Below are 288,358 nucleotides of genomic sequence, written 5' to 3'. Positions count from 1 at the left end.
GCCTCCGCAGGCCCCTCCACCATCAACTTTTGATGTAGTTACCCCCAGACATGCACAGGTAGAGTCTTTTTTTCGGGCGGAGGATTGAGGGGCTTAGGGCGGCGTGATTGGCAGAGCAATTTAAAGCCGCTCATTAAGTCCACATCAGCGTGATTGGGACAGTTTAGCTCTTCTCCATTCTGCGGGATTCAGTGGACGTCCGTGGAGGGAATGCTTGATCGAGACGAAACTACTTTCTCGCCAACCTTTCTCTATCTGATTGTCCCGACACAAATAGAGCTGTCATCCCAGGGAGATTGTTGGATATAGGTAAGGACAACACTCTGTCCTCTGTCGATTTAACATCACAAAGGCAGAATAGTGTATTATATACCGTGTACTTGTAGTGAGGCCCAGTGGGGTTGGAAGATATGATAATGTACTGAGGTCTTGGGTCTGGTCTTAGGTTTTGGGAATTAATGTTGGACATTTTCGCTGTTTTCTAACTATCTAATTTTATGACCAGATAAATAGTTGATTCGAAATATACGATAATTGATTACAACCCTTGTTTAGACACTAGAGATTTGTCATGTATACTGTGTCGTACCATAGAGTTGCTTTATGGCAACAGTGGGGTAATGTTTTACTTTCCAGGTCCATTTTTCATTCCATTTCCATTTACTAAATATATCTTAAAAGTTCCCTTGTTGTAGTTGTATTTGTTCCAGTGGGTTTAGTTTGTCATTTTTCAGAAAACTTCTTTGGTAAATATGATGTACACATGGATCCACGAAATCAAATATTATACTCAAAATTGGATTTAGCAGAATTTGCGTTGAGTTAATTTAACTTAAACTACTTTACTTTTAATTCACCCAGTATGGATTTGATTTTTCAGCAGGATTATGCAAAACTATTGAGCGTTTTTTCAACAAAAATTGTTGGAAGGACTTGACATGAGCCAAGAAAGAACCCATTAAATTCTGGTCCGGATCCAGGAATTTTTTTATCACTTCCTTTAACATTGAGAGATATGCTGTAAAAGTCATTCACGGATCTGTCTTTAAAAAATAAATCTGGTATATTTAGTGGACTGATGTGTATGAGTGTGTGCAGTTTGAGGAGGTTGTTTGGCAGAGCTATGTCATTCTATTAGGTTTTCTTATCTAGAAACTGTCCAATGTCACTTTATACCGTATTATTTATTTTGCAGTAAAAAATAACCCTCAGAGAAAGTAAAGAGCGGCCATCGTTACCTGAATGCCCTCCCAATGACCTTGACCCACGTCTATAGAGGCACATTAAAGCCAGCAGGAGCCGATGTGTCTAATTGAGGAGGGTGGTTTGGAAGGTGAATGAGAGTCATTGCAGCTCATCACCAGGCCAGTGCCATAATTACAACTCATCTCTGTCCCCCCCCTCCCCCCCCAAAGGCAGTGGCAGCGTCCATTCACTCTGGTTATGTCCCGCCTCTTCATGTGCGCCATCACCTGAGCATTCGTTATCTCTGACACGCAGCAATTAGCGGTGTCCAGCGTGATGATATTGATGACGAAGGCAGATGGAGAGGGCTGTGCTTCATCTTCACTCATCCTGTACACATAAATAACTTGTGCACACACACACACACACACGCACAGCAAGACACAAATAACACACAAACTGTGCTGTCGTGCTGTGTGTGGTAACTGCTCTTGATGATGGGTCTTTCTTTCTCGCACAGTCGGCCTTTCCATTTATATCTCCCTCCGAGACCACCTCACCCATCCATCTCTGACCTCCCCCCTCTCCGTCTTCGACTCCGTCACTTTTCTTTTTTTTACCGGCCCACATGCAATAAGTCACCGATACTAGGGTGCGGCGGTGAAATGGAAAAGCACTTTATAACTTTGGCATATCAACTTTCGTACGCGTGTGTGTGGTTTAGGCGAATGTGGGTTGATTGCGGGGAGTTTAAAAGAGAGGGAGATTCACTTGGTTCCTTTTCCGTTAATGCCTCATTACAAAACTCTGCGGTTCTCTGAGTGTACGAATAAACTGCAGCGAGTCTCACATCTGAAAATGGAACTGATGCTCTGGCTCAGACTACAAATTGCTGTGCAGTCTCTCATCGCTGCTGCCCGGCAGGCAGATTTGAACCAGTAACCTGTGGCCCGTTGAACTGTTTCCATCCTCTTTCAAGATGCTCTGACAATTGACACTCGCAGGAAGGAAGTAGACAACCTCCTATGTTCCAGTCCAGTTAGTATAAATCTCCACTAATGGATAAAAAGCTGCTTCCCTTTATTGAAGTATTCAACATACTGTTAAGTATTTTTTCATTATAATTCGAACATTATGTTCCATTGGTTGCAGTTGTCAGCCACATATTTTATGCTCTCTATTAGCTCTGTGCTTATTTATCTCTCCTCCAGTCGGCTCTTTTCTCTCGTAAGGACGGGATTCTCCCCACAGGGATCATTAGAGTTTAATCTAATCTCATCAAATACAGTCATATAGAACCAAGGTATTTAGTCCTAAACCATTGTTGGCTCATCACATGATATTCAAGCAGCATGGAATAAATACAGTTAATAAACTGGCTGGCATCCAAAAAGAACAACATTCTGCCATTTCACTATGTCTTAGATACGTGCAGACAGAGCTGTACATTTCTCAAACTTTGCGACTTGCCTCCGTCTCACATGCCCTTGGTCACACCCCAAAGAAAAACTGATTTTACCACCCAGGCTGTCGCCTTTGTTCCTTGCCATGCTTCAGTGGAAGCAGCGGGAAGACCAGTATGTGGGAGGTAGAGAGGGAGAAAGACGAGGAGCAGCACAGGAGACAGTGAGTTAAAGTGCACAGCTGCGAGGGAGAGCAGGGGATAGAAGATAACTGTGTGATAAAGACGGCTGAGAGGGTGGAGACTGACGGAAAGAAGAGAGAGAAAGTGATGGAGAAGCGAATCGCTGGCAGAGGGGAACAAAGAGAGAGACAGGGGCGAGGTGGTGAGACGGGGGGGGAGTAAAAGCAGGCAGGTGTGGGGGGGAGAAAAGGGGGGAGGCAGAAACCAGAGGAGGGCAGGGTGGGGTCAGAGGCTCGTGACACAGGAGGAGAGAGAAGTGGCTGTGGGGAGTTAGCAGGTGATTTATAGGTAGGTGGCTGGGCGCTCACAGTCAAGAAGCCTTATTCATTTCTCCCCCTAATCTAGCTCGCCCCAGCCAGACGTGCTTAAGGTAATGTGCACAGCTAGCTGTCTGCAAGGCCACCGGCACCCGGCGCAGCCAGGCGGCACCACCGCATACTGGGGAGGGCAATGAGACCCGAATAAAAAAAAAAGACAATAAGATCACATAAGAGTATGTGTTTCATTCCCTTTTTTTTCCAATCTTGCAAGATATTCTGATATATGGAAAAGGTTTCTTTGTGCAGTAGGGAGGTAACAGCTGGACCAGAGAGGTGTTTAAGGAGAATAGCATAAAAGGGAGGGAAGCAGTTTGAAGAAATAGGGGGGGGGTTCGATGGAGGAAGATGAGGCAGAGGGAGTGAAGGTAGCTGGGAGTGAGGGAGAAATTGAAGGCGGATGGATAATCAGTCGGAGTTGGAGGAAGGGTCATGACGGGAGAGGAAGGTCGAGCGGCAGTAAATGCAGTGGGGGGAGAGATTTGCAGGTAGAGATGCATGCAGAGCGCAGAAGGGATGTCAGGGGCCTAACTGTGGGGCCGAGCTCCCATAAGCCCCTGCTTCTTTAAAACATTTTATCCCCTTTCATCCCGCGTGTATCTGTTCACCTGATGGAAGGAGGCTGGCAAAGGAAGTCCCACTGTTTTCAGTTCTCTTCCCTTTCTCTCCGTCTTGTTTGTTTGATTTGCCTCCTGCCAGAAGGGAAAGACAATATTCTGGAGGAGCCCGGCGCCGATAAGTGGACGCCAGTGACTCTTGTTCGGGATGGCAGATCGTTTTGTGCCTCGTGTGAGAGGGGGAAAGAAAGAGAGGGGGAGAGAGAGAGAGAGACGTTGGCCGCCTGTGTGTCCTTTCTTCTGGTATCAACAGCGAGCCATTTGCATTGATCCGCTTCTGAGAGAGTCTGGCATCTGGGTTCGGTTCCACTGTCCAAATATTGCTGAACAAACTCTCCTCGCACACATGGAGGCAAAGACACATGCACAGTGCAGAAAACAGGAACACATGCACGTTTTGTCAGGCTTCTTATGACCCAAACTTTTCTGGAACTAGTTCTTTTTTTTAGATATTCCTGTGAACCCAGCACTTTTTGGTTTTAAACAGGCTGCTGGTGACAATAATGAATCTGCAATTTGGGCCTGTGCAGTCAGAGATGAAGCTCGGTATTTCGATTACTTTGATTTCGGAAGGCCAGAACAATACCTCTGTCTGGATGTTATTTATTGCGCAGCAGGGCTCATTATACAGATTCTCCAGTGAAAAATAACAGTCTTCTCACAACAATGGAGCCGATACTAAATTTGCGCCTCCATTGTCCTCTTAATTATAATTTAACACAATTAACAACTGGAGATTATATTAAGCACATTACCAATGCGTAGTCATAAAAAAGACTAATTTGCATAAAAGACAAATCAAATTGTCGCGCTGAATCATTTTTTTGGCGACGTGAGATTCACATTGTACAAACTGTAATTTACAGTTGTAATAGAGCATGTGTGGATTCGGATTTAGGAGAACATTTTGTAAGTTGCCTTGCAGATCAATGTGTGTGGTCAGTTCAAATGTGTACATATACTCGACTGATGAGTGCAGACTTTAATATCTTCGACAATAATGTGATCTGTGCTGGAGGAAAATCCAAATAATAAAACAGTAACCGATTGTTGCTCTTCCTCAAATTGTGTGTGACTGTGAGGCCTCGAGAATCGGAGACTTCCATTGTGTCTGCTGCAGAAAGAGCTGGCGGTATTTTGAAGAGCTTCCTGCCTCATGCAGTCATGCATTATTAAAAGCACATCTCATCGAGTATCATCCCCGTAGAGTCCACTTATAAAGCTCCACGTCTTTTCAAGTATTACTGAAGAAGCAATTAGGGATTTGTTAAAAAATAAAAGGTTAGAGTTGAGGTCAAAGTTTTAAATTATATTGCAATTTGTACGACACGATTTCGTTGCACTCTTGACCCGAAATGAACAGTATAGGAACGCACATAAAGAATGATATCTAGTAGTGAGAGAGAGTTGAGAAAAGAAGACAATCACCATTGTTCTCATGCTTGATCATTCTACCTGTCGACGGTTTATAAAGATGAAGGACGCATCTCCACTTCCCTGACACACACACACACACACACACACACACACACACACACACACACACACACACACACACACACACACACACACACACACACACACACTGCCATCTTGGAGCCAGATTCTGCATTTCAATAGAAACAATTCTTTAAAAACCTGCAGTGATCAATGTTAGAGTCCTTCTAATTAAATATGCCATTTGCCCATGCCCTGTGGAATGACACATACAATATTATTTGTCTTTCCACAGCAACAAATCATTGTTAACTAATAAATTGCAGTGTTTTTTTTTTGTTTTTAGGCAAATTAATTGTTCAGTTTTATGGAAACATTGTGTTTTGGTTTAAATTGACTACTAATGCTGTTTGAAAACAGCAAAGTCGGGTGTTTTGTTGACCCACCTCCGTAACATCGTTTCCAGACTTCCTTCTTTACTTAGATGGAACCACTGGAGTATCTGCTTTCATCGGTCGCAAGCTGCTGCACGGCCACAACACCCACTGCACCAGAGGACCCGAGGCAGTGTTCATCAAGTCAATCACTTCAGAGTGATTAAAAAAAAAAGTGGGATGTGAACTCAAGCGCCACACTGTGTCGCAGTGCTCGGGGTTGGAGCTAAAGTTATTGTTTTTCTGGGGCAGTGCTTTTCATAGCTTGAAATCCCACATGCAGTTGTCTGGAGAGTCGTATCAATAGATTCAGTGATAATACGTCATAGAAAACTGCAATCAGAACTTATCTAAGAGGACATTAGGTATTCAGGCCATCGTATATGTATAAGTACTGTGTCAGAAGTAACTGAGCCGGCTGTTGGGTTTTAAACACATCTTGGCATTCTTCCCAAGAGGCCCCGTCAGTTGCATTGGCTCATGGGGAGTTCCAGACAAGCTGCAGTCACGTGTGAGTCACTGAGGTCACATGGGATGGATTACATGAGTTAAGGTGTGAGCTGGTGTGAAACCACCTGGGAAGAGATGACAGGTCAGCGGTGGTGTTGTGGCCGGTTTCTTTTCTGTGTTTAGGAAGTTTTTTTTTTACTTTTTGACATTGATCCGCTCGTCCTCCTGTTCTCTCAGCCAGCTTCTCTCTATTGCTTCTCACTGTGTATATTCTGTCTGGGCTCCAGACTGGTCAATGCATTACATTAAACATTTAGCTCCATTGTTGCCCTCTGACCATGAGTCTTTTTTGAGTAAATACTGTACCAACTTCAAAACCAGAGAAAACAGTACAAATCTAGAAGGGCACTCAGTCGAGCGTTTACCTCCACCGAGGCCCAACAGTCCCCTTGAATTCAATCAATCAGTCAATTCTCAGATGGTTATTTTCTACAGCGAGAGCGATAATACAGTTTACTGTGACACGGGACAGGTGTAAATTCAATTGAGAAACAATTTTCGAGATAAAATAATCAACTGGAATGGCGCTCGGTAGAGCACACACCTCCGCCAAGGATAAAAAAGGCCCCCTTCAATTCAATCAAGCTGCACCAAATTGCACACACTCCTAGAAATCGGTTCTTAAACATGCCAGATTTTCTTTTTTTTATTCATCGTGATCCGTGCATTATTCCGGGGGGGAATTTGGTTAAAAAGTAATCCTGTAGAATTAAAGAAAGTGAAAATGAAAAAAATGGATCGGCCCCAAAATAATGGGTTCCTTCTAGGCCCATGCACTATTGTTGTGTGGAGATACGCTGAGTAGGTTTTGTTGAAACTTGCTGACCAACCAACCAACCAACCAACCTATGGTTAAGAGCGAAAACATAACCTTCCTGGTGTAGTTAATAAAAACATCCACTCAAAAACCACACAGTGGTAAAAACTTCAAAGCTACTATCAAGATTCACTTTTTTCCAGTTCAAGACTCTCCAGGCTGAAGGAGGTCACGCTCATTCCAACACAAATTACAATACATAATATATAATACAATCTTTCCATCCTCTAAAACACACTTACTACAATATTTGTGTCGTCGTGCTCGCGGCACATCAGTATTCATTATCGTGTCAGTGTTCCGCCCACCGGATTCCCCAGGGAACCGCCGACTGCCACTCGGTGAATGTACGGCGAAGGCTCATGTGTCAGCTTCTTATGGGAAAGCTATATGTTCACCTTGTGTACACACGTAGTGACAAGCATTTAGTATGACTTACATAATGGAAGGAACACTAGAAACCTTTTATGCAGCCTGTGTTTAATGCATAAATGATACTGTATGTACGTCTAATGTAAACGCAGCATCTGGAGAGTCATCGCCGCTGACATTTGTCCCAAATAGGAAATGAATAAATCCTCTTAAGCATCGGCCATTTTGCCCCCTTTAATTGTCATCCATACTTCTTTAAACACTATCTTTACTCAAATGGAGGTTTGTAATTTCTGGTATAATGGTGCAATTCTTCCCTCCAAAGTGGCCATTGTTCCCGTAAAATTACCAAACAATTACTCTATCATCCAAGTGTCAGACGCTTTCTTCCCCCCTAATAGCCTCTCTCATCAATATCCCCCAGCGTGTTATTATTTTTTTTTTTCGATTGTTTCTAAATTAGCTCCTTTTTAGATCTCATCCATGTTCACCCTCTGATTTACTACGTGAAGAAAATCTTGGTTATGAGAAATGAAAATAAAAGAACGTGAAATGTTGAAGGTAATGAATCCGAGATGTGTTTTTGTTAATAACAAAGTTTAAAGCATTTGATTATTAGCGCGCCTCCCCGCAGCGCGAAGGCTGACAAACAGGAGCAGAACAAAGATGCATTAGGTTCATATCCAGACGAGTCGGCTGAGACGCTCTTTTTTTTTTGTGCCAACGTTCATTTCTCATTTCTCGGCTTCATTATGAAAGAGTAATTCCTCGGCTGGGAAAGAGAGCGGCTTCACGCAGATGGGTCTTTGTTTGATACCGAGACAGGAAGCTCACAGAAGCAAACTTTTTTTTTGCTTGACATTCTTATCGTAGGCAGACGAGCGAAGCAACGAGAACCGGGAATAAGATTAGTCATTAGCCTAATGGGTATCATGGACTTTACTGTCACGTCATCTGCTCAACACACAATAAAACCTTTTAAAGGAAGTTCAAAAGATTAAATATGAATCACAGTTTTACCATAAAAACAGCATATATGCCGAGGAATGTGCAGTTTAACCCCTTTTTTATTTTCTTGTGCTGCAGAAAGAGGTTGTTATTTATAAGTACAAAACCCAACGTTGGATTTGAAAGTTCGAGGTGTGTTTCTTCTTCCACTGACAGGCCACTCTTTTCAGTTTTGAAACAAGTAAATATGCATTTTGACAATCCCACTTTACATAATCGTATCATTTGCATCCTGGCTAGCAGGCGCCGGCGTATTTTTAGCCAAAGCATCTCCTCTTATCCTCGGCTCCACAATTAGACGAGCAGGTAAAACTGCAATTTTACTGTACGAACATCTTTTTTCTGGGTCATAGATTTAAAAAACCGTGATGATGGCCAATTAAGCCGGACGTGATTTAAGGATTACTGTTTCTTCAATATAAATCTGTTGAATGTTCTCATAAAAAAAAGGTTTCACTGGAGACGTGGAGCGGCGCAGACTGTAACAGCTCTCACTGAGGCGGCTTCCCACATTTAGGGGAAGTAGTACAATTTAATTAATTTGATTAATCTCATTAATTTTTACCTTATGGCTCTCTCTCTCTCTCTCTCGCTCTCTCTCTCTGCTGGCTGCAAAACTGGATGTGACATCAGACTTATCGGGTGTGTCATTAAGGAGATCAGTTCGGAGGGAAATGATTACCTCCGCCAAAGGGATTGTGTGTTTGCCCCGTCTGTTGGTTTGTGTGTGGGTTTTTTTGAACGACTCAGCAGATGTTCACGTAACTTGGTGATAGGATGGGATATGGGTTAGGAAAGAGCCCATTCAATTTCAAGGGGGCAGATCCAGGGTTTATTTTTAGTTTCTTCAGGGTGTTTTTTGCATATTTTTGTATCTGATGGTCTTGATAAAGAAAAGGACTGACATCTATAAGTGTATTAACGTTGCTGCAGCAGGAATGCGCCTGCAGCATCCTCTGCATTGGTGTTGGCCAGTAAAACACAACTGCAACATGAACTTTTCACATTGCAAGGTGAAGCTTTTTTCCACATTTTCACCAATTTCCTCAGGAAATAATGGATATTGATTTTTAAAATGATACATATTTAAGGGACTAATATCTGTGACTGTGTAAAATGTGTTGCAGCACGACTATTGGGCCCTGGTGGAGAAATACACTGAGTTTCTGTCTCTTTCGGTAAAACAAACAGTCGCACACACACAGAATTACGACGGCTTATTTTCTACTTTACTGCTTGAATAATTGTCAACATTCTGAAGGTTTACTACTGCAAAGTGCACTGTTGCTCCGTGTCCTATTTTCAGACGCAGCGAGTATTATTATCGTCGCAGCCGTGGCATCCTTCACAACCCAAGGGGCTCCCATTTTGTCACAGGTACACAGCGCACATTCCATTACCTCCCCCGCGCTGGCACAAACACACCATCCACGTTTCCCCCACAGAGCGCGCCGGCGATGCGTCCCCCTGCCTGAGTGTAACCTAGCCAGCCCACTATCGCTTGTCTCATCCGTTACACTCTGCTCCCATTCAATCAGAGCCACGCGCCTCAGAGGAGCTGCAGATAAAATTCTCATTATCTTAGCGCACAGAATTAAAGGGACCGAGAGCGAGGGGGCACACACACATACAAACACCCCCCACGCCCCCCTACACATTCTCTCAAGAACGCAAATCCCATACAAAGAGGTACAGTAGACTTCTATCACACACACTCGCACACACACACTCGTGCACCAAACAGGGACTTCTAACTCATGCTGAGTCTTTTATCCTAATTTGTGCACAGAGGGGGGGCTTCATTGCGGGAACAGTTTGATTCCATCTCAGTGCTCTCTTAAGGAAAGTCTGCTTCAAATAGATGGAAACAAAGATCTCTGCAGTGGTGTACTTTCAAGCTGTTGTGTTGTGTGTGTGTGTGTGTGTGTGTGTGTGTGTGTGTGTGTGTGTGTGTGTGTGTGTGTGTGTGTGTGTGTGTGTATGACCATTATCCAAATTTGTGTTCACAGCAGTTTTCACTGTGACACTGTATTCTGCTGTGAGCAAGTAATTTTGTGCTCCTATCACTGCCCATAAAACAATGTGGTTGTGTTGCGTGTGTCGTGTGTGTGTGTGTGTGTGTGTGTGTGTGTGTGTGTGTGCGTGTGTGTGCGTGTGCGTGTGTGTGCGTGTGTGTGTGTGAATGAAATCCAGCCAACATTTCTTCTTTCTTTTTTTCATTTTGCTTTATATGTGTCAGAGTATCCCTGAGCAGGAAAGTTAGGGATTTGAGATATTGTGTGTGTGTGTGTGTGTGCAGAGATCTCTCTCATCACGTCAGTGTTTATGAGACAGAATATCTGTATCAGTGTCTGTGTCCCACAGAGCGAGCGGGAGCTCCACATGTGTGCGAGTGCATCGCATATAGAGTGTGTGAGTGAACGTCGCCAGGGGAAATTTCTGCAGCACATGGAAACCCCATTGTTTATTCATGCTTTCTAAATTGAAGTGTGCATCCCTGTATTCTCCCGGCTGTGCTCTCTTGTGTATAACAGACAGTGAAGCAGGGAGGGAAAGAAAGGCAGAGGAGGGAGGAGAGAGCGAGTCCTCCAGAATCAGATTTCCTTCCTTAAAGGCCGACTCCAGTAACTGGTATTCACTGCTGAAGAAGGTAATGAGGGTCATTTGTCCATATTAAATTCAGAGAAGTTCTCTGTGCTCTAAATAAGAATCCAATCCCGGCTCTGACGCAGAGCTGCAGCTCCTCAGTTTCTCATGAGCCCTCAATAGCTGCAGGTATTGAATCAACACTTACCTCAATAGCGATCTGAGTTAGACTGTGCTTCATCTCATGACCCCTTACGTGCTATCGATCGTTTCCATTTACAGTCGCACCAATGCTGTGCCGTCCTCTCTTCCAGTGTCATCACAGTTTCTCAACAGCCTGTTCATGTTGTGCCAAGCACCCTGATTTCCCCCCCCACTTGAATGTTCAATCAATTGATGACGGCTGCTCTCATCAGCGGTTTGAGCGCCGCGAGTTTTCAGGAGGCGTTAGGTGATGAAAACGTTCATCGGAACCCCCTAATATGATTAGGGTTATAAACATCATTTGGTGTGACAGAGACGCGAACTTGGCTCGTTCACTGTGGAAGGGGCTAATCAAGGGCTTATGATGAATGCTTTTATTTTAGCCGTAGCTGACGTGTGAACGGAATAAATCAGCATCAGTGTAATCTAAAAGCATTGCTTGCACCTGCCGCTCTCAAATATCTGTACCGCGCTATAAACTGAAGGCACAGCAAGGACAAATGGCTTCCTTTGGCACGGCACCCCTCAGACCCCGCTCACATCCTCCCCGTTCCCTCTATTCATTAAAACAGAAGTAGGTCACCGACAAAATGGCCGCCACTTGGCCACCCTCTCCGTCCCCCTTCCTGTCAGCATATGCTTCTCTGAGGCCTCAGCCAACAAGAGGCGCCGGAGTAATGCACTCAAACAAAGCGCCCTGAAGACAGACAGGCAGGAGATTTATCGCCATTATTTGAGTCTCTTTTCAATATGCAGTCCTCAGCCAATTTTCCATTCGCCGGCCGGCCTTTAATTACCTGTCTTAATAGGATCGCTGTAAGAGTAGCGGGATGTCTTCACAAATGTCTACTTTAGCACGGAGGGATAATTACACCCTGAAACTCACAGAGGCGCCTTTCAAAAAGCAAGAGGAGCAGAGTGCGGCGGAGGGGAGGGGAGGGGAGGGGTGCGGGATGTCCTTCCAGTTTTTATTGTCCAGTTTGCTGAGTGTTGCTTTTAATTAGCGGAGTAATATCGCCATTGTTTTGCTCAGCGGTGTGAATCTCCAAATGCATGCATATCTGAGTTTGTGCTTGTGAGCGTTTCCATGAAAGATCTCGTCCGTCTCTGTCTCAGTTCCCCTCCAGCAATAATCTAAATTCAGACCGCAGCCATAGAAGAAGGGTGGTTCACAGGCTCTCATGTTTCTGCTTGTTTATTTACTCATATAAATTTGTCGATATTCACCTTTCCTGACCCAGGGACATATGCTCGGATATTTCCCTTCATCATATCAACACCCACACAGTGCAAACTACAAAGATACGTCCGGGAAGAAGTGTGTGGATATTTCATGAGACCATATGGAGTTTATTTCTCATTCATGTGCTGTAAACTGTCAATATGAGCTCTTATAATGCGTCTCTGATATAAACTGTCCATGTTCAGGCTGCACACTTTGATGTAATCAGAGTCAAAACCGAAGCTCCGCAAGTCTGACACCCCCCAAAGGGGAAGTTCGTAGCCCTGCAGCTTGGCTCTGGTGGAGCACATGATGACAGAGGCCGCCTGTGGCCCTCGTGCTGACACAGTTTGGTTCTGTCATGGCGGTGGCGAGCCTCAAACGCTCTTGTCGGTGTGATCGGACCCTGACAGGCCTGACCTCTGTGTGACTGCTCTTCCCACTGGCATGTTGACTGACTGACCGAATGCCCACCCACCCACTCTGGAAGCCTCTTTGCTTTACGTTTAAAAGTCAAAGATTTGATTGATGTAGTTCCTCAATTCGCCTTAGTTGAGTATTTGTCTGTGTTCAGTTGCAGATTGAGCTCACTCCTCTCTCTCAAGCTGCCCTCCGGGGTAGAATCAAGTCGTCCTGTCTGCTCGGTGAAGATGTCGGGAACAGTCTGCTGCAGACCAGGACCCAGGAGGAGTCTGAGTGAGACGGAGGCAGCTGCCCAGAGGAGGAGAGGCCTCGCCCGCTCAGGCTCTGAGACGACGTTATCTTGTGCCTTCTGCTCAGAGGTGGGGCATCGACAGCTCACAGTAAATCTGCATTTTGATTGACATCTAGTGTCGACAAGAAGCTGCACGCATTAGCTCGGAGGGTTTTACTACTACTACTACTTGATTCAACTCTGACAAAGCCCTACTTTTTCTTTTACACCAGTATACTCCTACACAAAGTGAGCACATGCTGGATGTATATCTATGCATGCAAATGAGTGTTTCGCCAAATGTGTGTTTCTATTTTCACTATGAAATCAAAAGCAAATAAGGAAACCCACTAAGTAGATATTAAAACGTGGGTACAAAACCTCTAATGACCTGCATAGACATATTTACACACACGGTACGAAGTTAAATAGACACAAGAATGTTGAGTAGTGTCACTTGCGACTAATTTCTGAAGCCTCACCCTTATAAAAGCATCTCATCTGCCCGTGCATATAATCATCCTGCCCTCTCTGCATATGCTCAACATTAACGCCAAGATTTAACGTAACCAGCCGGTCCGCAGACAGGTGCCATGTTCCTCCTGCAGCATGAATATGTATGAGACACTGTTGCAGCACTCAAATCATTTGCATAAAAGATGATGGGCCGCATAATGTAAGCATGATTTGCAATGCACAGGGAGCATATGAAGGTTGCGTGCTTCATCTCCTCTCTGCCCTTATTCTGTCGCTGCCGCTTTCTTCGCTTCCTTTACTTTCTCGCTTAATTGTGACAAAACAGATGGACAGGGGGAGTCTCGAAATGCAGGGTGTTTAGTTACGTTTTGGATGAGTGGCACCTTGCAGAGTCATGACTCTCTCCTGGCTTGTTGTGGAGTGTTCTTGTTTGTTTTGTTTTTTTTATTCGCACACCAAATCTGGAAGGAAGTAGTTTATAAATAAAGAGAAGTAGAGAGGATCACTTTCAGCGTTCACAGGGGCCGCTGGCGGGACAGCTGGTAATTCACAATAAATTGGAGGCTGAAGAAAGCCAGCTGCCCTGCAGGGGATGGGGAAGTCTCTGTGTGTGTGTGTGTGTGTGTGTGTGTGTGTGTGTGTGTGTGTGTGTGTGTGTGTGTGTGTGTGTGTGTGTGAGAGAGAGAGAGAGTGTAAAGGAGTGAATGGGAAAGTGTATGTATGTATTTATGTAAGTGTGTGTCTGTGGAGCTGAGCACAACTCTCCACCGCTCCTCTGGGAGGGCCCCTAATCTGACTGCGCTGTATCAGAAGTGGATGCACACTGAGTTGGAAGTGTGTGTGCGAGTGTCTCAGTTTGCTGGGGTTTGATTTCTACTTTAGATGTATTGATCATGTCAGAGCTCCAGAGGCACGCAGAGGCTTGCTCGGATCACACCTCAGCTTTACAAAATAATTGCCTGAATCTGGAGCCTTTCCTCCGCAACCGTGAGCATTCCGTTGTTGACTGTGTAGACGCACAAATACAAATACAGCTTCACACAAACAACTGGAGAAGAGTGGGTCCTCTTTTTAAGCCATTGTGTTGATATAAAGTTGGGCCTGAAAAGGGAAAGTTAGGATCAATAAAAACAAACTTGACAGGAGAATATGTGCACATATCGGAAATTTAAGAAACAAGGGAAATTGGTGGTAACATCAAGAAGCATATAAAAATAATCACAGAATTGCACTGTCAAGAGTTTTTAGTAATCTTATAATACTGTGAATGTATCACAGCAAAGTATAATTTTATTTTTCATGTAATTTTTATTTGAACATGATTCTACTGCACTGGCGACACCACCTGCATTCATAATATCCGGTGACAATTAGGGAAATTTGTTTTTATGCTGGATTCCGGTGATGAATAGGGTGATTAATAGGTTTTTTAAATTTGAATCTATTATGTGTTTTCCCATCAGCTTTCTAAGTGTCACATGTACGTAGCCTAGATGTTTAACTTGAGGTGTTCACAGCTAAATTTGGTTCCAAGGGACGAGTAACGTTTTATTTCTCATTTCCTCACCGTGCTCGTCTTTATGATCAAATTATACTTCTCCTAATATATTCTTATCAATGACATCACAATCACCAAAGTACCTGATTCAGGGTCGTAAAGAGATCACATGTCCCAGAGCGGCCACAACGATTGCGTAGTATGCCGGCAATTATACAACACTTAGTTCTGAGCACACGTTGCTGTTGGTTGAGAGACATCCTGTTACTGCTTTACAGTGACGCTCAGACACTGATGATTCAAGTGGCATCACTCCCCCTTCGTTTACACGTCACTAATCAAATTCTCAGGCTCGCCACATATTCTCTCTAACACAGAAACAACCAATAAAGCTTCTTAAGCTTTGCCACCTGAGGATAACAGGTATTCACGTGTTTGATTTCCTCTACTTCCCTCCAGTCACGACAGGTATCACTTCATCACATGAGGACCAGGTACATCATTGACAATCTGACAGTTGAATGACTTTTACAGTTTTATTCTAAATAGAATGTAAATATAGTGAATGGAGTTGGACACATTCTGGTAAATGTCAACAGGAAGTCACAGTGCTGCAGGGACACACAAAGAAAAAAGGAGCAAACATATTTGTCTTGAGTAAACGTACAATTTTCAGTGGTGGAAAGTAATTTTCAAGTTCTGTACAAATTTTACAACTTTGAGGTAGTAGTATTTGATTTTATTCTACTTGGTTCTGCACACATCAAATAAAAGTAAACCCCAATTTGTAAAAATACTTATTAATTCTTGGGTCAGATGCTCTGATTTAAACTGGGAGTTTCTGCCCTGTGCAGCCACAGATAATCACATCGGGCTCAGTGGGGGTTTACCACAGGACAAGGAGAGCTGTTGAATGACCCGTGCAGAGACTCTGGCATCAGAACGAAAAGCAAAAGCGCCTCTTGGGGAACATTTGTCAGGTTTATGCCAAATAAAGGTGGCAGCATCATGACAGGCACACAGACGGGGCATGTGTTATGCCGAGGGCTTTAAAAACTCAATGTATTTTTTTGCTGGTCCATCATCAGCACTACTGGGATTTCTCTGACTGATAAAGACAAGTGGGGCAGAGAGGGCTACACACACAGCTCTACCAAGAATGCAATGGTGCAGGACATCTTTTATCTTAACATGAGAAGTTGTGCGGATCATTTCAAAACTGTGGTCGAACAAATTAGACGTCGGCGGGCAGCTGCAGTCTGTAATTAACAGGAAACGCTGAACATATACTTCTAGTGCACCAGGAGGAGCGAGGCTGCCGGAAACCTAATGTTAAAGATCAGAGATCCGCAGATATCGAGCCGACACGTCTCTTTCCTGTAAAAATGTCCGGGTTGATCGTTATCACCGGCTTTGTCACATGTATTAAAAACTAAATATAAAGGATCGGAATACGTCTGCCACTACTGAAAGTTTTCATTTGAAATACTTTGGTGTACGCCACTGGATCTTTGCCGTCACAGTCATGGCGATAGTAGATCTTAAAGAATAGCCTGTCCTCTTCTTCTTGTTATCACTCAAAGACGCTGCATCAATGAATATAAAAAGAGAATATTAGCAGCAACAACAACATATTTTAGCCGCTTTCTTCCTTCTGCTTCCAGGTTCCTCCCATCAAACTGTTTGTCAATGAGAAAATAAGTCTGATCATTGTCTTCATTGTGGCCAGAAGGTTTTCTGTGATTTCTCTCGAGCAGCAGATGAACTCCCTGTGGGAAACAAATTTGGTGCTCCCACTGTATGTAGCCGGCTTCCCACCAGGCTGTCTCTATGATTGGGTGTACAGTATTTTCTGTCTCTTCTCTCTTCACATGCTCCAGCGGTCCCCACTTCGTCTTTTTCATTCCTCCGCGTCTTCTTTTTTCGAGTGTTTCTCGTCATGGGATGTTGCTTTCTCTTCGTCTTGCTTAGAATAAGTACTTTCAATGCTGCGCTTTCTGTATCAACACTATTTTCTACCCTTTGTCAAGCTGCAGTATTCATGTCTTACTTTGTGCGTCTGGTCCATTCTTTATGTCTCTCTTCGTCGCTCCGCTTCTTATTTTTTCATCCCGCAGTAGCGCCACCCGCCATCACTCACCCCGTTCCTCTCACTTATTCAGTAAGCAGCTTGGGTTCTTAAACTCTAGGCTATGGCAATAGCACACTGCCCATCTGTCACGACAGAGAGTTGCCATGAAATGGCCAACTCCTCAGCATCGCCATGTGATCCTCTTATATGCTGTGAGCATGGCACTCACCCATCTCCCTCTGGGAAGATTGGAGAAAAAAAATGTCCCCTCCTCACCCTGTAAGGCAAAGAGAGACTGTCAGATTTGAGACTGAGCAGTGAAGAGATGGGCTTTCTCATCCTCTCAGGCTCATACTAGAGGGCACAGCTTAAGAGGAGCAGGCAGCCCACGGTTATGGAATTATAAAAGAGACACCCAGCACATCAGGTTAAGTCTTTGGTAAAGGATTATGGGTAAACAGGAAGTGGCCCTATGCCCAAGCAACCGGTGCACAGTTTCATTTCCTGGCTGGCAAGCAAACAGAATTAACCCACCTTGAACCTATAAAGAACCGCACCCAGGCGTAGCACACATTCACACACAAAGACACGCTCCAATCCAAGATGTGGCAAATCTCACTGCAGATAAACCGCTGACTTTGTCCCCGTGTGAATAAATCTGACTGATGATTTATGGTTTATGACTTTCCACTTTACTCCGACAAAACATGGTTACTCACTCATGTGTGGCCCAACTGGAGCACATGCAGCGAAGCCGTTTCGTGTGCATGTGCAGCAATCAAATCTGTGGCCCTGATTTTTCTTTCTTTCTGTCAGATACAGAGCAAAGGTGATTCTGATCTGATGAGATTGGTATTCGACGCCTGCGTGTCTCACTTACTGTACATTTGTTCAATTTGAGTGGGCACCTGGGAAAAGAACGGGGGACGGGCGTCGTTAGAAGGGAGAAACAGAAACGTGGGGGAACAGATATTCCTATTAAATCAGAATGATCGGCAATGGGTCAGTCAGTAAATATGGCGAAAGATAATTGGCTATTTGAGGCATGGTGGGTTCACAGAGTGCAGAGTTGGCATGTTTGCAGGGGCCCACTTCCCCACTTTCCACCTCTGCATCCACACTCAGGGGCTTATTCAGTGGCCTAATAGAGCGTAAATTGTTTGCCCAGAGAAAATGGATATAAACACATTCATTTAGCTGTGAATCATGTTCAAATGACAAAATACAGCGTTTGACGGAGCTGGGAACAACGCGGAACACTGGTAATGTGGCTTCAGCGAAATTACCACTTTGCTTTAGTGAACCAGCAGCAGACAAATACCCACATTTTGAATAATCCAATTCAAGCTGATATTTACACAAGGTCAATAGTATCCCGGCTCCACGCCTCGGACGCCATTGACCTTTACGCGAGTGTAAAATGTACATTGAATTCTACCATTAGGTGCGTCGCAGATCCGCCCCGGAGATGCGGTCTTCATCTGTTGGCTGCTCCATAATTTATAACACTTGTCTCGCTGTGAACTGCGGTCCGCACCTGATGTGTAATCTAGGCAGGATCGATGCCTGACAGCTGAAGTTGGGACAGAATACCTGTCCTGTCCAACCTCAGACGTCCGGTGGGAAATACGGAGGAGACATTTTGAAACCGCAAATAAAAATTTGTCGGCACCTTAATCAAAATGTCAGCTCCGTTCCCTCTCCATCTGTCCCTCCGTCCTTCCATCCTCGGTTATGAAACTCGTGGGGCGTTCTGTAAGTGACGCACACACCTGAGAGTTATACACAGAATCGGCTTTCAGAGCCACAAAAGCTGCCTGTAGGTTCGTTTATCTGTTACAGACGAGTGGAAGACATGCACCACTCAAGGGCGGATGTGTGCCGACAGTGTCAGATGATAGTTCTACATCCGACTTACACTAGAAACCTTGAGAAAATGTAACGGCCGGAGGACAAACTTTTCCTGCTTTTATTCATATACTTGAAGAGGAAAGAATATATATAACCAGGGCTTTTGGACTTTCTTGCCTGCGTCATGTTCCCCTGTGACATAAGCTGCTTCTGTTGAAATACAAAAGACTGGCGTGCCTCCGCCCTTTGTTAGCATTGTTCTCAAGCAAAGTTTATCAGGTGGACCAGCAAAATTTGGGGAATTGGAGCACCGCTTCCAAACTCGCAGAGAAAGCAGCACCTTGAAGCTAGAACTCACCCGTCTGTTTGTAGACGCCTTGATATGTTAATCAATATTTGCCTTTGTGGGTTTTTTTCTACCTGTGAAAATCCGTGCTGATGCCCTGTTTGAGTAATTTCCAGGGGAGATTTGTGGTGGAAAGTTCTTGTTTCTTTTTCTATCCGATTCTCTCCGTTGAAAGTTGGAGCTGTGTGTAGAGATTTCCTGCGGGGCGGTTCAGATAGAGACCTGAAATACTTCCAAGTTTGTCAATGCTTGGAAATGTAGTTTGTACTGCCTGTGGAAGAATACAGGACTGACACATGCCGAGGTACTACAGGAAGAAGTACTTCTGATATCATTTACTATTTTTACTACACTTCTGTTGTTTTGGCTCTATTTCTGGTTTCATCAGCACATAATCCATCCACTTACACTGCTGCTGAGGACTAAGCAGTGCCGCTGCCACAAATGGCGTCTTTTCCGACACAATAACAGCTGAAGACTTCTTTCCATTTGTTGCAGGATTTTCCTGAACAAGATTTTCTATCTCGAAAAGCCCCTTTAATGCTTCCTGACACGTCTCTGTCCCTTGTTGGCAAAAGGCTCTCGCTCTCAGCTCCAGGCCACGCCACACTACAGCCGTAAACTCCACGGTTGCCTGATCAGGCCGAGGTCCAAGCACACCACGTTTTAAGATGCCGCCCGCTCAGTGCCAAGTGTCTGTCCTGGTCCCATAACTGCCAAAGTGATTGGGAATGTGAGGAGCGGAGCCAGGGTGGCGTTAAATATCCTCCTGATATTTCCTGGTTAACTGTAGATATCCGTGGTTTTATCTGCTGGCAAAGATTAATATGGTTGAGTAGGTTCTGCTCATTTTATTGGTTTTGTTCTCTGGTATAAAACAAGCTTCGGGCTCAGGGAGATGACCAAAGCGTCTTCATTGCCATTCGGCTGGTTGCTGTAGAGCTCACAAATCCTCCATGTCAGTGGATGGGACATGGATCAAGCCAAAAAAAGTAAAAAGTAAACGTTACATTTTTATCGAAGATGGTTTCTGTCCTTTTAAGGTATTTCTTGTGATAAGTTCTTTGTTATCGAGTTATTAGATTCTATAAAAATGGATGCGTCATGATTGGCTGCTGAAACTGAATCGCGATTGGTCGAGCATGTATATCAACGGGCCGTCGCTACCAAGGCTCCATCCCACGATCTGTGCGGACTCTGGCTCCAGATGTCGGCGGCAATCGAATCTGGAGTATTTTAGCTTTTCCTCCCCGGCCCGTGCTTCTGTTTCTTCCCCTCGCCGTCTTTTCCCTTCCACCTTCTCGTGTTACTGTAGCACAGAGAGGTAACTGACCATGACTTCTTACATGTGGGCCCCCTCGCGCTACAGCACCTCCTCTCTCCCTTGTCTCTTCTGGTTTTCCCGTTCTCTTTCTTCTCCCTTCTATCCAAACTCCCTCATCTCCTCCTCCTCATCACCTCCTCTCTCTCCCCCCCTCCTCCCCCCCTTGTCAGCCATGCTTGGGTGGCTGCCTGTGTCCCCGTGCGGTGGTCCATCAGCCTGCGATGCTGAGCCCTGACTGGGCATCAGCGCCTCCACTCGTCTCCAGTAGAGTTCAGGTATCATCTGCTACACCCCACCACCTCGCTTCAGTATCCCACAGATGTAGATCAAGTCTTAAATGATTGTTAATACGGAAGATTAATTATACCAGTTAAATTTGAGCTTTTATTAAATTATTATCATACCTCTGCCAAAGAACCTATGTTTTTGTCTGTGTTATTCAGCAGGATTACACAAAAACCACCGAACCGATTTCTGTGGATTAGTGGGGTGTTACTCCGAGAAGAATTCTGGTGTGGATCTAGGAATTCGTTTTACTCTCTTTAACGTTGAGAGATTCTTTCAACATATTGCGTAGCCGTGGTGTTGAGTCTACTTAGCATCATTCTGCTTCTGCATAGTCAGTGCTTACACCTTCATAGTAAAACTTTGGTGATGAGGTTTTTCTTGCTAATATGCTGTGCAATGCTAATTTGTCTTATTAATATATGTATGTTTTTTCATTTAACAAATGAAGCTTCAAAACTCAAATGGATGTGAGTTTTTTTCCCCCTCGTGCCTCTGAATATTTCATGGTTGCTTTGCTCTTGAAATTTATAACGTGATGCAACACTTGTACGCTGAAAGGGAAGCGAACCGATTAGGACGCCTAAACTTCGACACTGTTTATAATTTGTTTCATGTGTTTGACGTGATTCCTATTTATTGCTTCAGGGATGACCCAATTTCCCCCATAAATCACTCCATGCCTCACACACACACACACACACACACACACACACACACACACACACACACACACACACACACACACACACACACACACACACACACACACACACACACACACACAACTTGTCATCCAGGTGAAAAATGCACCCCGCATATCCGCTAACAAACCATCCAGATAAGCCTCAATTAGCTTGATTTTTCATAGAAGCTACCAACCGAGTGTGGTGCAGTTCATCCGCACCTGCTCTTGACCCGCAGCTAAAACCTAACAGGGTTGCCAATACTTCTAACCTTGCTGTATTCATGCAGCAGACTGCAGGTGGAGATTCCAAATAAGCAGTGTAGTAGAAAGGTCTCAATCAAAAGCTGCCCTTGGTCAGACCTTGTCTGGAACCCTGCACTCTTTCCCACAGTGCTCATACCATCCTGCTGTGCCCAGCTCCCCTTGACCCACTGAATCCACAGGGGCAGCGCTAGCACACATCTGAAGGACTCTTGAATGTCTTTCACACTATTTGGCTCTGACCTAAATAGATTTGCACTTTGGGTTTGGGAGAAAATGATTGTAATCAAAAACAGCCACAGGCAAATTATGTTTCTTCGTGTGTGTTTCTGTCCACATACGTTTTTGGAATGCATTACTTTGATTTGCACAATTCAAAAATGTATCTATATACCAGCAACCAGCATCACCACAGGCCAAGAACACAGCCCATTCCAGATGGACATGTGTACACTTGACTACTATATACATTAGTAAATAACATCCCAGATTCACTTCATGTTGTTATTCGTGGTTCCCCTGATTGATTCCTGTGTGTTCGGGTAAAACATTTGACATCGACCATAACAGTCGATCATATTTACATGATTCCAGCTTACATCATTTTGATTAAACCACCACATGCCATTACTCTCTTCCCATTAACAGAACAAATCACTTAAACAAAAAAGAAAATTGGAAATGATCCAGAGAGATGCATTCTTTGCTCTTTTCTCTCCCCCTGCCATCCTGAAAAATTATATTTCGTGCATGATAAGCTCCGGCAAATGGTATTATGTTTGTATATCATCTGTTTCTGGCGTGTGCTCAGATCATAATGACGGATAGCTCCTTAGAAATGCCAAGGCACTCTCGGCTCGCCTATTCTCTGGGCTCGGGGATTTTTCTAACAGATTCATCCGCGGGTGTCAGCTTGTTGGCATTGATTGGGCCTAACGGGCTTTACGTGGCGATGGAAGTTTGTTTGGTAAAATTGCAAATCCGCGCTGACAGTTTATGTTCGCTGCTCAAGGAGGAGCGCCGAGTGGATTCCTCTGGGGAAATGAAAACAAGAAGAAATCACGGAGGGTGTAATTTTCCTACCCTCATTTACATCATTTTTGACTTCGCAAAAACATTCGTACGCCTCTGGATTCGTCGTCAATTCTGCCCTGAAATTGACACTTGAGATCCTGGAGGGATCTCGTAATAACATGTTTAACGTCCCAATCTTCCACCTCGGTGTGAAAAAGTGCTTCTTCCTGCAGGATTATCAGTGCACATCCTCTCACCTGACTTAATGTGCAGAGCTCAGCACAATTAAGGCTGCATCCCATTTACCACATTAACCACATAGTGTACCTCCCTGCTTATGAGAGGTCATTAAAACATTCACCTTCACAGGTCAATAAAGATTTTTAAAGCCCTGTAAGAACGCTGAAGGCGAGTCTCTGCAGGCCCACCACTTACCCACCTTGGGTTACACACACACACACACCCAGCCAACACACACAGAGACAATTATACTGGTCTTGCTGGGATCAACCTTAGTCTGGTCCCCATTGGGAGGCTGTCCATTAGGCGTACAGGTTGATCTCATTAATACTGCCGGGGTCAATGAAGCGTACTATTGGTGGCTTTAATGACTTGACTTCTCATCTGCACTGCAGTAAATGATGGCACGTCTGATTTAAAGGCACAGGCTGCGGGAAATTTAGATTGACGCCCCTCGCACTGACACTGTGAGAGATGCCGCGGCGTTCCCCAGCCGTCAAACGTCTCGTCCATAATTCACTCAAACGCCGCGGCGCCATGTATTTTTTATTTTTACTGCAATTTTTAATAATCGCTAACACTGATGAATGGCCTCCCATAAACATATTTAAGACTGTGAGGAAATCATCGGATGTATGACACATGTTTTTTGATGATTTACAGCGCCAGGTTATCCTCAGCAGCAATGGCGGCGTGCATTTCTCAAACGCCAAGTTGTAAACATCCCAGTTTAATAAGTCGCTTCGCCAGTCTTCTGTCTATGTGATATTAAAATTGTCAATGTTGGCAGGACTACATCTTTGTGTGCACTGATAAAGTGTCAAATTAGAACAGGTATGAATGCAGGTACATTGACAGCCTCGTTTTCGTTCATTCTTTTCTTCCTTCTCCTTCTCCGCCCGTGCACACATCCTGCTGATGTGCGTCGCCGGGGCCTGTGTGAGCGTAAATGGGGTTTCGGTCCCGCCAGGTTGTGACACCGGGGAATTCATCATTCCTCTTTGTTTGTTTTGCGTGGCTGGTCAGCGTCTAATAAATCACCCCCCACCTCTGATGTCTAACCTTGGTTGCGATTGCCGCGCTCCCCGTGGGAGCCCTTCATTGATCTGAGGATATCAAAAAGAGATTGTGACAGTGCCCTCCAAAGGTCAAAGGCCACGGGGTTGGATCATCAGCCAAATGCAGATCATGTACGGTGTTGACTCGGTTCTCAGGCTGATTTACATTTCACGTGTTCGCTATAATTTCCACTAGACAATCGCAGTGTGCTGTTTCTTTTCTTAAATTTGACAGCACAATTTGAACTAATAATATGTTATTTATTACTGTTAAACAGGTAACTTGTAACGTTAACCACCCATACACTGAAAATAAAGATGGAAGACATGACAACTCCCCTAAAGTGAAGCAAACCCTGCCTACTCCATGTCAGCGAATGGACCAAATTAAAAAGGTCAAAGTAAATGATAAATAACTTTTTCCCAGACCTGGTTTCTGTCATTTTAGATACTTTGGGTTCATTTCTGGGTAGTTAGAAGAAGCCTATGAGTTTTTAATCAGTTTCAAGTCGGATTTTTTTTTCTAATTCAATTTGTAATAACACATTTTTTAATTACCCAGAAACCACGAGATCTCACATATTTAAAAGATTAAGGCAAAGAAAAAAAAAAAAAATCTTTGAAATGAGACATTTTTTTTTTGTCATGGCTGCCGCTATTCTTCTCAGAGCTCTCTTTCACAGTTTCGATTCCTGTCCAATGGGCCTGACAAGCCCTGAAAAGACACTCCGCTAATCTCTCCTCGAGTGTCAGCTCCCTCCTCTGTTCTCCTTCTGAAAAGATGCTGTTTATCTGACCAAAGCCCTTCGCGGTGCCATTTGCGCTGTGGGGTGCTTATCGACCATGAGATAATTCAAAAAGCCCCTCAGCCAGCTTCTTGTTCATTAAAAGTTTCCTCGGACTCCTCTTCAAAAGTGCATCCATCTGTCGGGTAGGAGAGACGACGGAGGGGAATGTGACAAGGGCTGTGTGTGTGTGTGTGTGTGTGTGTGTGTGTGTGTGTGTGTGTGTGTGTGTGTGTGTGTGTGTGTGTGTGTGTGTGTGATGTGTGGTGTGGGGGCATGCGGACATTATCTCTCTATGTGAGTCCTCGTGTTGTTCCCTTTGATTTAATTTCCTTTGACTCTCCTCCTCTCGTCCTGCTCAGATCCCTGATGGATTGGGTCTGGGCCCTTGATTTAAGATTTTTGTTTCCCTCCTGCTCGAAATTGGCTCATTATTTGATCAGCTTTGTTAACTCTGATCAAATAACCATGGTGGAAGTTACAGGGGTTTGTGTGACCTACATCGGCAGTTCCACCACTAATTTACTGCTATAAACCTGATCAACCCGGGTTTAATACATTCTTTTGGATTAGTGTCCCGATCAGTTTTCAGTTTTTTTGTGTCCAAGTGTGATGTTTTCCCCAATTACAGCCACGTGGGGTGCAACACATCAAGTAGATAGCCCAGCCAACGTGACCAAACTCGACTTGAACCCAAAATAATTTCAAACTTTTAGTTAGAACCTGAATCGAGCCTGTCAGGACTATTTAGCACCGATTCCCCTCGGATCCACTGGTTTCCATTGGTTTTCGTTGAACTGAATTGAACCGACTGTCCCACTTCAACAACAAGTTTAATTTAGTGACTTTTTTTTTTTTTTTACGACACGGACTTGGCTCCAGATTCTAATCCCAAACCGATATTTGTAGACGCCAATAAAACAAACACAGTCTGAATCGTTTCCGAGGTGACAGTAACCTACACTTCAGATTAGCTCCGAGGAATACTCAATGCTGGAGGGGCGGGGGGGGGGAAGCGAGGAGAGGAGTTGAGAGATTTATGTTTTTCATGTGGCCATGTGTTTAATTTATCAATAAAGCTGTCAGGCCTCCACTAACCTGGGCGGGTGTGCCCTGTCATTAATCAACACACCAGCATCAATCTGTGGTCAGTCCAGAGCTGCCGGCCGCCACTCCATTACATTGATCGTATACAAGGTTGTCCCTAAGCCAAAGTTCGATGACTGATGCCCGTCTTGCCGAACGGGATAGTTGAAACATTCGAGGGGCTTCCCACAACTGTATCCGCAGCAGGACGAGGGGCATAGCAGAGTCTGAAGCGAGCGGAGGGACTTCCTCCCTCGGTCGGCTGTGCTCTCTCTGCTGTTAACAAGCAGGTAATTATGGATAGTGGTTCGGGCCATCCGTCAGGGGCAGGCAGCAGGCAGATTGATACCAGCAGTGACCCATCCTGTTTTCATCCCCCTTGCTTTTAAGATTCTCGGGTCGTGATTTGGGAAATGGCAAGCTCCAGCCCACTCATCCATCAATTTCCTGCTTGTCCCCCCCCCACAGAGAGCCAACACATCACTTCCTGGGAAGACTCTGTATCATGACGCTGTGGAGGAAGTAGAGGGAATAGGTCAAATGTGAAAGTTACAATAATACCTAGTATTTGGGCCGAAAAAGGAAAAAGAAATCTGAAATTTCAAGAACAAAGTCGTCATTTTAGGCTTTGAGTCATTTTAGAGTGGGGAAATAAGATATATTAATAATATATTAGGAATTTCACGAGAATAAAGTGGTAATTAAGATGAAAGTTGCAACATTACGAGAATAAAGAATAAAGTTGTAATTTAACACAAAAAAGTCGATGATAAAGTTTTATTTTATTTTGAAACAAACTTTTATTACAAGACTAAAGTCACAATTTAAATATATATAGTTATTTTTTAAAGACTTATTTTCAGAAATTCCACCTCTTAAATGAAACAGAGCCTTAAATTACGACTTTCTTGGAAATCTACAATAATACAAATCCCAGATCTTTTTTCACAGCCCAGAGGCAGAAGCAAATTATTTTTCTGGTTGTGATGATGATGCTTGAGGAGAGGGGGAGGTAAGACTGACTTAATTAGAAGATAATAACCAGTTGCAATTTGCTTTGCTTAATTTCTAGCGGTAACAGTAGCGTAGATAATGACTTCCTCTACCTTCCTTAAGTGGATGTGACTCAAGTTCACAGTCTTCCAGTTAACTGTAATTGAAATAACGTCCAAGCCGCTGCTTTTGACCAGTAATCGGGTTGTCACACGGCTGCAGACGACGACGTGTGAAGCGGCGTCCGTGTTTGTACGACAGGATAAGCTTCTTACTTCTCAAAGCGTCCAGGTGGCGAACAATTTACGTCTCCGTGAGTCGGGAAACAAACACAGCTTTGGTGCGTCTTTCAATTAGCAGAGATCAGATGAAACATCATCTGCTGTCTTATTGCCGCCTGAATTCCACAGTTTTGGAAGCCTGTGTGTCTCCAAGGCAACAGGTTGCAGTGGAGAGACGGAGACACGAGGGAGAGGGATTTTTCAGAAGCCGTCGTGTCTGTGGATTATCAGTCACAATCATTTGCAGGTTTTTGATTAAATTTGTGATTCAAAATTAGTTTCATGCTTAATGAGTACACGGCATCCTTCATCCCGGAGTATTAGCGTACTCGCCAAATAACGCGGATAGAGGGACAACTGGCCGGGGCGCGTTAGCTCGTCGCGAGGATTGCCATTCTCTCACATTTCACGCCTTTGTTGAATGTCCTTTTTGTCCTTGTCAGTGTTGCTCAATTGATGACCAAGACAATTATAAGCCAGTCAATCACCAGCTCGCACTTGAAACCCATCCGAGAAGCTCCTGAGATCTCTCTCATGAATATTGCATGTGCATTTCTGTCACCGCGTTAAAGCTCTTTTGCACAAATATTATCGCGGGGTGAATTGTTTTGACACCAGCCTGTCATTTTTCAGCTTTTCTTTTCTTTCTCTTTTTCCCTGACATCTCTTTCCTTCTGGAATCCTGTCCTCCAGCGAGGAAAGCTCTGGGAGGAGGATGAGCAGAGGAGAGGGAGAGTAAGGAAGATGGACTCCGCTTCTCCACCCCATGAATCACCAGCGAGAGAAAGGAGTTCGAAAGTCTGACGGCATGACGAAAATTTAATTAATCGCAATATCTGGAGCTCCATAAACGAGTATTGGATTTTCAATTTAGGGCAGAAGTCCGTGGTTGATGGACAGGAATGCGCTGCAGCTCATGCCGAGGCCCGGGTTTGCCTTGCGAGCGCTGGCAGGTATCGAACAGTAATCATTTACATATGCCCTTAACTTTGCCAGCAATCAAAACAAGTCAACCACACGACACTGATACTGGAGGGAGAAAAGAAGCCAAAAGAATCCGTGGATGTCACGACGCCCCCCCACATGCCTCGTTACCATTCCACTAATTTCCTCCGTTTTCTCTGTCTGTGTGCGGGACCCGCCTCTGCCAAGTCGATGTGATGCACGAGCTCCATAAACTTCACCAAGCCCAGAACAGAAGTGTTGGCCTGCACCCAGGGGAGTCACGTCCAATTTTTGCACTTCGCAGCCAATCAGCTTCACAGATACGGCTGTTTTCACAACATCTGATCATCTGTCAAGAAACGACTTTGTACTTGCACAAAAGCAACACGCTTTAACAAGAAAAGCACGGAAGATCAAGACAGAAACAACATGCTGTAATCCAAGGAAATATGCCACCAGCTAAATGCCTCATTTTTTTATACTGGCTCCGTCTGATTGGTTTAAATCAAGTGTTTTCTTTTCTCTAATTTGAAGTATTTTGCAGTCAGAAAAATACACAATAAAAACCTTTTTAAAATCATAAAAGATAATCTCAGTAATCAAGCACACATTTTCTCTGTGGACCGAGGATTGATATTGAGTCCACATAGCAGTGCCCAGCTCACCTGTCAGGCGGCTAAGTGGAACTGAAGGCCTCTTGTGTTTTTTATTTGATTATAGTTGAGGTTATTTCCCACTGGCGAGTCTCCTTTCACTTGTCAAATGCTTCATGAAATCTGCATTTAGAGTGGATCTCCGAAGTGTCCTCGCTGATGACAAGAACCCAACAACACGGCAGTGCTCCTAATGGCCACCAAATAATTCACACACCTTGGGGTACGGGAAGTACTTGGTATACAAGTACATTTGCCCGTGATGATGACGCACGGCAGCGGAGTTTAAAGCGGGGAGGGTGTGTCAGAGGACAGTGCACAGAGGCTACGACTTGTGATGACGCTCGCCCCCTGTTCCCCTGACTTTATTTTTGTTCCTCGTGGCGGGCGACTGAAACAAGAGATCTTTCTGGAAGATGTGACGACCGCATGAGTGTGTGGGGTCATTCTGCTCGGGGGGGCATTTGATCATCAATTCTGCGCTGAATGACGGGACAGTAAACGCAGCATTCCCCCCCCCACCCCCAAAAATAACGAATCTGAGCAAATTGCAGTTGAATCGTTGTCATTTTCTCTCCCGGACATCTTTTGTGGGGATGCCACTCACAGCTGGTGACTCACTGTTCAGATGTCAGTAGCTGGACGAAATGCCATCATGAATTTAAGTACAGACTCTTTTTTTTTTTGTTGTATTACTCTTGAGGAAAAAGTCGACCCCCTTGCTGCCGAGTCCTTCCCCTCCAAACTTTTGCCCCACTTTGTTCCTCTCCGACTTCTGGTTATGCAAGAGCGCTGCGGAATTAGTCAACAACTCGGAGGAGCTGATTGGCTTGTCCTGCAGCTTTCATAACCTGACACAGTGGAGTGAGAAATGAAAAAGTGTACACAGCGCGTTGCACTCGAATCAGCTCCACTCGCCCTATTAATGAAAAGCACATGTTCGTAGGGTGGGGGTGGGGGTGGGGGTGGGGGGGTGTTCATGTATATATAGCAGCCATTCGGTAGCACGACGCTAAGTGTGTTATTATGCAAATTCATCATGATCCCGACAATGAAATTACAAGTTCGTATTATTTAAGTTCTCCTAATCAATAAAGGAGACATAATTTCCATTCACGACGCAGCCAGAGCCGCCCGAGCGACGCCGACTCTCCGCCGCGCGTTTTCTTCGCCCGCGTGAACTTCCCACTGTAAAAATGGCTGTCATTCATTTTCATTAACTGCTTTGAATGAGGCTGACATCTGCTGTATTAAAAATGTAATTATCAGAATACATAAATATGTAATTGCCGCCACCTGCATAATTGATGTGCGCTAATGCACAGTGTTGAAGGTATAAACCTTCACTTAGCAGGCGCATGCCACCCGAACAATAGGTGGGCTCCTGAGTGATAATTGAACCCACAGACGATTTGCGGGTCTGGGAAAATGTTAATCACGGAAGATGGATCCTTCATTAGATGGCTCATCCATTAAAAGCACTATTCATATCTGTGGAGTGGAGAGAAGTGGAGGCAGAGAGGGGAAAGAGAGAGGGAGACATTCCCGATGTAAGGAGAAGTGAGGGATAGCCCCGTAACGAGTGCACTCTCCTGCCGGGGGATTGGTAGAGAGAGGTGACCTCAAATTCACACTGAGGAACACCAAATCAGGCACAGGGGGAAGAAATCTAATCATATTTGAGTCATCTTTATGGTGATTAATATGTTGGCTAATGCATGATACATGACATTGCAACCAAAGGACGAGCGGTCCACTCCGAGGAGACGTGTGTCTGTTTCTAAATGCAACCCGAGAACCGGGGGCCACAGAGTCTCTCAGCTTCTCAATTAATCATGACTCGCGTTAAACTAATATCACTCCGTGTGCTTGATGGTTGTGCTGGTAAGCATTTCTGGGGCTTCTTGCCCAAATCTGCATGGAGCCCGAGGTTATGAATGTATGCATGCTGGCAAGATATTATCATTTAGTGAGGAGGAAGGACACGCGAGGGAAAGGACACCCAGGTTTATGCGTATTTACTGAATTCTTTTATAATAAGAAAAAGCATCTTAGAAGTGGCATCCAGGTTTTTCAAGCTTATCCTCAGGGACCATTCCTGGAAAGATGGAGGTACATAACTGCGTTTACACAGTGTCACAATCACTTAGAGGCTTCTTATGTCGTGTGAATATGTATGATGACAGTAGCTGATGCCTATACGTAATGATGCCACTCCATGAAAGTGGTTTTGCGTGGAGATAACACTTGGAAGTTGTTATGAATTTATTCCCCAAAGAGTTTGTTTTATTGCAGAGTAAACGTCTGATTCCTTTGACAATACACTCCGGCAAGAATATGTTGTCGATGATACGATGGCCTGAAGTGAAATAGTAAGATTTAGCTGTGAGATAAAAGCTGTGGTTTTGTCTGTGTGGATACAGGAGGAGGCAGGATTATGTCCAATTTTAGCGCCGGGATGAAACCGTGCTATCGCCCCGCTGCTGATAAATGCCGTAGTTTCAGCTGCTTCGACCTTAGTCTGAGGACAAACCTACTTAGGCTTTGCGATCTCGCTAGGTCTGCCTCCAGAAATACAGCAGCCAATCGGGAGCCTCCGCCGTGACCCTCCCCTCCCCCCCCGTGGGCTCGCAGGCCCAATCAGAGCAGCCAGTCAGGGGGGCCACCGAGCTGAGGCACGTCAGACCGCATTACCCCAAAAATTCCCAGTGTATCCCCAAGGCTCCGCTGCATTGGGAGTGTGCTGTGTCGTCTGAGGCCCGTCTGCGAGGACGCCTAATTTTTCATGTGGTGTTCTCTCCTCTCCCGCTCGCTCTTCATCCCTCATTCTCCCCGCTCTCTCGCCATGACCTCTCAGCACGCCACTCTACTTTTCAGATTTGACATACATCCTCTTTGTGTACGCCTTTGTGTCCCCGCGTATCTGTTCTTCTGTGGCCCTGCTGTCCTTTCCCCCTACTGTACCTTTCTCCTTCTCCATCTGGCGCCGTTGTTGGTGTTTGTGCGCACGATGTGTTACCCCGAGGAATTGAACATCTCTTTGAAATAAACACACCCACACACACACGTACACTGACAGCCCCCCTCCCTCCATTTCCCAATTATGTCTGTGACTTAATTAGGCCCTCGCACTGTGCAGAGACCCTCCCCGATGACTGTGTGTAAGTCTGCGACTGTGTGTATGTTTGGAGCAGGAGTAGCTTCCCTGGTCTAATTCAGCCGTAGCTGTCCTCACTTACCATGGGATTTTGTGTCAGGCTGACTAATTACCAACCGGTATGCATGTGTGTGCATGTGTGTGTGTCTCTACATGTGTGCACGTGCAGTGCAATGTCCGATGCGAGGCACCTACTTTGTAAAAGCGAGTCCTGCTCTCGCTGCAGCTCCTGACATCAGTATCGATCACTGTCCTGTCAACACAGCCCGTCAGCTTGGCCCAAGTCAATGATTTCTTATTTTTTAAGGAATCAATGCATGGAAGAAAGAGTGCATGTGAGAATGTGTGTATGCCTTTGATACATGCAAGTGTGTGTGTGTGTGTGTGTGTGTTTATGTGTGTGTCCGTTTGTTTTGCTCTTCGTATACAGAACTCCCCCCAGGCGGCTGATTGACAGCAAGTCGCCTCTGTGGCAGAAAATCCATGGCCTTCTTCCCTTACCTTTACTCTGACTGCTGTCTCTCCACTGGTGATTTATTGTGATGCTAATTTGATTTCAGCACACTGGCCTCCCGCTCTATTCGGCCATCACCTTCAAGAGGCCGGGAGAAGTCTCCTCATACCGGTGCAGCCTGAGAGTTGTTGAAAAGTGACAGTTATTTTGGTTCCATTCTGAAAAGCATTAGAAAGACTCCCACCTTCAAGTACTGAGGGTGTTTACATTACAGTCATGGCCCAGTTTGAGGGAAGAAAAATATAAATTGACAAATAAATATAAAGTTAAATAGGTTTTTGCCCATTTAATGTATTCAATGGACAGATGAGAATCAGGATACATGGGAAATATACTGTAGATAAAAATTCACTTCCTCCGTTTGTAAAAAATAAAACTATTATATCCCCAATACAGGCTCTGCCCCAGAGTCTCTGCTGTAATGATTAATGCAGCATGTACTTGGTCAGTCATGATATTTCACCTCATTTCATTGCATCAAATAACTTAAAGAAACATGAACATTTGGACAAAACCCAGTTTGATAAGAACTACCTTAAGTGACAGAAACAATTTTCTGCACCATGCACTTTGGCTTTTTAGTTTGGTCCTTGTCCCATCTGCTAACATGGAGGAGGTGGGGTGTATGACCTATACTGCACCAGGGGGGAATCAACGTGATGTGATGTTACATTTGAGGAGCAGTTATTCATCCATATGTGCAGCTGTGGGTCAGGAGGAGGTGGTGCCAGAGGGTCAGCGGTTCGATCCCTGGCTCCTCCAGTCACCATTCCGAAGGCAGGACACCGAGCCGTGTATAAATAATATGTGATACAAAAAGTGCTGCATATAAGCACCGCATGAATGTGTGCATGAATGTATGAATTCTACTGTAAAGTGCTTTGAGTGGTCGATAAGACAGGGAAAGCTCTATAAAAGGTCAACCTCCATCTTTGTAGAGAGTCTATGAGAACAACATGTAGATAGAGAGTGACTTTGCCACATATCCAGTCCACCAAACTCATCATGTCCAATATTTTTGGTGCACGTCCGTCCTGAGCCGTCAAGGACTGACGGGGAATCTGTGACACTTTGACATCGGCAGATAATTGTTTCCTTGCTTGGTGATGCTCTGCCGGACCAGCGCTGTCACTATTGTCACTTCACGTGTTCAATCTCGATTTTAACTAGTGACATACAGGGGGAGTGCGGTCAAGAGAATAACTTTGCCCGTCAGAATAATTGACTGTTCATCTTGTTGACAAGGCTTAGCTTCTCTTGACATTGGAGATTTGGAGATTGCATGGAGACACACCCGTGAACCTTTCTTCTTATATGGATGTGACCAGCATTTTAACCTCATCGCCATTGGTTCGTTTGAAGTGAACCGTCGACTATGATGTTACATCAAGAAACGAAAATGGAAAATCCCACTGGTTGATAGAACTGCATGATCCACGTGCGTCCACATTTGTATTCTGTGCCATCTGAGCCACGCTAGCTAGCGTCGCCGCTTCCAGATAAAGGCATCATTGATGGGGTGACCAATACAAGAAGCATCTAAAGGGTTCCTCCTCTTCCTCTCCATCGCCCAGCATCTCTCTTAATCTTTCTCCCGCTCACTTGGTCAGTCTCCCAGTGGTTTGATGGGTCTAGCTGACAGATGACAATCTCATTTCCATTCAGCCGTGGTTCCCCGCTGTCTGGGGGCAAAGCCATGCAATAGCTATAAGTGTCACATTAAATCCCGGCCGGGGAGACGGGAATGGCAGAGTGACAGAGAAGCTATTCACAACCGCCATTATCTATGTCTCGGTGGGTGACACCCTCAGATAGAAATGTGCAGCTGCAGTGGGCCCGTGCGGAAGCTAAGACATGTTTAGGTAGCCATGATCTTTACAATGTCCCAGAGCAATCTCCTGCTTGACACTGACTATGATCCGCTTCACAAGTTTAAAGTGATGCGAGTCCCACATTTGACAGCAGCCGCCATGGTGACAGCGGGGGTGACAATGGTCGCACCAATACAGATGGTGATGATGATTACAGCCACAGTCATTGCGATGATTGCAATTACATGTTCAGGAATGACGATCATGTGTGTAGTTATTGGTGATGAAAAGGTAAACGTCAAAACGAGATGAACGGAGAGGTGAAAATTAATTCGGACATTTGGAATTGAAGTCCACCACACGAACAGCAGGGTGCGATAACCTTTCCTCAATGGGCACAATGGGCGGCTCCTTGTTTGACGGTGATTAAATCCACCGCCCAAGTGAGAAAACTGAAGAGCTCCCATAATTATTCCAGCCAGCTACACATGGAAACCCAAGTCCTATTGCTCGTCCACTGACTGACTGCCGGTATTGGGTTTCAGAGCTTTAATAGGGTCCATTATAGCCGCGGGGGGATAAATAGCATGACACCCTCATTGCCTGGCACCCACACGCTCGGTGACCAAACGCCGCCATTACCGCCCCAAATTAACCGGCCCTGAAGAACAAGGCCAGCACCTAGAAGAAAGGGCAGCGAATACTTCACGTGGCAGTCGAAGACAATTACCCCAAGAAGAATGCTCTGCTCTGCATTTAGCTGATGAGATTTGGGTGAAGTGCGCGGAGAAGAAGTGAAGGGGAAAGAAGAAGATGAAGAAGAAGAAAAAAAAAACTCCCAGTCCAATTACCGTGACCCTGAAGAGATTTGGGAGCGGTGTGAATAGCGGGTGAGGGGTCGTTTGAATGGAACGGTGGCAGAATAGGGGAAAATGAATTATCGATTCTAATTACACAGGCCTGTGATTCTCTGCTCTCGGTGTGACAGGCCTCTTTTGGTTCTGCCATTGTTGACCCTGTTTATGGAAAAGGCGACGGCGTCAACACCTTGCGCCGATTGGGGCTGTTAGGCTTCGTTAGTGTTTAAGTTGCATGAGGCTTCGTGGTTTTTAAGGTTAACTTGCAGGAGCAGGCCTCAAATTGTCAGTGGCTTTGTTAACAGTGACTAAACAGTGTTGCAGCGATACTTTCCCAATACTTCCTCCCGGTTTAAAATATTCAAGTTATCGCTGCTAGTTTGAGCATCACTCTTCACTTTTGCAGCTGAGCTCAGCTGCGTCTACTCTGCATAGCTTATTAGCATATGTATAAAACATATTTGCATGCGATGCCTTTCAAAAAGTTCCCCCAACAGACTGCTGGGAACTCTACCTGGGTTTGTGTTATATAATCCTCAGGCTGAATCTGAAAACGGGAGATTTGAATGCAATCATCGGCCGGTTTCTCCAGTACAGTAAACTTTTCTTCTTTTTTTCTTTGATTGCAGCAAACACGCGCTAAATGTCAACTTTCCTGAATGTCTTTATTTAAATTGCATTTCCAGATACAGCCGTGTTACAGCTGTAGTCTGTTCTTCCCGGCTTTGTTATTGTCTCGATCATATTGCAGTGTTTCCACTCGTGCCGTGTGTGTGTGCGCACAGCTCTGAGCGTGGACGCACACGTGCTCTGCATCGTGGAGACGGGAGCGAGGGGTGGGCATGAGGCATCGTGGAAACAGGACACACTCCTTCAGAATACTGATGAGCAGTGCGGATTCCTCTCGTGCAAGAGTCAGACACATACTCGCTCACACACATGCGCACATTATACACAACCTCCACCTTTGTGATCTCCGTCATGACTTGCTCTCTCTTGCATTTATCACTAACACACTTTGACATGAAGTCCATTGTGTCAAATGAGTGCCGACTACACTCAGGCTGCCTGGAGTTGTCGTCTCCTACACGGAGATAGCAGAGAAGAAGACAGTTCCCCTGTTCACCGTCGTGTCGAGCTCTCACCGCTTCACCGGTTGAAATATTTTACAAGCCAATAGAAGTTATTTTCACTAGATTTCTCAGTTCCTGGAAATGTTTCCTAACACTAAATGTAGTTTTTCAGAGAAGATGAATAAATAATAGTTGTGATGCATCCAGATTTTCAGAAACTACAATAAATCTCTGGCCTCTTTTTCTAAAACGTTAAAGATGTACCCGTGTGTCTGTGTTTGCTGCTTGACCACAACGGCTTCACATTCCCAAGTGAAGCTGTTTAGAAAACTCTGCAGTAGCCATGCAAAAAAATATTGACTGAGATAAATGAAAGCGCCGCTCAGTATGCAGCAATGAGGAGTTCATTTTCTATTTTCTGCCTTCAGAGTTTTTGATATCTGTGTTGGTGTCCAACAACCCTTTTCCACTCGGACACTTTCTCAGTAACAACAGTTGAAGTGATGGGTTGTGTACAACATTCATTCACACAATAGCTGAGCACTGTACAGTTGATACCAAGACCAAGGATGGGGACTCTTCAACGTATACGTACTCTTTACAATATGACAAATCTGTAAAGGACGTACAGTCTCTGTTTACCCTGGAAGTAAAAGTAAGACAGAAGTTGAGAGGGACAGTTTCGTAGAGTCTGGTCGTGTAACAGCGAAACTTATAAAGTTTTAAAAACGAGGCAACCACATTGTCATTCCATCACCTGCAAACTTGGTCACTTAATTTTTGCGGAAGACATACGTGATATCAAAGTTCCCTTCTGGGGCTGCATGACACTTGCTTCAATTTACAATTTGATTCAGCTAGATGTAGAATTAATATTTGTATAAGTGTGACCTAAATAAATCAATCATTTCCTTAATTGATATTGTTTTAATGTTAAAAATGTATTTCTTTTGACTGTTCTAAAACCTGAGGAATTTTCTCTAAAAGAGATGCGTTGCACGATTTTCTGTTCCCATTCTTTAGTCGATGCCGCCCTCACTGTAGATCTAAAAAACAGGTCACTAGTGTATAATTGTAAACATGTGGTCAGATCTGTTTCTGTGTTTGTGTGATTCTAAGTCGGAAACATCACATACAGTGCAACAAAGACTGGGAGCCATAATGGAAGAAGCTGTGCCATGATGTGATACAAAAGTGTGTGTGTGTGTGACCGTGTGTGTGTTCAGCAGTGCATGATGGGATAGGGTTGATAAGATCTCATTTATATTTCTTGGCAGAGCATCGGTGGAGATTGAGCGGAGCGAGCGGTGTGGGGATGTTGCAGGGGTGTTTGTCAGGTCGCCAAGCACACTCCCAATCCCATATTCACTGTAACCACTGATTCATTACATCACACGCGGCCCTGTGTGATCCGAGAGGGAGGGGGGGAGGCAAGAGGAGCACGGAGGGAGGGAGGGAGGGAGGAGATATGACTGAGGAGAAGCAGCCCCTCTGTGTCTCTGTGACAGCCCCTTTGAAATGGGGGAAAAGATAATAATTAAAGAAGCATTAAAGAAATATCGCGTATCAGCAGTTTGGGCTTGTTATTGTCACAAATGTTTCCTCGTTTTTTCCCTCCCCCTCCGTCTTCCTGTCCTCACGTATCAGTTCCCCCAAGAAGTGGGGCATATGAAAAGAAATCAAACATCCCCAGTGCCATGTTCGCTTGCGTGCACAGATTTACTGGTTTCGTGACCCGCACCCCCCCTGAACCACCAACTGCTTGCTCTCTCTGTCTCCCTCAATCTTTCTATCTATCTCTCTCTCTACCCTGTCCCCTCTCTCTCTCTCTCTCTCTCTCTCTCTCTCTCTCCCCCAAAATGCAATCTTGTATTTGCGAGTGATGGAGAGGAGCTCGGCGTTTTTATGCCAGGCGCAGTAGAATATATTAAACTGCAGGGGGAGGTAAAATAAATAAATAAATATATGAAGGGAGTGATCTATCTGTCCTAGTTTCTCTCCATCGAATAAGCATGATTTGGTCACGCGTGCTGTTTTATTTACTTTTTTTTTTTCTTTCTTCTTTTCTCTGAATGCCGAGTATTGATATTGACTGCCTGAGGCTTGTTTGGTAGGTGGAGATGGAAGAAGGGAGGGTTCTCTCCACGCTGTCGAGGAAAAGGAAGAAGACTTCGGGTTATGTAATGCAGCCCCTGCGTTTTTTTGACAACCCAGTGAGGTGTGTCGATGTGGGATTTGTTTTGGGTGTGACGGCCTCAGAATGCTCTAATAACACCAGGTCAGCCAGTGACAGATCGTGGTCGACTGCGATGGCCGGGTCACCGAGAGAGAAATGTTCCTGTTCCCTTTGTACGAAGGGAAATGCTAGAGAAATATCTCAGTCTGTTCAAAAACCAACAAAACTGGGATTATACATTCACGTTCTATGTGTGACTTGAAACAGCATAAAGGATGAACACAGACTGCTTTTAAATTGTAATAAAGCAACAAATAATGATTCTTATTATTGATAAACGTAATGATTTCATTCTTCATATTTATATTGATTATTTTCCAGCCGACTCAGGGTTTTTTCACTCAGACCTTTGGACTTTTCAGTTCAATAGAGAGACGGTCTCGGTCCGGATCAAACAGAACCACAGTTTGGATCGTTTGCTGTGGGAAGTTCGTGAAAGAAGCGGAAACGGCTCACAGGATTTCTTATAGTCTTCACCTCCGATGATATAATGTATGAACGACTAGGACGTTCATTGTGCTGGTTGTAAAAGCATAATGATGTTACAGTGACAACTAATTTAACAAAATGAATCGGTCTATACATTTTCTCCACTCAAATGGAAGGACGACTTTTTTAATCTGCACTTTATTCAAAAAGATTTAACGACAACAAGAGCCAAATTGACAACACGCCAAAAAGTGAATTATAATTTACAAATACAAAATATTTCACATATATATGGCTTATTCACATTCATCCTTGAAAATCTCAAAGCTTTATAAATGAAAATGAAATTAAAAGATGTTCACAAACAGAAGAGAACACTTTACTGTTCCTGACGTTTACAGGAGCAGTAAAGGTCACGTTGAGATCTGCTCATATTGCTTTAAAGGTAAATCGACAACCACACATGCACAAATACGACCTTCACTCAAGTCATCAGAAGAAAACCTCTCCTGCGTCCTCAGTGCAACATCCATCGTCAGATGTTTGCAAAGGAAAATCTCAACAAAGACTTTTGCATTTTGACGCAGACACAGCACACGTAGGTGAAGACGACAGGACGGACGTACGTCATACAAAGTTCTTCAAAGTGCTCCCTAACTTACAATCTGAAACAAAAACTTACTGAAACAAACATGAACCTGGTCACCGACCGTGGTCTGAACTTCCAGGTGTGAAAACGGAAGAAAGTCATCAGAGACAGATCCGGGATCTCTCCTCCTTTGTCGCCAAGTATTTGCTAACGATTACAACTGTTGAGTGTCTCTCTATGATACAAATATTTGTACAGTTATATAACGTTTCTTGCTGCTTTCAGCAGAGATGACCCTGACATCCAACGTGTAAGAACAAGTGTAAATATGTGTGGCTTTGCTTCCCTCGCCGCAGCACACACAGCACTTCTTTTATCCTCTAAACAAAACCAATGACGTGGCCAAACCTTTTAAGAATGAGCTTTTATCCTTTAGTCCTGCTGTGAAGTCAGAAAAGGAACACCTTGACTGAAGAGTGAAGCCGGAAGCTCGTGCCCACTTAGCGTGCGTGCGTTAGAGTTATTGAATTTACTCGGCACAATGCGATGTTCTCCTCACTCTCTATTTGAATGGCAGGAAGTAAGGAATGAATGAACAGGTCGCTTTTTGCCCACGTCCCTGTCTCTCTGGCAACAAATTCTGAGCTCTAAAGAGTCTTTTGCCGCAGAGAGGACCAGCAGATGCGGCGGCGAAAAGATGAAAAGTCGAGGAGGGCGAGCGGAAGAGGGAGAGATTGAATAAGGGTGTGAAAGCTATAGGCTGCGAGGGGGAGATGAAAAGAAGCCTCTGAAGCAGGAGACGCCATCAACAATCAGGCGCAGGCCGTCTGAAATGTGCTGCACGAGATGGAGAGAGCAGGCGAAAGAGTGAGAGGGAACGGGGGAAAGAGAGAATACAGGAAGCAAAGTCCTAAATAAACAAACGGGGGGGAAAACACAAAGTCGGCTGACAGAGAGGATTGATGTAGACGAGCTAGGGGGAGATGGGTAGCGGTTATTGGAGGAGAGTGCAGCCAATAACCCCCCCCCATGGGTCTGTTGTGTCAAGTCTATGTCCGCAGCCAGCAAGGCAGCAACTGTAATAGGGATTCCCCATTGGCCGGTCGATGGGAGACAGGTGGGAGGCTGTGGATCTATTTTCCGAGGCCTGGTGGGAGGAGAGCACCAGCTCACTCCGGCTGCATTTATCAGATTTTCCAATCTTGCAGTCCCCTGTCTCCTCTTTTTTTCTTTCCCTTCCTCCCTTCCTCCCTGTCATCCTGTTTCAATGTTTGCCTTCCATTCTTGCTTCCTGACATCCCCCCTCCTCTCCTTCAGCCTTCCCTCCTCATCTTCCTCTTCCCCCTCACTCTCCCCTCTTTTTTCCCCCAAACACATAGATGCAGCTTTGTGGAGGTGGGCCCGTGATCAATAGCTCGTGTCTTTTGCAGCCTTTCCATCGCTGCGTAATAGAGGAAAAACGGCAAACAAGGCAGACAATCGCTCAGCGGTTGTTTTGATTCATGTGAAGAGTTGGGGGCGTCCCGGAGCGTCTGCGGGAGGTGTCACAGCTCTGAGCTCCTTCAGAGTCTGACCCCCCCCCACCCCCTCTCCTGGAATCTAAACCTTCGCTTGCAACCGCATCCATGTGAACAGTTGATGATTCCCTCGAGTCCACTGTCAGTCAAGTGTCAATACATGCCCACTCACTTTCCTCGCCTTCACATCTCCTCCTTGTTCGCCGCCGCCGCCGCCGCAGCCGCCTGACACAAAAACACACCTTCCTCGCGTCTGTACACACACACACACACGCACGCAACTTCTACAGTCATTCATCTTTCCTATTTGTCAGCCTCTTTAAAAAAGCTTGACAAACTCCCAGCACCCTCGATAAGAAGGCGCACTGCCACCGGCGTCAACTCTCCCCGTTGCCGTGGCACCCAGACGCAGCCCGGAGATCGGTGATTGACGCGCTGGCGGTATCATGGCTGACATGACAAGACGAATGACGGGTGACACCCGAGTCTCACGCTACTGCTGACGGAGCCTCGTGGATGACAACACACACTTAGACCTCCTCCGCACGCCATGACACACGCACAAATGTACAATTTTTACCGAGGACGTATCATGTGTAGATCATGTGTCATATTATACTCAACCCACACATCGGCAGACCCAGTTTTCCTTTTCATAATCATAGATGCTCATATGTCTCTCTCTCTCTCTCTCTCTCTCTCTCTCTCTCTCTCTCTCTCTCTCTCTCTCACACACACACACACACAAACACCATCCCATCTTCCCAAATCCGTCTTTTTCCACGGCTCATTTCCTCCCTCCGCTCCCTCTAAAAATGACAGTGGCAGATACTTCCACTCACTCGGAAGGAGAAAGAGCAGATATATCTAGTTGAGTCACAAAATTGAGTTCAAATTATATTGCTCTGTCAAGGCAGCCTTGACATCTTCTTACCAGACCTGACATTTGGAGTGTATCTGCAGGATACCAATTTTTTGCTCCCTTCCTCCCATTCAACACTGGGCTGAGTCACTTTGTTATGTAGTTTGAATGCGCTCACGGCCTATTAGGTACTATTTTACCAGCACCGTGTTTTCTTTTGAGTAGAGACTTGTTCGGTTCACGCTTGTCCTCAGGTCATAGGTAGAACATATGTCATGGACGGTGCACTACTGCTTAACAATCTGCTTTTCTTTGCATTCTAGTTTTGTCTGACGTATAATAATCTTTACACATAAAACATTTTATAGCGAGAGTTAATGACATTTCACAGATCCTGGAGGTTTTTATTTCCGCAGCTAAAGCGCTGATCTGATTTCAGCTGGCCAAAAAATATAAGTGTTTGGGAAGATTTGTGAGACAGAGGGAGAAAAATAAAAGGAGTTAAACCATCATACTTTGTGGAAATTCATGTTTAGGAGGACAAATAACAATAGTTTTGTCTTTATTCAAAAATGAAAAATTTAAATACGGGTTACCACATATATCTATGTACTCTCAGTAACAGCTGCTTCAACAAAGTAGAGCACAGACATCCACATTTAATAATCAATTTTTGGACTGATGGAGAAATCCTCACTCTGATCTATAGACCGCAGCATCTCGCTTCTAGCATTAGTTATATCCAGTAAGTAGGTAGGTTGAACAAAGCAGTGACCACTTACTGCTTCTTTTGAAGAATCGAAAAACCAAGATCAGTGTTCAATAAGTTTTTAGACCGTCTGTCTCGTGTATGCAGCCATTCGATTCCCTGTGCAGAGATGGATCCACCCGTTTGAACCTCAGTTGCTCGTGGGTGAAATGACGCATTCGCATTTTGAAAATAAAGTCAAACATTGCATACACATGTCTGAATATGCAGCATCTGAAGGTGGGAGTATACACTAAATACCAGTTTTGTACTTTTGGCTCCTTCAGAAGTCAAACTAAGACTCGCTGTGTCACTGACGAGCCTGAAAAGGAAACTCGCAGTGTGACTCTGAAAATGTTCTGATTCTCTCCACGGCTTAATGATGGTTGGTTTATTGCTTACTGCGGCTATTCTCAGACGTTCATCCTTTATTTGCATAGTCACTGTAAAATATCCCGCTTGGCAACCTGCAGGGCTGCACCATGTCACCCGACGTTTCATCAACTCCCTTCCAGCGCGAGCCCCCCCGCTAAATGCTCCTCTCCTAAACTAAGATTAGCGTCAGTGACACTCTTGATCCGGGCTGACGACACCTAAAGGAAGGAGCCTAGGAGAGAGACAGGCTAATTGACAAACAGCAGATCCCCTCCTCGGGATAGGCTAATGCTAATTCTCCCAGATTGTGTCTGGAATCAGTTTCAGTTTTGGAGAAGGACGAGATTAGAGAACTGATTTCCCCCTGTTATCCCCACTGCTTCTTCTCTGTAGCTGCTATTGAACTCGGTGATTTATATAATATGATGGTGCTGATCTCCACCTCATTTATGTTTTAATAAAAATCATGTGTCAACTGGAATGGATTGAACGAGACGGGGGAAAGAACACAGAGACTAAACGTCTTTTTGTAAATTAAAAACTTATCAAATTTGATTCCAGAACTTCAAAATGTCTAAATGGACACACACACACAGAGCTGCACACACACACACACACACACACACACACACACACACACACACACACACACACACACACACACACACACACACACACACACACACAGAAGCTCAATCTTTTCGAGGACGAAACAGAAAACAAGCTGCTGAACTGGTGAAAACCACCTAATATCAAATCCCCGGGCTTTGACCTGGTATTGAGAGGATGCAGGGATTTACTGTACAGCACCAAGGCTGTAGGTTAAACCGTACAAGCTTCTCTTTTGATTCTGGATCCCCTCCACATGAGAAAAAAACGGGAGAGTTAAATAAGAGAAGGATTTAAACCATTCTTCTCGCTATTACCTTTAGATGGAACACAGACGGATAGAAAGCCCCCTGCACTCTGTCTCCTAACCTTCTCTTCCTGTGGAAACAACCGGCTGTCACACGAGAGCTATTCAAATGTTCCTCCTACGAGTCAGTCTCAGAGGTGCAGAACAAAATACTGCTGGTGGCTTGTGTAACACTCGCATAAAAAGGCAAAAAATCTCATCTCTTGAAAGCGTTCTGTGGCGTAAAGCAACTCTCTGACTTTTCCCGACCTTTTTTACGATTCCCGAGGTCAAAGCGTTGAACACACGGAGTAAAATCTAAACAGCTGTATTTGGCTTTGTACGCTCCTGTATCAACGCTTCCTGCTGGGAGGACCATGTCCGACACAGTTGTGCCTTTGATGCTAACTTCAGCTGGGGAGAAACTGCTGAGTTGTCGAGACCCAGTAAATGCACTGTGTGTGTGGGTGGGTGTGTGTGTGTGTGGGTGACAGCAGAGGAGGCAGTTGGACAGCAAGGACGTGCCATGATGACAGCTAGTGGCCCTCCTGGGGATGTATAGGGGCTTCTGATCAATCTGGCCCCTGCTTGGCCCCTTGGCCTTGCTGTGTCTGTGGCCCTCCTGACTCACAGTTGTTGTGCCCATGAGCTGTATTGGCAAGTGCTCGAGATACAAGACTTAATGGCGGTGCGTATACAAGCAAACAAAATAGGTGTTGATGAATATGCACATATAGATTTCCATGATAATTATCATGTGCAAATAGGAAACCTTCGAGTGACAAACAGATAAAACACAGCATTCCCAGCGGGCTGAACACACACACACACACACACACACACACACACACACACACTTTACATCTATCAGTATGGGCCATCCACAAATGAAATGTATATGAATCATTTACATTGTAGATTATTCATTTATGGAGCTGTTGTAGAAGAGAACTCACGTGGGATTAACTCCCAAACAATGGTTTTGTAGTTGGAATTACTATTCATCCATCCATCCATCCATCAACCCATCCATCCATCCATCCATCAACCCATCCATCCAGTTGCTTTGGATTTGGTTAATGATTAAAAATGGTATACGACTCGATTCGATTTACTGCATTTATGTAAACCCAAAGACTAAAGTATCCCAGATACGAACACTGTCATCTTGTGCTGCTGAAATCATTTGGAGCAGGAGTATGCACAGTAGCGATCAGCGGATGGAAATTAAGTCGAATCTGTCAATTGTGATGTTTATCCCAGTTTTTATAGCATCAAATAACTAATTAGAATCAAACTTACCATACAAATTAACACTTGAACAAATATCAATGCAACTAAACCTGAATTTATGAATTCAAATTCTAACAGTAACTATATTTTCTTAGGTGTATACATAAATGTACTCCACCTCCACTATAAATCTTTCAGGTACAGACCTTTGAGACTTCATCTTCTCGTTTGATGTAAAAGATCCAATTTTCTTGAAGAATATGAACAAAACTAACAGGAAGAGAAAGTGATAGGAGATGATCCAGCGGTTTGTTTTGACCTTGTACTTGTCAGGCTGCGGCGTGTGATTACGCCAAGGTCAACATGTAGAGTTCAGAGGTCGGTCTGGATCAATAACCTGTTTCCTGTCCACTCCGTGTGCGACACATTGATCTCCAGGAAAAAAGTGACCTTGTCAAACGGCCGTGTCCGTCAAGTGGCCTGTCAGAGCCATTCGTCTTGTTTCATGATGCCCTGTGGTAAAGGCCAGTGTCTCTGCATCGATCAGCCCTTTGCCAGGGAGTGTTATTACTGAAGCGATGAATAAACAGAAATCCTGTGGTTTGCTGGCAGGAAAGGTACAACGCTCTCAGTAGGTATATGCATGATGTATTTTGCAACTTAATCACATCTATCACATATCCAAAACTTGGCCGCGGAGCTGTTGGTGCACTAAATCTCTCCGGGCTTACTTTCTCATTACATTTGCTTCCCCCATTTCCACGACTTTCCCAGGTTATGGGGCTAATTCCTCACGTCTCCTCCTATATCGCCAATCTCCTTCCCCGGGTGTTAAATTATGGATGAAACCTACCTGACAAGGCACCGAGTTACATAAGCCTCCCTCCGTCCTCTCACCTGGATCCCAGCGGCTTCATTATTCTTTGTGAGGATCATTTGGCTGTGAGTAAGCCCGGCCCCGCCACACGGGTGTCGACATTAATATTTATTAGAGCGGCTTTTTTTGGAGGAAGGAGATACAGACGGAAAAGAGAATGGAGGGACACTGAAAGAGAGGAATATAGAGAAAGAACATGCATGGCTGTGTGCTGGAGAGAGAGAGAGAGACTCAGTGTGTGTGTGTGTTTGTGTGTGTTGTATGTGCTGGCAATGTGAAAGGTTCGGGCCGCAGCCAAAGGTTGTGAGAGCTGGACGGACCTGACACACAGAGGACAATTCAGCCATCTGTTTCAGGCGACTGTTTTTTATTCCCTTCTTTCCTCCTTCCTTCCTTCCTTCCTTTCTTTCCTCGCTCCTTCATTCTTTATTTTTTTCTGGGAGGAAGCTAATAGTGTGTGTTTTATCCGCGGGCTAACAGCATGGTGGGTTATTTATTCATAATTTGATACAGTGTGCCAAGAGTGTACCCTATTTCTTCTGCAGATGCTGGCATTCTCCCGGCTTTTCCTCTTCAACGGAGCATATGGAACGGGGAAATTTGGTGTCATAGAATTCAAAAGAAAAGATAAAGTTACCATGAATATTTTTTTAAAAGGGAAATAATAGCGAATATAGAAAAGACTTCTTCTCCTTTATGAATGCCTTGTCCTATAAATCTTCTTTATCACTTTCACTCAGCTCATAACCAATGCCTCCATCTTCTTTTTATATTATTATGTAGATGTATTAATATAAATCCCTTTAATTTGAAAATTATATTACATTTATTTGATTTTCTTGATTCCAGTTTTAATAGAAGCTGTTCCCACTCTGGGATCAGGTCCCGTTTTATCTCTGCATCTTTATGAGGTCTCAGATGACGAGTTGTCATTGACAATCACTTTAGCATCTCTCACCCCTGCTACTCAGTGATTCATAATCATCTCCTGTAATCGTGTGCGGAACCGCAACGCCGTCTTGCACCAGCGTGTTTGCGCTGGCTCCAGACCGTGTAATCCTATTTGTTGTTTTTGGCCCCATCGGATCTCCGGCCAACAAATATTCAAAGCAGACTGTCTTTGTCGGCCTGTTGCGCCTCCTTCTGCACCAACTAGACTGTACAGAGCAAGTATGTGACCTCATCCTAACCAGGAGCAGGAGTTTATATAAGTTCTGTATCAGCAGGTGAAGGTGTATTGCAAAAGCATTAAAGGTACAATATCGATATGATGCTTTGTGAAAGCACAGTGAGGACAAATAATTTACCTTTGCTGTTTATCAAGTGTTTGTCATTTTCTGCCAGGGAAGAAGGATTTAAAACCAAAACCTTCAAACAGGAGCAACATTCAGTCTTTAAACATAACAACTAAAAATGTGACATTCATCATCCGCACTCATTCCTCCAATAAATAAATAAGTTCATTAATTATTAATCCTGATAGAGTAAGAGATGAAAGTAAAAAGCAAGTTTTCAATTATTAGTATTTTTTTGTACATTCATTTTAATTCCTCCTCCTTGATTGTTACTGTTACTTTTATTGATGTCTAATTCTGTGTATGTAGTTTTCTAGGTGTGGTTTGTTGGGGTGAAAGTGAAAGTGCTGTGAAACTGAATTTCCCCAACGCGAGACAATAAAACAATAAAACGAACAAACTCCTCAAATTTCGAAAAAATCAATACTTTTATAATAGTACTGATGCAATACTGCTTGTGACACAGAATTAACCACCCGCCTGCTGTTGCTTTCTTTTTACTCCTGCAGATCTTTTTCAGTGTCTTTCAGCTAATTGTTTTGGTTTTATCCGACTTTTAACTGCACATTGTTCTGGTTCATATTCGGCCACAGCCGGGACCAGATTTCCCATAAGCCCATAAAGACCCCCCACTGTGTGCTGCCTACCAGGCCCCAAACAGAAAACCAACCAATTTTGCAATCAGTGAGTGAAAGTTGAAGTTTTTCTTTAATTAAATTCATTACTTGTTTTTGTATTTTTCACTTTAGTTTTCTGAATTTATAACGCCGCTGCACAGATTAAAAAAACACCACAATTCTCCGCTTGGATCACTATAAGCCTCAGAACATGCTATAAATGCAAGTGATGACTCGTTGGGAGCACGGCAGGGCAGCTTTTAAATTAAGTCTCCGGACCAAACTCTGGCTGCAGTATTAAACGTGGATCGTGGCATATACCTGAAATTTATACAACCCATCCCGTCCTGCCACTGTGATATTTATATCAAAACATACAAATTAAGCCGTAAAACTTTGAGATGTATGTTTTTTTTCTTCCCAGCAGCACGAAATAATTCAGTTGAGAACCAATATATAATGTCATCAAAAGGATCTAAACTAATATATAAAACACGCTGCGCTTTTAAAGCCAATTTCTTAAGTGTTTACAAAAAAGGGAATTGGTCATCGCGCATCATTTTGTCATACGCCGAGGGATTCATCCTCACCCGCAGATGCCGAGGCATATGGGCCGACCCCCCAGCAGCAGCCATCTTTTTCTCAGGAGTGATGTGTTTCCTCTCTCCCAGCTGCTTGGCGTAGCACTCTTCCAAAAGCTGTCAACAAATCAAACGCAGGATCGGCTCTTAACGAATGGACCCTTGTCGCGCGGCCTTCAAACAGAGTGCTGCAGAAGTCATTTCCCCCACTTTGCCTGTAATTCCTGCTCCATTTCAGCTCACCTTTTAAATCCCGACTCTCAAAAAAAACGGATGATTACGTATCAAAAGTTTGTGTTTTCTCTCTTTTTTTTTCGAAGCCCCAGAAGATGGTAGAAGTGCTCAGGTTTGTGGATTCTGATGTGTGACTGCGTTTTTCGGGGGTTGGTGATTAGCTTGATAATTATTTTATAGCCACCAGTCAGACGTCTTCTTCCAGCTCACAGACCAGAGAAAACAAGCTTGTTCTGCAGACAAATCATTAACATCCACCTTCCAGCATTTTATTTTTTTTTTTTGGTGACACTTCGAGATGCAATTAGGTCCAATATACAATAATGTTCTGCAACTTGTTCTGCACTAACAAGGCACAAGTGATAAAGACTCAAGGCTTTTTGGCCCTGATTCCATTTTGAGTACTTAAACATTTCATCCAGATTCCAATCCGATGTTCGTATTGACTTAAATGTTGAATATGTGTATGAAACATATTCCAAACACCTTGAATTCCTAACAGTAACGTTTCAATCACCACCAGGTGGCGGGCTGCGGTATTGCTTAGAAATCCCACCTCCTCCATGTTTAGGAATGGGGCCTCGCTAAAAAGTCGAAGTACATGTTAAATACTTATGTTCAAGTGTAAATTCTTTTGATAAGTTTGGTTCTAATTAGCTATTTGATGCTTTTCCAACGTGGTGAAACGTCATGATTGACAGCTGAGACTGACTTGTGATTGGTCGAGCACGTGTATCGACGAGACCTCGGTACCACCGTCCATCCCCGAGTACAACAAGTAAAATATACATTTGTAAAAAGTTGAAATGTAGCGTAATAAGTAAAGAAGATTAATGAAGAAAACTGAATGATCCATTAATATCAGGTACACTGAAATATCTACTTTAGCTAACATTAGCCACCATAACCTACTGATTATACCAGAATGAATAACACTGAAGCAGCAAAACCCTGGGGTGTAGTGATATAAGCCGTTGTGCAATTTATTGTATATAAATTTAACAAATTCTAAGATGAATACTTTCCTTGGTCTTTCTTTACGAGACCTTTTTAGCCTAATGCCATATACAGTTCTCTCAACCCTTAGAGCTCCACATGAAAGTTGGTTAATAATGAATACGCTCAGTGCTTAACTAGGTCTATAACATATACAAGAGCAGCAGCACCTTGGGGTTTAACCTATATGTGTGCAATGTGATAAAGACAGATGAATATGGATTTGACACAAACCTGACAGATTGAGGTTAGACCTTAAGCTGTGGCTAAGCTCAGGACTTGTAGAAAACTTGCACCTCAATTACTTATGTGGCGACTCGGAGTCACAGATAAAAATAGGATTTGCCAAGAAGTGTTTACATTGCCGAGTAGAGGCCGCTGTGCTACATGTAGATGTAATGTATGCTGCGTATTGCATGAAATCCCTGGAGCAAGTGGGGGATAAGTGCAATATGGACTCAAACACCTTGGCCAGGATGAAATGAATATAAATTAAATATGGGTTATTGGTTTAAAGGTTGCTACCTGGTGGCTTGTGTCACTGCATCTTCCAAAGCCGTCCGTGCACATAGGACGAGCTGGTCTGAGGGAAACTTCATCCCTCGCAGCTACTGGCCTGGAGGCCTGTAACACTGAGAGTCTCATTATAATGAGATATAACAGGTTCGTGCCACGGGGGCTAGGGGAGCGCTCGCTTCACTTTAAACCTCCCGGCTCTTCCCTGTAGCCGCTTTGACAACACTTGAAGGTAGCCTGGAGACGGCTGTACCAGGCGTCCACTGTTGTTGCCTTCTGAAGCATTGGCAAAACGCTGGAAAGGAAATAATAAAAGTGTTTGTGATCAGTCAGGTCTCCGGGGAGAGACCCAGTCAATTGAAATAAGATGAAACCACACACGCAGACATAGTGTACGTGTGAGTGAAACACGTGTTTTACAGGACATGTTTTCAGACATGTACTGAAGTCCGGACATTTTCCTGCAGAAGGGGATGTATTCGAGAACGCAATTGTTATAGTCCGAGTAGAAATGTGACTCTGGCCAACAAAACTAGGCTCAGTAGCTTCACCAAAGCAGAAGGGTAGATCTCAGGGAGGAGTCAAGCCCAGGTCACAGAATTATACAGGTGCTTGGGAAGGCTCCTTCAGTCACGGAGAGCCGAGATCACCCCCTTAGTTTACAGAGCTGTTACCCGCATGTCGCCGTCTCGAGGAGAATAAAATTACCCAGAAGTTATTCCTACTCTCCTGCAGCAACCTGTCAATACACATGGATTCAAGTCAACCGCCACTTTGACGACTCCTCCCGTCATCTGCTCTTCCTGTTTTTAAGTTCTACACGGAAGATAAATCCTGTAATTTGTATTTGAATGGACGAAATGTAAATTTATTTGCCTTCCATATATTTGTTTATGGAACAGCTGACCACGTTTAAACAGCTGACCACGAAAGCTTCTTTAAAGCCTTATAGTCCCGGAACCTTATTGTCGTTCATCAGCGTGAGGGATGAGAGTTAAATGTATTCATCTGCCGAGGAGATGCCTGATGTCTATTCATATCCACATTTGCATATTTCCCAATGATCTCTCTCACACACACACACACACACACAAAATGACTGACAGCAGGTTTAAAAAGTTTCATATCCAGGGTGCACGGTGTTTCTTTGACAGGATACACGTTAATTAAAATTTCTGGCTCATCAGTGAACATGTTGAGGCGACATTATAACTTTATCACGCATTTAATTTCAGTTGTCTGTCAAAAAACAATATGCAACAATAAAAGCCATTGATTTATATTGTAAATAACGAGCTGTACGTTTTCTTTATGTTCTCATTTTAGATGGCGGGGGGCTGGAGGCCATTTCTACTCACTGAACCTGTTTCTTACTCCTCTTCGACATTTTTAAGGTAAAGTGAATCCTTGTTACATTCGTCCAGGTCTCCTTATCTCTATTACTTTACTTTTTAAAAAATGTATGCATTCAGGTGACCCTGCAGAACTCCCACAGCTGCGTTCCCCCTATGTGAGGCTCTGGATTCACATCAAACATCCCCGCAGTGCGCGACAAAGGGAGCCGCTAACGCCATACTGAATGCATGATATCAGATTCCAATACATTATTCAAGACTCGCTCCTATACATATTCACCAATCCGGAGTCAATCGAGCTGCCAGCCTGTGTGCGATTGCAGAGATGTTCCTCGCCAACCAAACGCAGGCAGATCAAATTCAATGAGAATCTGTTTGCGGGGAAAGAAAAGAAGTTTGATTCTTCTGTGCATGTTTGGCTTCTCTTGAACTAGCGGCCATGAAATGTTTTTTTCCCCTTTCAAAGCTGTTAAAGCCTCAGTTATGAAGCTCGTTTCATAATTCTGTCCTTGAAAGCGTTTATCTACCGCTCTCCTCGCAGGGACATTCACTGCTGTGTACAATGCCCGGTACAATACGCTCCGTGGATGTATAGTCGTGACATATTCCCGAGGAGGTAAACGTATGGTCAGTTATGATCCTCTTATTCGTGACTGATGAGACTGCAGTGCGCTTTACAAAAGAAAAAAAAGTCCCAACCTTAAAAAAGATTCACCGACTTGGCTTTTGTTCCCGTCTCGCACCCTCTACCTCACACTTCAAGACGCGGTGTATATGTGCTCCACTTCCACGGCATAAATCAATATACTTTGAGCCAAATGTCAGCGTTGGTTAGAGAGAAAGCAGCAGGCGGAAGAGACAAAACCCGGAGAAGGCGCATTGATTCATTATATGAGGTGGTTTGTGACATTATGCGGTGTATCTCTGGTCAAAAGTGTTAGTCTCCGAAAAGGGCACTTCAATTCATTTACCAGGACGACAGGAGAAACTTTCGGTTGTTTGGCTCTGGGTGTTTCAAAAGAGCGCAGATCACCGCTCACCTACTCATCTCGGTGTTACGGTGGCTCTGAGAGCTCAACGGACGACAAATTCAAGAAAACACATCGCAAAAGCATCTTTATCAATTTGAAAGCACATAGAAAATACGCTGCAAATACAAATCACACGATCGCAATGTTAAATTATGCATTTATCTAATAAAAGTCACGAACCGAGACAAGGAAGTGTTGCGAGTTATTGGTTGTGTCAGGAGTGTTTGTTAGTAATGTGTGTATTTGATTGTGTTGTGAGTATTTGTATTTGGGGGATTTGGCTAGGTTGTGAGTATTTGATTGTGTTGTGAGTATTTGGTTGTGTTTTGTGGATTTGGATATGTTGTGGGATTTGGTTGTGTTGTTGGATTTGGTTGTGTTGCGAGTATTAGTTTAAGTTGCAAGTATTTGGCTCTGTGGCGAGTATTTTTCTTTGTTGTGAGTATTTAGCTAGTGTTGCGTATAAGTTTGTGTTGAGTATTTACTGCGTGTTTTCTATTTCCCGCACACGTGTTATCAAATTGATGATGTTTCCTCCAGGTGCACGTGTTGTGTCTCTTTGCGCATGATGTTTTCATAAGTTGCAGTGGGTTGAGCTCCAGGGCCACCGTACTATTTTCCTGCTTTTGACTTACATCAGACTTATTGGGTCTCGGCGGATTGATCTCTCAGTGTTCAGCGGAGTTCATTAGCGCAGTACTTACGGGTGGCACCGTGTTTTGTTTGATCAGTCATTAGCAAATAATCATTACTGTGTTTGAACATATCCTCTTTATCTTTTGAACAGACCTATCAGCGAAGCCGTTCAGTGGCTGAAGAATACTTTTATGCCCCCTGTTTTGTGTGATCAAAACTTATTATCTTCAGCGCTCGTGCGTCTGCCGAGTGCCTCGTCGCTTTACAGCTATTGAGCAGGTTGAGATAGAGGAAGTCAATGGAGAAGTGTTGTGAATCAAAGATTATTTAATTAGGAGTGGAAATAACCGAGGCTCCTCGTGTCTCTTTTCGGCAGAGGATGAAATCTTTTTTTTTCATGTGCCATCAGATTTCCCAAACGGTGCTTTTGAGGCAGACAATTGATTTGATTCACACACACACACCCCCATAACCTCCCTTTTTTCTTCTGTGACGTACACAGCGTATCGCCGAGCGGCTCCGCGCCGTTTCTGCTCCATATGTGTTGAATGCTCCTCTGAATTAATCAGTTTGCGTACGACGACGGCAGACAGAGGGGAAGACATAGACATAATTAATTAGATCTCACTTGTAGTTGACATTGACACAGAGTAGCACTCAGCATTAATGGCGTGATGTTTTACATCTGTAGCAGGATCATGCATGCATTATTGCATGTTGACTACATCTAGCCCACATTAATTGGCTTACGTCGGAAACTGACAGCATCTGGAGCGCCGCGTTGTATTAAACGCACTCACAAATTGCTTCTTTAATGATTCTTCTCTCGGGCTATTTCCGTCTTCTGTTCTGTTCACCGTTTCATTTTTTCTGTTTTCATTCTTCTTCCCCTCCTGCAGCTCCTGTGCTCCCCCCCTCTCCACTCCTCCCTCCCACCCCCACTCTGCACCTTGCTTTCATCATCCTTCTTCCTTTCCATCTCCAGATATTTTTCCAGATATTCTCTTACATCCCCATTTACTCTCCTGTTTTCTTCATCACATCTTTCTCCATTTTTGGAAAAGCACAGGCAGTCTAAGTGAGCACAAGCTGCAGCAACTGTGTGATTGATAAATCCCTGCTTGCCAGTGACAGGGGCCTCCTCAGCTCAAGTCACAGTACAAATTCGGCTGAAATGCCTGCTGGTGTTTATGCACAGCCACAGTTAGTTTGCTGCCCAACAATCTCCAGACTGTTTGAGCTTATGAATGAATAGAAACATGGAAAACCTGGTTTTTAATTTTTGTATAGTCTGTATTTAAAGCTGGGGGAGGGAACATGTTCAATACTAACTGTTCTCGGCTCTTTTTACACCTTGGTGAAATCTGTCCGTTGACCAATCATGGGGCAGTTTAGAGAAAGGCGAGGCCTTCCAAAACGTTTTGACCTAAAAGGCAAATAATGTTGAAAGATACAAAATAAAATAATAGAAGAAATAAATAGATATAAAAGAAAAATCATTTCAAACAGAAGCTGAATGGTGAGAGGTTTTAAATTGAAGAAAAGGTTTGTAAAGTAAATTTTTAATATTAAATTCATGTCTCTATTTCTATCCCTGGCGAGGAGAGTTGTGTTTTTATCTGTGTTTGTTTTTTCTCTACATCAAACTACTCAACCGATTTCCATGACATTTTACGGAAGGGCTGGAGTATGAACCATGGAAGATCCATTAAACTTTATGTGTGGATCCAGATAAATAAGCAGATCGGGGATATTTCTTTAACAAGATAACATGTCAGCCTTGGCGGAGGTGTGTGCTTCCTCATAGCGTCCCTCCAGTTGGACATCTGTTCACACACGGGACACAAAGACACCTCTTAACTGTGCGGTTGACTTGTTGAAAGTTGATAAGAACATAATCACAGTGTAATGTGTTTGATGGGGCATCATTAATAAATCTGCAGCCTCACAAAGGACCCTCTCCGCGGCGAGCGAGCCTGCACCAGAACAATTGTCACGCATCCATGAACTGGCATGTTAACAGAATGACTTCTGCTCTGCCACACAATGATAGGCTTTATGGGAAATTTAATAAGCCCCTATCCGTGTGTTGCCCACATGCCTTATCACTGCCAACAGAAAAATATCCATTTGGCCTCTGACATCTTCAGAATTATGAGCCCCTCGTTATTTACGAGCCCTCGTCTGTACCCCACATCCTACTCCAACCCACATCCTGACACACTGCATCTGTCCCCACCTCCTCCCTTTCTTCCCCTCTTCCTCCTCTCCTCCCTTTCCCTGTAGCAAACACGAGCATCAGCCATTTAGCCAGTTAAGCCGAGGGGCCTCAGAGTAGGGGGGCCCTCTGATCTGGATCTGATTTGGAGAGGAGGTTAATGATATCTGTGCTCGAACAGGGGACCTGGCAGGACCTTCTCCACTGATCTGTGTTGCAGAGGGGGGAAGAGGGCGGGGTTGGGGCGGGTGAAGCCGGTGTTAGCACGGGCAGGGAAGCAGCATTTACATACTTTGGTGCCAAGAGCTGATATTTAATTACCGGGCTGCCGAGATGGTGGGGACCGGTTTCGCGTGTTGTTCCATTCGTGATCATTGTCTTTCTCGTGAGACCGCTGCCTTGCAGGAAGGGGCCAAGGACTTTGGCAAAAGAACACCGCAGCCGGCGCAAGTTGCTGCTGTGCACATGTGTTTGAGCCCAATTTTGGAGTCATTGTGTATAATTACAAAATCACACCAGACCCAAGCTTTCAATTCGGGTCCTTTATTTCCTTCCTTGTATGTGGCTCAACCCCTTTTTCTCCCTCGGCCCAATGGAACAGGGATGGAAATAGTCGCCTGTATTCTGAACCACGAGCTCTGTGAGATTGTCACCTCGTCAAACCAGGTCTCATTGTTTATATGTGACAGCAGCAGGTTTGAGTTGTTGCCTTCGGGGCTGGAGGCTCTTAGGATGAAAATATACACATTCATTCACACACACACACACACACACAGACACACACACACACACACACACACACACACACACACACACTCTTCCCCATGTCTCACTCAGCTCTTTTCTGCAATGACGCACAGAGAAAAGTGCCCAGAATAGAACGGTTCAGTTGCATTTCTCCCACAGCCCCTCCAGCTTTAATGAGCTCAATTGGGCAAAAACAATCATGTTATGTATTGTATGTTACTTAACCAGCTTATTTGGATGAGGATGTTGCGAGTATAACGCTCAGGCTCACACACACAACTATAAACTTGGTGTTAGTAATTGAAAAGAAGAAAGAGGGGGTTAGGGTGAGGTCAAGTGGGGCCTTTAAATTCTCTGTAGTGGGTGAATGGGAGCATTAATGATTATCTCTATATGTTGGCCCTGCGATATGCTGGTGACTTGTACAGGGTGAACTTCTGTCTTGCTCAATATTAAGTCAGATTTTGTTATTTCCCCCAATTGGAGAAAAAGTTAAATTATCTTCTAGCAAAGTTTGCTATTTCGCTACATCTATGAATAACAGAAAAATGAACAAAAGTTTGAATAAGTTCTATTCAGCAGTAAAGGTTGTTGTCAGTCTTCTTACACAAATAGAAAACGTCAGTGAAATGAAAATGTTAATTCAGTTTGATAATGTGTTGAATTTGACTTCGCACAGACATTGACTTTACATAGAAACAACTTCACAATGACCTTTTTACTTCAAATCGTTTATTTTGCCTCAATTTCATGTTTTCCTTCATCATCTACTCTTTTTGGAGTAAAAAGCAGATTTGAGTGTGTTGACGTGGACAAAAAAAACTGCAACTGCACCTGATTTTTTTAGTTTTAATGCTCGACACATCTGAAAGTGACAGCTTTTTGAAACGGAGTCTGGTTTTCGCTGCACCTTCATGAAAGCCTCTACAGAAGGCAGCTTGATCCGAGTACATGAAAGCGCGCACCACAGAAGAAATTAATGAAATGTTGACATGTTTTGTTCGGGATGCATCTGCACTCTCCCGCTCACGTCGCGGCAGCGGAGCTAAAGTGAAAAAGCCCCTTGTGCTTTCCTTTAAAGGGTAATTTAAGGCAATCACGGGGCAGTAAACTGCTGCCACGCTGGGAGTTTGAGCTTTCAAGCATGTGGCATTTCTGGCCGCCGCACCCCCGCTGAGTGATGCTGCGGTGTTTGTTTTGATTTGACACGTAAAAGGCCTGCTGCGACATCACAGATTTGGGGTGTGTCCCGAGGCCTCATGGGAAATACTTCAAAGTTTGAATGCTGAGAGGGCAGCGAATCGGCAGTTATCCGAAAAATAATGTTTTTTTTCCCTTGCACACATCATGAGCCTCTTACGCTTTATTGTTTTTCTACCCATATTTCCTTTGATGTGAATTATTGGACACCCCCCTCCTATATGAAACACTGATTATTGGAAACTTCAGTGTAAAAATTATTGGTATTGATTTCACCCCCTCAAAGCCACATGGGTTTAACGCTACTCTTTATTGATTTCTTTTTCATCCTTTTATTACTCCACCACCTCCGTCTTTTTTTTTTTTTTACGTGCGAGTGCTGAGGAATTATTGCGTGTTTTCACTCCGTGCATGGTGATATCTGTCCGTCTCCATACCTCCCATGTATTCGCCATATGCCGTCTTGTAGCAGTTTCTGTGATTTCCCCCCCCCCGCACAAACGTGAGTCGGCAGATCTGATTGGGCCGGACAGAGCTGGCAGCCAGCCCGTGTATCTTAGTTAAAGGGCAGCGTGTGCATAATGCTGGCGCGGCGGAGTATCAGGGTCTATAATCTCTTCTGGAGCAGTGTCATCATGGCAGGGTCAGAGTCTCCTCTCGCCGGCACGGAGGGAGAAGGAGAGCGGAGAGTGGAGCTGACAGTCTGGACACCGTGGGCCATGCTTGAGTGGAGCTGCGGGGCCAGCGAGGCACAAGGACAAACGACATATTGCAGCACATATTAGCATTCGGAGTTTGGCGTAGCATTTAGTGTTGGAGCTGGAAAACGATGCAAACGTGCCTCATGTGTCCGATCGGTGCGGCTGCATTAGTGTGGGTGGATTTTCTCCGAGACCACGTCGGCTGACCCGAGGGAAACTGACACTTTTTCCAAGCATCAGAACGAATCTGCGAATTTCTGCTCTCTGCAGAGTCTTAGTTGGGTCCATTGTTAAACCATCGCTCTGCTCAGGGTTGCTTTGAATAGGCTCCTGTTACACAGCTTACACTAAAGCTTACTCCAGCAGTTAGCTCAGCGCAAAAAAACACAAACAAGAAAAGTGTTCTTGAAATAGAACTGCAACAACTGCAGATGTTCTTACAATGTCGAGGAGCCAGCCCCCGGTTGCCATATTTGTGTTTTCTCATCTTCAGATGATTACCCCCAATAAGCTGATGGTGCACTCCACCAGGCAGCGAGAACTGTACACACAGGCAGGCTTCAACCGACGCCGCTCACGCTCATGTACCCGCGAAAAAACTCCCCGTTTTGCAAGTCGACAATTTGAACCGTCGCTCAGCCGCTTGTTTTTATTCTCACTCTCACTCGTCTCCCTCCTCATTGAGAGAGAGCTCGCTTCTTAAAATATTCATCCTCCTTTCTTTTTTTCCCCCCCTCCCTCCTTACTTCTCAACTAACTTTTTGTCAGGAGAACAATTTTTAGACTCTTCTTCTCTCCATCTTTGCAGCTTTCTCTCTCTTTCGCTCTCCACTGTGCGGACTGTGTTGCTCGCCCCTCCAGACTTCGGCTCTCTGTTGTTATTATCTGGGTCAGTTTGCGATGTGGAGTTTTCTCTTCAGCTTTTTGCTTTATTTATTTTCTTCCTCTCCCTCAAAACAAAAGCGGGGTACATCTATTCTTGGTGCAACACCAGTAACAGGGGTTGTCCTCCTTTCATTGTGCTAGGTGACATGAATATTGCAAACAAGAGGACTTACTGTGTGGGAAATGAATTAGTGCTATTTTTCCACATGAAAGGGCCCTGTCAGTCTCTGTTACACGTGTGCACCTGATTTTCTTGCGCTCCTTTGCCCCCCACCTCCTGCTTTCCCTTTTTCTTCAACCTCAGCATTACAAAATGAATGATGAATGTTTTATTATATTATTTCCCTGTTTCCATACTTGCCAGGAGGTGTACGCAGGAGGCATTTCCACTGTGCCTTTGTGACATTCCCCCGGGGGGTTCTACAGAGAACTGAGGCATAGCAGAAAGGATTAACGCTTGCATGTTTTGTATTATTCCTCTAAAGCTTGGAAGGTGAATGTGGAAGGTCAGCATTGTATACTGTATAATAACCACGCCTGCCATTGGCAAGGATTACGGTCTGCCCACTGGAATTATAATAGCTGCTGTATACGACATACTGGGAGTGATTTGGAAAGTCTAGAATACAGGGACAGCAGTGTTAAGGTGGTGGTGAGCTGTGATATGTAAGTCAACACTGTCGGTCAAACTACTTTTCATTTATTGAAAATGATTAAAGCTTCATTTAAGTGTTTAAGTGACTTTTGGACATTTCAATCGTGGAAATTAAACAAATTTGTTTTAATACATTTTATCGAATGAGCAGTTTTCAAGCTTAAGCACAAAGAAAAGAGTCAAAGCCATGAAGCCCCCACACACACACACACACTAAACACCGCCCATACATCCATAAGTTGATGTAAAAGTATAATGTTCTTAGAAATAAAATTAAAAAGTGTGGTTAAATCATATTATATATAATAGTGTTAAGTCTAAAAAAAAATACGTGAAAATAAAGTATTAAGTTTAAGTAAAACTAGAAATATAAAGTGAATACAGAGTAAAGGAAATTAAAATAAGTAACATAAAATAAGTAGAAGCTCATATATATACAGAACGATAGTAGACTTATAAAAACAAATATCATTAAATAAAATTGATAAAATGAATTAAACCCCATTAAATATTAGAGTTAGACTTGTTCTATAATCATGCCATGTAATAACTTAATACCTACACGCTGATTTCCAGGATTACCTTAATGAAAGGGTCAAACTTCAAGGTCAAACCATTTTAGATTAATTCCACTTTATTTCCAGTGTTTCACTCGTTATGAAGTTGATCAAACTCAGCTCTCGTCCAACACGGCCGAACCCCGGGGGGTGACGCCGTCCGATTGATTGTGCTTATCTACAACGCTTTCCCTTTCTCTCCCTTTCTCTCCCTCCCGCACCTTCCTCCCCCTCACTGCCCGATTGCTGCACCTCACTCGATAGGTTCTATGGACTGTCAATATTTTAGTCAGAGATTAATTTCACCGCTGAATCTCGGCAACGGAAAAAGCTCCCTGCAATCAGATAACATTTATAAAGCCATGCTCGACCCTGAACGTGGCGCGGATGAAGGGAGAGGGCGGGAGAGGGCGGGAGAGTTAGGAGGAGGGGAGGTGGAGGTGGGGGGGGGGCATTATTGAGTCTCGCAGCTCATCACGTTCACCTCAGACTTTTTCAGGCTAATGGGATCTTCATCCTCCGGTTTGACAGAATGACCCACGCGTCCATGTTAACTCATTACAGCCACATTTCCTAACGGGTCCGGCTCTGAAGTTCTCGTCGAGCAGGTACCTGACTATCCTCCTACCCCTCCCCCCCCCAGCAGCTGCTATTTCCCCTCCGCTTCATACCTACGAGCGTAATGTTGACTTCTCTCGTTTTTTTGCGGGAGCATACGGACAACATCACGGTAATCCTTTGCTAAGACCGTGCGGTCAATCATATTAAATCCTAATACTTTCAAGGTGACCTCCCGGCGTGGATTCACTGGGCATATGGTCCCGTTTTTAAGCCTTGAAACAACAACGCACAGAGATTGGAGGAGGAGGAGGAGGAGGAGGAGGAGGGGTATCTACTCCTTGTGAGTTTGCCCTTTAAATGTCTTTTGTTAATTGGTTTCCCCAAATTAAGTAGCGGATGGATTAACTCAAAGATCACACAATGTAAAATTAAAAATAAAAACATCAGCTTCAATTAGTTTCCTTTGAAATTCAGATTTTCCTCAATTAAGGCTTTGTTTGTCAACCTGGAGCAGAATAAATGGGATTTCAAAGAGTCCTATTATGACAAGAGGGTGCATATCCAAACAATACAACCCCCATTACGGCTCATTTAATCATTCACTATGGCGACAACATGTTATGGGCGCAGTTAACCCGACAAATAGGCTCAAAGAATATTGATTTCCGAGGCACCTATACATCATTTAGTGTCATTATCGGCAATTTTGTTTAAGAGAAATTGTCCATATTTGTGTTGCGTGTGAGACCCAGAGTGGAGTCTGTATCCCGTCGCTGTGCAGATGATTGAGGTCGTTTTCTCTGCCCAGTGCAGCCAAAGCCCAGGTCGGCCCCGATTGGCTGTGACTAAAATAATAAGGTGTTGCAGAACGCACTGTACCATTTGCTGTACATATTGATTTCTGAACTTGATTTATGCTCATTCTGCTTTATGCAATCGTTAGGAGACACTCGAACATGCGCAGCCTTTCAGGTCAGTAAATTAGTTCTCCTGGCAGGTGTCTGCGAGCTGTGAAACAAGCCTGCTGTTGCTGTCCTTTCACAAAACTGCCATGTTAGTGTTGCTGCACAAATCCAGTCCATATTGCCTTAAATCGTGGCTTTAAATCCTTTCTGTGCATACTTGCCTGTAATTGACATGATCAACCGATCAGAAGGAGCCTTTCTGAACATTATGTGCTGCATCTATAAAAAAAAAAAAACAAGCAGTCCACGGATCCAGATAGAGATAAACAGATCATTTGAATAACCATAAATTTTAACTTAAAAAACAAAAATGATCTTGGATTTTACCGTGACGCAAACGTCACTGCGGTCGCACTGCGGCATCTACAACAACGTCAACAGATATGGACGAATCAATCGTCAGTTGAAGTCATCAAAACGCTGTCCCACTTATAAATCAATCGATGGCCTACAAAAGGCCACCGCGGGGAGCTTCCACTCCGTGACAGTTCCCGGCCCAACCTTCAGTGCGCCGGCTAATCAATCAGGTTCCTGCAGATGGAAGCAATGACCATCGAGACGCTGGCATTTGTTGTCCCAACAAGAAATTGAGTTGAGGGGCTGGAAAATGCATTATTTCAAACTATCGACGCACAGCTGACAACAAGGCCAGAGGTGACGATTTCACACCATCCAGCACCGCACAGGTCTGTGCTGCCGCATCGACCTGTTTTCATGTGCTGCAGGTTGTTAAATGTGAATACCTAGCGATGACAGCCGGGATCACTTGGATCCTAGTCTGCATTAAACAGTGTAATTCCCAGCGTGCTGCGGCTGAAGATAATGGAGCAGTGGATAAATAATGAAGTTTCCTTCAGACTGTACGGCAGAGGCACACTCTCTTGTTATATTTACTCTAAAGCATAATCACGCTGACAGATTCTCCAACCTCCTTCTCCTGAACGCCACTCACACTTTTCCCAGCGACTGTAATACGGCGGTTCTATTAGTTTCGTCTACTTTTTGGTGCTTGTCCCCAAAATGAGCTCATCTGGAAACTTGCTCATTGAAAGCCACTTACATTATTAAGTGTTTAATTTCATTAATTGGTTTCAGGCCTTTGCTGTAAGAGGTGTCAGCGGATTGAAGCAGACCGGATTCAGCACACACACGGGTAACAAGGGGTCAAGTGAAGTAGCTAAATCATCACATATGTCATGTAAACACAACAAAATGAATTTGGAATTACCGCACAGGTGCCACTGTAGTTCGGTGGAGAGAGATCCTCGCGGGACCCTTCAATCATGTGCACTCACAGAGAGACTAATATAATAATCTACACCAGCACGGAGTTGACTGATTGGACTTCACGTCTCCCCGTCAGGCTTTAACAACAGCACATAACTCAAACATCTCGTACACGCTGCCCAAATAGTGGATATTTCATACCCGTGATGCATTAGACAACTATTAATGATCACTGACCCACCGGCCTGGTGATTTAGACGCTGCAAGAGTGATGACTCATCGTGCCGCGAGTGTGATTGATTTACTAGTTGCGTTTTGGATCGGTACATTATTAAGCACTTAGTGTAGACACACCTTGTGTTGATATATTTAAATGCTTTTGTAATTACCCGGAGACATTTGTTGCAAATAGTTCACTGGCAGTAAAGTAAGAAGCATCCACATGTGGTAGAAAGCAGTAGAAACCGTAGTACTGTATATACAAATAGAGGTAGACTCCAGGTATTACATGACAGGGCTTTTATGCACCAGGATACAAACCCAGCAATCAATCACTTGTTCTGCTTTGCTTCGTCCAGAAAGTGAAGCCAATTATGTAAAACCTGTATTTTCTCAAATGACCAGCAGAGGGCGACTCCACTGGTCAGTTTCTATAGAAGTCTATGAGAAGGTGACTCTGCTTCTAACTTGACTTATAGCGTCAGTTAACCTTTTTATAAAGGGTTTATGGTCTCGATCTCTAGTTTCAATTCTTCATACAGGTGAAGGTGGGTGTGCAATGTCCTTGAGATCACCACCCTCCAGATACGGTTACTTTTGCCTTCAATTAACCAAGATGGCGCTGGACAGAGAGCCAACCCCGAGGCTTCAAAACAATGTTACCAGACCAATGGGTGATGTCATGGTGGGTTTCCATATGGGTACAACAATGTCTATGGAATGATACTGACATTGATTGGCCGTTTATCACAGATATTTCATTGTAGACGTTTTGTACTCTGCGGTTTTATTTATAGACCCAGATTTTGCCATCAGTCAAGTGACTTGAATGACTCACACTGAGAAGCCAATACTGCCCCGTGGCTGCACCAGCCCATTGCAATAGAAAACAGAAAGCTTTAGAATCACAGAGTTGGCAGGGAACCCGCCGCCGCCGAGACTGTGCCACCGCTGCTCCGCTCTCGCTCTGAAACGCGGAAGATTGATGTGTTCATTTAACATTAGCCTCCGGCACCACAAAGAGGATAAGCACCTGGGCTCTAAAAATACCTTCCTTTTGAGATCATCAGAGGAAGAGAAAATCAGATGAGTGAAATTACACCGCCAATGGAGCCCCATTCATATAACGCTGTCCTGCTTGCCAGCGATCCACCGTGTTCACGGTATCGCCTCGCTTCCTACTGAAATATTGATGTTCATATGGAAATGCTACCCTTTATTAACATAATAACATAAACAAATTGGGGATTTGATTTGGGTCCAGGGAAAGAGGCGCTGGGGCCACTTTTGGCAAGCTTCCCCGTCAACAGCTGTGCGTCTCAGCCCAGTATGATCCTGCTTCAGCTGGAAAAGCCTGTGCAGCTGTATTTCTGTGTATAAGATAATGCATGTGTGTGTGGTTTCTTGTGTGTGTGTGTGTGGGGGAGTGGAGAGTGATTATGTACAGTTTCTATAAGCTTGTTGTCATAGTAACAGTACCAGGCATGGTTTACTCTACTTTTCTTTTTTTTTTTGCTGTTATAGTCTAAGACAAATAGCTCCCGGGAATCAAAAGCCAACAATTAGCTGAGCTGCGTCAGCCTTTTAAGGCTTTTCAAAATTGCATGTTAATGAAAATAGTATCACAGAAGGGTAAAGAGAAATGGTTCTGGCTCAACGCTTCCCTTTTTTTCTGCAAAGGATTTTCAGTTACGCAGATTCCCTCTTTAACATGAGATTATTTACATTAAAAGTGTGCGTGTGTGTGTGTGTGTGTGTGTGTGTGTGTGTGTGTGTGTGTCATTGCATGTGCGGGTGAATGCGATTCCACACAATCGCCACAATTGTCGTCTCGCCACAATGGAACAAGCGTACACGTTGCTTCTGTTTTGCTTAATAACCCTGGATTCCTCCGGAGATGAGGTGGCTTGTAAAGGTCACACACTTAAAATAGATTCTTCCAAGTACGGGCAAATGGCAGGACGAGGGGAAAAAAAGCGGCATAATGAGTCCAGTGTCACTCCTTCAAACAGCATGTTTTTTTTGTCTTTTTATGGAGATATTATTCAGCCGCCACGTCCTTCTCACTCAGCGCCTCTCTCCATGCGAGTGAGATGGAAAGAACGGGGCTGTGGTCAGTCAGTCATGTCTAAGAAGACCTTGGAGGACCACAGAGCTGTGCCGCCCGCTAGTTGACAGCAGGAAGCTGATAGATTGGTTCGCCCAGCAGACAAGTTCCCGGTGAAAAAAAAAGAAAAAAGCAAGACACCATGACCACACCTGGGACGTTAAATCACACTGGAATATCATTAGGTTGATTCCTCTTGGGGACGGGCGCTAATAGGTCCGTTTCCCCCCACTTGTGGGAAAAGTGTATCAAGGTCAAATGAGAGGGAACTGCGAGGCCGTGTGGATTCCTGCCAGGACATGTTGAAATGAAATTACATTGAAGATCGTGTGTAGAGAGAAAGCAGCTGCATGTGTCTGCGTGGCAGAGGCATGAGGAATGTGGAGTCCCGTTGAAACTGGAAATAAATCAGGATAGAGAGGTGAGTGTGGTTCAAGGTGGTTTCACAACTGGACTCTGCGTTCGGGATTTATCAATTTGTTCAATTCTTCTGTCAAATTAAAGACAATTGTTTAGGCACTTCCTCATTGGCTTCACTTTCCTGACCAGGAGCCTTTGTCCATTTTTAGAAACGTCAGATAATATCTTCACATCGGAAAAGCTGAATCCCCAGAATGTTTGATCTTCGTCACTTTAAATGATAAATCCAACTTTTTTAGCTCATCAGCTAGTTTTGTATCCTGATGCTAAAAAGTTCTGTCATGGAATACCTGGAAAACTAATCACTCAAAAAATAGTTTTTAGTTTCAAAGAGAGACGATTTCTTTGTCAGACGTACAAAATGACACCGGGGACTTTGTAGTCGCTGCACCCCCCCCGCAGCGTCCTTTGCTTTTTCCATCATTCGTGCTCACGATCATTCGGCGGCCGGCACACAGACGGCAACAGACGCAACTCCATCTGCCTAACGTGAAGGACAACTCTCAGGGGGTGCATTTCATTCGTGCGCCCCCTGGTGAGAGGAGCCCCAGCCGTTCCCGCTCTTTATCCCGTTTATCCCTCCATATACCCACCGGTCCCTGTGGCATCTCATGGAAGCAGGAAGAGAGAGAGAGATCAGATTTTCTAATTAGGCAGATTTTAGCGTGTTCATTCTAATCCAAGCAAGTGCTGCGCCGCGTGCTCTAACGAACAGCTAAAAGACCTGTGCTGGGGTATTAGTTGCAATCTCTTAGTTACACATCTTAATTAACCCCCACCCCACCCCTGCACCACCCCCGTAAACAGACCCCACTTCCCGATAAGAAAGAGTACGGAGCGGAAAGCACCTGTTTTGTACCAGGAGCATGTTTTCCAATTATTTGGGGAAATTCTTGAGGGACACCAACACATCAAATGTAATAAATATAACAACAGGAAAGAGTTTTCTTTGTCCTCCAGGATAATGATGAAATCACAACAAATAATTTAGCTACAGGGATTTTGCTTTTAATCTGTCTGATTAGTTTTTGAACAAAGCTGAAAACAGACTTTCTCTCTCTCAAAATGCAGAATACCTGCACTGATATATGTTACAATCAAATGCACATAAAGATCACTCAGTATTACAGCAGAGTAGAATGTGAATACGTCTCAGACGAGCATGTTCGAATGTGTCTGAGCTGAAGAAGTTTCAGAACTAAAACTGGACTAATTACTGTATTTTTCGGAGTTGGCAACGCGTGCGCCACATTTGTAAGATAATCACAGGGCTGGAGAGATTAAGGATTCTTTAACCTAACCTAATTATTCCCGACACGGACAAAGAAGATGAGAGCCTTAAAAAAAAACTGGGAAGTAGAACAACAGAGTGACGCCGCGCGATTACAAAAGAGATGTTTTTCATGCATCGAGTGGACGGGTCAGGGCCCCTGTCAGAGCGGCATGCGAGGACTGGTATTCAGCCTGACAATATGAGGTCCTCTTGACATTTGTGATGGATCTGCATTGTTCCCTGAATGTTTAATAACTGCTCAGTGCCTCCACTACTTTGTGCCTCAGTGTGGCACAAAGTAGATGGATGGCGTTCATGCATTTAATTGAAGCCCGTGTAATGAAGTAGCAAAAGGAAACATTCGAACGTTGCTTGAAAATAATGGTATTGTGGCACCACACTACTGAAATATATAATTTTAATTACTGAGGCAGGAGTGTTTCAGGGTTGAATCTATGTGTGTCTTTGTAGCTTGGAACCAGCAAACTCATGTTTATACGCTCTGCTCATTGTGAGACAGACCTTTTGAAGCAACGGTATTAAATGAAAGTGGTCGGTATATTTTCTCTCATAAACTGGGACAACAGCAGATGTTACAAACTAATAGTAAAAGAACAGGGAGGCGGTGCAGGCACAAAGTCTGAAGCCAGCGAGGGTCGTGTCCAATCAGACAAACTCTAATAACACAAAATTCAGTCTCAATCGGTGAAATCTAAAAAATAGACAAGGAACAGACAACAATCAAAGACAAAACAAGGTTCATACACGATGAGATGACACAAGGGAAAACACGAGGGAGCACGTATACACGGAGGCAATCTCTCTCCGAGCCCGTCGGTGATCATCTGACAACGAAGTAGTCTCTGGGGGCAACAGGCAATATTTTGGGGCCTCTGGTGTAGATATTGTGTTTCCGAGCCAAGACTCCATCTTCCCTTTGCTGTATACTGTTAAGTGATTTCTCTTTTTTTATCAGGCAGTCAGACGTGTCTCCAAACAAAAGGCATGGCAAGTTTATTTTTTACGGCACATTTAAACAAAAAAAACATGAATTTAAAAAAGAAGTTAAAAGAGTTGAATACAGAATAAAAAATCAATGATCAGTGATACTGTGTGTATGTGTTTTAGGCCCACACAATCTTTTGGCTAATCTCTTTCCACGGCTTTATGCATATGAATGTAAAAAAGCTGATAGCTGCCAAACATCGGTGGTCAAACTAGAAAGTGAAGCCAGAAGACTTCCACCTTGTCCCTCACCGACAGATTCTGCATCTTCACAAGCAGAATCTGACACAAACATCCGCAGTCTGTGTGTGTGTTGATAAGAAAGAAGTGTCTGCAGTGCTTCCATACAGTAACTGGGCCTGGTGGTCCCTTCATCACATGTGCTGCTGCCGCTGCTCCGATTGGTTGTTGCTCCGTCCAGGTGGGTCGAGAGTTATTTTTTGTCTGCGATCATCGATGACGCCCCTTCGGAAATCAAAAATAAACTCAGAGGTTCCGATCCAATTCTAGCAACGTTCCGTGGAGATGCCAGGTTAGTGTCTTAGAGCAAGACACTGGATCTTGTGCAACTGAAGCCGGCCTCCAGAATCCCAGAGAAGGGAGGAAGTACAAAGAGACTTTCTCTGCCGGATCAATAAAGTATCACTTTATTTTTATGAAAGTTGCCGCAGGCTTTTTTACACTGGCAACTTGTTTTCAGCATCAGCTGTAATGGAAGGTTTGCTTGGTCGCTCACATTCCTCTCGTGTGTAACTGCACCGGCAGTATGCACTGTTAACTCCCAACGTAAATGCTTTAATCAATTCCTCTCTATTGCTGTGGACCCCTTTGCCTAAAGAGTGCATAAACACAGTGGTGTCAGGCAGCATTTACCGAGCGGACTGGAGACTTAGAGGGCACGTCCGTTAAATAGATCACTGCTGGGGGATGGAAACACACTTCTAATTGTAAAATACAAAACAACAGCCTCGGCAGTAGTTTCTGATGTCGGCCCACAGAGAGTAGAGTGGAAATGATTTCCTGACCCCCTCAAGCGAATTCAGGACTTAAAGGCACAGTTAGGAGTAGAGCTCGTCCAGCCATTTAAAAAATACTCTTTGCAAGACAGTGAAATCCATCAGCGTGCATTGTGGGAACTGATTAAAGTCCCGAATACCTTGAAATACAGATCATATGTCGACGTTGAAATCTGCTCCGATTGAACAACGACCGTCGTAATTGCTTTAATTGACCTCATTAGTGGTTTCACGGTGATTATTGCAGCGAATTAGGAAACTACGGTGCCTTTGTTTCGTCGTACCTTTATGATTCCGTCTCGTGGAAAGCTTTGATTGCTCCGAGCGGCTCCGATTACTCTGGGTGACACCTGAAACCAGAACAGATAGGCAGTCGTGACTACTGTATATGAGAGAGGAAGAGTCATTATGTTTTCTGGAGATAAGGGCCAGACTACAATAGGTATTGATTTTTTCCAAATAGTATTTTTCGGTGTGTGTTTGAGCCCGAAACCTGAGGGTGGATGCACAAAGTGTGTGTGTGTGTGCGTGTTTTCTAAACTTCAGTATCGCTCAAGTTTAATACACTGACCTTTTCTTTCAGACTGTGTAGACTTGGGCTGTATTCATACTCACACATATGCAGAAAAACAGTGTGTGTTGATGTGTGTGTGTGTGTAGAAATGAAGACTCCTTGTCCCCTCAACAGGGTGTCGCTCCTACTTAGGCCCCATATGAGTTCAATCCAAAGTGAGCAGTGCTGGCCCATTCTTTAGCCGCAGTTCCTCTGCTAAATGGCTGCCTGAGTGGCAGTAATTGCCTCCCGTCCTGCCAGTTCATGCTTGGAGCAGCTCCGCGGAATCTAGCGCTACAATTTCAACCACAGCTTCCACTGGATTATGTGCTGAGTAAGGTGGGGCGTCCCCGACTGCCACTCCACACCTCGCCCTGGCATGTCTGAGGCTTTTGAGAGGCCGCACCGCGGATATCAGGCCGCTCTACAAAGAGAGAGCAGAGCAAGGAGCGAGATGTTTTCTTATTTAAACAGAAAGGTCATTAGCAGGAGACGTAAAGACGCTCTGACAAATGAAGTCAAGCCCAGTTAATGTTTCATTCTTGGAGAGAGGAGGAGGTAGCTGAGGAAGTAAATGGAAAATTGCCCAAACTGTATATCTCGATGCCCTCCGTTAGCGCGGAGCTTCCTAAACAGAGCAGGCATCTTGGAAATGGGGGAAATAAACAGAAATATATAGCGTATATATATATATATATATATATATATATATACCCAGTGTTTTTCTTTCATATGCCTCCAACTGCCAGCGTATCCCAAACAGCCCCGAGGCAACAACTCATTAGATTTTCAACCAATATTGTATTCTCAATATATGATGGTGTGATGCTTCCCTCTTTCAATTCCAGCACAGACATCTGTTTGTATGGATGAACAGATGGGGGGGGGAGAGAATACTCTGGAGGGTCTCAGGCTATTGAGAAAAACGCTTGCGTGACTTCCCTCACACTTCTGCTCCCTCTGTACATCTTGCCCTGGAGGACACAAGTGCATAACCGGCACATGCGACTACCCCACCTACAGTGTTGCACTGTAACATGCACACACACTCGTGGATGCATGTACATACACACGCATGGTTTATATGCATGGGGACACATACACAGGCCTTGGGCTGAACTGGTTAGCCGGTGGCGCCCCGGTCACATGTGTGGGTCAAAGATGTGTAAAGGTACACGTGCATATGTCAGAAGTGATTCTTAATTCATGCAAAAGAAAAACCTGGAAGTGTGTTTGTGTGTTCGACAGCGGGTAAAGACGAGAAGGTGTGATGAAGAGGAGGAAGGAGCTCAGTGCACCGACATGAAGCATCCGAGATCTCTGCAGCATAGAAGTGGCTGTTAACCACATGTCCTAGAATATGAGGGAGATGGCTTCTCCGTGTGTGTGTGTGTGTGTGTGTGTGTGTGTGTGTGTGTGTGTGTGTGTGTGTGTGTTTGTGTGAGAGAGAGAGAGAGAGTGAGAGAGTGTGGTCTCAGGGGACTCCCCCCCCCCACTCCACCAGCTCATCAAAGTAGCATATTAAAATGAGATGAGTCACACTGATGATGACGCTGTGAGACCTGCTGCGCCAGCAGTGTAGCAAAGGATAACATGTTTGTCTCGTTCCTGTCTCCCTCCATCCTGCTCTCACTTTTTTGTCGAGTGACGAGAGGACGTAGCTGAACCCACGTGGTCGTACACAACCAGGAAGAACAGGATCTTCTGACCATATGTGACACAGACATGGCCTTTGTATGTGGTTCACAAAACTCATGTGGTCAGTGAAACAGCGGAGTTGTGGTTGTGTGTTTTTGTCGTGGTGGGAGAGGTCAGGGGAGATTACAGAAGAATTCATGTAATGCTGTCATGGAATGGGAAACAACGTGTGTGTGCCATGGACTGATAAATAAAGACGGATGATACATCTCTTCTTCCTCCTGTTGCACAAAAAGAAAACCAAACTATCCCTGATTTTGGTGCCTCCATCTTCAGTGTTTACCATCTTCACACACAGCATATTGGACTAATCCGTTTTGAACACAGTGAATGAAATTGATATTCTCTTGACAAACTTCTTGTTTAGAAAGCTAATAAGCACATTTCCCCAAATGTCAGTTTGTCCTTTAACAGTCTCTAATCACACATTAGAATCCCCCCTCGACCCTCCTCGAAAATGAGATGCTACATCTCAAGGGTCCGTCCTTTCAATAAATGCTCCGTGTGAAACACAGAGTTTAATCCACCGTTACATAACAGCAGCTGCACGACAGATGTTGTGACCCACTTGTCAAATCACTTGAGTGTCACTGCGATGATTGGTATGGATTTAGAGTGATTATTCAATATTTAATCAGATTTGCGTATGCGATCGCAGGCAGGTGTGAAAGACGAATGGTCTGCCAACCCTGACCCCGGAGTTGCTTCATAAACCCGAGTGCTGGCGGAATGAGGAGCGGGCCGTGGGTGCATGAGGGTTTATTTTACCCCAGAAGCAGAGCCACCTTTTGAGGAGAACAACACTCTGCAAACACCAAACTGTTTGACAGATGCTTATTCGGATTTTTGATTACTCTGGGAAACCTCCGGTCGTAACCAACCTGCCACACTGTAATTTCCGCTTGTTAAATTTGCATCTCTGCGAGCGTTGTGGTTGGGAGGATGCTAATTTTGCACCAAAATAAATCCTTTTCTGATAGGCAGCAAAAAAACAAGACCCTCCGAAGTGAAATTATACCTTTCTGGCAGTTTAAAAATAAATTCGTCTCGGTATTGTGTGTGAAAGTTTTGTGTAGAAGTAATCTTGAGTTTGACAAGTAAACAAAGATGGAGAGATTGCGAGCTTCTGAAGCGCTTGTTGCATTTATCGTATTTTAGCATTTTCTGACCTCCTGTAGAGAGCCTCCTAAAAATCAGCTTGGACAACTTTATCTTTTCCAGTTTTTCTATATGATTGATTTCTGATGTTTGCCACCAGCGTCATGGGTCTGCGGCGCAGCATCCACTGAAATAAATCGTTAATGACCTTTCGTGCCTAAGAGGCTCCTAACCGCGGCCCGGGAACCCAGGGTGACGGCCACGGAGCACTGGAGTGAGTACAGCTGTTCCACACTGATAGTGCTGAATATATATGCCCTTGACATCACAAAGAGAGGTGGAGGGCAGGAAGTGGTCACATCGCATTAGCATCGAGCCGGCTTGACTGGCTGACAGCGTAGTCAGACTGGAGCCCAGTGGTGGTGGAGGCAGCGCCGTTGGAGGAAGCGAGGGGCAAAGGGCCCTCCATCCTTGGGGCGTTACGCGGGACAGTCGGATGGGGGTCAGTCAGCAAAACCAAGCAGCCACCCATCAATAATCAAATCAGTCACAGTCAATATATTCTGGCACGAGTGTCTGAGCAATTTGATCACAACAGGAGATCCCACCGACGGCAGCAAAGAGGAGAAATTAAGCTGCTTGTCTGACAGCGAGCCGTACACCTGCTTTAAGAAACGCTGGCATGTGGATACAACACACGGAACCTTTTTCTCCAGCTGTCTGCCTTTCCCTCGTTTCAAAGTGAGCGTGTGCACAGCGAGCAGTCCATTGCTCTTTATGGAGAGGAGGATGGCTTTTCACCAGAGCGGCGGCCCCTCTGTCAAATTAGATTAAGGGCTGCTTACTCATTATTGACAGGAGCCGCTTGCAGTAATGACCCATAGTGAGAGAGTCATTTACTTTGATGGTAAGAACACAGGCTACACTGGACATATCCCCCAGCACATCTCTTTAGGGGGGGAAAGGGCCCTTTGAAGGCCATTAGGTTTTTTTTGTGAATTATTCCACATCGTGTTGCTGGTTCTGTGTCCGGCCGACTTTGATCTAAAAAGCATCTGTCTGATATGTTTTTTTTTCTTCTTTTTCTTCATCCCACTCCCCCTCTTCTTCAGCCCACCCTAAAGCAGTTGACATGTGAGGTTAGACTTCATAAAGGCCCCCGGAGAGAGTGTGTCTCGGTATTTCGTTTTGTTTGAGCTGGAAAGATGACAGAAGTCACATTTAATTACGGGGTTCTTGTGTCAACTGACGAGATAAGAGGGGCGTTGTTGTGAATGCCCGACGCATACGGAATGAGCACGAGTCAATTCGCCTCCACGATCTGACCAGTAAGATGTGAGCGTTCGGTGCGAGTGCGTTCGTTTGTTTCCCACATCGTCTGCAGTCGTGTTTGTGCATATGTGTGCATCCATGCGCTATGTGCCATCATGTGTATGTTTGCATTATCTGTTTACACACCTGCTTCAATGTGTGTTGTGCGGTTCTGAGTGTCGACGGCTCCAGGGGCCTCCGGGCGGTGCAGCCACCCTGTGCAAACAGCCCGATCACGTGCCACGAAGGGAATATTGCGGATATATTGTGTGCAGCATATTAATCCGATACCAGACAGCGAGAGAAGACGAATATCTGACAGTGATGAACTATTACAAATTCTTCAAGGAGACATAAGATGCTTTTAAGTTGTTCTGTCCTCGAATGTTTTACAGATTTTGACCTCTGTCCGTTTTGTTGGCTAGTTTGTTTGCTTGTAAGCAAGATTACACAGAAACAACCAAACGGATTTCCACTAAACTCGGTAGAAGGATGGGGTATTGTTCAGGGGAGTACCCATAAAACTTTGGTGTGGATCCGGATCAGAGGTTGGCTCCAGGAATCTTTTTTTCACTTTCTTTAACGATTCGATTTTTGACATTTTCCTTGATTTCTCAGAAAATGATTCATGGATCTTAAGGTTTAAAAAAATATACTGTATACCCGTCCGCTTTTCCTTCAGGAACCAAATCAGACAAGTCTCTTTTCTCGCTCTGTTGTCGAACTCCTATTTATATCTTGAGCTACAGAAGATACTGTGCGGCGTGTGAGATCTCAATCGGTCCTGGCAGTTGGGCAGAAGAAGAAGTTGCTAATCAAGGTCCGGCATCCAGAGCTGACAGTACGCTTTACCACCAGTGACAGAGACTGATCTGTTGTACAGCCCCGGTACCGTATGTCTCCGCAGCTGCAGATTTAAATTTGAGATTTGGGATGCCCTCCCTGTAAGCCTCCGCCCGCCCCAACCTGTCACAACGACTTCAACTCTGAGACTTGAGTCATGTGCCATCTCTCTTCATCTCAGTGAATATGTTACCACTGACCTTTATAGGGCACCCGCAATGGTAACATTTCTCCTGACAGCATGGTAACATTTTGCATGATTTATTTGCTCACCGTTAATGTCCATCTTTTTACCCCCCTCCCCCCTAAGGTGTATTGACAAAATTGAGCATGTGCAAAGCAAAGGATCTTTCTCATAGGATTGTAAAGCTGTTTATGTCCCTGCCAGCAAAGTGTGGTAAAATACATGGCAAGTGACAAATGGCAATTAGAAGATGCTCTCAGGATTATGCAATCATCTCCTCCACTGACTGCTGCGGGGCACGGCCCTGTTTGGTTGCTGTAACCACTGACCCACTTACATACTGTAAACTATCGTGATAGTTTTACGTGCGGATCCCAAATTCCACTGCTTGTTCCCTTTCAAATTTAGAGGCAAATTAGACTTTGAAACTTTGAAAACTGCACACAGTCCATTTCGCGTCCGACCAGCAGTGTCACATTGAACAACCTTCCCGTGTGTAGTCTGAGGCAGGAACAGATTCTGCAGGAACGTTGCCAAAGAGCCGACGACCTTGCCCTGTTTTTCAACATCGGCCTCCACAGCTGTATCCGGCTTTTTACGTGCCCAGTCCGACGCAATCTGGCAGGTGGAGTCAGAGAAGAGAACAATGTTGTCAAACAGAAATCAGATTTGCTCCACTCTCCATTAGCCTTAGCCCCTTCACTTTCCCCCCTGGAGATCACATTAAATGACATCTGCTATCATCAGGATAACCTGTGTCAGCTCCGTGACGAGACTGCAGATGCCGAGGCGCAGATTGTCCAGGGGATGGAGGGGAGAGAATGGAGATAAAGAGAGATACTGTAAGCTTAGCAGTACTCACACTTATATTACAGCTTGTTAGATCTGTCCCGGGCTATAATTAACATATAAATGGATGTTGGTTCGTAAAGCAGGCATGGCACAGCTGAGAGCAGGTTTAAACCACTGGGCAGATAGAAAAGAAGGATGTATTCAGGCTGTGTGTAGCTGCGGCTGGAGCTCATATCACCGCTCTAACGTGCTGTAGGACACGGAAAATGTGATCAGAAATCATGCATGTTTCACGAGAACATCTCGGGGAAATGTGGAAGGTTTCCACTGCCAGGCTTTAGCCCAATAAGGAGTCCGCTGAGGGACAGCAGACTGAGCAGTTGTCAAAAGTAGCGATGCATGACGGGGCTCCTGAGCGTCAGCCACAAGCGAATAGCTCCCCTTATCTTGTGACAGTGCCGTTTGAAGACCCCACACTCCTCTATCTGTCTCTCTTTCCCGCTCTTTCATTTCGCCCGCCATCGACCCTCCCCTTTCCCTTTTCGGCGGTGCAAACGGGCCACTTCTGTTGACTCGGTAATGAGAAGATGGGTCTCTTTGTCACACCACTTCTTCAGCTGCCACTTCGTTTTAAGCAGCTCCCTTTTGTTGCCTATTCCAACATCTGTTTTTATCTTTTTCTGCTCCGGCAAAGGGGCTGTTTATCTCATGTCACCTCTTTTAACAGCAGCAGCTATCTTAGCCAGGCAGGTTTTATCCCTGCGATGCCTTTTAAGCAACTACACCCGACTGTCATTGAAACATGCATGCATTGTGCTTCTGTTGAATCATCCAAGCTGCTAACCTCTTGAAGCCCTCTTTCAAGCGGTCCTTCTTGCAAACACTCCCTAATTGCAGTGATTGTGCAGTATAGTGTGCACGCTTTGTGGCTCTCCACTGGATGTAACACTACCTGCAGGCTTCTGTCCAAGATGCTCCCATTGAGTACTAATCATCTGGCAAAACATGAATTCTGCTTTTCTGGAGGAAATCATTACAGAGCCTCGCAAAAAAAAAAAGGCCACCTCTAAATAGCCAGGGCCCCAGACATCGTTGGACTGAGGCATCTGCACAGGCGCCTGATTAAAAAAGAAGCATGGGCATTAATTGGCCAGCTGATGTTAGGTTGTCAGCAGTAGCTGATGGCTCATTATGCTGCTGGAGCAGAATAGGAGGAGGTTGAGTAGAGATGAGTGCGCCCCCTCACACTTTCCGTTTTGGCCATCCTTAAACCGAGCACACCCTGTAATTTCAGCATCAACACATCACTCAAAGGGTCTGGAGTATTAGATAAATAAAATCTGTCATTCCCATGGCTACGAGCGCTGCTGGAGCTGGGATGTGCGGGATGGGTACGGCCGTGCGTGTGTGTCTGTTTGTTTGCGAGCCCGGGATTCATGGGGACAGTTTGGTTGGCTAATGGGGTTGGCGGGCAGCACAGTGCTCTCTCAGGCAAACAGCTAATTAGCAGGAGCAGATGAGTACGTGTGTGTGTGTGTGTGTGTGTGTGTGTGTGTGTGTGTGTGTGTGTGTGTGTGTGTGTGTGTGTGTGTGTGTGTGTGTGTGTCCACGGTTCCGAAGGCGCACTGAGCAACCAACCAGGAACACACTGTCTCCCCTCTGTCCAATCAGAGCCCCCAAGCTTATATCTCCCTTCCTTGTTTAGTGCCCATTCAGCCAATCGCTGACATCTTAACCTTTAGCGGACTCTCCCGCCTCTCCAGTGAAGCTTCCCTTCGCCATGGCAACGGCATGTGTCAAATGGCTCCTCAGCCTTGGGGGAATTTCACTAAAACTGAATCCATCAAGATCGGGATCATTTAACATTTACGCTCCCCATCGTCGCCGCGGATGAACAATTGGAAAGCGAGGAGGACCGTCCTTGAGATGGAATTGAGATATTTCTGTGCAGCGAGAGAGGATCTGGGAACACAGGAGCCGAATCTCTGTAAAAGCTCATCGCCGTGATGTACGTCGTTCTTTTACATTTGACATCAACAAGACCTTGAAGCTCCAGGCGGAGATATTCTCCCACTTGTACGAGCCTTTTAACCAATGGGGACTGCGCTAAATAAAAAACGCAGAAAACAACTAAAGAATCTCAAGTCCATATCACGTCCATACACTGAACGGCAGGATTTCACTTAGCTGTGACCACCACTCTCCAAATCACTGCTATGGAAACACAGTGTTTAAATGAGACTTCTCATAGGCACTGAGATGGTGGATCATGTCTGAATATCTTTTTCAGACAGTGATTTCACTGACACCAGAGCAATGAAGGTGGAATACATCTCATATTTCTTGGGTAACCATGGCAATGACTGCTGTTTCCATGAAAGAGCAGAACGCTCGGCACGGACGAGCGCAGCGCTGCAGACCCACTGTAAATCCCAGTTTCTTTCTGCAATCAGAATAATTGTTATTGCTGTAATTGCAAACATCTCCGGTGAAAGAGGAGGAAATGAAGGGTCCTTAAAAAATTACTTGTGTGCAGCTGCTCCTTGCAATCGGGTTTTATTGTTCCTCTTTCTCTTTTCAATCACCGCGGCGCTGTGACAGTGGCCGCGCTGACAGCGATGGTATGGGTGAGGATTGCAGCACAAGACCTCGACTGTAACAGCTCATTTATCATTGGTCCGAGGTTAGGCCCCAGCCAGCCAGAAAATATAAGGGAATGAGATTTCCGTTGGCCTTCTGGCGTGCTATCTCGCCGCTTTCACACGGTCGCAGTCAGGCCTGCAGTGTTGGCAACACCATTTTTATCCCCTCGCAGATATGAACACAGCTCATCACTGCACTTTTTTATTGTGGCGCTCACCTGGACATCGAGCCAGCATCCCTCACTTTTAGTGTACTCGGTGAAGGCTAGCTCACATAAAACTGGCAGCGTAATCTAAAACGGGAATCTGGTCATTTTTTATCCATTTTAAAGATAATGCTTGACAGATGGCCTGTAGATGCTGTGATTCACCATGTTATTAGGGGGGGCTCCACTGTTAAATATAAGGTTGATGTGCTATCTTGCCTTGAAATAATGAAATATGTCCAATATCCTATTCATCTTCACCCACACCTCCGTGCAACACATCTGTCCTCTGGCCCAGGGTAAAACCCCATCATTACATTCTCTCTGTGATCTCAGTAAAGAGACATGAGTTGAGAGGGTTAGACCAACCTCCGTCCTCTGAAAAACGGCTTTGATTCTGAACTAAATCCCCCAAAAACTTCCGTTTCACTGCAGAAACAAAGCGAGCTCAGGTCCACTCAAGCATCTTGATGGTGACAGATACTTCTTAAAGTAGAAAAAGATGAGACGGCCTCATTTCAAGCCCGGTAAACAGAGAAGAGCACATGTCAGGCGTTCAGTGACACGGAGCCGCAGCGTCTCACACACACACACACACACACACACACACACACACACACACACACACACACACACACACACACACACACACACACACACACACACACACACACACACACACACACACACACAGCATACATACCATACATAACATCTATATTTAACTGCCTGAGATCCTGATGTATATTTCAGGAGCGGGAGGTTCTTGATGGTAACTCTGGTCGCACAGCGGTCAAAGCAGTTCAACAATGTATCACCCAGCATGTCATCCAATCATGGAGTGGGGTTTTTCTCCCCCCCCTCCCGCTCGCTCGCTACAGGGTGAAAATCAGAGCTGGCTCATCCGCCCTGAAGACAGACAGAGAGATGCACATCTATTATACATGCTATACGTGGCATTGTGGACTGAGCCGGCCACAGCAAATTGGGCACATTTTGCTCCGATGCTGGCCGGTCTCTGAGGGGAGCCAATTACAACGTCTCTCCTTCGGTGCAGGGACAAAATAACCAAAAGTTCCCCCCCGCCAAGCGTCGAGGAAAACGTCCCCTGTCAAGTCCCCCTGTCCGGTCAGCCCCACACAGACACGAAATCACACATCCCCCTGCTTTCATTACCTGCTAATGACTCTGCATCCCTTAGAGGAAAGCAAAGGGAGGGGGGGTAGAAGAAAGTGGCAGAAGAAGTAGGCTATAGATGGGGGCCCATCATCATGGAAGATGGATGCGTCCCAGGAGCAGGTGATTTCCAGACTGGAACACTGAACACAGGAGACATGGAAATGTCTGACACGGCTGGTTAGTCGGTGTCTGTTGGTGGCTGAGCAGCGTCCAGAGAACCTGGCACTGAGAACACGACCGAGCGCTGCACCCGCTCCGACCTTCACCCCCCCGAACACGGAGAGCAGGGGCTGGGCTCTAAGCTCCATCGTGAAGGATCGATCGCCTCCAGTCAAATATATTGTCAAACCAAGAAGGGTTTTAGATGCTTTTTACCTCAGTGGGATCTGCACTCAGTTCACACTCAGAGAACCATTTCGACCTCTTTTCAAAATAATGGTTCACACATTGGTTACAGCAAATGGGACTTTTTACACGCTGGAAGCCCAATCATGCTCGTACATAATGGTGCCGGTTAAGGCCCTTTTATATGTGAGACTTTATTTTTTGTACAGCAGCTCAATATTAATTCTGAGTGTGTCCATGAAAGCTAATACTGTGTTTTATATTCTACGTACGTGTATCTTCAGGCTTAACAGCACACTGACTCTAAAGGAGATATTTTATGCTTTTTCAGTTTCTTAATCCTCCAGTGTGTTTCATAGATTTTTGTGTTCTGTAAAGTTAAAAAAGTTCTGCGAAGTTGAAAAGCACAAAGTCCACAGTACAGGGAGCACAGAAGAACACTGATCCTGGAGCTCCTGGAACGCCCTCGTCAGGACTCCGCCCCCGATACGTCTGCGTCAACGGGACAGTCGCCTAGCGGCTGGTTAAAGCCGTTGGCCGGTTGCAACAGAGTTTTTCAAAAGCGACGTTTTTCAGACAGATGCTGAAAAGAGGAGCTGCAGCAATAAAGTATGAGGAGAGTTATGTGTTTTCTGAACGTTAGAGCATGTGAACCTTTTCAAGTCATAACACATATTAAATTATGATGGATAATATGTTAACTTTCTGGCTCTTAGAGGTCATTGCTAAGGACAGACAGGAGAGTGGGCTGTGGTGGAAGTGTGGAGATACGTGTGGAAGTGAACATCAGGATTGTGAGCATGTATGATGAGTGTTGGAGATGAAGACAGTTTGTTAAGGTTCTGAAGCTTTGATCAGGAGTTGTACCATTTGGGTTTAATTCACTGGAACACATCTGTTTGTTCTGCTCACAACAGTTGACGATGATTTCCTCAAACTAGGGCTGAAACCTACGATTATTTAGGGTATTGATTTTTCTCATGATAATTTTTCCAATTTACCTTTTTGTGTTTAAATATAGGGAAATAATGAAAAGGGTGAATATTTTTCAGAGCCCACAGAGGATATCAAAGAATATTTAGCATTTGGGCTTGAACCAATGACCTTTAATCACCCAAATATTGTGTCAATTGACTAATTGATTAATCCACTGACTCAAACTAATGGCCTCAGTCTTGAATTGACCGATTTTGATGGATCAGGCTCCTGCTGCTCGGAGCAACGGACATTCCTGCTCAGCTTCTGAATGTATCTATTGTGTTCTACAGAGAACTGTGCATAAATGTATAGAACAAAATTAAAGTAATCAAAAGAAACAATCAGAGCCAATTTTGTGTCTATTCAGTATCTGTTCCTATAAAGAGCAACACAATTTTAATAAAATCACACCCCTTTCTTTCAGTGTGTGATAAAACCCATTGTTTTCTCCATTGTCTCTTTAGACAAAAGTATAAGGAGCCACAGAGTGCTCGGTCTTTTACAAACTGAAAGCTGCATTGTGAGCTAAAAACCCGGCCAGCTGTGTTTTTCTGCAGGAGCAGAAATGAAACGTGCCGATTCTAATTACATTCCACTCCACAAAAAGTATGAGCCACTTGCTCACAATTATTGTTAAAGTCCAACCCCGACGGAGGGCTGAATTATCAAATGAGTGTGCTTAGAGAGCAAAATGGTCGTTTTTTGGTGGGTTTGACTCGCACCCTGTTCCCCACAGCGAGAGATAAGGTGGGTGTTCGCTGCGACATGATGAAATGATTGTATCTTTTCTGTAAGAGGTCCGCAGGGTGACTCAGAGAGACACGCAAGCGTTTATTCTCTCCCGGCCCTTACTACCTTTGTGTCTTTGTGTTTCCTGCACATGCACGGCTTGAGATACGGTGTGTGTGTGTGTGTGAGAGCATGCGGACAACACACAGGGTGTATCTCTACATCACCCCCCACTGGACATTGTACAAAAAGCGATAGTGTGTGTGTATTTGTTGTAAAACTGTGGCCGTCTATAGAGCGGAAAGTTTGCCCCCGGGCTTCTCGCTGCCCGCTGTCATTCACAGAGCTCTAACCTCTGAGGACAGAGCCCGGTCTCCCAGGGGCGGGGGCCCTTCTCGACAAAACCCCTCCACTGATAAACTCTGATGGGTTTCCTTTGTGAGCTGTTTCGCTGAAATTGCAGAGCAAGTTTTAGGGGCAAGCATTCTTCACATTTCCACCTCTCTTCGCCTCCTCTGTGAGACTGGAGCGTCTTTTTGAGTTCGCTGCTCCACTATGCGTTCCCTTTCTAAAGGGCCCTTTCTGACAGGGAATGCCAAACATGGCCGTGTTTTCATCCGTCTGTGAAAGTGATGTCTTTTTTGTCATCCACACATGTTACCGTTACCTAAATGTTTGACATTTAGATGAAGTGCTTCCAGACGTGCACTGAAGTCCTGACATTTTTTCTCAATCAAATCAAATCAAATATACTTTATTGTCCCCGTGGGGAAATGTTTTCTCGGGGCCAAAGTGCTACAGCAGCTGCAGAACAGTACATTGTGTAACAGACAATAACAAAACTGTTCACAAGGACATATCGTGTAAGACCCAGGATAAAAATGCAGAATTAAATTGAGCTGAAAATTGCAGCTGCTCTAAAAACACTTAAACAGATAAACACTAAAAGGATAAAAGATGAAAAACAAAAAACTGGCATTAAAACTCAAAAACCAGAGCGTAAAGGTAAAGGGCAAAAGTAATTGAGGCCCACGGGCGAATCAACATGTTTCCTTATTGAGCGGTGTGACGGACGTTGGGATGAATGAGAGCTGGAGGCGGTTGGTCCGACACTGACAGGCTCTGTGACGTCCGCCTGAAGGTAACCGGTGGAGTTCAGAGAACAGGACGTGTGACGGGTCATTAAGGATCCTGTGAGCCAGTCCGACCACAGAACCTCCGCAGGTGCTCCGAGGGGATGGACCGTCCTCCTTCACCATCGTCTTCGTCAGAATGTCAGAAGATTTCCCAGCAGCGAGTGGGCATGGTAACGAAGTGTCATCCACGTGGAAGAAGCGGATGAAGGTGTCAACTTAGTCAAAAGAACGAGATCTGAGAGTTCTTGGTGATCAGGGCATATGAAACCCAACTTTAGGAAGTGTGACAGTGTCTCTCCTCTCATTTATAAGATATTTCTCTCTCCAATTTCATAATGTCCATCGATGCTCGAGCTTCGTACATGTCAGTTATTTAATGAGTCCATTAATGGGAAGTTAATCTGCAACAATTCAGCTCATCGATCGACACATTTTCTGTTTTCAGCAGCTGTTTGAGTTTTTTCTTTCTGTTTTATCATAGTGTCAAAAAGTCAAAAGCATTGGGGGGGGGGATCTGCCCACCTGAATATGTGGCAGGTGTGTTGGACAGAAACACAACTGGAATAACAATTTGATAAAGTCACAATCTCGCTCACTGTCGGCTTATTTATTTATTTATTTGTTGGACAGTGCAAAGAGGATTTTTCATTTTTATAACGATATCTGAGACAGAACAAGAAGATACACACATTTGTGGGGAAACTGTTTTCTCCTTTTTCTGATATTTTGTCGACAAAATTGACAAAATGATTGGTAGATTCATCAATAATCATTTCTTGCGGCCCTCAGTGTGATGGTTTTGAAACCTGTTTTGCAGGATACTCTTCGTTTCTGACACCACAAGACTCTCGTCACCGACTTGCACTCTCTCCTCCTGGTTAATTAAGACTGTGTGTTTTCTTTGTGCGGAACAGATGGAATTAAAGTCACAGATTCATCACAGGGGTCTTAAGAAGGTGGAACAAGTCGTGCTTTTCAATTTCTCTCTGTCTTTGTCTCAGCCCCGGAGCTGCGGCTCCAGTCAAGGCGCAGTCACTTCACAGTTTCTTTCCCTTTCATGTCTCTGTGCAATGGAACGAGACAAACACTCTTCCTGACGGGAATCGACCGGCCTCCCTCGCTCCGGGCGGCCGGTCGGTCTGATTGAACTTTGGCCCGGCTCTCCGAAGTCCAGCTGGTTTGACAGAGGAGGAGGAAGGGCTGACCTCTCGTTTAGGGACTATTGATTGTTTGCGTTCCTGTTTCACAAATGCACAGAGAAATAATCGCAGCGGCGGCGGGGAAGCGGCGCTCCCTGGCTGCGGTGACGGAGGTTAATGACTGGAAAATGTTTAATTTAACGCCGTATAATTTACAACTTTGTGGACTGTTGCTCTGAGCGTGAGCGCCGTGCACACTCTTACAGGTGATGCCTACGACCCAGCACAGGTTATTTCCTGGTTTCGTTGATTTTCCTTGTTCTGAAGACACCATTACTTTGATTTAAGTCAAGTTTAGAAGTGTTGTGGTGATAATGAAAAAGCACCAGAAAGTATTTTCTGATTGTATCTGAGTTATTTTAATAGTTTTAGGTGTTTATTTCATTTCTTAAGTATTAAAAGTGTAAGATCAATGAAGATTAAAATATCAATGTTATAGTTAATTCAGGTTCGGAGCCTGTCGGTTAATGTGTATGTGTGCATGAGAATATTTATTATGAAAAGGCCCATACACAAGGAATCAGGGGGCTTTTCTTGTTTGTGTAGCTCTGTGGTTTGTGTCATGTCGAGCACATTATTCCCTCGTGCTCGTTTCCGTGCGACTTGTTAAAGACTCGTGCAGAATTATAGGAAACCAGACACTGCGACATTCAGCTCCTTCAGTTGAAAGTTCCTTCACGTACTGGAGTGGAGTGGTAGACAACTCTCTGCTTCTGTTTCTGCTGCAATTAAGATGATTGCGATTAGCTCTCGTCTGGGCTGTCGCTCGCGCCGTGTCGGAGGATATTTCCATAAAACGGAGCTCTTCTCAACCTAGCGTGGCCGTTGCGTAACTCAAACGTTTAGATCTCAGTGTGTGTGTGTGTGTGTGTGGGGGCACGTCTCATTCACCATCTCCGTCCCTGAATCTCTGTCCTTCTAAAGGTCTATCAGGTCACATCTCACACTTGTGCGTCCACACGCTCAGCCTCGTCCATTTCCTGCATTTTATTTCCTTCTTTTTAAATTATTATTCTCACACATTTATGAGACAAAACTTTCATAAGGTCCACAGCCTGCATCACTATGAGGCGCAGTTACATAAAAGTAATCCAACCAATACTGAAGGCAAAGCACATCTTTTATTCTCTTTTCAGTGGCTTCATCAAAGCAGCTGCAGCAGCCAAGGTGAAAACAGGAATCGGACACAAAAGGCGAATGTCTCACATTCCTGCCTCCACCTTGAGTTCCGGTGAATCCGGCCCCTTCTGTTGAAACAATATGCAATTACCAGCATTTAAACAGCTAAACTCGTTAAAGTGATTAGCCAGTGTTTACCATAAGCAACATTTTGTACACAAGATAACGGCCCTCATTTGCATATGCTAATGCTTGGTAATTAGCTATGCTCCGGTGGGTAATTCCTATTCAGAGCCCAACCCACAGGCAGTTTTTTTTGGGGGGAGTAGATTAAAAGCAGGAAGAAATAATGAATTAATTCAATCAATCATATAAAGGCTAATATATGCGTAACAAATGGCAAGGGGACAGTTTTAATGTCAGAAATCAAGAGGCAAAGATCCAAGGATACTCTGAGGCATGAAAGACGCTGCTGCCGCCGCGGAAGATTTCATTGTGCTTCTCTGACGAAAATTACAATAACGCAAACACCTTGTTTCGGGGGATTGTGGGATGGTGGTTGTGCTGCTTAGTGATTCTGCAGGGAACAACGTGACAGCCACTTCATCCAGAAAAAACCCTTCTCTGTAATCGCTTGCCCACACAAACCTGTTGATGGTGTTGTTACAACAGAAGAACAAAATGGCTTTTCTGTGCTTTTGGAATTAAGGTGAATCTCGTTCGCCCTCCGGGCAGACACGGTTTGGAAGTGGTGACAAGAGAGAGAGAGAGACAGAGACACTGATCTAATTTAGGTATAATGTGTGTTTGCACTCCTAATTCTCTCTCTCCTCTCAGACATGGAAAGGCATGATAAACCCAGAGACCTGTGAGGCAGGCAGACGGCACCTCTGCTCATCTCTCTTGTCCCATTACCTCAGACTGCGGCGCGGTGTAATGACACCCAGTAATATATCCATTCCCATCAAAGCTGAGGCCAGATAGAGGGCAAGGAATATTTTACCCTCCCAACAAATGCCAACACTATTAGGACAATTTACGGCGTGCGAGCTGTTTTGTGGTTGTGCGTGGCTTGGAAGCAGGTGGCAGTGGCGTCAGATGTCCGTCACAAAAACAATCAATGTAGAAATGAGATTATCTGCAGTTAGAGATTTGAAATGCAGTTTATATTCGTTAAAGTGATGACCTGTCTGTGTCTTAGGGCTTCAACACAAATCCTTTCCAAAGACGTTCACGCCTGGTGTGTTGAACCCCGCCCACTTTGTCTAATCCTCGTCTTGTATTGTAATTCATTCATTGTCATGCACAATTGTTTGTTTGTCTGTTATGTGGTTATGAAACTGTTTTGCATTTGTTTTAAAAAGGGACGAATCCAAAGTGTCTTCACACTTATTAGATGGTTTGTGGTCTTTCTTGAGTTTAGTGCGATTTGCTAGTTCCCTCAGTTTTGCATTAAAGATAAGAGCAACAAGTTAATTGAACAAATAGTGTGATTACATAACCATCTTTGAGAAAAAAAAATTTTAATGTTTAGTTAGAATTTTTTTAGTTTGGACCATGTCCCATCTGCTAACATGGAGGAGGCAGGGTTTAAAACCTATATTTCAGCCTGCCACCAGGGGGCGATCATGATGGTTTTGATTAACTTTTGGGAGCTGCCATTGAGTCCATCTTTATAAACAGTCTGTTGGTAAAGACTGAACTTCTCCACTTTCAAACATTCACATTATGCTGTTTAGTTAAAAAGCAAAATGCACTTTGATCAACTTGCCTAAATGAGCCATGTTGATCCTTTTCTCTCCTCATCAGTCCCTCAACTCATCCGACCTGTTTCATTTCGGCGTGAGAGTCGAAAACCAAAGCCAAATTTATCTTTTTTCATATCAATGTAAATCCACATAAACCCTTCATTCTTCCAGACGAGCAGATATGAGGCTGCAGCCGGAGCCGTGCGGCGCTGCCTTCCCCCTTTTGTGAAATGTCACTTCTTATATATCACAGTATCACTTTTTCTCCATACAAGAAAAAAGGACAAACACGGTTGTCATGGCAATGCTGGAAAAAACTAACGCGCGCGCACACTTTTTTTTGTTGCAATAATGAATTCTGGCCTTAGGATTGAGTTTCTCACAGCAACTATTCTGCTTCTTATGCCTCTGATTAATACATTGTGTTAGTTGGTGTCAGGCGCTCGACCCTCTCGCAACACCACCTTTCAGTTCAACGGAAATATTTTTGAACACGAGCAAGTGGCAGCATGTTTGTGTTAAGTTATCATATTGTTCAGAAACTGCAAAAACTAGAAAGGTTCTCAGTAGCTGCACTAAATTGCACACACTCGTAGATATGTGTCGTGTATGTATGTGATATCTTTCAAGATCCGTGCATCGTTCCCTAGGAAATTGGTGAAAATGTATGAAAAGGAAAAGTAGGTGAAAACTTTTTCCTTGATCTGCACCAACATTTACGACTTCTCTCTTTGACCCATGTCCCTTTTTTCAAGTTTTTGTCGAAATCCGTGGAAATCATGGACGCTGTGTTTTCTCTAAAATGTTTTCATCAACTTTAAGTCAAACACATCAAGTTTTAAGGTCCTTTAACCCTAAATAATCTGATTTTAAGGAGTAGACATGGTTTAGGTTAAGGCAAGGGTTAGGGAAGTAGTAGTTATGGTTAAGGTTAAAGTCTCCAGGAAGGGACATGATTATAAGTAAATGTAATGTCCTCTGAAGTCCTGGAGTGTGTGTGTGGTGTGTGTGTGTGTGTGGTGTGTGTGTGTGTGTGTGCGTGTGTGCGATGGACATAATTACAGAGAAATGCTGCAGACCTGCTCTGTGGGCGGAGGTTGCCTTGGAGAATCACCTGGTGTTTCCAGGGAAACAGACAAGCTCTCGGAATGGCTATTTATGTAAATTCGCGATAGCCATGGGCGGAGCGTCCTTATCACCGTACACCTGACAACAGAGCCTGTTGCCATGGCGATGGAGAATTAAAAGTGGATCAAGAAGGGGGATTATTGCAGGATTAAAAAAACAAAAAAAACATGACCAGCTGTGGTCGGTGAGAGTCTTTGAGAAACCACAGAAAAATTCTTGATCCTCTCTTTTTTTTCTTCTTCTGAACCGATTTGATTTGGCTGAAAGTATCAAGGGCAAATGTGCAAATGAACAATTTAATACACATCCCCCGTTGGTGCCCGGTACCTGGGTCCCAGCGTGTCAGCGGTAATAGCCTCGGTCTTCCATCATGTATCCAGACAGCACGGCTGGACGTGTTAGCCCAGGACAAAATTACAAGGAAGCAGCCATGACAAGATAAATACAATAAATCTAAAATGCTCTTTGTCAAATTTATGGCTGGCTAACGAGTTTAGGAGACTTTAACAGTAAACAGCAACTTCTTATTTCAGACAAATTGGGGGTTTGTCCTCACATTACTGTCGAGGCACCGTGAGTGATCGCTCAGACGGGAGGCAGTAAAAACAAAAAAAAGTTGCAGGATTGTTTCCAAGTTTCTCGAAGTCTGGAGATTAGAACGAGGCCGTATGGGAATTAGCTTTAGAGGAAGTAACACTGCATTATTTACATTAAAATACAATAGATTTTAGAGTAAATACGATCCTCAAGTTTTAAAAAAAGTAACTTGTCCGTCAGTTGAAGCTGCGAATCGTTGGTGTCCAGGTCACACCTCTCCGTGCAGTCACAGTGGGAGTCGGAGCGTTTCTGCTGACAAGTGTTGTGTAGAAGCCGTTATGCAATCGTACCATGTCGTCGCGCTACATTTCCACATGCAGACTTCCAACTAACAGGCTCACTGGAAGGCCTGTGATGTCCCCAGCTGCCACCTGCCGCGGCGAGCGCCGTCTCCAGGGTTGCGGGGCATTAGCATGGCATGAAGCTGACACAGCACAGCGAGAACTTGCACACAACCCTCTGGAGGGGTGTTCCTTTCTTCCTGTTTCTTCTCAGGGGGGGCTGGGTGTGTTTCGGGGCAGGGGGGGGGCACCCTCACCCCCAGAGCTGCAGGACATACAAGAAAAAAAACTTGCACACCACAGCAGGCGCTGAGCAGGACCAGCGTGCCTCTCGATCGCGCTCTATCCCTTGGGTGGCTTTGGGGATTGGCAGGCACAAGCAAGCTGGGAGCGATGGCACCGGGTGAAGGGATGTGAAGAAGTGTCGGGCGCTTTAAGATAGATGTGTGCGATGGGAAAGATACTAGAAAGTGAGTGTGTGTGTGTGTGTGTGTGTGTGTGTGGTTTGAAGTGAGACGAGGCATGTGTATATGCACATATGGTACAGTACACATCAGCTGATATGTGTGTGGACTGGAGGGCAAGGAGGGAGTGTGCACGTGTCCTTCTCTAAAGTGTGCACGCATGTACATGTGTGAGGTCGTCCTGTACTTGCTCTGTGCACGCTCATCTCGCCAGTGCACCGGAAGTTAGCGCCAGGCTCGGGGACGGGGGGGGGGCAGCGTGCTGTGGCGACGATGCTCGCACCCTCTGGTGTTTGCTGTCACTTCAGTGGAGAGGTTCCTCAAAAGGAGGAGACAGCAGAGGAGAGCGGGCGCCATTTCTACTGTCTCTGTGTGTGTGTGTGTGTGTGTGTGTGTGTGTGTGTGTGTGTGTGTGTGTGTGTGTGTGTGTGTGTGTGTGTGTGTGTGTGTGTGTGTGTGTGTCCTTTGAACCTGAACCATGTCTGCTTCCTCCCTCATTTGTCATGTGTGTGACTGCGTACTGCTCTCTAATCAAAGGCAGTTTAATTAGTGCTCTCGGTCCTGATTGCATGTGCAGGTGCCTCCACTGAAACCGCTGCAGCTCCTATATACTGTGTTAAATTATACATGAGGCCGTTAATTACATCTGAAATGTCATGGAAACCCTCTGTAATCAGATGTGTTGACCGCTAAGCTAAGCTATGAGACACTTTGCAGTACTGCAACAACGCTGCTTGATTCTTAATTGAATAAGTGAAAGGTGAACGTCGACTCTGTGTCAGAAGGTTTGTTACATTTCTCCTTTGTATTAAATATTCATGTCCAGGTAAATCATTTTGTACATTTTAAAGGCTGAAATTAAGACGACGCATTTTACTTTGAGTCAGATCTCACACAGGGGACTTGTGTTGGTTATTTTTTATATTCAAAAACATCAGTGGAAAAACCAGAACTAGGATCCGTATTTCTAAATGTTTCCTCTCGCAATGACATGTTCTGATTTCTCTGGTTTGAGGTGATCATGAAGGACGAATCACATAAATGATCAATGTGTCCCGTTGAATAATATCCATAATTTGTAGACATGAAATTAGCATTTAAACAGTGTTTTGATTCACAAACCTTGGACCTTCACATCAAAGCTCAAGCACTGATTCGCTGCAGACTTTAGTAAACTTCAGATTCATTTGATTTGGTGCCTTTTGAAATTATAAATCTATTAAGTAGTTTTGTAAGATAAAAGTTTTTCCTTCTCCAAAAGTACGACCGACATGATTTATATTTCTCCATTGCTTCATATCTGTGTGCAGCACTATTTGCCGTGTGCTATTGTCCATAAAGTTGTTACCGACCACGCAGACAGTCAGAACTCGTGGTTCAAGCTTCAGTTGCATTTTGCCCTTTTGCCCTTTTGCCCGCTACCGCCATGAATTAGATGAAACCTCTGGAGAAATTGAAACCAGATTCCTGGATAGGCCCATTTATTCGAATGCGCTTAAATATTTTATGTTTTTTTTTTTTCCTTCACCATACCACATCCTTAAAGTTTCATTTTAAACCACCCAGTAGTTTTTGCGTACTCCTGCCAACTGACAGACAAAACGAAAACATAACCTCTTTCGGCGAAAGTAATAAATTCTAAAAAGGAAAACCTTGTACAGGGGACAGGTAAAGAAACACAAAAATAAAACAAATTGCTCCCCAATCACTTCCTTTTCATTGCAGTTATAGAACAGAATGAGTCACAAGCGTAGATAAGAGCTGCTGCTGAAACATCGCAGAGGAACAACATGTCGCAGATACATTGTGACCCAACACAAACTGCACACAAGCTGCACACAAACACACTTATTCACACACGACAAAGTCAGACAAAGGTGCTGGAGGAGCATGTGTCATCTGATGGTTTTTATCAGGGTGGTTATTGCTTATCAGAGCCTCAGAGGAATAGATTCCCCATCGGATACACGATTAATATGTGAGCACATTATTTCCTCGGCATCCTCGGAGGCTTCTTTTTTAAGTTGCAGCGCAGTGTCTCTGGTAGAATACAAAACCACAGGGTCTCTGCAGCATTGAGTTTTATTCACTCACCCACTGAGGAACCCTCTTCACCACCAAGCAGAACCTGCACTCGTCTCACTCAGGCCGCTCTGACAGCTGATGCCACATAAGTGCATTATGTAATGTGCCAATGACCAACAGACAAGTGCATTAGCCTCACATACATGCAGTGATAGAAGTGAATCAGTGTGTGTGTGTGTGTGTGTGTGTGTGTGTGTGTGTGTGTGTGTGTGTGTGTGTGTGTGTGTGTGTGTGTGTGTGTGTGTGTGTGTGTGTGTGTGTGTGTGTGGAGGAAGAGTCGGCAGCTCCCTTCTCTTTCTGGCTCCACTCTTCAAATCAGCGTTTCTTTACAGTTCATGTCACTCAACAGGTGATTTGGCTGATGAAACATGTGCAGATGCAAACGTACATGAGCGTGTGGGGCTGTAGAACCTATGGTGTAAAACACATGGAGCTGATGGATGTAGGTCACATCTCAATCAACTGATGCTCCTTTAATGGCAGTTTTCTCTTATCGGTGAAGTGAGACAAAGACGTAAGAACAGAATGTGTTTGTTTTTCTATGTTTCACCGGTGCAACACACACACACACACACATACAGATAAATTATATTGTAATGATGCCATTTTATCGTGGCATCAGTTTCTGACTGCATAGTGATGTCATGATGACATCATTCCTTTTAGTCATTCCTAACTAAAAGAAAAACCTAAAACATTGGTTGATCTATATTAATATGTAGGTTGTGTCAAGAGATAACTCAAAAAATAATGTGTGAACTTTACATGATGTCATTCTCTGACTTCTCTGTGACTTCCTCATGACGTCACTTTTCATATGACGTCATTTCTGATCAATAAATGTGAAAAAAAAGTTATTCATCTGCAGAAACCCTCTCAAGTAACAGTCTCACGGAGTTTGGTGTAAACCTGTCAATGCATTGTTGACTTCCTTTGTTCACACACACACACACACACACACACACACACACACACACACACACACACAGACCTGGGTGAAAGCAATACGTTGCTATGACAACCTGCAGGATAAATATACCATTGACACTTTTCTGCTCGCCTTAAATTTGGATAATCCTTAGGCGCAATTTATATTCTTTACTCCGTCTTGTGATCGTTTTTTTTAATATAATGCACAAAAGCAAGTCTCCGATAGCTCGACTGCCTTAATTAAATTAGAGTCCAGGATCAAATCCCTGTTTCTGTGTCCACTAACAATAACTTCTTCACTATCTGGGACCTACAATGGAACGGACCCGCCGCTGGAATAGGAGCTTACAGGAAAAAAAAAAAGAGAAATTCTCCGGGGTGGTGAAATGTTAAGCAGCAGGATTACACTGCAAACTGAAAAGGAATTACATGTAAATCTATATATTCTGGACAATGCCTTCCTAATTAAACTTGAATTCTGGCTCTCGGGAGTCTCTTCCTCGAACCTGGTAATTCTTCAAGTGAGTTGGTTCTTGCACAGTATTTTTTTTGGAGGATTATTTGAAGGCTTAACCTGCTTCGTCACACCCTCCTTTGTGTATTCAAAACAGTAAATCCACTTTTATAAGAGAATAACGAGCGAGTCCAGCGGAATGTCCCACAAGCAAAGGTGTCATATTAATAAATCCAGCTCTATGAGCGGCAGTAAAGACGACTGTCGGCCCGAATTCATTTAAATAGGATGAATTATAAGGTGTAAGACGAGCTGTGGAGCTCTACGGCCGTATGTGGACAGCGGCGGCCCAGCGGGGCCACTAACAGTGGACTCAGATCCCAGCGGCTAAGTCCAATACCTCGCACTTTATTAACATTACGGGCGTGAGGACGATCAAATGTTCCGGGATAGTTCACAGACGGCTTCGCTGGAATATCACTGATGAGATTGGAAAGGCAAATACCTCTCGTGAGCGTTCGAATCCCACAACTGCAATAATTAAACCAGTTTGATTAAAGGAGTAATAATTTGACAGAGATTAGCAGCGTCCATGAGAGTTGAAGCATGAGGAGAACAGAATAGATACGAATCACAAAGACTTTGGGAAACGAGTTAATTTACAGGGTTAAAACAGCAGAGATGAAGACTTTAAATGTGACTTTAACCTCCCTCCACACATTCACCCCCTCAAATCAAAAGGATTAAGGCTTTTAGCGACCTTTTTTTGTGATTTTACAAACTGTATTGGCTTTTAATTGTTGAGGATTGCACTTTTTAGTTTGGTCCATGTCCCATCTACTAACATGGAGAAGTCAAGGTTAATAAACTATATTGCAGCCGGCCACCAGGGGGCCATCCAGATGATTTGGCTCCACAACCCTACCGCAGTGATGAACTCTTGTCATTATCACTTTTAACTTGTCAAATACTTTATATAAATTAAACTTTTGTCAGTGGCTCAGATTAGCCCTGATTAAACACTCTCTCATGTTACTTTCATTACTTTAAAGCTACCGAAATCAAAAGTAGCCGATATGTCTGAGTTAAATTCTTGTTCATCTCGTAGTATTTACTGTGTTTGCAGATTTTAAAGATGATGTTTATTATCCTCCAGAAAAAAAAGAACAAGAAAACCCTCCTGCTCGGCTCAGTTGACCACGTTCCAGCGGCTCCAACGTTTCCGTGTGTTCCTCTTCGCATCAGACATATTCTCTGCAACATATTTCGGTCATGACGGTGCGACCACCGGGGGTTTTGCTGATTCATATGTCTGAGCTCCGGCTGCTGTTACTTGCGTCGAGTGAACTGCGATGACAAACGCACAGCGAGCTGCGGTTTGACGGAACTCGACAGGCCCTGACAGACGCATGTGTTATGCATCACAAGCTGCTTGTTTCGAGTCCACCGCCAACTCAATTGTCAGAATGAAGGAATATATATACGAGATGATGAATGGCACAGAAGGTGCACTTACAGCGGGAGCCCTGTGCAGGAGAGGTGTGTGTGTGTGGGGGGTTGTTTGCACTTAACAGTTGAACTTGATTCTTCACCGTTCACTTCAAATCAGACAGCAATTTAATCCAGAGACAATGCTCTGTTTATGCAGGTGAGAGAGAGAAGAAGCACATAGACAGAGGAGGCACTTGGAGGCAGCTCAGTGACACGCTCAACTGTTTGTAATACACCAGGGAAGTGCTTTGAATCTCCCCTGATTTCTGCAGCTGTGTGTTATCGTTGGCTGTAATACGACGATGTGCGGCGCGAAGTGTGAGGCTCTCGGAATCACTCAGGGATGAAGCGGCTGCCGTCGCCCATAAAAAAGCCTATTCAGGGTAGATCTCATCCGTGATGGTGGGAAAGTAATGTTGACAAAACATAGTGTGCAGTGAGTCAACAAAACGGCACATTGTGTTTTACTGCCGGCGACAAATACCGGCGACGTGTAAAAAGTGTGAAGCCCAGAAACTTCAACGAGGGTTTGTGCGTCGTCACAACTCCCACGTTTTCAGGCTAATTTCCATCTTTCTCACTTTCTTTGTTTTGAGATTTTGGTTCTTAATTGTCAGCAAACTTTTAATTTTCTATTTCACAGGGAAAAAAATCATTCTGCAGATGTTAGAAGAACAAAGATCATCATAACTTTTACGTATCAGCTGTTTGTTTTTGCTCTTAACTTGCAAGATTAACTGAAACCACAGTCTGGTAACATTTTGCATGAGGTTCGTCCCCAACTACTGGAGAAACTAACTTAGTTTGTCCAATATCCCAACCGCTAACATGGAGGAGGCAGGGTTTATGAGCGATATACTGCAGCCACCATGTTTGGTTCAAGGATCTTTCATCTTCAAGAATATGTTAAAGGACCAACATTATAATTTTATGTATTTAAATAATAATTGTTTTAAGTAAATAAAGGATCTAAAGTGTATTTTAAACATAAAATACCCAAATTAAAAATGTAGATGAAGTCATCAACACAGAAAAAGTTCAGCTCGTGATCAAGGTCAGTTTTTATCACTTGACTGAAAAGTGGAAAGAAAAAGAAAAACTCTTGATAAGATTCAATCATTTCAGTCCAAAGCATAAATTTTCCAATTTCCATTTTTAAGTTGTTTCGGTAAAATCCCCAAATGTTGCATCAATTTACAGCATCAGCTGTTCACGCACATTAAAATTCCACATTTTTATTACAACAGATGAAATGAAGGACTATTGTAGCATCAGGAAGGCGAGTTTGTCACATTCCAGTCTGATTAATGCCAAACATAAAACCCGTTTATCTTCCCTGAATCAGGGACGGACTTTAATTCATCTTTAGTTATTTGACTCAGTTGATCTTTGTCATATTTTCGTCCTTGGATTCATTCCTGGTGAGTTTTATCGATCAGTCTCATTAGTCGAGCAGCAGTTTATTTAAACCTCAGGTTCACCCAGTGTCGCTCTGACCTCAGCTGAGCTTCACAGGTTCATCCCCCTCTCATACTTTCATTTGTAGAATAGTTTGGAAAAGTTCCGTTGATTCTGCGGTTGTGCTTTTAACATCATTTCACTTTGTTACGTTTGTTTAACAGTTTTCTCTTTTCCCCGTCACCTGTGTAAATCCCCATGCGTCTCTCCTGCCTGGTTTTACGGTTCAGCTGTTGCGTTGACATTTCTCGTGTCAGTTTCATTGTGATTGTTGACGAGCGTCTCTTCTCCATAAACCTCGACTTCATTACACAGCCTGACGATGTTATTCGACTTTACCGACACACGATGGAGTCTAAAACACGAGACGCTGCAGGAAACTCCAGAGAAATGAACTTCACATTTTGATATTTGTTACGTCTCAAGTTCACATAACAAACTAAATCTAAAACATTTAAAAATAAAATATACTCAAAACAATGAAGAAAATAACTAGATCTCGACCGATATGGATTTTCGGGGCCCACTGTTGATACTGTCTTTATTCTAAGTAAGTATAAATAAAGAGAAAACTCAAATAAATATCTGGAACTGTAATTGAGGAAAATAAACACAGTTTTGGGGGATGATTAAAATGTTCTGCATTGTTCATTTTTGTAAAGTTTTCTTATCAGTGCGAACCAGCAAACCCAAATATAATAGGTCTTTGAAAGGCTCATATCTGCAGATTTTATTTCGCAGGCTCTAATATTAACAAAAACATTCTGCAAAGAGTTCGCTGCTGCGATTTTTATTATTGCTCACAAAAGAAAATCCCCGTCGGTCAGAGCTGCAGCGGTGAAATTGCAGCGACGTCCAGGAGGAGCAGATTGCGTGCGTGTGACCGTGGAGCTGCAGCAGGTACATTTTGGACACAAGCGGCGCCACCAGAGGACAGAGGACAGGACGTGAGCGCGTGTTACTGAGAGATAAGGAAAAGACAGGGGAGCGCCGCAGTGTTTTTTTGTTCAGGGTACAGGCACGAAATTAAGTGGCATGAACGATAAGTGAACAATTCAGAAGAGCAGATGGACATAAATGGAATAAAGTTAACTTTGTCTGCCCAAAAAAAATCCAGACAGTTGACCCCCTGATCTCAGGACTGTGAAACCAGGAGTTAATCAGAAATCAGTTTGTTTGTGCTCTCATAGAAGATAAGAGCAATGAAAAAGCGGAATCTTGCTTTAAAATCATGAGGAAAAGTGAAATGTGTGTGTCTGTGATCAGCGGTGCGTTCACTGACACCACACAGGAGCTGCACACACAAGCTACATCTCCTCCTATTAACCCTCGTGTGTGTTTAAAAAGCTTTTCCTCTTCTTCGTGAATTATTGAGACGGGTTTCGTTCTCTCCTCGAACCCCCGCTGAGAGGAAACATGCCCCGAGTTCACCACCCAAAAAAAGATACTTCCTCCACTGTTTTTTTGGGGGGTTGACCATTGATTTATTTCTCGTCTGGTCTCTTTCTGTCTCGCAGCGGCAGCGGTGACACATGTAAACACGAGGATAGATTACAGGAAAACACAATTTGCCTGATTGAATAAAGGACCTTTCAGTGACGGCTGCTTTGCTCCTACAAATCCCTCACAAGGCAACGTTTCATGGTCTAATTGTTGTCGACGCAGCTTTGATTCGGCCGCCGAATAACGGACATTTCTCTGCAAACAACTTGCTGACAAACCTCTCTCTGTATAATCTGCCTGCTTTCGTCTGCCGGGGCCTCGTTTCAACTGTGACAGCTTCACAAACAGAGCGGAGATGAAACCAGAAGGCTCAGCTCACCAACTCCAGCACACATCCACTTTTCATATCTCTCCCCCATCACCACTTTCTCTGCGTTCGCCTTCCTCCCCCCCTCCCTTCCTCCCTCCCCCCCTCCCTCGGTAAGTGGGTCTATCTCATCTGCTCCGAGAGGGAGAAAGAGGCAATAAGGCAAATCGGGAGGGAAATGGATGGAGGGGAGGGGAAAGTGAGCGAGACGATGGATAGTTTGTGACAAAAAAAGACACAGGAAGGACATAGATCTAAAAGACGAAGTCGTCCACCGAGTCCATGAGTCAGCTGACAGGCGGACAGGATTCTTAATTGCCCTTAGAGCATATTTCTTATTCCAGCCTCTGGTAATTGGACATGAACACTGGTGATGAATTGCTCAGGCCCCCGTTGATTCGGTTGCTCCTGACAACTGCGTGGCACCGAGAATCAAGACTGGCATCTGGGTGCGGAGGGATGTGAGCAACTGCTTCTTTAAAAAAAAAACCTCTTTGAGACTTTAGATTCCACACATACTGTGTATTCTACAGAACGGAATCACTGCTGGTTGCTGCGACACGTTGTGTGTGTGCTTCACAGCAGCAGCTCTGCTTTACTGGGATCATGCAAAACCCAGCAAGTCATAAAAAAACAACACAAGTGCTCTTGTCGTGTCTAATTGAAAAACATGTCTTCCAGGCTGAAGCTGTGTTTTTTACACAAAAAAACAAACACAATTTGAATGTTAAGTGGGAACGTTTCAATCTTGGTTTCCTTCTTTCGGGGGCAGCGAGAAATAACAACCTCTGGTCACTGCGTCACACTGTTTTCATTTCAAGAGGAAAACAACCAGCCGAATAGATTCTCATATTTAAGCCCAACTGGAATTAGATTGCATGTCCCCCCGCCAAACAAAACAAATCTATTCATACTATATAGCTATAGACGACATAGATGTATATATGTATGTACTGTATATACATGTGTGGTCTGTAAATGATGTGTAGTGTTGTCAGAATGTCATCGATGTTGGGAAGTTGTGTCTCAAATCCCTTTAATTGACAGTGAGTTCACACCAGCAGCTCAACGTTAGCTTTCCTGCTAACGTCTTCTTATTACATGTTATCTTATTATCTAGTCTGTTATCTTAGTGTCTGACTGATACACAAAACGTCACTGCTCATATCAGGCCTCTCGGAAAATGTGATTTTACTGAGTTCACATTAGAAAACAACTTGATATTTGACAGTTTAACCATAAAATGTTTTAATGAACGACAAACTGAAAATTAAACACATGCCAGTACATATAAGTTGAATTATGAAAACAATTAATTATTCAAACGTCAAATGTAAACATAAAAACACATGATTTATTCGGTAAAATGAATGTTTTAACATCGGCACACGTCAGCGAACAGGAACACAGACATCGATATGTCACAGGTTTCCTCACGCTGTCGTGTTCCCTTCAGAGGCTGTGGGAAAAAGGAACTTCTCCCCAAACACCCTCTTTATAAAACCTTTTCTTTAACGTTTCAAATCTTCCAACCCAACATTTAAAGACGACATTTTAAACTTGTAGCTGTTAAGAGATGTTTATTTTTGTGTTTTGATCCTGTTTTATCAGCAGCTGATGTTTGTCCAGCTGATCCATAATGTGGTGATTTGTTTTCAGTTGAAATACAATGAGGTGGTTTATCACTGGGTGGTGAACTGCTTCAGTGATTCCCAGCAGTTCAGACCCTGCGCCTCACACACTGAGCCGTCACTCACAGAACCGTGAAGCTTATGTCACTTTCACGTCAACGAGAACCAGAATCAGTTTTTCTCCACTGACACATTCAGTTGAAATGTCTGTGAACTTGATAGTTGTACAAACTTATCAATCCTGCAGTGAACAGTCACACCTGCATCGTCCATGAACTCAGCTTTAAACCATGTGAGATGACGTGAGGAGGCAGTGATGTGCTTTATGTCGGCTCCGCTCCTACCAGTCATTTATTTCTATGGCAGCTCGTATTAAATGTTTATGAGCTGTTTATTATATCTGTGTTTATTATGCCTCTGTGCCAGCGACAGACAGTGACCGGAGGCATCTTGTTTTTAAGTTGTCCGTCTGTACACATGTACGTATATGTCCGGTGATAAGTTATAACACTCTTTACATTCTTGCTAACACAATATTAAAAACAAATTAAAAGCCCTGAGGTTGTTTCTACAAAATTGGTTCCAACGTCCACTTGCACACGAGGAAGGACAAAAGTTAAGTGACGTCAAAAATAACTATTCTTTGCCTTGTGAAGGAAATATCTCAGGAAACATCTGCAGGGAATCATTTCAAATTTGATTCAAACATCCACAAGGACTCACAGATGAACTAATACGAATTTGGTGATGAAAGGTCACATTTTTATGATGTTTTAGACGCATTACTATACTAAAATGTTTCCATGGTGTTTGTCTGTGTGACCATGATGTCTCTTTTGACGGCTCTTCCTTTAAATGTTTCTTGCACTTCAAAGTAAAATGCTGGTCCAGGCGACGCACAGCTGAAGTGTGTCATGAAAAAGGTGTGTAATTTTATTTAAGCTTTTATGATATTATACTGACATTTTAAAGATTTTTCAACATCTATACATTTTTGAAACCTGAAACGTTAACCAATTTTTAAATTTCAGATGCGTGTCACATTTCTAAAGTTTTGGACATCCTACTAAACTATGACCTGGTATACTATTTCTTCTATGACTTACTTTTCAAATGAAAACCCAACACGTGCAGTTAATTTTTATTCAGCAGATTTTTAATAGAATGCAAAGGTCCATTACGTGGAAATAAATTCAAACACTTCTTCTGCTATGGCGTACAGAGACAGGATCATAACCATTATTAGAATGTAAACTTGACAGAAGGAGAAAGATGATAAAATGCCACAATGATGGCACCAATATTTACTGGTCATAAAAGTGTGACATAGTGAATAAACGACAAAACACTCCCCACAAATACATCCGCAAATTTCATCGTCACACAGACAAAACACTGAAGACAAAAATAAACTCATCCTGTTTGTTTTTTTGTCTGTGTGGCTCCACCTACAGTATTTCTCTAAAATAAATCAATGTACACTTTTCGAGATATCCTTACATTTACATGAAATTCATTAGGGAAGCGTAACTGTTTGTAAATAATTAAGTGTCCTCCCCCAAAAACATCCAGCCACTTCCTGTACAGAGGAAAGCAGGGATTGGTTTAGAGCATCAGAGAGCAAGGAATATGATTGGCTGAAAAAACACACACACATGAGTACTGTAGTTATGATTCACACAGAAGTGTGTTGAAAGGGTAACATGGCAAATAGTGCAGGCTGCTTGAGCTGGCAGTGGCCCATCGGGAAGATAAAGGATGAATAGAAAGTGATTCTTGCATGATTAATTTTTTTTGTGTGTATATTTTAGCATTGCTAGCATGGTCTACAGGGGCGAGCTGAGAAAGTAATAGTGTGAGCAGCAGAGAAGACAGGACTGGAGGGATGAAATGTCAAAACACAAATAACAAAAAAATAAAGAATAGTGAGTCAATGCTTGTCGTTTAGTTTCTCATAATTTCCGAACGGTTTCTTCTGTCCGTCACTCGTCGTCCATGTTGGTCTTTGGAATGGTGTTGATTGGATGGTCGGTTTTATTTGTTTCGCTCGTTTCCTTCCTCTTTAACGCCTGTATCCAAACTCCTCGGCATCGTCGCCGCGGAAGTCTCCGTAGCGCCAAATGTTGAGCTAATGGGAGGAAGGAGATGGATTTTATTGACCATGATGATACAAATAACCATAAAACGCTGCAACATTCCCAACTGCTTGGAAAGAGACATCCATAATTTCTCCAGCACATTGCATGTGAAATGATCAAGAGAGAAGGGAGAGGGGGAGACGGAGAGCTACAACGCGACATCGAGAGAAAGAGCAGAGCTTTCTCAGGCCAGTGCAAAGGCTGAATCCACATTAACGCGGTTTAAAGGTTCAGTGTGTAGAATTTAGTGACATCTAGTGGTGAAGATGCATGTTGCAGCTGAATACCCCTCACTTCAAGAACCTGAGGTAGCCTTCAGTTGTCATAAAAACAGGAAAGGCGTTTAGTTTGTACAAAAACATGGCGGCCTCCGTAGAGAGGACTCACTCCCGATGTCAATATTAAGTATTTAAATATAAAGGGCTCATTCTAGGGTAAACAAAACAATTCGTAAAATGTAGGTGATTAAACACCAGTGGAAAAAAACCACTTGGATTATTTCATATTTAATTTCCGCCATTAGATTCCTTTCAGCAGCCGGTCTATTACTTCTCCTGTTCCGCCACAATATCGCTCCTGCATCGGTTCATAAACTGTCACATGCATTTCACATTCCTAAATGTCGCCCTTATCACGAAGCGATTGGCAAAGAGTGTGTGTGTGTGTATGTGTAGTTTGGAGCAGCATCCAGTGTAGTATGGGTTATTTAAATGTGATAAAAATTGCACAATCTGAGGTGTGTGTGCGCCGTTTTGTTTCTTTTCTGGCTCTCAGAGGCGTGAGCGCTCAGCTGTTAATGCCGTGATTCATAGCTAATTAGCGACTGTGCTAATTAGCACTACTTATTAGGATGAATGAATGAATGGAGCCATTTGTACATATTGTCATTTCCCATCTCTCACTCCGCTGCCTTTTTTCCTCCTCCTCCTCGCAGACGCCTTGAAACATGGGAACTGTGCTTGTGATCAGTCACTTCCACCACTGACCTCGTTGTGTTCAAGTTAAAGAAGTGAAGCGAAGGAACAGGTAAATAAAAAACTGGGGAAATAACGGAGCGGGTAACTGATAGAGCCGTTCAGTAAAACAGTGGGTAACCTAAGGTTCGGCTAACTAAAGCTACAGGTACCAAAACGAGCGATTCATTAAAAGAGTGGGTAACTAAAAGTGTGTGTCAGCAGGATTACACAGAAACTACTGAATGGATTTCCAATAAATAACTCGACAACACGTTTTTGGGGGGAAATCTGGACAAAAGGGACAAATCCAGGATTTTAATTTTTTATAGCTTTCTTCTTCTTCTTCTTCCTGAGAGACGTTTTTTGACATTTCACTCAATTCCCAGGGACAAATTTATGGATCTTGATCAAAAACATGAGGGGACTGAAATGTATGAGTGCTGATCAAAATAAAAAATGTGTATCGAGCGATTTAAATGTGGTTTCACGTGGTTATTTTCAGCAGCTGTGTGGTAGCAGAACTTAGAACTACGTCCAAATGAAGATGACTGATGTGGTGCAGAATTTAAAGGGACCATTGGGCGGAGGTTTACTGGTTACTACATTATTTTAGGGTCTGTCTATGCTGCCTCCTATTTATTCCTCTTCTTCCTCACTGGCTCCGCCCCCATTCTCACAGTATGGACCTGCACCGACTGTGGGCAGTGACACATATGGGACAAGAGAGAGAGAGTGTGTGTGAGAGAGTGAGATACCCCAACTACTCTCTAGTAGTTGGTGTAGAAAAGTGTTTTGATGTCTTCTTGTTTTGTTTTCTCAAGACAAAGCTTGATTATCAGTAGGAAAGAGAAGCAACGAGAAGGTTGTTTGGATGGTGACACTTACCCTGGCACTCTTAGCAGATTCTTGACTGTTCAGGTACTCTGTCACCTGCAGCAGAGAGAGAGAGAGAGAGAGAGAGAGAGAGAGAGAGAGAGAGAGAGATGAGTCATTAACATATCACACCACACACAGGGTTTGGAAGGATTGAGTGAATCAGTGCTTTCTTTCAAGCTGCTCTTCCCCTGCAGACATTTCTTTTACCTGCGCACATGGAAGTTCACAAGTTTCTTTTTGCACAAAGTTCACTTTATTTTTTTGGGGGGGAGGGCATTCTCTCGCCCCCCCCCATCACCCCCGGATGTGATGAACCCAGTGTTCTCTGAAGATCAACAGGATCACGATAACACACAGACACTGGTTATTTCACTGAAGGGAAAGTAAAACGCACAAACACGCGAACGAAAGCATAAGGAGCGCCGCATCCCAGGCTACTCTGCAGGGGGTCGTTGCTTCAGCCCCAGCGTGCAGGGCATCGCTCTGTGCTCCTCACACCAGCCATACTCTGGAGATGAGAGCGTCTCGTAACCCCCCCCCCATCGTGCCTGCGAGCATCAGGTCTTCACCTCACTGGTTTGTCGCAGCAGTTTATCAAGTTCAATTTCACCTAAAGGAAGCTACAAGCTCAACAGGGAGGTGAAGCCAGATTCTACCAGTTTCTACAGTTTGTCATGTTTCCAGAAACTGAAGTATAAAAAAACGTGTTTCATCTTTGTCGAAGTCAATGTCAAAAAAATCATTGACGTCTTTAAAGCTTGTGTTTCAGCCCTAAACCCAAAGAACAATCTATTTGCAATAAAGAAGATTAAGAAGCTGTTTGCTAAAAAGTGTTTGACTTTGTTATTTGGTGGAAAAACGACTGAAACAATGAATCAATTAGCAAAAAGAGTTGTAGTTCACTAATTGAGGGTAGTGTGTGTGTGTGTGTGTGTGTGTGTGTGTGTTTGTGAAGCACTTATTGTTTCATATTACCATGATGTTTATAGAATCTTTTCACATTGGTCACACTTTGCCCTGCCGCATTTTTTATTCACTACATCTCAGTCTAAACTTTCTCTTCTTCAAGTTTATATTAACGTGTTCTCATTCTTTTACTCCTGAACATGTCCTCCTGACCCCAGACAGCCCCACACTAACATGTCACATGCACACAAATGTGATCCACACCCTCTCATAGCCACCGGCGTCACCCACTGAGCGGGAACATTAGAGGAGAACCATTATGCTCATTTCCAGCACTCAGTTTTTTTTCTGGGATTCCAATAGAGCAGCTTCGCATGATTCACAGTTGGAAAAAAAGTGCTTGTTTATTTCAGACTGTTCTGCAGCCCCTCAGCTCAGCCTCTGACTGAGAGAGGCAATATTAGCTCAGACCTCTTTAAAAGCCCACTTTCTCCTGATTGGCTGTGCGGCCGGAAAAGCCTGCTGAGGGGTAGTGCACTTGGCGCTCGCGAGCACCAATTCAGCCTCTCGCCGGTGTGCACCGTGGGGTTATTTGTGTGCTGGAGCACAATAAATGACTATAGCACTGCTCAAGTAGACTGTTGTGGGAGAACAGGCTGTGCTCGGAGCAGTTGACCATATGAAGAAAGTAGGAAATAAATATTGGAAACGGGGCGTTGGGAGCAGCCGGTCACCTTTCACTGATTTTGCCACATGCAACATTATAACGTTTTATATGCGATAAGAAACAAGTAAAAAAAAAGATACTGGTTTCTCTTGAAATGGTCTTTAGATGCAGGTGTTTGCTGTGGATGCACAGGGAGGAGATATCTAATAGAGTTGGAAGGAGTATCGAGCATATTGACCGTTTCTGCTAGAACAGCCATTTAGCCTCATTGAATGAACCAGTGATGATTCATAGGGCAGAGCGTGGTTGGGGGGGCAGGAGAGAGAGAGAGAGAGAGAGAGAGAGAGAGAGAGGAGAGAGAGAGAGAGAGAGAGAGAGAGAGAGAGAGAGAGAGAGAGAGAGAGTGTGGAGTGAGTGGGAGGAGTGAGGAGGAGTGGGAGGAGTGAGTGAGTGGGAGGGAGGAGTGAGTGAGTGAGGAGTGGGAGGAAAGGAGTGAGTGAGTGGAGTGAGGAGTGAGTGAGTGAGTGAGGAGGAGGAGTGAGTGAGTGAGGAGTGGAGTGAGTGAGTGAGTGATGGAGTGAGTGTGTGTGTGTGTGTGTGTGTGTGTGTGTGTGTGTGTGTGTGTGTGTGTGTTTGTGTGTGTGTGTGTGTGTGTGTGTGTGTGTGTGTGTGTGTGTCAGGGTTAGTTGATGTATGGACATTGGAAAACTCTGGCAGCAGCAGCAGCAGCAGCAGACCCTCTGAGTGGAGCTGTCCTCCACCATTACAATGTCAGAGTGGATACAGAGTAATCAAGCCCCACTCAAGGTCCACACCCCCCCACACACTAACACTTCTATCTTCGTCACTCATTGACAAAATACATCCCCTAAAACCCCCCCGTACTCTCACATATATCACATTTTATCAAAACTACACGCCCTAAACTAACCTTAAAGTTAATTCTAATCTGAACCCCGAAACCAAGTTCAATCCTCAAACAGGTCTAAAAAGGTCGTTTTAAGAAAGTTAGGAAATGGCACAAAGTCCTCAAGCTGTACGTCCTGAAGTCAACAAGGTCTTCACAAAGATAGATGTATACACACACACACACACACACACACACACACACACACACACACACTTAAACCTGGCCACTAACAACAGTCTGTGAATGGTACGTCAGTTTTGTGAATATAAATTTAGGCTGGTCGGATTCTGATTAAATTGACAAACATTACAGAGAAAACTGCCTTAAACAAATACAGAAAACAAAAAAGAAACAGAGTAATTTTGCTCTTGCAATGGATTCAATCCTGCACCATATTTCAGATCTTATTTTAGCAGCAGATGAGCTGGCGTTCACACTCAGACGCACACACACACACACACACACACATGCCAGAACAAGGATGCCAGATGTTAAAACTGTCGAGTGTGGATCGGGCACGATAGTTTAATTGCTTAGCAAGCTCGTGCACATAGGTTGATTTGATAGCTACGCTGCACACGGCGCCGCCAAGACAACAGACCTGCAGGTGGAACATACAGCCGGCGTGTGTGAGTGTGTGCACGTGCCCAGGAAAGTGCAGCGGCTGCACAAGTCATCCATCACAGCCAACTAAAGGAGAGATATTTTTTGGGAAGGCTTTGGGATGTGGCGTCTTGGTCCCATCAGGCAGATGTCACCATATGGACGATCCAGCCAACGATATTTCACAGACACAAAAGGCCAGTGATGCCATTTGGGCTTCGGAGGGGAGCTATCAGTCTGAGCCGTGTTTCCTGGTGCTGCACTTGGAAATCTCAGCGGAGGCTACAATGATGTGAAAGAGGGTTTTCGTAAATCTGCCAAAGTGGATTTGGCAACGCTCAAACACAAGAGCGACAATTACATCGCAGAGAGAAAACAAAAGCTTGACTTTAAAGTGAATATATTCCATCTACACGTTCTCCAAACTACACGGCTGCGTCTGAATCCACATGCAGAGTGTGACAGTCGAGAGCACTACAGCACAATATGCACAGATGACGGCTGCCATATTGGAACCATTACGGCGAGCCTCTTTGTGTTGGGGGCCTTTCCTGGCTCGCCCTCGTCTTTCACTGTTCGTCTCACTTCAGCTCGGAGAAACACAACAGCCAATCAGTGCGCAGCTGAACACAGCCGATGACTGCCTGCACATTTCTCTGAACAGCTCCACGTATCCTGGTGCCGGATATTTCTATTCAGGGCTTTTCTATTGGCTCCAGCAGGGCGGCATAATGGCTCATTTACGACTCAAACAGAAGCACGACGGGCGTCGAGATGATGAGGAACGTCAAGTGAGAGCGAGTGTGTTGTTTCTTTAGGTTTTTAAGTTACATTTGAGACTATTTTTTAGACCATAAAATATTGAATCATTCATGTACGACTGATATGAAGGAATATCGGTCTTGTTTCTAGTTTTATCAATGTGTGCAAATATCTGTATCTCAAGAAACGTAGATATTATAAACTAGGCATACCGCCAAAAAATATATATTAAGAAAAGCCACAATATTTAAAAGTATTTCAAATATTTTTAAGGCCTAAAATCATCATTACTGAATGCAAAAAAAATTCAGGATTATGGGGTTACGGGCGGCAGAAGGCAGCGGGTGACGGCATGCTCGTCTGGATGACCCCACAGAGCTCCCATATGTCAGGCAGATGCCATGTTTGGTGAGCAGGGGCCACGGACACTGGCACTAACAGAGAATATGCTGTTTGGCTAAAGAGGCCGCTCTCAGTGTGTGTTTGTGAGTAGTCCCTGAATGTATGAGATTAAATCTTAGCATCAATTTAACTCTGCTCAGTGTCTGCAAAAGTGCAATGAGAAAGTTCAGCTGAAGTCAGTTTATTATAATTTCAAACCAACAGTTTACCTTTGAGTGGATTTCTAACAGCGTTCTGAGACGAGAAAACAATCATCTGATGCTCGGTGCACATTTAAGAGAAGGATTATGTACAACTAGTGTCGGAGTCCGTCGTAATATATGCAGGTAAGTTTCTGGGGGAAGACTTGGCGGGAGACTTTGGTCCAAGTGATGTCTTTCGTGAGATGAACGACAGGTGGTGTGTGTCTGGCGTTTTGGCAGCGGGCGACGTGTCTGCCAAGGAGCGAATCCGTCTGCCTGGGAGTGAGAGAGAGGGAGAGAGCGAGAGAGCATGCATGTGCCTTCGCTGGCTGGCGTGCCGTGCCCAGGTGGCGTTCTGGTTAGCATGGTGTGAAAGTGATGGATCTGAGCGAGCGCTAACGCCGCAGCTCTCTGACAGGTTGTGTGCGTCTGGTGCGTAGGTGAGCCGAGACTTTTTTTTTGATTTCGCGGGCCACGAGAACGCAGAGTGAAAACCAGATTTTGGATGGAGTGCAAACGCAAGTGACTAATACCGGGGTATGTTCACCCGGTCGCTCTCTTGGTCCTCGCCGCAGAGACGAGATGTCAGGCGACGTAAAAGCCACTGGAGCGGAAAGGGAACAATGAGGCTTGTCCTCCACGCATATTGAGCTTTTCTCATTAACAGCAATGACGATGAGACGCACACAGCCTCCCAGACACCAGCCATCAACCTCCCACCAAAAACAAAGTGCCACTAACTCCATTTTGACACTTGTCCTTTGTTTCTCCACGCCGCTCTCTGCATCCTCATCACTTCTGGTTTCTTGTCTCCCTCCACCTGCCAACTCCGCCTCCGCCTGACTCCACCTAAAGCAGAAAGATCTGCACGGGACAGTTTGTCTCCCGAGCGTTCGCTGGAACAAAAAGTCTTTCATGTCTGTAACTCACACCAGTTTGGGCTGAGTGTAGTTGTCTGAGCTGTGGATTTCTGTCCAAAGAAACATCTCTCATTGAATATACGCATGCATGAATACTGAATGGTAAGCAGAGAGGACAGAGTTTGAGAAAAGTCTCTTCAGAGAATCCTCAAAAGCTTCTCGTGTGTCTGAGGGACACGGGAAGTGTTTTCAGTCAACGTTCAATAAAAAGACGGACGTTGTTTTCTGCATTTGCTTATTTATATGGACGTAAAAAAAAGAATAGCTGAACTTTTACATAAGTGTTGCATAAAAGAGGGTGAAATACGAATTCAAAAGTAATGAATATCAATTTCTAGTGTTAAATTAAAGAGACAGACTCATCATCAGCATCTGATTTGTATCGGCTTCCAATTATTCTCCTTACTTCCTCCTGCTGAAAGTGTTTTCTGAGGCATCGCGGCTCGAGAGAACTGTGTTTATTGTAAACTGCAGCAAAATATCCACTTATTCAGATATGATGCTTCTTATGTATGTGACCAGTTCTCTGTGAATGCCGTAATGAAATAAAAAACTAGGGGTCTCTTCATGTACATCAAGTGTATGAGTGTCATTGTCCCTGTCTGAGGTAAACCGGGATTACGCCCTGATGCACACTGGTCCCCCCAGCATGACTGTCGGAGGAGATCAGGCGCTCTGGTGGGAACGTGGCGTGACAAGCCCACCAGCGTGGGTTCATAGAGTTAAGGAGGACTCACTCACGCACACACAACTAAAACATGTGCACACAAACACACACAACCAACACAAGGACATAACGGATACGACGGAGAACATTCTCCCCAGTGCGGTACCAGGGGAGAGCGCAAAGAAAACAATTCTTACGTAAACACTAATGTATCGTACAAACATGCGGCACACGGACAACTTATCAAAGGCTTAGTAAAGAGTTCGCTCTTCTACTCCCACGAGGTCACACAACTCCAAATAATCTAGGATTGAACAACCTGGTGCCTCCACTCCCCTGCTGCCTGTCCTCCGTGCACCCCGCCGGCGTGTGGGGGGGAGGAGGATATAGGGTGTGTGTGTGTGTGTGTACATCTGCAGAAGATGGAATTGCGTTTGGGAAGTGGCGCGTGTCAGCTAGGACATGTCAAAAGGGCCCTTAGAGCGGTGGCAGCAGGGGAGGCAACTGCCTGTGCAAGTGACTGTGTGTGTGTGTGTGTGTGTGTGTGTGTGTGTGTGTGTGTGTGTGTGTGTGTGTGTGTGTGTGTGTGTGTGTGGTCAATAACAGGGAAGCAGAAAATGTCCATTAAAAAGGTCCCATCTCTAACTCTACTTGTAAATTAGGTATTGAGCCATTGGTGAGGAGCGGTCATGCTCTCACATACCCATGAAGCTCAGTGTGAGTGTGTGTGTGTTTATGTGCCCTTGTTTTGTGAGGGGGGGGGGGGTTGGATCTTTGATGGGCTGTGAGGCGCGGCATTGGGGTTGAACACGGAGGGCAGCGACCTGAAAGTCAGTCAGTTGGTTATCCGGATACGGCTAAAAGCCATTTATAGATGACACGGTGACAATTTTTTCGGGCGGGGGGCGGGGCGGGGGGGGGGGCGATGGAAACCTGATCCACCGTGGCAGGAGCCATTTGGGGCAAACTCGGACACAGAACCACCAGCCATTTATTTGTCTATTCTCCATCAGGTGTCGTCTTTGTGTTGTGTTGTTGTGTTGTTGTTTTGTGTCTCACCTTCTCTTTATTTCCCACGTGGGTTTAAAAGTATAACATGTACCATGTCCGTCCTCTCTGCCTGGGGACAGCCCATAAGCGACAACAGCCGTGCTACTACATGAAACACTGTTTACCCACGAGGCCTCATTTTGTTGAGAGTGAACCCGCTGTATAGACACGGCAACGTTCCCATGAGGCACATCATCAGTGTCCAAACAGTCTCCTCCAACAGTGTGGTTACATTACATGAGCCACCTTGCTACAGCGCGCGCACGTGTGTGTGTGTGTGTGTGTGTGTGTGTGTGTTGACCAAACAGCACAATTGTACTTAGATAAATGGAACAGCGATTCCCTGGAGAAATCCTGTGTATGCAGGAGCGTCCTTCCTGACTTCCTGTATGGATTTTGCCATATGCAGCTGTAGGTGTGCCCACACCTCTTTAACACGCCATTTCATCTACGATTCCCACCACCATTAACACAATCACTGTATAATGCAACTGCTGCGCTATTAACGACACCAGGGACTCCTAGTACAAGCTGTAAGAAAACTAGATTATACATGAAGCAGTTGCTGTGAAAAGAAATGCATGACTTAAAAAAAAAAAACTCAACTGCATGTGAGCCACAACTTAAAGGCTCCTTGAAGCTACTTAAAAGTCGTCCACTGCCGTCATACATAAAAAACAAGGCCTCAGTGGGAATCCAGCTGCAACACAGACAGAGAGAGGAGGAAATAAAAGGATATTTCTCGAGGGGCTGGTGGATAATCAAAGATTCCATGATGCTAAACTCTGCCTTGAGCACACGGTCACATTTTAATAAAAATCTTACGAGTCACTTCACAAACATTTGGCGAAGGTGTGAACATAGTTTCTATATCGTAATCCCTTCAGTGGGGAACATATTGGAAACGAGGCCGAGGTCGATGCAGCCATCGCTGTTGGTGATTGATAATAATTGCGCTTGCAAGGAACTGACAGACACTTCCGTGTTTCTAATTGACTTGTAATTAGCAAACCGGAGATTTAAGCTTGTAACACTAATGAACTTTAGGGTCTCGCACCGATGTCGGTGAGCTGAGGTGACTGGTGGAGACAGTTAGCGCCCAGTGGCCTGTCTGAGCTGGAATCAGTCATGATGTCAGAAAACAGCGGCGCACAGGAAAAGATTGTGTCTCTACCTGCGCAGCCGTCTTCCAACTGCGCTCACCATGACGGACTCATTTCAGGTACAACACAAACAGATCAGATCCGAGGATGAGTTTATGTGTTCCTCAAAGAACTGACTAACAGGCCGTCAGTAAATATGTTGTTTCTCTATCTTGTTCTCTCTCAAACATTATCCGACAGCTCCACTGTATTCCATCACTTATAATCTTAAAAGAGAGGCATCGCCGTCAGCACAGTTTGGGTTCAACGGGGCAGAATCGGCTGATGCAAGATACAAATAATTGCACTGAAACACAAAATGCAAATGAGAGAATGTAAAAGTCCAACAAGCTTCCTCTGCCAGTGCTGGTTAAATAAAATGCTCGGGCTCAGTTTGGATCGCAAAGGTTAAAAAAGAACACGGGGTGCGGAAAAGATGGGGGGGGGGTTAACGAGTGTGAGCAGCAAAAAGTGAGGGAGTTATACGGAGAAGGCGGAGGAGAGGAATGGAGAGTACAGGAGCGTGTAAACAAGAAATAAGTGATGAAGAGAAGAGCAGTGGAGTTATAAGTGGTGATGGGAGGGAGAGGAGGGCGAAAGTGAGTGATGGTGACAAAGCGGTAAAGAGGGGAGAAGGAAATATGGGAGAAATCAGGTCCTGAACAATGAGCGGAGAGAGACGTTAAGAGAAATGAGGAACGAGGAGGAAATACGTTAGTGAGCGCGCGTGTGTGTGTGTGCCAACGTGGCAACCTGCCATCCGAGCAGTGGCTGGTGGTTGACGGTGCCAGGACAATTTCGGGATGGCTTGGTACATGGACTGTGCCGGGGGTGAAGGCATGAAGTCAGCGTGAGAGTCTCAGGTCAGAGCGAGAGAGGAGATCTCTTCGCGTGGCATTAAAACAAGATTGTTCGCGTTTGGCAAACGTCCACGGCGGTTGACAATTTCTGTTAGAGTTTGGCTAACGGCTCGTTTATGATACAACACGTCGATAATAGGCAGACAGTTGTGCCCGACTCGTACACAGCATTTTCACCAATTTCCAAGAGAACAATTCATGGATCCTCATTAAAAAAAGGCTTATTTACAGGACTGATGTCTACAAGTGTCTGAAATGTGTTGCAGCTTGATTGAATGTAAGGGGACTGTGGGGCCTAGAATCGATTTTCCACAGAAACAGAACCGTTCTCGAGATCTGTATCCGAGTATAAAAAGTTTGAGCGGCGACAAATAAGGAGGAAGACCAGACCAACACGGATGAGTAATGTGATGCGGGTGAGACTTATGAGAAAGGAAATATGGTCGGCGGTAAAAAACAAAACAAAAAAAAGTCTCAGGCTATAACTGAAACCAAAGTGACACAGTTACAAGCTCACAAAGGCTGAAATACTGTAGCTACTGTATATAAAGCCCCACGCTTCTGTTTCCAACCCTGATCTGGTGATAACGCACAGATATCACTCACTGATGGTAATCTAAATACCAAAGGCTCATAAACAACACACGCAGAAGGTCTACACATGATATGACAGATGTATGACGGATTAAACCTCGTATTATGACATTAGATCTGTCTGTCAGACGGTATCGGCGTGTTAGTGGTATTAACTGGGCGGTCATTTGGACGGCTGCAGCACCGTCGCATTATACAAAGACAGTGCAACTGTTACAAACCACATTGTTCTAATAATTCCGCAAATTTCTGTCGGTCTGGGGCTCACGTATCTCGAGAATCGTTCATTTTATCGGCTTCACACTTGGCATGTGACTTGTTGAAGGCCCAAGGAAGTGCGGTGTTGAATTTGGTACAAATAGGAGATGCGATACGTTAAATATTCATAAACTTTGAATAAAAAGGCAACCAGCGCTCTGTGGCAGCAGCGGCTGGGACTCGACCAAAGTCATCTCCACTGAACTTTTAATAAACAGGTGAACGGCTCTTTGTGCAGCAGCTGTAGCTTCGGGGTTCTGTGGACTGAGTCACGCAGCCGCTCTTTATTTTTCCGCGGCTCAACTACCGCAGGTCACTTTTACGGTTTCAGAAAGAAAAGCTGCAACCAGCGTCACCGCGGGCCGAACAAACAGCCCATTCCAAACAGGTGGATTCAGAACGGGCACTGCACTAGTCCTCCACGTTGAATTAAAACCTCCATAAACCTCAGAATGGCGGCACTAGTTTTGGTCGGGTGTTCCTTAAAAAATTGACGACCGAGTGCTTATGGGTGCTCTGATTTTATCTGTGATGTTACGGGTCATTTCCATACCACAGGACATCCTCCCTGTTGTACTTTAATCTCATGCTTTACTGTCCGTCCACACCTCTAGGTCGCTGTCAGTCTCCCCTCACTAAGTACAGTCTATCAATCATCATTTAGATTACTGTTTGTCCACCCACCTCCTACCTCCCCACTTCCCTGCCTTCCCTTTAATACCTCACTTCCCCTCAATGAGAGACCGGGCAGCTGGTGCGTGATCATCTTTTCGCCTACACTTTCACCATGAATCCTCTTCCTTTGCCATGATACTGATGGATGGCTGCAACAATAGCTATGTACTCCATATGGTGCGCGGAGTGGGCATCAGCCAGTGAAGGGTTTAAGGCTGAAATGCACTCGGGAAGAAAATAAATAAAAGCCCCAAATGGATGAATATCCCTCTCTGCTCTGCCTCTTCTGGGACAATGCCACTCTCAAAGACTGGTGTTAACCTTCAGTGCACTTATGACTGACTATTGATAGTCACTCAAGTGCCAGTGAACATTACAGCCCATCTGTTATGCAATGCTTAGCACTACAGATTACAATGACCATGTTCCAATCCCCTGGAATGGATAATGAATAAAGAATGGAGCCAAAATGGAGCAGATAGGAAGGACAAAAGTCACTTCTCGGAGAAGCCGATAGTCTGGATGAGTGAAAAAGAGAGGAAGGAGGAGCAGAAGAACTCAAGGTTGGATCCTCCACTGCGAAAAGCTCAAGGCAAACTTTCCATAAGATGAAAAGGAGTAGGGGCACAGATCCAGGGGTCAACAAAAGGTTGTATCTTTGAGCCTTTTTTGGCTTTATTGCCTTGGCAAGATAATGTTTTGTGTTGTCGCACTGGCAGCAGCTGCAGTGCTGCTCATAAATATTTGAGTCAGAAATGCACCTTGCAAACAAAAGACTTGAGGTCAACTCCAGGAGGGAACTGGAACAAAAGGCAGCAATACAGCAAATTAAAAGATTAAACCAAATCCATCCATGAGAGTGAACGTGGTAAATAATGACATCAGTTTTGGTAAAGAAACCACTTTCACAGTGAATTTCATTAAATTCATCTGCAAACTCTGTGTTTTCTCCAATGTGAGGTTTTAAAATATCTTGTTTTGTTGAGTTCAATTCCAAAAGATATTAAATGTGCTAGAAAAAGAAATGCAGCAAATTTGAAAAGCCGTAATCCGAGGAAGGATATTGAAAATGTCAGAAATAGCTGAATGTTGATTAATTTCCTGTCAATCAAGTGAACAATCCTCAAAATTTAGTCCATAATGAAGTTATTGTTTTAGCTCTCACACATTTAAGTACAGGAAAGATCGATGAAGCCAAAAGGAGGATGAAGTTCGGCAACATCACGATTATGATCAACAAAATATATCCCTCAGCTCCAATAACATCATACTGGGCCTTTCAGCTACTGGTCCACATATTCTATGGATCAGAAGCACATTTACAACATTTCATGGTTGGAAAAGCCGACTAATAAGACTCCAGCTTGCTTTTACCGAGCTGGGAATATGGAAGATCTCAGGATCGGACTTGACGGCTGGAATCAACAAGAAAATAACTGTGGAACTTCCTTCAGTTCACTCGCGTAGATGCATTGGCAACACGTCTGCAGCCGGCGAGGTCGAAGCAAAACACTGGAAAAAGATGCGGCTGAATACTAACGAGAAACCATTTGATCCAACAAAACCTAAATCTGTGTGCGGTCTATAAGCCTATTAGTCGTATGGCTGGGAGGTTTTAATCACTGTCTTTGTCTATAGGGTCCATTACCCAGAGACTGCATTACGATCCCTGGCTACTCTTTAGAGGTCAGAGGTCAAAACACTCTCACAACGATGTGATCACAGAGCTCTATTGACGGACGGGGCCCGGAGTGCTTTTATTGCTTCGGCACAAAACTTGTTACTTACACCTCTGTACACGTGTGAATAATTTGCATGTACAAATGTGCGACAGCGTCTCATTTATATAAATATACCTTTTGATTTGGTTGTAAATAATTACACTCTGGTGGACATATTTCTCCATCCCTTTTGTGCGTATGGATTTTTAAGCCAACAGCAGAGTGACTAATATTAGGGATGTGCGGCAGCAGTAATTGCAGGAGGAATAAATATCCTCCATTTTTCTTTATCTTTCATGTACAGAGTGGCTTTGAGTCGGCAAATTAGCATAATGAAGGGACAGCAAATGGTTTGACAAAATGGCCGCCATCGGGGGCAATATTGTTGTGTAAATTGTGTATTTTTTTGGTCCGTAGATCGACAAAGGCGCGGTGATCACATGACAAAACGTACTAATACAAGTTTGCACGTATGGATTCAAACACAGAGCTGGAAACGAGGAGGCAGTTGTATGCGAGCTTGGAGATGTGGTAATTATTGGAGTGTCAGAAAGCCACAGGCGGCAAATGGACCTTGTTACATCAAATAATAAAGAATGGGGGGGAGGCCCCGCTACGTGCTTTATGTTACACAGATCGAACAACAGCAGCACAAATACTTATCCATACCACTGTGAGCTGCAGAAGAACAAGCGAGCAGGAGGAAGTGAGGAGTTTAAGATGATTTAAAAGACAGAGCCGTCAGAGTAAAGGGCTCGGAAATCAATCTGAAATTTACAGAAACTGACGGAAATGACCTGTTCAATAAATTCAACCTTTCACAGTTAGACCTCCACCTCAAAAATGACATAAGAGGTTTTTCATATTTGTTTTGTCCTCTAGTGAAAAATCGACAAAGTTAAAAAGCCTAAAGTAACGGGAGCTCCTCTCTCCCACAGGAACATCAGCTTGACCATAACAACTTGATCATAAACGACTCCCCTCGCTAAATGCACTAACTTGGTGTATCTAATAAACTTGCAACTGAGTGTTGCTAATCAATCCAAAAATGTTCATTTGAAAATGTGGTGACTTTTTTCTCTCCACAGTCGCCAAGTGCTTGCTCGTTGTGGGACCTGTTGTGTTTCTCTATAACGTAAGATCTCAACCTCACAATGTAAAGTGCCTTGAGATGATGCATGTGGTGCACAATACAATTGAATTGAATTGAACTCCTAGTCAAGTCAGTCAAGGGACATTACAAACATGCACATTTGCATAATGCACACCTAGCAGCTAGTCCGGCACATCTGACCAATCACAACAGCTAGCCAATCAGAGCAGACTGGGCAGACAGCGTCACTGATTTGAACAGTCAGAGAGAAACAACACAAGAAGGCTCCACAGCAGCCCAGAATTCAGCTTTTGTCTCAAATTTAGATTTATCCAGCTGAACCCTCCCCATCAACTGCTGCCTCCTCTGTCTTTTCACTCACAATTTTCTGCAGGTACTTGTCCTTGCGGACGTCCACCATGACGTATCCCTCTTTGACCAGCCCGAGGCCGACGTCGTTCTTGGTGTCCCCGAACTGTATCGTGGCGTGTGAGCAGGTGGCCCCCGAGTACTCCACGTTCAACAGGCACTGGCTGTTCTGGATGTCCCGCACCACACAGTCCACCACGTCCGCACGGGCGTCCTCCTGGAAGAGAGACAGAGAGAAAGAGACGTTGATAAGGAGTGGGGATTAGGAAGGAAGAGGAGGAGGAGAGGAAATGGGGCATTAATAGATGGTGTGATCAGCAGAGGGGAAAAAAAGGGTGAGGAGATAATGGAATAGATGGAGAAGGGAGGGAAAGTGAGGAAAAAGAGGTGAAAGGGATAATTAGTGTGTTATCGCTGATGACTCCTGATGGGCAAACGCACACAAAGACACGCAATGCAGAGGCTGATGTAAAAAGCCACATATGCATGAACATGTTCGGATTTGATTTCGGGGGGGGGGAAGAGAAAGCGGTACTAAAGTGGTAGGGGTTCAATTTGCGTTATAATGTGGTCGCAATCAAACGTATCATTCACCAATCGGTAGTTTCACCAATTTCCTGATCACTGTAATCTGTGGAAATTACCTCCTCAGCCGGTTCAAGAGAGAAGAGATTCAAGTTGGGCTGAAGTTTCTAACGGCCTGAATCTCACCTGCCCTCCACCTCCTCCTCATCATCATGTCCCTTTCTTCTCGTTTCCTCTCATTCTTCAGTTAGTTACGTCTCTTATTCCTCACCCTCTTGAATGTGAAAGGCCAGCTTTTGATTGAACGCGTGTGCCGGGGGGGAGGTGGAGCGGCTGCGGTGCAAACCTGACCTCACATCCTCCGGCGGTCGGGGCAGAAAAAAAAAAAAAAAACTGAAAACAAAGGGAGCTGCATCTTCAAAGACAGGAAGACACTTAAAAACAAAGAAAAAATGGGTCCCTGGCCATCATACATCCCTCCTCTACACCATCCATCTCTTTGCTTCCCTTCTTTCTTGCCCTGGTCTTGTCTCCATGGCAACCCCCTTCGAGCTAGTCGCCCTTGGGTATGTGCGTGTGTGTGTGGGTGTGTGTGTGTGTGTGTGTGTGTGCGTGAGCATGTGTGGGCAGGGAAGCTTGTTCAAGGCACAATAAACGAAGGGTCTTTTTTTGTCCCTGCTCTCCCCCTGGTCAGCTTGTCACACGCGCTGCAGGGGAGCTCAGGGCAAGAGAGAGCGAGGCCGAGGAAGAGTTGGTGTGTGACACAGAGAGAGAGAGAGAGGGAGAGAAAGAGAGAGAGACCGCCGACACCGGAGGAGAGAGAAAAACACAGGGAAAGAGTATTACAGAACAAGGATGCGTCAACACTGGCGAGGGGGGGGCGGTTATACAAAATTAACGAGAGCCTTCCAGTGACCCCATCTTGTCGACGCATTAACAGCAGGCTGAGATATTTCCACTTTACTTACTGTGGCATGATTTTTTTTTTTTTACATTCAACACCTGAGCCAATTTAAACCCAAGCTTCAGTAATGAAACTTTATTGCCATGTATACTTTGATTCTTTCTTAGAGGAATATAAAAAGATATTTTTTCTACAGAACCTTTTCAAAAGCCAATGCATCCATCTTTCACTTTCCCTTCACACAAAGCACCCGCTTAAGAAGTGTATAAAGGACATGCACATTACAAGTGTATATGGATATGTGAAGACGAGTGTGAGGGAGCTGGTACAGAGAGAATCAATACCCAGACCTTAAAGAGAAAATGTTGATGGCAGCGAGTTATAAGTGTTGAAAATGCACAAATATAAATTGTAGGGAAAGTTGTGTAACCTTGAGGAAACCGTTTAATTGAGGTTGTATCTTTTGTGGTTGGACTTTTTTTTTTATTTGGCATTTTTTAGGATTTACTCTGTTGTTTGTCTTTTTTACAAGTGCTCTCCAGACATTAACTACTTTCTTTAATTAGCTGACGAGGCATCCTTGAAGTGTCCGGGTGTCCGGAGAGGAGGCGGCTTCACAGGAGTTCACAACATCCAGGATAAAACTGGACTTGAAATGTGCTGGCGTCTGTTGCTACAGTGAGATGACACGAGCTCTGTAGCTTGGGCTAAGTTACAAGTTCACATTTCAGTTTTGTTTTCCTACAAAACAGAACAATGTCACTTTTTGAGGCATCTCACGAAACTGCACTAGAAAGCAGCAGATTTTTGTTGTTGCTGCGAAAAAGAAGGATTTTAAGGCTAGACTGTGAAGCTGTGTGGCTTCATAGTGGAGACAGACATATGTGCAGGGCATCGCCTGGCAGGTTGAGCGACAGAGACACAACCACCTGTCCTGTGTGCGGCAGCAAAGGTGCAGTGCAAGTGGGGCAGCGTGGAGTCGGCATGAATGACACGGTGAAACCGTCCAGACAGAACAGACGACAAACACATGACAGGAAAACCAAGAGGAAACAAAAAGAAGAGGAAAAGGGTGAGACAGATGCAGAGTGACAGAGGAAGAGTGAGAGGGAGAGGTGTGTGTGTGTGGGCTGTAAAGTGTAGGTGATGCCTCTGTCCCCCGGGTTGGACCAACAGATGGGCCACTTCCTTTAGGAGACACTGACTCATGAGACAGGTGATAGCATGCACACAGGGATTACAAGTGTGTGTACAGACACACACTAACACACACAGCTTCTACCAAGCCACTGAACTGAGAGAAGCTTTGAGTGTCGAGTAAGAAGCCGATGGGTCCAAATTCTGTTCTACATTTATATCCTAAATAATTCGGAAACATAAGCATTGCTGCATTAAAAAAAAACATTTAGCATATGTAGTCATGATGCAGCTAATCCCATGACAGTTGTCCTAGTAACACTTTGAAGCTAAAAACAACCTAATAACAGATGCTGGGGTTTGAAACATTTCAGGAGAGACGAGACAAAAATAAGACTTAACATCAACAGCAAAACACATTACAGCCTCTAAAATTAAGTCAAATTAGCACCGTGATCATAAATGACTGTGCAAGCCAAATGTATTAGCGAGGTGTACCTAATAAACTGGCAACCATGTGCTGCTATCACTCCAAAAATCTTTATTTTAATTGTATTTAATTAATTCTAGGGACATATTGTACAAATCTGCATAGTGCAACAAATATCCTTAAAACTACCAAACTAGCCAGAGGTTATTCCGGCACAGAAGAGGCACCAAAAAAAATAAAAACATGTTTGTATCTGCACCAAATATTCTGGAAGCTGCCGGCTCAGGACGCTTCCAATGAGTTGACCCCCCTGACACACTCAAAACGCAGGCGGAGACAAACACACACCGGGGGTTAGGTAAACACACACGCTGATGTAAACAAGAAGATTAGGGCTGCAGGAAGAAAAAAACAAAAAAACAATAACTGCTTCTCAACTATCAGATGGACATTTGAGCACAAACACAGCAAGTACCTGGAAACTCTGGATCTCTCTAAAGAAACTTTGGGACTCTTGGTCGCTGCAGAAATATCGAATCAATACAGAGATAAAGTTAAAGCTTCTCTGATACCATCTCAATTATTCTGGAGTAAATCAATGGCTTCGTGTTCAATGCCCTGTCGGCTTTGTACCACATACATTATGGATGAGCACTATTGCTCGGAATGAAAAAAAAAACTCGAGCCTTTTCCGTCGGCCGCAAACTTATCACCTCGTGCGATAAGTGAAACTCAGAACACTTTTTATGTCTTGCCAGGAAAGTCGACTTTCAAAAGCTGGCAGAAAATGAGCCTGAAGAAGTTGATATCTGGAAGTTAATTTTGAAGCTTTTCAGCGGCGACACATATTAAGAGATATGCGTGCGTGAGCGTCCGTGCACTTACGTCCTGTGGGACCTGGATGAAGGCGAAGGCATACTCGGTGGCCTGTGCTGGCAGGGTCCTGGTGCTGAAGGCGGGGGGCATGACAGCTAGACGGGTGGACGACACCACTTCTCTCTGAGGGAGGATGAGCAGAGGACAGAAATCAGACCCAATATAGAACAGCTTTCAAGGCAGCCTGCATGATGTTGATCTCCGCAATCAAACAGACACACTGACATTTGTTTTGACTACGGCTGTAATACTATGTGCAAACACCGCGGCTACTAAAGCTCCTAAAGTCTCTGTTCATGGTTTGAAATATTTACTCTCCGTAAAATGATCAGATTTTGGAGGGCGAGGCTTTTGAGAGCATGAAGCGAAAGCTCGACGGTAATTTGTGTATTTGTTTGAGATGAAGACGGCTTCAAAGCAAACACGACACACTTCCATCTCATGCTACAACTACAGCAACACAAGTTACAGGAGATGTAGGGAGAAAAGCTCAGGCGTGTTCATAATGATACAGACACATGAAACAGAAAAATGCAACAAGCTCGTTGGAAGCTTGTGAGGAAATTTTTGTCTCTAAGTGAAGAACATTTTCAAAACACAACTCAACACAGATTCACGCTGGAACTCGTCCTGTTCCCTCTAATGTACGTTTCTACGTTTCCTTCAATCCAGAATCGGCTCCACATTACACACGTTTACTTTCGCAATGTGAAGGAAGGACAGATACCGTTTTTGTAGTTGTAGCTTTAGGGCTGCATGCTTGTATATGTCACCTTACCACTCATTTCACAGCTGTTTCTACAGCAGCGCTGAGACCCCTCTCTCTCTGAGCCATCTGCTCTGGAGCTCAGCGACAAGCAAAAGGTGAAGAATGAGTAAAGATGACAATAGACGTTGGGTTAAACGTCGCCAGACTCGTCAAAGGCAACATTACTTGCCAGTGTCGTTATTGTGTATTCGAATAAAATTATGATTGAAGTGTTAGAGGTAGGGTAAGGATTCAGTGTAGAGACGCTGCTCTAAATGGGCCAGGGGAACCCGGGGCAGACCTCGCCGAAGGGACTGTAAATCCCAGTAATACCAGTTCAACTGTGTAAAGATTCTATTAATGTCTTATCTTAAGATTAATATGTTAACTTGCATTTCCAACCTCATATGTGGATGTATTGTGCAATGACTGCATTTGTGTGTTTTTGCTGAAAAGCTTTTTATCATCGACTATTTGAAATGACCCTGATTCTGACCCCAAGTTCAGAATCTAAACAAAAATGCAAATTTCAGTAAATGAAACATACAAATTGAAGCGTTAAAGCTAATGCGTCCCGACAGGAATAAGCCGGAGTGAGTAATGGTCAATCGCTGATCACCACAGGGAGAACACGCTGGTGGAAAGTCAGACAAATATAGCCCTTAGAAATGGGGAGTTAATTTAATGACCCCCATATCTTAGGTTAATGTGTTCATTGGACTGTACAGTCTAGACAGAGAATACCCTCAACATTTATTATGGATTAGAAGGTTAAGATTTATTGACGCCATATTAGAGTTTGACAGCACTGTAAATGTGGCCTTTAAAAATGAAAGGCAAAAGTGCTCTGCTGTGTTTGCTAATGATCATATAATAATTCAGGTACCGCGCTGTACCTGTGACTAATAGCTCATGACACAGCAGCATGAAATCAAGGCCAGAATGACTCAATCCAAGAAGACACAAAACTACATAGGCCGAGGTGGATAGCAGCCTGTGTGTGTGTGTGTGCGCGCGCCAGGTTGGCCTCGGAGAATCACACTTTCAGCAACATGCCAGGATGCATCGCGTCTGCCAGCCAAACCTCGAGCTGTCCCCCACTCCGAGGTCAGTCACACACTGTGCCGCTCCACTGCATTATGGGAAATCTCCCGCGGGCCAGGGGTTGGCTGCATGAGCCACTTGGTGATGCAAGCATGTGTACGCACGTGGGCAGGGACGCAGACAATAACGCACTCACACAAGGAACGAGAGAGTGCCTTCATCATCACAGAGTATGAGAAAAAAAAAAAAGAGACTGAGATAGAATGGGGGGGGTTTCTGCTTTTGTCACCGGTACAAAAAGAAATAAAAATGATATACTCAGTTGTACCATTTGCTTCAGTAGTAAACAAAGGAAAACAAATACGCCTGCGTCTTATTTGTCCTGAAAACTCCAGCTGAAAGGCTACATTAAGGCTGCTTTGAACATGGAGATACGCAAACAACTGGTGTCTGGGTGGATGCAAGAAACACAAAAGAAATCCCCTTTCAGACACTAGGTTCCCTCCGGCTGTGGGTTCTGAGCATCGCCCGATACAACTGTTTTGTTTGCCTTAACGATGATAGTGCAACATTCAGTGGCTTTGTCACACGGTCAAATATTCGGTCACAGAGATACTTACGTTGCCATAGTCGATGTAGAAGACGTGCACCTTCGCCGGCGACTCAACTTTCTCCACTCGGGCTCTGTACCTGCAGCAGCAATAGAATAATTGAAAGGGAGAGAGGAAGACGGAGAGAGAGAGAGAGAGAGAGAGAGAGAGAGAGAGAGAGAGAGAGAGAGAGAGAGAGAGTAGAGCGGAGGGAGCAAGAGATGAAGACAGAGGGCACAAGAGGAAAAGGAGATGAGTAAATGATTCCGTGCTTATTTCCCTGGGGGAAGGTGTTGGAGGATCTGTCTGTTGTGATCGGAGGAGAGGAGCAGGCGAGGATGAGCGGGCCGGGGGAGTGAGGGGGGGGACACCGGGCGGACGAGGTGGGGGGGCTCTATCAGGACATCAGGACGGGCTGTGAAATTGCACAGAGGCCTCTTTGCAATAAAGGACAGAAATTTAAGGCTATTTTTGTCTTGTAGAAAAATAACTTTAGAGCATTAGTGTTAATGATAAGATGATAAGGGCACATTGAAGATGAAGTTGATTTTATTGACCAACACATTATTGACCAAATTAAGGAAAAGCAATAGTACGTTTTTGAAGTAAAGACTGTATATAAAGATGGACGACGCGTCTCCACGTCCGTTCACTATCCAGGAATGAAGCTTAAGTATCCCGGTTACGAACACGCCATCTTGCGTATTTGGATCACAGCGTCAAAACAAACTTTTGACTGATCTCGAGACAAACTTAGCTGTAAATGTTTCAGCCCATTTTATAGCCTCAAATAACCAATTAAAACCAAACTCACAGGAAATACACAAATCTGTGTGATAAGAACTAGCGTGTGTTTCGTTTGGCCCATGTCCCATCCACTAACATGGAGCTGGCAGGATGTATGATCTGTAACGCAGCCAACTCCCAGGAGGGCAATCAAGATGTTTTGGCTTCACTGTTTTTGGGGGAGCCGTCATGTCGACTATCTTTATACACAGTCTGTGATCGGAGCTGAATCCTCGTAATGAATTCATACAGAAGCTGCAGAAGAGAATGTCTTCCTCAGTCTCTTCATCTGACCACCACTGACAAAGACAAACTGGCAGCAAAGCAAGGACAGCGGGAGAGAAGAGCCACACGGGCGAAGAGAGACAACAGAACAAAGTTATAAACGATAAACGGGAAGACTAGCTTCAGATGCAGGGAGGAAGAGTGAGAGACGGAGCGAGCGACTGACGAACACAGTTTTCTCCTCCTCTCGATTCACTCCGACTCTGCGGTGTTCTGAAAGGCCTTGAAAGGCAACGGATTTCTAATTAGCCCCCTAATGAAACAAGCCGACATTCCACATGCGTCACAGAATACAAAGATATGGACACAATGTGAACATGAACTTAATTAGCTCACTGAATTATATGGAGCTGTTTTATTTTTTTAAAAGACAGAAATTTCAGACATTTGCCACAGGGTGCAGGATTATTGTTCTGTCTTTACAAACAATAGCTTAAAGGGAGTGATGGGTTTTTCACAACTTATTGTGGAGGCTGGAGCGAGAGAATAACTTTCGCTTGGCCCCCAATACCCCGGAGAGGAAGAGAGAAGGAAGAGAGAAGGAAGAGAGAAGAACACCTGCTTCAGGGAACTTTCTTTTTTCATCATCACTTTTGTGATCTTTTTTCGTCGTCACCTTCCTGACATAGACACTCTCCCTCCCTCCCTCGATCACTGTGACTTCTATCTGTCCCCATGACCATCTGTAAACTTCCAGCATCCGGTGCAGAGACAAGATGAAGAGGTGTGTGTGTGTGTGTGTGTGTGTGTGTGTGTGTGTGTGTGTGTGTGTGTGTGTGTGTGTGTGTGTGTTACTGTCAAGCGGCTGCTGATTCTACAGGGCCAGAGCAGTGGCAGTGAGCTAATTACACCCTGAGGGTGTTTGCAGTTAACACATCACAGGCTTAAACAGAAACAAGGTAAAAAGGGAAGTGTCGACGGAGAGAAGAAAATAAAACAAACGTACAGATTGTCGCTGGACAAACTGTTTAAAATAACTTACTTAAGTTCGAGTCGGGCAGTTTGGGATAATGATAAATCAAACATTTGCAGGTAAGGAAGCTGTGATAGATTTTTTCTGTCCAGTGTTAATGATACTTGAATTCAGGGTATTTGCTGAAACACCGATTTATAGGAAAACATGGTACAATGTCGATTCAGAGTTAGAACTCCTTCATAACTCATTGTAAATTGACGTGGAAGAAGAAACCGTATTTAAGGTGGATCTGTCACCTCTGACCCTACAGGATAGATCAGTTAGTTCTATATAGAACGGATAAGGCACTCGTTTTAGTTTCAGTGTGTGTTGTCAATGGGTTGAGTATCAAAGTGTTTGCTCACCATTCGCCATCAGCGAACTTGGCTATGCAGTGGTCCCCTCGGCGCGGGGCGTAGGATCCTTCCACTGGAGGCTGGGCGGCGATCTCTGCTCTCATGGTCTCCATCAGACCTTCCAACTGGCCTCCTGAAACAGACACAGCGACAGCATGAGTGACAACTTCGACGCAGAGACACTTCAATTTACAGTCCCCCCCCCCTACCTTGACACGGATACGTCTGCTGCTTTGCCTTTATTACTATTTAATCTAATTTAAAACATGTTTTCCTACTCCCCACAGAGAGGACGTCGGAAATATTGGGTCGCAGATTTCATTAAATTCTCTCGGCTACGGAGGTGCAGGCGTTTTCATTTGGTTTGCATGTTGGCCTGACTGAGTGATTGACAGAGAGCAGGTCCTGGAGCAACAGCAGAAAATGAAAACCATTGTATCCAACCTCCGCAGACCTGAATAAATTCATCAGTACAAGAGAAATAAAGTCGGATGATACTTCGCAGAGCTTTTTGTGCACACACACACACAAACTGAGGATGTTTCTGGAGGTCGTCTGTAGCTAAATCTTCTCGTAATCACGTCTCTTTTGTTATTAAGAAAAATTAGATTTATTACTTTATTGCACGATGCAGCTTAGTTTGATACAAGATGCTGAGGTTGAAGTTAAATTGCATCACTCCCTTAATTCATAGGGACAAGCACAAAAAATACCAATTCATCTTGGTAGATTACAAAGCTTTTCAGTCAAAAGATTTATGTTTGGATGTGGAGGAAAGACACTCATTTAAATCTCAAACGCTACAACTCCATTGTTATGCCACATGGTGTCTGCTCCAAACCCACGTTAACCTCAACTGCCCTTTAGAATCCAAAAAGACAGCGGAAATACCCAGAAGAAAAATAATCGGTGGTTTTTGTGACTCTTGGCACTTCACCACCACGTAGTTAAAGCTGGTTTGACCCTGTTGGAGAAATACAGATTTGAGTAAAGCAAGCCTGCTCTCCCGATGGGCCTTTATGGTCCATCAAACCATTACATCATGAGGGGCAGACCGATTATGGTGGATTCAGGAGATTGTGGCTGTCGATATAGTTGCAGGAGGAAAAAGCAGATAGTGAGCGAGGGCTGTGCGGTTTCAATGACTGTGGTAAATGGAGGCCTAATTGACACCCATCAATTGCAATTGGGAGGCTGATTGCGAGCGCTACTATGTATATGCATCTCCGAGAGAGTCACCTGCTGCTGTTTGTGCAACATATACAGTCGATATGTTTGTGCTCTCTGCGTGTGTGTGTGCACAATCAATCAAAGCGGCTGATTTAGTAAAATGGCCCAGATGAAATTCAATGGCTGCACATTTCAAGCCTATTTTACATCGATTCAGCTGCTAAAGGGTGTTTGCAGGCATGAAGGCCAGGATCCTCCCGATACTGTTTTCCTTTGTAAAAGATCTTAAAATAGGTAATGATAGAAAAGGTTTTTAAAAAACTAAATGAAATAAGATCCAGGGTCCAACTTAACCAAAGAGTGAGTTGGTTTCAAAAGCTTAACAGAGAACTTTGAAATTGAAAATGAAATTTGAACATGTGCAAACATTAAGACAATGCTGTGTCCTTCCCACACGGCAGAATATATTCTATCAAATCTCTAAAGCCGCTTTAAGGCATGTGTTGAAGTCTGGATATTTTCCTGAAATATTCTGGAGGGGCTGTACCTGGGAATGCAAATGTCTGACTCAGCTGCTGCAGAGAAATTTTCAGGACATTTTCAGAAAAAAAGTGGGACCATGTGACAATACAGCAGGAAAATGAAAAAATACACAGCCTGCAAGTGCGCGTCGATGTAATTTTCAAACACGTGATGGACACGAATCTGCAAAAATACAAATATGTCATGAAGAAAAAAAGATGTCATACGTGTAGTAGATGCTGACAAAATACGTCAACTTGAAAAGACGAGATTCGAGGGCCTTTTGGTGATAAGAACAAACTGTGCCTCTCAACAGAATTTACGTCATGAATGTCCTAACTCCTGCTGCTCTGCCCAGTCGCAAATTTTCAGGACAATTTCCAGAGTTCTTAAAGAAAGCTTAAAACAAGATAGAAGAAAAAGGCTCTTTACTGATGTGGACTTGTGTTTTTATCACAGCTCAGGTAAACACATTCTGTTGATTTCATGTGCACACGGACACAGTCTGTGTGTAATACGACTTCTGCTTACTTTACACGTTACTGTGAAACAGCTTGAGGGAAGGCAGCACACACACACCTTACCCCTGCACTGCTGCTATGAGTCGTCATTAACGCCTTATATTATTTATGCTGGTAAATATAATACAAAGATATATAAATAATGAGCTTGTTTTCCCAGGGTTGTCTGTGCTGAGACAGCCAGGCAGCTGCCAACCAGCCGTGTGCGGGAAATCTTCATTAGCGTGATGTCAAACTAAGAGTGGGGGAAAAAAGTGTGGAGGGAAAACTGGGAGCTCAGTTTGATTGTGGAGGGGGTCAGGGCAGGAGGGGAGGGGGGAGGAGGGGGGGGGTGTCCAAACACCTCATTGGCCACCTACTGCTTCACCAACTGCTGATGAATGCAGTGTGGGGAATAGGAGTATAAACACACACACCAAACAGACAGATCCTCAGCATTTTGTAGAGAAAGCAGTTTTTGGAAAAACATTGTCGGATGAATTGCCTGCATCTCATAAACACACACGCACGCCCTCAGAGGTGGTGTGGTGACATCATAGCGCCCCAGCTTTTGCCACGGTTGCGTTGGGGCTGCAGCCGGCCACTTTCCTTGATTTATTAATCTAATTAAAAAAGGTTAGTGTGCGTCTTCCCTCCCTCTTCAAGTGCACCAGTGTATATTTATGCGTGTACATTTACACAAGACATATATTTATATCTCTTCCCATGTTCCGCTGTGGGTCCAGCAAGAACCGAAATAAATGGCACGCAACCTTTAAAAGGGGCTTCTACCTGCTATATACAGTATATACTCTAATACTAATACTCTAACTAATGGATGGGGCCTCTTAGTGGAGCCTAATTAACAATGCGTTATTCATGGGAATGGTAAAAGCCGGCCTGAGTGATGGTATGTAGATGCAGCTGTGCGATACATTAAAATGGGGGGGAAATATTCTCACATGCCACATCCTGAGCAGTGTCCTGATTCGCTGATGGTGAGATGATATGACTGCCATGTCTCCGTGTGTCATACGTTTGACAGCCAATTCCTCGCTGTCAGATCGGATGGGTTGCCTAAATGCGTTCCGTCGCCATCACGCTTGCTGGCTTTGAATTACACCTACAGTGCAGTCGTAAATACAAATCAGGCTTTTTTTTTCCCTTCGGAAAGGTCCCGTTACCGCTTGTGCTGCTCACATGCATCACTCTAAATCATCCCGAAGAGCCACCGACGCCATTCAAGTCAACCTCTGTATTTTCTATTCACATTTCGTATCAGTGATTAAACTGCTTCGCACACATATTGTACAATTTGTTTCCCAAGCACCTCAGATTTGCTGCGTTTTCCTCCTGGAAGAAGACATTGATCACTGCACTGTACAGGATTGATGGATGTTAGATGAGCATCTTTGTGCAGAGGTGGTATAGGGGGAAGCGGTTATCACTGTTGCGTGGTAGAAGAAGGTTCCTAGTTTAAGTCGTGGTTTAGGTTTCTGTGTGGGTTTTCTCCAGGAGGGTCCAAAGACATGCAGACCGGGGTTAGCTTAAGTGGAGATTCTAAATTGACCGTAGGTGTGAGGTAAAGAACCAAAGACAAAACTAACCAAGCCCACATGGTTATTATTTGTTTCCCCCATTATAGACACATGGAGAGTATATGGATGGATCTTTATGGAGACCAGCTCAAGAAACATAAAGTCACATATACACATCCACACTGCGACATCTTAAGAGAAGCTATGATGAGCAGTGTACTAAATAATCCACTAATGGGCTATTTATAGTCCATAAGTGAATAAACTTTCTTTCTTTCCCTGGTACTGAGACACTGTATGTTCTACTATAAGCGTTTTCTCTATAGCCTCTGGACTGTATAGGCTCTGGTTGGGTTATGAAGTCAAAGGGCAGTGACAGTGCAGTGTTATGGATCAGCAATCTTAACAAGCTGTGACCCATAGATTCACTTGAATTAGTTCCAAGTCAGGGCCAGTTACACTCTTGAAAATAAACCGGAGCCTTTGCACAGACGGATGTCAACTCTGGCTTTTGTGAAATAATAGAAAGAAAAAAGACTGTACTGTACAAATCAATATGTGGATACAGCATTTTACAATGTGCGTGTTTGATTTAGTGGGCATAGTGGGCTTCATCCATTGTCATTATTCTCTGCTGGGATTTCGAGTTCTGATTTGCTGAGCGGGACAAACTGGAGTTTGAGGTTATGAATTTATCAGGAACACATCATCCTTCTGCGTGCGTGAGTGCTATTCCATTATCTGTGCGGTGTAGCTCTGTGCGATGCGACGACATCTGTCATTTCACATTCTCTCAGTCTTTACAGTAATATTCTTCGTCTTTTGGACGGCACTTTGTGCTCTTCCACGCGGAACGGATGCAGGCAGGAAAAAGCAGCGCAAACATGGCTGTCAGGGAATTTGAGACTATTACATCTTTTAATACTGTGTGAGACGCGTACTGAGCCTGACCAAAGAAATGTCGTGAGGCCTCTGCAAGAATGTTTGAGATTATGTTTCGTGTTAGGAGTTGCCATCCTGTCCATGTCCCTGGGATAAGATGCATCTTGAGACAATTTCCCTTTCTCAGGAAGAGAATGATCTTGAGATGACTTCACGTGATCCAGACTTGTTCCCTGCTCCCTCCCAAAGGATTTAATACTGAGATGTTTCTATTGTACCTCAAGGCTTTTTGGTTTGTTCGCATGGAAGTTGAACTAAGAATCTTTGTTGTAGAAATATTCGAGGACAGCTCAGGGTCATGCAGTTAATTCACCACAACATCGTTCAGCCATCAAAACATCTTTCGATAACATTTCTATTCATCGGTGGTCAACGAAGATGACTCAGAATTGGATGATTCCAAACAGGAAAAAAGTCTTTAACCATCTGAAACAAAAAAAGGAGGTTATATCCGAAAGACCTTTTGTCACACGGACATGTTTGGTTTATGATAAAGTCTGAAACAAACCAGAAGACCAGGCTTTCCAAATTCCACACAATAAACCTCTTTTACCACCTACGTCAGAATCAGAGTCTGTGGATGAGCGTATAGTCGAGTGCTTAAAACAAACCACAGATGTAACATATGGCGAGAAGAACCCATGAAAATGGAAAGGAGGGAACAGCTGCCATCGCAACTTACATCTGCAAAGCAATGGCCCCAATTCACACAGTCGAGAGAACGTATGCATAACAAGTAACAATATCTGGGTATGAGATTTTGGCAATATCACACAGACGTAATATAGTGTAAATGCGCTTTTCACAACACATACATTTACAGGAAGAGCCAGTATGCACAAGGAAAGGGACATAAATGACCACAATAAAAGGAACGGCTCCGACTGCAATCAGCGTGGAGGGAAACTGAAATGGGTTTTACATGCAGAGAGAGAAAATCCAGGCCCTGTGGGGGTCAATTGAGCAAACTCTTATGCATGTGCAGCAGCCCAGTGAAATTCTGAGTGAATGTGAGCAGCAGTCACATTAGGAGGCAAAATGCAGCCAGGACACACTGCATTACAGAGGCAGATTCCCATTTAATGTTGGCTAAAAGACAACTAAATATCTGCATGTGGAAGGGCTAAACCCTGTCGAGCGTGAGAGCTCATTTTGTGTTGCGGGCAGAGCCAAAGAAAAAAGATCCAAACCACTGAGTGCGTCTGATGCTGGCCGGTTTCTCTCTCGTCCTCATCTCCGTATTTCTCCCGTCTTTTTTTCCCCTCCCTTGTTCCATAATCTGTTTATACGCCATTACGGCTACAGCTGTTTGTAAATCATATATAATTACATTGTGAATGCCCGGTGCGGAGTGAGGGAACGATAAGGCTTAAAAACAAGGAAACAAAAGAGAAAAGGAGAGCGACAACAGCTTTACAGGTTGGTTATGATCATATTTGATGATACTGTGGCACACGGTAAAATCCAGACAAGGGGAGGGGGGACAAAAATGTACCCACACCTCCTGAGTCCGTACTGAATTCTATTAAGCTGTTTACCAGAGCTATTAAACCACAGAAGGGTAAATAATCGCAATATGGCAGAGGCAGAGGCCAAGAGAGCAATGGTTGCTTATGAGAGTGTTCTAATTTCCTGGCTTATAAGAATGAAGGAATTAGGAGACAAAGCCGAGAGCATCCATGAAAAGGACACCTGCTGGGGAAACAAGCAGCTGGAGACGATCCAGAAACGTAAACCTGGCTATAAATCGACTAGAATTCACCAATGGAAAAAAGGGAGAGCGAGTGAGACGAAGTCAAACTGAAACTAAAACTATTACGAGGATTAGTCTGTGTCCATGCTAACATGCCTGATAATGTATATATCAGGCAACCATTCACATATACTGGGCGTGTGATTCTCTACTGCAAACACTACCAACGAAGAACAGCAATGTTTTATAGTTAAAAAACGTTTGCCCTCAAAAAAGATTAGTCGAGTCGTAACTAATAAGGAAGCAAATGTAGGTGACTGGGATTGTTTGAAAAACGTCTTTGTTTCTGCATGTCCATATGACAACGCAGCCTCAGAGGTTTCAAACTCAACCAGGACCAGCAGTGTTTCCAAACTTCTCCGTTTTGGGAGCCTAAAAGCTCCAGAGTCGTGTTGACAGGAACAGTGATGCAGTAGTCGAGATGTAGCCTGAGAAATACAGCAGAACCTTTGCTTTGAGGCCAACAGCTCAAACACTGTCGCCGTACAGGGCTTTGTGCTTTAGCTCACCTGTTAGTTCGGAGTGTTAAATATGCATGAGTTCTGGACGGGCTTTATCCTCGCGGGTAGAGGAGAAGCCGGGATTCGGGACGTGCGAGCAACACTTCAAAAGCTAAAAGGCCGCAAACCGACAAACAACAAAATCCACCGGCTCAGCACAATGTGTGTTCTGGTCGGGGGAGGACTGAACTCGTGTGCGTGTGGGCAAACACATACAGCTGTCAAGAGTCTAATGCCCCCAGTGGTTGGTCAACAAAGAAGCGGCGCTCACCCGGGGATTGTTTGTACACTTACTGAAGACACAGTGTGACAAGGAGGGAGCTACGACGAGAGAGAGGCCATTTACTCCCCCTTCCTGAGCGATGTTTAAAGTGGTGTCAGCATCTGCAGAGCGTTGAGGGAGGCCGCTATAAAAACAAATGATCCCCCTGCTTGACTAATGCTGCTCCACTCCCACTGGAGAGTGATATGGATTATATCTCATGTGATGCCCACCCCCCCACCACACCACACCCCCACCAATTACCCTGTTCCATTCTACCCTTCCCGGCAGTCTGGAGCCTTTTACGGCAAATTACTGTTTCTGTAATTGGAAAAGTCATCAGTGAAATATCTAAACAGAGGCAGCATCTGTGGCTCGCCTTTTTTTTTGCATCAGCCTCTCCCGTTCCTCTCTCTGCCACCTGTCGAGCCTCATTGACTGCAGCTAATGCCCCGTTTTGATTGTGAGGAGTCCAAATATACTCATAAGATGGCCCTGTATTTGGAGAAGAGGAGCAGGGGGGAATTGGACGGGGTGGGAAATGGGTGTGGGGGTGGGTCCTGACCAATTTTGAAGAGGAACCCCATTTGGGCCTGTAAGTGGCTCACCACTGTGAAAAGTGTCATTCAGCCATTCAGCTCTCTGGCAATAGAGCCAGGAGCTGACATTAGTGCGAATCGCGCTCGCTAAGACGGTGAAGAACGAGCACGAAGATGCTTATTTTTCCACCTGAAAAGCAAAAGCAGCGCGCCTCAAACCGACAGGTGAGCTGACCTTTTAGAAGCTAAGTTGCGTATCTCATTTAATTATGAATGTTTGGGGACGGGGGGGACTTCATCCGGGCAGGGTCTGACCTCTAAATATTGCATCTGCTGCAGTGGCAAGGAGCAGCGAGAGTAAAAAAAAACAAAAAAAACAGCCGCCTCAGCTGCTACTGCAACTTTCATTCACCTGCTTGGTTTACTTTGTTCACTGCAGGTATGAGGTCGAATGGCACCACAACAAGGCCTCGCACTCACTTCAGCTGAATTAAACATGACACATAAAAGGCAGATGAACAAAGATACATGGTCCTCGATGTCGGGGGGAGATTTCACAGAAACAATAACTTCTTTCTTTCAGGCCTTGTGAGACTTCTGATTGTTTAGACAGCAACACATTTTATGTAGGCGGAATCTGAAATTAAAACTTTCTGCTTGAGCCTGAATATAATTGCATCCGTATTGGGACAACAGTGCAGCAATTAAATCCCAAAAGTTGAGGAGGCTATTAAACTATTCAACAAAAATCATTAATTCAATTGTCACATTTCGCACTTTCTCTAGAAACTCTGTTTCTCTGTACAATTAGTTCTTCATTGTTTGAATTAGTCTGCTAAATGAAGAACTTGCACGATTCACAAGGAATACTTATAATAGGTGTAGGAGTCAATCATCTCAACTACTTTGGCTTGAAGCCCAAAGCGACCACCGAAAGATTTCTCACTGAAAACTAGGGGACAGAAATAAAATGGTCGTGCAGGAAGCCTTGTGAAAACCATTTCTAAATGTGAACCTGTGTTTTCTATTGAGCTCCGTGGTATAAAGTAATCATTGCTCGGCTGCCTTGACACGACATTAAATTAGGGGGGGCCACTCACCCTGATCAATATGAAGTACTACAGCAGTTCTCATGTTGTTTTAACCCTCAGTATCAGTGGTACTCAAGCAGAGAAAACAGAGACAGTGTCAAGTGATGCTGTGAGATCACTGTCGGGAAGCCATCCTGGAATAAGACGTGGTTTGGGAAGAGACTAAATTAAAGAGAAACCTGCTCGGAGAGCGAACAACTAAATAAACCAATATGGAAATTCTCAAGCTGCGGGACCTAAACAAGCTCTTGACAAAATAAGATTGAAACGTAACATTTCATAATAATGGAATTCAGTTTCAAAAGGGCCCTGGTTTGAAGTCGAGCCAGAGCGAGAACAGCTCCCCTGCCTGCCTCGCCGCCTGCCTCGCCGGGTCCAGCATCATTAGGTGATGAACAGCTGCTGTGTGTAAAAGGTAGAAGTGTGAATAATGCGGACGGAGTGGCACCTGGTTGGGGGACTTCACTCATTATGAGTTTGTGTGGGAGCCAGGAAACAAGCACTAGACAGGATGTACCACCAACTGCGCCGCAACTGAGGCCTGGGGTGGGATAGAGCAGAGAATGTGTTTGTCGGGCAAGCTGGGCCTGGTCTAGCTATCCAGTCTCACGGAGGTGACATTTGGGTAACGTCCAAATCTGCGGGAGGCGACTAGCAAGGAAAAAACAACAACAAAGATAATTAAAACCCTGTAGGAAAGTTGCCCAGTGGTACAATCTATAAACAAGGGTTCCCCATACAGGCTAGACCTTACACGTTTGAGCGTGACTTTTTGTAACTTACTCATCATGGACAGGATTTAAATCTGTGTACCACAAACATTGTGCGATAACAATGATCACACAAACAGAACAAACATGGTGAGCATATGAAAAACGCCCAGTCGAATGCTGTCTGCTGTGCTAATTCTAGTACTATACTTTCCCTGCCGCAATATATACAATAATTTTATTTCTTCTGTGAAGAGGACACGGTTGCATTGTATTAGTCCACCTACGAGCTTTTTCAAAGGGTTTCAACTCCATGTCATGGTCTTCCTAAGAAGATGAAGAGCAGTAAGCCATAGAGAAAGCCCATTTCCATACTTGGTCACATGATGACCACTGGGCTGTTCCCAGGACACAGCAAAAGGTCATCTGTTGAGGAAGACCATGGAATGTAGGTGGAATCTTGAGGAAAAGCTGCATTTACCTCGACTGGGGCATAATCCTGGGCTCAACATCGTGATGACTGTCAGCCATTGGAGATTATCCACTGGCTCAACCCTCCAGAACACATCCACAATACACAGTTTATCTACCCATCCATCCGTCCATCTATCCGAGATTAGGTCAAGTTGCTGGCCAAGTAGGGTATTTCCAGACGTCCCTCTACCCACAGTTCCTAACTCTACATGGGGGATCCCGAGGCATTCCCACGCAGGATGGAATATGGAGTCCCTCCATCGACTTCTGTGTCCACCCCAGGGCCTCCTCCTGCTGCTTGGGTGTGCCCAATAAACCTCCAACTTAATAAAATCCCCGAGCCATCTCAACTGTCTCTCGTCAACGTCTCGAGTTGTTTCATACCTCAAACTTTATTCAAAACTCCCCTAAACTATGAGAGCCTGTGAAATTGAGGCACAGTTTATGAGTTTTAAGATAAACTAATACCGCTCTAAGATATGTCTTTCAAAAATTAAAAAGCTGCAGAGCATCCAATACTCAGGTTCCAGCAATTATGGCTACACACCCATCAAGTCTACAGGGCTATATTTAGAGAGTTTTTAATTACGTCTACTCACGACCACAGTGGGAAAGCAACAACGGTGTACAGCAGAGTCACTTCCGCACCCCCGTGCTAGGAACGGCCTCTGTCTCTGAGTGTCCAAGGTCACACAGATCTACACAGGTCCCCCTCTGACAGTAATTACATATAGCCTCCGGAGAGAGAGGGAGCAACACAACACAAAGAGGGAAAATAGGGAGAGGAAAGAGAAACAGCGGTACGAAGGACAGTGAGAGAGATAGTGTGTGTGTGTGTGTGTGTGTGTGTGTGTGTGTGTGTGTGTGTGTGTGTGTGAGACAATGAGAGATAAACACATAGAGCAACAGATAAAGACCCTTCAAATAAACTGAGGATTAAAGAGCGCAATCCCTCAAGCTTCTCAGTGAAAAAAACATTCCTAATGTGGAATTAATCACTTATCAAGCTGGTGTAAAGATATCCATATACGAAAAAAAATAATATATATATATATATATAACACACTTAAGAGTAATTAAATGTGAATAATTAAAAGGGGTAAAGTACAGAGTGCTTTTAGACCCCCGGAGAATAAAAGATATTACAAACGGCGTTTTCTCTATAATGTATAATAGTAACTTCAGAAGATCAGAGCGGGAAAAGTTACACGGGGGAAACGTGCGTTCATCAAAAGCATCACGACAGCTACTTTTCAATCACCGCTGCCCTCAGCAGACCACAAGAAATAAATAAATACATCCCACTCTGTCAGACCGCCACAAGGTTGATGGTTTGGGAAATGCATCTCAATATTAATGACTGTAAAAGTAGTATTTTTTATGATTCTCTCTTCCTCCGTCGTCCTCTTCCTTCTTCTACAGTAACATATTGGCGACTTAATGGATGTGTCTAGATCGCTTATTATTACCACACTGAAATATCTGCTGCCATCTGCATCAGGCTTTATAAGCTCTTGTCAATTGAGGTTATTTTGCGTCGGTGCCATCTACAGACACCTGACCCCATCTCTCATAGACCGTTCCTCACTCGCTCTCCATTTTCATTCCTCTTGCTCCTCTTCATCATTCAAAAAAGCAGCCCTCTCTCCAAGCACTTTCTTAACTCATACTTCTTATTGCCAGTATTAGCCAGCTACCTGGAATATTTCTCTTTGTCTCGCTGCTGTGACACTTTAATTTTCCTATGCGGAATCAATAAAGTTCATCTTATCTTATTGAAGGAACGGCTGAAACAAATGGGAGCTTAACGGCAGACGGGAAAATGAGTCTTTCTCCTGCCAGCCGCTGCTGTATTTCATTTTCTTTCTCTAAATACAGCTACCTTTCATGATTAGCTTCACACCCACAATAAAAGCTGGCGATTACCACAGTTAAGTAAATGGACTCGCACCTATCATCATTATGATGTCAAAAGCAAAGCTGTGGCGTTATTCTATTGTTCCAAGTATCTTTCACTGAGGCTTGTTTCCTGGCTTCCAAACTGAGCATCAGACGAGACAGAGACCAGGAGGGGGGGGGGGTTACTGTACCTGCACTCCATGTCATTAATGTGCTATACCTCAAGGATGGTCAAGGAGTGCTCGATGAAAGCGTTTGCTCCATCTGGCAAATGGAGCGCCGGCAGTGGTGGCCAAAAAACACGGAGTGAATTTTGTCTCTGATGTGAGCTGGGAAATACTGCGACAGGAGAGGAGAAGGAGGAGGACGGTGCGGAGGTAGAAACTGTCACACTCGGGCTATAATGTGGGTCGACGTTTGATGAAAATGCATCAGGGAAGGTGTTGATCCAACTCTGTGATAACTTTTAGAAGAGGGTAACTGTTCATTTAACCTTACAGGCTAAATAAAAGCTACACATTTGACAAATATTCTGAATTTTGATATCAAAGAGGCAGTACTACTTATAGTAAAATTGTTATTTTATAATGTCAAACTGGGTATATTTAGGGGACTGATATCTATGTGTGTGTGCAGTTTAATTGCTGCCCGATTGAAATTTAGGGGACTTGCTCTATTAAGTGCCATAGTTCAGCGTTTTGAATCAGTTATCATCAGTTGCAATCCCAAGAATATTTATGAAAGTCGGCCTCTGCGCCCGAGCTCATCTTATTATAAGAATGACTTCAGTTCAGAATTTGAGGGAAAAGGTAAGAGAGAGGCGGGGGACGGGTAAGGGGGTGGAAGAAAGCGTGGAACATGTAATAATATTGCAAAGCACTCAGCTTGTATGATTTTACTGGTCCTCACACTTTGATGTGCTCTTCAAGGGGCTGGTATGACTTAATGTAGCTCTGAGGGAGCGTCAGCGAAAATGAAAGAGACCATAGGAGAAAAAAAAAAAAGAAGTGAGAGAGAGAGATGAAGGGAGGAAGGTGGGGAAGGGTAAACAACGTGATAGAGAGATATATGAGGGGAGCGAGGCGGGGGGGGGCGGCAGGACTGGTCAGGTTGTGCCTCCCTGCTGAGAATAACACTTTTTTTTTTTTTAAACTAGCACATAAGCCTCTTGCTGCAAGAACACAGGGCCAATTAAATGGAGAAATAAATAAATAAATAAAAAGCATTGCTGGATCATCTAAAAAAAAAAAAAAGGAAATAGCTCACAGCTCTCCTGTCAAAATGAACTTAAAGCAGCAATATAGGAAAAGTGCAGCTTGTGTACATTTTTAAAAAATGCAACACTCAGGCTGCTACTTAGAAAAAGTTGTAATTGCTTCGCATTTTGCGGTTTCCCCGGGTCCCTAATAGAGCTGAGGAATTTATGAGAAAAGTGTTCAAAATCAATAAAAAATATTTCTGATTTGCTCTTTGCAGTGTAGCTCGAGCACGATGTGTTTCCCAGACTCTAAAAAACTCATATATTCCATCACACAGGGCAAAAAAAGGTCCACTCTTCATTTAGCCTGTACATTTTCCCTGCTGACGGCTGGTGATGCTGAAGGAATTAACTCTCGCTGCAGGTTAACACGCACCAATTACTCTACGTTTCAGCCTCTTTCCCAGTGACACGTGATTTTGATCAGTGATAAAAAAACATCGCACACAACCTCAACATGACTCCCGACCTGCAGGGGAGTGAAGCTGGAGGTGGTGTGAGGGCCTTAGATGTTTACTCTACAGCTCAGGGCAACAAGACGATTAGTACATAGTTGTTACTAAGTCTGCAGAAACAGTAGGGGTGTTGAAAAACAACAATTTGGAACCACGTGTTTTTCCCTCTTGTGTTTGATTTTCATGTGATTATGATGTGAATGATGCCCAGGCTCAAACTGGCACTAAATGAAGGCAAATTAATTAATTACGGCAGTGAGGAAAATTAAGAGTTCAATTTCATGGCCTCTGACAGTCAACTGCCAGAGAATCCAGATGTGGGAGACGGCGGGGAGAGAGGGAGGCCTCAGCATCCCGAGCTGCTCCCACACACAAACTGGCAGGCGATGAAGGGACAGTGATTGGCATGAAGGCCTGTGATCTGTTCCAACTGGTTTGTGAATACAGGTTTGACTGTTTTCCGAACGTCAAGTTGTGTGAGGGGATGATTTAGTCGCAAAATCCAAGGAGTCACGGTGGCAAAGATTTGAATGTTCAAGTTCCAAAAATTCAGTCGGATTAAATCAGCCAAGAAGGCCTAACGTTACTTTGGAATAACTCTGAACATAGACATAAAGTTTGGTTTTGGATACTTATTTTGTGCTTTAAAAACGAGCCTGTGTATTGACAGGACCATGACGCCACAGCTCTGCACCATGTTCGCTACCCCGTTAATCTCTATAAACGGATTCTGCATGTGAATATGTAAAATCTGTAGGCGAAGGGGGCAAGGTTTCGAGGTTAGAAGCCTTCTGGTCAGGCTTAACGCATTGACCGAAATGCATCAGCTATCGGCTTTATCTGCATTCATGTGTAGACAGCTGTTACAGGGACAAGATATTATCTGGAGCTAGAACATGTACGAAAAGTATCTCTGTTCGCGTTTTGCGTGGAGAGAACTTCTGACTTGTCGGACTGTTAACGGTCTGCGGTGAACAGAAGACGGAGTCTCGCCTCGGATTTCTGCCGTCTACACCGGGAGCCCCAAAATATTGCAACCGATATATGGACTGAAAAAGACAATTCTATTTTCTCATTATCTATATTTTGGTGGTAATAACAGCAAGGGGGCTTCTCCAGTGAACTGTTGTTGAAGCATAACCTCCGTCTGACCTTCGTTACAAACAAACCACTGTGGGCCATCCTCCCTCGTAAATAAACATGGCTACAGTACATATGTATACACAAAGACATAACTTGATTCTGTTATAGCAGAGGCTGGACCATTAAGCATACTACCTGAAAGATGGACCCAGCACGAGGGAGGTATTATGTGAGTAGTTATTCACACGCACACGCACACACACACACACACATAGAGCTTGTCAGAAGGAGCAGCCATGCGGGAATACCAGGGATTGTTAGTTTTCCTATCTTCCAAACTTTCCTCTCCCTTCCTCCCCGTGTCAGCGGTGACACGAGGGGCTGGTGTGATTTATTCCCGTCATTCTGTAGTAACAATAAAAATGTGGGGCATCCTTTCTTTTGTCTCTGCTGCTGGCAGGGATGCTGCAGCAAAGGAGGAGGGGGGTATCAGAGATAGTTGTCATTCATAAAATCGGTCTTGTGCTGAAAAGGGAGTAAGAAGCAAAGAGAGCCCTTACTCCCATGTCTGTGAGGGGATTGTTCATGGTGGAGTGGATTGTGGGATTGGATGGGATGATGAGATAGTCCCTGTAGCAACTTTTTGATCTAGTCGTGTATTTTATGTCAAACTTTTATCTGAGCGTACCTGTCTCTACGTCCTGGGCGTAGAACTGCAGGGTGTCGGCGATCTCGGTGACGAATACTGGTCTGTAGTTTTCCACGCGTTCCTTCTCCTCTTTCACGTGCACAACCTCCTCGACTGGTTTCTCCTCATAGTTGGACCAGACCTACAAACACACAGAGAGAGATGACAGGGACAGGTCAGCGCCACCAGATCTCTGCAGTAGAATCAGGCAGTTTAATTCATCTTTCTATAATTCAAAGAACAGCTTTGTATAATTTGAGAAATAAACAGGGATGATGACCTCGGGGAAGTCTTTGAAATGTCCACTCACTAAATGTTTTAACTTATTTTTTCTACTTTACTATTCATACGAGAAACAATAGCAATGCATTAAATTTGCACTTAAAACAAAATTTGTCATATTTATGAGGGAACCAGAATAATGATGGAAACCAGAATAATAAGATAAACCAGGCTTTGATGATGTTTTCAACTGAAACAACAAACCTTTTACTCGTCATTATCTCGGGTTAAACTCAAACCCTACGAGGCCCTGACGCCTCAAAGATACTTCAGATCACAGCAGATGTCGGTAAAATTATTATAGAAGATACTGTATGAATAATAACCAATAAACTGATGATTTTAAAGTAATAATGATCATAAATAAATTAAAAGTGTCTATTAAAACGTAAAAAACATTGGACATTTTACAGAAACGATTTTAAGGGCAGGGTCAGGGGTTACACTTCGTCCTAACCCAGGACCCATTGGACGCAACTGTGGACAAGTTGGGACTTTAGTTTGACATGTCCTTCGTGTCCACACGTGTGTTACTGTGCTATTGTCGCCTCTGGAGAATTGAGTCTTGTCAGGGTTCAGCCCTGGGTTAGGGTTACATTAGAGATTAGCCGTGTAGAGCTGGTGAAAATGTCACAAGCTTAGGGAAGAGTGAAGCCTGTGAGGTCCCTCACAAGCACTGCAGTGTGTGTGTGTGTGTGTGTGTGTGTGTGTGTGTGTGTGTGTGTGTGTGTGTGTGTGTGTGTGTGTGAGCAGGTTACATCCTTTCTACGCTGCATCAAGGTTAGTTCTCTTTCGGCTCCCCAGGAGAAACAGAGGGCAGGAGGCTCATTAGGAGGAAGTGCTTTGCCTTGGGCCACATATCAAACCGCATTGATGTCATGGTGTGTGTGTGTGTGTGTGTGTGTGTGTGTGTGTGTGTGTGTGTGTGTGTGTGTGTGTGTGTCTGTTTACAGAGAGCAAGGGCTGCGGCCGAGAAAGTGCGTGGTTGTTAAGACTAAATACGGCGGCGTGTTTACAGCTTCAAGTACAGTAACAGTGTTAAACACGGGCAAAAACACACGATGGTCAGGATGAAAGCGAGCTAATCAGCTCCCTGCAGAGGAAACGCTGCAGAAGGGGGAGTGAAGGAGATGTTGTATAGGAGGAGACGGGGAGTAAAGATAGGTGGGGAACTGAAAAGTCAAAAAGTGCAAGTGAGCTTCACTTGCGCTCCAGATTCGTGTGCAGCGACAGCAGCAGCACAGCTTGTTACCATTCATTTCTCCGGGCTATTTGGGAAGTATTTACTTTTAAAGGTTATATAAAGAGAAGGAAAGAGGCAGACAGATTTTTTTTAACAGTGTGGCGGTATTAGCCAATTAGGTTCTGGCTAATTATTTAACTGCATGGTATCATGGAGCTAATTAGATTAGCTAGTTTTAATGTTTTCATTTTTCCCCCCCCTCTGCTTTGGCTCATGTGCAGAGCTACGCTAGTTTTAAAGCTTAGTTAATCATACCCGAGGCTTTTTTTTTTATATGCTGGCTCTTCAGCATGCTTATTAGATTATCATTTCACCTCATTGATGTGCTGATGTACAGCAGCTCCAGTCTTACAGGAGGGAATCGTGTGATTGTGAGTGAGTGAGTGAGTGACAGAGAAAGAAAGAAAAGATCACCCACGAAATAAGTGACATAAGCACCCCCTACACCCGCTAACAAAAGACAGGGTCGTACAACCCAATTACATTCAATTATTTATCCCACAAACGCTGCAGAAAAAAAAGGCTGGAGAACAGAAGGTAATAGGAGGGAAGAAAGCAGGTAGAAATACGGGGGATTGAGGGCAAGCAAGGTTAATGAAGACTGAAAACACAGCCACGCTTCGTAAACCCCGAGATCAACCGCCATGTTTTTGTACGGCATTAGATAGTCATGTGCATTATTAGCACACGCACACGCACACACACACACACACACACACGTACCTACAGCTATATGCACAGTCACAAAAGGCTGGAAGACGCAGAGTGTGGTAATAAGCATGCTCTCCACATTGCAATAGAGCTGACATGGCTTGGCTTTTAATCAAACCTGCAGCACCAATTAGGGATGACAAAGATTAGAGTGTCAGCATTCATTAGCCCGGTGGCCGTCTCCGCCGCACAGTTAGGGCGGTAACAAGTAGGTGGGATTATGGTGAGATTGGACGGCGCAGCCACAAGTTTTCCCCGTTGACCTCTGACTCCGTGTGGAGTGGGGGTGTCACGGCGAGAAGACGAAGATAGAGAGGAAAGTCCTCGATGAGGCGCTGACGACACCATGACACAGGTGATATATTCACATTTAAAAGGTTGCGCAAATATAAAGTCAGAGAGGCGAGCAGATGCAGATTAGCACCAGCAGTCTCTCCATTTCGCCGTCAACATGTTCACATACTGAGTTCTGTCTCAGCGGAAGGGCAGTGGTGAAGTGCTGCGTGTGTTTGTTCTCCGTGGCAACCGACATAAGTGTTATTGTTTCATCCGAGTTGTCGACCAGTGTGTGTTTTTCGCACCTCGAGCGTCATCGCCATCTTGTGTGGCGGGTTTCCAGTGAAAGTGACTGCAGCTTGTTTGAAGCTACACGCATGAGAAGCTAGCAGAGCGCTAGCAGCAGCTTCAGAGCCCCATCTGTGTCTAAACAGGAGTATAAGTATGGATCAGTCAGATTTTGATCATTGTAGGTATGTACAAATCTGCCGTGAGTCCTGTCATGTGTACTGTGAGAACACCACGAGTTCGGCCTGTGTAGACAGCTGGTTGGATTACAACAGTGCAACCTGTTCTGTCGCCAAAGTTCTTCAAATATGAGCTAAAAAATATCCAGTTTCAATGAAATGAAAACAGACAGCTGCCTGAAAACCTACAGCAGCTGTTTGTATTAAAATCAAATGAGGAGGATCACAGAGGGAAGAATATTTCAAAAGTTAAGAAAGTTTAAGAAAATGTTTTTAGAAAAAAATAATGAAACAGCACAGTAATATTTGCTATGATGGTGGCTGTTGATTAATGTGTAATTGACTGGTTATGTGATTTGTGAAAACAAAGGAAATCTTTATTGTTGTATGTTGTGTTAAAATTTTTCTTGTAAAAAATCCTGGATCTCCCAATTATTCCTTGAGTCATTACACTCCCCCCAGAACTTGTCACGACAATCGGTTGAGTATTTTTCATTCGGGTGAATAACCGGCTTTTAATGGTGATCACTTAGTGAAAGCTACAACTCACAGACACATTTCACACTAACAATATGTTGCCAGAATAAATAACCACATCTTCAATTGTATATTGGTTACTTGCGGCCAACGCTGCCAAGAGACTTCAGCGGTCAGTGTGATTACAGCAAGATGAACATTGGTTTTGCCTCGGAGTATTAGAGACACTGTAGAGTTCCATCTCTTTTGAAAGAGACACACACACACACGCACGCACACACACGGTCTGTGCCCAGGGCTGATGACCTTCCGTGAGCAGCCAACCATCCTGTTTGTTCCACTTGAATGCAGGTATATGACTGCTGCTTCTGCTGCTGCTCTGCAACTGCAGCCAGACGCTAGAGCCACTAAGCTGCCAGAGACAATGGGAGAGAGCACGAGAGAGAGAGAGAGAGAGAGAGAGAGAGAGAGAGAGAGAGAGAGAGAGGCGCAGAGAAGAGGGGGAGAGAAAGAAAGGAAGAGGGGAAAAAGGGAAAAGAGGCAGGCTATTAAGCTGGGGCCGAGAGGACAACAATTCCTGATAATGGGGGCCAAGCGGCGAGAGATGGCAGGTTGGGCTGACCTTCACAACTCCTGAATGACAAAAACACACTCGCAGCCAAGTGGGTGACAAGTGAGTCCAGTTGGGTTATGTGATGACGGGGCATATCGGTCTATTGCTGTAAATGGTGACGATCAGAACCCACAGGCACAAAGAGGAATTCATGTGTGGAAGGGATTAATTCTTTCCATTTTTACAAAATCAGTTTTCTACTCCTCTACCTTTCATTCTCTTAATCTTCTATTACCCTGATTCTCCTCTCGGGCTCGACTTCAATAATCTTGCAGTTTCAGTCAATCTTTTTATCGTTGGATTCTTTTTTTTAATAAAGTTAATAGCATTTCAGCAGATTAGAGTTTTGAAATCTATTTTTCCTTTTGACAAACTCTCGAAGACATTAGCCACTTGGGTGGTTTCTTAAATTTGGTTTGAAACTTGCTTGCTCCCGAGGAAGAAAGACCTGGTTACAGCCACATTGTTGAGTCTCGGTTTCCAAGCCCGGGCACACCAGATACCTCTCTGATGGAAGTGGAGCTCTTTCACGTCTAAGTGCATCTCGGCTTCAGAGAGTTAATGCTGATTACCTTCGAGCGGGTTTGCCTGAATATTTCTAATTTGATGAAGAGCGTAGCATCCCTCCAAAGACCGAGCGATGGTGCAACATTCGGAGATTCGCACATGCAAGCACAGGTGGATGAATACACAGACAGATGGATGACTGAACCAACACATAGAGCCAGAACGAGAGGGTGAGGGCTGGATTGAACACTGATTAAAGGTGGCAGCGTGTCAATTCCTCAGTGTGTGTGTGTGTGCATGGTGAAACAAAAATCATAGTTGCTACCCAAAAGTACAAATTGTGCACTTTTTCAGCAGGCAAATGCCAAAATGTATCAGTTAAGAAGGCTACAAGAACATTGGGTGGAAAATTAAAATAAATGGTTCTGGTTTAATCCATTAACTGTTACGAGACATATAGAGGAAACACCCACAACTGCGATCGTCAATTCCAGGTTTAAATGAACTCAAACTCTTAAAACTTTTCTACCGTTTGAGAAAATGTGTTTTATTTTTACTCGACGACATTAAGAACGTTACAGCCTTTTGTTTTTAACACGACACACTGGGCATGGAGTGCTCCTCGAAAAGAACATCGTGAACGCGGCTCTAAATCTTCACAATTCCTCATTAACCCGTCTTTGCGCTGCCCTGACACATGTAGAGCACTTGACAGCGGCGGAGGGCACATGTCGCTGCCCTTTGATTCACACACACCTCAGTGGACAAGGCGGCTCTGCCCTCGCAACCCGTGGCAAACTTGTGCAATTCTGAAACAACGCAGCTGTCGCAAAATCACCGAGGCCCAGAGTGACACTGAGCAAGATACGATTCGATGGAGATGTATCTCTCTCTCTCTCTTTTTTTTTTTAACACGGGAACTTACATAGTTCCATTGTTCGTTCATTACCCGATCACACTCGGAGAATGATTTAAATCAATAGGAGCATGTTATTCATAAGAGTGCACTTTGTAAATCAATTTAGCCCCTATTATATCCCTGATGAATCCCCTTTGGAGAGAATGGTTCATTAATTCAATTGAGGGCACATTTTTCTCTTTCAGTCTCACTGTGCTCACTTTTTTTTTTTCCACATCAAAAGGTTTAAAAGCTACGCATAAGAATAGAATGGGACCCCATTTACGTCTGATTGGTTTTATTCTGTTTGGATGATAGGTGGGTGAGCTCGACTCATGCAACAACACAACAAGTGATGGCATCAAAGGGAAGAGTCTGCAAAGAATCCAGATCAAAACTAGAACGGCACTCAGCACAGTGCATATCCCCATCTCGCCTCTTAGTTCGGATGCACACCAAAACTTAATGGGTTCATTCTTGGCCAATGTCCTATCCTTACACCAACTTTTAAGAAAATAGTTTGAAAAGTCTGTACGTAAGCCAACCAACAAACCAACAGGTAAAAGTTGAAGACTGCCTGAAATCATCTTCCTCTGAATCCAAACCCTCAAACTCGGAGCATGTGCCATCTTACAACTCAGCGTTTCCCTAAAGTTTATCCCTGTAACCTACAAGATGCTCTCGGAAAGAATTTGATCAGTATACAAAGTGAGGAGGAGCTCATTAGAAAGCTGCGTTGGCCTCACATTAATAATTGGGAGAGGTTGGCGTGGCAGAAAAAGGTGGGATTTCCCCATTCCTCAATGATGTTGTCTGTATTGACTAAGCCATTATAGGCGGAGATTGATCAACACGACGGGCAATTGCTTCATTAAAAGGCGTTTGGCCACATCACAGGTGAGACGTGGAGTTCAATTCCCGGGAGCGCTACGTCTGACATTGTACCAACAAAATTAGTGTCCATGTTACTTAGGTAGTAGGTTATTTAATCCTTTTGTTGTAGCCAAACAAACTAAGAAACATAGCAGAGGTTCTGCCTTCAGGGACAAAAGGCTCTGAGAAGTCTTAAGCAAAAAACAACCAAAGTAGATTGAACAAACAGGAAATAATAATCATAATTCATACTAGAGCCACTCGTGTGGAGCAGCTTGTTATTTTGTTGTCATCATAAATGATAATTGATTCTAATGACATGACTTTGTTGATAAACAGGTGAGAAGTTAATGGCTGATAAATTACCGTTTTATTAGTCCAACCACTGCTCATAATTTAATTTATCACGGTCAATGTCATGAGGGGTTTCAGTGACAAATCACCTTTAACAAAACCAACAACAAAAACAGGAAGACTCTCCTTGTGGAAAATTCAATAAACATAAATCAAACAGTCGAAAGAGAACCTCTCCCTCGTCCTGTTTGTTTCCTGGGAGCAAATGTTGTAAAAGTTGTAGGAGAACTCAGTCTTTTCAGGCCATTACGACTCAGTAGCCATAACAGATGTGAGAGGTTGATGTCGGGTAAATCCTTGGAGCCGATAAAGGTACAACACAGGCCGACAGTCAAGCTTATCAGGGTCCCCTGCTCTGATTTATCAACCGTTTGAGAGTTCATTTGAGGTGCGATGATCATAATGTACAGCGGGCGACACAACAGGCTCACGGCCACTTCGTTTTTTTTAAACCTCTAATTCAAACAGCGTAACCTTGTGGGAAAAAAAATGGTCTTGATTGGTCAGTGAGTGTAGTGAGAGGTGTCAGTGTGGCACAATTGAGAAAAGACATTACCCCCCCATGTCCAGCCCCCTAAAAAAAAAAACCTTTCTCCAAGGTTAAGAGGGGTTGTTGATGGGACATTAACCTCGATGGCTCACCTTATCATGGTGGGCCAAGTAAGAGGGGCCGTGGCAGTGGGGGAAACAATGATTTATCGCATGCGGGGACAAGCTTCGTTGTCATTCCTTCCCTGTCGTCCTCATATTCAGATATATAATGCATGGCAGCCTTGCATCGTAAAACATCCATTCCAGGAAAAGCACACATGTATGTGTACAAAAGCCCGGTGGTGGCCTTGGGAAGAGTTGGTCCAGGTTGAGCTACATTGTGGTGGCGGCGGCATCGTTCCTGCCTCAGTGGGCTAATATAATACGACCACTTATGGGCCCGCAAGGCCACACATGTGGACAGGGTAACAAAACATGTCAGCTGCACACAGGCCTGCGTGACAAGCTGTAAAAACTGAAATCACACAACACCAATATATCATGTTTGATATAAAGGTTTAATGCGTCGAAGGCCCTGAGTTCCAGAGGCAATTCTTTTTTCATAAACACATGCAGCGTTTCTGATGCATTTATATGGGTTTCTGCAGGTCTGCAAGTAGTTAAGTTTAAAGTCTTTTTTAAGACCAGGTCAAATGAAATTTAGGAGCTACTGTATGTCAAGTACGACACATGAAGAGAATGTTTCTTTGTAGTTTTACTGCAGCAAACTAATATCTATCATTGAGAAAGAACTACAACACATGAGACACTACAAACTAACAATGTCACCATGGCCCAATACATTGATCAATACATTTTATAAATCAATCCTATACTTGACAATGGAGAGAGGTCAAAATAGAGGTATTTTGGTTTCTGGGTCTAAAAAAAACCTGGACTAGTTTTGGACTGATATGAAAAAAGCCAGTATTTGAATATTATACAATAATAACTGAAAATTCAAAATAAAAATTGATGTTGACACTGCAGGCGTCAAGAGTTACTGCATTCAAACAAACAGCTTTTTAAGCTAAGGGAGATGCAGGCCTGTGGCTGTGGGGACGCCGGATTTCAACACTTGGCTCCACTCTCCGGTGCTGGAACCCAATCAATCCTAATCTGCTTAAAGAAGAATATTAAAACATAGGTGTGTATTTCTATGTCCGAGGCCAAACCACACCGAGGGGAGGCAGAGGGGGGCGAGCATGAGACGGATGGAGGGATGAGTCTCTTGGATGTGGTTACTTAGCAGATAAATTATGCATTAAAACTGCACAGGTGGCGGGGGACAGGGTTTTTTAGGTGAAGGGAGGGAGCCGAGCAGCTGGGGAATTCACGGCAGAAACGGGAGAGAAAGCGAAGGAGCCGGGGAGAAGGGGAGAAAGTCGAGTTACTCCCTGGCTTCATATCACAGCCAACAGATGTTCTGCCATCAAAGAGGCACCAGGCAGGCGGCGAGGCTACTCAGCCCAGGCTTACACGGTGAATATGACCCCCACCGTATACACACGCACTGACATTCACGACAGTAGAGGGCTTGAAAACGACCCGAGGCTATCATGGTGGCAACTTCTTACACTTTTAAATTGACACAAATTGATCCACTTAGACATGTGTGTGTGTGGTGGAGTAGGGGGTGGGAGCAGGTCTGCCGGCCCCCTGACAAAGTACTATTAGCAACAAGCATTAACTTGCACCTGACAGATCGGTGGTTGGTATGTGCACGTGAACCGAGAGGGGGCGGGGGCATAGCGTTACCATGGAAACAAGACATGTGGGCGCATATGTAATCGGGGGCAATACGTGCGCGCACACAGAAACCGACACCTGTTTCGCAATCCTCACGGGCGCCACCCCACTCAGCGGGTAGGGAAGGCGGCTGAGAGCGTGTGCACTGGGCGTCGCTCACGGTTCACACGCACGCGTCGTCCCTGGTCGTTGTCTTCTTGCCTACGTGTGGTCATTAAATGATGATCAAGCCGAGCGAGATGTCGTCGAGAGCTCAACAAAAGCGGTGCTGGGGAATCAGCACGCAATTAAAGGCGACCAGCTGCAAGTGCAAGGGCACATGACACAGACACTCAATCTTCCGATGGCGTGGACGGCGGCAGAAGCAAAGAGGGAGGCAAAAATAATTAAGTTGTGGCCAAGACAAACACTTTGTCTGATTGTGCATCATGATAACCTTGATAAAAAATGAGGTGAGGCTACAAGGAGAGGTGGAGGGCTGTAGAGATGGACTCCAGACACACTCGACTCGTGTTTGATTACTGTTTGTTTGCCCTCCGCTGATTTTTGCATTTGTATGTATGATCTGCCAGATGAAGTCTCCCCCCCCCCGGGTCTCACCGTGCGCGTCCTTCAAGATTTGTCCTTCGTTCATGCAAGACGTTCTCATGACCTTGATGCCATATCGGTGAAATTCTGTCTCTCCCCGAAAAATGCACCCATGACTAAAACACCACGCGGGATAAAAGTGGGACAAAATTAACAATGGACATGCAGTTCACCACCCCCCCCCCCCATCCCTTCCGCTTCCACTTCATCCGTCCTCTACAAGATACGTTTATCAACTCTGGCGGATTATCGGCCATGAGATCACGCTCTCCGACTGATCACTGGAGATTGCACAAGAGAAAAGAGTGGCTACAAAGCAGAGTGATTAAGATACAGGACTACCTCAATGTTACAATGTATAAGTATGCAATTAAAAGGCAATTAATCAACTTTTTAATTAACAGGCCGGTCTGTCCCGGATTGCCACAGTGTTGCCATGACAACTGGCTTTCCAGGGGGTGGTTTTTATCTCCCTTTCACTCTTTTATTCCCCCCCCCCCTCTGTTGAAGGATGCTGATCACACCTTCCACTCCATTGTTCTTCTGCTCCCTCTGTCCGCTTTATTTAAAAAGAAGAAAAATAATTGAGGTATGAGCGGGAGGGAGCGTTTGAGGCAGGAGAGCAGAGCTGGTGGGGATTAGGGAAAAGTGAGAGATGCAGGATGGCAAGAGAGCGACAGAGAGGTTAATGTGGCTGTAGACGCGGTGAGGAAGAGAGATAGAAAGTGAGAAAAAAGGAGGGAGAGGGAGGTGGGGGAGAAAAAGAGGACAATGCCATCGCCACTGATTTCCACATTTCACAATTTGTAAAAAAGACTCAGTGGTGTGATGCTCCTCCTGTGAATCTGACAGTTTGAGAAACAACTTAGCTAATCAGCATCTTTGTAGGAGAGACTGAGGTCGGCTCCGTCGTGTTTCTGTGCCGGAGCACAAACTAATATGTTGACAAGGGTGCAAAATCAACTCGGCTCTAATTGAGAACACCATGCACCGAGCTCATTTATTCAGGATAGGCTTTTGTCTCTCGCTCACATTTGGAGAAATAAAGTATTAGTTCACCCCATCAAGTATTCAGGAGCCAGTTTGATGCTTAATTCCCACATAAAGCAAGTATAATTTTTACGTTATTCTCTTTTAATCTTCAATAGATTCTTGTACGAGTTGACTTTAACTGTCAATTGTCTAAATGTGAAAAGCTTCGGCGAGATGGATACAAACATGGAGGAAGTAGCAGCAGGATAAAGACATAATCTGTGAAAAAATGAGAAATACAGACAGAGAAAAAGAAAGGCAGGGGGCTGAAGAGGGACTGGTACAATGGTGGGAATCGGAAATGCAGGAATGACGAGAGCCTGTTTATGTAACTGTCTGTCCCTGAGGCATGAAGGAGAGAGAAGGAAAGAAAGAGAGAGACTGTAAAAAGCAACAAAAAAAAAAAAGAAAGAGTGGTCCCATTCTCTAGATATAGAGTGATTTCTGAAGGCGGGTCAGCCAGGACACCGAGCCGGGTAACAGTGGGCTGAGCTAAATTACAACTGAGTTCAAGAATTCAAATAAACTCTTTCAAACCTGAATCTTTACAATAAAAAGAAATAACAGAAAAGCAGTTATTTCATTTACATTTTAATTTCAAATTCTTTTATACTGGTGTTTTCACTCTGTATCAGAAGTTAACTCCATTCATACAAACATGTAGGGGAAAAAAAAAACTGTATACATGCGAATATATATCTGCCACATAAGTAAAAAATAAGAAGTGGAATAAGTGGAGGTTTTACAAATCTGTGGAAAGGAAAGAGACAGCCAGTGAAATGATTAAACCAACTGTCCATGTGAATGCAATGATCATCAACCATGACAGGCACAACTCACAAACAATCCAGTCTGTCAATCCTCAGAGCGATCCGTCCGGTCCTCCATCTCTCCCTGCCTCATTGTATTCATCCGTCTGTTCCCCTTTCCACACGTCACCGTACTCCAAGGTTGACAGCCCATGAAAAAAGGGCCCATCAATTTTCTATTAAGGGGGCTACCATTTATTTTTTTGAGGTGTAAGAAAAAAAACATGTTGGATGCCTCACCACAAACCAGCGCTGGCAGGCTGGCGTTTTATAACTTAACTGGGGGTCACAGCAACATATTTTATTTGTCGGACAGTGTGACGACGCCTGAGATTTTTATTTCGTGATGGAGAACGGCCGCTGAAGACACTAAAATACGAGACTAGAAGTGACAGGTGCAGCCCTGTGCAGTTACCAGGCTCATATCCCCCCCCGTGCAGGTAGAGCATTGACGTTCTAGAAAATTTCAAACATGAGAAGTGAGTGCAACATACAGAAGCTAGTCTTTGTTACCCCCGTGTCCGCTCTTTCAAAGATCCACTCTGACACAAATGAGCTGCTGGAGGGAAAAAAACGCCTCATTCAGAGAAACTGCAGCGACCTTCTTTTTCGGACGCTCGTCTTAGAAACTGCACTTTAAGGTCGGCAATGAATCAATTCACTTTACATTCTCCTAACATTGAGACAGCATAAGAGAGCATGTGAGGTAAGGGTAGTAAACTGAATGGCAAATTCTAGGGGGAGAGGGGGTGAGGGAATAAGGGAGACGGAAAGAGAAAAGAGGTTGAATTAAAGACGAGATGGGGGAAAAAGAGAGAGAGAGAGGTGCGGATGAAATTGTGCAGGTGCTGAGACAAGAGCAAATGAATGAGAGGGAGAAACAGTGGAGGGGCTGAAGGGAGTGAGTGAGAGAGGGCAGAAGAATGAAAGCAGTCATAAAGCAAACAGATGGAGAGAATAAGGGAATGCAGTCGACGTGTAGAGGATTCTGCGTCTATGAGCAGGTGTAATAAAGCGAACCGATGAGGCGTTAGCATCAAGCTTCTTCCTACTCTGTCCACAACTGCATCGGTAAGACCTGCAACCGAGGCGAGGTCAAAGGAACCTGCATTTATCTGGGTAACCGCAACAGCAGCAATAATAATCATCACTATAATAACACCTATTTGGGAAGGTCGGAGATGTCGAACGCACGTAACCCTTGTCAAAACCCTTTCAGGTGACGAGGTCTAATCTTAATGCCTCGGAACTAATAAAACAGCATCTCATTAAACGGGGGGGGAAAGGTTTGAAGGTCCCAACCAGCAGAGAGAGCATTTAAATGGTGCCCCGAAGAAACAAATATTTAGCATTTCATTACACAGCAGAGAAAAAAAAGCAAGAGAGGGGAGGAGAGGGGTGTTTCACTGCCGACCCATATTAACTGGAGTTAAGTGTGGCTCCGAGCAGGGGCCCTAAAAAATGTCAAAGTGTGTGCAAATGACTATAAGTCGCCTTTCTTATTTTTAGTGCAAACGCACATATTCCCCTGATTACACAAGGGACGATTAGCGAGGACACTTGGAGCGCGGCAAATAAAAAAATAAAAAAGGGGGGAGGGAAGGAGGATTTAAGGTTTTCACAGCATCTGCTTGATGACTCCAAACACACATAAATGTCAGTTATCTGCAGAGAGAAAAGGCCATCACTGCTTCTACCCCCTTAATGGATGTTCACACGAATGGTGCGGCCGATACATCATGACAAGGATGTCGGTGCAAATTGCTGCAAGGTCACAGGAATGTCGCCAATACAAGCTCCTTGCAAACTGTTTCATTATTCAACGCTTTATTATACATTATCATATATCATGTATAATAAAAAATGTTAAGACTTTGTTAACTGGGTAGCTTTTCAAAAAGGAAAGATGTGCCTTGAAGTTAAGGGTATTCTAAAGGGAAGATTTTCAAAGTCGGACAGCATTTAAGTAAACATCCTTAATGCGTCAATTAACGGCCACTGCACAAGGAACTGAACAATCACAGCTCTGCAGTCTGATCAAATATATGTGTTAAAATACAAGGCTTGGTGCCGGTGTATATTCCCCTCAGCCGGCCACAACCAGTCCTCAGCAAACCAAGTGGAAAAGTGTCTCCTCACAGTGTCCAAACCAGCAAAAAAAAAAAAAGGGAGATCAAATAATCCGCTAGCCCAACTCCAGTGAGCGCACGTCCTTCACACTCACTTTCATCAGCGGAGATCGAGGAGGAATTGGGGCAGAGGAAGAGGAGAGGGGAAAAAAACTAAAAAAGAACAAGGAGGGAAGCCCTAAGATATAAGAGGGGGTGGTGGAGCGAGGCAGGCGGGCGGGCAGACCTGGGGGTTTGTGTTTTTCTGTTGCGGGTGGCGTAGCTGAGCATGTGTTAATCAGCCATAATGCAATGCACTATGTCATATCACATCATTTACTCTGCCAGCGTTCCACCTCACTCTCACTCTTTTCAGCCCTCTCTCCTCCCGTGGCCTCAGCCGTTCGTCCCGAGAGCGGAGCAGAGGGGCGGGAGGGTGGCAGGGTGTGCGGCGGGGATGGGGGGTTTGGAGGGACTGCCTGAGTTATTTCTGCACTGATGAACCAGAGGCAGCCGCAAACCTGCCCCTGTGGACCTCTGCTAAGAGCCTGCAAGAATCCTGTGCATGACTGGAGAGGAGGAAGCACAAGGCCAAGGACATAAAGACAAATGCAGATAAAAAACATGCAGATGCATAATAAAGATGCACAAAAACCCAAAGTTTAAGGGAGCGGGCAAACAAATCGATGACACGTGGACAGGACGGATCATATGCACATGGCTGCAACGGGCAAAGCTGTGCACAAAAGAAAAGGCTGCACTAAACAAAAAAGGCAGACTTCCTGTTTATATGCTTCATCAAGTAGAATGTCTCTAGAGTGTGTGTGTGTGTGTGTGTGTGTGTGTGTGTGTGTGTGTGTGTGTGTGTGTGTTCTCCAGGATTGTCATGTCCTTGTGGCTGGATGCATTTTTCAGATGACATTTCCGAAGTCAGCGCGTAAATCCTGCAACTCGTGTGAATGTATAATTCAGCAAGCAGAAGGTGAGACTGCTGAGACAGACTCGCTCCGATGAGTGTGCGTTACGGTTTTTAGTTTCTTGCTCATCAAAAACGCGCTCGCATGTGCCGCTCCGCCGATGACCGCCACGGGCACGGACGCGCGGCACAGTGTGCGTGTGGGGGCAAAGGAGATGCGGATGGAGACGGAAGGAGGGTTTTTTGCATGTGTGTTCAACGAGAGCGCGAGTGGAGTTGACAGACTGCTGAGTTTGCAGCTTGGAACTGGGGGAAAAGGAGGATGAAGCCAGACAGAGGAAACTGGGGGCTGGGGTGTAAATAACACACACATCACTGGGTCCACTGATCTCTTCCTGTGTCTTTCTGTCTCTCTGCCTCGGGGCACTGAGGGTCCAGCGTGCCGTCTACAGTAGGAAGGGGTGTCCCCAGAGAGAGAGAGAGAGAGAGCATGCATGTGTATGTCTGAGGCTGCACATGCTTGAAAGAGACAGTGACAGTATGGTGTGGGCGTGTGTGTGTGCACGTGCGGCGCCTCCCTCCATCTGCAACCAAGTTAATGTGTGTGTGTGTGTGCGCAGATGTGTACACAGTGCACTAAGAATCATTATGTAATCTTTCAGCCGTATGAAAAAGCCTCCGTCAGCTCTTTGCCTTTGTGTGGTCGGTGGTTCATTTTGTGCACACGGGGCTGAGAAGAGAGATGTAGGCGGGAGCAGACTCACACACGCAAACAGGCGTACAAACATTATGGCATAGTAAACAAACAGAAAGGAAATTGGTATGAAGTCACACACATCTGCACACGCTGCACATATGAACACAGAGGGAAGCCTGGGAGTTTGTGGTATATATACATATAACGGAGCTTTCAGTACTCTCCATCCTTCCCAGTGACGTGAGGTCTCAACATGGGTCACCTCTCCCATTGTGGCCACCATGCAGGCAATAAGGACTCCTTGCTGTGAGCCCGCCTTCCTCTCACACATGCCAACAAACCCCCGCAGCCTTTATCTTGCTTGTGTATTGACACACTGGCAACGGGCCCACATGTTGATTTCCAGCATGGGACGGGGGACGGGGGGACGGGGGGACGGACGGGGTTCTCCTGAGCCACTTGATACGCTGACAGGCCATCACAACATCACTCTGCCATCTGATACTAACAAGCTCCTCCTTAATCCCATCTGATTTGAAATTCACTGGCATGTGATTTCACTTTAAATTAACAAATGCCGGAATTATTACTGTGAATTTAGCAGATCACATGACATTTATAGTGATTAATAAAAGCGTATGGAGATGTAACGCTGCACTTAATTAAACCAGCGCAAACTAATAACTGTGCTGTTTCAAAAAGAAGTTCAGGAGCTTGAGGCCTATTCATTAGATTGCAAGTGATATTTTCTGAGCATGTTGTTAGTTAGCTTGTGCCACAGAGACATTGCGGCGTGTTGTGATTTCATCATAGGGGTGAATCAGATAATCATTACCAGTAGTAGTGGCTGTGATGGTGTAGTAGTGCCTGATTTGGAGGCAGTAGGCTGAGGCCCGCTGCACCATGAGTCACTGAAACATCCTACTCACAGGTTACAGCATTGTGTTGTAATGAGGCGAAGACGTGAGCGGTCATTTTTCTACCGATTGCTGTAACACCGGGGATGATGAATTCACAACAGAAGCGAGGCGGGCATTAGCACATCGGCCATGGGAGAGGTGATGTACTGTGACTCCTGGCACAGTTTGAGCCACTCGTCTCCTAAAGGGCAAAAAAATGCAAATCGCCACCGACGCAATGATTCTCCTGACCCCCCCGCCCCCGTCTCTTAGAAAAATGCTGCCACTGACAGCATTTCATTCACCCATCGGTTTTCTGGAGTTAGGACACATACCTGACACTTTGACATATATTCGCTTTAGACTATTGAGTAGAGTAGGGAGGAATGGACAGATGCATACAGTTTAACACTTACCACAGAACAAAGGTATTTTAACTGTTGGGTTTAGTGGCATTAATTACACTGAGTCAGCAGTTCTACATACACCTGCATTGTAAATGGTCTTCAGGATACATTTCCCAAAAGACTTCAGCGTATATTTTAGACCCGACAGACTCAACCTCGAAACCAATGATGGCCGACGTCCAAGTTTACTAAATTAAGATGAGTTTGCTGGAGTTGGGACAATGTAACGAGACAAAGTGCCTTTTCTTTGTTAGCCAGGGTTCACCCGTACAAAGCCTCGCCACAAACTGTTCTGAAACCGTTCCAAGAGGCAATTGAGAAAATGCAAACAAGCTGCGGATGCTCATGACCCCTGGGGATATCACCAGAGATAAATTGGACGATATTCAATTATGCTTTTCGATTAAGTCATTATTAGGGTCGGGTATCAGATTCAGTGCTTTAAAGGGCACTGACCGAAATACGTCTAGTAGTGACAACAACACAACAGCAAATGTTGACCTACAGAGAGAGTAAAGTACTGTAAGATGGTACCGTTGAGTACCGGTGCAGAACTCAAGGTACCAGTACCTTTACCATACTGGTTGAAATGTGATTGATACACAAGGTTACTAATTAGAGGCAGTTTACTCAGCCTTCATGTTTCCTCTCAAATGGACTGGACAGGTATCTATTCCAGTTTGTAATTGAATTTCACTCTCTGATTGGCTATTTCATCCATGATGCAACACACAATACAGCCTCTCTTTCTTGAATCAAAGGCAGCAGTGGCAGCCGTAAGCAATAGAAGGGGCAGAGAGAGGAGTACGATGAAACTGGGATGGTAATGCTGGTGCAATTATCCGGCCAGAAGTAAACAGGAAAATGCTGCAGCGAAATGATTCGGTCAAACAATGGGTTGACTCAGCAACACAATATGTCAAATATATTTTGTTATTTCACTTGAAGCCTCCATAGCTGAGCTACTCTAATATTAATCCGCAGCATTTCCCCATGATATTGCCTGATGACTGCCACAGGTTATTTCACTATGAGAGGCCGGGAACAATGGGGGGAGAAAAGAGAAAAAGATTGCAACCCTGAAAGCGTTTCAATGGCTGCAGGGCTTAAGGAGGCACTGAGCGTGGTATTAATAGAAGAGGGACTGTCATCCATGGAGAGCAAACAAGGCTGCTTGTATGTAATTCTACATCCGAGGACTAAGAATCAGTACATAACAGTAAATGGTGCCTCACTGTACAAATCATGCATTCTTTACATTTGCTGGACGGAAATCGCTCCTGGTAAAACATACAATACCATGTGGATTTCCATAGAAATCCTATTATTGCATGTGGACGGAATGCTAACCATGACTAATCCCTGAGATGGAAACCAGTCCACGAGAGGTAAACTTCCTGCAGCCTGAACTCAGAGACACAAGCCTATTAGCTACGCTAAAAGCCCAATTATCTTGATTCATCCACAGCATGTTGCTGTTTAGCCAGGTGTGTGATGTGCCGACTGCTGAGAAGACACAGATTAGATGGGAGGACAGGGAGATGTTGATTTCAGCACACGGTTAAATTATGCTGCTTTCAGATGGTCTCCTGAAGTGATCCATAGGGGCTGGAAGTGAGAACGCACAGGTCCAAGTGAGATGCTCTGGAAATTGTATGGAGTTAGCCCAGCTGGGAAAACAGCAGGAAAACGTAAGAACATCTCCCAGCTAGCAAGTGGGTGTGTTAATGACGATTCTGACACATGGCAGACGCAGAACTGAAGACAAAATGGATGATAAGGTGGTGCCATACACGTAGGAGATGCTGAAGAGATTCAAGGGATCAGAACCAACACACTTTTCGAGGTGAACAGTCTCCTGCTGCAAAGTCTGAAGACGGCTGTAGTAAGAAATCAGAGGTTTGGTGAGGACTGGTTGTTTGTCGAGATATTTTCACTTGACCCTTGAGACCGTTGGCCAGAGGCAAGTTAAGTGAAATAAAAAAGGGACAGAAATTCCAACATACCATTATATCCACATATCACAATCACATCAAATTGCAAGTGCTGTGATTTTTAATGCAGAACAAAAAAATGATTGGTGTGAGCCACGTGTTAATGCATACAGGCCCCTGGGAGAAGCGTCACTCTAATCAGCTGGACTTTCAACTCTAAATTCCACACCAATAAAAAGAGAGCTGAAACAGGATTATGTGCTTCAATCAGGCTCCTGCCAAGGACACGTCAACAAGCTCAATGTCAAAATGATGCTACTCCGTGTACTTTGACCAGCGGTGTTGACTGACATGTGAAGTATAGGGAACAGCAGCACTGACTCCTGAATGTATGCTTCCAGGGGATTTGATTTTTTTTCTAAATGAAAATAGGGTACAAGTGATGCAGGTGTCTGAGTCACTGTGGGCCACAGAGGAAAGTGTCCTGCAGCATCCGCGAAACCATAAAGCAGCTCAGAAGAGCAAGGGCACGACACAGGGCGTCCGACAAGAAATTAATCCGGTTAATAGGAGGGGATTTCGAGATGATTAGTTGAGGGAGCACAGTAGAAAAGAGAGGGGGAACAAGTGGAGACAGTGAGCATAAGGATGCACGAACACTGAAAAGACTTGAAAGACAGTGGTCTGTGAGGAGGGCTGAGCGAGGTTGAAAGGAAAAGGGGGCGGGCAGCGATGAAAAGAGTCCTGTGACATGAAATATCTTCAACTGGGGATGTCGTATCCTCTTTTGTTTTTCATTTCTCCACTTCTTCCTCTTTTCCATCTTCTCGTCTCCACTCCCGGATCCATTGGAGTGTGTTTATCTCCTTCAAGGTTGGGCAATTACAGCAAAAGACAGAAAGCCCACTGGTTCATTATTGTGGGCCGATTGTTAGAGCACCTATTTAAAATGATGCCACTCCAGTTGCATGTTTCTATCCTCTTCTGATGTACAGCCGCCATTAGGCTGCTTTACCTCCATGTCTCAATATTGACATTTTTAAATGGCGACATTGGAGGATGTTTAAAATCTCTGACTTGCAGAGAAGAACCAGGACCAGTTCCTTTTCATTATCACAATTCAATTTCATTTTTTTTGGTTTCTTGGTTGTAAAAGTCCCTTGATCCAAACTCAAATATTGACAAACCACACCAATTCAGGCTTAGGGGGAACTTAAATGACGGATACAGCAAATGTCTCCACAGTCGGAAATGACTCCTCCCAATCCACTTTTGAGCCAAACTGCTGCTAACTTGTCAAATTTATTTTTTCGCTCAGCATTGGAATACTGGAACATCATATGAATAGCCGCAATGAGCCGTCTCACATTACAATGACAAAACGCACTGTTTTCTGCAACGAATCTTGTTTACGGAGATGCCTGGTAAGCAAGAATTAGTTTTTCCTACCCCCTCGGAGAATCCAAATATACACAAGAATGCCTTGCAACACCAGGCGAAAAAAAGGAAGATTTAAGAGGGCATGAGCAACGCTTGGCAACGACCGACTTATTGTTAAAGCGATGTGAAACAAGTTTCTGCAGCGTCCCGGGTCTGTCGACTTGCTGAATCATGTAAATGTTAATACTGAAAGCGTGACAATGGGTTCTGACAGGGCGACACGCTTTAGAGAGATTTAGGTAAACAATAGCTTAGCCATAAATAAACATAATAGGGGGACAGAATTAGGAATGTGCCCAGGCCTTCGACTTCTGCATGTGTGGACAATCGGGGGGGGTTTGCTGTGAGGAGAGTTCCAAGAGATGCTGATACGCAAGTCGAGAATCTGCTGAGCTCTAGAAAAGGCTCGTCTTCAAACCCTTTGGAATGCTTCATTTAGAACACAATCACTTTGTCCCATTGGTCTCGTTGAAGCAAAATATTCACTTAAGTCACTCGAACTAAGCAGTTTTGGTTCAGGATGCTACTCCAGCAAGCCTCGATCCCCCTCGCTGTCCCCCAGGTCCCGGCTGGACCACCAACGCAGAGTTTCCTTTAATGAGTGTGTCAGTACACACACACACACACACAAACCCCACACACCCCACCCCCCCCTTCTATGAGCTCGCTTGATTACAACATTGTTTTCTTGTAGGGACGCCTGACACAGCAGTACCACCGATGCCTTCCATATCCACAGCCGTGGGGACTATATGGAGAGGGCAATGAGAGAAGAGGAAGAGCGGGAGGGAGCTGGGGAGGAGATGCAATCTGCCCTACCTAGCCTCAGCCTACATACAGACAAAGACCAGCCCCAACTTCAAAAGAGAAAGACAGAAAGGAAAAGAAAAAAAAAAGCCGAGCTCTCAGCTTTTCTCTGGATGGTCTCTACGGGTTAATTAGAACAGCAAGTCCCACCTCATCTGCCTTCAACTTGCATAGGTTGCATCCACACAAACACACACACACGTGTACGAGCACACACATACACAACACGCACGCGCACAGACACAAACAAATCAGGCCGCGGTTGATCGGTGCACCGGTGCCTGTGGCAAACTAACATCAAACATAATCACTGTCTGTCTTGTCGACTCGGGCCCTGTTCTGCAGTTGTTCCTCTCAGCCCTGTCCGCACTCAGGTTGGCTCAAGTCAAAACCTTGTGGTGAGAGTCAATCTGTCTCGACGCCGCAAAGACGGGAGGAAACCGCGAGTGAAATTGTCATCAGAGGTGTCAGGAATGTGCCTCCTCGCCGGAGCTAGACTCAACATGGCAGAGTCGGTGTGCTCACATCGCTGGCAGGATCGTTCCGGACACAGGTTCACCTGCGCACCACTCGCATCATCTTAAGCTCTCTCACTCACTGTTTTCAGAGCAGGAAGACAAAGATGGAGTGAGTCTGTAAGAAAAGCGAGGGAAGGAGAAGAAAGACGAGCAGGGAACATACTAAGTGTGAACATGATAGATTCTAGGGGAGGGAAAAAGAACACAGCCCTTCTCTCGGCTCCAGCAATACATCACAGTTATGTGGGGAGAGGAGGCATCTGTGAATCCTTAAGGACTCAAACAGGGAGAGGTGAGTGAGGGATGAGAGAAGGGAGAGAGGGAGAGGAGTGAAATAAGTAACAGAGATGGAGAGAAAGAGGACAAGGCTGACAGCTGGCCGGGCAGTTCATGCATCTGGCAGGGGGGTGACTAGTGGAGCCTTAATGAAAATGCAGGGTGAGAGGAGGCCTGCATCCATCACAGGGCTCCCATTGAGGAAACTTTCCATGATAACCACAAATATGTTGCTGCTCTCTGCCCCAGATGGAGCAGAGTCACAATAGGAGACATGTTAAGCTCGTATTCAGGTTGACGTTTTTAATTACTGTTATTACTTGCAAAGGTTTACATGCTCCAATACTTTCCATTGCTGCGGCTCATCTGTTCAGCCTCTTGGTTGTAGCTCCTCTCTCCTTAAGCCCCCCGCCCCTCGCTAAAGCCCAGTCTGCTCTGATTGGCTCGCTGGCCCCCTCTGACGCGATTGGTCAACTGCGTACGCTCTCGTATTGCATGACTTTGTTAGTGGGCGTGCCAGACTAGCCGCTAGGTGTGCAATATTTAAATGTAGGGCATTGTGCTATCACAACGACGCAGAAGTATTGGACGACTGACGAGGAGTTTCAGGAGCTCCCTTTAACTTTGCAGTCCCTTTACATACACAAAAAAACTATATAAACACACTAAAGGAAAGAAAAATGGGAAAAACATCATATGTCTCCTTAAACTCACGCTACCGACTGCATCTTATAAATATATTTCAAACGATTTCATGTTCCAGGACGACTTGGGGTTATTTATCACTGATGTGTCCTATTCTACCTTGTGATTTAAAAAAAAAAAAGGTCAGGGCACTACCTCTCCTCATTGGCTGTCAGGCTGGTGAGGGGGGGGTGGGGGCTTTACCCTTTGACGAGGTCAGCGTGTGGAAGTTTACCAGGGAGAAGAGTGGAGTTGCTGTTTAGAGAAGAGCTGCGTTTTGCCAAAAGCAGCATCTGGGTACCGACCGCAGAGAGAATGTGTTTGTGTGTTCCCTTATTAGAACAAACAGCTTTTTATGTTTTCTCCCCTCAGTTCCAAAGTGTCTTTATTCCAGCTGACTGCATCTTTACCTCTACTAATGAACTAGTAAGGAGTAGTGGAGCTGAAGGTGGGAGGGGGAGCTTGCATTGGAATGGACAATCCTCCGGCCAAGGGAATAAAGAGGCCATTTCCAGATTTATGCAGCATAGACTAAAATATGTCCACAGAGAGCTCAACCTAGAACATCATAAATTGGGGATGTGGAAGCCAGCAGAGTAAATCCTGATGTAGTAACCTGGGCTGAAAAGCTGCTGTGACACAAGTCAGTGTTTCTATATAGCCCCTAACAAACATGACACCGTGGCCTATCTTCAGTGATACATGACAAATGTATCTTGAGCTCTCACTGAATTTAAACAATACTGAACTAGATGCCAAGCTGGTTTTCCCAAGTCTTCCTCCAGGTGCCTTTTTCACCCCTTGGAAGCTTTATGAAGACAGTTTTATGTAATTTGGGTGCAGTCGTCACATTGATAGTTTAATATGATCTACAGTTTGTGCAGCTCTCCCAGGGCGTCTGCTCGGGACCTACCTTTTCTTTCCTCTCTCGGCACCCCTCCTCTGCTGAGACGAGGGTTTTGTAGTAGCCACTGCGCTCCGCTGTGAAGTGGACCTTGGACAGAGCGTTTTCCACCAGCGCCACCGACAGATTCACACCCTCGATGTGCAGCCAGCCAATGAAGTTCCCTGCTTTGTCCATGCTTTCCACTTCAACTTCCACCTAGAACAGAAGAATAAGAAGAGAGGGAGAGGGGTTAATGTTCTGAATCCGAGATTAGGGTTGAGATTCCATTACAGCGATGAAGTGAATGGGGTCCTCTGACAAGACACCTCTGTTCTTAAACAGACACATCAATGGACGACTGTGAGCTCTCTATTGATAAGATGGCCGGCACACAGAGATCCTGTTTCATTCCTTTTAAAACATAAATACCATTTCAGCAGTCATCTCTTGTCTTAGTGCACATAGAGGCCAACTCATCTACCACATTGTCATTTAACCACAACTGTCGGCTTCCAATAAACACAACTGGTGGCTATGTTAAATAAAACAACTCTTAACTGTAGAAATCTGAGCCTGAAGAAACAGCACAAATGGTTTTGAAAATGTGTTGCGTATGCACTTCAAACTAATTAAAGACTGTAAATATTGTCATCCTCTTTTTTTTTTTGCAATTTAAGTCATTTGCGATAAGTGACAGCCAAGTTGCAATTTCTTTAAGTTAACAAATGAGGCCACGGAATCAGCTAACCCTGCTGACAAAGTAGGAAAGATCTCACAACATTGCCCACGATGGACTTTAACCAAATTCTGCCTATTCAGGCTAATTATCTATTCATTGCGTTTTGTTTCATAAGTGATGGACGACCAGGGAAAGAAAGGAGAAAAAAAAAAAATCAATTGATTTTATCCCACTCGAAAGCCTCAGTCAGCGAGAAATTGAGAGGGCAGGTGTGTTGAAGAGATAGGGAGAAGTCAAGCGATTAAGACTCGGGCTGCTTAGCCCCACAGCCACAAGGGAAATCTGAGGGGAATTAAGTTTGTAAACTGCTCTGACTTGTTCTCAGCTAAAGTTAAAAGCTTTTATTAATGAATGCATAATCTACTCTCGTATTAATCTTTAAATTGACAACCTTTGCATATAGCAGTGACATACAGAGGACTGCACAAGTCTGACACTGTGTATTTCCACTTAACGGATGCAGATTCCATTTGGATCAAGCCACAAATAATAAAAACGCAAATTCTGTAAAGTTATGTTATTACAACTCTTGTTACTTGTTATATGAAACAAAAACCATATAATAATTACTGTGCTGGTCTGTTACATGTATTAAGAGAGAGAAACAAACAAAGAGGAAAGAGCAGCGAGGACAAAGGGTCGACCCTCGCAGGTCACGACCATGATAGGATCCAAGTTCAATCTGATTCTGTATAATCTGCTTCCTCTTACTCTCCCTCCTCTCTGCTATCTCGGATACTCAACCCCATTTTATCTCTCTTGGTCTCTGAGTGCAGGAGCCGTTATGTAACAAGGCTATTAGAGCATCGCTGGTCCTCCGAGCGCCCAAATGTCAAATGGCGAAGTGGGCGAGCGCCGGGGAAAAAACGGGAACGGCTGCAACCAACTTAACTGTTACTGGAGCGGCGAATGCAAAACAAAAATAAAACAGCGCAAACAACTAAAAGCAACACTCTTAGCTGGGAAAAAATCCAATTTGGAAGGAAAATTGAAACTCAACGAGAAGTTTGTCTGCTCTGATTGGTGCAGCCAGTGGCCTTCTGCTGACCCAGAGTCTGCTCCACGAGGTGTTAAAAGAATTTGAGGCAAAAAAACGAAATCTGTTTCTACAAAGTACAGAATGTGAAATAGTGTAGAATGAGTGGATACCTTCTGGGAGCAATTTTGTATGGTTTGATGAGAGCTTTACTTGGAAAGGGAGTTCTACCCAATGTGTCGAAACAAACTGAGTTCTCGGGTTTTGCTGCAGAGAGCTACACTGAGGTGAAGGGAACATTTCATCTACATTTAATTCTGATTAACGCCCAAAAGTTTGCTTGAGGAGAATACAATTCTACATAAATTTGATGCATGAGGAAAAAAACAGGCCAGACCGACAATGATATCGAGGCACAAATACTGAAGGGGAAGAAGCTGTGTAAGTGAAATTACTGGCAACATGTGGTCCTACGCTCTTTCATAATAAAGCAAATGAGTCCACTTTGCTTTCCTGATAGAGGAAACTTCATTTACCACATACTGCCAACTTTATAGAAGAAGATTGGCCGGCTCCTGGCAACGGCACATGAAGAATAGATGGATGAATTTACTGCACATCTCTTTAACAATTACAAATACGCCTTCTGAGAAAATGTCAGTAATATACTGTAGAATATATGACCTAAATTACATGACCTGATTGATAAGTGCAAGGAGCGTCAACAGGATGCATCACACAGGCGGAACACGCACACCAAATTAGGAAATACACACTGAAAGGACTTTTTGTATATACCCCCCCGAGCAGAGGTGATAATCGTCAATTCATGAGCACAAACATCCAGCTTATCTGCACCCATTGTGAATACTAATACAATCACTTCCTAACGATCACTACATAATGGAGATTTCAGTATACATCACTGAACTGTGCTATAATTAGATGCTACACCAACAAATCAGATGGAGTAAGAACAGACAAACTAACAAGCGCACAACTCAACTTTAGGAGTTAATCACCAGGGAACTCATCATGTCTTAAGTTACATTTGTCCTTGTGGTGAAAGTTCGATACTAAAAAACTAAAGTCTTATAAGTGACTTATAAAACATGGCTGACCGAGACCTTGACGGCATCATTAAATGAGAGGGAAGTGGCAGTTTACCGGGCAGTGGGTAAGAGATGATGGAGGCTAATGGAGAGGTCAAATGTGAAATTAAGAAGGACAAATTAATTTCTAAAAAGAGAGCAGAAGCCCCAATTTTCCACTGGCGGAATAAGATCGGCTCGAAGAGGCTTAAATTCCACGACCGGGTGGCAGAGTAGAACCAGCATTTGTACAATTTGTCGCACTCGCGATCTGAAAAATGGGACTGATCACAGCTCGTTTATCCGGTGAGCAATTGCCGCAATACCGCGGTTGGCATAACGTCACAGCCCTGATTGCCATTATTTGCTTTTCTCTTGGTCTTGCAATTCTGCTTTTAAATTGGTATATTTTTTTAATATTGTTTCCAACATCCGTCCAATCAGTCAGTCTGATTTTTAGATAAGATTAATTACTTTTACTTTTTAATCAGCGTTTGTCACATTTTTGACTAAATGACAACTCTGCAAAAATGATCAGCTAATGACTTCACAATTACTGCAACCAATGACAATCTAACGCGACGTCAGTCACCTTGCGTGCTGAAGCGGTGCCACCCCAGAGCTCATTAGTATGATCGGGCTAAATCTTAAATCTCAGAGTTTTTATGAACACACACACACAAATTGAATCCAAGTTCCCCTCTCCTTTTAAGTAAATAGCTTTGGTCACAATGTGAAGAAGACAGGGGAGGCGGAGTGGAAGCTGCTTTGAGTAGAGCCCAGATGGTTCCCAGCGGAGGCCTCCTTCGAGCCAAGATGGCTCCCGCCGGAACACAAATGGGCTCTGGTAATCTCATAAACGCTGGGATTGTGTCGACACAGTGGACGGAAAAGAGGAAAAAGGCAAAACACGCATACACACAGACCCATGCGTGTGTGGCGTGCAAGCACATACACATGTGCAGCCGTTCACAAGTACAAAAGACAAAGCCATTTGGTACCACTGAAGTGAAACCTGGCCCGAGGGCATGTTTTAAAACTGCAGCAGATTTAATTCACTTAGCTGTTTGAAAGTGGAAGAAAAAAAAAAAAATCTGAAAAGACTGCGGTAGGTGACACGTCACGTCAGAGCCATACCCCACACACAAAACGAAATGAAGAACACAGTGGGCTGGCAATTTAAAAATTGGCTCGCAATGGGATTTCCTTTTATCACCAGATCCAAACAAAACAATTTTTGAAAACCCGCAGGGTAAAAAGTAAATGTATTAATAACCAAAGGTTACAGGGAGCAGGGTGAACTCACTTGTGTGTCCATGTGGCCATGAGGTACAACTTAATGCACGGGTTTGAAAGTCAATTCCAGTATTGCTTTAAGCACACAGCATCACTGTGTGTGCTATGAATTCTCTCATCGGGGAAAGAGCAGCATGTATACACAATGCAAGCTACAGAGGAAATTAATCTGTCAGTCAAAGCTTTCAATCATCGCAGACAAAACCTCAGCCAGTACTTAGATCGGAGTTCCGCTGCATATTCCAATTACTGAGATCACGGTTATCACCAGAGAGGATTTTTAGGTTTGCTTGAGCCAAATGACCGGTTCTGGTCGTAAAAGTTTAAGGGCTGAAGCTTTGACAAACAAAGCATTTGTTCAGTGTGTAGCTCAGGCTAATGGTGTGTGTGTGTGTGTGTGTGTGTGTGTGTGTGTGTGTGTGTGTGTGTGTGTGTGTGTGTGTGTGTGTGTGTGGGTGTGTGTGTGTGTGTGTGTGTGTGTGTGTGAAAGAAGTGTATTTGGACGTGTTTGTCAAAAGAGCGCGCTGTAATGTGCAGATGCAAGCACTGAACACCGGGAAAACAGACTGGCAGGCGGAGACGTTTTGGCAGGTCTTCATTCATTCTCATTAAGGAACAAGGAGACGGCTGCTTTATGGATACCAGTCTCTGAGACTTAGCTGGACTGTTACGTCTGGCTGTGTGTGGCTGTTTGTGGCTGTTTGTGGCTGTGTGTGTAAAATCAAATCAAAGTGAAGATATCAGTAGTTCTCAGCAGCAAGTCAAGTGATGCAGGGGGACAAGATTTATGTGGATTAGAATAGAATAGAAAACCTTTATTGTCATTGAATTGTACTAAATACAATGAATGATGCATAAATTCTAAATAAAGTAAAAAAAGGACAAATTGATAAAATATATTATAGTTAAGAAACAATATAGATAAGAGGGCCACTGTTCACCTGATAGTGACTCTATCGCATGCAGACCGTTAAGTTAACAACTGTGGTTGTTAAAGCAGTTTACATCCCTGAGCCACCAATTCAACACTGGGGGGGGAATATCCTGACTGGAGACTTAAATCTTTACTCCCAAAATTCACTCAAAATGTGAAATATTCCACCAGGGGAAGTGATTCACTCGATCATGTATGTATCCCAACATGAAGCCTAGTTTTCTGCTTTTTTAAAACCTCTTTGCTCAAACATGAGCTCATCACATTCATGAGCCGATGTTTGACATAATTCAATTTGTATAGCGCCAATTCATAACATAAAATATCTCAAGGCACTTTAAATTATACAGAAACCCAAGAGTTTCAAGAGTAATACTTCAGACTAACACCGTTTTGGTGAATTGTGTGCGTTCTGTGTTTTACCACACTTCAGACTACCGTTGTGTTTATAAACGCACCGGATGTCAGCAAACTGACGAGGCCAGAAGTTACTGAGGAACTGAGAGAAGTGGCATCAGTTTATCTCCATCTTAGTCATACTATTTGTTCATCTCCCTCATAACCCTGAGACGCAGAGAAAACAAATGCAATAGAAAGATATGGACGGATAGACGAACATAAAGAGAGAGTCAGAAATGGGAAGAATGAAAGACTGGAGTCAGTCTCATCTACAGCGCTTTGCTCATCCAGCAGAATGAGGCATTTATCAAACTGAGCCTTGGAGAAGATTGAAGGAGGGATGTGGAGGTGGTGTGTGTGCGTGTGTGTGCGTGTGCGTGTGCGTGTGTGTGTGTGTGCTCGCTCCTTTGTGTGATGGGGTAAAGAGATCAAAACTCCTCTGAGCAATGAGCGATCCTAAGCCCTCGCTTGTGGTGCAAAGTGGGGAGAAAGGGGAGAAAAGGGGGGGGCGATCAGATAATCTCTACACCTTAATTCATATTCCTAACCCTCCCTATTCACTTAAAGAAAATCAATGGTTCTGAACACTTAATTCAGAGTCATGAATGTCACATGAAGAGGACAGTTTGTCCTTTTCATGGGGGGACATGTGGATTTAAGTAGAAAAAGCTGAGCATCGACGGGTCAGCTTCACTGGTCTGAGCCCAGTCTTGCGTGAAAAGTCCATTTGGAAGTATGAACGGCCCCCATCCCACAAACGTCCATCATCTCTCCCTCTCTGTTGCCACGCATGCTGGTTTATATAGATCATTTTTCTAAGTGGACACACAGAGTTCCTCTAAATGATACGTCTGTACACTCGAGCAAGACGTGCCACCACAACTCTGATCAGATCTCGACCAAAAAAATCAATATCTGGTGAAGGTGTTGCTGTTGGGGCGGAGATAATTAATCAGAGCTAAATTGCAAACTGAATCAAAGTGTCCGGGATGACGGATGAGGGTGGAGCAACTTCTACCAGGTAATAAATACACTATTAATGTGACAGAGTTGCTAAAAGCAATGACAGCTATGTGAAAGGGAACCTGCATCGCCCCACAATGATCCTGTTGGATGTGTGTGTGTGTGTGTGTATGAAGCTGCTTTCAGATATGCGCTGAAGTCCGGACTTTTTTCCTGAAATTTTGCAGAGGGGCAGCAGGGAAAGGGCGAGTGGGAATGTGGAAGACATTTCTAAAAGGCGACGGATGTAAAACTGAAATATAAATGTTTAAATAGAATACAAATCTTATTTTCCTGTTGTTGTGAATGCGTCTGACTCGAAAAATCACCCACTGCGGTCTTCATATGTGAAAGTAAAACTCCAGATAAACATTTTCTTGAGTTCAAGTTTGAAAACGGCTCTAGAGTGAGTTCCAAATCTGTGTTTTAGGGCGAATGCTGATAAGGTATGTGTGGGATTCTGTGTTGGTGTGGCAGAGAGCAGGAGTGACATCTCTTTGCCAACGTCACCATTAATGACCAATAAACCACGTGATCTTAATGTGTATGTTGGATAATCTCAACATGCAAAAACAAGGGAAGATGAGAAAGATGACAGGCCGATAGAAGAAAAATGTTTATGGAGATTTCAAGTGTGCAATAATTTGGCTGAAAACAAGAAAAAAAAAAGGTGTCCCCTCACAAAAGCTACAGGCAATATTCACCGTACTAGTGCACGTCACCCTCTAAAAATCATCCCACAGCCCATTATCAATAGTGCAAAGCCATTACTAAGGTCCATAAACTGCTGTTAATGGAACATAGTGGCACAGCACTGCCAGGAAACAGGGACACATGCTAAATCCCCACCAAATAAAAATTTGCTATTTGACTATGTAATGGGCAGTTTTCAGGTGTAGTTGACATCCTGCTGATAAAAAGACCTAACTCTGACTAGAGACCCTCTTTCTTAAGTGCTACACTTGCCTGGTATTGTCACATCGGGGATATGTGGGTCTGAAAATGGCTAAATGTGCAACAACGTCATTGTGGTCGAACCGGGAGAGGCAGAGGCCAGTCGGTTCCAGGAGAAATCTATGAATATAGATCACCTTTTAGGAAAGAAAATAAAAGAGACAGCATAAGAGAGAGACAGAGAAGAATAAATGAATGAATTAAACAAACTGCTATTGATCCCTTAATGGCATAGATCAGGCAGGGATGTAAATAGCGCGTTAATGGGGCCTGTAATTAGAAAAAATAAAAAATAAATCTTAACATTGAGGTGAACAGCTGCAACCAGTGTTAAACAATGGGTGATCGCGCAAACTGATGACCTGTGTGGTCCCCAGGTTAAAAGAGTTCACCAAGGTGGTTTAATACAGTTAATGGGGCTAATCCTGGATCAGCTCATATGATTGACCTATTTCGTCAACAGACGTATGAGAGTTTATTTTATTTGAGAGACATTTTCAGTGTCACATGTAGTATTATAGGGTGGTGGTGAACAAGAAGAAAATGGAGGAAAAAGGACAGCAGTCAGTGAAGTGAAGGTAAGTCATGTTAAATGCAAACAAACAACCTCAATATAAAAAGGGGGGAGAACACTCTGCTGGCATTTTAATATTTGGTTTGCAATGGGATTTATTTTTATCCACACAAAACATATTAAAAAACCTGGAGGAGATAGACTCCATTATCAGCAACAGCAAAACAGTGGGACACTTTTAGATTGAAAAAGGTTGGACGAGGTGATGCTTCCCCCTTCGGCTATCCTGAGCCAGTAGGATGCCTGTGGGTGCCGCTTATTGACTGTTGCTGCTTTGGCAAGCTAGCAGTACAGCTAAGCTCTAGGCCAAGGGCCAAACCTGTGGCACCAACCAATTCCAAACTAGGTTGGTTCATTAACTCTCGGACCACGGGGTCAGGACAGACAGCTATTTGTCACATGTTGATCGAGTTGAGCCCGAGAGGGGGAGGCTGTGAAATACCCTGGAACAAACATGCTGCAGTTTATAAGCATGCATACAGGATACAAATATCCTGAAAAATAAAAGGACAAGCAGTGGATGCATTGCAAAAAACCCAAAGGGCTTGTCTGGACCACAGCTTAAAAAACACTTTCCATTGTGGGCAAACAAGAAAAAGGTGGAAATCGAGGTCAGAGCTCATGCTAAAAGAAAAAGAAAGAAGTTTTGCAGCATGTTGCAAGGTGAGGACCGGCCTCACCTCAGCAGGATATTGCTGTCTGGAGCGCTTAATGCACTGCTCGCTGAAGAGTGTCTCAACCCGGCTGTCCTAACAAGTTGGGCAACAACACAAAACTACTACTTCAAATGCCAAAAGTCTACATTCACAAGTGCAGTAGCATTGAGGAAAACAAATCATATACAGGCTCTACAGCAAACTGGCCACAGCACACGTCCACTAGTTCTGGGGACAAACTGTACATCCTCAGGAGATGTAAGTTCACTTTGACAGGTTCCTTTCTTGGTGGTTTCACCGGAGTCACGCTGCTATTTGAACATTCTGTATAGGAAGGAAACAACCACCATGTGTTCCTCCGATATCAGAAAAGGGCCGTGCTGCCAGCAAAGGTACGAGGACACGCACAGTGGGCAGGAATGTGTTTGTGTGTGTGCCTACGTCTGTATAGACCCTCCCAGGGTGATCAATGTGACTCAAGGGGTCCCATGCATCACTGTCAGCGGAAGGCTGCTGTCCGTCGGTGGCAGGGTGGGGGGGAAAGTCAAACCGCCTCTCGAATGGTCAGGACCATTAACGGTCAGGCAAACAAGCATGATCCCCACCATTAAACCTGCCTGATGCCCATTAATGAGTTTTTCTTTCATCAATAGATAATTGGTGTTTGCCCTGCATCACTGTTCAGAGAAAACAGGTGAATACGGGGAAGCTGGTGAAGGATTAAAAGAGAGGGATGGAGAGACGAATGAATGAGTGGGATATGATTCCAGTTCATGCAGGTGGGGACACAAAATGATTTGCTTTCATTACCTGCTTATCTTTTTGGATTTGTGATTATATACTTGCTTCGCTCGACTATCAAGTGGAGATCAGACTATGTTTGACTCCCCTTCAGGGAAATTGTAGAGAAAAATGGAGTAAAAGAAAAAAGCCAACAGCCTAAACTAAAACTACTTAGCCGTTTGCTCCCTTGGTCCTCCTTAGTAGGAAAAAGATGTTGACAAAGGCTCCATTCGGCCATCTCCAATGAACAGAAAATACAAGTGTTACTCTCGCTGACAAATGCATTAACGCTTGCCATGGCGCTCCATTCGTTATTGATTTAAAGAAAGCTTTCATGCCTCTTTTACTTTGAGAATATGACGAGTCAAAGACGTCTTTGGCCAAAGTTGCAGTGCTTTAACACAGCTGAAGAAACTGGAAGGCTTTTAAGGACAATTTCTGCATGATTTCAATGTTTTAATAATACATTCAATATAAACTCCCACTTTCCCACTCAAGCGAATCAGATATCCACTATCAAAATTCAAGTGGAAGTCTTTTTGGACCTCCATACATATAAACGTTGCATGTATTATATATATTTATATGTACTTTGCCCATTTGACATAAACATTAATATATTTTGTCATTAAAGTCAAGGGTCATGATTATTTGTCGAATTCGATACCTAAAACAACATTTTAAATCAATGCTCCGCGGTGTGTTTTACCGGCTGGTCATCTTTCAGTCTTACCTCACAAAAAAAGAGCGAAAATCTATAACAATTCAAGTCTATAGTCTGAGTTACTGCCGGCCCCGAGGAAAAAAGTATTAAGAGAAAGAGTTAAACATAAGGAGCGTTTCAAAGGAGGGCTTTAAAAGAGTTATGAAGCCTTCACCGAATCAGGGGGAGTCGAAGAGGAGATGGAGTGAGAGAAAAGGCAATAGTGAGTCAATCAGAGTAGAAGCTGGTGTTGTCCTTTGTGAATGACCTACAGTACAGCACAAAACTAAAGCAATAAATTATGGACAGATCTCCTGCTGGGGGGGGTTAAACTTACTGCACTAGGTAAATTTATAGTATTGCAAAAACATATTTGTCCTTCGACATAAATCACTAGAAACAACTGAAGTCACTTTGTATCCTTTTAGTTTTTGGTGGCCATGTATTGATAATTATGGGCAGTCGATGAACATGTAGCATTGAATTAACTAACTTACTGAATTTAACCATTATGCTCTTACATTATACTCTGACCAGACATGGTTTTAACCCATTACTTAGAAAACGTGAACACGGGAACAAGGTCATGCAGAATCGTGTAATCGTAAATGGGCTCTGGTTGGAGCCCGCAGGCCTTTGTGATGCTCAGTGACCTTTGTGATCCTACTTTTCTGTCATTTACCCCCCAAAGCCATGACATGCACAACAATTAGACACCGCAGGGGTTTGACACGCCCCGACATGGAGAAAGGGTCGGTGACATTGAGTAATGCAAGACCTGCGGTGATGTAATGGCCGACAAGATTCTAAATCAGTCAGCGTCTCTCCAACTAGTCTAACGGATCAATAGTGTTGTGAGGAAGCTTGATCCTTCAACTTACACATTACACCTTGAATCTGAGTCCATTAACTGGACCCTGTTACAATTAACCGCATTCATTTGTGTATCCATGGTTTAGGGCGTTTGAAGGGAGCTGTAGGGTAAAGAACATATAAAACCCGTATTATCTGAGAGGGTTTGAAACAAAAAAGGAAAAACTGCAAGAGTCAGCATACCTAATCATGCTAAACCTGCAGTTAAATGAGTTTATAGATCCTTAGTTATCCAGATGAAAGAAAAGCAAGAGCCCTCGCACTTCACAAGAGGTAGCTGAGCTCGAACAAGGCTCTGCGTTGGGCTTTAGCAGCCTGGTTATTAAAATCAATAACAGCAATAACTACAATCCATCTCATTTTTAAGAGAGGGGCGACATGGCATGTCGGTCGATGAATATTGAGCTACATTTGTAATATTACTAATATCATATAATTCCCCTTTAACTGGATCGTGTGAGGGTGCAGGTGGGAAAACACAAATTGAACTGGGCTGTAAGTTATTGAATGGGTGTTAAGAGCAAATGTCACATAACTCTGCGAAAGTTATTACATCAAAGCAGTTTTCAATTTTGTCAACAACCACACGACCGAGCTGCAACAGATCTAAATGGAAACCAAACTGTGGATAACTCGAAAATAATTGCACGCGTTGGTATGAACACTTTTTCTCTTAACTTTCCATCAGTACATTGTGTTCTGGGCTGAGACACAACAGCTTCTTGAGGCCCCAGGGTATCAGAAAGCTACGGGAGGGTAAGGGGTCCAAATCTTCAAATTGTGGCCTGAAGCAGCCAGGGCTTGGTGGGAGCAGTCAAGCCACATTGAGCACATTTAGGGGTGGTCAACATGATTGCAGAGGGCATTAGCCCATAATACCTCTCAAAATGACAGCGCTGCTTTCCCCCCACATTTATACATACACCTTGAAGTACATAACCAATAAACCCTGGCCATTACTTTGCAATCGCTGAGCAGTGCAGCAGCAACAAGGACACAGAGAAGAAAGAAATAAAAATGACATGTTTTTTACTGCCTGTGACGAAGAGAGCGCAAATTGAATGTGAGCAATGGGGTTATTTTGTTCAACTGGCAGTACAAACCAAAAGCCATCTCCATTAACTTTTTGCATGTAGGTTCCACACAAAGTCAAACCACCTTGAAAAGATTAGCTTTGTTTTGTTGCGTGGCTCGGAGCACTTAGGCAACAATGACTTTTAGCTCACTGCACCTCACTACAGCTAAGTTGCAACACAACCATAAAGGAAACTCTTGGTGTAAATATATTTATATACAGACATATTCTTCTCATGTTATAACTGCACAACCATGGGTGTTCAACAACAGGCATAAGCAGCCATTTTGGTGGAAAAACAACTGTCTGGACTGAGATGAATGATGTACTTTACGAGGTAGAAACCTCTCATTAACAACTCAGAACAAATAATCCTGTTTACTATTCCCATTTAAAAGGGGGGGTTAATAACTGAAGAGGTGGGAACATGTAAAAATAAAGAGCCGGAGTCTTTACCTCGACAGTCATATCCGCCACACGAGCAGCTGGTTCTTCACTCACGCTCCACTTGCTGCGGCTTTATGAGTCGATTTAAGATTTCATAATGGAATTTTAAATATTTATTATTCTGTGGCTGTGAAAAAACTTGCGTTATGTGTAATAGATAGCCCTTTGTGGGGAAAACAGTGAGGTTACATGATTCTTTACTGGACAGTTCGGTAGACTGACAACTGTAGCTGACGAGGGCATAAAAAAAAAAAGTTGGACAAAAGCCAGCTGGAGTCTTGTCAAAGACGAGAGAATGAAGAGTGTGGACTGATTGACAACATCAGAAACTGAATTACTGCAAGTCAATTTAGATTTCTTTTTCTTCTCTTCTTCTAAGGAAAATGTTCCCAAGAGTGGAAGCGGGCACAAAACTCAAAATTAAACACAGACAGACAGGGTTTGTGATGTGGCTCGGTTCATTATTCACTACTGACTTACAGTATCTAGTCGAATTTCCAATTACTCCACGATGGATTTCATTAACAAGTGCCGCACACAAGCATCTGAGCTATGGAGAAATAATTTAAAGCATGTAAAAGAATATTGAAAGACAAGAAAATGAAGTGATGGTATATTACAGATGGGGTGGGGGGGGAAGCAGAAGCTCTGTGAGAAACGTTTCTACACCTACTGGCAATGTGTCAACATTATTTGGACTTCAGTGACCTTGGGGGAAAGATGGCGGCTGAAAAGCTAGAAGGGGGTGCAGAACAATCATGGCCGGGCCATCATCATTTGTCTCCACCTCCTTTTCTATCCTCTTTCACCAGTTGACACGGCAAATGGCGTAGCCAGCCTGTGTCACTCAAAAAGCCATTTCTGTCCTCCCAGACTGTGCCTGTGCTGACAGAGTGAGAGAATGAGGAAGAGAGGAAAAAAGAGGGGGGGAGGAAAAGAGCCGACAGAGGCATTTTTCAACATGGCTTTTTGTCAATTTCGGTGTGCTTGTCAAAACGAGAGGCAGTGCCCAGTTGCTGGGCTGGTTGGAGAGTTGGTCGGCAGAGGTTGAATTCTGAGAGTGAGAAAAGTGGTGGAGACGAGGTACTGAAGAGGTGCTCCATGTCGCTATATAGTAGTAACTAGCACGGCGGTTAAGAGTCAACGTTGCAGGGTGGAGGCTGCCAGGAGTCGGATAGACGGAGAGACTTTGCTGCTTCATCCAAGTGTAGAGGAACACAACATCCAGCTGAATCTCCAGTCTGGGTTTAAGTGGGAAGATTATGTTGAAGACATTTGGATGGCAACAATGAGGGACACCAAGGATGCTTTCACACCCAGGCCCTCTGCGTTTTCAGTTTGGTCCACACCAAGAATAACAGATGTGAAAGGTGCCTCCGACCACAATCTGGACTAACGGACCAAAAGAGGAGGTCTCGGTCCAGATCGGACAAACCATGGTTTGGGTCGTTGGCAGCATGAGAACGCTTTTCATTTGGACTTTCAGACCAATTGCAGGAAGTTGAGACAGTGTTAAACAACACAAGAGAAAAAAGAAGCAGAAGCAGCTTTCGGGATTGCTTGTAGTATTCGCCTCCGATAATAAGTTTGAACAACGAGGACGTAAGAAAGAACCTTGGCTCGGACCATGGTCAAGACTTTCTGCTGTGAAAACGCTGTAAGAAAGTATATAACAGTGAGCTACAATGAATCTGTCAAGCAAACAGGTTGTCAGAGGTCATATGACAGGAAATGATGATCTGACCCCCAGTCAACAAGCACAAGATATAGAAAAAACACCTCCTGGGACAAATCATGTTGTAATCATTCTTCAATTTCGGCAATCCAATTCAACCTCCCTGCACGTTCAATCACATAAATGGCAAGTGACCATCAGCAAATGAGTCGGAGGAATGAGGTGGGTGGTGTGCGATTGTGTGTGTGAGAGACAGGAGAGAGGGGCGGGGGGGGGATGATTGAATCAAGTCATGCCTGCTTAGGAGCCATGCAGCTGGTCCGTTGCTGGACTACAAATGATGACTCATGGGGAAAAAGGATGTGCTCTCTATTTTCTTTCTTCAACTGCAACCCATTTTGACGAGTCTGACTATACTAGTACCTGCCCATGGTAGTTCATCTTATCAGTGTGGCATCAGATAAATGGGATTATGTCCCACCTGTGATTGGTTTATAGGCCCACTTTTAGGAACATGCTACCAGGACAGAGTTCTATCACAGGTTGGGGGAAGGGAGATTAGGTAGGTGGGTGTTATCTCACGGTAGCAATTTTTCTCAGCTTGCTCCCAGTGATGGATATTTGGGCCTTTGTCAAAGAGACAGGGAAACTTGGACAACAGAGCAATGGTTATTGGAGTACTGACCTTTGATGAAAATTAGTTTTTTACCCCTTTTCTGGCTTTATCTTTATCTTTCTTTTGGCTTTGCTTTACGCATTTAGCACATTTCATGTCAGACACGATATGAGGAAAATCTGAATTGTCCGTTTACGTGCAACAAGTCAAATGTTTGCATGCCAGGAGTCTGGATTCAGGGACTTTCTTTCCAGGTTAATCTTTTGTGATTTCCTTAAGTTTATATGATTGAACTTTCCCCTTGTATTTTTCACAAGGGGAAAGGAGAAGTATCCACAAGGGGAAAGGAGAAGTATCATGTCAAACAGTAACATAGAGTGTGTATGGATAAGAACCTCAAAAGTACAGTGCTTGAAACAAATCCCAGACTCAGGCATCGCAAAGACAGACGTTACACACACCATCTGGCCAAAACTCAAGATTGATAGAAGAAAGTAGCAGCTGCTGTTGCAACCTACATCTGCAGAGACATGGCCCCAGTTTACATGGTTGAGAAAAGGTATAAAGATATCGTTACCTGGATTATAAATGACCTCTATAGGTCGTATTGTCAAGTGCTTTCATCATACATACACATTAATGAACCACTTTCCTGAACATACGAGACAAGATTCAGATTAATTTGACTTATTAAAACAATTTAGTCCGTGGAAGGAGAAGGAGATTTTGAAGTGCGCCAACTAGGGTTGCAAAATTCCGGGAATATTCAAAGTTGGAAACTTTCCATGGGAATATACGGGAATTAACCGGAATAAACTGGACATTTTGTGGGTAATTTATACTAACTGTATTTACCTTGTCATATACAGACATAAATATAAACATTTTGTTTTGTCATAAGCTGATTTGAGCCCTGAGGAAACTTTGGGCACTTGACTATATGCTTCTGCATCTTTGTGGCATTCTTAACATAGGTCTTTGCACAGTATTTGCAAATGTACACAGCCTTTCCTTCTACATTGGCTGGGGTGAAATGTCTCCACACATGAGATAGTGCACGTGGCATTGTTCTGTAGAATAAGATGAGAAAAAAGCTTGTAAAAAACACTAATGCAATGCCAGAGATATAAATAGTTAGCTAAACAATTGGAATCGTCTTTAAAAATATTTTACAATTGATGGATAAATGAATAGAAATAGGTTAGATGAACAGATGAACAATCCTCAATCAGCATGCTTATATATTTTCCCCAGTAATATCATCAAAACTTCCCTGACTAGTCCTTGGGCTAATGCAGTAGTGTGGCCTCAATAGCCCTGCTGTAGTGTGCAGGATGCTGGGAATTATCTGTGCATGTGATGGAAGAATGCACTGTACATGGAAGAATGCACTGTGCATGTGATGGAGAAATGCACAGTGCAGGGTTGAAATTCAACGTGCAGCGTGTGCTGCATTCCATACATCTTTAAAATAGAGTTTTGAATTATTTTTTTATTGCTCAGCGTTTAATTTGCGGTAAAAAAAAAAAATTCCCGAGCTTAACTTCCCATGGAAAGTTTCCGGAAATTTACCGGAAATTGTCCGCCCCTTTGCAACCCTAGCGCCAACTACCCACAACAAAGTTTCAAATGTGACACCATCAGTTTGTTATCAGTTTTCTCTCCGACTTTGTTCCAATCATCCCTTTCCTGTTTTTCCTCCTGCCATTTGGGAGAAGACAAAAAAATCTGTGCCAAAAACAAGAGTGGGCCTCCAAACACCTCCATAATGAGGAGACAAGGGAGCGAAATGGGGCTAACAACTGTGGAATAAGATTGAGAGCGAGAGAGAAAGAGAGACAGAGAAAAAGGTGAAGGTAGAAAAGCGTTGTATGGTTGTCAGACAAAACCTAGAATGGGTCACAAATGACGAAAGTGTGTTGTAGATGCAGTGTTCTTTTTTCCTTTCTCTCCACACGACTATGAAGATGCAGCTAATGGACAGAGGACATGCTACAACCAGAGAATCAGTACAATCACCATTGTGTTTTTTTTCTTCTTTTTACAGCATCTCCAGGGCTGTGAGTCCAATCAGGACTGCAGCACATTCTGAGCCATTCTCCTTACATGTGGACAACCTGTGCCGGATTGTGAAAACATGTGAACAAAAGGCTCATTCACTGCTCAATACAATATGCAGGAAGATTGAGTCATTTCTGAGGGGACATGAACAAAAGGGCATCAAACATATCCTTAAGCGAAGTGATGTCACTCGACTCCATTGGTGTACGCTCATTACAGTTTGGCGAATGCATGTGATTTATTTTTACTGCTATTAAAAGCTACTGCAGTCACCATCTTAGGGATGCACTGTCACTATGGTTACATGTGTTCCAACAATTCAGAGACTGGCTTTTTTTTTATCAGGTTGAGTGGCCATTCAAAAACAACAGTGTGGTTATATATACAGGACAAATACAGAATAATGACAGGTAAAGATTGCTAGACTTTTATACATAAGGGTTCATGCATATAACTGAACATAAACGTGTAAGGCACAATTACAATACATTCAGTATGTGATTGTGTACTTGATCCATTTGGCTCAGAATGCACCATTTCCTGCAGGAGAGGCTTTTAACACCACCAGGTGTGCAATATGACAATTGCGCTTCCAAATAGGATGGATAACACTCACTCCAAAACAGGCGGAGGCACAGCGACTCTCTTCAAATTCAATTTCAACAATGTGGCCACAGGCAAAAGCTGACACCCCGCCACTGCATCATGGAGCTACAAGCTACAGCAATCTTGTGGCCGAGCTCGACACACGCGCTGCACAGACTTACTGCTTGAATACCCAATGGGGCCCCTTTTAAGAAGTAAAACCCTATGCCCACAGGCTGTTGTCTTGTGGTATTTCCGCTGAATGAATAAGTGGAGACCTGCATCTCGGCGGTTTCATCAATTTTCAGTTATTTATTGCAGTGTACAGCTGAGCCACTAAAATGGATGGCATAACAGGGATAGGCAACATGAAAAAAACAAATGCCAGCTCTTGAAGAGTGTCTAGACAGTTAAGTCAGGCGAGCCACCTCCAGACAAAATAAGACATTTAAGTTGCAAACGCAGGCACTCAGTCTTGGCAGCACTGTGTTTAACTATACAACAAGGCGAATGAACTTACAACCAATCTGAGCAAACACTTAAGGGACAATTAGAGATTGAAGCAAAACGGCTAATACCTCGAGCAATGATGTGGAATCACAAAAGTTCACACAATGAACTCATTAGCAGTGTTGAGGCTAAGCAGGAAAAAAGCTCAGGAAAAATTTGAAAAGTCTTGCACACATCATTACGATAAGAGGGTGCTGATACTGAGGAAGAAGACCTAGACATGCTACTTGCTCTAAATCTGATTACTAAAGCCGTTTTCAGAAATGAAACCTGCAAAATGTCCGCAAAATTGGGTCTGGACATTTCCCCGAGTTTGCTGTTCACGTAGCAGCAGGACCAGATTTAGAAATATCATCAACAGACACTGTATTCCTGCTGTATTCTCACGTGAGCTCACTTATAATTTTCAAATGACTCGTACATCTGCGGTGTCACATTCAGCCCCTCAGGAAAGATTTAAAGAAAAAACGTCTGAAAAAAGCTTAAGACTACTATTATTTATTGAGCACTGTTGCAGCAGTTACAATCAAAGTAATTTACTGCTCGTCAACGTCAACCCTCTCTCAATATGATTCCCTCATTATGTGTAACTGTTCAATCACTTGAAAAGAAAAAAAAAAGAGGGTAAAATGAGCTGTTGGGGAAAAAAAGCAATGGGTTTCAAGTCAAACTTGTAATTTTCAGCAGGATGTCAAACAATGAGTGGCAGGAAAATGAAAGTGAAATCAATGTCTGCCTGGGGAAATTACCACTGTTCATCCATGTGAGTGTGTGAGTGTGAGTGTGTGTGAGTGGTGAGAGGTTATTATGGAAAAAAATAACCGGGACACACACCAATAAACACAACTAGGGTGCAAGTGACCTAGACTGATGCCATCAGTGAGGAAAGCGACAGCGAGGATAGAAAGAGCACCAGCGGGATGACTAGTAGGCAGTGGCCTGTGTGCAGACTGGATCTATAACAAATAAAATGTATAGTAGCCAACAATGGCAGAACAAGAAACTGAAAGAGATAATGCAGATAAAAACAAATGGAATGTAATTTGTTGTTAAATATGAAGATGATAGCTTATAATGTGCTTTACAATAAAGAGAGCTAGAGCTAAAGAGCCCTGTGGATGAAGAATATCTTCACACTTCATTTAGCTCACTCCCTCAATATCATGTAAAATTTAAACAATTCATTGCATTATAAAACCATGGACATGCAATACGAGTATGAACATCTGGGACTACATGTGCATTTCTCTTCTCCAGATACTGGAGACAAGAACTATATATCACTGGGGAAAGTGCATGAGAGTTATGAAGCAATTTTCAAGAACAATCTTAAGTTAACAGATTTATTTTCGCGCACAAATAGAAAAAAAAATGTGCCATTTATATACAAGAGCATAAAATCCAGCCATCTACAGGGGCTGAAAGGTAAATGTGCTTTTATCATAAAATTGCTTTTGCCGGTGAAAAACACAACTTGCATAAGCATGTCAGCACACCACTGAGAACACAGTGTATTAAAACTGCAGCCTATCATCTATTTTTTTTTAAGCATTTGGCTCAGCAGAAGTATGAGCAAAAGTGCTAGCTCCCAGACAAATCATGCCTGTTCCATGCTGTGCGGATGTGTTGGTCCCATTACGTCGTCATCAAATTCAAATACAAAGCATGTAAGCCCACTGTGCATGCATCAACACACACAGCCCAACTCGTGTCAGCCGGATCCTCTCTCCCAGTCACTAATTTCCCTTCCTACCCCGACTCAGGGCAGGCCAACCATACCGGATTTAAATCCCCCGAAGCTACATAGAAGTGCTAACATGAGAAAAGGGGATTAAAGGCAAAATAAGGCTGCGTGTGCATGTGTGTCTCAGATGTGCATGTGTGTCTCAGATACGCCTGCATTAGCAAGATTTCACATGACAGCCACAGCTACATGGGGAACAGAGGCACCGTCATGCAGCAGTCTCAGGGCAGTTGGTCAGGTAGGTTTTTTCCTGAAATGTACGTTTTCTTTGTTTGTTGTAAACTTGTCGACCAATTGGTTTTCTCTTTGAACACAGAGAGATTTATGAGTTGTACAGCAACTGGTGCCTCGCCTCTCTTCACAAGCCTATTCCCCCCCTCATGTGCATTCACCCACACAAACACATGTTGTCATGTGTAGTGGTACTTTGGAGAACTCAATCGACATCCTACCATCAGCTCTCCTTAGTGGCTGTAAGCGGACTGTGTGGGAGGACTGGCTCTTATAGAATGGACTGCTGTGTTATTGACTTCAATTTAGAAAGTGCTGCCTGCTGCTTTTCACCCCCCCCTCCCCTCCTTTCAAAGCCAGGACCCTGCTGGCCCCCAGCCACAGCCTACCTCTGGGGGATATCCCTGATTGCCCTGCTACAGAAAACACATTTGAGCAAGGTCGCAGAACCTGGAGTTAAGGGTCTGACGAGGTGTGCGAGGAAAGTGGCGTGTTGGGGGTACTTTTTTTTCTTCTTCTGTTCGACCCATAATCTCTCCATGCTTTTACTCACATTACGTCCTTTAGGTGTTTAGAAATAACGTCAATGTCCACTAAAGTGTCTGTCGCTCAACCTTCAGCCCTCTTTATCCCACATTGTCTCCTGCGTGCTTGGTTGGACAGCTAGTGAAGTGTTCCATTGTTGGAGGCTGCAGGTACATCGGCACCAAACATTTGACGCTGCGCTGGCTGCACTCATAGATTAGACACACTTAGCTTGGCTTCTCAAATCCTCCAGTGTGGAGAGGGGGGGGGGGGAATGGAGGTAGAGAGAGGGAGGATATTACACAGGGAAAAATAACCGGCAGGGAGGAGAGCAGAGGTATTAGAGAACCCACACACAGGAAATGCATCACCAGTTCTGCATAGGCAAGCAAAATGTTATTTCATGTCACAACAATGACTCTTCACACCTCCTCAAAGGATACTTGAGGACCGTTTCTCATTATTATGCTCACATTGGAGAGCAGATAGTTCATTTGAACACAGATAAGGTAGACAAGGCAACTATATCAGTAATGAAATCCAAATTGGAAGCATATTAGAAAAAAAAGCTCTGCTCACTCCCTAACTCACTACTGCTTTTCAACATGGGAAAATCATTTGAAAGTAGTTTGTTAAATTGTGTCTGTGCCTAGATTTCTGCACAAGGTAAAAAATACACAGTGAAACAGAAAAATACACAAACATGGAGCTGGTAAGCTAAGATTATTGGCACCTCTATATGTGGGCCAGTCCTGCTGTAATGTGGGTGTGTGGCCAGGTGGATTTGTCGAAAAATGAAAAGCTCTTTCGTTCTTTTTCTTCCCATCTGTGGGTCTGTGCAATACCAGGCCTCAGTAGGGCTAATCCTCGCCTCCATAAAGGCTCGGTGGAGATTTGAGGATTAACAATTTCATAGAAATAAAACAGTAAAGAAGGTAATTGTCGCTGTGATTTTAGGATGAGGGGGATATATGAAGGTCAGGGGCATCAGAGTGGGAGAGGAAATAAAGGTGGCCATTTAGAGTATAACAAAAGCAGGTTGTCTGTGAGGCATGTAAGTCAATTCATAAACCCACATGATAGTGCGGCCAAAAAAGTATGAGATATTATAATAGAATCTAAGAAGATAGGTCGTTTCAGAGGCAAACAGAGCTTTTCGCTTTATCAAATTAACTATGAGAAGACACTTCATACTATTTATAATATAAAAGCTACACGAAGAGCTTGATAATTATTCTCATCATCAAGGCAAGAGAAAACAAGAACAATAAATCACTTTTACCACGCTCGTTTATCCTATAAAAACAAACAAGTGAACTAAGACAAGTGGAAGTAATGCAAAAGCTTTACAGGGAGTAATGTCACATGTAATGTTGCAGAGTAGCAGCTCAGTAGTAAAGAATTTTGTTTTGACAGAGCCGAGGGCATAAAAGCAGAAGATGGAGAGGGGGGGGGGGCTTCTGAATGAAGACGGCATCTTTGCTCCAAAGGAGCTAAAAGTCGAGAAGATTTAGCAGCTCTCTCTGCTGTGAATTACTATGTTTTTACCTTCACATTGCTCAGAGAAAGAGACATCCATTTCCTACGGCCAGGCAGTTGGCAAGGCAACATTGTGATGAACGCACAAACAGAGATGCTCCATGAATCCTAATGAGGCCAACTGACCAGTGACGAGGCCAGGGCAAGACATGGTGAGCATTAGCATATGGTTAGAGAGATCTGAGAATAGTCTGATTAAATTATATCACAAGCTCAACACGACACAGGAATCAGTATTTCTATCCTTACACTTGAAATAAATGCTGCCTCTTCACCAAAGAACTTGAGAAGTTGAAAATTCAAGAGGCCAAAGACAAACGCACTTGAATTTCCAAATACATGTGAAGCATCTCCTCTCAGCTAGCTACTTGGCTCATGTTGATTGGGTTAGCAGTGCTTACCTAGCATTATCTTTCTTCTGCCTCCAACTAACATGGCGCTGGGGCTTAATCCCTGCTCTGGCAGCCAGTATGAACACAGCTCAACATAATGAAGCCCATTAGTCTGGAGACAATGACTGCTAGCAAAGCTTCAACAGAGGATGACAGAAAAACAGGGGACTGAAAATGGTCATCTTCTACAGAGAGCCTTCAGTTGCCAGGGCCTGATATTTCAGTTACTTGAGTCCCTTTCAGACACACACCAAAACATGTCGCATGAAGTGTCAATTTTGAGAATGAGAGTGATGGCAAGACGAGAGAGGAAGAGGAGGCAAAAGAAAGAGAAGAAAGCAGCACAGCAAAAGAAAAAGACGGGGAAGAAAGTACAAACAGTAAGAACAAATGCAGAGTGAAAAGAACAAGGAGAATAACAAGAGGAGAACAAGAAGGAAGAAAAGGGGGCAAGAAACAAGTTGAGAGTAGGGCACAGGGAGAGAAGACAGGGAGCCGGAAAGAGGAGAAAGAAAAACAATGAAACATGAGAAACATATGGAAAAGTAGAGCAAGAACTTAGAAGGATTAATGATTCATTACCAGAGTAGATTGTTTGACTAACCTCAACTGTCTGCCCAAATTGCTTTATACTTAAGTGCCATCCCAAAGCATTAACTGAAAATGTCATAGGATGTTCAGTGTAGGATAATGTTATCAATATTAGTATACTGTACTGAGTGGAGGCCGCGCAAGGTCAGTCAAAGCGAGACGGAGCCAGTAAATGAAAATACAACAACTCATCTAACCTGGCCAGACGAAAGCCACTAATATACCCTATCGCCTTTTATAATCTCTTGATACACTGACATAAGATTGGTGTGTGTGTGTGTGTGTGTGTGTGTGTGTGTGTGTGTGTGTGTGTGTCGCTGAGCGCGTGAGCATGATGAGAAAAATGATAAACAGAAAAAAATCCCCACCAAGCAGTTTAAGCCCTTACCGGGACATTGATAGCAGCGTGTGTGTGAGCGCGCGTTTGCATTTGTGCACGTGAGTGTGTGTGGGTTACACGTAATCTCTTGCAGAATTAATTCCTAGAGATTGAAATGAAAATGAAAGAGGAAGTGTCTAGTAGCAGGTTCTTTACCTCAAGGTCAGCATCATAGACTTTGGGGTGTCTATGTGCACGTGTATGTGTACACATTTCAGCTTGGTGACATGGAAAAATTGGTTTGTGATAACATCGTGCGAGGGTGGGAACTGGTATCCAATTCGCCAGAGGACATACCTGCATGCACGCACACCTAGATGCATACAATTTGTAATGGCTCTCAAAGCACAAGACAAGCCCAAAAATAGTGTGCCTCTTGTCTCCTTGAGAAAATATCGCTCCGTCTCCCTTGTACACACACAGAAAGCCGTATGTGGATTGCCCAAGGGCCTGTACTGTAAATCCTTGATCCTGGCAATGGCAGAGGCAATGACATTATCATTAGATCCATCATTTGAGTGTACGTTCTTCTAATCCGATTGTAATTGCTACTATACCATACTGCAGGCCATTCATCCAAATGGAACTACTGACACGTACACGCATGCAAACCGACACAGGCTGCTGACCTACATGTGACTGGCCGCAGCCCAGATTTGCAAGCACTCACCCCAGGGGATGGGCTCTGTACTGTTTGCATATAACCCCTTGAACATGCTGGCTGATTCGCGGACAAGCCGCACCAAAGTAGGTCGTGCGGTACCCCCAGACAACACCCGGTACCCTCCTGGCCCATTGGTGGCTCCATAGAGCCTTGGGTGAACCAGGGAGGGCAGAGATCAGGAAGTAGGGGCAAGTGGCTGGCATGACAGCGTGAAGGTCCCACATATCTGACAGCTCATCAAGCCGTCATCGGTCAGCAAGTCCTGGAGGTGAGGCCTGACAACACTTTTCATGTCAGAGCACTGTATGCAGTACTGTGAACATATGGGACCCCTGTTTGGCCAGGGTGTTGGCCACTGTGCCCCAGTAGATATAACTAGTATAACCTAAACATTGAAAGATATTCCAGAATTAAACATCTTAGCCAGGTTTGCAGAGTGCACACACACACACACACGCACACTGGACCTTGAGAAAACCTTGCTGTGATCACAGTGTTTGGCTGACCATCCAGGCATGTTGGTCATTCCGGGCCAGGATCAAACTATATAACGCAAGGGTTGATGACTTTTGGTCAGTGGAGCATTACAGAGTTTGGCAGGCCATGACCCAGACTCGAGCAGGAGTGTGAAAGTAGTGTCCACTGACAGACAAAAATAAGGTGAGAATAGGAAAGACAGGATAGAGAGAAATAGACAGGAAGAGGGCCAAGAGGAGAGAGGTGCCCTTTCAGCATTGGTCATGTTACGGGTCAATGGATGATTTTGGTTGGATAGAAGTTAGGGATGTACTGTGCTGGGTAGGTAAAACACAACCTGCACTCTTTCTGGGTCAGTTGCTCATCAAATAGTGGCACACGACACCTACGGAACAGTGTCCAGGCACCATCTGACACACAAACAAAGTTAGCAGTGCCAGTAGGCACACTGTACTACATTTGATTTTTCTAATCAATAAGCACACAGAGAACCAGAAGCCTTCATTTGCAGTTGGCTTAACTGAAAATTGATCAATGAAATTTGTTCTTTGCAGCACATTTGCCAAAACATCCTGAATTTGTATCATAACCTGCTACTGTTCATCTGTTTATATATACTGTAAGCCTGCGCTATCACTTGCTCAGAGAATGCAGTGATGGGGACACAGTAGCCCAGCACACCTTTGATATCACCCCCCCGAATGGTCGCGGTGCTAGGGAATCCCCTGTGGAGAGAAAAGGAAACAGCCTCCCTTTCCTAGCAGGAAAATCCCCCTATACTCCTGTGGCTGCCACCTCACTGTTACATGTGCTTCATTGAAGCCCATTCGTATTCAACTGTAGGGAAGTCAAGGAGAAAGTCAGTGTGTGTGGTGTGTGTAATATAGGAGTTGGCTCTATACTTCTGTGCCGGTGGGAATAACATACTGTGCTACAGGCAGTGTGACCTTTTCTAGCTCGCATGTTTTCTCTCCTCCTCCTCTCTCTCTTTCACACGCTTACTATCCAGCTCACACACACACACACACACACACACACACACACACACACACACACACACACACACACACACACACACACACACACACACACACACACACACACACACACACACACACACACACACACCTATCAGGACTGTCACAGCTACCTTTACCCACCATCAATTACCCGCACTGCTTCCTAGTTTAATGGACATGAGGCTTGTACAAATCATTGGTGAGAGAGAGGGACAATGGGACAGTAGGGTACGTTAGTTTTGCATCCTCTCCCTTGGCAGGAAGGTAAAGCATGTCTCGTTTTCTCCTGCTCGCCTTCCTTAACATGACCTTTATGGCTGGGTGCTTACCGGAGCGACAGTTTGTGCTCAAATTGAGGGTTAAGGCCTGCCTGGTTAGAGTGCTCTTGCTACCTGTGCAGGTTTACATGATGAAGTGGGGACAGAGAGGGGGAAATGCAAAAGGTGTAAACACAGCAGAAAATATTGTATTTTTTTTAATGCTATATACTGCACCTTCTTGCATATCTTAGTACCTAAAGAACTCGCTTCATAAACCCTACTCCTGTCACAGTTTATATATGTATATTTTATTTATATATATATTTTTTTTTATATATATATATATTTTTATATATATATATTTATCTCACTATATTTACAAATACATACCGGGTATTAATAAAGTAACCAACATTCTTATAATGTAAACTTTTGTTTCATTGCAGAGCAAAGCTGAGATGGAATAAATCACACCTCATGTCCTAACAACCCAAAAATAAAACTGCGAAAGGGACCTGCACAATAAAGCAGAAAATAAATAAAAATGGATTCAATGTGAGGTTGCAGTATATACACATAGAAAGCTAGAGATTAAGTAGAATGACACAGTGACGGACGAAGAGTGAGCGGAGAGGGGAAGACGGCGAGGAGGGTGAGGGTGGAGTGGGTGGGTGGGGGGGGGGAGTAAATGCACAAAAACACACTGCATCAAACCAAAGCACTGCTCCGAGCAGGATGCGTCAGCAGTCCATTCATGTTTCTCTATTTTGCACTAAAGGACAGGACGAAAGGAGTGAGAGGGAAAGGGGAGAGCAGGGATGGGAACGAGAGAGACAGGAAGTGAGGGAGTGAGAGAAACTGTGTCCCATCTGCCTGCCTTTGCCACCAAGGCAATGCTGGAATGCTTTGCCAGACTCGTTAGGAATGCCTGGATTATTGCTGGGGAGGACGGGGTTAAAATCTGGTTGCTGTGGGGATGCCACTGTCCATCTCTGCCTTTTGCTTGGACAATCTGTCTATTCCCCTAAGCCACAGAAAGCCACAGAACAAGAGACTGCCAGTATTAAAAAAGAGAGTGGAGGACAGCAGGAGCAAACTGGCTTTTGAAGAGGTAGATCTCTAAAAAGGTCTGAGTGCTTTGAGCTTACCCAACTACCTCAGGACACTGCAGAGAGAAGGAGGGAGGTAGAGCGAGAGAGAGAGAGAGAGAGAGAGAGAGAGAGAGAGAGAGAGAGAGAGAGAGAGAGAAGAGAGAGAGAGAGAGAATGTAAAAGACAGACAGAGAGACAGACCAGAGAGAGAGAGAGAGAGAGAGAAAAAGAAAGAGAGAGAGGAGGAGGGAGAGAGAGAGAGAGATCCAAGCCGGGCACACACTCTTTTGCTGCTACAACTGATCCTTTCCACATTGACGCTACTGTTAACGTCACGCCTGTAAGCCGTGCATTCACCCAGCGCTTGCCTTCCCTGTCTTGCTCCTCTCCCCAGTCGGATGCTGCATTAGCGAGAGGGTGCTGATCACCACGAGGAGAGGAGGGAAAAAAAGAACTGGAAAACAAGAAGAAAAAAGAAACACGCCGGAGAGGGGAAGGAGAAACTGCGCACCACCCCTCCTCCCTCCAACCCACCTCGATCAACCCAGCTACAACACCCCCACTCCTCCCAGCACCCCCTTCCATCCCCCATCCCACTCCCCCTCTGAAGAAATTGACGGATTATTGGGAAGTGCACGGGAGGCAGGCTGCAGCTGCTGCTGTGTGTGCTTGCTACTGCTGCTGTGCGCTTCGCGAGGATGGTGTGTGTGCGTTCGCAATTGCTGCTGTTGCCACCGCGGCCACCGAGGCAGGAGCATGTGGCTAGTTAAGAGAAGAAGGAAGCTAATGAAAGCAGTGTGTGTTGCCTAGTCTTTTCAACCCCTGCTGAGAACTCCTGGAGGAGAAAAGAAAAAAAAAAAGACAATTAAATGGACACGACGCCACATTGAGACAGGGGAGCAAAACGGAAAAGAGTGCGAGAGGGAGAAGGGCTTTCAGACTGACAAACCGACCAACTGATTGACCAGTAAAAAGTGAACAGAGGAATACAGAGAGGAGGGGGTCTTTTTTTTTTCTTGTCAGCCTTCCCTCCTAACCATCGCAAACAAAAGGCAAAAGAACATTGGAAAGGACTGTGGAATTTCCATTCAACCTTGTTCGATCCCACCCCCACCTACCTCTCTCTTTTTGTCCTTTCTGCTTTGGCATTTGGTGCACAAAAAAAAATTGTGCATGTGTGTTTGTGTGGTCGCCTGTGCTATGGAGACCTGGGTAAGGTGTCTACCAGGGGGATCAACTGTCGGATTCCAAGGACAAGCGAGAGAAGAGGAGCCGACAGCAAGAGGCGAGCAAGGAGCCACTGCTGCTTTTGGAGCCTGACTGGATTCCTATCTACAATCTTTTTTCTTATTTTTTTTTTGGTAGTCAGCAAGATAACGGAGAAAAAAAAAAACTCACTAAGGGCCTTTGAACCTTTCTCTTTGGATGTGTGGATTTACAAAAGGGCTCATCTTGGTTAAGCTCTTTGGCATTGATACCTGTTTTGACAGAGCAAATATAAAAAGGCTTTCTTTGCTGCTCTTGGATATACATACATCTGATCTGAATACCACAGCTTTCTGATTGCAAAAAGGAGGGAAGCTATATATCTCAGTACAAGGACCTGTAATAATAACTTGAGGTAGGTGTCTAGTGTTTCAACCCCTATTTGCATCAATTTGTAACACCCTACCCCTTCTGTTTTGTAATACGGTTTTTGGTTGTTTAATTTCCCACTATGTCCTAATCATACACATGTTTCAGAAAAGCCAGCCCTTCCTACCCTCTGCTCTCCTTCTGCCCATGAGCAGTTCTTGGAAATAAAAGCATTGCTTAATCGAGGATAAGTTAAGTCCTATTACCCCTTAGCAAAACCCCCACACCACATTATCCCCTCGTCCTCTTCACTTCCTTTAACCTTTTTAATCTGGTAACCTTAACACTACAACCAGCCAACCAGCTACTTTCCCTGTACCCAAGGCCCCCAAACACTAGCCCCAAACACCCCCATCCTCCCCCCCAGATGATGCTGAATTATGAACGTGCCACATCATGAGTCTCCTGGGGCGGGTAGCTGTGCATCGTGCCAGGAAAGCCGCCCTGCTCTGTGTAGTCTTTCTGATGGCGCGAGCGTGGAGCAGTGCCTCCCTGGCCTTGGCGGGGGCGGCGGTGTCTCAAGGACCCCAGGGCTGTCCACCGCAGTGTTCCTGTAGTAATCAGCAGGGGAAGGTGGTGTGCACCCGACGTGGCCTCTCCCGTGTGCCCCCCGGCATTCCTGCCAACACGCGCCACCTCAATCTAATGGAAAACGCCATTGAGGCGGTGCAGGCTGACTCCTTCCGCCACCTGCACCACCTTGAGGTGCTCCAGCTTGGGCGAAATGCCATACGCCAGATTGAGGTGGGCGCATTTAATGGACTCACCAGCCTCAACACACTGGAGCTGTTTGACAACCGGTTGACAGTGGTGCCAAGTGGGGCCTTTGAGTACCTGTCTAAACTGAGGGAACTGTGGCTGAGGAACAACCCCATTGAGAGTATACCCTCCTATGCCTTCAATCGGGTGCCCTCCCTGATGCGACTGGACTTGGGAGAATTAAGGAAACTGGAGTACATCTCAGAAGGAGCTTTTGAGGGCCTGCAAAATCTCAAGTACCTCAATCTGGGCATGTGCAACATAAGAGGTGAAATGCCAAACCTGAGTCCCCTAAAGGGCCTGGAGGAACTGGAGATGTCTGAAAACCATTTCCCCGAGATAAAGCCAGGCTCCTTCAAAGGCCTGCGTTCGCTGAAAAAGCTATGGGTGATGAACTCACAAATCACAGTGATAGAGCGGAATGCTTTTGACGACTTATCGTCATTGGTAGAGCTTAATCTCGCCCATAATAATCTGAGTGCAGTGCCACATGATCTGTTCTCCCCGCTCAGGTACTTGGTGGAGCTCCATCTCCACCATAACCCTTGGACCTGTAGCTGTGAGGCTGTATGGTTAGCACGCTGGCTAAGGGAGTACATCCCTACTAACTCAACTTGCTGTGGACGTTGTCACTCCCCTCCCAGCATGAAAGGTCGACAGCTGGTTGAGGTGGACCGAGGAGACGGCGCTGCAGTCCAGTGTTCTGCACCATTCATTGCTGATGCGCCAAGGGACTTAAACATCTCAGCAGGGCGAGTGGCTGAGGTTCGCTGCCGCACAGCCCCAATGTCTTCAGTGCGCTGGCTACTGCCCAATGGGACGATCCTGACACATGCCTCTAGTCATCTGAGAATATCAGTCCTCAACGATGGTACTCTAAATTTCTCAAATGTTCTTGCAGCAGACACTGGCACTTACACCTGCATGGTGTCCAACGCAGCTGGGAACTCCAATGCCTCAGCCTACCTCAATGTGAGTGCAGCTGAGCTGAATACATCCAACTTAAGCTACTTTACCACAGTGACTGTGGAGGTCTTGGGACCAACCACGGAGATGCCCAAACCTAAAACCACCACCACGGCCACAGCTGCAGGAGCTGGAGTAGCTGGAGGAGGGATAGGCCTTGGAACAACAACTACTACTGCTTCTCCTTCTGTGTTTCAACCAGTCTTTATATCCACACCAACTGTACTACTGCAAAGCACTGACAGCCCACCAAGTGCAGCAAAGCCATCTGTAGGGCCAGGAATCCAAGGTTCCACCGGCAAGCCAGGAAGGTCTGGGCCTAGCCTGGATGAAGTGATGAAGACCACCAAGATCATAATTGGTTGCTTTGTAGCAGTGACACTGTTGGCTGCTGTCATGCTCATTGCCTTCTACAAACTGAGAAAGCGCCACCAGCAAAGGAGCACAGTGGCCGCTGCACGCACTGTGGAGATAATCCAGGTGGATGAGGAGGACCTTCCACCACCAGCATCTGCAGCTCAAGAGACAGCTCTCACATTGCCTGAGATCCGGGACCATAACAGCATACACAAATTGGACTTTATCAGCCACAAGACTGACTACAGCTTTCACAAACCCAAGGCCGAATACAAACCCCAGCCTGATTTCACCCTTCACAAGCCGAAGGCGGAGTATACCACATATAAGCCAAATATGGACTTCAGTAGCCACAAATCCATCCATGACTACAGTACTCACAAATCTACACCAGATTTCAGCCTTCATAGACCAAAGCCTGACTACAGCCAATTTAGACAGGACTACAACACTCACAAACCTAAAGGAGAATACAGCCCCTTCAAACCAGACTTCGGCACTCATCCCAGACAGAAAACAGAATTCAGCCCATTCAAACGAGATTACAGCACCCAACCAAAACCTAAACACGACTACAGCCCATTAAAATCGGAGTACAACATGCAGCATAAACCTAAGGCTGAATACAGTCCATTCCAGCCCGACTTTGGCACACACCCAAGACCTAAGCCTGATTACAGCCCATATAGGCCCGACTATAGCACTCAACCTAAACCCAAAACAGACTACAATGGCCAGAGATCTAAAACTGACCTTACCTACAAACCCAAGGATCCTTACACCCCCCATAAGACTGCAGCCGATTACAGCGCCTTCAAGACTGATTTCAGCCCCCACAAAGCGGATTACAGCGCCTTCAAGTGTGACTTTAGTCCACACACTCAGAGACCTAAACTTGACTACAGTCCGCACAAAGTGGACTACAGCCCCCATAAGGCGGACTACAGCACTCTAAAGCCTAAATATAACACCTATAAACCAACCGGCCATGGGGCTAAATGGACAGACAACAATGTTGGGAACTCTTTGCCTCGAACCTTGCCCAGCACCATCACAGCAATGGCTGAGCCCTTTGTCATAAAAACTCACACCAAGGAGAAGGTACAGGAGACTCAGATTTAAAAGAACCCTTAAAAGGCTCCAACTCCTTTTCCTAGGTCCCTAGCTCCCACCCACCCCCCAGCCCCACACCCCCCCCAATTGTCCTTTACCCATAAAATCATGCAATAGAATGCACAACGAAAAAAGGACAGGAACTACTTTTTTGTACAGAGTGAAAACTTAAAAAGACTGATGATTTCTTGTTGTACATGCTTATAAATAAATATATATATATGGACAAATTGAAACTACCATGGGCTGGTGATAGAGAAACATATATTAAAAAGAAATTGAAACTATTTTCTAACTTGTAACTTCTATTTAAAACAATGAGTTGTTTAAGATGCTGTCTTGACTTTGACAAATGAGGGTAGTGTTGTTTTAAAAAGGGGCATTCTGTGTGATTTTTACACCATGCTACAGAGAATGCAGTGATGAGAAAAATATTTATACAGAGAAGACTTTCTTTAACAAAAACCGAAAAAAGGTCAGTGTCGATCTTTACAGGTTTATCTTGTAAAAGCACCAAGAATTTGTACTGTGCCAAATGTTATAAATGCAATAAAATGGATTTTTGGAAGAAAAAAAAGGAAGTTTTAGAGAGAGATGTTTTTTCCCCCCCTTCTCTTCTCCTGGCGTATACTGTAACGATCAGCCAAATGCTTTAGACACTGCAGTAAGACGCTGCAGCTATACTTTAACCCTGCGTGTGCTGAATGACTCAGACAGAATGAATCATGGTGCAGAAGTGGATTGTGCTTTATTTTTGTACATTTCTCAATAACACCTATTATATTAATTATATTCAGCGCAAGTCTTTGTTTGGTCTTTATTTTACAAAACTACTGGATGATGCTTCAACGTGGGGCTAATGAAAAGCAAGTTCTAAATGCCTTAAGATCATAAAAGATTAAATGATGTGTGGAAAAGCAAGAATAGCAGTGCTATCTATTGCTAATTGAAATGCTCATTACATAATGCAAGCTGATTGTGTTACCTAGATTATTCTCTGCATCAAAAAGTGGTATTATTAGTCATGGATCTAATGAGTGAAAAGGAGATAAATTACAGTGAAATACTGTTTGGGTGTCAACACTGTCTTGCACTTTGCCAGAAAATATAGATCCTCATTTCACTTTTCATTGCATTGCCAGCTGTTGGGCCTTCATCAATCAGCATGGGGGCTTTTTATGGTGACAAATGCATTCGGGTCTCGCTGTTAACTGTGCATTTTTCATCTTCGACAATATCACCCCTCTCAATCATAATCTAGCTCACAGTTCTCTGGCTAACAAAGAAAGATAACATACAACATACACTGTGGTGGTGGCATTTATTGGACAGGGGAGCTAGTTTGCTTGGAAAACAATGTATATTGAATTGAAGACAAAGCAGTGGTGCTGCCTTTCTACTGCAACTCTTGTTACGGAGTCTCAAGCACAGTGGTGTATTATTAAATGGTAAAAGAGAAAGAAAGGTGACGTGAACTAGCCCGGGAGCATATATCAGTGAAGAGGCGTCATAACATGTTTGGAGTGGGCAACATGTGGGTGAAGGATGACCGAGTGAATGTTCCAAACACAGATCCAAACACTTCTTTGTCATTAATCTCTATGAAGCTGCACAATTCTAAAGACAACATTTGAGAGAATTCAATAAATCATCTTCGGGAAATGCATCTGACCCACAGGCTGTGTGAGCTGGCAAAGCTTTGGCCTATTAGTGTAGTCGACAGCTGGTTGTGGGGAGTACCTGTGAGGGCCACGAGAGCAATACGACAATTTGTCTCTTCAACACTGGAACATTTCAAAAATGCAAGGCAGAGGAATGGAACAGGGAGGATGTTGGAGAGAGAGAGAGAGAAGTTGACATGGTGCATCACAAAAGGGGGTAGTAGCAGATCGCTGAAAGCTTGTGATGTACTTAACCTGCAGTGGAGTCTGTCAGAAGAGCAGAGTGATATGTTTGTTTGTGAGGGCGACAGTCCAGCTTACGAAGTGACAAAAAGAGGGGAGAGTGAGAGAGACAGAGTAGGAGGGAGGTAAATAAAAAAAAGCTGAAGAGAAGTGAGAGGGAGCTTCTTTTTTTTTTTTTTACATTTATATCTTTTTATGTGCCATCTTGTGTTTGGAAATGTTGTAGAGTAAGAGAGCATTTGTTGTAAATGTATAATCCAAATGTTCTCCACTACATTAGGAGGCTGGGGTGGATATGATGATCCCAATGGGGGAGAGACTACTTCTGCAGTTAAGACAGGGACGTCAAAACTGTGCAGAGACAGAAAAATATATATCAAAGAGAGAAATTACTTAACCATATAAAAAAAAAGGAAACCATAAAATGTTCCTTCCTGACAAACATGTTTAGAGGCAGACCACTGGACCATGGGTATCTGGCATGGAAAGACAGGAAGGGGCCAGAGAGACTAACTTTTTTAATATAACCAAACAACAATGCAATGAGTGGCGCTATTAGGCTGAAACATAGGCGTGGTTAGATACTGAGCGGTCACGACTGCATCACTGTGTTGTCATCACCCCGAACCGAGGCTTCTACTATCTCCTACCAACTGTCATCAAATTGGGGGTAAAAATAACCTACTGCAGTGTACCCAAGGCTGTCACAACTGGTCGCAAAAAATCAGATATGATCAAATCAAGTTCAGCTATCCTCACCATCCTCCCCTTCTCGCAAAAGTCTGTCGATGACTCAGCCTGCATTTCAAATGTCGAGCAGCTTTCTGCAGGTGCAGGAGCGAGCTCGATAGGTCGGACATGCAAGTCTGTGTTTCTTCACGTATGTGTCTTCTGGTGTCAACTGGGATTTATGTCATGTGCTGGGCTACGTCACACGAGGAAGACGGAAAGAATAAGAGGATGAGGGAAAAAGAGAGGGAGAGGGAGAGAGAGAGAGATAGAGAGAGTGAGCAGGATGATTCATATCAAATTAACATTTAACATGGCCGTTGCATACTGTACTGAGCATTTGTCGTTGTGCTGACTCACACTCTGAAACCATGCATCTGTATCCCACTCCTGTTATTTACTCATTATTGTTTTGATAACTTGGGACAGTTTCCCCAGTTGTGTCGAATGTGAAATATGAGAGAGGAATGTTCAAACAAGCAAAACAACAAAAGTGGGCATCAGTGTGTCAATTGTAAATGCATAGTGTAAATGGGTTAGATGGATTGTGAGCAGTTGTATGAACAGATGTAAGCACTGCATTAGGCATTAAGCTGTGTGATGGTATTCTATGGCACGTAAGCGTGGAGATAACTGTGCTGCACCCCAGTGTTGTGTAGCAGGTTGGGGCTTATTCTACACCACACTGCTAAATGCCAGAGTGTGTTGTGCATTGCGGTCACATATGTAGTTCCAGTGTGTTATAAAAGGCTCTATCATACTAATCAGTCAACATGGGCACAAGGTCATCAATCAGCCTATCAGCTAGCCAGCCACTGAGCGGCCGTCTCCATGGGAAACACTCCTTCCCTCCATCCTTTCCTCCTCCGCATCATGTTGGTTTTTTTCCTGTCTGAGTGCTTCATTAGCAATCATGAAGCCATTTGAAAGAGGAAGCAAGGCAAGATGTACCTATTTACCCACAGCTCAGAGAGCTCGGGGAGCAAGCGGGGAAGGGGGGGCAGAAAGGATGGAGATTGGAATTAGAGGAGGACGAAGATTAAGTGGAAAAGAAATTGAGATGTAGGACAGAAAATTTAAGTGGGGGGGAAGGCATGACAGATTGCTCGAAAGAAGTTATTAGGGTGCGAGCATAAGTGAAAAACTTGGTCAAAACAGAAAACCGTTTTGGAGACGAGAGAGAAAATAGCTTTGAGAACAAGAAGTGAGGAAGGGTGAGGGAATTAAGGAAGAATGAGGACACAAGATAAATAGGGAGGGAGACGGTAGAAGCAGAAAAACGAAGATTAAAAAAAAAAAGAAAAGAAACGGTATCAGAAAACTGATTAAAATAAAATGAAAATGAGAGAAGAAGAGTTAGAGCGAGCGTAAGAGGGGAAGGCAAAGCAGTGTGCAAGAGAGAGGAAGAGAGAGCAAAGGCGCTTGGGAGAAGAGTAAGCAGTGCAAATGTGATGCAAGAGTGCCAGCTACAGATGGAATGGGGGATATATAGCCTGGCCATCATGGCTCCTGCATGATTGGTAAAAGGCCTGGACTGCACCACGCGGGGTGTGATGGCGGGGGGTGGGTAGTAGGGTGTGATGTTACCATATAGCGAGAGTGGTAGCAGATAAGAAGTGCTGATACCAGTAATGGACTGGTCCGCTGGGGGTACTTGAGGGAGGGAGACCGGTGAATATGAAAGCTGAGAGGATGGCAGGATCAAGGGGTCAGCACAAATGGAACTGTGGGGACGATAACTGCCACAGTGCAGCCGTGTGCGTGCACACGTGTGTGTTTTCATTGTGATCAGGAGGACACTGAATTTAACGGGCCACAGCCTTTAGAGCCGCAGCAAACACAAAGTGTGTGACTCATCTTCAAACCGATTTTAAAAAAGGGAGTTAATCGTCAAATGTAGAAAGGTTTGTAGCACATTTTGAAGCTTTTATTTTGATGAAATCTCTTCATTAGATTTTTCTTCTTAATATAAAATGACTATGCACTGAGACCTGCACAGAAGACGGCTGTAATAAAACGGTATTCTGTTAAAATGGGAGCGATAGGCGTTAGAATGGCAACAGAGCCAGACATGTATCAATCAAAGCCCCACATTCAATCGAATCATTTCAGCAAAAACAATGGGTTTTTTCTGTTTAACATTTTTCCACTTGTCCATATTGTTAACTGTTCAAATGTAAATGTTGGGATTTTTTATATTTCAATTGGCAAACATGATTTTAAACAGATTATTTAAGTATGAAGGGGAAATTGTATGTATCCAATCCTGTGACCTTGTCTCATGCAGATGTTTTATGTAGCTGAGTTCTCATAAAGTTAGGATTAATACAGCATCATTGATCAGAGCCTGTGATAATGACTCATGTATGTATTATCTTTTAATGCTTAATGTGTTTACAGCCTCTTTTCCCTTCAGTTTCATGTGATTTTTCTTTTAAGGAAGCCTGCAAGTTGTGCATAATTATCATGTTTAATGATGGAAATGTGATTATTTGCTGAAGATCAAGTGTAGAGCAGAGCAGCAGGAGCAGTTAGTTTTTAATAGCAGCATCATTATAAGATTCAAACTCCTAATTTTCTGAGGGGGGCTGTGTGGCAGAAATATTCAATGCCGACTGTTTTGTGTTTTCATGCATTTTGTGTTTACCAAGCTTTTATTGATTGTTGATAAAAATCCGTACCCCTAGCGTTCAAATGTTGGGTGCTACACAGTGCATGTGCTAGTATGTTTGTGTGAGCACTAGCCAGTGTGCTAGTGGAGCAGACAGGAGGCTATTCTGAGCAGGCCTGCAAGCGTGCTGCCTTGTGAGTCAACATGAGTCAGGGCCAGAGAGTTGACTGGTCCTAATATCAAATAGAAATGAGGGGTGCAGAGTCAAAGGTGCAGATTTCACAATAGAGAAAGTTGGTTTAGGAGCAGGGGGGGGAACTGTAACTTTTAATATTTAACTTTATCACATTATCTTACATCTTAATTTGAAATATCAAGAAACACGAGAGGTGAGGATGTTGTTCGTAGACGGGAGGAAAGAGTGAGGACGAGTCCACGTGACGCTTCTGACTTTGACCATGTGGAAAATGAAGCAAATGACCATAATCGGTGTCCAGCTGGTGATGGGATTTGTCGGGTACCGAGGTCACCGGGGGGCAGACCAAAATTTTCATCACTGTTTGTAAATGAGCCTGCTGCCATCGGAGCCTGTAACGCTGAATTGGAGCATGCCAACAGATACCGGATTTGTGCCGTGGTCCAAATTCACACAGATTCTTCTGTTAAAAGACTAAATGGCAGATGGGTTGTTCAAGCCATTTCCACCAGGTGGATGACCACTCGAGTGTGTTACGCTCTGCGAGACGCGGTTTACTGCCGATTGTCGTGTGAAAAACATCCCTGTGTTTTCTTAGCAGCCAGCGACGACGCAGCCTCACTTTTATGATCCCGACGAGGAGTTCGGGCCGCGGCGTTCCAGTAGTAAATCACGTTCGCCGAGAGCAGCAAACGAGGGGCCGAGACATATGTAAGGAGGGGGTGTGTTGTTGAGGTGTTTGTGTGTGTACACGACAAATAAAGACACAAATGCACAAACACACAGTGGGTGTAAAAAATGAAGCCATTGACCATTAATTTCACTGCTTTTGTCGAGATTTACAGCCTGGAGAGAAACGGTGACCATGAGAGCTGCATCACCAAGGATACTGTGCAGTGTCTCAGCCCTTATTCACTCACGTACAAACATAGACACACACAAACACACTCGCACAATGCAATAAATATCTTAACACCTTCAATACAATCTTTTCAATTGGAACTGTATCATAATTTCTCATCATTTATAGAGAGAAATAAGCAAATTATGCATGTTTAACGTCTTTTCCGGCAGCTTTTACAGAATTCAAAAAGAAAAGTGGGCTGACTACTGAAAATTAAGCATGTTTTGCCTTCATCTAGAACAATTCCCTGCCTCTGGTGTGGACTGCAGTAAAACCCAGCGAGTAGCTCAGAGTTGTCTGAGAGCAATGAGTGAGATGTAGACGTTTCGGTGAGTGTGAATGGATGCATGTGGGGTTTCAAAATGGCCTCCTGCCCTGCTCACGGAGACATTAACAAAAGGTGTCAGTGAGGAAAACAGACAAGGGTAACAGAATCAAGTGAGGTACACGGAGAGGGCGACACATTACCTATGATATCCTGATTTAGTTTGACAGGGGACAGCCGTGTTAGATGGGAAAGACACGGCGGGAGAGAAGTGGGCAAACGGAGCGAAAAGGGAAAGAGAGAGACAAAAGGGATGTGGAACAAAGCGCATACGAGAAGGAAAGAATTGACAAGGTGACCGCAACAGAAATCCGCTATCAGACAGACAAAGAGCTCAGTATTTGTTCTGTTGCAACTGTAGGATCATGATTTTTTTTTTTAAAACACCAATGCGGACTTGAAGATGACAAGCAGCGTGCTAATGTCAGAGACTGGCAGGGGAAACGTGCACTGCCGAGCACAGAATGGCACATGAAAGCGGTGTCAGGATGAAAGCAGCCGACGTGCTGCGTGGAGCATCCCGAGGTTTGAGACGCGGTTTTTCATGTGACGGCAGAATTATTCAGCCGCTGCAGCAAACTGCTGCGTGCGTGTGTTTGGGTCAGCAGCGATTCTTTAAAGATCAAACAAATCAATAGGGAAACCTCAGTTCGGCCCCAGTGCACTGGAGGTAGTGAAGTCTTTTTTGCCTCAACTCGGGCTTTTTAGTAGTTCTTCAGTGGACATTTGTCAAACTTTTTATTTACTGGCAGTGAGGGGAATAACAGACATGCAGCTCAAAACAGAAATAAGAGAGAGATCAGCTCAAAAGCGTTTTTTCTTTATGAGGCAACCGGGTCCAGGCGCTGATCCCAGCCACAAGTTTTAATGGAGCCCAAATAAACAATGTCACCCAAAGTGCTGGCTTTTAATACAGTCCTCCCTTAATAGAAAAGGATGTGGGCTCGCTGGCAGATCCAAGGCGACTTTTTAAACTACAAAATGCTTTTGAGCTGTTTGTAAACATTTAGCTCATTTCCCCCTTTCCTTTAATTCCGACTTCAAATGATGCCGGCTGGATTTCAGCATAAAGTGGAAAGGAGCTGTGATGTGGTCTATTTGTGTTTTTCTGTGTGGTCAAGTGGGTGCATTTGTTTGACTTTGTATTGCACATGTAAGAAAGTCATTTGCATACATATAGTAGCTGTTGTTGCGTTATTTTCCACGGTTCAGTCTTTTTTTTTTGCCGTGTGTTAAGATGAGACGCAGCTCTCTGTACCAGCACCTGAAGTACAGATGTGCGATGGCATGTTGAGGAGCTTATGTAGGACTGACTGCAGGTGAACCCTGTGCCAGCGTAACTGTGCAACCTCCGCACAAAAACTGATCAAAGCATACGCCAACCTGGCAAACAGACAGCAAAGAACTTTTTTAATCCAGTAGCTGCTTATTAATGTCAGAGGAGGCAACACCAAAACTTTTGCGAGAGCTGCACTGGGACAAACTGAATAAAAGACTGAAGATGAAGGTAATTAAATGAAAGTTGGAATCTGGCAAATCCCTGAAGCAAGAAGAGCCGGATCAATTTAATTTACTAAAAACACAAATACAAGCAACTTCTCCTGTAGAGTCAGGACAGATCTTACATCGCTGCACGTAAAGTGAGAGTAAAGACTCATTTATGCTCAACATTAGATACATATACAGAATTCTGCTTTAATTTTGTCTTCTGCAAGTTTACCGTTACGGATGAATTTGACGAAAGAGTAGTAGCACAAGAAATCATGTGAAGGGGCAGTGTAGTTATTCGTTTAAGAGAAACAACCTTTAGACACAAGGAAGACATCTCAACATTGGTGGAGAGACTAAAAGTTGTTGTTACTTTGCCTTGGCACTTTTGCCTCTTTCTTAAATTATCTTAGTATAATGTTGTCAGAAACTGTCGCCTCTACGCTGCCCTCTCCTGGATGCATTGCTCGTGTTTTGCCCGTAGTGTCGTTTACATCGCTTCCAACTGGTGTTTCTCCTTTCGTACATAAAGGCAGCGTCAACGAGCCTCGAGTCTGCAGCACAGGAGTTACCAGACCAGAGTCTTTGAGCAATTATTGTGTTCAGGGCTGTGTGAATCATTTCGGATAGAAGAACTCCGCAAGGAGCGGTGAATCAGAGGCGCCGCGTGGCCCCAAGCCGAGTGTGACCTCGTCGGCCTGGCTGATACCAGAGTACCTGCCCAATGGGGGAGCCACTAATTAGACCGCCAGTTGCAGTGCTCTTGTCACCTCGATCGCTTGTCCCTCACTCACAAGCTAATTAAACAGAACCGGACATATCAGTGCACGCAGGCCTGTGTTTGCCCATCAATTAAAGTTGTTGTTGTTGCTGCAGCATGAAATGACTTCAAACCAAAGTTATGATTGTACTCAGAGTGTAAACATCAGGGAGTGGTGGCACAGCACAGCAGAAAATATAATGCAAGCAGGTGCTATCATGGTGATATATACGAGAAGCACAGGGCCTATAGAGTTACTACTGTGATGGGAGTTTAATACTATGAGGTGGGATGGAGGATGTGACTAAGCTTATGGGATGAATTAACTGAGGGAGGAGAGAGAAATGATCTGAGGAGGAAAAGAAAACACAAAGAGAGGAAAGGAGAGGAGAGGAGAGGAGGCTCAGGGTAGAAGAGACTTGGCAAGCATTCACCCTCCCACTCTGTTGGCAGCAGAGGCACAAACTGTTTGCTCACAGCAGTACATGCATCTATTAGTATTGTTCCAGGAGATAATAACTGTGTGTTTGTGTGTGTGTGTAACTATCAGGAAAAAGTGCCAAACGAGTTGCAACGAGGTGGCAGACAAACAATATGGAGCTGCAAAGTGAAATGTATGTGGAAGCAAGTGTCAGTCTGTCTGTGGGTGTGTCAGACTACAGCGCTAAACGTTCGCTCTATAGAAACACCAGAGGCCATAACAACTTCACAGCTTCCAATGACTCTTTTATTAAGGTTAAGAATGTGGATGGAGAAACCGAGTATCATGTTGCAGCTGTTGGGAAAGAATGATGAAAGAAACCCAAAGAGCTGGAAGCTAAACAGGAAGTGGAGGAAGAATTTAACTTCCTGTCAAGGCATCCATCTTCATCAAGATACCATGTTTCCCCTATTACCTGTGAAATGAAAGTTAGTATCCTCATCTAGGAAATCTGGAAATTACTTTTACATGCTTAAAAACAAAAATGGGACAAAACCCTGATAAGAACCAGGACACTAAATGCATGTAAATTGAACAGGAGAAATACTGATCAGCTTTCAGACAAGTCTATCTCAATGTTCTTTCAGAAACACTCACTTCAAGAGACTCAGCAGGCGATGGAGGCATTTTAAGAAACTGCAGCAGTTGCCCGGCCAGCCTTTCTTCAAACTTCCCCTGCATACACTTCCCCTTTCACATTCACAGAGAGACTCAGCCAGCAAAGGGGTTTAAAGAAACTATATTTCTATAGCTGGCCTCGATTGAAGCTACGCTCGTGCACACATGCACACAGCTCCCCTGCCTGTCGCCCACTTCTGCCATTAGCTTTATCTGTCTGAATTCAAAGCTCAGAGCCCAATCCCTGTTGGTTTTCTGAAAAGATTTTGCCTGGCTTGTTCTTCCCTTTATGCCCCCCCCTCCACCCCTCCCCTGACTCTCCTCTGGGAAAACATAGCAAAAGAAGAGAGCGGGAGGGATGGAGGGAAAGAGATGCCGATCGCTGACACAGCCGCTGAGATAGCCTCTCTCTTGTTGGTAAGGGATATAAAGGAATGGAATGAGAGCGGCGGTAGATGGAAGGAGATGCTGAGATGGGGATAAGGGTGCAGGCGTGAGGACGTTATGCTGTGGTAAGCTGGCGAAGGATTACCGCTTCAAATCTCCCCTCTTTCTGCCCTTTATTTGCCACTTATTTATTCAGATCTTTCAGGCTGAATTCCTTCCCGAGCCAGGTGCACGCACACGTCGGCACAGACGGGGGGGAAAAGGACAGCCTTGTGATTGCAGAGGTAAAAAGGTGACAGGGAAGAAGAAAAGTACAAGAGAAGATTGGGGGTCTTAAGTAGGGGGCGACCTCATCGAGTTATGGGGGAGTGACGTGAAGTGTGGGAGATGTGGGGAAGGGAAGAGGTGAGGAGGTAGGGGGTGTGTGTTGGTCTGCGTCAACCATATGTAAATTTTGCCATCGTATAAAAGAGTAGAGACGGGGATGAAAGGTGGAGAGACTGACTGGCTCTTTTAATCGTGACAGCTGGCTTGTGTGTGTGTGTGTGTGTGTGTGTGTGTGTGTGTGTGTGTGTGTGTGTGTGTGTGTGTGTGTGTGTGTGTGTGTGTGTGTGTTTTAAACCTTCAGCCAAGTCAACGTTGATGTGTGGCAATTGCCGTGTTGTCAAGGGAACCATTAGCTCAACTGAGGCTGGTATCTGTAATCATCACGCACACACACACACACACACACACACACACACACATACCTCAACCCTCTGTTCGACATTACTGAGAAAATGATTTCTCTGCATGGGCCCCACATACAGAGGCCCAAGTTGGAAAGAAGCTTCAAGTAGAGCGACAGTTGACGCTGACTGCGAGAAAATGGGAACGACATCAATACACCATTTTAGTCCACCTGACCTACGGATGTATTCGATGAATGCACGGTGGAGACACAGAGAGATGAACGTGCATTTGTCCGTCAAAACTGTCGATATGTTTTTCACCGTTGTGCGACGGTCATCAGCGGCGCGGGATCGATCCGGGCATCGATAAAGAACAGAGAGGCCTTGAGCCATTTCCTGAGGCGGACTCATCAGAGATTCAACGGACATATGGTGAAGGACAAAGACTATATAGTGTTTCTAGGTCAGACTGCAACAGTGAGATTTCAGCGAGGAGACATTAAAATTATAGCATGATATTCTGGCATTAAATATCAATTTCTTTTAACTACTTTTTTTTTTTTTGACAGAAATGGCTATAAAATATCTGTCAAGCCGTTTTCAGACAATGGGTCCGGAGTTTGCTTTTCATATATGAAAAAAACACAGCAGGACGTATGTGGCAGCTTTTATTCACCTTGAAATATTTGTATTGTTTTAGTTTCTTTCAGTTTTGCGTACGTAGCGTGTTAGAAACATCATTAACACACCGGACATATTCCTACACCATTCTCAAGGTCTCGCTCTGACATTTTACTCAAGGGCCGGCAGGAAAAGTTCCAGAAAGTGTCCAGAGCAACTGCCCATGTCCAGTGCAGGTCTGAAAACAGCTTTAAAAGACAGAACCTATTTGCTGATGATGAATATTAAAAGATTAAGTTACGCACTCCAATTTAGTCACAGTGTCAAACAGTTTTGAATATGTAGACAACAAACACCTAACAGCCAGCAGCTCAGAAGGCAGCGCAGCAGGGAGATTTGGGTCTTTGTGTGTGTTTTAGTGTGCGTGCAACTGTATGCAAGTGTTTTCCTTGTAACTCAGCCTCAAAAAGGGGGGGGGGGACTGCACACAAAACCACAAAGAGGGGGCAAGTCAGGGTAATGAAACACAACAAAAGCGTGCCGGCTTGTGCGACCACTAACATTAATTTAGTGAAGAACATAAAATGCCGGTCAAGTGAAAAGAATGGGGAGGGACGACAACAATAATAGCAAATTAAGGAATAAGCAGTAAAAATGAAGCTGCCTCATGGGGCAGAACAAGAGATGAAGGAGAAGCAGCTGGCCGAAGGACGATTAAGAAGAGTCGCAGAATAAAAACAAGAGTAAAAGCTGTATTTCCCGACTTGTTTTTTTAGACCCAAGGATGTTGTGGCTTTCACCCAAACATTTGAAAATCTCCAAAGGATTATGTTATAGTTAAAACTCCTAGAATTACTTAGTGAGTTTAAATCAGGCACTAGTTAAACCACCCATCTAACTATCAGACAAATATTAAGCTGTTGAGTCCCAATGATGGACAACATGTCTCCACTTGCCGCCCACTATCCAGAAATGAAGCCAAAACATCCCAAAAGGCGATCGCTGCCATTTTGTGCCAATTACATCATTTGGAGCCAGAGTCTGCGCGGTAGCAATGAAGAGATGAGGCCGCAGTATCGAGGTCGACCAATCATAACTCAGTCTCAGCTGTCAATCATGTTTCATCCCTTTCTCTAGCATCAAATAACACAATATACACAGCACTACTTAAAGATGAACTACTTAATGACAATTATTTTAATGTTATGGGAATTTTGGATTGTTAGTTTGATCCATGTTCCGTCCACTAACATGGGGCAGGCGGGGTTTGCAGCCGACACTGCAGCCACTCACCAGTGGGCGATCGAGGCGCTTTGGCCTAACTTCTGCGTCGCCATTACGCCGTCCGTGCTTCTATATGTGCCCGGTAGACTGACCTCTTTAAATAATGTAGTCAGAACTCCTCAGTCTGATTTTATCATTAATTCTCTCTTTTCTTTTCGACAATCCTCTTCCTCTGCTCGTCATCTCTCTCCCATCACAGGCTGGACAGTTTTGAGTGATGGAATAAAAATGAAGAATTGAAACTGCATATAAAACTATTCTTTATTAGAACAATTGACTTGTAGAGGACGAGAAAAACAGGAGGCGAAATGAAAGACATACAGCAGCTGCATAAAACAACAGGTAGCAGTGTATCTGTTTACACAGCCACTGGCTATCTGGCTGGGTGCCTTCGGTATTCTCAGACAGACCCACAATTCAATATGTGGTTTGGCTACTTTCTCTTTAAGTGAGAGGGACTGGAGTGTAATTGGAGAAAAGGCAAACAACGACAATAGAAGCCGATTTACCTGCTGCTTCCATCTCTTACAAAAGTTAGCTCAAAGTCCTGTGGCCTTGGGTTTGCTAATTATTTAAGAGATATGTTTGAATTGGGAGCACGGGCGCCGATGTGTCACATCCATTTTTTCTCGCTCTGTGCAGCAGGAAGTTTGAGCGTTTAACTCAAGCAGCTAAAACGTAGACAAATGTGCGGGGAAAGGAAAACAGAGAAAGAAAGAGAATAGAAAATGAGGAGTACACTGAGCAATATAATGAGAGACAGTGCAGTGCAAGTGCATGAGAACATTATACTATTGCCCTCATTGATGTGTAAGAGTACTGCAGTGCCCTTCATGTAGAGGCAAAGGCTAAGAGGATTCAGCTGGTCCCCAAGCGCTGTGAGTGCCTGTGTCTTTGCACGGTTTGCATGGTATGCTTATCAGGCCGGACGGTGAAGTTGCATTTCTGTCTCACGCACACACAAACGCACACGTAGACACAAACGCGCACGTCAAGGCAGAAGGTCGCCCAAGTAAACGAGTTGGGGGGGGGGGGTAAAGCGGCGAGCGGGTTTCTCCCTTCCTCTGAATCGCTCCATCTCGATTCAGCGGCCATCTATCTCTCCATCTCTGGCGACGGTGTGAATGCGTTTATATGTGGGTCGCTGTGTTCACCTTCAGGCTATAATACAAGATTCTTCAAGGAACAGAAACAAGCGGACTGTGACACTGATGCCCGCAAACAGGCTGAATGGTACTTTTCTTCTTTTTTTTTGTTAAAAAGAACAAAAATGATCTCTACCTGTGACACCAATTAGTTCAAAGTATCACGGACGCCAGGATTTACGCTGAGTACTCAACAGAAATGACCATTTAATGGCATTATGCTCACAAGGTGGGTGTCAAGGTCAAACTTTAAATTACAGATTTAATCTCTCTTTAAATTACTAACTGCGATGGTTTGCCAGTTATTTTGCTGCTAGTGAGACACGGAAAGCAGCTAGACTTCAACATGTCGCGACAATATGGGATTTAAAATATTGATGATATAAAGCGACCGTATAGCAAAGATACGCAACTTCCGAGAACAAAAAACTTAAAGTTCTACAATCAGATTTTCTTATTGATTCACTTGAGCTCATCTGGGTCACATCCCTCTGATAAGCACACAGACGGGTGTGTGAGACAGTTAACTGTAAGATTAGCAGAAGATATAATTATACCATGATCGTAAAAGGCATTAAATGTTTCTGATGTATGGCTATACTGCACCACTGGTGATGAATTGATGGGGACACATCCTGTCTGTGGCTGTAAAGCAGCAGTAATGGATACAGCGCCGTCTTCTGCACTCATGGTTTGTTTAACTACAGTATGTGTTGCGGGAGAAAAAAGGACCCGAGGGGCAGTTCACTGTCCCCACCGTCTGTCTGACCAGGAAACCACACCATGCATTATTCATCATGTGTACTGATTCCCCTCCATCGCTCACACACACATCGTGCATGCATGTGCTGCATGAGGAAGGAAAAACAAGTCAAAAATAGATGCAAAAAAAAAACAACAAAAAAACAACAGATATACAAATGTGTTTCGGCAAAATAGGCCGATTCCAACAACAGAGTGTGAGTCAAGTGTGTGTGTGAGAGAGAGAGGGAGAAGGTGGGGGGGAGGGGAAGAGAGAAGAGGAGACATGGACAAAGAGTGTGAGATGCAGTACTTGTGTAATCGGCCTCATGCCAAAATAATTCAAGCGTGATTGGAAATCAATGTGAGAGCATGGAAGCTGTGGAGGAATCCGATGCTGTCCTGCGGCCCTGGAAGGCAAAAATAAGACGTGCACAAGAGGCTCCAATGCATTTTGCGTGCTTGTGTGTGTGTTTGTGTGTGGAGAATGCTAAATGAATTGATCTGAGCTGCGCTGACCACAAATGTGCAGAGGGAGAGGGAGAAAAGAAAAGCAACCCGATAACACTTTGATTATCCACTTGCTACAATGTCCATGTTCATACTTAAGAAGTAAGAAATTACCACAACCAGACAGACAGAAAAACTAAATCCTCGGGATTTTTGCAAATGTGTGGGATTTATTAGCATTTAATTAAAATGCCCAAAAAGAACGTGTATTAAAGCAGAGAGATCTGTGGAGGGAGGCACTACAGGGCATCTGTGATGCCTCGCTGGCACTGTGACTCATCAACGCTCCACAACACAACCTCCTGCAGGTCTGAAGGCAGACTCTGCTGACACCCACCCATGGCAGCCTGGCGCACGCAGCGTTCATGTTAAGGAGGTGGGGTAGCTGGGTGCGGGGGGGGCATTTAAAGCACGACTGGGCCGGGTTCAGGATGCGATTCGCAGGGGAACAACTAGCATGCAACACATCGCACCTAAAAGTGACACTGCTCAGAGACAGAGGTAAGTGCCTGTGTGTTTATGTGTGTGTAAGGACCATTACATTTAACAGCTAACATATCTTTTTTAATATGATTATTGCCTTTAAATCTCAAGATTAATTAAACTACAGCTTAAAGCAACACTATGTAACTTTTACTGAGCATCAGCGCCCTCTGCAGCCACATGTGATAACATCTTTTGGGCCATTAAAAGTGGATAATAACAATGATCAGGTTCAAATGTGTTTAAATGGATGCAATACATTATAGTACAAGATCAAATTGAGTTTCTAAAAGGAAAACAAGCTGTTGTATTATTCTGGATCACATGTAAACTTGTTGGGAATCATATTCACTTACATTATTAGTTAGGACTAAAAGCAAATCTGTGCTTAAACAGCCAGACGTGACGCAGCAGGCCACATTACATTACATTACATGCCAACAAGCATGTGAGAATATAATATAAGCTGTGAGCGTTTGTACGTGTGAGATGAGGCGTAATTGTTTGCGACAGCCAGCGCAGTACAGTAGATAGGAGACCGCCCAGACTGAATGAGGTCAATGGGACTGACAGTGTACGTAGGTGGAACAGCGCACCGCACATTACTGTCCACTTAGCCCGCTCTCGTCCCTGCTCAATCTAACACTCCACTCCCGCTCCACCCCGTGTTCTTAATCTTCCCTCCTCTCCCGCCCAGTGATAACAGTGGTTCCAATGCAAACTTTTTAAAAAAAGTTTCCCGGCTGATTAGTCTGAAACATTTAATCTAAAGATAAAAACATTCCAACACAAGTAGAAGGTTTTTCCCACTTTAACCTGAGATGGCATGAGGATTTTATATTTCTTGAAACATAAAGTATATTAATGAGGTGCTGGGAATAGTTTAAATATTGCCTCGCTGACTTATGTCTATACTAAATAACACTGCGCCACTAATTATGTCCCTTGTCTAACTGACTCATCCCAGATAAAAAACATCAATGCGGTGAAATTCTTCTGTCGGCCTCCCTCCTGGTTCCCACTGAGCATTTGAAGTTGCCACCCAAGAAAAGAAAATACCATAAAGAAAAATCAACCGATCGGCTCCGTGACTGCGATAGCGTGAATGGATGTGTTTTTTGTCAATGGAAGGTGGGAGGTGACGGGAAATTAAATGGGAGACATCAAAAAAAGAGGAAATGGAAATGTCTGGGGAGTAGTGTTTACCGATGTGTTCCCCCCCCGTCAGAATTCTGTGCTGCTGTTCTGGCTCCACGCTGGGATAGGGGAGCAGTGTCTGTCAGAGATTAACACTACACAGAGAACGCCGGGGAGAGAGAGAGACAGACGGACGGAGGGAGAGACAGACGACAGACAGACAGACAGACAGACAGACAGGGAAAGGAAGACGGAGCAGATAAACAGAAAAGAGGGAGTCTTAAAGTCAGGGAAACGCAGAACAGAGAGAATCACCATAGAGACACGGAGAGATCGAGGGGGTGGCGAGGTGGGGCTTATAAATAGAGGAGACAGAAACCAGGACCTCTCCCCGCACTGGATGCCACATTAATTATGCGTGTCGGCATCAGGAGAAATTAAGACATGGCTGTGTGGCAGTTGGGAGAGAGAGAGAGAGAGAGATTGGGAGAGGGAGGGAGGGACGGCAGGCGAGGATGGAGGCAGCTGAGAGCGGATGTCAGTCAGGGATTTAAAACTGGACACAGAAGAAGAGGAGGAGAGGGGAAGAAGAGAAAAAGGCTATTAGTGAGGGACCAAAACAGCAGCACAAAGGCATGAGAAAGAAAAGTGTGCTCGAGCCGTGTCTGCGCTAAAGCTCCCGTTTCAAAGCAGACGAGGAAAAGAGCTAATTACAGAGTCGTGAAATGCAGAAGTGTTGGAGAGGGGAGAGGAAATGTGGACGATTGAGTCAACATAGATCAGATCAACAAAGCCCTAGAAAGCTCAAGATGGTTCGTCGAGTGGCGGCAGCGTGGAAAAATATTTAACGAATGCAAATAAATACCCAAATCAAATGTTATTCACGCGAGGCCGTCTTCGGAACATCTTTTTAAAAAAAAACGCTGCCGCAATCAGAGGCCATTCAGAGACGAATCGACAGCAGCCATCTCGTGCTAATGAAATCAAATGATCCATATTCATGTCTTAGCGCCGCATGTACCTGAATAACCTGCTCAGGCTCCACTTGTCATGTTCTATAGGGGGTGGGAGACACGGAGGGAAGTGTGAATGAAGAGCAGGGAACATTTCTTTGTGCCTTTCGCACATCACGTCTTTATTCTGCTGCCACCAACTCGTCCTGTGCTTTAGCTTCCATGCAACTCTGTGTATCATTAAACCTTTTTCCCAGCTAGGTGTGTGTGTGTCTGTGTGTGTTCCAGAGCCGCCAAATTGCTCCATGAACGTTTTAACCTTTTTTTTTAAACTTTCATTCAGAGAATAATTTGTCTTTTTTGGAACATCGACAGCTCTCACGTGTGAAGTCTTAATTGCGTTATCGACTGGAACGTGTCCCTTCGAGAGAGTGTTTCTGTGTGTGTCTCTGTGTGTTCATATTAGCCCGTACCAGGGGGTCAGTGCAGCCAGCCAAGCAGCCCCCGCACTGGGCTCAGGACTCATTATAAGCCTCGGTCCTGCCTGTTAACACCCACCTGCCTGTGAAAAAAACTTGCCGACACCACCGGTGACTGGCGACGGAGACAATGTGTAACGAGTGCGTGTGCGTCAGCGACAATCCTCAATTTGATCTGAGCACAGAAACGAATAAAGACACCGAGGCAAGTCTTGAAATAAATCTGATTGATTATTCATTTGTGAGCATATAAGCATTTGGTGAAAAAACTAATAAAGCATGTGCATCTGTACTGAGTCATGCAAAAACCTGTCGATCAAAATCTGCTGCTGCTGCTGCTTGAGCCAATTATTTCAAAGTTTTATTACTGGCCTGCACACACACAACCACAACCCCCCCCCCACACACACGGACACTCTTGACATTAGCCCACCTCCAACGCCGGCCAAGGCTACATTTACATGACAATTAAACACCAGAGGACAGAGGAGTCAGCCACCCTGCGCGGAAAAAAGGGCCCTGTAAGCGAGGAGATGTGGATGGAGAGGGGGAGTAAAAGAGAACAAGACAGAGGGAGTGTGGAGCCCGGATAAGTGGTGGCAGGATTATAGCTAGTTCCATCATGGCTTTGGTCCGTTCACTGCTTCTTATAAAAACCTATTAGCATGTGAATGAACGGGCACACAGTGGATGGAGTTCTCCTAAAGCCCGAGAGCACTGATCCACTATCAGGTGAGCTTTCCATAAACTGGGAGCAAACGGACAGTAGAGTGTGTGTGTCTGTGTGTATTAGGTGGAAGTCTAGTCCACTGTTATCTGGATTTTTGTTGGGATTTCAAAGCACTCACAATACACAGAGTGTTGCACTTTAAAAGTCAACCACTCTGTCAGTGTATCTTCGTACAAGCTCTTAAATGCATGAGAAGAAAAAACACTTGAAAGAAACAAAACTTTTTACTGGTGTGGATTTCTCTGGTGGTAAAAATTGAAAATCTCTCGACTCATTTCTCTAAAAAGCATCTGGGAGAAACAAGATCAAAAATATCCTGTCCGTAATTAATTATTTAAACCACTGTCTTTTGAATAATGCATTTACTGCTGTTAATGAAAAAGTTCCTAAAGACTGCATCAAACATTAAATCAACATCAACCATGGGGATAATCAATGGTGCACTGTATGTCGGGAAGCTGCAGTGATTACCACCATCTTGTATTACAAGTATATATCAGATATTCTTCACAAATCTCTAAACCAACACGATCTTGTCTTCAAAAGCAAAACGAAACATGAACCATGTAGCGATGTCAGAGCCAAAGCAGCAGAACATCAAGAGTTTCCCCAACACAGGGACGGGCGGTGAAACAGTAAGAGAAATGATGAAATCAGGGCCAGGGATGTCCCGCTGTAGCTCTTACCTCCCTCTGCAGCACCAGCTCTTTGGTGAACAGCATGGCCTCTTCGCTGAAGGGCTCGGCCACCTGCACGCCCCCGGGCGTGTTTCTGGAGCTGCGTGGACACTCGATACCTGGAAAGACAGGAAGAATCGCAGGAGTTACAGGAGCAGCGCAGCGGCTAATCAAAAGAACAGCAAGGTGCCCTGGCTGGTTGAAACATTATTTGGCACGATCAAGTCATTAAACACCACAAGACATAAACTGCGTGTATTTGTCAAAATGAAGAAATACAAACATCTGCAGGTTAGTGAACAGACTTGTATCAACACGTTTTTGGGACCTGTTGTGATCCTGACAACAGAAATAGACTCGTGTCGATATAGATCTGTCAACTAAAGAGATAATTAATCATCAGGAGGCAACGCAACTGAAGGTTTTGCATCAAACGTGTTCACAGCAACAGAAAAATCTCCTGTGTTCAGGTGAGGGCTGGTGTCTGGGTGGAGCCTTCAAGGAAGACCACCTGACCTGGACATTTACGCTCGGACATACAACTAATTTCAGGAGAATATCCAGAGTTCTGTGCATGTCTGAAAGCAGCTATATAAAGCATAGGTAGGATTGGATCAGCCTCAGGGCAACGAGTGGGTATTGAGGCAGTAGGATTTCTTTGTACATGAATTTTACATGTGCAGCCTCTATGGGAGGAAACGCACCTCGTATCAATGGAGATTCACTTCTTTTGTGTGTTATCCCCTTAGGAGTGAAAACTGTGTAACATGTTCTACAACACACGCTGAAGAAACAGACAAAAAGAGTGGATATGAAACAGTGGGTATACATGTGTATGTTGAGTTCTGGTTCTCGAGAACAAGCACAGAAGGAATTTCACCACTACAAACGTGCACTAGAAGGCATGTCGGTGCTGTATTGATTTATATGAAGTAACCGGAGGAGAGTTTCAGTTTTTACTTGAGGAAAATGCTGCTCGGCTCTTGTGCCAATGTGATTTAAAGATGGAAAACAAATTCAGAACTTGAAATAAATGTGCACAGTAAAAAAAAGAATTAGTAGATACGTTTATAAGATTAAATTGTGACTTTAAATACTGAACACCACAGCTGGTTTTAGTTTTTTTTGTCAAATAAAAAAGGACCTTTTTAGACCTTAAAACTCGTCCTTAATCTGGGACACAGTGTACAAAGAGTGACTTTTTATAGTAGCGGAGGAAATCTCACAAGATCTGTTCAACAAGCCACGTTTGTATAATTATCTTGTTTTTGGTTTGAGTGCCAGGTCCATTTGAAATACAAATTTATTTATAATTCAAGAACATTGTCTTCGCCCTGTTTTAGCTTCTTAAAAGGTGACCTGACCCTCCCTCTTACTACAAAGAGGGAGCCAACTTTCCGCTGTTCCAGGACGCACTTGTTTTCTTGCAAGAGCCTCTAACAAAATAGATGCTATATTTTTGATTAGCTTTATTTGTTCCCTAAATGTCCTTGTTTGTCCCATTTACGAGGACGAGAACAGGAGACATCAGCGTATTCACTCCGGCTGAGAGGGGCAAATGACCCAGGCGAGGTAAAATGAGGCCAGAGGACAGTCAGCACCGGAGCCTCATGAAGAACTGTTGAGTCAAGCCTCTCGAAAACTTAAAGGTCTTCAGTGTAAAAGCACAAAAAAAAACTGGTGGATACATGCAAATTCCTGCTTCACCCTCAAGTGTCTGCACCTTTTGCACTGCAGCTCTAATATTTTGATCCTTTAATCCAAGTTCTCTGAATTCAACTGTGATAAAATAATGACTTTTTATATTTAGAAATGCCAAAGACAAAAGAAAACAAATTAAATATTGTTGCTGTTATCAATACACAGTTAAATATGCTGATGTTTATGCAGACGTTCAATAAAAGACAATAACAGACATCTTCCTAAAGAAGAAGAGGAGGAGGAGGAGGAGGAGGAGGAGACGACACTGACGGCCAAGATCATCTGAAACTATTTATAGAAGTGGACCAGGACGGGGCCTCCATGTGGGACACTGTGGCTTCGGCAGAGCCAGAATAAAGAGGAGGAGAGGAACGTTCGCTGGAAATCAGACCAATCGGCGAGCTCACGATTAGTCGCCATCACAGATGGGTCTGACTGATTTCCATGCTGTGGGCCAATCACAAACGGTTATCGAAAATGGGGCAGGTTTGACATGATGACTTATAGATTTTCATCAACACAGGGCAGAGGTCTGTTGAATCCGCCATCGAGACACCGTTAAACAAACTGCTGCTGCACTCCCAGTTGGCATTTCTAGAGAAATACACAATCTGAGGAAGAGAAAAGGACAAGAGAGGAAAAGCAGCAGGAGAGGTTAATGCCGCACACTGTTAGCAAAATGTGGTGTGTGAAGTAATTGCTGAGAGGAGGGATATTTGAGTTTCTGCTTGGGTTGTTCGGGGTTATAATAAAAGGGCTGGAACTGTGTTTTTCTGCAGCGTAATTCACACAAAAGATGACGAGAATGTAATGCACAAAGAAATTGTCGAGCACGTACAGTACAATGTCTCAAATGGTTTAATGGGCCCAGAGGAGCAAGCGTATGCAAACCCAAAACTAAGCTCTTTAAGAAGGCAAGAAAAAAAAAATCCCCTAAAAAAACTTAATACACAAAGAAAAACCAGTAGGATTATAATTCAAAAAAAGGGGGTTAAAATAGGTCAAATACTGACATTCTCTCCTTAAATGACTAACAGCTTGTCTAACTGCACTTAATATCCTGCCACACACTCACACTTAGCGAGGTCTCCTCCCCCCCGCAGCATTTAAACCGAGCCAGCGAGTCACTTAGCTCCACCAATTTAACCTGCACCCTGATATCTAACTCGCTCCTGACACCGAGATAAACATCTGGGCTCGAACTACAGGAGATCCATCGTATCTGATCTCAGAGGGAAACCAGACACATATACGCTGATCACTCCCGACATCACACTTAACACACAGGCAGACACGCAGAAACAATTCATTCTCATCGTAAAATGTGTGTGTGTGTTTCTGGCTTTAGAGACGGAAGTGAAAACAGAGTTAGCGACGACTGCGTGATGGAACAAATAAATGCACAACTGAATAAACAGATTTGAAAAAGAAAAAAAAAAACTGTCAAGCATTTCATTTAACAACGCCGCGGCTTCGCATCTCTTCCCCCGGCCCGTGTCCCACCATGCTCCTTCCCCCTGCCCCGCCGTGGAGCCGTGACTCAGAGATGGGCAGGGAGGCCCCCGTGGAGAAGACGTAATGTTTTAATCTGTGGCTTGGGGCGAGCCACGCGCCTGATGAAATACTGCCTGCCCCCTTAGCGCAAACTAAAAACTGTTCTTGCTCAAGCATGCACGCACATCCTTTTGTTTTTTGGCCTCGCTCTCAAGAAAAAAACGTTAAATAAATATATTAAAAAAACTCCATCCACCACTGATATTCCAGGGTTTCAAAACGTTATATTGAAGATTTGAGATGATAATGAAGGAATCAGAGGATCTATGACAGATATGAAGGAATATCTTTGTCCCAGAATAACTACACTTCCTCATAATTGAAGATATGGTAGACTAGTAGTAGTAGTGTTAAATGTTACATTTATATGACCTACCTTAACCTTGTACTTAATATTTTTAAATATTTAAGACTTAAACAGGAGAAAGATTGAGTTTTTTTAGACTTTTTGAACTCTGGCAAACTCTCTCTTCTAACTCTCGACAAGAAATCTAACACGTCACGTGTATAACGCACATTTATAAAGATGGTCGACATGACAGCTCCCCAAACGGGAAGCTAAAGCATCTCAATCGCCACCTGGTGGCTGGCTGCTGTACAGCTCATAAACCTGGCCTTCTCCGTGTTAGTGGATGGGACAAGGATACAAATAAAAAGTCAGAGTACATGTCAAATATGTTTTTTCTGTCATTTTGGGTATTTCTCATCACCCTGATGTTTATTCAAGGGATTATTTCTGTGATAAGTTTGGTTTTAATTAGTTATTTGATGCTATAAAAACGAGTTCAAACCTCATGGTTAACAGCTGAGACTGGCTCACTATCGGTCGAGCACCTTTATCAACGGGGCCGAGACGAATGTGCAAGATGCAGCGTTTGTACACAGGATATTTTAGCAACACCTAAAACACAGTGTGCATCAATTCTGTGAGAACCAGATGAAATTCTTCTCACAGACCAAAACCAACTGGATAAATTCACATGCGTTCATTCCTCCCGAGCGCTCTCTAATAGATTCTTTTTTTTTTTTATACTTTGTAAGAGAACTCGTTTTCAGTTGACCCAACAGCGAGAACAGAATTGAGTCGACCCGTCTCCGCCGAGCGAGCCGAGAAAATGAGCTGCATCCTGTACGAATGGGTCCAGAGGAAGAAACGTGGCCGCTGTGAATTACTGTCACCGCTGCAATTTACACAAATATGCATCATGTCGTAAACACTGACGCTAATGGTGTACATGCAGATTAGCCCCTGACTTGTTTTGATCACATCCTGTGTCAAGTCAGCTCAGTATGAACGAAATTAGTGTCAAATTTTTAATATTATTGTTACTAATTTTATATTTTTGACACATTTTTGAAAGGACACAATTAATGCTGTGACGGGGTGTTATTGTGAATATTTGCGACATTTTAAGTCTAGTAGTATTTTCCTTCCACCGCCATGACATGTCAGTTCCGCACAGGAAGTTCGTGGTAGGTGAGAGATGCAGGTGGGCATTAAACAGAGGCTAAAGGGGGGGTGACGGTTGGATTGTGCTCTGAAGGGAAAATCCTGGGATTGTACGAGTATCCCTCTTTTTTATCCTCTCAATCCATCCCTCTGTCTCAGCATCATCTCGCCGCTTCCCTCGAATGTTCGGCCTCATTACCTCGGATGAGATTCAGGCAGCGCTGCAGCCGCTTCTCTAAAGTAGAGCCTGACTGATACATCTGTCGGCAAATAATATACCGGCAAATAACTGAATTTCAGAGACATTTAGGAATTGGCTTCTTCATTTGCCAATACACACCGATGTCAGAACTTCAACAATGCTGAAAAGATCTGCATTTATATTTTTTCAAGTTCTATATTTTCCATGTATTTTGTGTTTTTCCTGTGATTCCTGAATGATTATAATGAAGTTCATGGTTAAACTTTAGAATATCAAGCCTCAAATAAATGTCTTTGTCATAAACATTTTATTTAAATGCTGCATTGGATATTTTCAAGTTTCTCAGATTGTAATTAAGTTCAGACTAATGAAGTCTGAACTGTTTTAGGGGGGACTCTGACTTTGACTGATCATATCTCTTTTCAGTATAGGTCACAGAGAAATGATTCTCACATCGTTGTAAAGCTCTTTTCCAGCCGTGTATTCATCTAATTCGTAAGCTATCCCAAATATTAGCTAATAATGTCATTACAACCTCTAGAAAGTTTGGTCTTTGCTGAGGTATCATGACTTATCTGAAGTGCCATCACATTTCTAATTGTGTGGAATCAAACATTTTAAGCCCAACGTTAATTCAACTCCTTCCATTTTCAAAGACATGGTCCTTTGAAGGAGAAACTGCCCCGTGGCATCGTTAGCTGCCTGTGCGTAGCTGTTTGGATGATTTAACCCAAATAACGAGGTTTGGGCTTAATGAAGACTTGTGACACGTTACGAATGCTCACTCCACTTTCCTTGCAGACATCCAGTTCATTGAATCCCGTGTGTGCTTCCACCTTCACGAGACAGCAGCCCAACTACTCATGCACGGCCAACTCTTTATTTATTTCCGTTAAATATTAGCCAGGCTTTGACACGAGCGTATTTCCGGGGCTTGAGGACATCTCCCTCTTGCAGCAGCGGCACAAGGTTTATGGCGGATGACTGATTTGTCTATAGGCTGATGCAGCTCATAGCCTATGTTTAGGTTCGAGATTGCAGCTCGGAGCGCAGTAAATTTAACACCAATAAAGTGTTATTATCCAAAGTTATTATTCCTTCCTCACCGGCAACTTTATTATGTGGCAGGCCTTAAAATGTGTCTCAAGGCCTTCCAAACATTCTGCCCCACACACACACACGCACACGCACACACACACACACACACACACACACACACACACACACACACACACACACACACACACACACACACACACACGCACACACACACACACACACACACACACTTCTAATAAACGTGTGAATCGCAGTGAGATGCAATTCTGCGGCTCCAAACAAGGACACCAATATGTAGAGGTCACGACAGAGCACGATAACATTTTATTTGCAGACCTTTCCTCACTGCCTCAAGTTGAAACTATGCAAAACTTTTCCTCTTCTTTTTCGCTCAGTTATTTTTAGGAAAGAAGTCTATATAGATTTTCTGCTCCACCTTCTCTACTATTTGTCTCCGTCCTGTGCTCACACACGGCAGGAGGTGTACCAGATACACACACACGGGCAAAGTACCATGCACGCCCTCCGATATCAAAAATCAAGACGAATGGCACTGAGCCACCCGCTGCGTGATGGCTAATGCTTCTCGCTGATATTGTACATCTTTGTGTCTGTGTGATGGCTGTTTCATCTTTTCTGACAGACTGCTGCTCAACACACCTTTCTGAGTAACTTTCAAAGTACGCCCTCACCTGCTGTGGCCTCCATCTGAAACTCGGTGAAAGCTACTGAAGCGAGTAAACTTTTACAGCCTCCTCGCCGCTCGGCCTCAGTCGGCTTCAACAGGCCCTTAAACCCACATACTTCACATCAATTGTACTTTGTTTTTTGTCTTCTCTCACAGCGCCACCCTCCTTTTTATTCCTCGTCTGTCCTTTCTGCCTCCACACCTCTTCCTTCGCCGCCCCCGTCGTTTCATCATCCTCCTATTCCCTCCCCTCGTCACACTCCCAAATCCCTTTTTCCTTTCGGGGAGCAGGATGACTTCTTTACCCTTTATCAAACTTGCATGCGCAGGTGACACCGCGCAGGATCGGCCGCGTAAGAGGAGAAGAAAGGAAGGGTGATGTGGGAGGAGAGGAGAGGGAGCTTCCTTTCAACCCCCGAAGCACACCTCCGGCCCTCTTTGAAGCGCGGGCTTCTCTTGCTTCCCTTTGTTTCCTCACCCCCGTTTGTCTTTAAGCGCTGTCTTTATCCATCAAGGTAAACTTGGGGTAAAAGGGAAGGAGACAACGCGCATTGAAGACACTGAGGCTTTGAGGACAAACAGGCCCTTGCAATGAGTGTGGCTCAGTGTTAACACGAGGACAAATATGTAGCTAAAACAAAAAGAAAGAAACTCTGCTGGTTAAACAGGCTGGAAGCTTAAAGATGGGGATTTTGATTTGTAGTGTGAAATCACTTGATGCTTTGAGATCATTTCATTCGCAGCACTACTGCAAATCATTTTCTTTTTTAATGTCACCCCTTGAAATGAATAAGAATAAAAGATCTAGCTTTAATGAATACAGGGTGAAGACTCCATCAACCGATGACCTGTGACCACTGAAATCTAATCAGTTCATCCTTGAGTCTGACGTACAATTAGTCCCAATTTGAATGTTCAAGAGGTAAAAAAAAAACGTGAAAATTTTTGCCAAATTTGAAACGATTCTCTCAAGGTGTTCTTAAAGTAATGTGTTCACCAGGCAGAACAGGGTTTGCGAGGTCACAGCGACCTTGACCTTTGGCCACCAAATTCTAATCATGAGAAGAGAGCTCATCTTATATAAAACCTCTTTTAACCAAAATGAATGGAGTGATAAGTAACGATGATACTTAACCCTGTAGAGAAATAGGATCTTATTGTTATGTGACTAAATGCATTATGAAGGTGTTAGTGTCAATAGACCCAATCTTTCAATTGAACAGCTTCATCATTAACTGCCTCCTTCCAAGAACAACTTAACACACACACTTCCGACACTGATACTTCGGTGATAATAGGCCTGTTTGATTTTAAAGTTAAAGCAGTGAGAACGCAGTGTCCAGCACTTATACAACTGGGTTCTCACTGCTCATTATCTGTCACTGATATGCATTAGTTTCTGAGGAAAAGAGCTTCTGCTGTTTCATACACTGATAAACACAAGAGGCTCGGAGGAGCCGATTCATCACGCGCGTGTCATTTTGAACACAGCCCAGGGTGCAGATGAGGGGAATAAAACATGGAAAGATAACTTTGACAGGAAAGAGGAAGGGGAAGGAGATAGGGCGCACATTGAGATTACAGGTAGACAGATAGGAGAGGGCCTACGGACTTCATTTCATGTATGGTTAAATGTTGAACATCGGTTATCGCGCAGAGGAAGCCGTGCATACGACGGCATACAGTACATGCAGGGAAACACTGGGGTCGCGACCCTCAGGATATAAATGTTTTATCTCATAAACATTCAATCTCCAGGAGAAGAAAACAAGCTGAAAGGGAGAAAGAAAAGAGGCTGACAAGGAAGGAAGTACACACACCCCCCCTCGCAGGGAGCTGTTCCAGGAATCTAATTGGAATAGAAGTTAAAATTACAAAAGACGGGATCCTGTGTATCAATCAGCGCTAATGCAGCCTGATGTTTATATTGTAGACAATACTCGTCATCCAATTTCCAGCAGATTAATTTTTTCTTCTGGGGACAACCTTAATCAAACCCGCACAGGGGCCATCAGCTCTAATGTGCTTCTCACCATTTGCTAATAACCCCTGATTGAATAAAACCCATTGAAAAAAGAAGGATATATAAACATCTCACACATACCTCATATCTCCAAGTGTTAACGTTGAGTAATCTTATTAAGGGGGGGGGGGGATTGTCAAACATAAAGCAGTGCTATAAAAAACTTGTATGGTCCTATATGTTGATTGCCTATTGGCAAGGGTCATGTCACTACATGGAGTAGCAGGCAGCGGACAGAAAAACGGAAATGTTCATTACGAAACCCATCAGTAGAAAGGCAAAGACAATCAGAAGCGAATTACGAAATTAATTAATGCATCAACAATTCAGCTACGCATAATTAAACTGAATCTGGGTGTTTATCAGAAGTGTGTGGTGCTCGTCCAGCTGGAAGCGGGAGAGGAGAGGAAGTGTCCGACTGAAATGGATTGATTCTATTGCAACAGGAACAAAAAGAGTATCATGGGCTGTGGATGGGATGCGCGCTCGCACCATTCCCATGATTGGAGAGGATGTGCAAATCATTGCCGGCTGCCAAGATACAGCCTCGGTGTTTTTATTACTAGCGCAAACTGTCAAGACAGTCGAGGAGCGGAAACAAACGACTGGACCCGCGATCAAACACTGTGTATTTCATCCCATCTGCATCTCGGCCCAGACTTAACACCGTTGTTTTCTCAGCCTAAAAGACTTAAAGAGACGACATATTTCTCTCCAGGGCTGCAACTATGGATTATTTTAACTCCCAAGTTTAATCCTCCTCATTATTTTCTCAACTAATGGTTTAGATGCCTCTTATAAAACACTGCAGTTTACATGCATGTGTACTAGAGCCAGATCGATTTATCCGTCGGCCAATAATTTCAGCTGAGCCTTCGCAGGGGGTATCTGCACCATGAAAACTTCCTTTAGAGAATAGATCAGAGATAATATGAATCTTTTAAATGTATATATTTATATTTAAATAGCGACAAATATCGGTGTTGGCCCCCAAAGTCCATATCTATCAATCAGGCTCTCTGTACGGTCTATTTTATTCGACTATCGTTCCAAAACCAAAGCTGATAATTGATTTGTCAATCCGCTTCCGTAAATTTCCGATTCATTACAGTAGCTGTCCTCTGTGCCCTTGTATTGCCAATCAGATGAAACACAAACAAAAACAACCTTTCAGGCCGGGAAAACATAACTGACTCTTGCTGAATGCCAAATGGTCCAACTTTACATTCTGAGGACATATCAAGTTTTCAAGATATGACCTTCTCAGAAACGAGGAGAGGGAAAGGAAAAGATCTGGAATGAGGAGACTTCAACGGACGCCGTTATAAACCTGCTAATTCAGCAGAGATCAGCCTCCTGTTACTTCTACACAGTGGCTTGTTTCTAATGAAGATGAACACTACTAAACGTGGCACAGAGCAGGTTGAGGGGAGGGTGAGGTCAAAGGTGACACATGCTTCACAACAACCCTGGAGATTTGAAGGACAGTGGGTGGTGGTTGGTTCAGTATCAAGCTGCCCTCCTGCCCTGTCAGGGGGTCGATTGCTGAGCGGGGTGACGAGGGGCCGACACTCTGACCTCGGAGCCGGCAGGAGTCACAACGTGGAACATTCTGCATTTCCTGTACTAACTGCAACGCTCGGAAAAAATGCACTTTGTCCACTTCTAAAATATATGCCGTTGAACTTTTCCCGAGCAACGAGGGGCGAGTCATTTAGAGGACTCTGAATTAAGTGGCCGCATCAGGAGGGTGAAAGAGATCTACCCACCGGCAAGGAGGAATGTGATGAGGCAGGTTTCTTTGGGCATGTACAGCTTGAGGCGGGAGCCGCTGAAGACGTATTCGACCACCGCTTCTGACCGGCCGGCCCTCTGCAGGAAGGGCAGGAACTGCTTGGCTTTCTGTGTGTCCTAACGGAAAGAAAGAAAGAAAGAGACAGATGTGACACTAAGCAGTAAGTACAGCTTTCTAATACAGTCTAATGATTCTGGCATTTGTCAAAATATAGAGTATGATTGTTTGAGACAAACAGAGACACCTCAGTAATCATGTGTACGAGACAATTTGTCAAGTGACAAAAATCTATCTGAATACGGGATCTACAAAATAAAACCCAGCCAAACGAGAAGTTACTAGACAAACAGACGAGATAGAGTAAATGTGCTTTTTTTCCAGGCGTCTTTAAATATTGGACTTCCCTAATGGAGTCCGCTGCACTTCTCACTGACACATCTTGAAACCTCATGCAGTCAGAAATAATTCTCATCCCTGCCTGCCTCCATCTCCTTCTGCAGGGGGGTGAGTCACAAGCTTATTGGTGTGCCCGGGCCAGAATTACAAGCGGAGCTAAATCATGAGGATTTCAAGAAGAGCTGGTGATGCAGGCGCAGGGGGGGGGAGAGATTCATAAACGATAAAAAAATAATTTATTATGTGCCTACTCCAGGCATGAGCATGTAGGCACAACAGAGCAGTGAGTCACAGACCAGTGTGTGTGTGTGTGTGTGTGTGTGTGTGTGTCCATGTGCGGGGCAGCGTGGACATGCGAGTAGAAGCAAAGAGAAGGATCGAGTTCAAATAAGGAGAATCCAAAAATTGCAGTTTCCATTTTCTAGTGTTGACCGAGAGAAAACAAATAAAGCTGCATCAGAAAAGATGGTCAACACACACACAGTCCACCAGTGGGAAACACATGACATTGTGAATAAAGGGTATGTGCTTTAGATGCACCAGCTGAACTCCACCCACCTCAGTCTGAAATAGTCCCTCGAGTGGGAGAAAACTAAACCAAACACCTTCTCGTGCACACAAACACATTCACTTGCAGCTCGTGGACCGGCGCTGCAGTCTAACTCGGTTCAGTGACAAATAAAATAAATAAATAAATAAAAAGGTGAAGAGACGTGCGAGAAGAGAGGACCTCATTATGCAACCTTTAAAGGTACGAGGTGAGTCAAGTGCTTTATCCACTCTCCTCCCACCACCTCTGTTCATCTCCCACACTACGTTCTTAAACACATCCCTGCTCTATTTGCGACTGCATCCCACTCAATGTACATAATCCCTTTTCTGCAAACCTCCAGCGCCGAGCTGAAGGATGCTGACGTATGGGAGTGCGTGTGTTTCCATGTGCGTGGGGGAATGCGCCGCTGCACGTGTAAAGTTGTGTGTATCACAGAGGAGCAGAGGGAAAGAGAAACGAGGAGAGGGGGGGGAGGAGGAGGATGAGGGGGGAGGCGATGTTGCTATTTCCGTCCTTTTTATAAGAATGCTCATTACATTAGCCTAGCCAAACAACTGGTGCATGCGGGTGTGCACACACACGCCCACCGGCGCTGACTGGCAACGATCCTGGACTGTGCTGCAAATCCTCTCGAGTCCTTTTTGGAAACGTACAGAAATGTTGGAGCGAGGAGGAGCTGCGTAGAACAGCACCTGACCTGAACCAATGACAGGGAGGCGCTAATCAGGGAGCGTTTAGAGGGGATCCATGGCATCGATGTGCATGTCAGACACAAACACATGACTCAGCACAATCATTTTCCCACTGATGCAGCCTTTGCTGGGTTACTGGGACAGTTTTTTAATGAGTTGGACGTAGGATCTCCAGCTGGAAACAGGGTGTGGCATATATTACTTTTTGTCTCCGTGTTATTAAAGTAAATCAATTATTGAGCACTTCCCCCCCGCAACTACTCCCAAGTCGTTGCTACACATAGGATATGGTCAATTTAGTCAGTTAAGGGGTTGGAGGTTTATAAGTGTAAAAATGCACTAAAACTCCCCGAGAGTCATGGGAGTTACTCAGTCAGCACAACAATTCCCCGCCATAATTATTTTTACAGGGTGTAGACATTTATCTGTCCTGCTGACACAATAAGACGCAGGGAGGGTATGTTGATGATGATGTGGAATGAGGGGGAGCAACATCTGACCCCTAAAGGCTCGTTTATGCTCAACGTCGGTTTGTACGTATACGGAAACAGACGGAGCCTTCTGCCCGTCTTCACGCACCACCGGAAATCTAGGGGGCAGTAGAGCCAATGGTTCAAGCGGACGACTATAAGACACGAGGAAGAAATTTCAACGATGGCAGAACTTTTTATATGATGTTACTTCACGTGGGTAAAAAGGCACAAATGCTGCTTTTGCCTTTTTCTTAACAAATACATCATCACAACCTGCTCCAGCGTCGCCATGTTTGTTGTCGGGAAATTTGATGCCCTCTAGTGGATGTATTGCTGAACGTAAACAATTGAATCGTTCGAAACTGACATGTAAAGGCAGCATAAATTAGCCTCGAGTACTCTCGGTGTTAAAGAGTCTTTATAAATTGTTCAAATTTATGCCGATGCCACTTTAAACAGCAGCTTAGAGAGCATGCTCACAACCACCAGATGTAGTGGACCACTCTGAGCCGGGCTCATTTGACCAAAGATCTCTGTAGAGGATACGAGTACCACAAGAGGGCTCAAGTGAGACAGACAATGAGGGGCTAATGTTTTTCAAGTTCCATTTTGAGTCATTCGTGGATTATCAAAATGTATATAACGATGGCCATTCAGAGACTGAACGTGGGTATAGAAGTGTGACACCCTTGTGTTAGAGAGGGGAACATTAAGAGATGGATTTGTAGTCGAAAACAAATAAAAGTGGTCAAGGGAAATGATTTTTACGCATAAAAAGAAGTTTGATTTACAACAAAAGCCGGTCTGGCTTCCACACAATTAACATTTGAAGGGGAGCGTTACCCTGAGGTTCAACAGACGCCAAGACAACACATCACGGTGATGAAATTTTAAAAACCAGCTTCCCGGCTCCTGTGGCATTTACAACAACATGCTTAAAAACCCGAATGTGTACCAATCGCTCATTACTCGTTACTCAGATTTTTTATGGCTTTGCTGCACTAATGTTCATTTGGTGAGCGCTCCCAATCAGGCTTCATTAGCCAAATGATGCCTCCATCAAGCCCTCGGGCACACGTAAACAAGCCAGGACCGAGCACAGCTGATGGTTTTATTAATGGTGCCGATTATTTTTAGAGGCCGCTCGGTTTCTTTAAGATGAAGGAACCGGCTGAGAGGATCAGAGAGAAAGGGGTAGTGGGTGACTCGAGGATTATGGATCGTCTTCTGAGATTTACTGTGTGTGTGTGTGTGATAGAACGAGTCAGTGGCTTCTGGGCATTGACGCATCGCAGAGTCATGGGGGTTTGTGTGTAAATGAGTTTAAAATACTCAATTACATCAGTGCATACAGACAGATGTTGATTATACATGTCATGTAAAAGCTTTACGTCCGTAAAAAGATACCTACCCCAGAGATGTCTGCCACTCTGTGGATAGGAACCTCCTTCTTGCTGTGCAGGCCTTTCCCGTTTTTGATGGCCCTAGAATCAAACCAGAAAGCACACACACACACACACACACACACACACACACACACCACCAACACCATTATAACACAGTGAGAAAGCACAAGGCTCGAGGCTGAACAGAACTGGAGAAATAAGGGCTCTTTGAGTAACTACCGTAGATAGCAGGATGGAAATTTATACCAGTTTCTCTTCCCCGAACTGCCATTACGGCTCAATTGGAAGCACTACAGGGATTTTTTTTTTTCCCTTCTCTCCGCCAAGATAATCTATAGGCTCGAGATGAATAGTGGAAATGGTGGTGGAGAAATCACACTGGTGGAGACATTATTGTTAGAATGGAGGGATGAGGAGAAGCGGAGAGACATGGGTTGCTTTCTTTAGAGCCAGCTAGGGGGTTTAGCAATGATGACCGGTGCTGGCAATCGCTGCCTTAAAAAGCCTCAAGGGCCACATGAGATGGAAATGACCACTGTGGCTGCGGCTGCTGAGAGGAATGATGCCACCACTGGGTCACTGGGATGCACACACCATTGCTTCTGAGATAGTATGTACATTTATGAAAGCATGCATATAAAAATATATATATATGTGTGCGTTTAATAGCCGGGGGGAGGTTCCTTGTAGGCTTCGGGCCATTGGCCTCGTGCGGAGGGATCTAAAAATAAAACCAAGGCTATAGACAGAAAACTCTCATCAACTCTAATAAGACCCCACCAGGGACGGGGGAGAGGGAGAGAGAGAGAGAGCGAGGGGGGGAGAGAGAGAGAGAAAGGGAAAAGGGAGAAGAGGAGGCACAGAAGAGCAAGGCCAAAGAAGGACAAAAGTGGAAAACGGCAATGGTGGAGAAATAAGGACAAAATGTGCAAAGGAAGACAGAAATGAGGAGGAGGAGGGGGCGAGCAGGAAAAGGAGGGCGGGCGAGCAGTGACACTGCACGAGAGAAAGGGGGGGCAGGGGGGGTTCGTCTTATAAAAAGAGGCTGTGGCTGCATCTGCTCTACCTATAGCCAGCAGATCTTAATCTGTGGCAGAGTAATAAAGCACGTACTAAATCTCTCTGCTGCACCTTCACATAATTATATTCATAGGGCCTGTGTAAAGAGAGACTCTGATTTAGCATCCAGCGCATGGGAGGGTATATATGTGAGTCCAGGCATGTATGCTAAGTTAAAAAAAGGGTTGATCAATACAAGTATGAGAGAATATGTGACAGCAGTGACATGTTTCCTGGGGAAAGTGCAGCAGCGGGAGGCTACGATAGGCTGAGATGCTTTACCTGTGTCTATTGGATGTAAAAGCAATTTTTTTTTTTTTTTAAGCCTCAAGGTCACATTCAATTTTCTTCCACTTCCCGAGAGCGAAGTTTGTTAGAGTCGTACACAACTCGATGGTAGAAAGTGGCTGCCGGTCTGTAGTAAAAGGTTTAGTGAGAGACATGGACATTCAAGAGTGTAGCTTCATGTAAAGGGGAGATGAAAGGATGTGTGTGTGTGTGTGTGAGTGCGCGCGCGCGCGCGCGCTTCAGGTGTGTGTGTGTTCCTCACCGAGCCTCTGCAGCAAGCAGCTCGTCGTAGTGGGAGGAGCGCTGGTCGTCGTCCTGTCTGTATCTGATCACCGTGGCGAGGCCTTTACTGACCAGAGCCTCTGCTATGTTACTGGTGGAGGTGAAAAAGAGAGAGATGACTTTAATAAAAAAAAGCTAGTGGCCGCAAAACAGAATTCTAAGCGAGCTGGCTCGACAAAACAGAAAATAAGGACATGACGAATCCCAAAGGTGGCTCCGCTAAGGAACAAAGGTCACTTAAATGTTGACTTTGCACAGCTGACTAACCTCCACCTCCTCCTCCTCCTCCTCCTCGCTGTGATGCTGATGTACAGCAGAGAGGATGAAGGGCAGAGCAGGGGGGGTATTGTTGTACTTAATGCAGCACTTTGTGGCTAGCCCTTGGACATCAGCGTTCCAGTTGAAGTGTAGGAAGAAAGAAACGAAGGGACAAGAGAAAACCGAGCTTGTGGCACCGAGTGCATTCGCGTGTCCCCGCGTTACAGGCGCTGACGACGCTCGTTCTCACAGATAAAATGTTTTATTGACCTTTTTTCAGTATTTTAATATAAAACTGAACTAAGTCTCAAGCAGAATATATTTTGTCCAAAACAAAGTAAAGTCCCTTTTTCACTGGTCAAAACTCACTGGCATTTATCTGCAATGGGAATGTGCACAATCAGATTTCACTCCCAGTCAAAACTTTCTCTGCAGTGGACAGGATTTAATCAGCTCTGATTGGCAGGGATGGAAACAGGAAATGGGCCAATTTCTTCTGCGTCTTTATTTTGGCACTGATGACACGCAATTGAATTTCCGGGCGTACGTTTTCCTCGTATCATGCAAGATGCAACACTGGCCAGAGAGCGAGGTGACAGAGCTTCTCCGAACATGACTCACCAGGGTAATAAAATACGAAAAAGGCAAACTCCTCTACTGGTGATGGAAATTAGTCACCGCCTTTTTCAAGGTGAGTTTACCTGCATTTTAAAAATAACATCGTATTTCCACTAATTTTGATGTAAAACATGTACGAGATAAGCATCAAGTCTCTTAGCACGAGGAAGAACATTGTAAATAATGCAAAACGGTATAAGACAGGGTCATAAAAGGTCAAATCCTCCGTCCTACTGAGTGAATTGGCCCCTGCCCTCTGCTTTCATAAGGGGGGGGGGGTGCCAACTGTTATCTGTGGAGCAGAGCGGCTGGTACAGTTGGCGGATGCTGGGACTGGTCATGAGGCCAGGTCCTGACCTCCGTGTGAGCATGTTCTCTCCAATACAACAGTGCTAAGACGAGGGAGCCATGTTTCCGTGTGCGCATGCGACAGCACCGATGCAGACGGAGAAACTCAGATGATAAGTGTCCCTTTCAACTGTTATTTCTCTGAGTGAGAACAGACGTCTGAAGGTTCATTTGAAGTCAGGCGACATTAAAGCTTCTTCTTGTCACAGAACTGAATAAATTTCAACCCGGGAGCAGTTTAATGACGTTTAGATCTGTGTAGAATACACCTTTCAAACAGATAAACCTGACTCCCTCAAAGCAGTGTTTGTAGATGGAAAATAATTGCTTGCACCGAGACGACCCTTCCCGTGAAAATTTAAATAAAACCGAGCACTTTCAGGTTGCTCTGTGATTCGTGGGGAGATTAGAAGTTCCAAAGCGTTTACAAACGACTGTTTTGTGTCGTCTTGCATCCGATGACCTGAAGTTTTTAAAGTTTCACACAGGGAGACAAGCTCGTGTGATAAAATGAAATTTGTTACTTGAGCCTCTAACACTGAGAAATAACACTGTGTGATCCGTCGGTGAGGATTGCTGGAGACCGAGGGCAGTAAACCTGAATAGAATAATCGAAGAAAGGAAGTGGATGATGCCGGGTTCATTACTTACATGCCGCCGATTGTGACTGTAGCACAGGTGCGTTCTGAGAAGGCAGGGGTGCCTTCTCCTGGGCCGGTAGCTGCTCTGATGTAGTCCACTGTCACGTTGACCTAAAGCAACAGGAGCAGGCGAAAAGGAACACGTCAAAGTGGAGCCAGACAAAAAGAAGGCAACGGCAGTTATGGTAACAATAAGTGTTAAGAGCAGTTTGACTCGTGTGTGTGTGTGTGTGTGTGTGTGTGTGTGTGTGTGTCCCATTTCTCAAAGTCACCCCGACAGTCAGTGTGAGTCCCATCAAGCAGCAGTATTAACACACTGTGGTTGTTTGTAGCCCCACACAAAAAATAAAATCCAATGCAAGACACAATTTTGTTGTCAGTTGTGTGTGTGTGTGTGTGTGTGTGTGTGTGTGTGTGTGTGTGTGTGTGTGTGTGTGTGTGTGTGTGTGTGTGTGTAGCTGCTTTTAGACATGCGGTGAAGTCGTCACATTCTCCTGGAACTTTACGCAGGGGCTGTATGTGGGGAACGCATATGTCTGAGACTTTTTACTTTTTCTCCAGCCCGCAAAGCTGAAAGAATACAAATATCTCTGGAGCCATACAAGTAGAAGATAGAGACGTCAACTTGGAAAAAGGATTGAGACCTTTTTGTTTACAGCACATCGGTGTCCTAGTTGTTGAAGTCACCCTTCACCTGAAACGTTGCCGTCGTCGTGGACCCGTCTGACCCAGACAATCTCCTGCTGCCTCGTTCATATGCGAAAGGCAAACGGCACAGGAGAAGGCTGCTTGGGTCCAGACAGCACTTACAGCAGGTGATGCAGCCATAACACAACACACAATCGGCAGGTTAAGAGCCATGTGTCAACCATGTCAGACAAGTCAAAGGGAGGCGGCGCACACAGGCCTATTACTGAGAGGTGAGACAGACGCCAGACAGGACACTGAATGACATCGTCTTGTCTTTAGATGGACGGGACGAGGACAAGGTGACGCGGGCAGAAACGGAGATTCTGTCGAGGTGAAGTGAATGTGCGGTGGTGAATTGTTCGGCTGAACGTGTTTGTCTGTATTTTAAGCGTAAGTGAAAGATAGAAGGATAGCGGGAGACGGATTATGGTTTCTCCAAAGCCACAGTCGGCTGCACTGCTAAATACAGAAGATGTTTCCGAAGCTGCTTTATGGCAGAAAACTAAAAACGTGTGGGTCAGATACTAATGTCGCTGAACAATAGAGTTTCACTTCGGTTAGTTCAGCATTGTATAGAGATAGAGATATTGTGTTTGGAGTTATTTGCACAGTGATATTATCTCAAAGATGAAACCGATGGGACAAAAGGGAAAATTATCATCTCAAATTAACATCTGCAAACCAGCTCCAAATTACATTTAATCATTACATCCGAGCAGGGACAATATTTTCATTCAGATTTAAAAACCACCTCCAATTAGTCCATATTAATTTTGTAACCATGAAAATAACCCATTCTCTCAGTCATAAAGGAAATAATGTCATGCCGACCTCAAAGCTTTTCTTTTTCTCGTGTTCCGAACACGACAGAGGTCGAGGTCTATTCAGCCTTATTGAAAAGTGAAGCCATTAAAATGAGGAAAAAAAATAACATGTTGCATTGTTCTCAGCCGCTTTTATGTTCAATGGCCGTGCGTTGACCAGGAGGTGGTAACGAATGCGAGACAAAGAAAGCAACGACAAGCAGGAACACACGAGGAAAATGAAATGCGGGGGGGAAAAGAGAAAGCCAACACCTCAAAAAGATTTGAACAAACTAAAATATAAAGCTGGATACTATAAACCGTGAAACCAGAACACCAGTAGTTCCCCCATTAAGCGGGGTGATGACAGATTATAAACTTTGACCGAGCGATGTTAGATTAGAGGAGTTCCAAGCCCATTCTCCACGGGCCATCTAACAGATCTCCCTGATAAGCCAAAGCTATCTATAAGAAGCCCCCAGAGGAGGGCGAGATGGAGGGGAAGAGGCAGTGGATGGATTAGAGAGAGAGAGAGAGAGAGAGAGAGAGAGAGAGAGAGAGAGAGAGAGAGAAGGGGGGGTGATAAGGACAAGGGCAGCAGGACAAGAGCAAGACCAAATTATTTTGTTAGGCTGATGTGATGAGCGGCAGGAGAAGATTCAGCTGGGTGGTATCTTGCATATATACGCAAGTATTTACACACATGTCCGTTGTGTATGACTGAGTTTCTGTGTTTATATACATTACACAGAACATAAGAAAGTTGACAATTTATCATAGACTGTAAATAAAGATGTAAAACGCGTCTCTGCTTCCTCCCACTATCTAGAAATGAAGCCAAAATATCCTGGATATGAAAGCCGCCATCTTGCGGATTTGTTGTGATCATGGTGCGGAGCAACGATATCGAGGTCCCGCTAATACAAGCACTCCACCAATCATGGTCATAGACTGCTTCCCTCATGTTAGTGGATGGGATATGGACCAAATTTAAAAAGTCAGAGTAGAAGTCACACAGATTTTTGCTGAAGATGCTTTCTGTCATTTAAGGTCGTTCTCATCACGCTGATAGTTTTAAGCATGAAAGGTCATGATTGACAGCTGAGACAGATCGTCCCAAATGACATCAGCGTTTTACGGTGGAGACGTGTCGTCCATCTTTATGCACAGTCTGGGGTATCGGCCAATCGCAAGCTACGTTTGAGTTTGAACAGGAGAGATCTTTGGACACCTTTAAGCCTTCGAGAGGAAAAGACCCAGAAGTGATCGGAATGATGCTTCAGAAAATGAGAACAAGAGGGAAAACAAGGTGAAGTGAAAGAAGTGTGTGTGTGTGTGTGTGTGTGTGTGTGTGTGTGTGTGTGTGTGTGTGTGTGTGTGTGTGTGGCAAAGAGGTGCTTAAGATGTTGCTGTGTTTTAGCAGGCTGTAATCGCAGCTGGCTATCATTTAATGAAGTGAGCTGCGCTGGAAGAGATGGCGAGGGAAGAGGAGGAGGAAGAGGAGGAGGAGGAAGAGGAGGAAGAGGAACAGGAGGAGGAGGAGGAGGGAGCCCCATCTGGATCCTCAACCATAGGACCCGGAGACGCTGAGGTCTACACACGTTCAGCCTCTGCTTGGACGCACAAACCTCGAGCTTCCCCCCTCAAATCCAAGTCTTTACTCTCACAAATACGCACCGCATCAAATAGCACCTTAGCGCATGGAGCCTTCTCGGAGCGTGCGCGCACTCACATGCACACCGACAAGAGGGGGGGGAACTCTGGTGCTAACAGTACAACACAAGCAGCTGCATAACAGGAGCCACTTTGAGCACGCAGGATTATCCGAATGTGCTCAACCCTGATAAGTGGCTTAATGCAACATTTCCATTGGACTTTTTTTTTTGCTGCTGAGGCTGAGACCCAGGCGCACAAGAAGCACTACTTATAAAGTTAGCCAAATCAAGCTTTTTGGGATTATGTCACCATGCGAGCGCTGTCATTTCAATGCGGGTGGGGACATGTATATGAGAGAGAGAAGGCGACAGACAGTGGTGGAATGATGGAGAGAAAGGAGAGAAGGGGAAAATGCCTCGGTGCATATTTAGACTACCTTAAAGGGGAAGCTCAGAGGAAGTTGTTTGACGGAAGATGGAAGGAAATACTCTAAAATTAGTCATAGTAGGTTTTTGTATTCGTCATTTTGAGGACATGCTTCACTATTACTTTAATTACTCCAAGTGATAATTAACCGTTTAAGTTCTTATCTCTCTTGCAGCTCTTATGACTGGGGCACTAAATTAGAAACTGTCAACATGAAACTAATGGAGGATATATTATTGTAGGAGTTGACGCGGTGCCCAGGACACAATTTCATCACCACCTGAAGCTGTAAATTTCTCTTTTGAAAAGACCAGACCAGGTACTGCACCAATTCTTTTTTTCTGCCTCTGAAAGCTATTAAATATAGACTCGGCTTGGCCAAAAAAAGAAAGGGAAAAAAAAGAGCCAATCTTTTGAATATGGATATTAGATATGCTTTATAAAAGATCAAAAGCGCCATGCTCTCCTTATAGATATGAGGAAAAGGGGGTTTAATAGAAAAAAAGCATTTAATGTCGCTTTATTCTCCTAAAGCGGAGCGGAGGCATTAAGGCTTTGAGCTTTAGCTCAGCACACTGCGACTCGTAGTTAATGCTTAGTCACGTCCTGGAAGGTTTAGTCAGGGGGAAATCTGCTTGTTTCCCAATTGCACTCTGAGGCAATTTCTGAGGTATGAATGGAAATGTTGTCAAGGGGAATACCTGTAGGTCAATGTGAGAACTCCACCTCAGGACTGGACGGGAAGGTGAAGCAAGTCGAGGCAAAGACACTAAAAGAGACGATGATGAAGTTCTCCTCCGGTTTTTCTGTCAGGGAAGACCCCAAGTGTTTTCCTTTTGTTTTCCACCCCACCGCGGAGGTAAAATCTTTGTCTCGGCTTGTGATGGAGAGGAAAATGAGTAAGTGGACTTCTCTGGAGCGGAATTTCAGGGGAAGCAGTGGTGTTAGAGTCTTCTACTAATGCTTACAGCTCCAAATCTGTCTCAATAGAGCTTAGTGTTGGAAGGCAGGATGACAGAGTAAGTGGGTCGACTAAACTCCTCTACGGATAATACGGTTACCGGTTCCGTAGTAGAATGCAGTTAGAAATTCCCAAAGGTTGGTAGAAATGAGTCAAATTTTAATTATCACAAACCGTGAGCATAGTTAGCAACAGTCCGCAGAAGCAGAGTGCATTGTGGGTTGGTTTGGCATCAATGAAAACGTGACAGAAGGCAGTGACCCCTCCTGGTTGTATTTTGGGTTCATTAGAGTGAGGAGGGGAACCAGAAAGACAGTTTGTTTAATGCACTGTTTGTGTAACTTGCTTGTTTCCGTAGTAGAAACAGCACATGTGTTGTGTGTCTGTGGACTCAATTCCCCAAATGCAAGATGTTACACGGTTCGGTCGCCCAACCAGCAACTATCATTCATTTAAAATAGGCTGTCATCAAATTGGCTGAAAAACTGTTCCAGCAGGAGAAACACTAGAGAAAACTAAATATGCCTCCTTTATGTACATTTTGAGCTAATTGTAGTTAATACCATTGTCCTCTTATTCATTTGCATTTTCCTCCCGGAGAATTTATTTTTCAGTTAAAAAAGACATTTTAACCCATTTCCCAAGGGAATAGTTCATGGGTCTTGACTGACGGGTCTATTCAGGGGACTGATATCTAGAGTGTGTGATATCTGGTGCAGCTTGATTGAAGAGAAGACCGAGTGTTTTGTGTGGGGGAGTAAAAAAACGACATAATGAAATAATCATTTTAACATTATCTTGATAATACTGATAACCAAGATAATTTATCACAATAAGTGGGAGGAAATTTCCATCCCTTTTATTCCGTTCCTCTGTGCATCTAACACGTGAACGGTAGAGCAAACCAAAGTAGCACAGATACAAAACATTCAGCCATGATCCCTGCGATCAGTTCATCCAAATCAATTCTTTCTTGTTGCCAAGGCAGCTGAGGGCTGATGTAAGTTTAAAAAAAAAAAAATGTTTTTAGGGCTCTGCAATTATTGGGAGAAAAAAAAAAAAATTAGATGATACACTGTGACAGAGGGCATAATTCAGAGCTTTAGCCTTGTGTCTTAGCAACAATAAAAAGGAAAGGGAGGGAAGCAGCGTTCCAGAGCTCTTCCGCTATTGATTTTGCAGACTGAGGAGGTTTCACTGCTGGCGAAGGGGCGAGAGTGCTCCACTTAAACCCAACTCACTTCAAAGAGCTTACAAGCACACACCGGGGAGACCCAACTTCAATACTAATCAAATGTAGAGCAATACAGTGGCGTACATACTGTACTTATACATTCAGCTTAATGATAGAGAAGGGAAGTGTGTGGGGCCTGATCCGAGCTGATTTAAGTGATAGAGCGAGGAAGAGGTAAAGTGAAAAGAGTCACTGGCCCTTTTCAGAGCAGAGTCAGGCGATCCAATCACAAGTGGACAGCACTTAGTGCAGATGAGAAAGTGCCCAAGACGTATACGAGATCCAATTAAAGTTGTTTATAGTAGTAGTAGTTCATAATGATATTAGAGTGATAAAGAAATATTATAAACGGAAAATTACTACCAGCCGATTTTAACAATGTGCTAATGTCGGACATATTTGTACTAATATATTTCGAAGATCTTGCTTTTAATTAATTGTTTTTTTTAACATCACTGTCTTTATTTTATTCACTTCTTTTTATCCCTTTTGCTAGTTTCATGTTTTTATCCTTAGTCTGTTTTATTGCTGACGAGTTTTTATTGATCTATCTTATTTCATGTCTTTGATTTCATTGTAAAGCACTTTGAGCTGCATATTATGTATGAGAGGTGCTTTATAAATAACATGTATTATTATTACAGTGTTTCCCATTCATTGATTTATCTGTAGTAGCCCGTCACATTTACCACCATGAATTGATTTTCTCTCTTATTTTTTGCCATTTCAAATAAGTAAAATCTTATTTTAATCATGGAGCTGTACACGGTGCATTGATTCGCTCAGTCTCACCTCCTCACCTCCCCCCTCTCTACACCTGTCTGTCATAGCTGCACTGGAAAAAAACAACAGAGCATTAGGTGTTTTGCAGACGGAGCGTGGCAGGGCCATCTCATCAGAAGTGGTCACTCAAGATGCACATGAAGATGCTTCCTAATGGCAGGTGTGAACTGAGGCAATTACAGCCGAGACGCTGGAGCGAGAAAGAGTAAAAAGGCTGCGACTTGAGGATGTGTTGTGCTAATTAGGAATAAATTTGTTTTTCATGTGGACGAACAGATCCCTGAGGAACGCCGCCTTCACCTGTAGCCTCGACACATCGTGGAGTGCACTCCCCCCACCTGCTTTAAGAGCTGTCTGCACGTGATTGGATCGTTCTGGATGTGTTTTAATGCAGATTGTAAACAGAGCCACGGACACAGTCTGGTTAAAAACATGCATTATCACGCTTAAGACACAAACTCCTTTCGACACGTAGACAATCATGCATACTTTCCTCTCCGATAAACACAACAAACAGCGATTTTGCCTGAGGATAAAGAAAAAAGCACAGGAACATTTTCGCTGAGTTGACTTTTGAAACACCCCAGAGTATAAGCAAGCAAAAGTGTGAAATCAAGCTCAGAATAAAAAATACAGCACAGATTGATCTGAGCCATGTCAGATGTTGTGCTTGTGTTCGCATGTGTTGAGCACAATTATAACACCAAACAAGAAAAGCCATTTAAAGCAGGTAAGAGAAGATATGTGCAGCGATATATATTATATGTATTATTATTATTATTATTATTATTATGTACTGAACTATTTTACTGCATTATTATTCATCCCTTTCTTTGGGTTGCGAACATAAGTAAACAGCTAATACTCACAGTAGACTGATATGGGTTTGCATTAGAAGCCAATGTGGATTTTTGGGGACTGATGCTGATATTAGGGAGTAATACTGATATATTGGCCGATATATCTATTTAGCAATGATTCCCAAGATGTCATTATCAAATCCTTATGACAAAGAAAGTTCATATTTTACAGTTTATTCATAAACTTCATTGTAAATAACTATAAATAAAAAGAAAACCCAAATACAACCAACTTTATAGGACTAGATTTCAGAAAATAAAAGCCTTTATATGGCCATGAAAGGCTCATATCAGCCAAAACTATCAGCCAACGGATGAATCAGAAGGGCTCTAGTTTGCCTGTGTGAGTATTTGTATGTTTCAGGCTCTAAAAGATAATATACTACACATGCATGATTACTTCATGTGGATGCATGTGCCCACACAAACATACTATTGTGTTTTAAAGCCAAGATATATTTCTGTAAACAAGCCAGATATGGTACTTTACACGTATTTACACAAACCCGAGCTACATACACATTTTATCATCAGAATATTGCCATATTTTGTACAGTAATTGTACACCTTGACAAAACTATAGTCTCCCTGTTCCCATCACACGTGCACTCGTTATCCCCCCCGAACACAAACACCACAAATAAACAGGCAAGATCATTATTCTCGCTTCACTCGTCAAAAGGCAGCTTTCGGCTGAATTCTCCGTCATTAAAAAAACATTAATGAGGATGATTAAAATGGCTGCGATGAGAGGCTGGGACAGCGACATGAATCTCACTCCTGAACTGAATGCCAAGAGGAACTCTCTTGGCTCTTTGGCTTCGAGTCTGTGCGTGTTGCTGTGTTTACTAGGCTGCAGTGCAAATGTTCTTATTTACCGCCGTCAGCCTCTGAAAGTGTGTGACACGGTTGTTGTTTGTTCCATCTCTTATCCGGCTGCTGTGGCTTGGACCCCTGAACTCCGTGCATTTGCTTGGTGCATCCTCAACAGAAACTGCGAGATTTTAAATAGCACACTGAGAACTGATTTGTGGACGTCTAAGCTCCAGAATCTGATCTGCGAAACATCATTGTATTTATGAGATAACGTTTGCATAAAAGCATCATTTTGACGGAGCTTTCCATCTATCTGGACGCCCAACTGCATTTTCATGTAGATTTCTGCAAAGTAAGACTCCAATCATTTTTCCGGAATGGTTCCATTATAATGCTGCTCTAAGTGTTTCGGTTAGCTATTAACGAAAACATCATTCATTCAACTATACGATAGTGGACAAAAGCTCTGGGTGAGGCCTTTTCTCCCCGTGTCATCACTGCCAATGTACGGACAATAACAATGTGGACGTTATTTCACAGATTTGCTGAAGGGACCCTGGTGTAAAAACAACCTGCTGTGTTCGCGGAAAAAAATGGAAAAGTTGGCCACGTTTAAATCGGGACACAGCTGGTTACAAGTTCTAACTTAAAAAATTTCCATAGACACGATTTCAAAAACACTGCACCTACTTTACATCAGTTTCTCTTTATCTAGACCCATAATCATACTTCATCTATTCGAGTTCAACACAAAGAGGCCAGATGTTCAAGCAGCGGTGCGTCTCTCAAGTGCTCTCTCGTTGAGCGCCGGGGTTCCGCTGGGTCAGATGCGTATAAATCATAGCGGCGCCCAAGGTGTACACACCGAGCAGATCAATAGACACAAGAGGGGGAAATCAACACAGCTCGTTTAAAAGGGTGCGTTCGAGCTAATACCGAGCCCCAGGGCACCTACTGAGAGCACTTGGTATTCACACGCACAGAGGGAGAGAAACTGATCTGAGGCTTAGGGCTCCAGAAATGTGTGTGTGTTTGGTTACCGGTGAGGGGGGGGGGGGACTGGGTGTTGGGAGCGCATGTACGGCCACTGGGGGAATTCCTGTTTAGAGCTATTGTTTAATTCATTAAAAGCTGATTAGAGGCAATAAAGTTCATTCGCATACAAGCTTAACAAACACAGGAAAAGAGTGAGAGAGCGCTGTCAAGGTCTGTCGTACCTCCTTCACAGCTAAATTAGCAGCTACACGCAGGGTCTTTTTACCTGTTTAGACCTGATGCACCATATGCATGTATATACCTTTAAGACCGGGGGACATTTGTGTGCTTCTCCCTTTAGAAGCCGGATGAGATGAGACGTGTGCATATTTTAAATGGTGAGTTTGCTGGATTGTTTTGTTTTTCAAGGGGAGAAAACAATGATTTACAATGAAAGCCACACGTTTAAGATATCAAACGTTTTTATTTCTTGTCTCTATCTGCTGCAGAGGCTGAGAAATTAAAGAGTAAACATTGGAAATTCTTCAGAAAACCCTCAGGTTTTAGGTGGTTCTTCTCAACCAATGTTTACAATTCTGTTGACGGTGCCTTAGGTCCGAGTGGGTTGAGCGCAGGTAAAACTGCTTAAAAAGGTCGATCGACAACTTTAACATTGCCAGAAGAGGAGTTTATCTTTTCGTTTTTTTCCCCCACACAGTGAATCATGTTCGATATCACAAAAAACGGCAGAAACTTCGCTGTTGCCAGTGTCAGCTGCATCTTACACGATAAAAACAAAAATGTTTGTTGCACGTTGTTTCCTAGATGTAAAAACACAATAAGTACACAAACAATCATGGCTGTTTACACGGTAACACCAGGAAGTTAAATGCACATCATGCAGGAAAACGTGTAGCATCCTCAATTAGCTAATTCACCCGGGTGTCATGTTTACATCACGAGCAGGAGCCAATAAAAACCTTTGTTGACATGTTAGTGGGTGTTGGTGGGTTTTTTGTTTCACTGTTTCTTACCTTTTTACCACTGAGCTTCTTCCTCAGGAACTCCCGGGCCTCGAACATGTAGGGGATGTCATACAGGGGACGGAAACGTTTGTCTTTGTCCTTGTTCTTCTCCTGAATTAGGACGGAGGGAGGGCGGAGGAGGAGACAGTGGGGAGAAGGGGTCAGGAAGAGGATGAGGGAGAGAGAGAGAGAGGGAAGACAGAATGAAAGGAGAAAGTTATTCACGCTGCACTTTCAAGGCTGCACGGCTTAACACATCCGCTGCAGATACGCACACACATAAACACAACCTCACACACAACCGCACATTGTACATGAACACAAAACAAACACACAGTCAGCTTGTTTGTTCCTTCTACTTCAAGTCCTGCAACCGAGGAGGATCTGGACTCTGAACTCGCTGAAATAATGCAGTGTGAACGGCAGCATTTCAGACACGCACAGTCGCACACACCTTCCTCAAAACACAAACATCTCTCTCTTGCCGTCAGTGCTGACACATTGCACCAACAAGAAAAATGAAAGAAAAATCACAGTTACCAAGGACACGCACATGCAAGCGGCCGAGGCACAGACACTGTGTTAAACAGATGCATAAAGATGAGCTGACACCATATGTACGTGTACGCAGACGAAGCCACATGCCGCGCACACAGACACTCGCGCAGCTGCACACAAAAACTTCCCTCAATGCGCTCACCCACTCTCTGACAGGAGTCGGCCACAAATAGAACCTATTTGCATTTTCAAAGGAGGCTGAGGTTTTTGTGTTGCTCCCAGTGTGAGGAAACGCACACACACAGTACACACACACACACAAAGACACACACACAGTGACAGGTGCCGTTTTTGTAGGGGCGGGATATAAATAAAATAAAGAATCGTACAGCAAATGACAATGACGCAGTGGGAAAACAAACGACAGGCACTAACAGGAGAAATAAGGCTATGAATGACAATACCAGTGCGCTCGCCACCCCTGCCCCTCCCACACTCCTCTATGAGCGCCATCATTATCCGCCATACAAACACAAGTAACACTCGTCTGTGTGAACACAAAGGCTTGGACTGATTCCTCATTTCCTCCGCTCTTCATTCATTGTTAATGCCTCTCCAGTTGCTCGGAGCCGCCAGGTGTGGCACACAGCTGGGTGGATGGATGTGGAGGGGAGACACGTGGGGAGCGAAGAGGGTGCGAGCATGTGTTCGTATGTTCGAGCATGTGCTTATGGCTCCATTAACGTCTTAAAGACTCATCTGGCAAGACGAACTCCCGCTGGTGGCAAACAAGTGCGACGCAGAGCGATGTTTCAGTGGCTTTTTCCTTCCTTTCAAAATACTGAGTATAGTTTAAAATAAATTAATGTGCGGGTCCCGGATTGGCTCAGGTGAGGAACCAAGGAAAAACTGCCAAATCTACCCGAGTTCCCGTAACCTTGGCAGTGATGTAATAACCTTTGAGTTTAATAGCTTTCCATCTTTCTTTTCTCACTCCCCCGTTCCTCTCCACTTTCCCAAGCGGAGTCAGCGCAGCATGGAGCCTCGGAGGTGAGTTAATCTTACACATGGCCAGTGGAGATCCCACAATGCTCAGCCGAGAGCCCGTGTCCTCCATTTTGCCTCAGCCGGGTTCTTTCATCCCTATCAAGTCAGTTGCGATGGGATGATGGGGCCTTTTAGGAGCACAGCCAGCCCGGAATCCACCATTTTGTGCCTGAGCTGTGGGGCTGAGCCGTCCACTGCTGGGGGATGAGGACCATTTTTCACCATCGCTCAAGTGAAATCCTCCATTAGGAGCACATTTTTCTTTATGTCAAACATTAACACGACTCCCAGATGTTGGATGATGGAGCGTTTAAATGCTGGGAGGCTCTTAGACACGCCCCCCCCAAATGGAGATCTGCCATGAATAAGGCTATTAGGACTCTGACAGACACAGGTCAAATCAACGGGATAACCCCCAACAGGGAAAAGCGAGGGATGAACCTAAGCAGACAGGGGAAAAGAAAAAGAAAAAATCATTCCCAACTAATAAGCTTTTTTTTTTTTACAGTTGAAAGGGAGCCTGTCACTGAGGGCGAAGAGTGTAAATGTCAGCACTCTACGCCAATTAGGCCCAAGGAGTGGAGGCGCAGACGAGGAGGACAAAAGGTACTTACTCCTCCTCTTTGAGAAGGTCTGTGGGGAACGAACAGGGCTGATTGGAAGGCGTTGAGGTGAGGGAGTCGGAAAACAAGAAAATGAGACAATGAAAGGAAATGTTACGACTAAAATAAACCCCACGGGCAATCAAGAGGAAGAACACATTGTCGAGTGCACTCTCCGAACCGAGCCGCTGTTCCCACTCCGACGTGACCCACTGGACGACTTCTACCTCGTCTTGGCTGATAGTGCTCATGTCCTTATGATGGTCAACAAGCTAAAGGGTGAGAGCGTGTTTAAGAGCAAAAGACCAGTGGTGGTTTTTAAAGGGCAGCCGGCAAGAGCATGAGCATGACCTCGAATCAATGAGGCCCATCGATTCGTAAACAACTGTCTGATATTTCACAGTGGGCCAGGTCTGCTTTACGTTGCAACTACCAAGAGGTCCCACGTCAGCTGCAGTGCTACTGAAGGGGAAACCAAGCACCCCCCTGACAGCTAAGTGCAATCAAACCTGTGAGGAAAAAAAGTACACTGTGACAAGTCTAATTGTTCGACGATGACGGTGATTTAAACTTCAGTCTCCAGACGGGGATAAAGAGATAGAATCATCATCATTAAATTACTCCAACAAGGCAAACTCTCTGCGCACGTCGTCTATAAACTGTTATCGTGCCGTTGTAGGAAGGTTACACACAAGAGGAGAGAGTCACTGCTATGTCTCAACCGTGACCCGATAACAACAGTTTGCTCTCACTATCCTCGGGGGGAGTTCTGTTCTATTTGGGGTAAATTCCCTTCGTTCCAAATTACCCGTTGAAGCTCAGGAATCATCTTTGACTATTGCAGAGGCATGACGCTAGCTGGATTGTACAGTGTCGCAGGGCTGCAGGGGGGGCTGGGCTGCAAATGTGTGGATGCTACCGCTGGAAGCAGTTGCAGCTTCTGGAACTTCCAAGGGTGAAATCATGACTCAGGAGCACATCATGCTCTCTGGTGCTTGGGGACTGTGCAGCATTACCTATTTCTGCATTTAACTGAATCATTAGTATTTTTCCTGTGTAAAAAGCTGAAAAACAATGATGTGTCCATGTCCAAGAGCACTCAGAGTCTTGTGCGTTTAGTATTATATGCCTAACGACATTAATTGTGCATGCATAAACATGGAATAGCTGCAGAGGGTTGGGGTGGAGAGAGGGAGACGGTACAAGAAAAGAAAGAGAGATGGAGGGAGGGAGAGGAAAGGGCGCGCATTTCCTGAAGCAAGAGCATGAAGGATATTGCTGGTTGTAGTACCACAATACAAAATCAAATTCCAATTTCAGAATAATCGCTCATACGGCAGAATACAAATAAGTCATTACTAAGTGACTCCTCACGACGGGCACCAGAGAGCGAACCAGTATTTCGGAATGAAATCAACCTGCAGCACGATGAAGAGCAAACAGCCTCTCAATTGGTGCAGGTAAAAAACGACTGGGACAGCTGTGACAGGTGGAAGCCCCCCTTGTTATGATCCTGCTGTCATTAATGAGGATGTCATAGGAAAATAAAATGTGTGGTAAAGCATCAAATTGGCTGTCTGAGCAAGGCAGCTGCACTGTGTGGCGCTCGAATGTGCAGCGTTGTGTTTATAATTGTTGGAAGAGACAGACGGTCAGACTGGCCCTGCAGACAGACGTGGTGATGCAGTGTGAGACGAACTGCAGAGCTGTCTGCAAAACAAAATCTCCAATCCAACTCCACAGAATATCTGCACGGCTTCTACGAGGTGATGAGGAACATACTGAATTATCTCCAACCCAAAAACCTCCTTTTCCAAAACAAAACAAGTTGTGCTCAAACAGGTGGGAGTGCACACGGTGCTCTAGATACCTCTGCAACCTTCATCTATCGGAAGCAGCAGTGACCTCATCTCCCAATTTAAGCCCCTTGACTAACTTCATCTCCTGCAGTAACACAAACACGGGCAAGCCAAGTCCTTGCTTCTTCGACAGTGACAGCCAAACGGTGCACACAGAGCCAAAAAAATATATATTCAGCCAGTGGTGAGGAGGGATACTGGCTACCAATCCGCCTCGCCCAGCCAGTGGCGTACAAATGAGTCATGCAGCAGGGACGACCCTCCTCCCTTGTCATCCTGCACCAAAATCTGAGGTCGAAGGATGTCATGATGCCGGGCTGGGGGCACGCTGAGGGCACACACATGGCCAGACATAAGATTTGGAGGATGTAGAAATCTTTGAGGAGGAGGAGGAGGAGGAGGAGGAGGAGGAGGGTGACTGGATAAAATATCTCAGCAGCACAAACACAGGAAAGAGCAGATGGGGTTTTTCTATGTTAATATTTGGTTATTGTAAAACTGTAACTCCTCTGATGTATGTTTAAGTTTTGAAGAATTGTATTTCAACAGTGATATTGCCTGCAAATATGAGTCCTGATTTTGTTGTGAAAAAAACATTTACCGGAAGCCCTTTTCAGACATTAACTCGGAAAATGTGCAGAAACTTGGGCCTGAGCATTGATCGAGTTTGTTTTTCACATATGAACAACGCAACAGGATATTGTTCGCGTCAAAAGCATTCACAACAACAGGGACATGTACGAAAAAAAGACACCGGCCCGTATCGGCAAAATCTCTCAAATCTTGTCTGGCTCCTCTTTTTACATCCCAAGATATTTGTATTCTTCCGTTTCCTTTTGTCTGTTGCTCCCAGATGTTATTGTTATTTGTTTGTTATGGTGTCAATTTTCTGTTTAACAGGATTTGGATAATGTCTGCATCTTTATCTTCAATTCAATATTATTTGTATAACGCCAAATCAAGGCACTTGACAAAGAAGGTCGAGACCTTGAAAATCAGAGAGAAACCCAACAGTTCCCACAACGAGCGAGGACAGTTCATGAGGGGAAACAACTCCCTCATTAACTGGGAAGAAACCTCCAGCAGAACCAGACTCGATGTGGGCGGCCATCTGCCTTGACCGGTTGGGGTGAGCCGAGGAAAAAGGGGAAGAGAGGAGAGGTGAGTGGAAAAGAGGGGAGAGAGGAGATAGAGATATGGGGGAGGGGAGGGGGAGAGAGACTGGGAACCGTTGTGTAACCATCATGTTTCAGCTCTGACACTTACAAAGGGAAACATCCGGTGTCGCACTACAGCTGATAATTACCCGACAAGCTTCACTTGTATTACAACTCATTCTCTATTTCTATATTCTACCTGCTCTTTTTTGGAAACCTTGAAGTCTTGGCTGCACTTGTGGATTCATTACCATGCGCAGACAACAGCAACAAAACTGAACAGGTTTAAAGGTATTGTTTGAAATAATAATGGGAAATCTCAGTAGCGGTGCCACTACAAAAACAATCTGCCTTGATTTGTTTTGTGACGTGCCTTCCAGACTCGTCCACGGAATCGGATGCACTTCCTCCTCAGGTATGAAGATGTGGAAATTGGAAAAAAAATATTCTACCCACCGACTTATCAGACCTGCGCTGAAAACGGTTATATTTACAGAAATGCTAATCAATGTGCAATGTTCCACTCCAGAAATAAACCTGCTAATGTGAAAGTAAAAATAAGAGGGAGACAGAAGAAAAGAGAGGTGGGTGGAGAGACGGATGATTTATGGGAGGCAGCGGCAGAAGGATGAAAGATGTACTGTGAGACTAAATCATCCACAAAGTCAACACACACACAAACACACACACACAGAGGTTAGACGAGTAGGCAGGGCTGTATGGAATAGAGTGGCGATGAGACACAGCCATTGTGTTGCCTTATATAAAAGGACAGCAGGTTGACCTCTGGTTGTGCTCCATCAGCACTGTCCTGAACCCTACTTAAACCACATAAGCACACAGACGCATTACAATGCACGAAGAGAGAGAGAGAGAGAGAGAGAGACACACAAACACACTCGACACGTGCGCATCGTCAAAGCAGTTGAGTGTGCGAGGCTCCTTTCAGACCTGCACTGATGTCCGGACATTTTCCTGAGGACGCAAATGTCCGAGTCAGTTTCTCCAGACATTTTAAGCGAACTTTTCCTGCCAACCCTCTAGTGAAAGGTCCTGGAAGTGTCCGAGTGAGCCAATGTGAGAATACAGTAGGAAAATGTCAAGACAAATCCACAGCGAGCGAGAGGACGTGTTCATAACGTTTCTAAAACTCACGATACGTCTAGAAGAGCCGTACTCGTAGAAGACACGATAGCGATAAGGCTCATGTCTTTGTCAATGTGCTGTAAACAACGCAATTTTCTGGACATTTTCACCTCTGAAAATGGCTCTAGTGAGTGACTTCGTGGCAGAGACACCTCGACCCACTAGTGGGGGTTTGTCCTGCACATGAGAGAGACGGGGGGGGCGGGGGGAAGGCTGACTCCAGCTCCCGAGCTGAAAATAACAAATGAATATATGCCAGCGGGGGGTGGCAGGGTTAAACCAAAATGAGGAGGAGGAGGAGGAGGAGGAGGAAAAGGAGTGCAAGCGAGGAAATTCATGCCCTGTGTTTTGTTGCAGCCAGACACCATTGGTCAGCCAATCTGTCATTCTGAGCACAATTAGTGTAGTCGTGAGAGGGGAGAGGAGAGAGCGGGGAGGTGTGGTGTGGTGTGGTGTTAGAGGACTAAAAGGAACCAGAGGTGGTGGAGGGAGGGAGGGAGGAGGGAGGGAGGGGGCTTGGCAGGAACTGTCACAGTTCATCAGTGCACTGGGACATTGCATCTGGCCTCCTCACCACAGTACGCACACCCGGACACACCCACACACAAACACAAACGGCCTTGCTGGCAGAACGCACGGTCAAACGCTACACGGACCGACGGGGATAATAATGACAACTGGCACAAGAAAGTCCCTGCAGACCTCGAGAGGATGTAAAGCTGCTGTCAGACATGCACCGGACTCCACTACTCCTCCCTATTTTCTCCGGAGGAGGCGCTTCTAACACGCGACAGACGCAAATATTAAAAACTAAAAGAAGTTTCTCCGGGTGAGAAAGCGGTGTCATCCACGTAGAAGACACCGATGAAGATGTCAAGAGAGTTTGTGGTGATAAGAGCTGACGATGGTGTCAAGGAGCTGTAAAAACATGACCACGTGATCTCTGCAGCGGAGCTAATACGTCACTTCCTGCCTCCTTCTGCTGCACGTGGCTCCTCCACCTCTCGCATGAATAACGTGGAGGATTTGATGCTGTGCAGAGAACCTCCCGCTGTGTTGTGCATGTGTGAAAGGCAGACTCCATATCAAATTCTCCGGGTTTTGCCCGTAGGTCCTGTCTGAAAATGGCTTAACACACACATATATAATTTGAGGTTGTTTTCTCTCCTTGGAGGTGCACAAGGCTACAGTGTTAACATGCACACATTTGGAGTATCTCTATACACACACACACACAGCATGTCTGTGTAATCCATGTTTGTGCACTCGCTGACAGCAATTTCCGAGATGATTCCTGACATAGGCTAATGCAGCTTAACCAAGCATGTCATTCTCTTTCTTGTGTGTGCTAATGTTTTTGTGTGCATATGTGTGTGCATATGTGTGTGCGTGTGTGTGTGTGTGTGTGTGTGTGTGTAAGCTGCGCTGTTAACCGTGACTACGTCTTTGTGTCTGTCCATCTGATGCTGTAAGCAAGAAGCCAGCTCACTCGTGACAATGTTAGCCAACGTGACGTCAGTGTGTGTGTGTGTGTGTGTGTGTGTGTGCGTAGAGCTTCTGGCTGAGAGATACCTGCTGTAACCTCTCACTCACCTAAAGGTTAGAATGATCTGCCCCACCCCCCATCCTCATACCCACCCCTTCCCAAAAAGAAAAAGATATTTGGCCTTCTCTGTTAGTGCTACTTCGATATGTAGAAAAATTTGTTTAATTTTGTTTTCTACTGTTGCTATCATTGTGAACTGTGTGATGCTCTGTTTTGTCATAGAACAGATGCTGATGTATATGTGTAATGTGCAAAGATTGATAAACTGTTAAATTAGCCAGTCATCAGGAGGAAGTCTTTATTGAGTAATTTATGGAAATGTCACAGTTCTGTATTTGATAATTACATTTTTGGATTTCGTTAGATTTTTCTCTGTGTTTGTGTCTTTATCTTTTGCCTTAATTTGTCCACATTTTGTATATGTAATGGTGGAGGTAGATGTACAACAAACAGGTTTAGGTGGATGTAAGGTGGAGAAAAGCTTTTAGCCATATCTCCTAAGTGTTTGTTCTTTTGAAATACTTTGGCAGGTGAGCATCCATACTTGAAGGTGCTACACAATAAATGTGACTTTCAACATAGTTCAAGCGACAGTAACAAGAGGGGAAATTGACAGATTACAATGTCCACAATCGCTGGCACTAACACAATGTGAGCTGCCATATCTGCTTCTGTAAAGTCGTGTGGACGGGGCATGAAATTAAGCTCCCGGGCTCCACCAAGGTAACAGCTCACTTCCCTAATTTAGTGTTCCAGCAGACAGGCCGGCTGGAAAATGAGACGGAACATAAAATTCTCATGCATGAATATATGAAAATATTTAGTTAAGATATCAGAGACATTCCGGTGCTTCTCTGTCAGTGGCGTTTGTTCCACAGTCCAAGGGCTCATCTTAGCCTCAGTGAAGCCATCACAACTCTGCATCGCTGCCATAGCGACAACACTCAAAGCTGAGCCAACAGCATTACAGACAGGCAGGCGGCTCTTTAGCTCACAGACAGAAATAACTAGCTAACAAAACAACACCAGCAGCAGCACCACGAACTACCCTTATTAAATTCAAAACGCAGCAACAGTTTGTCATATAACGGCACCTCTGGAAAAGAAAACACACACACTGTCCTCCAGCAGTCCCCGCCTGCAGCGAGCAGAGACACACAATGTATAATCTTCTAAATCTCACTGTGGAATCTGAAAATAGAGGGACAATGTATGAAAGGGGATTTAATCCCTCAGCAGTTAATGCAATATTTTTGGTAAAACCTTTAAGTCAAAGCCAAACGTCTCCACTTCAACCACAAATTGAAAGCTTTGATTCGAATGCATCCTGGTCAGAGACGCCCAACCACGACAACTGTGTCCCTGATCCAATACTTATGAACCCGACCTCAGCAGTACAACACCGTGGCAATGTCACACCAGTACAATATCACACAGGCATTCACATCTGGGCCCACTCTCACCGGCTCCCTGCAACATACGACAGTTTAATGAAGCACAAAACACATACTGTCGAAGCATCTGGTGCAGGCGGAGACAGAAAAGAGTCGGGCGCTGAACGACAGAGGAGGAAATACAAGAAAAGAGAGAGAGAGAGAGAGACAAGGGTGTGAAGTCAAAAGTAAGATGGAATTCAAAGTAGGAGCGAGAGGAAGAAAAGAGGAAAGGAGTAGAGTTGTTTCCAGACATGCACTGACGTCCAAACATTTTTCTGAAATTTAACAGTGAGAAATGTCCGAGTCAGGTGCTGCAGACATTTTCTGGAACTCCTCCTGTCTGCCGCCACGTAAATGTCAGAAAGAGACCATGTGCGACATCAAGAGGAACATTTAAAGTTCCACTTACAGCGTGTTAAAGTTTCTAACAATATACAAATACGCAGAAAACAAATAAATATATATTCCTCAAGTACCAGACATGTAGAACTTGGAAAGAGAATGAAATGTGTGTGCTTTTAGTCGATGAGGGCCAACGCAAAGTTGCAGGGAAGGCAAGCGACTTTGTGGAAAAACTATACATGATATCCAAGACAAAATGGAGACCACAGAGAGCGAAGGAGAAGATCAACGCATATGAGGGGGTGCAGGTCAACAATCTGACGTTAGTGTCCCCACCAAGAGGAACGGAGAGGGACTGCGGTGGAGAAGAGGGGAAGCAGCTCAATGATGCAAGGCACTTACAGCATCAAGGTGGAGGCAGGGACAGGGACGGAGAGAATAAAAACTAAACTCGACTCCAATAAAAGGAGTAAAAGATGAGAAAAACGTCAACCATAAAAATGGCAAAGAAGCAGCGAGGGAGTCAATAAAACAAAAGCAATCAAAGCAGGAACAAAAATAAAGGGCTGTTTCAAACATTCTGCAATCGAGACCGAAACACAACACCCCCCTCTTTTCTCACTCTTTGAACGGGGGGGGGGGAACGCGAGAGACGACTTGTGTATGAATTGATATTACAGTAAACACTGTCGGGTAGAGGAACGGTTGTCAAACAGCAGCAGACACATTAAACAAAAGGGAGAGATGGGTTTCATTTGAAAGATGTAACTCTCCCTCGAACAGAAAGAAAAACACTCACTCTGCTGTTGTGACACTAAAACTTTCTAATTAATGGGTGTGACATTTCCACACATCCTGAGCCTCTTGTTTACAAAACGACAGCAGTTTAAAGGAGTCAGACACAACCGGTAATGTGAGGAATAAAAAACTGATCGCTTCTTTTTTTTTTATGAAATGAAATCTTTTGGGTGAATAAGCGTTGTAACGTGGAGAAACAGGGTTTCATTCCAACCAATACACTCCTTGATAATGAGAGTTGGGAAGTGAGGTGAGTGATGGAGAGACAGTGACGTCCAGCGCAGTCGACGTCTGGGTCACTGCAGCTTTTTTTTTTCCCAGACACTATATACGTGTTTCAATAAATATACGTCTCTCCTGCTACCTCTATATATGTGTGTGTGTGTGTGTGTGTATATGTGTGTGTTTTAACAGGCTTTCTGAGAAAATGGGGGAGTGTAGAGGGGAGAGGGAGGAAAAAAAAAAAAAAAATCGATCTGCCTCCCCTCTCTGCAGTGCTGCAACCACTGGGTGTGTGCAAGTGTCTCGCTGTGTTTGCATGTGCCCCAACTACAGGGGCGCCACCAAGTGGTCAAAGCGATTCCCACGGTCATTTAGAGACGGGGAGAGGAAAGACTGATGCGCGCGGGGAAGAGGAGAGGGCGTGAATATTGAGCAGAGAGAGAGATGGATGAAAATATGGAGATGTAAACAGCTTGTGTTCGACTTCAAATGAAGCAACTCTGTCAAGAAGACGGAGACAGCGGCGACACCGGCGGTCTCTGCTGTGGCTCTAATTACCTGGCTGCACACAAGCTCTGCCACATGAAGACAATCAGTCACCTGTTCTCACACACACACACACTGTGCAAAGCTGTGTACTGACAAACACACTGGGAAAGAAACACAGGTTTGTTTGTACCTCTCCCTCAATCCTTGGGGGCCGGATGCTGGACAGGTGGATGGTCTTGTATTCCCCGGAGTTGAGCTTGACCACCATGGCGTCAGCATTTACCACCTGCATCACCTACAGGGACAGAGGAACAAAGGAGAGAAGGGGGTGGTTACGGTAAAAGCAGGAGGAAGGAGTTTCTGGAAATGTGATCGTCAAAATAAGAACATGTAAACCAGGTTGAAATTAATTTCAGGGTCCAAAAAACCTGTAAATCTTTGGCAGATATACCACCCCCCCCTTGCATTGCATTTTGTTGAGTGAGTGAGCAGACGGACTGAAAGAAAGATGGGAAGTGAAGGAGCAGGTAAAGGATAAATGGAGAGGAAGAGATCTATTCAAAAAGGAGGAGGGAGAGTGACAGTGCAGATCGTGTGCCGTCACGAGCACAAGACACGGAGAGCGAGGTAAGAAAGAGTGATCCTTGAGTGACTGAGTAAGTAAGCGAGCCGAGTCGTCCCAGCGGGGCCGGCGAGGTTTTGGAGGACAGAGGGAGGACTTTCGCTATCTGGGGGATTGGCACCACTGGGGAGGGAGGGAGGGAGGGAGAGGAGAGGAGGAAGGAGACAGAGTGCAAAGAGGAAGCTCTAAAACACAAACATCCCGTTAAAGACGGACTGATAGAGCATTACACGGCCCTCTGTCCAACAGCTGGCTGCCAGCACTCTGCTCTGGCGACCTTTACAAGTGTAAGCAAAGACACACAAATTTATGATTGGCATTTAAATGTTATTTCTCCGTGCGTCAAAAAGGTTAGCAGCCAACACAGGTACAGCTCAGGAGGATGCAGGTGGATGTTGAAACGCTACAGCTGGTGACTTAGGCCAGAGACACAGTTGCTTTTAATTACGTGTGCATGTTCGTATAACGAATACTTTGCATATCCTGCGTGCGTTTGTTGCACAAGTTGAGCACGTCCTCAGAAATTAGTGCTACATTTCCAGCAAGAACATATATATCAAGTATACAAATTAATAGATTCACAAAGTTATGGTCACGTATGAAAGTCACAGCCACATTTTATGGACTAAATTAATTAATATACCTTTTACTGTTAGGTTGTTTTTCTGTTTCTCTCTCTCTCAGTAAAAGACGTGCCTGGTCCCCAAACCAATTTTGTATTTTCAAACTTAAATAACTTACTGGATTGTCTCCCAACTGGTTAATACACTATTTTGTAATCAGCCTCTTCATTACTCTTTTATTTAAGGAAAATAAAGTAAATGCATATTGCCATTTAAACAGCATCCAAAATTCATTTTTCAATATAAACAGTATATTTTGTTATTTAGTTAGAGGATTGATGAGTTGAGTTGTGTTTTGTGATCTGAGATAATGTCAATAAAGAAAACAAAGGATAAATAGCAGTGACTCGGCCCAGGCTCTGCTCAGTATGTGCATCAGTATGTGGCTCAGTATGTGGCTGTGCCCTCCCTAGTAAAAAAGACAGATTGGGGGTATAATGTGGCCGAGATGAAGGAGGCATCCAATCCCAGAGCCTTTAAGTAGGCTGCATGCAAGAGACTGGGAAATCAATCGCCCTACACATGTTGCCACCCACACGCGTATTAAATGGCCTTATCATCACTCGGGCTGCAGTTGGTATGTAGGCTGTGCTCAAGCTCAAGTCCTAAAAGTGAGAGCTGCAGGTCTGAGCCGTGTTTCAGGGCCTGTGTGGGTGGTTTTTATTTTTTTTTTGTGGCCGACTGTGTGGTGGAAAAACAAAAAAACCACAAACAAATATCCTTTGGTTTTTTTATCGAGTTCGAACCCATGTGATAGTGGGTGTTTGTGTGTGACAGACACAAATCCAGGTGTATTAGGCTCTTTGGGAGATTCATTACTCCGTGAAAACAAATCAGACTGCCATTGCGCTTGCCACCAGAGAACAGAAATTAGACCGGCCCACATGCTAAATAGGCTGCCCACAACTGCAGCCAAAATACATCATATACTAATCACTGAGCTGAGTGGGAGGGATACAGAGACATAGGAGCGGGGGGGGGGGGTAATGAGTAAGTGCGAGAGGGGGGGAAGCATGCATGCACACCAGCCTACACAAATTCACACTGTAACAAGGTCGTTTTGTGGCCTGCCCGAGTAAGTAAAGTGCAAGAGAGGGAATGTGGCAGGAGCAGAGGAAAATGGCTCAGCGTTTACTGGCTAATTATCAGCCGGAGGAGGCGAAGGCGCAGGAGGACAGGATCAACGCACACACCAAGATGGAGCGAGCCAGAGAGGCGGCGTAATCTCTCGGCAAATATCACCGGAGCCGAGACAATGCACAAAAAAAAGGGAAGAGGTAAAACAGATAAATAGAGCAAGAAGTCTGAGCAGAGTAGCTGCCACGAGGGCCGGGGCAGACGGAGGAGACAAACAGACGAGCGCCGTGACTCACTGGTCTGATCTCACACTCCAGAGGTGGGGATCTACTGCCACCCTCTGCCCACGGCCGACATGACATCTGCAGTGGCCAAGATCAGTCACGGCACGAGGAGGATTCTTGGCGACCGTCGGGGAATGTTTGGGTTGTCAGCCGAATCCATTAAGTTGGTTCTAACCACGGGGCCAAGCGCGGGCTTAGCCAGGACTTACTCATTACTCACGTCAGATCAACTCCTTCAAAGAGCAACACCTATGGCAGCATTTCAGCCTCGGTGCCAGTGGACATGATTTCTCACCCAAATTACATGGTGTCACATAAACTAGTGGTGTGTTTGATGCTATGATAAACACTTCAAGCTGAAATCTAGCCACTGGAAAAAAAAATAAAAAAATCGAGAATAAGGGTGTAATGCTGAAGGACACCATCCTGGGACAGGTACCAACCATCTAATCTACAGAACCTTTTTAAACTTTCTGCCTTTCCACTTGACTCATTTTAACTAGGGCACGGACCAATTTACCCTTTTCTCATCATCCTGACCTAAAAGTGACTTTTTCATTTCTTTTTAAAAACACGTCTGCCCTTGTTACCATGGTGTCAGATTTATTTTAACAGCCAAAGTACAATCTAAGCTTGTACAACCGTTTCCTTCTTCACCAATGTAGAGGTTTACTGCTAATTACGGAAAGAGATCTTCAATTGCACCTTTTCACTAAGACCACCACAAAATATACATTCACCCGAATGTGAGGCACATAATTTAATTCTAATGCATATTATAGGAGGTGGGGAAATCGGAGCGGAGCGAGCGACGTGTACTGAATGCACGACTTCACTTTGGAGCTATTTAAAAAGGAGTAATTGTTGTGTATTCTTAGTTTTATTCTGCTGTGTTCTTTTTCAGTCATGACTGTCAAACTAGATGACAGATGTTCTATTACATTCATTCTCTGTGTGTGTTTCTTTTTCTAAGTGTTTAACCATTCCTTTTACACAGCGATAGTGGCATACAGCTGTTAGAATACATTAAATAAGTGGTTTTTTTAATGCACTTGTATCAGACGTGTAGTCAGTATCGGCCAATATGCAAATTCCAGGTATTGGTATCGGGAAAGGAAAACTGGTAAGAGAACATCTCAACCTCATGCAGACAGAGGGACGGTCTGACCGATTTTGAGACTGGCAGTTTTGATCAATCCATAATTTGGCAACCAAGAAATCAAGCATGCAGAAATACACCACAACACGTCATCTACCAGTGAACATATTTTGTATTTGAACCATCGTATTCGGATGGATTGTGTGCAGCAGCAACAAAGGCTAGTGATGAGATGTTGGTGAGGAGGTTTACACCACGTCACCTTTTATCCATCACCTCGCAGGTTGATGGTTACCCAGGGGAGGGGAAGGGAGGAGGAGGAGAGAAGAAGAGGGGAGAGGAAGACTATTGGGACCTGGCCTACATCCGCATCTCCATTCCCCGCAGAGACGCGAGGAGAGAGGGGCGAGACAGTCAAAAAGAAAGATGCGTCAGCAGGATTGACTAGTGGGGATTGGGCCTGGTTTGGCTCTCCACTCTACCCGTCACTCAGATAATAAGAAGTGAAAAGCGGAGTGGACGAGGAGAGGGGAGGAGTGTATGATGATGGGACTGATGGATAGACGTGTCCCTCTGAGAGCCCGTGCAATGCAGCATTAGGTGGCGGCAAATGTCAGAGGGACGAGCACTGGGGGCGGCGACAGGCCTGTCCCATATCTACTTAGCTTTAAAGCGACTCAACTATTTGCAGGGTCAGCAAGACATTTTCCATCTCAAGTGCCGGTCACTTTTTTTTTTTTTTTTTAAAAAGGAAAAGTTTTTGGAGACACGTGGTGCTGCTGTCACTTCAGAGGCCTTCGAAAAACTTCTCAAACTGTCTCAGACCATCTCTGAATGTGGGCAGAGGGATCGGATCTCGGGACATATTTGGGCACGGTCCACTTGTGATTGGATCACACTGGATGGGGCCTCAGATCTCATTTATGTTCTTTTAAAAAATGATATTCTAAAGTGATGGTTAGTAAGAATGCTCGAGTGTGGCGTCCTCCTGAAAACAAACCGACGAATGAAGCAGCAGCTGACAGATAGCGAGCCTCCTCTGTGGCTCTTTCAGGGCGAGTTAAGGTGCAAAGGGAAAACAGGGCAGAAAAGTCACGTATAGATCAAAAAAGCGCATCAAAGCTTAACTGGGGGCATCAACAGTGCAGCAAAAAAAAAAAAGAGGACATGCGCAGTCGCAGGGATCTTGATTAGGTGTTTTTCTTTTTCTTCTGACTCTTACTGATCATGTCTTTTCATCCTTCATCCCTTAAGTCTCCCAGCACAAACTCACACTTTCACTTTCTTCTTTAACCCTCTACCTTTTATTTTGCAGCCTCTTTTTCATGCACCCTCCTGAGCGCACCGCCAAATACTCCCCCTCACCCCCCCACCACTGCCCACATCCAGCCTTCTTTTATTGAAGGGGGGGGTTCAGAGAGATCCGAGAGCAGCTCACACTGATAATATAAATGTTTTATCCTTTCTCTAGCCCCTTCCCTCTGACTCAGGAAAAAATATACATACAGTTGCTTTTTGTGGAGGGGGAGCGCCTTCTTTATGTGTGTGCGGTTTATCAAATTCATTCTGTAAGCAGATTGCCAAAGCAACACCTTTTATGTTACCCCGCGGCTATCCATGAATTTTTCAGGGTCTTAAAAGTTCAGGGTCTGGAGGGAGCAAACGCAGACAAAAGACAAACTTTAGGGATATTAAACTTTTTTTTCTTTTTTTAAAACATTCCTAGAGAAATATAGACAAAATGAAGGGAAGAGTGGAGGGAAACTCAGAGGAGACCAGATTTAAAAACATAAAGCTGATGTTTTAAGGCTGGAGTTGCTTTTACTACGTTAAAGCGGCGGATCGGAACCCATAATGTGTCATCTCACCGTGACAATAAGGTTAGACTGTATTACCAAGATGTATCGAGGAGTCCATCTCACTGGATTTGAGCTAATGCATGCTGACAACTTGGAGGAAGTGCACTCCCCTGTACTTGATATTAAGGACACTTCCTTTCCCCCTGAGGCTCTGGCCAATAACCTCCAAAGCTAATATCTCCAGTTCTCGGCTGCTAGGGGTCGTTCTGTGCCACCGCTACAGCATACGCCAGCGATTTGGCCCTAATTTGACTGGGGAGTGCTTCAAGGTTTCTGTTAAGCATTCCTCTTCGTACCTTTAGCGAAGGGATTTTTCTCTTCTTTTTTTTTTGTTTTTATTCAGTCGTGGGGGTTGCAAATGTGAAAATAAGAGGTGTCGGGAGGATATAATTCATTAGAGGGCGCAAAGTGGCTCTACTTTTTTGCTGCAGTGCTCGGGAGAAAATTGGAAATGCTGCGGTAGACATCGAGAGGTGGAAGCAAACGACCGGCTTCGCTTTAGCACTAATGCAGAGTCTTAGTCATACTGTATAATGTCTGCATGTCGTTGTTGAAAGTTTTATACTTTACTCCAGCTTTTTGTCTGTGATGCCTCTAGTGAGGACTTTCAATGGAAGCGAAGGCCATGTCCTGACCTGATAGATCTCATCCCAAGTGGACGGTTTGTTTGTCTGTTTACACCAGGTATTAAAATGCGTCCTCCCCGCTCTGTATGCAAATAATTATGTGTCATTTGTGTGTGTGCGAAAACCAAATTATGTTGTTTTCACCGAGTCGGACTTGGCAGATGTGTCCGATGACCGTGTTTGCATGTGTGTCGGCACAAGCAGGAGAGAGACTGGGAGGGAGAATAAGAGCGAGCGAGCCAGCAGGGACTGAATGAATGAGCGCAGCTGTGAGGGGAGATTTGACCAATTTAAAAAATCATTATGTGGTGATCAGGGATGATATTGTGACATGGCCACAAACAAATCAACCAATAGAAACTCAGTTTGGTGTCAAAATATGTTTGAACTGTAGCGATTCAGACCTGTACAGACCAGCACCTTTTCTAATGAGACGCAGATAATAAAAACTACCTCAGGGCCTCACCTTGGCTACAAATTGTCTGTCCTTCAGGTCCAAGTTGGCTGTGGGCGCGACGTAGTCCTTCCAGATGCGGACCTTGCGCTCTTTAGCAGACCTGGCCAAGAACAAAACTCACATTAACATCAGCAGCAGTGGTAGTCCCGACCATTAGCCATATATTAGGAACATAAAAGAGCTTAATCGGGTGTCGAAAACATTATTCCTGAGGCTGGGAAAATGCTACAGAAGAGAAAGTGTCACTGCAGCAGAATGGAGTGAGATTGTTCAGTTCGAGTAGTGGTGGCATAAATCTCATTGCACATCGACTATCTAATTTCCACAAGTACTTACAATATTTCAAGAATCTGCATGTTCTCTAAGTATTCATCAGATCTTGCCATTTCCAGAAGGTAAAATAGGCTTCTCAAATATTCTATAAAAAAGGGACCTAACAAATATAAAGTTTTCAGTGGGCAGCTAATAGCTCTGCTGCAGCTACCCACCGTTCAGCAGCTCTGAGTTTCTCGGCTCCCTGGGTGTAAACGGCCATGGACCAGTCCACGCAGCGGGCGAATCCTTCCTTCAGCAGGAGCTCTGTGATGTTCCCGTTCTGGAAGAAAAGACGGTGACAGGGACAGACAAAAGATCAGCGGACAGGGGAAGAATTTAGACCAGACCGCCACAGCCCATCAACGATTCCTGCGTCCTACCGGGTGAAGGATGGTGCCCAATATGATCTGGTTGGGGCAGCTCTCCAGGACGATCTGAACGTCTCTCTGCAGAAGCCGGGACTCGGTGAAGAATCTGGCCTCTGCTGCAAACGGCTCTGGTGTCTCCCCGCCATCCGGTTCCCGCCTGAACGAGGGACACTGGAGAGGAAAGAATTACACAAAGACATTAACACAATAATACTTGTGCTGTGCCTCAATCATTAGGTATTTTACAAGCATTGGTAAATACTAAATTGAGTCCTGAAACAGATTATGAGAACCACTGCAAGACTAGCATGCAATTTGTCAATTCCCAGGAGTCAACCCTTTGTTCTGAGGTTTTCATGCACACACTTTGCACTTTTGATATAATCTGTTCGTTCTTTGTACTACTGTTATCCTCTTTCAACTGTCACGTCGCTTCACATCCTATCTGTATTCTCCTTTTGAGCATGGCAAACCGCCAGACAGATAAACACAACAGGCGGCGGGAGCAGGCAAGCTTTTTGAACCACGAGAAAAAGAACACCTTGAAATGGATGTAATATCTTCAAGAGGGAGATGAAACAGATTAGTTATCTTGAATGATCCATTGGCAGAGCCGGACTTGGTGAAAGAGACGGATGGGGGAAATTTAGCGGGGGCGGACATGACACTGCGAGGACATACACGGACTTAAAGAAGGGACGGTGCGTTCATTTATGTTAACTTCTTCTCGTTACTGAAGTCACTTGACTGTAATAGATTGAGTCGACAGTTTCCGTGGTTACCTTAACTCCAGACAGCATGACGGTGACCAGGTAGTGGTCGGGGAGCAGCAAGGCACGAACAACACTGCCGTCACGCACATGCTCGATGATGGCTGCAGGGGAGGAAGGACAACAGAATTAAGAAGTGATGGAGGCAGGAGAAGAAGAGCATCAGAGAAATCAAGCTTTAATATAACACTTATAACACTTGTTTGTTTATATGTGCTATAGCGGAAAATGCCAGGCGGGGATTGAAAGATTAGGCATCCGGGGTGAAACACAACAACACTTTCCGCAAATGTCAGGCAGGCCAGTCTAATCATACCCTGAATTGATTTCACTTGTTCCAATGGTCCTTCTACCTGGGAAGATTGTGAGAGCATGTGTTCTCTTTTCACATGACGCTCGTTGGATTCAAAAGAATAATACCTGTGATCGTCTGACTGAACAGTGACACTGGAGTGGTTTTTTTCCCTAGAGGATCGTTTGCTGGTGCTTCTGAAAGTGGAGAATGTTACGGCCTCCTTGGCAGACTGTGTGATCCAATTCAACCAAAACGTCTCTTCATCAAACACTTACTAGTGTGGGGCTTCGAGGGGTCGCTGGGAAATAACACCTGAACCCGATTGGACAAACACAATCCAGTCACAAAGTAGAGTCCAATCAGAGGGCAAACAGGTTACAGAGGTTCATTTTCAACTTCAAACTCTGGACTCATTTGTGAATATCACCTTAATAACTTAAAATCCTATTGACCCTAATTTTGAGCCCAGGACAATACGGCTAATACACTTCTTATTAGGCCGCCACCTTTCAAGCCTATTAAAGGTGAATTAGTTTGGTGGCCTGTCACTTTAAAGTTCTGACAGTGTTATATGCAGCATATCAAAATTTGAGGCAAGGTCATTTCTCTTGAAAAGCTTCTGAGGTGCGACATTGTATTTGTCCTTGAAAGCATATCACTCACCTGTTGCTTTGTGTGTACACCTTGTGTGCGTGCGTGCGTCTGCATAGGCAGATGTGAGAGAAATTGGTATTCAGCTTGTCGCAGCAACTCACCAGACTTTTAAAACCTCTCTGGCTGGACTGCTGCCTTCAATTCCGAAACAACCCTGACGGTCTCTCATGAATGGTAAGAACAAGAAATAAAGGAATGGCGAGGACAAAAACGAGGCCCTGCCCGGTTCATTTTCCCATTCAATTAAAGGGTAGTGAAATGAGCTGAGCTCCTGTTAACGACGGTCGTCTGGAAATGAATTGAGCGGCATATTACACCTCGGGTAGGTCAGAGATGAGAGACTGGGGGAATGAGCCAGCGAAGGGAGATACACCCTGAGCCATTACATGCCTGGAAGTTTAGAGTGAATAAACTTCAGGGAAATAACTGGATTTCTGAAATTTGGCTTTTATAGGAAACAGATATAACATATGGGTGTGTTTGTTTTCAGTGTATATACACCACTCCCAAATCCCTTACCGTTAATAGGTTTCTGGTGCAAGGAGTCGACGAAGTTGCGGGGATTCTCTATGGTGTATTTCATGTCCCGGATGGTGTGCGTGCCGCCGCCCTCGCTCCACTGGCCCTTCTTGGAAGACTTTGACTGGTCCTCCAATTCACACAGTCTGGCCTGGTCTGGACTGTTCACACAAATGAAGAGGGAAGTTAAAGACACAATAAAAGAAACACCACATTAAAACTCTACGGTACAATCGTTATGTTGCTCTCTACGTACTCAGTGAATCGAAGTTTTGCTGCTGTTTTTCCAACCAACTTTTTCTTTTTTTAAGTTGAACATTTTATTGCAGCCGAGTGAAACTGATACGGAAACTTAAACCACAGACGCTTTGGAAAACGAAAATGCAGTTAATGAACACAGCTGCACTGATGCTGTGCTAGTTCCAGTTGAAACGCCGCTCATAGCGAGGTTACAGTTCTATAACAGAGTCTCTGGGTGTCATAAAAGCGCCTTTAACAACCCACTCGAACAATAACACAGTTAGCTCGGCCTGTTAACAGGTTGCAGTTAATTTCACACCAGTCACAAAGGGGATGTGCGCCAAATCTAATGAGCAGAGAAGGTTTTGATTGTGGGGTCGCACCCCCTGTTAAGTTTAACATGCTCTGTTTCACATGGTCTACAGAAGCCCTGTTCCAATACGCAAATACAAGAATTACAACGTCTTGTGGGCAAAGTGAAACAAAACCATTTGTCGTGTTGGATTCATCACGGTACATAGACTTACAGCAGCGGTCTGAGCTCGTGTGTGCGGCTGAAGTGTCAGGGGATCTAAACTTAAACGTACTTAAGTGCTCCTTAAAAGAGCTGCAAGACTCCGGCTTTGTTGAACTAAGTGCCGGGTAAAGTGCTGCTCCTGAACAAACCACACTGTTGCTGGAGTGGCAAACCAGATGATCAGATTATAACTGCTTAAAGAGATCCATCTCAGCGTTCTGAGGAGCGACGATAACAGCGTTTGACGGCTCCTTCAAAAAGGGCAATCACGCAGCTGGCTACAAACGCCACAATCACGTCCACGCTGGCTCTGTAAACGGTGCCGCCTGATGCTTTCTGAGGGCCCTTGTACAACTTTAATTATTCAGAACTTCAAATGGCCACCAGGCTTTTGTTTTAGCGAGAAGTTAATTCTACCCACTTGATGTGGGGGGGGAAGCGATGTTGACGCGAGATGTGGAAGTGAATGAAATGAATATTTCTACATCTTGCTGCCAAAAAATATGTTTTTACGCTTTGGAGAGGCAACAAAGTGGGGCTCAATTAAAATGCCACAACTTTTCCCTCCAGTAAAATGTCCAGAGAATGAGACCAGCCCACAGCGAGCGACTGGGAGTGTTGGCGACATTTCTAACAAATATCTCAGGATGAAAATTCAACACCAGCGATGATGTGCTGGAAACACAAAAACATGATTTCCACAGTAGAATATATACATCATGTCCTGCCTCCTGCATTTTCCTGTTGTTGTGAACACAATCACCTGCTGCATGAGTTCATGTCTGAAAACAGCAACACAAACACACAACCTGCTCTACAGTCGTTTTCCCTGCTGGGCTTGGCCTCGAGCTCACCTTCCCCTTTATGCTGATTTAACTAATAAACAGTTTCTTGCTTACTGGGCGACAATAGGCAAACTTTCTGTAAGAAGTCAATTGTGTTTAAGCTTCTTAGAATTTAAGTGCGAGACAATAACAGAGGGCTACAAAGAGCAGAGTGAGAGGCGCCAACAATGCAATCAAGGAAAGCAGACATTGTAAAGCCACGGAAATAAATGGAAAGAAACCCAGAAGCAGAGATTGATTTAGATACAGAAATAAATCCATGTGTGGAGGCAGATGATAGTGAACTTATCCATGCCTCCGAGCCGACTGGTTTCTTTCAATATGTCAGCAAATCCCTCCAACCGACATATGCGCTTCGAATCAAAACAGATCTTGACGGGTAAGAAAGTGCAATAACTGAGCGAGACGAGGAGGAAGGAAACTTTACACTTCTCGTATATGTGCACACACTGAAGGCTAAATCTTTCATCTGCAAAGTAAAGCACTTGAAATAGATACAAACTGTTGAAGCTTAGAGAACCGGTTTTACAACTCCCTGTTAACTTTGTACAGTATGGAAATGGTGCAGGAAGTCCTGTTCCCGTGTGGACTTGGACTGGAAAGGTTCCACTCCTGAGGGGCTTTCAGACACGAACTCCAGGCGCAATGTTGTTGACATTGTCTGGCGTTCGCCTTTCACATATGAAGAATGCCGCAGGACATTGTTCAGGTCCGACACATTCACAACAACAGGAAAACATTTGGGTGAGAGGTGGCACCAGGCTGGAGCAGCAGGAGACAGGATCCGACGTAAAGATTCAGCTGCATAAAGAGCACATTTACCCCCAAAAGCCCCTTTTCCTGCTGTATTCTCACTCACTGACGTTTTCTGGACATTTCAGTCGGGAACTCAAAGTAAAAAATGCTGAGAATGTGCCGAGCAACTGACTCAGACGTTTGCGTTCTCACATACAGCCCCTCCGGAAATGTCCAGACTTCACTGAAAGCAGTTTAGTGAGCGCCAATGCCCAAACGAGAGCAGTTCATCCCTTGAGATGTTTACACCTCTATATCAGCACTTCTCTGGATTAAAATGGCTCAAACGGTGGAGTTATAGAGCACAGTTCATGTCCATGTAAATACGTCTCCTCTGTTGAAACCCGGCTGTCTGTGATTTTTGTCAAATTCGTCAACGGAAATGCGGCACCCGACCATTTTCAGAGTCTAACCCCCATCAGAGAAGTTTTCTGATTGAAAAACAGTCTGAGTAACAGAAACCAGGTCAGAGACGAGTCAGAAGATTGAAAAAATTCTGTCTTTTCACTTTTTCTCAAGACAGAAGAAAATCACAATTCTTTCAAACTTCACGTCGCCAGGAAACTGTGGGGGTTATTGCAGCTGAGTAGCAAGAGATTAAATTCTCTCCAAGTGTAACGTTGAAGTCAAGATTTGTGAGACACTTCCTGTTTGTTTCTTTTTTTGCTCTAAAAACATCCAAGGGGAACCAGCCCAGAAACATCTGGGCCTCAGCCTGCTCTGCTTCACTGCTCAACACTGGCCCCGGCTGTTAAATGCGTCGGTGAGCTGACCGCTTTCCCCTAGTCGCCGTCCGTTTCGGAGCACATGTTTAACTGCACTGTCCGAAAGCAATCATCGTTATCGCCGCCCACGTAATTATCACCACACTACAGTTGGTGCGATCAGCGTCGCCAGTCACGAGGGGTAATGATATTGGAGGCTTGGATCGTCGGGGGACAAACTGTGGCCTGAAGTCCTCACTGAGTAATGGGCCTCCCCCCTTTGGCTAAATGATGCCCACTTACTCTTAAAGCATCGTTTACATTAGCACTTGTTCTGGGCCAGTGCACAGGATGCTCGAAATGGGTCATTAGTGGCACAATATTCGCATCATCTCTGTTCATGTTGGAGGATACAAATGTAGCAGCACGAGTAAAATTGCTTGTAATGTGCAAACGCTGCCACTGGGGGGGCTATGCAGCACTTATAGAGTCATATAGAGCGCTGGGTGTGGGAGTGTATTTAGGGGATTAGCTCTTAAGGGCAATGTGGCAGAGAAGTGCTTCGGAGGGACCTTGTTGTTGTAGCAGCAGCAGCAGGGTAATACTGCCACCATCTGGGACACATGGGCTTTATCTCAATTCTCTATAGTGCCCCAGCTGAAAACATATATTATCTCCCGCCACAGCTTATTAAGTGTTGTGCTGCTGTAAGCTTTTGCAAGCAGGAGATTAAATCAAGTTGCTGACAGTGATTTCCTCCTAATTCTGAGGAAACAAAACAAGCTTTGACGTCAAAAATGAATTCAAACCCCACGGACTAAGTCATGCCAACTATGTTATTATAGCATTAAAACAAACGTTATACAAACCTCAATCTGATTTCTAACAACAAGATCGCCCAAGGTCAGCACAATTTTTTTCCTAATCTCTAAAAGGTCATAATACCGGGTGCTAACATGTGCGGTCATTCAGTCGCCATGTAAAGCCTTTCAACAGATAGTAGCAGAGAGCATGAAGCTCGGACACAAACAACTCACTTGTTCCCTCTGATTCCTTCCCTGCGGACTGTGGCGAGGCCCTCGTTCACCAAAGACTCAGCGAGGTTCTCGCCTGTTGTGTCTAAAATGAGAGGGCAGAGAAAAGGAGTCATTATTATATTATTATCATTTCAGTTTATATCATTTTAAAGTGTATTATTACCATATTAACAATATGGTTAGAATTACACGGCAAGTACTTCAGGTCAGCTAATTTGACAGGAAAAAGCCAATCATGAAATCACTTTTTGCAAACATTCAGTATTTTGATAGTGATCTCAAAACCCAGAATTGCAAGTAAGTTGAAGTCAGTGATACTAACATTAGCACTGACTAACACTAATAAAGGACAAACAACATCTGTATTTTTTCTCATCCATGATGTTTGTGGACATACTTCAGGGTCGGTTTGAGTTTATAAAGGTTCAATGGACTAGTGTGAGGAGACTTGACCCGAGACTGTCTGGGTCACACTGGGTTCAGACAAAACATTTGAAATAAATTTCAGGTCATGTTAATCACTGGGGCAACCAATAACTAAGGACCTTGGCTACAGGGTAACGCAAACTCAGGGCAGCTTATTTACTGGGGGTCGGGTTTCGGACACATAAAACAGACCAGTCAAGTTCAGGTCAGGCTCAGACAGAAATGCAACCCGAGCCGCCGGACCCGACAGTGGACTCACCTCTCCCCAGGTAGACCATGCCGTACTCTCTGCCCTGAGAGGTCTTGATTTCCACAGTGAAGCAAACTTCTTTGCCGATAAGCTTCTTCCGCAGGAACTCTCTGGCTTGAAAGGCCCACGGCTGCAACACAGACAGGAATATTAATGCGGACTCCCACATCATGATCCCATCGGGAGTTAATGGTGCAGTTTGACTCATCAGCAGCAGCAGAATTAAACAACTAAGCAGAGACATATTGCTGTTGTGACAAACGCAATCCTTCATTTTAGATGTGTATTGTGTGTAGTGAAAAAAAAAAGTTCCCATTAATGCAATAATTAGCAGCGTGATGATCATGTTAGGGAAAAGCTTCAGTGCTTTTTCACTGTGATATTATCTGTCAAAGCAAAGTATTCCTGTCAGCTGGTTTAAATGGAATTATCTTTTTTTTTTTTCATCTGATAAAGATAAAAAGCCATGACCATCTGTCAAAGCCTAATTGGAAAAAGTATTCAAAAACATAAACAGCAGACAGTCAAGTCGTGCAGATGTTAATCAATCCCCCCAAAAAAGGAGATAATAGTCACATTTGGCTGCCTTGAATAAACTGATAAAATGTCAAATTACATGAGCGATATCTCAAAGCCTCAAGTTGAACTGAGAGCCGACATGTTTATCTTAAGGCTTCATAGTTACTCAAACAAACATGGTCTGAATACAAATTCATACATAATTGTGGTATAACTGCTCAATCAAAAAGAGGATAGAAAAGTCAGGTGACAGTAAAATATCCCCATAGTAAAAAAAGAGTGTGTGCTGGGGGTACTTAGTAGGACCTTGTTCTGCCTTTGCCAAACACGCACACAAATATAAACAAACAAACAGAAAGGGACTCACCTCATCGGGAGTGTCCTTGGTGTCGGGCTGGCCCTGAGCGGCTCGGCGGGCCATGGGCCCCGCTCGGATATTACTGAGATTGATCTGACGCTCCGGGGGCGGGCCGCCTCGAGGCTGGCCCCGCACAATGATAGCACAGCCCGACAAGACCTGGAGAGATGACAATAACAAAAAACATGTCAGCTGGAGGAGATACTAGCCTGAGTTTCAATCAACAAAATGTGGGTCATATCTTTAAACACAAAAATGATTATGCAATACACCAGGAGCAGATACATGACCACAACACATCACCTGTGTTAGAGGTGGAAGTCAGAGGTGGCTTTCAGTTTTTATTTCCTCAGAGAACACACAAACACTCTGGGGCATTTAGTAAAGTGTTATATCTGCATTTACATAGTTACAAGAGTCAGTCTGATAAGCACGGAGGGTGGGTCCTGCTGGATTTATATGAAACTGGTGTAACACAAACAAGCACAGCAGGTAAATAAATAGGTAAATAAAGTCACTTTAAGCCCCTAACTCCTGTGGGGATGTGAGCTTCAAATTAGCTGAGGCTTTGAGGGTGGAACAGGAAAACAGCTCGAAACTATTACAGCTGTGGAGACGGAAAGCAACTTCTGCCAGACGTTGCCGTGGTGACAGTCTGTCATTCAAACGCAGAACGAGATCACGCCAACTGATAGCATGGCTAAATACAACAAAAAAAATAAATAGATAACCTACTCTTGGGTTTGACAACCGTGGCATTTACACGAATCTGAGCAAACACCTTTTATCTGCGGACTCTCCAGAGTGTCTGCAGGGAGCATCACTGAGGGCTGTTGATCTAAGATGTGGACAAGATAAACTCTTCCATCATATCAGCACTGTTACCCACTGACTGACTGGGTTCCCACAAGTGTGAGCTCAGCAGGAAGGTTCCTGGATCTTTTGAATGCCAACTAGGCATGGAAAAAGAAAAAGAAAAAGAGGGACTACCCCTCCTTTCTGTGTTTACAAAACGGCCACGTTTAACTTGGAATGTACCACAAGGCTTTGCAAGACTCTACAATCACGTTTCTCGAAGCAGAGACAAGACTGTATTAGATAGTCTTGTCTCTATTAGATTGGGTTCTACTACATTACAAGATTATTTACATTGTGTGCAAAATCATTTAAAATCCTGGAGAAAGCAAAGATTCAATCTGCTAAATCATATTAAACTCTGACTTTAGTGCACTAAAGACAAGCTTTTAATGATCTTCACAAACCCCCCTCAGCGCCTTTGGTGTGACACACACACACACACCTCTCCAGGGAGGACTACGATGTCAACCTGTTTACAGCAGCTAGCACACTTCTAAAAACAGCCCATCTTCAAATGCCTGGAGACGAGTGTGGTTGGGTGTGTTGAGTAGGTTCCCTGGTGAAGTGCACGCCGACGAGGAGCACGAGAGACAGAATGTAACACGACTGAGGCCCGGGCGATTTGGCCAAAAATTATATAAAGGATAAAGATTTTCATATCAGTCGATATTGATAATTATAAGAATAAATGTTGTTGTTTAAGTTTCAAGACAGATTTTTCCCACTGAGTGAAGGTTGTGAGTTTAAACTCTTCTTTAAGAGCAGAGATTTAGAAAACAGCAAAACACTTCAAATCAATTCTGTGTTAATCCTCCTCACTGTGCTGATTGATTGATTGATTTATTGGACTTTTGTGATATTGCTGTTGATGAAAATGACTTTGTGGTAATGGTTGATATTGTCGTTGGAGCCGTACGTGTAAAACCAGATAACTGATTTAAATCTGCGCGTTTCAATGTGTTAAACTGGGATTTAAAAATAATGTTCAAGCCTTATTTTATCAAATCAGTTCATAGAAAAATCAGATTCTACAAACAGAACTTGCTTATAAATATTGATATTGTGGGTAAAAGGCTGTACACTAGGAATATACAATTTCCCTGTGTCAACTATGATCAGTGAAGTTCCCTTAAGGCCACATTAACAACTCCTCTCAGATATGACAAAATATGAGCGACTGACACATTAACCATATCACAAGTCTGCCAGACTGTCAGCATTACTGCTTATGCTTATCTGTATTTGATTTATATTTTTGATATCTCTTGTCTTGTATTTTTAGTTTCACTCTTGCACTGTTCTAAATACACTTACGTCTGCTGAACCATATTATTACAGGCTGTTAGTCTAATGCTTAACTTTGTATAGCTTCAGTTATTTATCTTTAAATATGTGTGATATATATATATATATATATATATATATATATATATATATATATATATATATATATATGTATATATATATGTATTTGGCTTCAATACTCTGTTACTTGTGTCTTTCAGTCACCTCATACTTAAACGATTTGTATTGTCAGTATCCCCATTAGCACAGTACTTCTTTAAAGTGACAGCTTGGTGCCTTCTCATGTCAGACAGGGGGGGAAACTTCCACAGGTTAAACCAGGTAACCGTGCAAATGCATTCAACGAGAACAGTGTGTGCTTGCTCTATCTGGGAGGGTGAAGATGACCTTTCCCTGGGCTCTGATCCGAGTTTGCCTGGAGGGAAGGTGAAGTAACAGGAGCAGAGGCTGCACACAGCCAACACGAGTGGGAGATTATATGGGGGGGAAGAAAGCTTGGAGCTACGTGTCAGTTTCCTGTGGTCGCTCTGCACACGGAGGAAACCCAGCCAGCGACTGGGAAGCTCTGACACATTAACCAGCTCCACCATGACACCCTGGACTTCCTCGATTTCATAATCACAACAACCAGCGTTTTAAATAAGTCACAACGGGGGGAAACTCTAGGAGGGGGGTAAAAGTAGACAATGTTAGCTTTCAGGCTAGGTGGCTAAGCGCTGATTTGCAATAAGCTTTAATCAATTGAATGATTGACTGATCCCGTTTTGTGCAAACGTTGTAAAAATCCAGTAAACTCTGCGACGCGTCAGACCAAAAACTTTGTTCACACAAGTTGCAGGACAAGTGACTGCTAACAGCTAGTTAGCATTGCTAGCATGGGAACCTGAACATCTGTTGACGTTGCACTAGCCGAGTCCCTGCCTGACATTAGTGTCCGGCGAGTTTAAACAGTTTGTAAATGGGAATAAAGTTGCTCTCGGGACACTGGGCTCATCGGACTTCCTGTCAAACTGTCAGTTTAAGTTGCCACCAGCAGGATATCAGGATAGCTCACATGTGCTAATGTCAATCCAGCTCATTAGCAGGGGGAGCTAAGTCAGTAGCAGGCTAGCTAGCCCCGGGTTTAGCCGACATGCTGCCGGATGAGGTGACCGTTCACTGACAGTTGTTAGAGACCCGATGTCAACACCCGCTTTCAGCACAAAAGTGGATTTAAACCGCCACGTTAGCTCAGAGGAAGTTACTTTAGCCTCCATTAGCCCTCCCTGGCTAACGAAGCTAACTGGCTGTGTGTGTCCCCCCCCACATCCTCATGGTTTCCTACCATCTTCACGATCCCCCGCTGCAGATGAGCAGACGGAGCGGGGGCCGCCTGAGCTGGTGCCGAAACAGATGCCATGTCCGCCGGGTAGAGGAGTAACGCCGTTGAGGGGGTGACCAGGTGAGGGAGCAGGGACCCTGAAGTGAGTGACTGTTCTACGGGAAGCCAAGAGAGAAAAAGGGCTGAGCGCCGATCAACACACACGTTATACCGGAAACACGCTCTGCCATGCGTACACACAGCAGTGCGAGCGCTTCCGGGTCCGACGGGCAGAAATGAATGGGAGTGGACGGCGCCGCTTCACGAGCGCGTAGGAAAATTGAAATAAAGACTTCCGGAGCAGGAGCTGCGACACGTCAGCATAGCGTTAACCCGGCTCACGCTGCCTTCAGGGCCCGCCGGAGATCTGGGCTTCACACCACAGAAGATACATAATGAGTGTGAGCTGCAGAACCTGCCTGGGAATTAACAGCTTTTTAAGGTTTCTTTAGTCTCAGAGTAATTCAGTCATACTTGTCGTCTTATAGCAGATTTGTTTGACCTGTTAAAGCAGTAAAAGCTGTGTACGTTCACTTGAATCAAGCATTTGTCAATGGCAGATCACCTGTGACATCATCAGTGAAAATAAATGGGGGGAGTTAGGGTCACGGTTGGGGTCTTCAGACTTTCACATTCAACAGACAGAGGTTCACACATTAAAATGTGTGTTTGTCACATCTGTGCCATTATGAAAGGGTAGCGTCTTCAACACGGTTTCCATGGTAACAGCAAGTGCAGTTTAAAATAGATTTAGGGTTCATCTGATAATAGTTTATTGAAATTTTCTGAACGAGCATTTGTCGTGACCCCAACACAAGCTCCTGCCTCACAAAACATCACTTGCTGTTACCATGGTAACAATGTTTAAGACCCTGCATGATGACAGACTTTATTTTTATCATCCAACAATCATACATCAGATGACAAATGAAAATGTTTTGCTTGTTCTGCAGCTCCCACGTGTGACTGTGGGTAGAACTGTGAGTGGGAAACAGTCAGAGAACATTAGGGCTCTGGGGACCTTCTCTAAATATTTGCCAAACCTTGTAATGTTTTCATGTATCGTGAATCTTTTAATGCTCAGACGTGAATTCCCAAAAGGGGCAACTCGTAATGACCTCCATTAACTGTGTGTGTGTGTGTGTGTGAGAGAGAGAGAGAGAGAGAGAGAGAGAGAGAGAGAGAGAGAGAGAGAGAGAGAGAGAGAGAGAGAGAGAGAGAGAGGGAGAGAGAGAGAGAGAGAGAGACAGCGCAAACACACACAAAGACAAAAGTAATTTACTTTTTGAATTTATCCATGTGATACTGAAATTCTCTACAGGCCTAACATCTCCTGTGTATTTCATATCCAGCAGGTTTATTATTGTGTTTTATTGTTATAAATAAACCCCCTATCCCCCTCCACCATCTCTATATTCATTCTGCAAATTATAGTGGTTTACATGTATAAGTACATAATCTGTATGATATGAGTGGAATTTAAATGTGAGGCAATATCGCCCTCTGGGTGTCATATCACACTGGTAGAGTTACGTGACTTGACATTTGGACTTGTTTTGTATGTTTTATAGTTTTGGATGCAGCCAGTCAGTGGTTGTGACGTGGATTTTGATTTGATTCTCAACAATCAAACATCACCCATATACTTAATATTATTGTAACTTATATTTATGAACCATAATTCAAATGGAAAATGACCAGAACATCCCTTGATTTAATTAAACAGATTTAAAATTGAATTAGCTACTCACATAAATATTGAAGCTGCTCCAGGAGAGAGGCTGGCATCATGATCTCACCTGAGAGGGAAACAAGAAAGTAAAAGATCGTGGTTTACATTAAATACACAACCAGGTGATTGTCAGACTGGAGAAAATAATAAAATGAAAGACCTTACACCTTTCTCACATTCTTGTACAAAAGGAACGTTCAAATTAAGGAGAGGGACTTTCACCACTCGGTTATCTCCTTACATCGTGGTGCGTAAAGTCTGACAAGAAAAAAATAATTTGTTATTAACTAAATCTTCCTCCTCAACAAAATCCAACAACGCATCTGAAAGCAGGAACATCAGAGGCCTGATTTGCATTTAATGCGTTTTCACCTGTTTGGCATCTTTTATCTGAGAGTCAGTGGGCAGCTGCAGAAACGAGGATTCACGCAAACTTTCATTTTAAAAGTAAAAGCAGAACGACGAGGAATGTTTTCGTGAGTAATGTAAAACTCACGTATGAATAAGAAATGTGCCGATTAACAACATTTGAGGACAGTTAGAAATTAAATTACAAAGCCTTTTAAAATGTGTTTTTTTTTCCGTTTATAAGACTTGTACTGATGGTTCAAGACGATGTTGTAAAATTTGGTTATGTTGGACATTAAGTATGGAAATCACATCCATCTATTTTAAATAATAATTGATCAAATTTTGAATTCTTACCTTTTATTTTAGGTAAATAAAGCGAAAACATACACCAGTTATATTCAGGTCACACTCTTTTAAATTTGTAAATACAGTTATACACGTTTAAAATCAAATTGCGTGTTTAGACAGACACTTGTTGTGGCGCAGCTTCCTGTTGAAATCGGCACATTAGACTTCGGTCATTAGAATGATTAAAAGTATCTCTATATAATAAAAGACTAAAACTTTCGTGTGCGTAAATAGAAAAAAGAAAAGCATTCACTAGACTAAAAATAGAAAACATGACCGTCTCATGAATCTATTTGCTGGCTCATTACAAGAAAGAGAAAATTACAAGCGACCACAAAGGCAGCTCCGTTGCGCACAAGGCAGCTCGGTGCGCAACGGAGAGGTTTTGGAAACGTTTTTACGCGGTCGAATTATTCTGCATTTTTACACTTCAGGACAGATTATAACGCGGATACGTGTAATTTACACCCAAAGCAAACACACAGGATTTGTAATTACGAAGCACAGTTTGTTCTGGGACATGATTTTAGCTTCTTAAACTCCCGCCCCTTCCTTTTGGCGAGCCCACATGAACATTTACGCACCACGAATATGCGGCGCTGTCTCAACAACACAACCAAAGTACTTTAATCCACCTCGTTTGGCACACGCTGTACGTGCAATAAACTACTATAAATCAATGAGCACGTAAACTGCCCGGTAATAAATTTAAAAAAGCTCGTCTTATTTGTCCTTTGACTCGGTTGGCAAGGAGACGATGGTGTCCAAAAATGGCTGTCCTCTATCTAACCTGGCTGATTGTACACACAGAGTATTATTGTCCTCCCACTCATGGTTAATGTATAATTTGGGCCATATGGCATTTTAAAATGTGGGCCTTTATTTCGGTGGCACTTCGATCTGTGTGGACCCAACTAATGATATTCAATTAGTCATTAAACAGACCAAAGGACGAGGCTCGCGTGGGGTTTTCACATGGGCTAATATTTGCTCGTCAAATATTTCCCTTCGAAACGTTTACAACGCATTTTTATCTTGCTGGCTGCCCAGGGAACATCTGTGAGGGTTATTTTAGCCTCCCTCTCTTGGACACACCAGGTCCCCCAATTGGCCACATCCATGCGCCCATGCACGAGTCTATTTGTTCACGTTTTGAAAGAAAATGTAATAAAGGGAGAGAGCGCGATGGATTTATGATTTATCAAAAGCACTTTACCATATGGCAGTCGTCATCGGAGCAGATTTCCAAATGTTTGTTTTATGGAAGTGGAGCAGAGAGGCTTTTTAATCGGTGCCACTTCACCTGGGAGAGGATGCTCGAGTCACGTGACCACCATGCCCCCCCACCCCCACCCCCCCCTGAAGGATGGGGAACAAAGCAGATTGGATTATTTATGTTTTTTTTAAATACAGAAATGTTTACTGTCATTGTGGCAGCACAACAAGCTCAGAAGCAGAAAACTTGAGGACTGGATTGGGCACTGCATGTTTCCCCCAATATCTGTCTGCCTGAGAGTGGAGGCAGCCTCTGCGCAAAAGGAAACCAGCCTGGATTCCCTAACGTCAATATTACAGTCATGCAATGCAGATTACAGCAACACAGAGACATTGTATTTACTTGAGACACAATCTATATTAATTCAAAAGTGGAAATATGTATGTTATGGCACTGCAGGAAATGTGCCAAAGCCTAAAATCTCTAATCAGGGGCCACAAATTCAAGTATCTGGTGCAGCAGATGTCTGAATATGCCTCCAAAACAAGACAGTGCAAAGATAATGAAAACATTTCTTATTAATAGACACAACTAATCTTATTTGGCCTTTAGTAATCGAATTCATGCATTTCAGAGAGAGCCATAATTCTGTTATTTCGGATTTATTCTATTATTTAATATTTTATGGGGAGACCACCTCCATGCTGGACTTGGGGTTAAAGCAGTTTCTCTCTGCATCGTGAATCCCCACGACTCAGTCTCATCTTCTGCCCGTCGCTCAAATCAAACTGCTGCACTTGCTTTTGGAAATTTCCTGGAAGAAATTAAAAGTGGAATGAAAACTGGCATATTGGTTCACATGTATGTTGTATGTTTATTGAAGAAAATACATTTGGGGACTATATCAAGATGTAAAGCTGGTGTTTGTGCACATTCACTTCCAGGCATTGTTGACACTTCTGGTAACAGGTCGCCGCGTCAGGCTGAGCTCTGCGGGCCTATAAATGTCTGCGGAGGCGCGTCAGTCCTTCACTGTCAGTCAGCAGAGGCGCACGGACTTTCCAGGGATCGTCATCACTTTTAAGAGTTTTATTTCAATTTTTTGTGATCATCTTTATCATCCAGGCTGCAGGGAGCGAGTGGAGATGTGCGGAACCAACGCTGATCTGCAAAATAAAGGTAAAGGTTTTATTTTACTTACTTTTACGCACTTTTATGCTTTTATTAGTATTGTAATTTTCATCCCTGTGCGTTTGTTGGCAAGATTACGCAAAAAAAACCTAAATGGATTTCCACGAAACTTGGTGGGTATGGGCCTGAGAAGAACCCATTTAATTTTGGAGTGGATCCGGATCAGGAGGCGGATCCAGGAATTTACTTTTTCCACTTTCCCCAAGATGGCGAAATGGGCCTTTTCCCAGCATTATTCCAAATTTCCCAGATAAATAATTCATGGATCTTGATGAAAATAATCAGGCATCTTTAGAGCACTGATATTTATGAGTGTGCGCAATTTGGTGCAGCTTGATTGAATTTAAGGGGGCCTGTTGGGCCTTGGATGAGTTACGCGCTCTAATCCATCCATATAGTCATAAAACACCAAGGAAACTACCTGCTGAGAGTTCTTTAACACAAAGGTTGAATATAAACTAGTGTAACTGTATTTTTTTTACAGTAAGAATGTAATTTAAAGACACAACTCAACTGTATAGACTTGTTGTAACAAGGTGGTGGGCGTGTGAACCAGCTGGGAGGCATGTTTCTGAACGGAAGACCTCTCCCTGAATCCAAGAGGAGGAAAATGATCGAGCTGGCCTCAGAGGGAGTCCGTCCCAGTCAAATATCCAGGATACTTCGGGTAAGGAAAAGCATTGTTGTCATAGTTTCTACAGCTACAACACGTTCAGTGGCACGTGTGAGAATCCTGTGCGTCCCCCAGGTGTCCAACGGGTGCGTGAGTAAGATCCTGAGCCGGTACCGACGCACGGGACTCCTGGAGCCCAAGACCACCGGAGGGAGCCGACCTCGACTCCTCACCCCCGGCGTCATCTCCACCATCATCCAGTGCAAGAGGGAGAACCCGACTATTTTCGCCTGGGAGATCCGGAAGCGCATGGCTGCGGCGCGACTCTGCAAAGTCTCCAAGATACCCAGCGTAGGTGCAACTGGAATCAATTGGTTTTGGGATGTAACCGATAATTGATTATGTGCAAACGTTTATTATTGCGTATTGTTTTTCTTCTAGGTGTCTTCCATAAATCGGATTTTAAGAAAGATCCACCTGGAGCACGGACCCATGTGCATGGAGCTCAGTGCGCACATGGAGCCGGGTAAGTCACCTGATCAGTGGAGACACGGAGGAACCTGTGAACTCCAGCTCATGACTGTTATGGAACAAAAACATCCATAGTGGGCGAAATGCATCATTTCCCAAATCCTCTCGTTGTCCAGTTTATACAATTCAATTAAGCCTGTTTATTTCCCACGTAAACACACGTCACGATTTGGGTAAACTAATAAACAGAGGAGGGGAAGTCCAGCTGGTAATTACATTCTGTGATGCTGATGTAATGTGTGTGTTCATGTGTGTTCATGTGTGTGTCCTGCACAGATTTTGATCATTTGATACAAGATGAGCTAAATCACAGAGACACAGTCTGCAGCGATGAGCACAAACCTAAAGGTGTCCAGCAGCGGAACCGCACCACCTTCACCCCAGAGCAGAGCAGAGCCCTTGAGCAAGGTGACAGAAAAACCTTTGAGAGTCTATGCATCTTTCAAACTAACACAACACTCCCCCACACACACACACACTTATGAGAAAATAAATATCTCTTCCTCTCTCCCGAATCAGAGTTTTCTCACAGCCAGTATGCAGACATGTACCTGAGGGAGAAACTGTCGGCCAGAATCAAACTTCCTGAGGAAACCATCAAGGTGAATTACTCAAGGAAAATCTATTCTGCAGAGATTACCAGTCTTTTTTATAGAGGTTTTATTGAATCTGTTTTATGTTTTGGAATTTTTATATGATTTGGAGACGTGGATGTGCCCAATAGGAAGATATTTGGTGCCAATGTGGCCACTAAGATCTTTGAGGGGAGTTATTCTAAGCTTTAGTACTTAAAGGGTTATGCTATTCCTTGCACTGCCTTGTATATTTGCACATCTGTACATTGGTGCATGTGCAATTCTGTCCGTCCCTCACTTGTGGCTCTCCTTGAGGTGTCTGCATTTTCCCCTGTTTTAAGTTTCTTCTTGGTCTCTAGTCGAGGGTTGAGGACAGATTTCGTTGAGGCTACTTTGCACATTTGTACTTGGATTCTGTGTTTTTTGCCCGTGTTTTTATTGTGTTATTGTCACAGTCCGTATTGTGTATTTGTTGGATGCTGTGAACCCATGGCTGCAAATCAGTTTTTCCACAAGTGGGACAATACAGACTTGACTCGTATTTGTCCGTCATTAAAACTTCTGCTGTCCACATGTAACCGTCTGTCTCTCAAAGGTCTGGTTTTCAAACAGACGGGCCAAGTGGAGGAGGGAAACCAAACAGAGGAGCGGCACACAGAGTAAGTGTGTTTGTTTTTGGATTTGAGGCCTAGAAACAATATGTGTGACGCTTTCCTTCAAGCCACGACAAGATGAACTGAACTGAGTGGAAAGCTCAAAGCTGACAAAATGTTTTTCTCCTTTACAGACGTTCAAAAGCAAAGGGATTTTCCTCCTGTGAATCCAGCGCTGCCGCATGGCTTCACATCTCAGCAGGTACAGATGGAAGTAACAGTTTGTGAGGGAAACTTTAAAGCCCCTCAGCTTCTTCTCTCTGAGCGACGGGGTCTTTAACATGAACACGACTGTCTCCTGCCAAAGTTAGAAATAGACTTCTGTCATTTCAAAGCATCGTTTGGATCTAAAATGTCCATACTGCCTTTTTAGTAATGAATATTTAATGTTATGGAGAAAGACTTTAAATTCTTGGGGACTTGAACTTATGATGTTGTATGATTTAGATGACAGGAACACGTTGTTTATAGTCACGTCGGAACTGTAAACTGTTTGTGTTGATTTGAAGGCAACAGCAGTGTCGAGAATCTACCGTCAACACTCAGAAGCCTCCTCTTCCTATGACACAGTTTCCAGGAAATTACAAAACGGCTGCATTTTCTCTACAGAAGCAGGTAAAATCTGTTTTATCAAACCAGCGTCTTCACATTTCTGTATAGAAATCTATGTCTAAAGGTGAAAATAGTTAACTAGTGGCTTTTTCATGTTGAGGGTGATCGAGTTATCGAATATTGTTGTTTGATTATTAGAGGAGATTTTTCTCATGTGCAAATTCACCAAAAATATTTAATTTTTAAGACGATTTGAGAAAATGATTGAGGTATTTTAAAGAATTAATAATGGGGCAGATGTTGGACTGCTGCTTTTTTATTTCTCCTCTGAAGAAACATGTGATTTATGATGTGATCCCTTGACTGGAAGTAACTTGTAAGTTGAGTCAGATCATTCTTGCATGTGATCACTTGACTCAGACACAAACATGAGCTTTTAATAAGTTTGCTTCCTTCACTCTGATGCGCAGGCGTCAGAAATCCTGCACAGCTCATGTCCATCTCTCTGCCTCCATCACTCTTCCACCCATCAAACAACGCGATGACCCAGAACATAGACACGGCCCCGCTGGCTCTGCACTCGGAGGGATTCCCTTTCCCACTGGTCCACCGGCCCACAGACGCCAGGACGTCCCTCCCAGTGATGAGCGAGGGGGTGCGGACAGGCCGCCCCGTGCCTCAGTGCTGGACCCAGCAGGGAGTTTCTCTCACTTGGAGCCAGATCCAGGCGGACCAGAGGTATCTGTTCGCGCCGCAGACCTGGGACGTCCATCCACAGTAGTACCTGGACTGAATCAGTGACCACCTCTGTGACATGAATGAGACAAAGCAGCTTGTTCTGAACTCTGGAAACTGTACCTTTGGGGGGGGGGGGTGCAGGTCAAAGTCTGGACTGGAGGAGACATTCTGGCCAGCAGAGGGCGACAAATGACTGAAGTTACAAGATTGTTCTCATCACTTTTCTTTGAATCTGTTCTCTTGAAATGTCATTAAACAGTGAGTTTTATTACAAATTCTGGATTCTGAAATCTTTAATATGTTACATGAGACAATGCAAAAGGATCTTAAAGGTACAGTGTACAGAAATTATAAGGATCTATTTGCTAATATGGGATGTAATTCTAATAACTATGTCAAAGTCACTGGGTCACCACCTTAAATTAAAACCATAGTGTAATTATTACTTTAGAATGAGCCTTTTATATTTACATATAACAGGTCGTACTACCACGGTCGCCGACATATTTCTACAGTGGCCCAGAAAGGACAAAATTCAACAGACGAAGAATTAATCCACTTATAAATAAGACAATAATGCAGGTAAAGGTGCAGTGTGTAGAAATTATAAGGATCTATTTGTAGATGTTGGAAATATTTCTCATACTTATCTTTCAGTCTTTAAATCAACAAACCTGTTATTGTTACGTAGGAATGAGCCTTTTATATTTATTTAGGTAGCGGGTCCCACTTCCACGGACTCGGCCATGTTTCTACAGTGGCCCAGAACGGACAAACCAGCACGAGATGGCCTTTGTACATTGCAGCAGAGTATTTGTGTGGGAATTTAACAGACGAAGAAGAATCGTACCCTAAAATCAATCCGAGAAAAGAACCGATCGATGCTAATTATGAGTAGTTATTGGTTGTATTCCCACAAAGTGAAGTGTGACAAAGCCAATAAACGTTTAATTTAATGCTAATAGATAAAAAGAAATGAAATATGGATATCTGAGGATCACTTTAACAGCAGGCTCTGCAGAACAGCGTATCTGCTCAGTGATATCGACATAAATCATATCTGCATGGCTCATTTAAGGTTACCACTATAATAATATATGGATGTTGCGTCTTTTATAGTCCTGGGCTGGCTGTTTGTTTAAGTGTGGAGTGCGGTGCAGGCGCCCCTCCAAGATTTCTTTCCAGGGATCGGCCAGTGGGGAAAATCTATAAAAGTGCAGCTTCAAAAAAGTCCAAACACTGATCTGATATCTGCGCCGCTCGGTGTCGGCTTTTATGACTGCAACCGGACGGAGGCATCGAATTCCTCCAAGTCCCTTTACTGCAGCGGAGAGACGGTACGACTTCTCGATAATTGGCCACCGGGGGGGGGGGGAGGCTTGGATCAGAAGGCAAACAGCTCGGTCAGCAGCGTGGATGTGGCCTTCTGGTAAAATGACCATGTCGGAATTTAACCCTGTGAAGCCAGATGGGTAAATGACACCTCCACATGTCACTGCTATGTTAATCATCTATTTACTGATCGTGGTCAGGGGGTCTGAAAATTACTCAGTACATCTATTCTAGTCCTGTACTTGTATTTCTACTTCGAGTATTTCTGTTTTATGCAACTTGACACGACATGTCACAGGCAAATCTTTTTTTTTTACTTCACTAACTTGATTTCACAGTAGATTGGGATCCTCCGTTTGAAAATTACATGATTAGTTTATAAAATAAAATCAATTCTATATGGATTGTTTCCATTCTACGCAAAGCGGTTGCCAACATTTTTGGTTTTAACTGTGTCTGACTGGAGCCACTTGTCCTGCTCCTCGGAGATCTGTCACACAAAACTGAAAATACCCCTCTGAGGTCTGAACGTGGTTTCACGTAAATCAAGAAAATAACCCAAAAAATGAAAACAGATTTGCTCTGTGCAACTTTGTTTTTACTTCTTCCATAAAAATCCTCTCGTGACGATGATTCAGTTATCTTGTGACCCTCTGGAGGGTCGTCTCAGCTGGGAACACCGCGCCATGTTGACCCGTCACAACTGTAAAACCATGCTCCAACATTGATGCAACAGTATTAAATATCCAATAAAGTCATTCAAAACAATATGTCACAACAATATTAGTCACAAAGTTTATCTGCACCAAGAGAACTTAAGCTCATAATTGTTGTTTACTCAAGTAGGATTTTAAATGTAGGACACTGAAATGTGATACTAATAATACTAATACTACTAATACTACTACTACTACTACTAATAATAATAATAATAATAATAATTGTTATATATTTATCCATTATCTGAGGGTCACAGGGAGAGATGGAGCCAAATAATAATACGAATATGAATAATAAAAGTCATACTACTACTACTACTACTACTCATAATAATAATATATCTGTATCACAAAACAATACAATTTAAAACAAATACAAAATCAAATAAGATAAATTAAAATTCACACAGAGATGACAGTTTATTTTTTATTTTAAAAGAACGTTTCAAAAATGGATTTTAAAGGAGCAACAAACATAGAAAGTCTAATTTCAGCTGGTATATCATTCCAGAGTTCCTTAGCACGATAACCTTCAGTTTTCTATCAGACTCTGGGAACCACCAAACAAAACTACCATCAGCTAATCTAAGATGGGACCCAGGCTCACTGGGAGTTGAGTCGCTGATAAACACAGGGTCTTAGTTGTGTAAAAATCTAAATCTCATATGTTGCTTCTTCCACTTTAAGTGAAATATCTCGCCACTGGCTACCGAACTCTCTGTCAACAAAATGACAGAAAGCAGGTTTTTACCTCAATATAACAAACTGACACAAGCATCCATCTTGCGTTCGGAGCATTAAGTATTATCTTATCTCACGTTGAGCAACCAGAAGTCTCCGAGCCGCCGATTCAAGTTCAGCTATGTATCACTTAACTCTGCGGGGGACGTCCAAATTTGTTATCCAAATGTTTCCTAAGACATGTTATTATGTATCCTCCGCAGCCGTGGTATGGATGACATCTGCGGCTCTCAGCCACTTCAGGGCATTTCTCATGTACTACAAGCTGCTGCTGTGAGTGACAAAGGAAGTAAACTGCCAAGAAGGGAATAAACACACTCGGGATATTCCTTAATCGACATATTACTCAAGAGGAAAACGCCAAGCGGAAGGACCACTACTGGAACGTGTGATGTCAGTTTTTCTTTATTAAAATAGGAATAATACAAAGGCTACAAAATTCAGAAAAAAGGCCGTAGATAGAAAAAACAACCCACTAACACAAAATAGCAGCTGTTATATTTCAGGTTTACATTGTACAAATATATAAACAGAATGATCAGGGAGTCAAAATACTCGAGGAGGGTATTTACAAAAATTACAAGTTGTAATTTACAGGACGCGCGAGGCCTATTTACATGAAGGTAAATTAACAAGTCACATAAATTAACAGTTACAAGTCCATTCGTTTTTTCAAAGAAGGCAACAGGTCATGTGATCTGCTACGTGACATAAGAATATTTGGTTTCCCCAGTTTAGTCTGTGAAGCGTCTTCCTTTCAAACTGCTGCTCCACAGACTTTTATAACCTTTGTAAGAGTTTCTGGATGTTTTTAATGTACGTAGCATTTTACACGTGATGTTCAGAACAAGAGAAAATCATTTACGCTTTAAGACAACACCGCTAAAATGCACCGGGGTCAGAAAGTGGGAATAACTGGGTCATCGGGGGAATCAATTGGGGGGAATTATAATCTGCAAAGTTTTTTTCTTTATCAAAAGTGTGATTTCATATCAGTGGTTTCTTCCTCATTAACAGGGCGTCATTCTTCATGAACTAATTCTGTCACAACTTCCAAATTTTCGTTATTTTTAGGAAAAGATCTGGGGATAAAAACTTTTGCATGACTTTGATTGTCGTCTTTTTCAGCTGATGCATTTTCACTTCCTTGTTAAACTGTGCCCCGCCCAAAAATAAAAAACATTCCATAGACAAAGATGGAAGACATGACTGCGTGTATCAGCAGGACTTTTATACCACGGCTCCATCTCACGATCACTACTGTTCAGACTCTGGAACTGTGTGTATCCAGGATAATTTGGCTTCACATTTGGATAGTGGGAGGAAGTGGAGACGTGTCGTCCATCTTTATCTACAGTCTCTGGTTTGAATGTATAAGGCACATTGTCAACGGTGTGTTCCTTTCTGTTTCTGTGTCTTTAACCTGGAGTCAAACACGCAGCATGTTAATACAGGTTAGAAACAAAAAACAAGTATCATTATCTGCAACGTCTTCTGCTCTTTCCAAAGAAATAAATACACCAACCCGACCGCTCACAATCCACAAGTCCTATCTTTTAAATATTAAACACAATCCAAAACAGGAAGAAGCCAATCTGACATTACTCAGTGAACCAAAAATATTCCAGATCTATAAGACCTATAAAATCTTACGGCACGGCAGAGACATACTCAATAAATCTGCAGTTATGTACATAAGGAGTCACTTTCCATGAAATTTAAAAAGAAATACATACATATATATATATATAAAGTATCCTACTGACCACACACAGCCCGCCAGGGGCCACAGTTCCCTCCAAACTGGAGACCAAATAACCATGTTATATTTGGCATGGCTCTTCTCTCTCGTGCTTCAAATATTAGCATAAGATCTGGAGCAGTTTGCTCAGTTCCTACTTAGACCCTCTCACGGGGGGGGGAAGCTAACAGTTACAGCTAACTGGGGAAAAGGCAGTCCGGCTACTGCGCACAATTAGCACTGAATGGTTCGCCAGGGCTGCTGCAGTCAGCGTTTCAAGCAGCTATAGTGTATTCTATACACCTAATTCATGGTATATCTGAAGCAAAGTTTACAGGTTTAAAGTTACAGACCACTTCTTCTTCCTTTTTGGTCATACCTTGTTTATTATTTTTGGGTATGGTTATATTTCTATGGCATCTGAAATCACTATGGCCAAATTTGTATAGTTGTTAACATCTGTGTGTGTGTTGGAGGTAAATAAAAGTTTTGCAGTCCAGCTCAACACGTTAAAATAAAAAAGCAAAGAAAGAAATCCCAGTCACAGTCGTGTCCAACAGGGAATCTGGGCTCCGTCCATATTCAAGTATATTCCAGGAGATAATACTGAGTCACACGTGTCATTCTCATGTCAAAATACAATTAGTACGTCGTCCATGTGCCCGAGACTTTGGTTGTAAAAATGTTCTGGAGGCTAAGAACCTGCATGTGGAGGATGCGGGAGATTCCACTTTATCGTATCCAGTCTTCAATCACGAGTCCCCGTCCTCTCTGTAAAACGACAGCTTCGGCCGCTAAAATCCCCAAACTGGTGATTTCTCTTCATGTCTCCCCTGCGGTCCGCGCCGGAGAGGTCCGACCCAGAGTCGCCTCCCGCCTCTCGCCAGCTGTGGTACGCTCCGGAATTTATTTCAGTTCCTCTCCGGGCTGGGGTAAAGTTTGAACACTTTATAAATCCACTCCGAGTAGAAAGCGACGTTGACGAAGAGTGCAGGCTGCGACGAGGCACATTTCGTCCTCTGGATGCTCACGCCGACGATGACTTTGCGCTCATGCTCCTGGCAAACCAACGGGCCGCCGTTATCTCTCTGTGGGAGAAGGGCAGAGAATAAAACATCAGAAACACAGAAGATTCAAAATTAAGCCCAAATATCCCAAGATATCTTGCGATTTTGAAATAATTTGAGTGGATTTGCGAAACTCTGCTGACACACGCCCTCAACCAATCACGAGGGAGTCTCGGCTGTCAGTCATGATGTTTCCCCTCGTTTTTATAGCAACAAATCACAAAAATCTACTTGAATCAAAACCAATCAGTGTAATAAGAAGTACCCAAAATTGCAGAAAATGTATTTAATGTTTACTCTTTAGTTTGGTTTATGTTCCATCCACTAACATGGAGGAGGCAGGACATATGACCTATGCTGCAGCCAGCCACCAGGGGGTGATCAAGATGATTTGGCTTCACTTTTGGTAAGCAGTGATGTTGTCCATCTTTACATACAGTCATGCATTTCCCATTAATCCCCAACTTCAACGTTGAACATTTCCTCTGGGACTATTTCTCCAGTAGAAAGTAGTTCCAAAGAAAACTACATTTCAAGCTGTTGCCATGGTAGTTTGTTCTGTGGCTCGATGACATTGTGAGTACTGTACATTCACGTTCTCCTTACATCACAGACACCTTCTCCTCTCATGCCGCCGGCGCATATCCTGCTTTCCCCGGCGTCCCCTTTGATTTGCGAGCACATTTCATTGTTGACCATCGGCATGGTGACCGTGTTCAGTGCCTCGTCGTATCCCGCTTCTGTGCGGAGAAGAACACACAAACCAGTGAGTGTCAGAGGTCACACACGTTTACATCTCTTCAATTTGAATGATAATGGAATGTAGTGTTGTTGGCATATTGGCGAGTGAAGGAGTACTTTTGGTTTCGCCCCATCCATACATGGTGCAGTTGGTGCCTTCGGGGATGTGACAGTCTTTCACTGGAAGATGAATCGTGGAGGCGCCTTCAGACACAGGTGCAGGGCTACAACAACAACACACAACAGTCCATTAATTATACTTTAACAGTAACACAGTTTAATATTCGGATCTTAAATATCAGTGGAAACGTCGCGTGTGGCTGGAGACTCACTCTGCTAGTTTCAACATGACCAGGTTGGATCCCTCTGGGCCGCAGATCAGGCGCGAGATGCGTAGCCTCGGGTGGTGCGACGACT

General features: G+C 44.2%; 4 protein-coding genes across 6 annotated transcripts in view; 2 read left to right on the top strand and 2 right to left on the bottom strand.

Moving 5' to 3' along the window:
* Nucleotides 1-100,317: 100,317 nt before the first annotated feature.
* Nucleotides 100,318-273,323, bottom strand: snd1 (staphylococcal nuclease and tudor domain containing 1). 2 transcript variants are annotated; one of them, XM_035146920.2, is made up of 25 exons: nucleotides 273,065-273,323; nucleotides 269,587-269,736; nucleotides 268,710-268,830; nucleotides 268,025-268,106; nucleotides 263,887-264,047; nucleotides 262,431-262,522; nucleotides 261,661-261,819; nucleotides 261,454-261,560; nucleotides 260,975-261,065; nucleotides 254,509-254,613; nucleotides 243,186-243,287; nucleotides 239,994-240,026; nucleotides 232,958-233,058; nucleotides 231,063-231,173; nucleotides 229,459-229,531; nucleotides 225,908-226,049; nucleotides 215,471-215,580; nucleotides 163,964-164,152; nucleotides 140,955-141,096; nucleotides 125,580-125,703; nucleotides 123,219-123,288; nucleotides 120,816-120,929; nucleotides 116,948-117,151; nucleotides 103,163-103,207; nucleotides 100,318-101,311 (listed from the first exon to the last, which is right to left on the bottom strand). In XM_035146920.2, exons 1-25 carry the CDS (start codon nucleotides 273,137-273,139, stop codon nucleotides 101,246-101,248), a joined length of 2,769 nt encoding a protein of 922 aa, XP_035002811.1. In that variant the 5' UTR covers nucleotides 273,140-273,323; the 3' UTR covers nucleotides 100,318-101,245. The 2 variants fall into 2 exon arrangements, with proteins under 2 accessions (XP_035002811.1, XP_035002813.1); XM_035146922.2 differs by lacking the exon at nucleotides 239,994-240,026 and having other exon boundaries at nucleotides 273,065-273,321.
* lrrc4.1 (leucine rich repeat containing 4.1) lies at nucleotides 190,986-196,204 on the top strand. Its single transcript, XM_035146919.2, has one exon. It carries the CDS (start codon nucleotides 192,829-192,831, stop codon nucleotides 195,634-195,636), a length of 2,808 nt encoding a protein of 935 aa, XP_035002810.1. The 5' UTR covers nucleotides 190,986-192,828; the 3' UTR covers nucleotides 195,637-196,204.
* Nucleotides 273,324-277,892: 4,569 nt separating the features above from the next.
* Nucleotides 277,893-280,590, top strand: pax4 (paired box 4). Its single transcript, XM_035147681.2, has 8 exons — nucleotides 277,893-277,926; nucleotides 278,475-278,605; nucleotides 278,687-278,902; nucleotides 278,993-279,077; nucleotides 279,359-279,490; nucleotides 279,602-279,684; nucleotides 280,253-280,316; nucleotides 280,445-280,590. Exons 1-8 carry the CDS (start codon nucleotides 277,893-277,895, stop codon nucleotides 280,588-280,590), a joined length of 891 nt encoding a protein of 296 aa, XP_035003572.2.
* A 4,189-nt stretch (nucleotides 280,591-284,779) lies between these two features.
* The window catches only part of hgfa (hepatocyte growth factor a), a 21,694-nt gene continuing 18,115 nt past the window's right edge, over nucleotides 284,780-288,358 (bottom strand). For both annotated transcript variants that reach the window (XM_035148028.2, XM_035148029.2), the window contains exons 15-18: nucleotides 288,274-288,358; nucleotides 288,059-288,165; nucleotides 287,807-287,940; nucleotides 284,780-287,221 (exon numbers count right to left, since the gene is read on the bottom strand). The exon at nucleotides 288,274-288,358 is cut by the window's right edge and continues 53 nt beyond it. In XM_035148028.2, coding sequence (XP_035003919.1) covers nucleotides 287,045-287,221; nucleotides 287,807-287,940; nucleotides 288,059-288,165; nucleotides 288,274-288,358 — 503 coding nt within the window. In that variant the 3' untranslated portion in view covers nucleotides 284,780-287,044. The remainder of the gene's footprint in view (nucleotides 287,222-287,806; nucleotides 287,941-288,058; nucleotides 288,166-288,273) is intronic.

This window comes from Hippoglossus stenolepis, chromosome 22 (genome assembly GCF_022539355.2).
Source record: "Hippoglossus stenolepis isolate QCI-W04-F060 chromosome 22, HSTE1.2, whole genome shotgun sequence".
NCBI lineage: Eukaryota > Metazoa > Chordata > Actinopteri > Pleuronectiformes > Pleuronectidae > Hippoglossus > Hippoglossus stenolepis.
Note: the sequence above shows the minus strand (reverse complement) of the source record. Positions and strands in the feature narration are given on the sequence as shown.

Coding starts and splice junctions, on each gene's coding strand:
- lrrc4.1 (XM_035146919.2), top strand. CDS start 192,829: ATGAGTCTCCTGGGGCGGGTAGCTGTGCATCGTGCCAGGAAAGCCGCC.
- snd1 (XM_035146920.2), bottom strand. CDS start 273,139: ATGGCATCTGTTTCGGCACCAGCTCAGGCGGCCCCCGCTCCGTCTGCT. Junction 261,561..261,660: donor TGGGCACCATCCTTCACCCG/GTAGGACGCAGG, acceptor CTTTTCTTCCAG/AACGGGAACATCACAGAGCT. Junction 123,289..125,579: donor AAGTTCGCTGATGGCGAATG/GTGAGCAAACAC, acceptor TTGCTGCTGCAG/GTACAGAGCCCGAGTGGAGA.
- pax4 (XM_035147681.2), top strand. CDS start 277,893: ATGTGCGGAACCAACGCTGATCTGCAAAATAAAG. Junction 278,606..278,686: donor AAATATCCAGGATACTTCGG/GTAAGGAAAAGC, acceptor TGCGTCCCCCAG/GTGTCCAACGGGTGCGTGAG. Junction 278,903..278,992: donor AAGTCTCCAAGATACCCAGC/GTAGGTGCAACT, acceptor TTTTTCTTCTAG/GTGTCTTCCATAAATCGGAT.